This window comes from Haliotis rubra, unplaced genomic scaffold (genome assembly GCF_003918875.1).
Source record: "Haliotis rubra isolate DU_JTF1 unplaced genomic scaffold, ASM391887v1 Scf290, whole genome shotgun sequence".
Taxonomy (NCBI): Eukaryota; Metazoa; Mollusca; class Gastropoda; order Lepetellida; family Haliotidae; genus Haliotis; species Haliotis rubra.
This window is the reverse complement of record NW_025766958.1, coordinates 1-273,999: the sequence shown is the minus strand read 5'-3', so window position 1 is coordinate 273,999 and position 273,999 is coordinate 1. Positions and strand designations below refer to the sequence as shown.

The 273,999-nt window shown below is 40.1% G+C and overlaps 4 protein-coding genes and 1 long non-coding RNA gene across 9 annotated transcripts; 3 read left to right on the top strand and 2 right to left on the bottom strand.

Moving 5' to 3' along the window:
- Positions 1–18,265: 18,265 nt before the first annotated feature.
- Positions 18,266–20,682, bottom strand: LOC124281934. Its single transcript, XM_046717940.1, has 4 exons — positions 20,296–20,682; positions 19,977–20,085; positions 18,699–18,778; positions 18,266–18,277 (listed from the first exon to the last, which is right to left on the bottom strand). The coding sequence occupies exons 1-4, from the start codon at positions 20,446–20,448 to the stop codon at positions 18,266–18,268; spliced, it is 354 nt and encodes a 117-aa protein (XP_046573896.1). The 5' UTR covers positions 20,449–20,682.
- Positions 20,683–21,929: 1,247 nt separating this feature from the next.
- LOC124281933 lies at positions 21,930–61,080 on the top strand. The gene is made up of 17 exons (XM_046717939.1): positions 21,930–22,051; positions 31,236–33,187; positions 34,354–34,522; positions 38,693–38,772; positions 39,214–41,164; positions 41,206–41,406; positions 42,276–42,339; positions 42,462–44,477; positions 45,020–45,234; positions 46,489–46,543; positions 51,880–51,940; positions 52,363–52,461; positions 54,754–54,903; positions 55,426–55,544; positions 57,083–57,241; positions 59,392–59,507; positions 60,977–61,080. The coding sequence occupies exons 2-17, from the start codon at positions 31,551–31,553 to the stop codon at positions 61,037–61,039; spliced, it is 7,155 nt and encodes a 2,384-aa protein (XP_046573895.1). The 5' UTR covers positions 21,930–22,051; positions 31,236–31,550; the 3' UTR covers positions 61,040–61,080.
- A 9,366-nt stretch (positions 61,081–70,446) lies between these two features.
- LOC124281947 (major facilitator superfamily domain-containing protein 4A-like) lies at positions 70,447–80,004 on the top strand. The gene is made up of 4 exons (XM_046717953.1): positions 70,447–70,563; positions 73,865–73,952; positions 75,688–75,973; positions 77,608–80,004. The coding sequence occupies exons 2-4, from the start codon at positions 73,893–73,895 to the stop codon at positions 78,642–78,644; spliced, it is 1,383 nt and encodes a 460-aa protein (XP_046573909.1). The 5' UTR covers positions 70,447–70,563; positions 73,865–73,892; the 3' UTR covers positions 78,645–80,004.
- Positions 80,005–86,637: 6,633 nt separating this feature from the next.
- On the top strand, positions 86,638–226,566 carry LOC124281912. 5 transcript variants are annotated; one of them, XM_046717912.1, is made up of 34 exons: positions 86,638–86,860; positions 138,075–138,206; positions 171,899–172,143; positions 181,384–181,515; positions 182,353–182,491; positions 182,770–182,877; positions 183,937–185,277; positions 185,484–185,585; positions 185,871–187,271; positions 198,339–198,437; positions 198,760–198,922; positions 200,904–201,097; positions 204,184–205,489; positions 205,773–205,846; positions 206,175–206,273; positions 206,602–206,746; positions 209,806–209,996; positions 210,435–211,892; positions 212,159–212,487; positions 212,887–213,105; positions 215,743–216,053; positions 216,268–216,382; positions 216,558–216,740; positions 216,948–217,256; positions 217,443–217,854; positions 218,322–218,539; positions 218,902–219,066; positions 219,713–219,995; positions 220,106–220,382; positions 222,358–222,504; positions 222,876–223,164; positions 223,599–223,667; positions 224,286–224,481; positions 224,631–226,566. In XM_046717912.1, exons 1-34 carry the CDS (start codon positions 86,788–86,790, stop codon positions 225,218–225,220), a joined length of 11,514 nt encoding a protein of 3,837 aa, XP_046573868.1. In that variant the 5' UTR covers positions 86,638–86,787; the 3' UTR covers positions 225,221–226,566. The 5 variants fall into 5 exon arrangements, with proteins under 5 accessions (XP_046573868.1, XP_046573870.1, XP_046573871.1 ...); XM_046717914.1 differs by lacking the exons at positions 138,075–138,206; positions 171,899–172,143; positions 181,384–181,515; ... (28 more) ...; positions 224,286–224,481; positions 224,631–226,566 and adding exons at positions 91,944–92,074; positions 92,851–93,092; positions 94,322–94,453; ... (28 more) ...; positions 121,064–121,259; positions 121,412–124,140 and having other exon boundaries at positions 86,769–86,860; XM_046717911.1 differs by lacking the exon at positions 86,638–86,860 and adding an exon at positions 131,861–132,070.
- A 32,135-nt stretch (positions 226,567–258,701) lies between these two features.
- On the bottom strand, positions 258,702–261,250 carry LOC124281946. Its single transcript, XR_006900005.1, has 3 exons — positions 261,232–261,250; positions 260,184–260,315; positions 258,702–258,848 (listed from the first exon to the last, which is right to left on the bottom strand). It is a non-coding gene; the product is annotated as an uncharacterized LOC124281946 (long non-coding RNA).
- Positions 261,251–273,999: the final 12,749 nt, after the last annotated feature.

The window sequence follows — 273,999 nt, the reverse complement described above, 5'->3', positions numbered from 1 at the left end:
GTGTGTTTAACAAACTGGTACAGTTCTGTCTTTGAACTTAGCTCTTCCTACCAAATTATAGCAACATTAAACTCTGATGTATTACTTCACCATCCCTAGAATGACGCAAAGGAAAACATGATAAAATAATGCTTGTCAAACTTGATAATAAATACAGACCATACTATGAACCTGTAATGGGTGTGTACGTAACTCTCAGGACCTTAAAGCACTTCCCATGTTATCATGTACCATTTATTGAATTCATTCAGAATATGTTCTAATGTTCCCAGAACACACCCATTATAAATAATTTTGAAAGCGATTGTGAAAGGGATCCCTCCCTGGGAGGAACTCTTCAATGCTCAATAGACACATTAAGATAAATGAAGTAAATATCTCCTTACATTACACAGTTATCTAAAAACAACATTATTGATAACTGGCAAGAGCATTTTCAAATCTTTAAATTTCACTAATTCACTTTTAATATACTCTCATGCCAAGTTTCTACAAATTAGATTCAAAGGGGAGGTTGTTCACACATAAACATTCTTTCTTAAACACACTCAAAGCTCACATTTCAAAGGCCTAGAGTTGGTTCCCTGATTTTAAGTAAGATTTTAGAAATGATAATAAACAGTTGTGCACCAAGTGACATCATCGGCTGTGGGATTACTGCTGAGTCCACAGATTACACGGAGAAAGATGCGCCATGTTTTCACATGGGCTTTCACTTAACTATTGTTAACAGTACCATCAGGTTAAAGAGGAATAGAAATATATGTTAGCAAGCCATGACATCTTTGTAGACTGGTGTTGTGTCTTAATTCACAGCCAAATAATCATAATCATATAAGCTATGTATGTGTCGGCGGATTATTTGTTTTCAGGCGGCAGTGTTTACTCTCGCTCTATGGAGGCAGGTTGCATCACACAGACATTGTAAATACGTGAATGATGGCTTGTGTTTAAGATCAAGTTGTAGTTAGTAAGTTAGGAACATGTCTTACAACTGAACATGCGATGACTGTGAAAACAATAGATGTTTTTAAGCATCTGAAAATCCCAAACACAAGGATACGAATAGAAATAGATTAGATTCTGTCATGAAACGGACAGGATTTTTGGTCTTCTTGAACCTATATGTCGGCTGTCTGTAAATAATCGAGTCTGGACCAGACAATCTGGTGATCAACAGCACGAGCATCGATCTACGCAGTATGTCAGTAAGTCTGTGAGTCTGATCATTTGACACTTTTAATCGCCTTTTACAACAAGGATTGGTTGCAAAAGACAAATTATAACCCGGATCTTTACAGGAGTCTAGTTATATCATATGTCAGTTTATTGTAGAAGGTAAGCCAGAGTGACTTCTTTGAGAGGCATAAGGGTGAGTGAGTGAGTGAGTGAGTTGGGTTTTAAGCTGCTTTTAGCAATATTCCAGGAAAATCATGGATGGGGACACCAGAAATGGGCTTCACACATTGTACCCATGTGGAGAATCGAACGCTTTAGCACATGTTTAACCACTAGGCTACCCCACCGCCCCGAGAGGCATAAGAAGTTGAAATACTAAGAAAAGACAAGATATGTTGATGAACAAGTGATGCAGTTCATTGCCAGTTAATGCTTTGATAAAAGCCCTGAGATAACATCACACCTTTAATTTCAAGCTAGATATATAAATGAAAAGGAGCCCAAGTCAGATGAGAGATTGAGAGCCTGAACCTGAGTAAATCTAAGCCTGCTTAAGGTCTTTAATATTGCAGAAAGGGCTGGGTAAAAGGGACAGTAATGTGGTTCAGGGACTGTGGTTCACATTCCGTGTGAAACAGACTGCTCTTTTCCTTCTGTCCTAACCTTCTCTAGCCTCATTTCTTTCCAACTCCTTCACCCAGACTCCTCAGTCAACCCCCCTCATGCTCATTCTAGCCTACCCCGCCATGTAACACAGCCCCACTTTCCTTCCCTGCTCTCTTCCTTCACCCCCAAGCATTACCCCCCACACAACCATCTCCCGCCCAGCTTTTCCCTGTCAAAAATGCCACATGTTCCATGTATCCGGCTTTGCTGCCATGTAACCCGATTTGACGTCATTTGGACCATAAGGCCACATGTTTCCCAGCTTAACTTGAAATCACAATCGGTGAATGATATACTTTAGTCACCTAATTACAACAACATGTATGCAATTCATACCCCATAGAACTACATTGTCCCATTCCCTCACAACACAGGGAATGATGAACAGCACCATCACCATCAGGCCTAGGTTAAACTAACGTTTAGTCTCTGAATATATATAATCTTGATAGTAACAAATAAACCCGTTAAAATTGAAAAGGAGCCACTGAGAGACCAGAGATTCAGACTTGCTTCGTTATATTTAATTATCTAGGGCTTTAGCATTGCAAAGAGGGCTTGGCAGTAGGGAAAATAATATGGTTCAGGGACTGGAGAGTCCAGGCCTATGTCTGTAGAACAAGATAAGATGAAGGGTGTCTTATGTGATGATCATCAGGCTCTGTGCTCAGCTGTCAAGAAAGGCTGGTCCCCATGTAGTCTGTCTCAAAGTCAGGCTGGTCCCCATGCACAAAGCCATGTTAGAGCTACTCCAGCCTATATCAATGTATGGGAGTTAGATCTCTGGTCTTGGCTAAGAAAGGGCTTTGTTTGTTACTAGAGAGAGAGAGAGAGAGAGAGAGAGAGAGAGAGTCCCCAGAGAGAGATCTTAGAGCTAGAGAGAGAGAGAGAGAGAGAAAGAGAGAGAAAGAGAGAGAGAGAGAGAGAGAGAGAGAGAGAGAGAGAGAGCAGATCATGTAGATCCACAGTTCCTGAGTTCATTCAGTGTATTGATCTGATTTGATCATACCAACATATTTAATCAAACTTATGAAGCATATCTTTTATGCCATACAAAATGATAACAAATTAGAGACTACTGACAGTCTGGCAGAATTCCATCATAATTGGATAATTTGGCATTTCCACAAATATGCCACTGCAGCAGAAAGGAAACCACATTGTATGTGACGTCTCTGAGATTGTTTATTTGACATCAAGTCAAAGGGCTGCATTCTATATAAAATAATGATCAGAAACCTTGGACAAAGATGGCTGGCTCATCATCAGTGACAGTAATCATCTCATATTAATTAACAAGATAATGAGTAAAGTAGTAATAACAAGACCAGCTCCACAAGGCGATATTCTTATAACTCCAGTAACTGATATTAGCACTATTCCTACAGTCCATGCCAAACTCCAACAGAGTTTTATCAGGACTGTTAGAAATATAAAGATTTATCATTTTATAGTGATTCCCATTATACTGACATTCTATGGTTTGTATGGACCTTACTCCTATTCTGTTACATAGATGCCTGATGTAGCGCCAATGTCAGTTCATGGAACAGCGACCAGTTATTAAGTGACCAATTACATATATCGTCAATTATGAAAGCCTACATCTAACAGGACAATACAGCTTGAGTAGGCACTTATATAATACAGGACGCTGAACACTTGAAAGCCGACCACGTCTAACTTTCGGACAAATGTAACTGGCGGAGGTTATCAGTTTAATAAGGGGAATGTGGCCTTTTGTTTATTTGTATCTCCTGACCTGTCAGATGAAGGAACCTTGCTCCTTATATTTGTTATGGTCTGTTTATATGCTTTTACTTTCTTTGCCATACATTATGGAAGTTGAAGTTGCAATTCATATGTATTGACATATAACAGTCTTACTGATAGTAGCATAATGAGACTAAAAGAAAATATTAATTGAACTGGTCCCAATTTCCTGAAACAAACTTTAGAAACAAATTTGAGAAAACTCAGCAATCCCAAAATAAACTGAAATTGAGATAAACTCAAAGTTAGTAAACAAATTTAATTTAACTTGGAACTCAGCTGTTGTAAATTTTCACACGCAGCATAAAATTTGAGTAAAAAGATCAGTTTGTTTTCATTGGGGGCCTGGTTTATCACAGTGTCAATGAGAAAAATCAAATAGGTCCTTCTCTGCATATTGATTACATATTATATGTTGTGTTCTATAATGCCTATTTAGAAACAAATAAGATGCCAGATGAATTTATATGTTGTTTATCCCCATCTCCATCCAGTCCCGTTTCTCCAACCACAAACAGTTGGTTTCAGTGATCTGGGGACAAGCAGGGAGATGACGGGACAGTCAGGAAAGTGGGCTGACCGAAGATGTTTTCTACAAGTTCAACGGGCCTTTAAGGCCATATGTATGGTACATCACTGTATCAATGTTTACACATAGTTAGGGGCACAAGTAAGGGAAGATGTTTTCTGCAATTAGTATTTGTCCTATTAGGCCATATAGATGTAAAATGACCCTATCCATATTTACATCTGGTTGGCTACTCAAGTAACACATGATTTTTTAAAGTTGATTTTCAGTTAATACTATCAGAATGTCAACACTTAACACTTCTCTGTTACTGGTCAAAGACCATTGCAGTTGGTCCTGTTATAAAGTAAGTACAATCTGTTTATCTAAAAAAGCTACAGACAGAAACAGTCATCATAGCCTGAAAATAACGTCGGGGGCAGACTAACGGTTGATAGCATGAGCATCGATCATCATGTGATCTGACCAGATAGGGCCGGTGGGATAGCCTAATGGTTAAAGCGTTAGCTCGTCACACCGAAGTCCCGGGTTCGAATCCCCACATGGGCACAATGTGTGAAGCCCATTTCTGGTGTCCCCTGCCATGATGTTGCTGGAATATTGCTAAAAGCGGCGTAAAACCAAACTCAGTCAGTCAGTCTGACCAAATACTTATTATTGTCGTCACGGCTGAGATCGAGTGGTCAGGCTTACTGACGTGGTTGACACATGTCATCGTATCCCAATTGCATAGATCAATGCTCATGCTGTTGATCACTGGATTGTCTGGTCCAGACTTGATTATATATATTTGCAGACCGCTGCCATATAGCTGGAATATTGCTGAGTGTGGCGTAAAACTAAACTCACTCATCACAACAATATGTTGTGATATGTATGTCAATACAGGTATCAGTTTCTCTATACTACAAACATAACACAAAAGACTGCCAATACCTAACTGCTATACACATGACTTTTCATTGATCCAAGTACACCTGACATAAACATAATGAAACACATGTTCTATTTCAAAGTATTTGGGATATCCTCCCTTCAGGCCGCCGCTACAAAGTTTCAATTGTGAAAACTAAGAAAGCCAGTACATCCTTTATTCCAAGTACCATATCTCTCTTAAACAAATGAGAAGATACCTAAATCAATGAATTTATGTAAATATGTTTTGTATCTCTCTGATGTGTCAGTAGCTCTGCTGATGTACCACAAATACCTGAAAAGGCATTAAAGTATTATTCTATTCTATTCTATAACACTTTCTCAGTAGAGTATATTCTAGCACTGTTGTTGGGTTGAATAACATGTGAACCCTCACTCTCAGCACACAAAGTCATATAACCCACCAATTAAACCTGATAGAACAGTTATCTACATATGGATAGGCTAAGGCCAATTCTTGACAATCATGATGGAATGGTTTGACTTTTGAGGGGTTTTCTTAACAAGACTGACATAAAACAACAGAATAAAATAAATACTTAAAAACAGAAGTAATATATTTGCCTACATCTTTTCATAAAGGACACACAGATTATGGCTTCTTGCTGGTAATATGTTTCACAATAAGCATGCATGACATGAATTCATACATATCTCCATGGAGACAATGAATCTACATGAGATCCAGACAATTTACAGTAGAACTTAAGTCAACACTGATCATAAATCACAATCAAACACAGTAGTCTCTCAAAACATCAATCTTTGTACAATCAAGCAGGATTAATTGGTGTTTCTGAACCAGTTATATTTAGTGGCAAATCAAACTGTCATTAATTGTAATTAATTAATTACCATCACACCGGGGACTTGGTCTTCTTGCCACGCTGACCGACATTTCACAATACAAAGCTCATTTCAAAACAGTCACCATAGAAACAAAAGTATTAATGTCAGTATAATTTTTCACAAATGTCATAAAAGTGACAAATCATGCTTAACAAGAATATTTTCATGCCGTTGTCAGCAGTAATTATAGGATGCGGCTCAGCTGTGGGTCTTAACTCAAGGACACATCAAAGACTCCCCACTGCCCAGCATCATATAACTCTGTAGGGAGCTAGCCATATCATGGTTCTTCATGGGAGGACCAGATTACAAGGCATGTCCAATAATTGTCTTAATTCTGTAGGTGGGATAAATTCAATTAGTATTAAATGATATTAATGCATCAGTGGGTTATTTATAGTATCACATCTTTTACAATTCAAAATAGTCACCCCAAGTCCCTTGATGTCTGTTGCTATGGTATTAGAAACTAGGGACCTCCAACATGATGTAAATCCTTGAGTTTTTCACATTATGCTTGAGTTTCATTGTTATAGCCACTTTGATAAAAAATCAATACAGTTATTGTAGTTCTTATTTTATTGTGACTCAGATAAAATAATACAGAAAGGAAATGTGTAAAATATGGAATCCTTAAGTTTCAGTTTGCAGGTATTGTAATAGCTGGCTTGACAAATAACTGAGTGAGTTTGGTTTTATACCAGTTTGAGCAATATACTGCCATATAATGCCAGTATATACCAAGGCTCAGCCTCACAGAGTATATCTATGTTGAAAAATGAAATGGTCTACTGTGAAACTCTTTAACTACTATGCTACACAACTGTTCCCATTATCACAAATACACTGGATCCACGGCCAAAAAATGACAAAAGATGTGACTTCAACCTGACTATTTTAAGTCTGTATTATTGATCTGTATCAGATAACTGTTTTCAATTACTCAACTGGATAATGAAACATAAAAATCAAACAACTGAAACTTTAAACCTATGAACTGTTAAGTGTTATTTGCATGATAAGCCTCACGATTAGGACCCCTAAAAACCAAACTAATCCAATCAAGTAAACAAATACTAAATCTTTTCAGGACTTAGGATCAAGTTCTTTCAACTTTATTCTGCATGAGCATTGCCAAGCCAACCGAGTTAGCAAACAAAGGATCCGGAATCGGATGGAATTAAATGGCCAATTATAGTCTTCAACCAGATCAATAACAATCCTGTATTTAGGCATGACAGGTCAGACCCTCACTGAAATTATATCAGTTTGGGTGGGAGATTGTTGAGTGGTGAGAGTAGGGGAGGACAACCGTGTGGAGAGTCACTGTGTCTCCTTGTGCACTTGGATGCTCCCATTGAATCTTGTCCACCTCTGTATTGTAAATCAGCTCAGGCTGTAAACCTCGGAAAGTGCCACAGTGGATCATCATTGTGTTGGCAGCTGTCCAAGAGAGGTTCTGTGTTCTAGCCTCAAGTAATTGATCTGTAGTGCTATTGTACTGCCAGCTTTAATTAAGATAAACTTCAGTATTGTTTGTACCAGGATTTTTACGGAGATTTCAGTCAAACTTCAGTCAAATGCTTCCTCAAATTCACAGAAAAAACAAACATAGCTACCGAATTTGTGGAATTCTGTAGATCTGCAGAAGTCATTCCTGGTTACAAAACAACTTCCAGAGGCAATGTTGCTGTCAGTGTTATGTTAAGGATATTAGCAAAACACAACATGCTGATGGTAGCAGTGGTTTTCGGCCTGTAGATTACTCATTCCTCACAATATCTGTTTCTCCAGCAGAATATCCACTTTACAGGAATCTAAATTACCATGAGCACTCTGGTCCTAATGAAGGATATCCTCTAAGCAACAGTTAACAGATTTATATATCAGATTTGTAAATACAATGAAAAAGATGAAATGTCATAGAAACTGTGATGATGTTATCTCAATAAGGTTCAACGTCTTCATCATGTTCATGTTTCACAAACTTCGTAATTCCAATCAACAACTTCATTAAATGTTGTTTCAATTACAACACCACACAAAGTAAACACACCAGAGAGTCTAGGATAACCAATTTCATGGTGGCTTAGTACAAGGCCAAGTGCAGACTTGCAAAAGGCTACACTGAGCCTTCCAGGCAAAACAAGCTCCAGGACTATTCCCCCCTCCTCCCCCTGCTGCATGTAGCCTGTGTAGACAAAGCAGAAGAACAAAGCTCTTCCTTTCTCCTCCCAAGCCCCACCACCCAACCTTACCCCTCCCCCTAGCTACTGTTCAGTAAAGGGAACATGTATATCAACATGGCTGCTTCATAGCTGCTATAAAATACTGGCAGTAACTTTAAAGATCATAACATTAGTTAAACCAAGGAAGTTGATGTTAAATACTCCAAAAAACATTATTGAATGACAGTGCTTTCATGGAATATAGTGACTAAACTTAAGAGTATCAATTTATTGATAGTCGTAAATTCAGGAACTCCAGCAGCTGGAGAACAGATTGTTCAATTCACTTACAAGCTGTGACACTCTGGGACCTTCTCAAATGAACAATAATTGGTATTGATCCTTTCAAGAAATATCGAAAGTCAATGAAGTTTCAATGTAAAGAAATCCTTGTATTGCTGCCAACTGCTCCATAAACTCTGAACTACCACAACAAGGATGAAGATTTAGCCGGCAACTCCGCTGTCACCAAGTGACTAAGTATGCACATGTATGTCTTCCACATATCTATTGGAATACATTGAAATGTCAATGACGTCTCAGAAGACTAGAGAATAAAAGAAACACCCCCAGTGTGCTGTGAAGCAGCTGGGAACCCACATGGTACTCACTGCTGCAGTGTTTACATTATGGGCAAACAGTCTGGTTTGAAAATGGCCAGTTGTAAACCTGCACCAGTTGGGTAGGTTTGAACTGTGAAATGTTGCAGGCAGACAGGAAAGCATCAATACAGAAATAGTATAAAGTTAAATGCTGTTTCCAATTTTTGAAAAGAAAAAATAATAACCAAATGATCAAAATGGCTTAAAACATCAACTCATTAAAGTACTACATCAGATTTCAAGCAAGTGTACAGAAGCTAAAAGTTTCCAAACTGCCACTTGAAGCAATCACCATTGATGTGTTAAATCTCTAACATGACATGATAATTTGTTGAAAAAAACATCAATCTGGAGAAATAGAATGACAACAAGGTAATTGATTAATTCAGTATTTTAGGAATTCATATAACTTACACGGTCAAAAAACACATAGAATATCATGTAAATATGCTAGGCTCCCACATGTAAACAACAGAGAGGAAGAAAATAAGGAAGTATCTGTAAAAAATGAACACATTACTTTATTGTAAATAACTGTGGTTATTGTGATTATACTTGGGGATGACTTTTGTCTCAAACAAACACAAACTCAACAACAGTATGGCACTTACATGGTAACATGTCCAACAATTCAAACCTAACTGGCACAGTCATATGACTAATCACCCATAGCTAAATGTCAGACAAGCAACAGCAGTGCCCCGACTTAAACAAAGTATGTCAAACTCACCAAAGCGTACCATCCTTTAGTCACAGACATCATGGTAAACAATCCAAGAAGTGACACAAGAAATGTTATCCGTTAGCATCAGATAAGACGTGATCACTACACTTCACTTCTTCCACTCAGTGTACTACTGTACTACGCTTTCTCGCTCTTTGTTCCTTCTGTCTATTCAGCCTCTGCATCAAGCATCACCGTGGCGACTGACTAGCGGGACAGACTGAGAGCCTGGCTTGCAGGGATTTCACCAATTTACAACATATCCTATAGCAGCCAGCTGAGGCCAAGCAAACTGTGTCAAAGACCCTTAGGAACATGTGTGAGGGTTAATTCAAACTCCCATCTGTTTTAAAGCTTACACATTTTTAAATATTCTGGTTACTATGACGATGTATGATTCAAGTGACAACCGACCTTTGTTTGACAGTGATATGGCAATTATCCCTACATGATATGAGCGTTATTCCACAGCTGGGTTTAAACAATTTGGTACTTTTTATGTAACACTAGGCTGGTATAAAATGTTGATGTGAGTTTTTGTAATCTCTTCACTTCCGAAAGATGCAATATTTGCTCTAATTGTGATAACTTTCAGTCAGAATTACTTAGGTTATCGGACATGAAGATAGATTTAGGATTTATCAGGACAGATGGCTGATATCTCTGTCACAAACCATTAACCTCACCAAAGTCTCGGCTTTATCTTTCCTTCTCAGCAAATGGAACATTTTATTGGCCTTTTCCTAATTCATTAATCTATAGTTCCAACAAAAAACACACCCTTTCCCAAACAGAAAATTGGTATACTTGGAGGAAAGTACCAAAGTTTGGGCAGTGTACTCAACTTAGGGGTTCTGGGACTTTGAATAATGCAATCAAGAGATCCCTTGACTTAAACTTCAATTGGGTTATGATTTCATACTTAATTCATAGACACTATTCAATTAAATATACATCATATGAATCAATATTGATCAGAAAAATATGAATAGACAAAAGAAAGTCAGTTCTGAATAATTACTATTAACATGATTAATGTGGTGCTGGCACACAGTTATTCCTGATTTTATTGTTCACAAGGCTCCGTATCATAAAACACAAACGCCAACATTTCCCACCAACATTGAAGGTTTAACTAGCAACATGGCTTTTGGCATGAATCTGCACTGTATCATAAAAGCTTGGGTCATAGTGACCCATCAACTTTTGCATATGGAAAAGATGATCTTCTTAACAAATTATGGACAGAATTAAGACATGAAATATTGGAAACCACAAAATCAAACTGAGCTATTTCTGTCAAAATTAACCCCACTTTAATAAGAAAATGTCATTAATAGACACAGATACTCTTGAACATTGGAACATGGAAAAGATCTATGACATTTTCAATGACTATGATGTCTAGTTAAGGTGTCCAATTTATGTTGTACTTTTAGACATTTGAGAAAAACAAGTTTCAAAGAGTCCAAAATAACAAACAACATTCCAGAAAGAAGAAAATGCCTTCTGAAAATAGATTGAACCCCCTCCGAAGAAAAGCAAATCTATCAAACACCATCCCATGATGTACATAGGTTTCAATACGCCTTCTAATCCTTCTCCTTTGTGACACAGTCATACATTATGTGAGCAAGTACATCGCGGGTGAGATTATGTCTACAAAATTTGCTTTGCCAACATTGTGGAGGAGCATCTGTATGAATAGTGATGTTCTCTGTTATACTGATCACTTGGGTCAACGGTGTGCGTGACACAAGACATGTTCTGCTCGTCAGTGAGCAACTTGGGAGACAGAAGGGACACTGTCCTGGAGATGCTGACCCATGTCCTCAGAGGCATTGAAGCAAAGGATGCTTATCAGCTTGAGGACAGAGGCTGAAGCATGTATTAGTTGTATCAGTAGGTCTAACCCTTGTTGAATACTCTGAATCATGGATTCTTGCTACACAAAGGAGAATGCACATTTCTGTTAGTGACTGTGAATTTGTTCAGAGTTGCCTCTTGACATTTATTGATAACTGATTCATAATCAGGTAATTATTATAGATCTCTATGATCTCTATCGATTCCTAGCCCTAGTATCAGTAGGTCGTACCCTTGTTCAATACTCTGGATCATGGATTCTGGGTACACAAAGAAGAATACATATTTCTGTTTGTATATTTGTTTCTAATAAATGATAAAACTGTGATCAAATCAACAGTTTCATGAAAAGTACATGTTATTTTCAAGCACAAGTTCAATGTTTACTGTCAGTCTGCTTTTACGCAGGAAACACTTTTTCCTGATCCTCCATGCATTTCCAGCTGAAACTAGGCCGTATTCTCCCCTCAGTGTATATCATGATACACATTTCTTATCTTACATCCTTTCTCCACCTGACCAGCCCGGCTAGGCCATGGTTCTTCAGATATGATAAGGTTAGACCAATTCCCTCCCTCTGATATGAGATAAGATATAAAAGTAAAGATACATGTATTGAAGATAGAGGAGAACAGCTGACTATGGGGAAAGAGTCATGACATTCCATCTTTCCCCACAAACTACAAAACTTACAATTTCTGTGAACAATTTGATTCATGGCGTGAGTTTGGTTTTATGCCGCTTGCTTGGTTTTATGCAGCTTTTAGCAATATCCCAGCTGGGGAACACCAGAAATGGGCTTTAAACATTGAAACCCATGTAGGGAATGGAACCCAGGACTTCAGCGTGACGGGCAAACACGTTAACAACTAGGCCACCCCACAGCCCATTGATTCATGGAAGAAGCGTGATATCTTCATAAATTACTAATATTCATGTTAGTTGTTTAATGCCTTTTGAAGTTGAAGTGTGTTTAACAGCCTTTTAGTAAAGTCAATCCAAGTCAGGTTAGTGGGGATGGGGAAACTTTAATTAAAATGAGACGATTAGCAATGTTTGGCTAAAAACTACAATGAACTAATGAGCATGCTGATCATGGCTATGGTACTGACTGGATCATAGTCAGGAAGAAACTGAGATTCCAACTAGTGATCCTGGAATGAGGGGAGGCAACTCTATACAACAAAAGGCCACAGCTGAAACCACTGTGCCTTCTACAGGTAATTACAAACTTGCCATGTATCATTACTTACACAGAAGTCATACTTAACATTATTTCTCCATACACACTGAGATTTATTTATATTTCGCTATCCAACACACGAAAGCATGTTAAGAGCTTGAACCAGTTTCATGTTAACCCATGTCATGAGATACCTACACTTACAGACTAGGAATATACTGATATCAACAAGTCTGTGTCACACATTTCCAAGTAGGAGTATGCCGTACACCATGTAATAAAACTATGGTAAACCATGGTACAGGGGTGGAAATAACCCATTGCCCAACGCCCGAGTCCAGTGTTTTTTTCTGTCGGGCAAGCAAATTTGTATATCACACTGTACCGGTGTCCAGTTGACTTTCCAATATTAATTATGTTGTTTAATCAAAAAATCAACAAGAAAATTGCCTGTATAGTGGAAAACTTATCAGGGCAAGTGATTTTACATGTGCCACTGTACCGGGAGTACACTAACAATTTTAAAGTTATTTCCACCCCTGTGGTAATAACAGACTGAAAGGGACCACTAATAACTAGTTATTACTAAAGTTGGCCATGTGCATTTTGAGTGAAACATACGACAAGTGGTATTACTGGTAAGGGCACAGAAAAAATACAACTTAAGTCGGTTTGTTATATCAACCAATTCGAGATATGTGTCCGCCACAAATGTAGACACTGTTTTGATATACAAGCCATGTATGCCGGTATGTCTAAAACACACTCTATACAGGATATAGTCACATTGTATCATTTAAATGGAATGGAATTCAATGAACACCTGCCATTAAACATCTATCAACAGAAAACAGATGTTTACATTGAAATTACAAGTACTTGTAAAATGCTGCATTCTATATCTAGTAATAGACAATATGTAACATTGTTCCAACAAATGGGTGGTTGCACAAACTGGGTAAAAATAGAGTGAGTGAGTGAGTGAGTGAGTATGGTTTTACGCCACTTTTAGCAATATTCCAGCAATATCATGGTGGGGGACACCAGAAGTGGGCTTCACACATTGTACCCATGTGAGGATTCGAATCCGGGTCTTCGGCGTGACGAGTCAACACTTTAACCACCAGGCTACCCCACCGCCCTGGTGAAAATAGAACATTATGATTTATATGAACTGACCATGCAATAACAGTAACACCTAACATCAAGAAAAATGTATTATATCACAGCAAATATATCAACATAATTATAGACATATATTCTCAATTAGCCAGCTATTGGCTGATTATTCAGATTGCCAAACAGTATTTTCAACTCCATGTGACTACTGGTAAACAACATGTTGACAATCTAGAGGGCTCATAAATGCAGATATATCTGCTGCGTAGTTGCCAGATTTAGCAAAACATTGTATACAAATACAATAACAAGTGATTAAAAACAATTAGATCTATGTAAACAGCTGTAAATGTGTGTGACTGGAGGATTATGGAGGGAAAAATATGACAGATACATTTTTCATCATAAATGTGACAGTAATGATTGATATGACTGCTATCAATATAGTGAATTAATCATATTTTCCCCTCAAAATCCCAATAATAAATACTAAAATCACAATATAAGATCATATATGAAGTTGTTAGGCTTATATTTTTAGTTTCCAACAAATCAGGACACAATATTATCCCTATATTTACACAACACATGAAATGTGCTTCCCATTTAACATGTTTAAAAACATCTGTATCCTGTTTGCTCTCTGGCTGTTGACAAAAGTTATTTACAGTCTTGAATCAAGTTCATTTGCATGACTCAACACAACTTGAAACATGAAGCCAACATAAATGATATAATGATGTTATTAGCATGGTTAGCTCATAATGGAGAATTTAAAGGCAGATGTGCACTTTCAGTAATAAAAACCTTGATCTTGTTTATAGGTTAAACAAGAGACAGACTGACAACACAATACTTAGCCATCCATCAGAGCAGTTCTGATAACAGACATGCCATAGAGAGTTTTATAATGCCAGTCAGTATTTGACACACGAGTGAGTGAGTTGGGTTCAACTCTGTGCTTCAGTAACATCAAAGTAAGTCAGCTTGACATAGGAGGAAGGTTGAAGTTGTGCAGAACACGCTAACCACTTTGGTGAACCCCGAAAACAGTATGGCTGTAAAGATGCATCAAACTATCAATGGATTGCAATTGTTTAGTGTCCGATAGCAATTAATTGATGGTAGAAACGAAAAAATTTCAATGCATCGATAGTATGTCTTACTATCGATAGTTTAGTAATTGACTTCCGTTGAAGCACCAGATTCGGATTCGTTCATTTTGTGACTTGCAGCTTCATTGAGTTCATTTTTTAACTGTTTAACTTGATCTGGGTGTCAAGTTTCTTGTCAGTTATTAAAAGATACTGAAAATACTTCAACTTGTTTTTATTTCATAAAAACTATACATTCATTTGGGAAATGACTTCAAATGAGACAATTCAAGGAGAACAAGCATTGTCACTAAGGTGACATAATCCCCAGCCGCAAATTATCAAATCAAATTTAAAAAGTAATGAAAGTTTAAGATGAAGTTAAATGTCAATAAAAACATGACCAGTCAACCTCTCTTGATATATTGCTCTTTAGTTGTTCAAACACACACATATTTTCAAGACTGACTTTGACCTTGACATGAATGTCATAGTGTATGAAATATGCAAAACTGGTACTAAAGAAATTGCTTCTTGAAAAACATTCAAGGGAAGTCTTGAAAGTCTATGAAGAACATCCAGTGAATTCAGGTTAACATGCTGAAATCTTCAGAGTGTCGTAGTGACCTTGAAAATTATGTGAAGGTCACCAAAATTGACTGGGCCCTACGCCTTCATTAGATGAAGCTCGGTGTCAAATATGAAAAAAAATCCAGTGAATTGTTTTTGTGATATCTTGCTGACTATCTTAACATGCGATTTAACATGCTGAAATCCTCAAAGTGTCGCTGTGACCTTGAAAATTAAGTGAAGGTCACCAAAATCAACTGGGCCCTGCGCCTTCCCTGGATGAAGCTAGGCGTCAAATATGAAGAAAATCCAGTGAATGGTTCTTGAGGTATCTCGCTGACAAGCATACCATGCAGGTTAATATGCTGAAATCTTCAAAGTGTCGCCATTAGCTTGAAAATTATGTGAAGGTCACCAAATTCGACTGGGCCCTGTGCCTTCCCTAGATAAAGCTTGGTGTTGAATATGAAGAAAATCTAGTGAACGGTTCTTGAGATATCTCGCCGACAAGAGTAAAACATTAAAGTCCCCTTGTGACCTTGAAATGAAGGTCAAGGTCACCAAACCTGACTGGGACCTTACTTATACTGTGATGAACCTAGGTACCAAATATGAAAATAATCTAGTCAACGGTTCTTAAGATATTCCAATTCGTATGTACATACGTACGGAGCCTAATACTATACCCCCCGCTTCGCGATAAAAGCGGCAGGGGATAAAAAAAAGACTATCACTATCGCAATAGTTGTTCCCCCTCAATAGACACCCCTACAAAATGGAAACTTTATCACCAAGATTGGGATTCAAACCCAGGATCACAAGATTGTGGGTCCTTAACCACAAAGCATTCGAATGTTGCGACCTGTCGTAACTATAGTTTACCATAGGCTTACCACTGTTGTAGCACTACAAACGCTCTGTGGATCGGGACCGTGGAATGGATATGATGCACCTGGGAAGCAACAATGCACATCAAACAGCAGCACCTTGCACAAACAAATTGTGCACCAGTGAATGAGTGAGTGAGATTTGATCATGTTTTGAACAGCTCTCCCATGGAGGAAAGGCCGAAGTGATGAAAGCTGAAGATGTTTTCCAGCTGGCAACAATGGGAAGGTGCTGACAGACCAAGGATAAACAATACCCTTCAATGTTTCGTAGGTCAGATAGGCTATTGACATGCAGGTTGTTTTTTGTTGTTCATGCTTATTGAAACAACACCACTGATACAACAGTGATGCTGAAAAACAACACAGTACCATATACCTGGTACAAAACTCACTTGTCTACAAAAAACCCCGACCCTGGTTTTGGACCAGGCATACACATAGGGTACAGTGCATGGTGTCCTCCCATTCTGTCTTCAGTCCCATTCTGCCTACATGTTAAAACAACATGATACGGTCCAGTGATCAGGAAGTAAGGTAAATGTGCTGACCTATTCTACCTTCATAGGCAATTCTTCAATTGTAGGCAATACAGGAAAAATGACAAAAAATAGTGTTTCCAGGTATGGTAGAACCGTAAGTCATGATAGAATGTGTTGTACTAGTTGTAGTCTGTCGTCTGGTACCCAGCAAAGAATACTTGCTGTCATGCTTGCAAAGTGATGAATTCAACACAATGCCATTTAACTTTTTAACTTTACCTTGCCACTCATTATCACCAATATCATATTGCCGTTTAATTTAAGTGAAATTGCATTAACTACCATTCTCCCAACCCAACAACATACCCCTCACTGAGTGGTAAATGGGTAGTAAACTCACTCACTCACTCTACAGCCTCCAGTGCTATGCCTGCAAAAACATACCGAAGGGAATTTCCCTTTATCATGTTTATGTCCTTCAAGGATAGAAATTCACACTTACAGGTAAATGAAATGCACTGGGTTCTAGCAGTAATATGGTCTATATTCCTGGGTTCAGTTACCTATTAAAATAATCCTTATCATAAAGCTATTAATAGTTATGATAATCCAGCTGCCTTTATCTGATTTGGGGCGGTGGGGTAGCCTAGTGGGTAAAGCGTTGGCTCGTCATGCCGAAGACCTGGGTTCGATTCCCCACTTGGGTACAATGTGTGAAGCCTATTTCTGGTGTCCCCCACCGTGATGTTGCTGGAATATTGCTAAAAGCGGCGTAAAACCAAACTCACTCACTTTATCTGATTGGTGTGGACAGCAATATGATAATAATAGTTGTATATGACAGTTCAAAATCCATGGCCTGACAATGATATATGCTTGTCATACCAGGCAACTAGCCCAGATCAGATGTTATTCTGGCTAGTAAACATTTCAGGTTAATGTTTACCACTGTACAGTGTATATTTTGTTCATGATGATGTAATTTAACTAATTATAATCACTAAATTTCACTTTCTATTTTTACATGATTATTTGTTCTGATAAAAACATCCACGGATGCAGATCTGTGTTATAACATATCCTGGAAACATACAGTGTGTTATAACATATCCTGGAAACATACAGTGTGTTATAACATATCCTGGAAACATACAGTGTGTTATAACATATCCTGGAAACATACAGTGTGTTATAACATATCCTGAAACATACAGTGTGTTATAACATATCCTGGAAACATACAGTGTGTTATAACATATCCTGGAAACATACAGTGTGTTATAACATATCCTGGAAACATACAGTGTGTTATAACATATCCTGGAAACATACAGTGTGTTATAACATATCCTGGAAACATACAGTGTGTTATAACATATCCTGGAAACATACAGTGTGTTATAACATATCCTGGAAACATACAGTGTGTTATAACATATCCTGGAAACATACAGTGTGTTATAACATATTCTGGAAACATACAGTGTGTTATAACATATCCTGGAAACATAGAGTGTATTATAACATATTCTGGAAACATACAGTGTGCTATAACATATCCTGGAAACATAGAGTGTATTATGACATATCCTGGAAACACAGAGTGTATTATCACATATCCTGGAAACAGTATGTTAAAACATATCCTAGAAACACAGTGCGTTATAACACATCCCGGAAACAGTGTGTTATAACATCATGGAAACATGGTATGTTATAACATATCATGGAAAGACTATGTTATAGCATCCTGGAAACACAGTGTGTTATAACATCCTGGAAACACATTGTGTTATAACATATCCTGGAAACAGTGTCTCATAACGTATCCTGGAAACATACAGTGTATTATAACACATCCTGGAAACACACGTTGTTATAACATATCCTGGAAACATACACATGATACAGTGTGTTATAACATATCCTGGAAATACACAGCGTATCACCAGCCAAAAGGAAACAACCTGCAATCTGAAGTGTTTCACTGGAGTAATAATTTAAAACTTACCCTCTTAGCCTTAACTACAGTGTTGGTGATGTTCTTCTTGTTGTGTACCATGGAGCGAAGGACGTTGAAGTTGTTGCCGTCTATGGAATAGTCTTGCCTATTCTTTAACCTGTGTTTCACCAGGTTTGTTGACATGCGACAGCTTGAAAGTGCCTGTAATGTAGAAAATATGTACATTAAAAGTACTTGACAGAAGGTAATATGTACATGATCAAGCCAAGTACATATCTCACTCATTTGGAAAACTTGTAAGTGCATGAATGTTGTTTTATAATTATCATTATTAACACTGAAAGTTTTGAAAGCTAATGAACATTCCTGCTATACAAAAAACAATGAAGCTTGCAAAACCAGTGACTGATAACATGAGCAATCACCAATAATGTCAAGGTATGATGACACACAATCAGCTTGTTCACAAATATTTTTAAAAACAGCATAAAGGCATGTATGTCCAGCACATGGTAATACAAAAATTTGCAATAAAACAATTGCATGATTATTATGCCATCAAATTTCCCAATTAGATCATCCATCTGTTAGTCATTGTAAACTATTATACATGGTTAGAGATTTAGTATGGGTACATTATTTGTTAATCTGTTGGAACCATAGGTATAATCTGTCCCGAGAATCTAGCTGCTGCTTGTAATTCATAAGAGGCAACAAAATTGGAACCTTTGGAGATTTCCTGTTAGAATTTTCCCTAAAATCTAAGCTTTTTTGAAAAAAGTCGACTTTGTGGATTGTTTGTTGTTTAACGCCGCACTCAGCAATGTTCCAGCTATAGGGCGGCGGTCTGTAAATAATTGAGTCTGGACCAGACAATCCAGTGATCAACAGCATGAGCATCGATCTACGAAATTGGGAAACGATAACAACATGTCTCAGCCAAGTCAGCGAGCCTGACCACCTGATCCCGTTAGTCGCTTCTTACTATGCTTACGACAAGCATGGGTTACTGAAGACCAATTCTAACCCAGATCTTCACGGGTGTCGACTTTATGGATCTTATCATATAATTACACGACTAAAATTATCAATATCACTTTTCTTCAAACGAACAAATTCCCAAAATACCCCTTCACAATTTTCTATATCAATTTCCAATGTTTTAAGCTCAGTACACAATAATAAAACATAACACTTTTAATTGGCAAAAGTAACATCCTTATCAAAGAATTGTTCAACATAAACAGTGACCAAAACAACTAAAAATATGAATAGTTTTTCCTTAATTCACTGACCAACACTAGATGTTTAAGTCGTCTTTCATACCTTTAAGTGTATCTTTGTCACCTTTCAACAAGGTGTTGTTCTTAGAAGACTCTGATGGGGGTCGATTGGAGTTTAACATATTCAAAGTTGTACGATCGTTGTCCTTCGACTGCAAGATAAAAGAATGAATTGTGATTATTAACCCCGGTTTACCCGTGGATAAATTCGAAACACTTTAAAAATAATAAACCGTGCAAATCTTCATCAAGTGCAATCACTATGGAAGCACTTACACAGATTATTCAGCTTTCTTTCATTGTATTCAAGCTGGCAATATGATATTTATGTACATTCATTTGAAATTTTAAGCACTACTCACCTGTTGTAGACGTTTAATTGCAGTGCCGTGTATGGTTGTTCTGCGTCGTCTTTTCGAGATCAGACCACACCCCTGGACAGTAAAACTAAGTTCCAGATCGTCAGCGGACTGAAATTGGTCATCTCGCTTGCGTTTCGTCGAAAATGTATCCATTTTGCCTAGCAACACTAAGAATTTAAAAACCAAATTACCCGCTTCCGATTATCTTCAGCCACTCGCATCTCTGTAGACCCCTAGCGGTACAGGTGCGTGTGTCTCAGGGGAGATAACTTCAAGAGTGACGGTCCATTTACCAGGCTCTGGACCCGTAATACGCACATTGCACACTAAGCCTTTCTTCACAAGCAAATATCAAAATAGCATATATTCAATTGTGTTGATGTTAAAATCAAAGTATATTGCAGTCCCTATTCACACCAAGAATATAATCAGGTATATCCTTTTCGAAATCATAAATCATATTAAAACATGTCATGAGATAGATATCTAGATAGATAGATAGATAGATAGATAGATAGATAGATAATCTTCAAGGTGTCAGTCTTGTATTAATCTCATGCCTGATTACCTCCAATCCAATATTCCACGTCGAACATGCACCGAATAAACGACATTTCTGTGAGTATACAGAAAGTGTTAAGATCTCTGCAGTATAACCGAAAGCACAACAATTCTGTGAATGCATGAGCAAATCATGCAGGTAGGTTTCAATTAGTTAAAACATTCAGATAAATAAGAAAACCAAACATTGTTTTCGGGTCGTTTCCCATAGCGTATAACATCAGAACAGAATTGCAAGCCAGCATAACACATATTCCATATCTTACCGAAGTTCTTTGGAAGTTGTGTGTAAACAGAGTATTATTATGAGACAAGAATGAAGGCTTATTAAAAGTGGTTTAACCTCAAACGCACCATATATTTTAGAACAGAAAATGACGTTTATTTATAATAAAAAAAAAAAAAATAATAATACTGCAAATCGTGTCTGCTATTATACTTTAAAGAAATGATAACCCATTCGCCTATTTCACTTCATTGACCTTGGTATTAGTACAAAAACTACTAAAAATTAAACATAATGATGTCGATTATCCCATAACCGCGTTCAGTTTGTCTCACAGTCCCTGAACCACATTATTTTCCCTACTGCCTAGCCCTCCCTGTAAAGCTAAATCTCTATATGAAGCAAGTCTAGATTTCCTCAGGTTCTGAATCTCCCATCTCATTAGGTCTCCTTTTCAATTTATATGGGTTTATTTGTTACTATCAAAATGATATATATTCAGTGGCTATGCGTTAGTCTAAACTGCGTGGTGCGTCTGTAAAATGAGAGAATCTTAAATGAAAGAACCGTCCGTAAAATCTACCCCACGCATTCCACCGGAATGACAGTCCAAGGGAGCAAACCCATGTATGGTTTTAGGATGAATTTCATTCAGTGCACTGCATTGTAATTAAGGACATTTAACAATCCTGTATAAACAACAATTAACCATCTTGATATTTTGTACACCGCCGACGACACTGACTCAAGTTCTTTGACATGTTTGCCAAGGTGCCACCAAACGTAATAACCGCCTAACCCCCTTCTGAATAGACTATTCCAACAACATGCAACAGATGTGGGTGCCAAAGTGGGTCATTCCACAGCAGAATTGTACAGTATTAATGTCTGGCGATGGAACTTTGACCAGACGGGCGGCGTTCGTCATGAACTCAAGCGGTGGTTTGGGGAGGATATCTACACCAGCAGGTACCAGTTTGATGTTAATTCTGAAACGTACATATCAGCATCACTGCCATCTGAATGTAGATAACTAGATCTATAGTGGGAAAAGTTCTAGGGAAGGTAGGCGACCGGAACTGCTACGGGATTTGACAGTACGGGCGGTGAATGGAAAGTGTCCTGTATCAGACATCTGTTTTCCTGTTAGCGTTTATGGCAATTTATTTACTTACATATCACAAATGCAGGGTGTTGTTTTCAAGCCTGTTCGGATGAGTTATCATCATCATCATCATCATCATCATCATCATCATCATCATCATCATCGTTGTCGTCGTCGTCGTCAACAGTGAACTTAGAATGATTAAATCATTCACCTCTAATAGTGATCAGTATGATTAATAGGCCTACATGATTTAAGATGAACAAGAGTCATTTGTTTGTCCATGCTAATTAAGAGCTTCTTTGATTGTACTACTTTTCAAATGCACTCTGAAACTAAACATTATTTTTGAATGAAAAGTAGCTTTGAATGAAAAATTAGTGCACACAATTAACAAAACAGTGACTGGAATTTACACAGGGTCAGTCAGTCAAGGGAGATAATTCTGTAGTTGCCATAATGACAATTGTGTAAAATTCCGACTATTAATTACTTTGTTAAGTTGGTGGCTTAAGGTCTTGAAGTTTAACTTATGAAGCCTGTGCTTATGTTCACTAAGATGATCCTGTTTTTCTGTGAAGACTGGGGTTCTGCGATCTGTTCTGAGACAGGCATTCATATGTATACATCACTGGTCAGTCAGCACCAGGGACCCATGCTCATGTGTTAATTTTGTTCGATGATCTACCTCACTTTAGGCTTTTCTCACACACAAAGTTGAGATGTAAACGAATATATTGAAAGGCATCACACTAAATGAAAATTTCAGTTTGGCAATGTAAAAGGGCGTGGTTGAAGTAATGCTTCAACTATAACAAGAAGTGAGAAATAATCAATTAATTTCATTTGTAGTTGCGTTGTTATTGATGACTAAAGATTTCTAATTAAGTAAATATCAAATCTATACAAAAGCTACCACACCCTGATGTTAATAAATCTAGTGGATCTCTTTGAAGTCATTTGTCATTTACAGATTGATAATTTCTTTGACAGTATTGATGACCATCTTAAACCATTTACATGATATGAAATTTGTTAATTTAGCAGAAAAACTGACAGGCTAGAGGTCATTAATGTGATTTGATGAGCATGTTTGGTAGGCAGTAACAATACATTGATTGTTTGTTGTGTAATGCAGCACTCAGCAATATTCCAGTCATATGGCGGCGGTCTGTTAATAATCAAGTCTGGACCAGACAATGATGAGATCATCGATCTATGAAATTGGGATATAAACATGTGTCAACCAAGTCAGTAAGCCTGACCACCCAACAAGCATGGGTTGCTGAAGATCAATTCTAACCTGGATCTTCACAGGCAGTAACAATACAGCAAGGTCACACTAGGTATATGACAGGTATCGAGATATACATATTTATGTCATATCATGTAGTAACTTCTTGTCTATAACTATTTCAGAGCTGTCTCAGATGGAAAAGCTAATGAAACGCTCATTGAAAAATAACTAGTAATATATTTTAGCAATTTTATTGTCTTGTATCGATTCAGAATAAAAATATTGTGTATCGTCATCGCATCATCGCATAAAAACTCTCCATGCACCAGTGCCCCAGTGTTAATTCAATTATAGCCTCTGTATTCCCCATATAAAATTCATATTAGAATATGAAGGAAATAATTGTGTTAGTCGTCTGACATATATCCAGTATCATGGTTGTAATAACTAACGTCTCATTATCCACAACCGTTGCACAACCATTGAAGCTTTTGAGATGACATAATTAAGTAAAAAGTATAAAGAGTGGTGTAACAGATTTAAAGTTGTTACACAGGGGTTTATGTGACCCGCAACTGTGCATCCAGTACACAAATGTAGAGAATGGATGCAGAAAAAGCATTCACTGTATCCTGAGGGACGCACAATATTATTCGCTGTACCCACCACACGTCTATGACTTTGCTAAGTGTTTGGTTGTTTCTAGAGCAGTTACATGCATCATTTCATACGTCAGTCCACATGATCACTGATTCATTCCAGGTTTTAGAGAAATTATTGAAATGTACAGTTCTCTACACCGTTACTTCACAGGACCTTCATATTGCCTGCAAAGATCCATAAGGGGAGATGGGGTAGCTTAGTGGTTAAAGCTTTCACTTGTCACGCTGAAGGCTCGGGTTTGATTCCACATGGGTACAATTTGCGAAGACCATTTCTGGTGTCCCCTGCCATGATGTTGCTGGAATATTGCTAAAAGTGGCAATACTCATTCACTCACTCACTCACTCACTCACTCCACCCACCCACCCACAGCGGACAAAAAGCTCACTAAGCATCATAGAAGTTACAACTCCTCCTTAAAACCTTAAAACTAATAGAGTGGTCCCTGGGACTCCATGTTTGTGAGTCGAGATATAAAACCCTGGTTACATTAGCTACATTTTGATTCTTGAAATAACGGTATTGAAATATTATATTTTTAAACTGTGCAATACCTCTGTCTTTGTAAGAAAAACATTTTTCTTTATATTCTGGACTTTGTATAGTTGACTTATCGCAATCAAATTAATTCTTTTCAAAGGCAAACTTTACAAAAATGTTTTGTTTGTTTGTTGTTTGATGCTGCACTCAGCAATATTCCAGCTATATGTCAGTGGTCTGTAAATAATCAAGTCCAGACCAGACAATCCAGTGATCATCAACATAGGCATTGATCAACGCAATTAGGATACTATGACTTACCGGGTAGGTCAACAAGCCAGCGAGTCTGATCACCCGATCTCGTTAGTCACCTCTTACGACAAGCATGGTTTTGCAGACGATCAATCCAAACCCGGATCTCAACGGGTTGCTGTGAAAATGGGTCTTGCAAAATATGATATTTAAAATGAATTTTTTATCTATCACTATATTTTTTATGAGAAAGGTTCAAGCTGATATTGTACTGACCAAGTGGTTTAGTCACCAAGGAAGTATATGAATCATGCAGTGTTAATGATGTGACTGACAGTCAGCTGTTAGGACTGTGTCACCGCTTGTCAGCATGTACAGGAAGAGAGTGCTGTGGTTGGTTGGTTGGTTTGTTAAATGACGCACTCAGCAACATTCCAGCTATATGGCACGGTCTGTGAATAATCGAGTCTGGACCAGACAATCCAGTGATCAACAGCATGAGCATCGTTCTACGCAATTGGGATGCGATGACATGTGTCAACCAAGTCAGCGAGCCTGGGACAGTTAGTGATAACTGCAGTGTTTACATTGTCATTATGGGCTTTCTATTTACCACAGCTGGTTCTCAAGAATGTGCAATAGCCTGTCAATATTCATGATTTACAGATGATGACATGTATTGAAGGATTTGACATTCAACACCCACAAAATGTTTGTATCCTACTTAGGGGAATACAATATGAGTGAGTGAGTCTAGTTTTACGTTGCTTTTATCAATATTCCAGGAATATCACGGTGGGAACATCAGAAATGGGCTACACACATTGTACCCATGTGGGGAATCGAATCCGGGTCTTTGGCGTGACAAGCAAATCCTTTAACCACTTGGCTACTCTACCACCCTGAATACAATATGAGGACAATCCCAGCTTAAAGTTCACATCTATGCAAGGCTGTAATAACAAGTAAGGTTTACAAAAGCAGAATGCTAAGTGAAGTAAGAGAAATGTATTGTAGTTACCTGGTTTTGTTATATAAATAATTGAAGCACAGCAGTCATGGGAAGACAACACAAGATGTACATAGCGTATACACAAGCAGATCAGACATACTTCAGGATGATATTTAATAGTGAGGCTGGTACTTTGGTCTCACTTTTATATAGAAATTATCTGAACAACAACAAATAAACCAACAGTAGCAACAGCAGCAGCAGCATCTCCTTCGGTAGTAAAGTGAAGACTACAACTGGTTTATTTGTAACATACATTACAGCTTGGGTAATGGATGATTAAAACGCACAAAACACACACAATAGGAAGCAAATCTTAGCTTAAAGAAATGACTGTTTGACAAGTTGAAAACACACAAAAAGATTCAAAAGTTTCCAAGTCTTGTAGAGTTGAAGGTAAATAATGTTCCATATTTATGAGTTTTATCAATTTACAGATCCATCTGCCGTGAAACAAAGTCACGATCTGAATATAAAAATAGTTTGCTATTCTTCACAGATTAGAATATAACAATATAACGTCAATACAGTGACAAACTCTCTAAATAATGATCCAATGTATTGTCTTTCTATGGCCACTGCAACAGTTACAACCAATCATGTACAGATTGCTGTAAAACTGTTAAATTGCCTCCACTGTTCATTATTAACCAACCAACAAACCCAACAACCCATATAGCTATGCCAAATAAGTAATATTGAGCAACATCAGCTTACATATACTTTTGTTCTGCCTTAACAAGGTGTAATCTGTCTGCAAGGAATCTCTTAACCATTCACACTGTAGTCTGTAGAAAGCAAAGGCCTCCATTACACAAAGACTGTATTACGCCTATGTTGAAGTACGGGAGATACAATCATCTTAGTGCTAAGATCAATTTGAGGAAGGGCACCCTGGAGTATTCTTAATTTCAGCCAGGTTTTTGCTTGTAAAACAAACAATCCTTATAAAACCAGATTATTTCCCAGCTCAGGGACTGCTTGTCTGAGATTCAAATGGTAGACTATATCATATTTTATGACTTCAATCAGAATTATTGGAAATCAACTTTGAACAGATGGTATGATTGAATGCCTGACATGATCAATATTTCATCTGTAATCAGCGTGTGCTGTGACTAGGTCTGCCTCCTAGCCTGTCCTGCATTATTTATCAGACTCTGTACCTGTTGAAGTTCGTTAGGGATGCTGTCAGATTGTCTGGTTAAGCTGGCTTGAATGTCATGAATAGGTAGGTGACTTTGGAATGGTTTAGAAATCGGCATGCTGTCCAGACGTTTGACTGTTTTCATTTACAGGTGAGTAAATTGGTGACTTTGGATGGTTTAGAAATCAGTATGTTGTCTAGAAATTTGACTGTTTTCATTTACAGGTGAGGTATGGACATGCATTTCCATATTTTCCTTTACATATGTGTTTAAATCTGGTAACCATTCTTGCTTGTTTTGAATAATGGATGAAATACTGCAAATGAAAGACAAGAGTAACCAGGCTTTTGGTTGTACAATGGTTCTACTGTAACCCAAGATTCAGGTGTTGTGTTGTAATGTTTGGGGTACAGGTTAGAAAAAGTGTGTGACCCTGGACTGATTATTAAAGTATATGGTATTATGGTCGGTCTACAATAAATCAATATGTGCTAGAATAATTGTTTTGTTGCTCCAGTTTATCTGACAATAATTATCAATTGTCCAAAAATTAGGATAATGCTTTTGTTGATGTTGATCATAGAGACAGTTGGTTTCCGTTCAAGTGACTGGTTCTTTTTAAAGGCATTTATTATCATTTCTGTCCAAAATTAAGCATGAGAATTGAACTATTTGATGGCCATTAAAAGTAATTAATTCTTTAAATGCAGGGTCCATTGATCCACATGATAAAATCATGTTTGATGTTACGTCATATTCACTGAAAATTAGCTCTCGTCAAAACCCATGCTTTGATCTTAGAGCATGGCAGGCTGTATGTGTGATCCATTATGGATATTGCACTGTGTGAACCAAGATGTTTAAGTGTCATTTAAGTCTGACAGTGTGTAGATGATTCATTTATTGAATTTATTGATAAGAATACTAAATGGCATCTGTACAAAAGGTAGTGATGCATGTGTATGTGTAGACTAATGCTTAGTCTCTGAATATATATAATTTTGATAGTAACAAACAAGCCCATTTAAATTGAAAAGGAGCCCCAGGGAGACCAGAGCTGAGAAATCTAGACTTGCTTTATTTAGGGCTTTAGCACTGCAGAGAGGGCTTGGCAGTAGGGAAAATAATGTGGTTCAGGGACTGTGAGACAGACTAGTGTATGTGCTATGATTCTGTTTGTTTTGTGACATGGTGAGGTTAGAGTAGGATTTGTAGTAAGGTCCTTATGGTCATCAAAAGGATGAACAGTATGGGTTCTACAAAGGATGAACAGTATGGGTTCTACAAAGGATGAACAGTATGGGTTCTACAAAGGATGAACAGTATGGGTTCTACAAAGGATGAACAGTATGAGTTCTACAAAGGATGAACAGTATGGGTTCTACAAAGGATGAACAGTATAAGTTTTACAAAGGATGAACAGTATGGGTTCTACAAAGGATGAACAGTATTGGTTCTACAAAGGATGAACAGTATGGGGTGAACAGTATGGGTTCTACAAAGGATGAACAGTATGGGTTCTACAAAGGATGAACAGTATGGGATGAACAGTATGGGTTCTACAAAGGATGAACAGTATGGGTTCTACAAAGGATGAACAGTATGGGATGAACAGTATGGGTTCTACAAAGGATGAACAGTATGGGTTCTACAAAGGATGAACAGTATGGGTTTTACAAAAGATGAACAGTATGGGTTCTACAAAGGATGAACAGTATGGGTTCTACAAAGGATGAACAGTATGGGGTGAACAGTATGGGTTCTACAAAGGATGAACAGTATGGGTTCTACAAAGGATGAACAGTATGGGATGAACAGTATGGGTTCTACAAAGGATGAACAGTATGGGATAAACAGTATGGGTTCTACAAAGGATGAACAGTATGGGTTCTACAAAGGATGAACAGTATTGGTTTTACAAAGGATGAACAGTATGGGTTCTACAAAGGATGAACAGTATTGGTTCTACAAAGGATGAACAGTATGGGGTGAACAGTATGGGTTCTACAAAGGATGAACAGTATGGGTTCTACAAAGGATGAACAGTATGGGTTCTACAAAGGATGAACAGTATGGGTTCTACAAAGGATGAACAGTATGGGATGAACAGTATGGGTTCTACAAAGGATGAACAGTATGGGTTCTACAAAGGATGAACAGTATGGGTTCTACAAAGGATGAACAGTATGGGTTTTACAAAGGATGAACAGTATGGGTTTTACAAAGGATGAACAGTATTGGTTCTACAAAAGATGAACAGTATGGGATGAAAGTATGGGTTCTACAAAGGATGAACAGTATGGGTTCTACAAAGGATGAACAGTATGGGATGAACAGTATTGGTTCTACAAAGGATGAACAGTATGGGTTCTACAAAGGATGAACAGTATGGGTTCTACAAAGGATGAACAGTATGGGTTCTACAAAGGATGAACAGTATGGGTTCTACAAAGGATGAACAGTATGGGTTTTACAAAGGATGAACAGTATGGGTTCTACAAAGGATGAACAGTATGGGTTCTACAAAGGATGAACAGTATGGGGTGAACAGTATGGGTTCTACAAAGGATGAACAGTATGGGTTCTACAAAGGATGAACAGTATGGGATGAACAGTATGGGTTCTACAAAGGATGAACAGTATGGGTTCTACAAAGGATGAACAGTATGGGATGAACAGTATGGGTTCTACAAAGGATGAACAGTATTGGTTCTTCAAAGGATGAACAGTATGGGTTCTACAAAGGATGAACAGTATGGGTTTTACAAAGGATGAACAGTATGGGTTCTACAAAGGATGAACAGTATTGGTTCTACAAAGGATGAACAGTATGGGATGAACAGTATGGGTTCTACAAAAGATGAACAGTATGGGTTCTACAAAGGATGAACAGTATGGGTTCTACAAAGGATGAACAGTATGGGTTTTACAAAGGATGAACAGTATGGGTTCTACAAAGGATGAACAGTATTGGTTCTACAAAGGATGAACAGTATGGGATGAACAGTATGGGTTCTACAAAGGATGAACAGTATGGGTTCTACAAAGGATGAACAGTATGGGTTCTACAAAGGATGAACAGTATGGGTTCTACAAAGTACTGGTCAGTGCTTGAAATTAACGTCTGTCCTTAGGCCCGAAGACGACTGAAAACCACTCATCCCCAATGACTCTGACTGTGACTGCTCTGACATATCCCTGTCTGAACATTCTGATTCAGACTTGGATCTTGACATTGGATGTTGATTTTGTTGTAAATGAAGGATCTTGACATTGGATGTTCATTGTGTTGTAAATGAAGACTAGACAGTCACTTGAAACTCTTAAATCAGTTTGTTAGTTGTCACATTTTTTGTTTGCTGGGAATTACTTATATTGTACAAATTTGTAGCTAAAATACAGGGCCTACACATTCTGATCAGAACCCACAACTTTTTATGGTTCTGGGTCCTTAGGGCCTGCAGCTTTTCAGGGTTAAGGGCAAACACTGGTACCGGTAATGCATGTTCACACCACCCAATGAAGATCCGGGTTAGAATTGGTCTTTTTTCAAACCATGCTTTTCGTAAGAGGGCAAGGGACAAACAGTCTTTCTCCAGATGTTGATGAGGGAATAATGTTCCATGAATATCATTAGTGTTGAAATGTGATGTAGTACTTAACATTATATTGTATCAAAACTAAATCATATGTCTTTGATATATTTACCCCCCTGCAATGCCTTTTGCGTTATTAGAACAGCGGTATTTTGACTTCGGTTCAGTATACCGAAATGCAATCCAAAAATTTGGTATTTTCAGTTTTCGTACCGTTCTTCTATCTAGTCATAAAATGACAGTTTTGTTCATTCAAAATAACAAAGGTTATGGTTATTTTGGATTTCTGAATAAGATATTTCTTGTGTTTCCATGGCAAAAACCGTTCAATATTTCTTCACCAAATTTGGCACATAGATAGGTCTGGTGGTGAACTGGTGCCTTTTGGTAGTTTTGGATTTCTGAATAAAATATTTTCTGTGTTTCCATGGCAACATTTTGACTTCGATTGAATTTGGTGGTCAAACTCCTTTCTGGAGCAGAACTTAAAAACCTTTCAATACTCTCCTTCCACTTTGGCGTAGTTTGCTATGTACACGCCAAAACATTTGACATAGTCATGACTAGTTGAGATATTCATGAAGAGTATTTTGCCGTTGCTGGGGATATTGATGACTTTGTCTTCTTGTTCTGAACTAATTTCACTAATATTTCTTGCAGATGCCAGATGGTGGACTGCTGAAGAAAGCTGTGTTGTTGTTGAACAATGGAAGGGTCATGAGAGAATAACAGAGTAAAACATGCATAATACATGACCATATTCCATCTTTCAGTATGTGATACAGGCAGTGGTGTCAGCAACATTTGATAGAGTTATTGTGATAAACAAGAGTACCAACCTGTAAATAAGTGATACACATTCTACTGAATGAATGATTATGACAAGTACCTGTGATAACAGTGTTGGGACAAGTTTGAAACCTAAGACATGATTAGAAGTGTTGATGAAAAGATGTAGTATTTGAAGTATTCAAAATGGATGTGCCATACAGGTGCCCAAAGTGTGGAGACGGGAAGGTGTTTCCAGTATTAAATGATCTAAAGAAGCATTTGTCACAGGAACATTCTTATGTGCCAAGTCCACGAAGGAGGATACAGGTTTTCAATGGAAACACTGGAGACAGATCTGGGCGTTTTTCGCCATTGCTTCAGTCATTCTTGGATGAGGGAAAACGTCTTGAAAATGATGTGCTCAAAGCCAAAGATCTTGAAATGAGCAATAAGAGGAAGAGATACGGACAGAAGGGTCAAAGTAGTTTCAGCAATAGTGATATGATGTCGGTGAGTTCGGAATTTGTGAAACCTTCGATTATTGCCGTCCAAGATGATCATCTGAAGAATACCTTAAATAGCATGACACAAGAAGTGACTCTTAGTCGGCAGAAGCAGTGGAAAACTGCTGATGCTTTGATAAAAGCTGAGGAAGTGTTGATGGGTGTAGGACAGGCTGCCGAGATGCGGTGTGGGGACCAGAAGAATGTGATTCAAAAGCTCCATGCTGAACTAAAGGAAAAGGAAACGGATCTGAAGAAGTCTCAGGAAGAACTGGATAGGCTGAAGAAGGAGCAGAACCAGCTGATTGAAAGCTCTGAGATCCTGTCCAGAAAGACTAATGATGAAAGTCAGAGGCTTAGTGAAGAACTTGAAGCAAAGGAATCTCAATTGAGCAGGATTAATACCCAGCTGTCCAGACTCCGGGACAATGGTCTGGGAGACTGGGCTGGCATGCAGACTCGTAGTCCTTCTTGGAAGTCTCACAAAGATGCTAAAAACATGATGATGGAGAGGAACATGATGAGGCAGCGAGCTGAGATGAACATGCATGGAGTGAGGGATGAAATGGATCAGTTTGATGGTAGGAATCGGAGGACTAATGCAAGGAGTTTTCAAGCCAGAGAATCTGATGCAATGAACCAGCGTAATTCCTCTTTTGAGAAGGCTGAGGAGGATATTGGTGAACTGGACATCTTGAGTCAGGAACTGAGGAAGATGCAGAGGGATGCAGTGATAAAGATGCAGGAAAAAGATAAAGAATTGATACAAGCTAGGAAAAGATCAGAAAAGCTAGAGAAAGACCGATTGGTTCTTCTTCATGAGATGGATAACTTGTTATCAAAAGCAAATAATGATAACGAGAATCTGAAAACAGAACTCCGACGCAAAAATGAGGAACTGCATGTATTTAATTCAGATCTTGAAGATGCGAAAAAGGAACAGGCTAAACTTGTTGGTGAAACATTTGAGTTGTATCGTGAAGCAGATAAAAATATTGCTAAGTTAAAAGAAATGCTGGCCTTGAAAGACTTTCAGCTGAAAGCTGCAAACGAAAAACTCAATCAATTCCAGGTCGCGAACGAGCAGCTGTTAGCTGAGAGTGAGAGCATTGTACAACACGCGGATGAGAAAGGGAGTATTATGGAGTCCATGCTGAAAACAACGGAGAAGAGTTTACAAATGATGGAGAAAGAGCTGGATGACACAAAACGTGAGAAGGATAAACTCCTGGAAGAAGCTGAAACTTTGAAACAGGAGGTTGTGGACAGGACGAAGTCACTAGCAGAGCTGCAGGAGGAGGTGACAATGAAGGAAGACGAACTTCAGAAAACAAACAAGTAAGATCTTTTGTATAGTTTCGTTTAGAAGATGACGATAATGTTTATTCTCAATATATAAACTCAATATATAGACATCATAAGTTCTTGAAAAACAAATTCTGACATTCTAATAACTGGAAAGTGAAAAGGAATGAAATATTGCAAAATGAAGCAAATGGAATTTGAAAAGTCTTAGTTTAGTCTCTGAATAAATAAACAAAATTTCCATTTAAATTGAAACGGAGCTCCAGTGAGTTGGGAGATTTGGACCTGAGGAAGTCTAGACTTGTTTCATTTAGGGCTGTCAGAATGTCAGAGCCTGAGGAAGTCTAGACTTGTTTCATTTAGGGCTGTCAGAATGTCAGAGCCTGAGGAAGTCTAGACTTGTTTCATTTAGGGCTTTAGCATTGCAGAAAGGGCTGGGCAGAAGGGGAAATAATGTGGTTCATGGACTGTGAGACAGACTAGGCGATACATTAAGAGATACACTCTACCCAATGTAGAACTATGGTTGCCTATGATTGTATTGAATATGGTACAAATATGATCAAAATGAGAATCTAGATCAATTATCTAGACATTGTAGACTAACTGAAGTTTTACTGTTTTCTTGTTCACAATAACAATATAATTCAACACCCTGACTGACATTCAGGGGAAAGACACTTTCTCCAGTGCAGCTCTTGAACGTATCTATTTTCATTTGTAATTTTCTGATGAGAATGTCAGAGTGCCTGAGAAATGATATAAAGTTTGTTACAGTATGTGCAATATGTAAAGTTCTCAAGGTAACAAGGCCTCACTCCAATATTGCCACCACAAATTTATAGCTTTGGCCTCATTTTGATCCCATTTATGTTGTAATAAGAATCCTTAAGTTTGTGAGTAACAAAGTGTATCAATATGAAGATAAGCCTCATGCATCATCTTTTCTCTTCAGCATTGTCAACGTCAGTTAAACTCTGCATCCAAGTATTTTGTTACGGAAATCTGAAGATCATGTCATTTTTGTGTATTTATTGTTTAATGAGTTTACCAGCCTCAGCCAGAATACAAACAAATACAATAGTTGTACCAGTATAAAACTACGAAATCATACAAAAGTGCTACTGAACTTGCTGGTCATAGAACCATAAATATAGATGTGTAATATTACAGGTGAGTAATTATCCATTTCATTCCAGTGATCTACAAACACTCCAGACATTCCTGCAGACGACGGCAGCCAAAGAATCAGTTGCACGTCAGGAACTGGAAAAATTCATCACTGAGCTGATTGAGAGAGCCGACAAGGCAGAGAAAGAGTTACGGGCCCTGAAGCGAAAAGTACGGGCAGCAAGTGAAGAGTCACAGGTATGGAGTGTGTCTCTGAAAGAAGGACTTTTATGCTGTAGCTATAGTGGTGCCCTGTAAATAACCAGGGGCCCGTTTCACAAAGCGATCGTAGCAGTATGACTGTCGTAAGTCTATGTTAAAGTATGGGAGTTACGATCACCTTAGTGCTGCGATCGCTTTGTGAAATGGGACTCTGAATATACCTTATCAATATTCTTGTTTATGTTAATGCCCCATATTTCAGAGCCGTACAACAAAATTGGTTGAATTTTTCCATCAAACAGTTTAAATGGTGCATGGATCGGTAATACTTATATTTACATATGAATTTCTTTATGACATGTAGGGCTCGTTCAGCTTGCATAGATAATGTTTCACAGGCTCTGGAGAATATATTTCTACAAGAAAATATAATACCTAAATATTTGTAATATGATACCATTTACAATTTTTGGCCATTAAGGAACCATTTTTCACTTTTAGAGATTTTACCCCCATTTTTAAAAAACATTGCTTTAGTTTTACTAATATTTATCTGAAGACCCCATTTCAAACAATATTGTATCTATCTTGCATTGTAACTGAACAACAGAATCGGAAAGAATCACGACATCATCTGCAAATAGCATTATTGCAAGATCTCTGATATGTTCATTAATAAATACACCTCTCGTATCATTTGATAACATTTCCTTAACAAGTTCTTCAACATACAACAGGAAAAGTACAGGTGATAGAATGCAACCTTGCCTCACTCCGGCATATGTATCAAATATATCACTCATTTGAAACTTCCTGGTCCTAACAGATGCTCTCACATTGGTGTATATATTACGTAAAAGACGTTGGAGTTTGCCATGTATACCTGACTGTAGTAGTACATATAACAGTTTTGATCAATTAACAGAATCAAACAGTTTCTTAAAGTCTACGAATAGACAATTAAACTTTCCCCCTTTCTTCCGCAGATATTTATGGATAATACTGTTGAGAGTAAATATATGGTCCATAGTTGAATATTCTTCTCGAGGATATAAGGATATAAAGAAATTCAATAGTGGTAACACTACAAAGTTACTAGTTTCAGAACCTTTGGTAAGTGGGCATTGAATGCCAAGTACTCCAAGTCGCTATGTTTTGCCATACACAGTTGCATCCCTTGGGTATGCCAGGATATTATTATGGGCTTGTTATAATCGTATCTACATGTGATCTTCAAGTGGCAAGACCTATATCTCTTTACCTATATCTCAGACTTTCTATATCCAATAAGTAGCTATATTATGATACATTTTCTAAACAGTAACAAACAAAATCACTTAAAACCATGGACCCTGCTGTACAGAGCAACTTCTGCATTGAGAGTGTTATTGCTGAAATACTTCAGCACAGACCAACAGTAGGGTAGTATCAAGTATATTTTGCACAAGGTGAGCCTGATGTTTTGAATTAACAGCTGTTGGACTGGAAGGTTTGAAATAGCAATTGTATATGAAATATTTTAACATGTTTGTATTGATTGTGACACATAATCAATAGCTAAACCTTTCTATTGTTTGCAACCTGTTCCCCAAGCCATGCAGTGAATTTCTGTATCAGGTTTAACAAATATACCCGATACTTAGTTTAGTTATTTTCTTTTACAAAGTATATTTTGATAGCAAGTAACAGTGTAAATGTTTACATAAACGTCAATTTCTAGTGAACACTAACAATTTTAAGGTCAACGATACATATCACGATACGAAAAAAAGTATCGATATATTTATCATCAAAAAAAGTATCACCATTATCGATACTACGAAATATCGTCACAGCTCTAGTGACTAATTTCTCTCGTAATTTCCTCTAGCATTGATTGTCAAACATTCACACTCCTCTTGATATAAACTATATATCCTGTCCATGGCACCTGTATCGCCCATGCAGATGTGTCATACACACTGTGTATATATGTGTTGTATTGCACACATGGCGACTGGGGGCTGGTCTGTTGACAACAGCTGTCTAACGTGTCACATTCACCAGGAATGTCAACTTATTTTCCCTCAGTATTGAGTTACCGTACATTGATTTTAATGAGATGATGTCATTTTTCATGCCTATTTTGAAGCTTATGTTACAAGACAGATGTGTTAGGTTAGATTTAGTTCAGTCAGCGTGGAACAACATCTGGATATTCTTTTGACCATATTTTTTCAGATATGCTGAAATATTCTGGAAGAATTGTTATTGCTAATAAATAACCAAAACTTGTTACAAAACTTGTCATTTAAGTTTGAGTGTTTGCTGTTAGCAATATTTGAGTGATGTCATAGTTGAAATAACAGTCAAAGAATTTAAAAAACTTTTCTACCCCACTTCCCCTTGTTTTAGATAGCAGTCATTAAATGGCCAACCTGTTTAAGATGCCATAATTAGCAGTACAGAGTTGTGTCCCTTAGTCAAGTGAGAAACTGATCATTGGTTCAAATCCATGGTGCACCCTGATAGGACTCGTAGGTTTGGCAGCGTTCTGCCTATGCTTTAAGATTGTATGAAATTGGTAAATATCCACCTACTGCATGACATCAGTATCACATCAAACAGACATGCTGTGTGTTATGATGGAAAACGGTTTACAGTGATGTACAATAAAACTAAGTTTACTGTATTTGTAGGACAATATAGCCACAAAACATTCAACAGGCATTTTGTGTATGAAATAAAGTCCTGCTTAATCATTTGATAAGATAACAATATTCGTGAAAAATAGTTTGCCTTAAAAGAACCCCGACACATTCATTATGTGTGATATCTTCAGTGATATGTTGCAAGGGTCTTGTCTCACTCTTTTTTTTTTTCATGAACATGCCATATTATAAAATCAGATCTTTTAAAAAGAAAACAATACAGAATACGGCTGCCCGCATCATTTCATTAGTCAAAATCATGTCGCATTAATTCAGTCCTCAAGGGGTGGTGGGGTAGCCTAGTGGTTAAAGCGTTGGCTCGTCACGCCGAAGACCCGGGTTCGAATCCCCACATGGGTACATTATGTGAAGCTCATTTCTGGTGTCCCCCGCCGTGATATTGCTGGAATATTGCTAAAAGCGGCGTAAAACCAAACTTACTCACTCACTCCAGTCCTCAAATCACTTCATTGCCCCCCCAATTGAATCACGTATCAACTTTAAAGTTCTCTGTACTGTCTACAAATGCCTCCACAACCAAGCCCCATCCTACCTCACTGACTTGATCGCTGTATACACACCAGTCAGAACTCTTCGATCTCAGAACCAGCTCCTACCTACTGTACCAACTTTTCGACTTTCCTCATTTGGTAAACGATCGTTCTTTCATGCAGCCCCAAGACTATGGAATTCCAGTCCACATCAAAGACTCTGATTCTCTGACAGCTTTCAAATCACGACTTAAGACTTACCTTTTCTCCTCTGTATATACCTGACTCTCTCCCTCTTCCCCCTGCACTTTGAGCATGCACAAGTGTGTGGATTATAGCACATAACAAATGTCCATTATTATTATTATTATTATTATTTATTATATGAATACATTTTTGAAAATAACAAGTAAAAATTGTTAGCATGATTCATTTTTGTTTGGTAGTATGACTTTTTTTGTGGGAAAAAGCTGTAATCCCTATAATTCTACATAAATAGTAAACCCAGGTTTTGTCCCTTGAAATTTCTGCAATGGGATCGTCCATTTAATATTTTAGAGGGTCTGGGATATTTGCTGGCAGAATATATTTTCTGTCAACACTTAAGGATTAGGATATTTTCTTTGAAAGGAAACAATATTTATGCTGAAAACATATCCTTTAGATGATCCAACATGCCAAGTGAACAATTTTGTGTGAAACCAGCAGACAAGAGATATTTTGTTGTTATTTTTGTGCACATGAAAAAAATAATCCTAGATTCATCCCCCCAGATGATCAAATGAGATTTGCTTAAACTTAAACAAGATGTGTCTAATCACTATGTTCTGGGTGACTTGGGGCTGTTTGATAGCCAGTAGTTAAAGCATTTGCTAGTCAGGCTGAAGAAAAGGGTCGATTCTCCAATTGGGTACACTGTGTGAAGCCCATTTCCCGACGTGATATTGCTGGAATATTGCTAAAAGTAGCATAAAACTATATTCACTCACTCACTCTGGCTGACTGAAATGTCTGTTTGGTTGCAGAGCATCGGATCGACACATATACCTGCAGCACTACACAACACGCTAACTGAGCCAGTCCTCTACACTGATCATCCACAGAGGTGAGATGATCTAACTGTGATGAGGAAGTTTGTATTAGCATGTAATGTGCCCTTTGTTAGCTCAACTGACTTGTGTGCATCACTCATCATAAGCACGTTCAGAGAAGCCATTTCCCTGGACAAAAAGAATGAATTTCAAATCTGTTTGTTCAAGTAGTTCAAATTCGTTTACTAATAGGGCCATACCTGACTGACCGAGAAATTGTATTTCTTAGCAGAAGAGAAGTATCAGATATATCTCATATACATATATATATATATGTTTCCATATAAATGGTATCAGTTATTCCAACATCCACACTCTTTTGAGTGTGACTTGCGGGACAATATTATTTGAAAACATTCCTACTTCTGAAGTGGTATGTCAGTTTTTGTCTGAGTTTTGAACACTGGTAGGGAAATAATTGAAGTGTGATTTTAATAATGTTGATTTCTTATCAGCACACCAAGGGAAGGAACAGGGCCTCCAAAAGCAGCACCCAGAAACAAGACCATTCCTAGGACACTGCCTCCTGTAGACAGGCAAGCAGGTCGTTCAGGACCAACAGATGATAGTCATTTGTACACCAGGTCAGCTGAAGGAACATCTCATGGACCTAGCAACCCTTCCACTTCCAGAGAGCACCAGGACAAGAGATCTAGGAGGCTTCCATTGTTAAAGGCTCACGATGGGGAGCTACAACTTCAGAAGCCTTCAGTTGACAAAAGTGCAGTTGGTGGTCAAACAACAGTGATTAAACCAGGGTCTGTAGTCAGAGATGGCTATGAAGTTGCTCCAAAGAGACATGCTGTGTCAGAGATTGGTGTCCAGACAGTGTCCGAAATGGCTACTCAGACAGATAAGTTACCGGGTGACCAGGATACAAGTAAGGAGACAAATCCAGAGAAAGGTGCAGACAGATTGGGTGAAAGACCTAAAGAGAATGTAGGTAATGGTTCGAACAAACATCCAACAGGTTTAGATGAGAAATTACGTCATGGATGCAAGATATCTGTGAATGAGAATAATCATTTAGTCTTGCAATTGGACGAAGAAAAGGAACTAAGCATTCAAAGAAAAGCAGCAAATGCAGAAGGAGCACAAACAAATGTTAAATGTTCTGATTGTTCCAAATTAAATAGTGTATCTGAACAAGAAAGGGTTTCTCCACTCCAAGGGAGTCCAGTTCCTATCCATTCCAGCACTCCAAAGAAGCCAGTTAGATTGAAGAAGCCAAGGGCTGTGTGTAGACACTGTCTTCATCTGACATCCAGCACTGACACAGATTCCGGTGACTCTGACATTGAACCAAAGCAAAGACATTCCAGTAGTAATCCTCATTCAGCTCGAGCTGCAGTTCTGGCAAGAATTATGTCAGGTCAAGGACAAAGAGAGGAGAAATTATGGCAAGGTCTGGAAATTGATGCTAGACAGAGGAATACCCTTTCTACTTCGCAACAGGATGTGATGGGTAACAGGCAAAGGGACAGTGTTACTTGGCGTCCCAAAACATTCGGTTTTGATCGTATTCGTAATCCAAGATCAACTCTTAATGCTGTAGATCACATTCCCCATTCTCCATCAGTAGGAAGGGAAACAAGGTCCTCACAAAGAATGTATGACAGTCGTACTGAAAGGCTGAGAACAGGTGCCGTGTCAGAAAGAAATCCAACAACACCTCAGGCAGACCTTTCTGGCACTAGGCGATCACTGGAAAACAGGAGAATGAAAGAAAGTCGAGGTGAATCTATGTTCCAGGTTAGAAAGGAAAACAGTGACAGTTCTCGTGACAAAATGCTTTCAGACAGAATTGATAGATTAGAAGACATGATAACAGAGGCTAGGTCAAAATCTGACGAGAAGCTTGAGAAAGTGCTACAAGAAGTGACAACAGATCTTGATAAAAGTTCCTCAAGAGAAAATATACAGAGACTCCGGGATTCTATCAAGCCAAGATTGAAGCTTGACAAGCCTGAGGTCAAGAAGATCCCAACAGGCAGATCAGAAGGTGCAGGGGCAGTTGAAGAGAAAGATTCCAGACAGGTTGACAGTTCTTCATACCTGCATCCACAGTCTCCAGACAGTTTTGTTGGTCTTCCTGCAAGTAAAGACACTGTGTCACCATTGAGGGAACAAGTGTCCAAGTCATTGTCAACATACAGATCATCAGAACCTGGGATGGTCATCAGGAACAAGTTCTATGACCAGAACCTGACTGACCCTCCAAAGTTTGGGTCTCAGCCAATATCAGGATCTGCATCAAAGTTTGATTCTTATCCAACATCTGTGTCACCATCATACCAATATTCTTCAAACCCTCTTGCAGGCCTCCACTGGCCACAGATGTATTCCAGGACAAATCTCCAGCCTAACATGGTTCTAAGTGGAGATGGAGAAAGAGCATTTCCTCATGTGACTTTGCAGCCAATGTTAAGTAACAGACAGAATTATGAACACTTTCCTCGATGCCATACAGTCAGTATGCTGGGGGTTATGCTGGCGTGTCCGGGTTGGGGTATTCAGATCCCACTTTACAGTATTACAGTCAACCAGACAGGCTGTTTCAAGGTGATGCCCTGTACCACCACAACCAGTATGGGCATGTGACAGAAGATGGGGTGCTGCTGCCTCACCCACACATGCTTCACAGACAGGTACAGTGGCAGATATTTCATAATATACTCTCTGATTTTCAAGTGACTCAGTTAATAAAATCCTGCCAAATCAACTGGCTTGTATGTACAGAGATCATGATGTTCAGTGTTATGTCACTTCTTGTCTTGTCATGACTGAGGCTGTTTCTACTTTTAACTTTCCATTGGTAACAAATCTAAATTTAATATGAAATAATTTCATGAGTAAATGATTTGAGTAATTTAAATTTGTTATTATAAATTTGTTACATGCATCACAGGCTGGGTGTAAAGTATTTAATCTCTGAAAGTCTCCATACAAGACCTTTCAGAGATTAAAATCCCTACACCCAGAAGGTTAGTGACATACATTATCAGTTTTTAAATCATTGATAGTGTTCAACACTGATATTCCTTTTCTAGCCAAACCGTTTTTACTGTAGATACTGTCTCTCTGGAAGATTACAATCACTGGAACACATGTACTAGGAAACTTGTCAAAAATTTTGGATGAGGACCATTGGAAATATATGGAATTACTAGTAATATGTCTTATCATCAAGTATATATAATATTCCTGAACATGGTGGGATGACTGTAATATCACCTGCACAGAACTTCACACTTGACATTGGAAAAATAAAGGTGTTTAAATGCATGCATCAGCTCTGTCTGCATAGGTGTCTGATATTTTTAGTTTTTTATTTTAATGTTAGTGCAAGAAGAGCTTCTTCAAGGACCAAAAAGTAACATTGTCTCAATCTACATGTAGAGTTTGAGTTTTGTCTGTATAATAAAGTCAACTCAGCAACAAGTCTGGACCTGGCCATTCAAGATCTTAAAATGCTTGCTGATTCATGTTATGGTAAAGTAGTGTATTCTGTTCACAGATGCAGCCACAAGCTCAAGAAACGTCAGTGAAGGGCATCATTCAGCCAACAAGGAGCAATAAAGGTGGTGTAAATTTCCATGTCGGCACCTCAATAAGATATTCTAAAAGATAATGTTACAATGAACTGATCTGCAACCTCTATTCTTTTCAGTACAGTTTCATATTTTGCTGTTTTTCTATTCAGAAATGTCAAAGAAGATGGCAGCATTTGCTGAAAGTTCCAGAAATACATCGGTAGATAGTGAGTTATCAGCGGGTCTGGAGCTTTCCATTGATGAAAATGGAATCATGTGGGACGAAGATCAGGCTGACACCACATATGCCTCAGAAGACCTGGACTCTTTCCGTCTGAGTCCGTCTGGCAGTGAGACAGCAGGTGATGTAGACTCCTCCTTGATTCTGTCAGGCTCTGGCTCCCAGCCTGCTCCTGCGAAAGGCGGAGAAGGTCACAGGCAGATTCTGGAGGAGATTGCAGAGACAGATGAGGAGTCATCGTATCAGGGATTACCAGCAGCTCCATCTAAAGGTCAAAGTGGTGTTAGAAGTGGAAAAGGCCATGACATGGGTAGAAGAACAACTAGTTCTGACCTGAGGAGAGATAAGGGAGGAATGGTTAGTGATATCATGTCAGTGAGAGACAAGATGATGAAGTACTTAGAAGATGATGAGGGAACAAAACAGAAATCTCCAGCAAGTGCTACAAGCAGAATACAGGAAAAGCAGCTAGATACAAAAACTGCTTCGAATAGAACATGTGAATTGAACAACAGTCAAGGAAAAACATCTTTGCCTGTATACGAGAAGGACAGGGCACTAGCAGAGAATGGTGATAATATAATTCACAATGAACTGAAATCTGGAGAAAACATCAAGTCCAGGTATGCTTTTGACTCTTCTGATGATCTTTCCTCCAGTAGCTGGTCGCCAGTAAAACGTTCCACATCAAAGTTTCAAAGGGCAGATTCCATTGATACTGATGGTGCTGTGGTTAACATGGCCCAGGAACCAACAAAACAACATTCTTATACTGCTACAGCAAGAAAGGTTCCAAAACACAGACCCATTGTCAGAGATGAAAATGAGGTGGTTGAAGAGACGATACTTCCTAAGTCTAGATCACGTCCCAAAATGTCGCTAGATGGAATGTCAAGGAAGCTAGATTTGCTTAGTTCATCATCTGAATCTCTGAGTCTTTCTCCAAGGAGGAAGCCATGTGTCAAGAAGCGAGGGATAAAAGAAATGGTCAATCAGGAAAAGCAGGTTACTCCAGTTCTGCAAGATGAGTTGAATTGTCAACAACCTGACAAAGAACAGGTTTGTGAAGAGAAACATCATAAAGATCGGATAACAGAGGGCCATGATTTGTTATCTTTGTCTGATTCAGGAGTCAGTCCAGACACCAAACCTTATGATCTGTTGGATGAAGGTCAAGTTCATCCAAAGTCGGATGGCATGGACAGTCCTGTTGCCATGAAGCATGGTGAATTGCTGTCAAATGCTACAGACAGCCCTGCTACAGACAGCCCTGATGCCATGAAGCATGTTGAACTGCTGTCCGATACTACAGACGCATCTGAAGCCAATAAACCTGATGGAGTGCAGTCAGACGGCATAGACAGCAATGATGCCATCAATCATGAACAGTTGCAGTCAGGTGTAAAAGATGCACCCGAAGCCATCAAACATGATGAAGTGCAAATTCGCCCTCAGTCAGATGCTATGGACAGTCCTGATGTCATTAAGCATGGTGAATTGCTGTCAGATGCTTCGGAAACCAATAAGCCTGATGGAGTGCAGTTAGACGGCATAGACAGCAATGATGCTATCAATGTTGATAAAGCTGAATGTAAGGACAACCTGACTTTCTCACACAGTTTTGACTCGGATGACCTGGCAAAGTATGACAATATTCCTCGGAAACAGGCTCAACCTCTCCGAGCCACCTTTGCTGATGATGCCACAACTGATGAGGAGTGTTCAAGGGATGATGTTCTGGACAAGCCTGGAGCTTCAGCAGCTCCCTACAGAGAAGAGAGCACAGACTTTGATTTTGAGTCAGATCTGGAGAGATTCAGTACACCATTCAAGCCAACCAAGGGCCATAAGTTCTCCAAGAAGAACAAGGTCCTCACCCACAAGAAGGCCCAGCCAAGGGGCGGAAGTGCTAGTCGGAAAAGTGCCCCAAAAGTTCATGCTGATGGTGAGATATGTAATAAGCGTACAAATGTCTTTTTACTTCTGTTCCCAATTAGGTCATACCATTGTTGGGGTTTCAGAGCTTGTCATAAGAGTAATTAGTTGGGATTGAGAGGTCACAGTTGTTGAGCTGGCTGTGTGTGTGTCATCTGATAGCATGAATTGTTGATCATCAACCAGTGGTTTGTCTGACGTTCAGTTCAGGGCCCTGTTTCAGAAAGCTATCGTAGCGCTACCACCGCCATACCTTCTATACTGTAACATATGACAGTCGTAGTGCTACGATAGCTTTCTGAAACGGGCCCAGATTCAGATACCTGTTTCAATCCATGTGCAGATGGATGAGATTTATTGTGGATATTTTCATTAACAAAACAAATGTCAAGATTGAGTATATCACCTCCTTTGATAAGTTCTTCCTTTGCAAATTGACATGATTATTTGTTTTCTTGGATCTGGAAATTCTGGATTAGAATAGCTGCCCAGAAAGAACTGCATGCATGTGATATTCATCACCGGTTGTACACACATTGTTTGTCCGAGCAGATAGCAGTGAGGCAGCTTCAGATACCAGTCGACTGAGTGGACATCGGCATGAGGCTGCCAAACGGCGCCGTGTAGCGCTCTACTGTGTGTTTCGCTACCTGGATACAAAGACACTAAGCCATATGGCCTTGGTGTGTCGGGAATGGAAACATGTTTGTCGACATCCCGATCTTTGGAAGCGTGTGACTTTGAAGAATGAGAGAATCTCATCCTCGGTATGTAATATTTTAGTTATCAAATTATAGGATAAGTTTGGTACACATTGAGACTGTTTGCTATATGCATGAAGGATTCGTCATTTGTTGCACATTCACTTGATGTCTTGTTTCAAAATTTAGCGTTCACTTTTCATTGATCACACTGGCATGATCAACATTCTCTGAGTGCATGCGTATGTGGGATTAAGCACTCTCTATTGCACCATTGGAATACATTGTGTGAAGCCCATTTGGTTTGTCCCCCATATGGCTGGAACATTGCTTAAGACTGTGACATTGAATCACAGAGTGCATGATATGCATAGATAATTTCCGTATTTTGCTAGTGATTATCTAAGTTGAAGATAATGATGTCATTGACCACCAATTCATATACATCTTTGCATTTGGATTTGTGCATTTAGGAAATCAGTTACAATTCACAAATTCACAGTTTAGTTCTTATTCTTTTCAATGTACAGTTGTAGAGAAAACCATTCCTAGGTTCATCACAACACATTCTCAGTTAGTCAAGTATTAATATCTCCATTTCTTTATGAATACCCTGGATCTCTTCAAATTTTGTCTGGGGATGATACCTCTAACTTTAAAAGAAACTTCTGTTCATGACAGTACCAGCATCAAGCTATCTGATTAGTAGAAAGTGGTCCATGTTTTTGTAATAACATTTTGATGATGGAGAGTAGGAGAGAAACGGTATGCTCTTACCACGGTACGTATTACGTCTTACCTTCGGTTCGGCCTGTTTCGGTTCGGTATATGAGAATTTCTTTCTGGAAAATAGTGGCCGCCCAGCAAAGAAATGCATAGATTTTGACAAACTGATTCGATTTCTAGACATTTCAGAAAAAGGTTTAAAATGGTTAATAAAATGACAGTAATACTGTATTGCTGGATTGCTGAACTGAAGGCAAAATACCGTGGTTCTACTAATAACGCGGTTCTACTAATAACGCGGTATACCATTTCACCCTAATGGAAAGGGGGCACTCATGAGAAAACAGGTAGTGGTGTACCCAGTTGGTTAAAGAGTTCCCCAGATGGATACAATGCATGAAGTCCATATCTGATGTTTCCCGCTGTGATGTTGCTGGTATATTTCTAACAGCAGTGTGAAAACTTACTGACTCCTGAGAAATGGGCTTTACAAACTTGTATTGAAAGAGACCAAGAGGAGATTTAATACCATGGCTAATGGAGAATGATGTCATCACTGCATGTGTGAATGTGTGTTTCTGCCATCACTTTCAGTTCCTGGTTACCATTTCCCAGTGGTGTTCACGGCTCCAGCATCTCACCCTAGAAGGTCAGTAGGATCATCCTCACCAGTCAGGGGTTGTTTTATAAGGTACCTTAGTACCCTGACAACCTTTGGTTTAGCTGTAGCAAGGAGTGGCATTAAATACCAAAGTGATTGAAACATATTTTCTTAATTTTTCCTAAAGGTTTTAGATTTCTTTAAATGAATGCAGGGAAGTACATTAATTTTGTAGGATTTGATATTTCATGATTGTCAAATGATGCATTGCATGAAATGTTTGAATGATGTAGATAGAATACAGAATAGAATAATTTGGCTTGTTCAAGAATCTGAAATATAGATTGGTCTTTACTTAGAAAATGAGAACTGATCAGTGACAGTTAAGATAAACTTGACAAAGACCACAGCTGAACTACACTACTAGATACAGACCCGTGAAGATCCGGGTTAGAATTGATCTTCAGTAACCATTGCTTGTTGTAAGAGGCGACTATCGGGATCGGGTGGTCAGCCTTGCTGATTTGGTTGATGTATGTCAGTGGATCCCAGTTTTATGGATCGACACTCATGATATTAATCACTGGATTGTCTGGTCTAGTCTTGATTACTTACAGACTATCATCATATCGCTGGAATATTGCTGAGCATGGTATTAAACAACAGCAAACAGACACAACACGGTACAGCTGCTAAATGTTGACGGCTGTGGAAGGAAACATGGAGCTGTGAACTATGGCAGCGTCAAACTGTCACAGATCTGCCAAAATGACATTCCAAATTTAGGAGGAAAATAAAGTTTCAACTTCCTTTCTTATTACTGCCTAGATATCAAGGTAGTGATAGGATATATGTCTCCAAAGTAAGATACTGATACACAATCATTAAATAAAGTGATTTCATACAGGAAAACCCTGGTGACATTCCAACATAATATAATAGGAACACAATACACACACGTTTACTATATAAACTCCTGATATGATACTCGTAGAGAGTATCTAAATGCACAGAGTATCAACTAGTCGTTACACACTTATAGAGTGTGTAAGTGTCTGTTCGTGACTTGCCTGTGACTAGTAGTGTGTTTTGTTGTAGGGAGCTGACCAGCATGGTGAGATGTGTGTGAAGTGATCTGTGTTTCTGTTGACATAAATCTTCAGTCCATGGTCGACTTGATATCAGAGATATTTGTACTTAATGATGGAAATGTAGTCATGCTTGGCTGAAAGCTTTAGGACAGTTCAAACTTTGAAATAATGAAATGATCATTCTATTTTTTTAAAGGCCAGGGAAAAGGTTTGGTCGGTGTCAATGACTTAAAAGCATAAGTCTCCTATACACCTGTGTCTCATTTAATTTACAGTACATACTCTGATATGATACCTCTCTGTATTAAGACCGACCCGTGAAGATCCGGGTTAGAATTGATCTTCAGAAAACCATGCTTGTCGTAAGAGGCGACTAACGGGATGGGGTAGTCAGGCTCACTGACTTGGCTAAACCATGCCATCGTATCTCAATTGCGCCGATCGATGCTCATGCTGTTGATCACTGGATTGTCTGGTCCAGACTTGATTATTTACAGACTGCTGTCATATACTTGAAATATTGCTGTTGCTTCTGTCAGTATTAGATATGATTCAGCAGAACTTCCATTTAGTATGCAATATGTATTTCCCAATATTTCCCCCGAGGCGTTCATCAAAAATAAGTTGCACTGAAATCAGCTAAATGATGCTGCTTGGACACTAGAATTATTGGTTTTAGACATAAGGATTTAAAGGGATGAAAGAACCAGACATGATCATGGACTGAAGATTGTTTTGCCTTACCACAGCTGAATACTTATGTATAAAATAACCGTATGTGAATATATGTACTAATGAATTCCTTGAATGTGAGTTGGGGTTCTGACAGTACCAGTATCACAGGTGGCCCAGTTTTCTAAGGTGATGCAGAGTTGCATCCCTTGGTCACTCCTGACACTGATTATTGTGGTTCGAATCTTGGTTTACCCAATCCATTTTTTCTGGGTTTGTCTGAACTGCACCTATGCACTGATGTCACCAAAGTGTGATAAACTTTGGGCCGTCCACCCACAATAGGCTGGCACTGTGGGATACAGCTGAAGCAAAGTTTTAAGATAAATTAACTCACTGACTCACTTTGTATGCTTAACCGTAATGGACCGTGATGTATGACATCATGCATGATGGCCTAGATCATTTCTCATGCTCTTAGCATTGGTACCAAATACTAAAGTAAGGCCAGAAATGCTTGGAAAATGCTTTTTGGCAATTATTTGATAATGGTTGATATTTCAGATTCAAAACTCATATATAATCATTCATACCACCTCGACCTAATATGGCATATGAGTAATCACGATGTACCATTCCCTAATCACAATGATTACTCGTAAAATATCGAAATACTTTGAAAAAATTCCATGGTAGAAACACTTCAAAGAAACAAACTATACTGTGACCCACCTGGCAGGCAGACAGGGTGACAGCGTTCATGTAACGCACAGGCAGTGCATGTCAGGGACTGTCTCAAAATATGAAGTGTCAGTATCACTGCTGGTAGAGGACTCTAGCGGAATTACAACAGGTGCAACTCGGCTGACGTTAACGCCGTCCCGCAGACGGTATTCGTCCTCGATTTTGAGAAGACGGTCTTCAGCCTTTTGCCACCGCTTCTGGGGTAATTCTCGCAAAAGAAGCATACACAAGAGCTGTAACGTCTGAAAGCTTGAATGTGGTATTATTGCGAGCAATAATATTCCTACAGTTACCCCAGATCAGCTCGATGGGATTGAGCTCACAGTGCCGTACTGGTGTACTGCAGAACTATGTGGCCTTGTTTTGCAGCTAGTTCGTCAGTAATGTACTGGATTGGCTTTTTGTGCTGCGGATTATTTCCATGAGCTGGGGCTTTGTTTCTGATTGTCTGTAAGGCACGTTACAGGAAGTGTGAAAATCCTGCAACTGAGCCTTGAGATTGCTCATGGTGGGTGTGATGGTACCAGAGACACTCAGGTTATGGTAACTGGCGTTATCCAAAATGATAACGCTTGGTTCGTCCAGCTGCGGTAAAAGCTGATGTTACAACCAATCCAAAAATACCTGCCCATTCATTTCGCTATGGTAATCATCAATCAGATTTCTTGGCCTCAAAAACAAAGTCACAGCCCCCAATCAGTCCCTTGCTATGGGTACCAGCATGCAAGATGATCAGGCGTCTACCTTTGCCTGATGGTAACACTGGTGCCTTAGAACAATCTGAAGGAAGCCACATCGGATCGGTTGAGTGATTTTTATTGCACCAGGTTTCATCAAGGTATAAATACTGGACAAAAAGAGTTAGGGATATATGTAAGTTACAAAATTAGGAACAATGATCTATTTATTCACTGACACACTGATAACATATCAAACATAAAAATACCAATATCCCTAACTTATTTTGCCCAGTATAATTTTTTAAACCCCAAACTGCGGTATTCTTCAACTGTTCTGAGATAAGCTGATCGCATGGACAGGATTGAGTACTTTTCTCTAAACACAGCACTGTCATCTCCCATTTTGGTGTATCTGAACCCAATTTCTACCAGAGCTACAATAAGTGTTGTTTTCGAGACATTTATTGTATCTTTGAACTCATCTTGTATTTTAGCACACGTCAGTTATCAAATTTTATGTTCATACAGTTTATAAACTGCACGGGCGCGTTTGTGACACCAAGTATGTATCAAAGCTATCCAGTTTGTGGTTTCCTACCTGGTTTTGATTTTGACATGACCCTGAGGTAACTGATTTGTTTACAACTTTGTAAACCTGACTATATGTCAAATTAAGGGCTTTACACATTCTATAGTAAACCCTGTCATAGCTGAGAGGTTTCCCCTTTGTTTCTCCAGTATGAAATACTGGTATAAATTTGAAATTAATTGTTCTGCAGAGATATCAAGTGGCAGGTTGCCAGTTCAATGCTCATACACAAAGTGAAACTTCTGTGGGTGAACAAGATTATCTATGCGATTGAATTTAGACTTTTTTACGTATTTATTTTGAATATAACTACTACAAGAGTTCCATCCTTTTCACATATAGATGTTCAAAAAAACAAAACATTTTACAATCATTTATGTAATTTAATTATTTGAGGCTATATGAATAATTATAGTCTGTATTTCAAAACTACAGTTTGTACTTACGAATGTTGTTAAAACGTCAAAATTTCCTCCTGTGAAGTCACCCCTCAAGTTCATTTTTACGTCTGAGCTTTAATATCCAACTAGGTAGGGTCGTACATGTATCATATCTGTGCTTTTATCTTGTGTCAAATTCATCATATTGATATTGAAGCCAAAAAGCATTTTCAAAGCATTCCCGACCTTACTTTAGTCGTCAGTACTGATACTGCTGGAATATTATTATACCCCCACTCACTCACTCACCCTAAGCCTACCCTGTCAGGGTTATTTTACCATTATCTGTTATTAAGTGATAGGGGAGGTGGGGTAGCCTAGTGGTTAAAGCATTCGCTCAACACGCCGAATACCCGGGTTCGATTCCCCACATGAGTACAATGTGTGAAGCCCATTTCTGGTGTCCCCCGCTGTTATATTGCTGGAATATTGCTAAAAGTGACATAAAACCATACTCACTCACTATTAAGTGATATTCCTTGGTACAGACTACGTAAAAGCTCACTTGCCTGTCATATATGCTTGTTGATATATGTACCGGTATTAACTTAAGTATCTAACACGTTTTGATTGTGTGGCTTCATGTATGTAATGCTTTAGTGCTAGTTGTACTACTAACTGTAGTGTGTGTGCAGTTTGTTGTAGTGGTGTACATTAAAGTCAATCCCTAGCTTCAAGGACACAAATGATTCTCTGTATCCAATGTGTAAGAGAAGATTTGACTAAAAATACCAAAAAAAGCTTGATACAGAGAGATATATGCTGATTGTATTGCTAAACAAAGTCAAAACAAAATGGCCCACTGTGATAATGGTCTGAAATGATTGTTTAGTTTTTATTTCTGTTTCAAATAATATACACGTATTTGAAAAATATGTTGAGGTTTCTCTGTCAAAACATTAATGAATGGTTGGGTCATGCTCAGTAGGTAGTCTGCATGTAAGACTGTCAGTGATTGAAGGAGTTTTTCCAATAGAATGCTGCTTCAATAGACCACTGCATGGTAACTGTTCCTGCTCAGACTTTGTCCTATGCTAAATGTCAGACTATCATGGTCGCTCTATGCATACTATTATAACTAAGTTAGGAACTGTTGTATCAGTCATCTTCATCACATTCATGATTAGCTTCACTGAGATAAGATTTGAAGTGTTTCCTTCCTTCCCAGGATTGCAGTGTCGACAAAGAAACAATGACGAAACCCTAGAAGAATATCACCGAGCTACCAGGTACACAACTAGAAGTTGCTGAATAATTAATAAATCTCTCGAGGGACAGTTACTGCTCCATGATCAGTCATTTATCTCAGATTGGCAGGGTGTTGTAAAGGCTGTTAAAATTACTCAAAAAATTGTACATTTTGTCATAAAACTGAAGCTGTTGGGACCCAAACACACTGATAATATATAGTCAACCTATAAAGTATGTTTTCTGGGAGGAAACAGGGGGTAAGTAATGACTTGTCCTGTGGAAAATATGTTTGATTCTCACTAGGTAAGAGTAAGGCTTTAATCTGAAGTTTCTTAAGGCGGCCTTATTGCTACAAAAGATTTCTGAAACAGTTGTTAGAGTATTTGCTTCTTTAGTTTCTGTTCATGTATCTGAAAGCAAAGAATATTGTATTTTTAAATGGATCTTGTTTCTTTTTCAGGGCATGCCTTGAAACTGGTCTAGAAGAACTGTTGAAAAGTTGTCAAGATAGTCTCATTTCTCTCAACATTGTAGCCTGTGGGAATCATATCACTGATAAGTAAGCTGTCATTGTGTTTCGTAGTGAGAAAACTGTTGAATATCTGAGGTCTCTGATGGGAAATGCTTATTATTAAATAGTTAGGGTGTGGGGATTCCTGGTGGTTAAAGCATCTCCATGCTGAAGAACTTGGTCCCCTCATGGGTGCATTTAGTGAAGCCCAGTTCCAGTGTAACAAGCCAAACTTTCCCCCTTGCCAAACCTTCCCTGGGGAAACTTGGCCTAGGACAAACTTTCCCCCCCTAGGCTTAATCTTCCCCAGGGAAAGTTTGTCCTAGGCCAAACTTTCCCCACCCTTGAATCAACTTTAAAGGCTACTTCTTTCCCACCCTTGTTCTTATATCAAAAGGGGGAGATTCTGGCCGAGCTAGGCTATTTCCTCCCCAACCTTGTTTTCATGTTTATGTTCGTCTTGAAAAAGTCAGAAATGAAAACATGACATAGCTATTCACATGAACACATTGATAAGATATTCATGCTGATGTCAAGTTCCATTAACAATTTACAGGTCATCTTCATCTTCATATATAATATGTACATGGTTCACATTTTGTTTCAATAGCCTCATATATTGTTTTACATTATCATTTACTTACCGACCACCTCCACGGTGTAGTGGTTAGAGCGTCCGCCCGGAGAGCGGAAGGTCGCGGGTTTGATCCCCGACCGCGTCATACGAAAAGACGTTTAAATATGGTACTTGTTGGTCCCTGCCTGGCGCGCGGCATTATTGGGTACAACAAGGACTGGTCGGCTCGGAGTCAGTATAATGTGTCTGAGTGGGGTATTCATGCTTCACTGCTGCATGGTATCTCAGTGGGCTAGCACTATAAAACCAGCTTAAGTCTGGGCTACTACAAGCAGCCGCACATACACATACACACGCATGCACGTTGTCATATAAGCGAAATATTCTCAAGCACGACGTAAAACCAAATTTCACCTCACCTCACCTCATTTACTTACCTTTATATTTCAATAATTTAATAATTTATTCCCACCTATTCCAAATTGGCTTATCTCAAAATCATTACTATATTCAAAAATTTAACTAAATACCCAGTTTTTACTTGGATGTCCACATCCATTGAAATTTTATTCCCTCACTCATGGCTTTAAATATGGCATCCATGTCAGCGACATCAACTTAACAGTTGGAAGCAGACATAAATATCAACACAACAACAACAACAGAACACAATATCTATATCAAATGCTGTATCATCTATCATTCCACTATAGTGCCTTGTTCTAAATTCAAAAGACATGGATTTGGAGATATATGCCATTCAAACATGTATGCATTCAAATCACTACACCAAGTCTGAGGCTAGAATGGACTATTTGGCAAAAATGTGTACCAAAATTTGAGTCAAAACTACTGCTGTTTGATGTTTGTAATAACTTGTTCTCCCCCTTTTGATATAAGAACAATGGTGGGGAAGAAGTGGCCTAACTAGGCCAGAATCTCCCCCTTTTGATATAATAGCGAGGGTGGGGAAGAAGTGGCCTAACTAGGCCTGAATCTCCCCCTTTTGATATAATAGCGAGGGTGGGGAAGAAGTGGCCTAACTAGGCCTGAATCTCCCCCTTTTGATATAATAGCGGGGTGGGGAAGAAGTGGCCTAGAATCTGCCAGCTAGGCCAGATATAATAGCGAGTGGTGGGAAGAAGTGGCCTAACTAGGCCAGAATCTCCCCATTTTCATAGAAAACAGAACAAAATGTCCCAGTTTAAACAGGGGGGCTGGGGGACTTTGGCCTGGGGGGAAAAACTTTAGCCTAGCCTTGGACAAAACTTCCACGGGGAAAGTTTGGCCTAGGCCAGATACTCCACGGGGAAAGTTTAGACTGGGGAAGAAATGGCCTGCTACACCGGTGTCAATAACTGTCATAGGGCTGGCCACCCGCGAAGATCTAGGTTGGAATGGGTCTTCAACAACCCATGTTTGTCGTAAGGGGTGATGGTTTACACATGTTATTGTGTTCCAATTGCGTAGATCGATATATGCTAAATCACTGGATTGTCTGGTGCAGACTCGATTATTTACAGACTACCACCATATAGCTGTACTATTGCTGAGTGTGGCATTAAACAACAAACAAACAAAAGGTAGGAGGTAAGAGGATTATGTGGTCCAGACTTGATTATCTAAAGTTCACTGTTATATATTTGTTTATCTTAAATGAGAAACTCTCATATACTGTAAGTTGGGTACAACTAAGTATGTTATTAATATGATGATGTAGTATGGCGATGAAGGTATCCATCACTTGTCTGATGCTGATGCAGGTGTTTCTGGCTGGCCAGCTGTTACGGCCGACTCCTGGAGAAGCTTCACTACATCAGCAGCACGGATCCTGTGTCGCCAGAGGTGCTCTGGGCCATTGGGGGAGGGTGCCCGGGGATCACGACACTGGTGGTGCCACCACAGTTTCCATGGTAATGTCAACCCTCCAAGTTGTCAGCATCTCTTTGTAGAGCAGTGGACAGAGAGTGACGAGAAAATACAGGAATCATCCTGAAGGCATTTCAATAGAGAGTGAGGAGAGTGTGTGTGAGTGAGTGAGTGATTGAGTGTTCCAAGGTCTCTTGAAATATTTGGGGTAGTCTTGTGGTTAAAGCGTTCGCTCGTCTCGCAAGACCTGGGTTCGAATCCACACATGGGTACATGTGTGAAGCCCATTTCTGGTGTCCCCTGAAGTGATATTGCTGTAATATTGCTAAAAGCGGCGTAAAACCATACACACTCAGTCACTCTTAATATATGTGAAAGGAATACTGTATCATTGAGATAACTATGAACACTGACATTTTATTGTACATGTTGTCATGTTATGAAAGAATACAATATCTGTGTCTGCTTCCTGTACTGCGCTTTCATTATTCAAACACCAGTATTTGGTTATCTAGTTAATATCTACATCATTGAATGTGTACAATGTTTTCTTTTCTTAATTTTAGTTTGAAGCCCAAGTCTTTCAGCAACAAGTGTTTGATGCTCATTGCCAAGTTCTACCCTGATCTTCAGGAGCTTGGAATTGGTGGTCAGGAAATCAGTATTGGAGGTCTGCTTCCTCTTGGTGAGTTAGTTCACAGTGTGACAGGGTGGAAACAGTAGTTCAGTAGTATTGTCATCATATCCAGATATGACCACTCTGCCTGTCGCTGGTAATATACAACTGAATGAAGAATGCCTGTAGTCATAGTATTCCATCATATTTAGCAATATCCACCATGGCTGCCATTCTGTGTGTACCTTCATGAAATAGTGATATGCAGGAAGTACTAGGTAAGTAAGGAGTAATCATCTTAAAGGGGAGTTTCCTTAATAATAGTGGTCCATACTAACAAGGCCCAGATTCTGAGTGAGTGAGTGGGTAACTTTTACATTAGGAAATGTACAAATGACTGTAAACTCGTAGACTTTCAATACAAATTTATAAACAGAATAACATATACAAAAAAATAATTTTTGAAGATGACTGACTGACTGAGTTTGGTTTTACGCCGCTTTTAGCAATATTCCAGCAACATCACGGCGGGGGACACCAGAAATGGGCTTCACTGACTGAGTTTGGTTTTACGCCGCTTTTAGCAATATTCCAGCAACATCACGGCGGGGGACACCAGAAATGGGCTTCACACATTGTACCCATGTGGGGATTCGAACCCGGGTCTTCGGCGTGACGAGCCAACGCTTTAACCATTAGGCTACCCCACTGCCCCTTTTTTAAGATGAAGTTCGTTGATGATGATATATGTACATTTTGTAAGACCGCCTAGAAGATATATCACATATCTTATTTGAGTGTCAATTTGTTCGAGCTTTTGGTTTAAAGTTGAAGAATTCCTTAATCATAACCTCCAAACCAATCTGACACTATCTAAATTCATCATTATGTATGGACTGCCCTCAAACAACCAGGTAGTAAATCACATTTTACTACTTGCCAAAAGATTAGTCTGTACTTCAAGCCTTAAACAGCAAGATACAATGTATATCATTTGCAGAATTTCTCATGTTGCTTAAGGACATATGCTATATCAAAAGGTTTATTGCAATGAAAAATAATAAATTTAGTTGTTTTACTAGGAAATGGCATCACTTAAACACTGTACACTGACATTTTAAATTAGCACACATGCAGTTGATTTACTCAACCTATTGTGTCCAATACAGCTATAACATTGTCATCTAGCTCCTGTCTATCTATATATGTACACCCTCATATGTGTAGACAATTTTGTAATAACTTGATGATGTAACTGCCAACACACTCTTCTGTCACTCTTCTGTCTGTACATGCAACTTGAAATGGAATAAAAACCCAACAAAACCAAAAAAAACCCCAAAACAAACTTTTACATCACTTTTAGCAATGTTCCAGTAATATCATTGCGGGAACGTCACTGAGAGAAAAGGGCTTCACACACTGTACTCATATAGTACTCATCAAGTGTTAACCTCAAAGCAGTAGTGGAAGCTTATTTGTAACAGCAAATCTGATGCACAAATGGCAAAATTTATCGATATAGTATTTCAAAGCAGTCTGTCATCATGGAAATATAATCCATCTTTGTGAGTAATGTTGAGTGTATACGCATGTATATGTTTCAGTGCAAGGTTGTCAGCGCTTGCAGTACCTAGAGCTGGATCACATGATGGAACTGACAAGTGATGATGTCACAGGACTGTGTCGGGCAGGGCTGCGGAACCTGTCTGTCCTGGAGCTGATAGCCACGCCCATTGACCCAGAAGCTGTCAAACAGATCTACAGTAAGTCTTTCTGTCATCTACCCATGAAGATCCGGGCTAGAATTGATCTTCAGTAACTCATGCTTGTCGTAAGAGACAACTTACGGGATCAGGTGGTCGGACTTGATTGTTGCTCATGCTGTTGATCACTGGATTGTCTGGTCCAAACACGATTATTTACAGACCACCGCCATATAGCTGGAATATTGCTGAGTGTGGCATAAAACTAAACTCACTCACTTTCTGTCATCATGCTGCTCATAATAGGTTTTAGTCTGTATTAGCCATGGTGCACTGTGCTCGCAACATAGTCTGTGATTTGTACCATATTCTTTGAAAATAGGCATGGTGGGGGAGCCTAGTGGTTCGCTTGTCATACCAAAGGCCTGGGTTCAACTTCCAATATGGGTATAATTTGTGAAGCCCATTATTGGTGTCCCTCGCTGTCATCTTACTGGTATTATGCCCAAAACCTTATTGAAACCCAGTTCACTCACCAGGGAGGGTTGGAATGGGATGGGGGTTGTGTTTATTAAAACTGTTGTATTCTGGTTTTAAATTGTCCCCCACCCCCACAAATCTTCATCAGTCAAGGTGGAAGGCCGACTTACTTACACAATTCATGTGTGCACTGGTGTGTATGGTAGCTTTCATTATACACAAATCACAAGGATCTAAAGTGTAACACAGATCACAATACATATCATAGCATTATTATAGTGCACATAACAACATAAATAGGCTACAGTTTATTTCAAAGACTGACCAGTAATTAACACTTAGTTCAAAACTAGGTAACAAAAACCTTTTTGATAATTGTCACTTGGCAAATACATACCACTGCCTCATAGGGGTGAAACGGTATGCTTTCCATGGTATGGTATGTATTGCCATACAAGGCCTTTGGTTCAGTGTGTTTTGGTTCGATATATGAGATATGATCATAATGCAGAAAATTGACATAAAAAAAGAAATGCATAGACTGTGACAAAATGATTTGATTTCTAGACCTTTTGGAAAAGGTTTAAAAAGGTTAATAAAATGATGGTACGAAAACCGAACATACCAGATTTTTTGATTGCATTACAGTATACCAAATCGAAAGCAAAATATAATGGCTCTGCTAATACTGTGGTATACCGTTTCATCCCTACTTCCTTATTGAACATAGAGATTTTTCTGGGTTACATCTTCATCAGGAAACTGATGATGGGGCCAGAACAAGCCCTGAAACGTTGTACTCGAGAATAAAAAGAAGATGTAACCCAGAAAAAATCTCTATGTTCATCAAATATCATCTTCTAAAATGCCAATCAAGCATCTACTTCCTCATTGCTGTCTTCTATTGAAGGTGTGGCATTTGCACAAGAAAATATGAACTATCAGTTAAAGTTTAGGTCGTGATTAATACCTATGAAGATCATGCACTGATTGGTGTAAATCTGTATGGTTACCTGCATTGGGTATTAATACCTAAGAAGATCATGCACTGAGTGGCATAGATCTGTAGGGTTACCTGTATTGGGTATAAATACCTATGAAGATCATGCACTGATTGTGTACATCTGTAGGGTTACCTGTATTGGGTATTAATGCCTATGAAGATCATGCACTGAGTGACATAGATCTGTAGGGTTACCTGTATTGTGTACTAATATCTATGAAGATCATGCACTGAGTGACAGATCTGTAGGGTTACCTGTTTTGGGTACTAATATCTATGAAGATCATGCACTGAGTGGCGTAGATCTGTAGGGTTACCTGTATTGGGTATTAATGCCTATGAAGATCATGCACTGAGTGACGTATATCTGTAGGGTTACCTGTATTGGGTATTAATACCTAAGAAGATCATGCACTGAGTGGCGTATATCTGTAGGATACCTGTATTGGATATTAATACCTAAGAAGATCATGCACTGAGTGGCATAGATCTGTAGGGTAACCTGTATTGGGTACTAATATCTATGAAGATCATGCACTGAGTGGCGTAGATCTGTAGTATACCTGTATTGGGTATTAATACCTATGAAGATCATGCACTGAGTGGCATAGATCTGTAGGGTTGCCTGTATTGGGTATTAATACCTAAGAAGATCATGCACTGAGTGGCGTAGATCTGTAGGGTTACCTTTATTGGGTTAATGGCACTTCTGATGTTCAATCCACAGAATCGTGTCGACATATCAAGAGGATACGAGTGCTCCTGAGTTTCCAGGATTTCTTCGAGGATGACAGTAAGAGGAAACACAGAGATGAATATCAGAAGAAGATAGAGAAACTGCAGGTAGGTTCCTGGTTGGACTTCCTCTCAGGCTGAAGATCAGGGAAGTCCATATTCTCAGTGATGTTACTTGATTTGAAAGGTACATGGCTGTTAATAAATTGTTGTTAAACCTGAACTCACTATCACGGGAAGGTCCAATTGTGCCTCATGAAATAGTTCCTCAGTGAAAAGAACTGACCACAGCTGTCAACTGAACCAATGTGTTACGCATGATGTTATGAAAACTATTGCTACAAAAATAGAGCAGTGTTGGAATATATTGTGCCTGTAAAATATAGTCTCAGATATAATTCTTTCATTTTTCCTTCAAAGTTGTTTGAAGAAATGAAGCTGGGAATGTTTTAACTGATCCACTGGTAGCAGGAAACGTGCACAACTGATTGACATTTCTGGCATAGTTTCTGAGAATATACACTCAGTATTTATAATCAGTGAATAAAGAACAATGCAGAGCTGAGCAGGGGATATACTGTAAACGTATTATATTTCGCGCAGGTTTTATTTTCACGCTTTTCGCGCAAAACATTTTAGCGCGAAAATTTATACACCGCGAATAAACCTGTCATTCATTCAGTCTAGCCAAGCTCGCCCCTGAGTTGTTACCATAACACATCACGTTTGAAGACAGAAATCAACGGGAATCTTAAAATGACGACTGATCATACTTAACTGTCGCTGTAATGGATTTCCCAAAACATAATTAAATAATGAGCCAAATCCATTGCCAATTAGCGAAAACAGCAATGTGTGTTGTGGCCGCCATGGAAATTGGTCACATGACAGATGGTTTGATACAAAACAGATTACCGCGGAAACGACTTCGGAAAGAAATAATAAAGCAGTAATTTATTTATTCATTAAGATTTTATTCACCAGTACATCATGAAGCGAATAGTCACTAACACTCAATCATCTCATTCACAACAACCCGGCTTGTTTGAAATCACAAAGAGCTTCATCTACAGTATAAGTTAATTCGTCAAATCGTCAGAATTCGGAACATAAGACTGATGTGTTTTTCATCTCTTCCGGGAGTAAGCGGATTACTGTGTACTAGTAAATCGCACAGATAGGGATTTCCTGTGAGTAAGCAATAAACGCCGCCTGACAGGTAAAGCCACTCTGTTTGTTTTCACTGCTATTAGTGGCGGCCAAAGAGACAGCTGGCAGTTCCGGCAATTACTGATTGCGCGATGTAGTCTAAACTGTCAATTCCGCGAAAATTGCACCACGCGAAAATAAGTACGTTTACAGTATTTCAAATGATAAACCATTGAGTCTTTATGCTGACAAATACAGTGGCAGAGGCGTATCCATGTGGTTAAGGCATTTGAAGACCAGGGTTTGATTCCCCACATGGATACAATGTGTGAAGCCCATTTCTTGTGTCCCCCGCTGTGATATTGCTAAAAAATATTGCTAAAAGCGGCGTAAAACCATACTCACTCACTCACTCTAATGTTTTTCAGGAGCTCAGACAACAGCCAGGCTTGGGGAACATCCTCAACATACAAGCAGCCCCAGTAAAATGAACCACGATGATGCCAGAAAAATTAAATAAAATTGAAACATTTTGATGATCTTTTGTTTTTAGTTACGGGATATACCATTAGGTTTATTCTTTTAGGGAGAATGGATGGACCAGCTTTTTAGGACTCATCAATTGCTTGTCACGAGTTGCTCCCCTTTGGCATGTTAGGATCCTATTACTATCAGTTTTGAGCAAACACTCACCACAAACCTTTTCTATAGTTTGTCAGCACTGTACAGTAGCTTGTGGTGTTTGCCAAACTGTTGAATGACAATATCAGCTTTTTTCTCACAATTAAGATGATATGTTCGAAGTTACATGAAAACAAACTCTCACTCACACATCTGTGGGGCGGTGGGGTAGCCTAGTGGCTAAAGCATTTGCTCGTCACACGGAAGACCAGGGTTCGATTCCCCACAATCGAATCGGTACAATGTGTGAAGCCATTTCTGGTGTTCCGTGCCGTTATATTGCTGGAATATTGGTAAAAGCAGCGTAAAATTAAACTCACTCGCGCACACATCTGAGTCCACAAAGGTAAGGATACATTGATTAAGAATGACCATAGTTTTAGTGTGTGCTGTAAACATGGTGTTTGGCTTTCTACTTACTGCCACAGTATGTGGTACCAAGACTATTACCCCCACTTCAGCAATGAAACTATAATCAGGTCACATGGCTCACCAAATGTCCATGACATTCAGTGTGTAGGTAAGGGACATACGCCATCTATGATAACAAGACTGACAGCTTCATCAAAGGCTAATAAGGATTTCAAAGGTAAATTCTGGTTAGACACAAATGACAGGATATTCAAAATATAGTAGATCAAAGCAAGTGAGTGAGTGAGTGAGTATGGTTTTACATCACGTATTTGCAATATTAAAGCAATATCACAGCGGGGAACGGAAATGGGCTTCACACTTTGTAACCATGTGGGGAATTGAACCCAGGCCTTTGGCTATCCAGTGAACACTTTTACCACTAGGCCACCCCACCACTCCACCACCCCTCAAAGCAAGTGAACTAACATTGGGTAAGTTGTTTAAACCTCTGTTAACTATGTTCGTTTTATCAGGAGTTTACTCTATATGAGAGCGTGAGTAAACATTTAGAGTCAAATCAGCAATATTTCAGCCATATGGTGACAAAAGCAATTTATACATTATACATGAATAAATTTAGAATCTGGCATCTGGCATATTCACTCTTATTACTTACCAGTAATAAGTTTTCGAATTAAAATAATATAAGTGTATCCCTCCATTTAATTACCATTTTGTTGCATACTCTTGTCATACTTTCTGGTGGAGAGTTTTAGTTACTATGAATCCTTTGCTATCAAATTGTTACAACGAGTAAATCAATACAATGGAATTTCAAGATTATTGAACAATGTCTCATAATTGATATTCCTAGAGCTTGATGCTAAACTTGCACAAAGAACCTATTGAAATTATTTCAAATTATGTATGCTGTTATGCTGATAATCTACCTTACTAATGAAAGTACAATTATTTTATGTGGATTCCAGTGTGTATAGCGATTATACATTAAAGGTTGTTTGTAGGATCAAAGTAATTTAGAGGTAGAAACATAAAATGTCAACACCAAAGAATATCCAGGCTGTGAGAATACAGATGCCATTTGGCGTAATAAGGCAAACGAGCAGAGAGAATTATATGAATGAACCACTGGAAAAACAGTAAAGACACCAGGTGTCTACAACAGCCGTGCATTTCAACCTCTGTATTCTCTAGACGCAACGTTGTGAGGTTTAGCCCTTTCATCAGATGGATGATTTCAATCTGTTTTTTTCTTCCTCTTCTCACGTAACAATATCTTAAAAATCCCCAACAAAACAATAGTATCAAGGAAAGGTTGATACGTCTAACTGAATATCTTTATTCTTTTAAAACAACGTTTTCTTACAGATGCAGCTACCTTCATCAAGCAAACGATAATATTTTTTTTTGTAGCATAGGTTTATGGTTGAAATTAATGATACATAGGGTTAACAGAAGTGCGGTCGTCAAGCTTTGAAAGAAGCTCGTAAGATGTGACTGGATGTAGTGTGTTGCTCCTGTGTGTTGGTTGGGTGTGGATCCAGTGGTGGTAGGCTGATAGATGAAATGATATTGGTTCTCTTTTGATAGTCGTTTTGAACCTTCTGACGTGGATCACTTGTAGTAGTTTTGGAGATTGGAGGCATGGGGATTGGGTCCGGTCCAGTGGACATGGTGGTTGGATGTGAGGGTGAAGTTTGATGTTGGTTTTCCTGTCTCCTCGAGAGTTGTCTTCCATGTGATGAGCGTGATACTGATAGTATCTAGTCCACCAACGAGGCAGTCCTCAAGAATGATCTGGAAAAGGTGTGTCTATTCCATGATTCCGGCTATATTAGAAGCCTGTGTTTAGAAATCACGGTCAGTACCGAGTGACAGTGACAGTGACAATAACAGTACCAGATGTTCGCAAAAGCATGGGTGTATCTACCCCACCAGTGGCACCCGCCGTGAACACATGCGAAGACAAGTTCAACCGAAAAAAGGAACATATAGTACAAATTAAAATAGTGAAAAGCATCTGACAACGGATGGGTCACGTGTGGAAATATACTCCACATCTCCAACATGAAACTCTTTAGAAGATTCCCTTCGTTCCTAAATTTAAAGCCAGATCCACCTAGAAAGAGCAAACACAGTTCAACATGAATATCAATTTCGCCATTCCCCTGTGTGTATGCTAGATGTAAAGTAGTCCTGCAAGAGAAAGTCACTCCTAAAGTCAAATTGGACCTCCAAAAGAATCACCACTTGATTTACTTGTATTCTATGTTTTGCTTTAAAAAACAACTAAACACTGTGAGAATAACAACCATCACGAACTCAAAGACAGAGAAGATAATATAATAGAAGAACCAATGTAACCCAAAATGACCCATAACTTGACCTGTAAAGTACTGTAAAATGAATACACCAGTGACGTCACCTAACGAACAAATCCCCAGCACTACTGGTGTCAGAGTGATGAAGGTATTGCACCAGGACAACAAGGCAGCTAAGAGAGGACCCGAAAAGAGACCTATTGCCATTGATCCAATCCAAAGCCATACTTTCCCCAAATGGTGTTAGAAACATTACCGAAACTGCTGCTACCATCACCCCAGTAAGACAGACGTAGATTAGTACTGTCTGCCCCAGATATAAGCTAAGAATTGTTCCTAGGATCCTCCCAAGGGTGAAGAGCATCCAAAATACTGACGTCATCATGGCCATTCTCTGCGCACTGAGATGCAGATGACTTCCCACACCATAAACAGACAAATAACTACCATAGGCAAACGGTATGCCACCGGTAGACATATATGCAGAGAGAAGACATATGTACAATACGATGGTAGTCAGTCTATGCATTGGTTCTTGTTTTTCCACGTTAGTATAATCATCCTTTGTCAACGCGTTGAATTTGCAACTATCTCTCCTCTCCAAAATTAACAAATTAACAGCGCCAAAAACAACTGGCAGGTGAATCAAACCGAGAATTATGTAGAGAATATGAACATTTGATTGTACATCACTCAAGGTAGAGTTACGGAAGTTATACTTTGATGTGTCATTTGCGTAAGGTTCGTACAATGTCTCAGTCTTTGTTGAAGCAGTAGAGCAGTTTGTTCTGTTAGATATATCAGCACTGGGTTGTGGCGAGAAAGAGATGCTTCTTTCTTGAAGTTCAAGGAAAGGCTCCGCCATGAGAGGGGCAATGACGGCTCCTACAGATGTGGATACGGTCAGGCCATGCATAATGGGCCTAGCATATTCTAGGTTGCATTGGTAAAGCACACCTGAAAAATAGAAACATTGATACGGATGTTGCTTGATTATCAGTTCGTATGTGTACCACTCATCTTCAATGATTCCATACTTTCTGACTAAAGTAAAGACGGAAAAGAGATAATGTAAGCATAACCACATCTACATTTCTCTATTTAGGATAAACTTTTGGGTAATGATTAAAATCCCCACTCAAAATTCAGGAAATCTTGGACAAATTACTACATAAACAAAGCCTTAATGTATAAAATGTTTCATGTCATGGTTATTGACGAATTAAATGACTTGTAAATGGGTTCATTTAGAAAGTTTAAGAAGTATGAAGACTTCAAATCTGGAATACACATTAGCAGAATTTTGTAAGATGTGATTGAATTACAGTTGTAGACGAAGACCACACAGGAAGAATACGTCCTTTTTGGTTCCTGTAATCAAGACTCGAGAACTGATTATTGGGAATTCATACCTTACATAGTTAGGTGACACCAATTTGAGGTCAGCTTAAGTAGAGAGTACATAATGAAACATTGCTCACATTCAAGGAGCTACACGACTTTCAAATAATACCACAAAGAAGTCCAATATGTTGACTGACTGACTGTCGGAATTTGTTTGATCGCAGTTAAACATTCATAGCCTCAGTGAAGCTTTAGATAGACAGCTGGAGGACATCTAATAACGTGAGAAATCACTGACAAAAATTATATTCGATGCAAATTCCTTATTTTGACTTTAACATTACTTTCGATTCTTGGGTGATTCTTGGTTTGGAACTTAGACACTCAAACTAACAATGATACAATTCATTTAAATGTACACTTACAATTAAAGCAGCACGACGACACTAGTCCTATGACTCCAGTGGCCACAAAGGCAACATATAGATGTGAAGTCATCGCAAACATCACTGTACTTGTCCCCTGAAGGCTCACGCAAATCATGAATACTAGGTTAGAATCCAGGAACTTCAACACAGCCATGGAGAACAGACACCCAACACATTCAGTTGTGGCAAGTATAAGGAAGAGGTTAGATATTTCCAACATACCCACTTGGAAGAGACTCTCGAGATCGAGTAAAGTTGATCCTAATGTCCCAGCAAATACTCCCTGCAGACAAATTAGGGACCGTTCATTGATTTTGTACATGACATGCAGGGGGGTCACTTATTTTGTACATAGAAATAGGGGGGTCATTTACATTGTACATGCTTCTCCATAAATCATCATCATCATCTCTCTCTCTCTCTCTCTCTCTCTCTCTCTCTCTCTCTCTCTCTCTCTCTCTCACACACACACACACACACACACACACACACACACACACCTAAGCCATAAATTATGAACGGTCCCTTAGGAAGTATTCCATTTACTTGCATGTCAGAACTCAAGTTTATGATATTTCAGTGCCATGGTCAAAGTTACAAAATTGAATCAAATACCCATCACGGTTTTCAGCCAATTTTGTAAAATGACTCTTTTCTTCTGAGTGAATAATACGTTTTGCAAAATGACTGAATATGTCTTTCATTGTACAACTTTTAAATAGATTTTTACTTTATGTCAAATTGCATAATTAAATTTATATATTCTGCTTATTGTGTAGTCGGAAATATGATGTTTGTGACATGAACATTTGGTTGTTGTTACTTACAAGGAGGAAGAGGAAAGAGCTCCAAACAGAAACTTTCAGCACATCCTGTGGAAGTACCATGGTGGATGAGGAGAACTGATATCAGGAACAAGATACATCCAAACCTTGACCTACACACAACCGTTTATACTGGACGTAAAATATACACATGGAACAATGTCTCGCAACACTCTATAGCTTTCACAGTATCAACATGTTATCTGAGCCATGGCAAGGACCTCCAGTTTAACATACTCTATAGAAAAAATAACGGTCAAGGAAAATTACAATTTCCATTGTAAACGCAAAAAGAGATGTGAACCCTGGTAAAAAGGTGAATCATGCTGTAGTGCTGATATCTGTGGTCGTATGACGTTAACAACTTTTTAAGATTCAGGCATACAGTCCTCAAAAAATGATAGGCCGTCTGGCTCTTTTAGGCGATTTGGACAGCCGACAATGTGGAAGCCACTAGGTTTTAACGCGTTGCTTGACATGAACAGAGTAAGCTTGTGATTCTGAGAAGGGCTGTATTCTACCCAGGAGTTGTCACTCGTCGATTGCCTGTACCCTGACCGTCCTTGACGTCATTAGGTTCCTGAGGTTTTCTGGACAATCGCCTGAAAGTCGATGAATGGCAACCAATGTCTCTTGCAACAGCCCTCAATGACATCCAAACAATCGGCAAACATTTTTACTCACAATGTGCGCAGTTGATTTGCTCATTTTGGATTTTAGCACAAATCTTATTTGATAGGTATGTCCAAAACCATCTTATAACAAACCTTAAAAAAATGATTATATATGCATCACTGTACCTTATGTGGTATAATGATGAATATCTACAAAAAATGACGTTAACGATATATGTATGTGCCATCTGTCAGTTCCTACATTGAGAAAGACACGTTTGCCAAACGCCTTTGTTCTCAACCTTATTTTTGTGTCAATTTTAAATTACTTTGCAATGTGTCTGTGAAAGTCAGATATGTTGGAATATGAGCTATTTTTTTCGAAATCATAAAAGAAAAAAATATATATACAGAAACATATTAAAAAAAAACAACAAAATTTGCTGACAATGATCCATCCACGCTGTCCGAGAAATTGTTTCTGCCAACATTCTGAACATTCCCTGTTCACTTGGTAACCAGAGGAGCTGGGCAACACAACAAATACCCACCATATCAAACTGCCATCTTATGACAAGTTATCGCTACATACCGAATCCAGTTTGCTGCACAAGAGTCCAGCAGATTGGTACACACTGAATCAGTGCGTTGAAATGGTTTGTGTTAACTGTGTAGGATATTTATGTCTCTGACGTGACAAGCATGGTCGTAAAGATAACTACGTCAAATGGGATTAATGGTAGTCACTTGGTGTGAGTAATAAAGAACAGTTACAAATTGAAATTGTCAAGTTAAATACCAACCTGAAAATTACTAACACAACAGATGGAATTCAATGGAAAACAAAAAGAATTCCAAACTATATATTAAAGCTAAAATGTTCAGACTCGATCTAAAACACATCTTCCAAGCCAATCTGTTGGAAATATTGGACCTCTTCCTTATACTTGGCACTATTGAAGGCATTGGGTGTGATGAAGTTATTGGATATAGACTCCAGTGTTATGAGTGAGTGAGTGAGTTTAGTTTATGTTATCGATTACATGTTTCCTTGTTATGTGGGAGAATTTGTTATCTACGAATGCTGTTGTCTGGACCATAATAGGCATCTCGGAATCGTATTTGTGGTTAGAGGTACGTCAAATGAAGATGTCAAGTCAGTGAACGACCAGGCTGATTGTACACGCTGACCTTGAGGATTAGTCATGCCATGACTTTGTTTTCCTTGACCATGCTGGGATATGTACAGGCCGACATTTCAGTGATTGACTTTAGAGGACTGCCGCACAAAACAACACTCGATTTACACTTTACTCTCATGTTCTAACCAAGGTGGTCGGCAGGGTCCTTGATTTGGGTTTGTTATTTTTAGCATTAGCAAGAGAACCCCATATTATTTCAAGCATGGCTGAGGTTTTTGGGTTTTACGCCGCTTTTAGCAATATTCCAGCAACATCACGGCGGAGGACACCAGAAATGGGCTTCGCACATTGTACCCATGTGGGGATTCAAACCCGGGTCTTCGGCGTGATTGAAGCATGGACATTATGGAGTGAGATCCTTGAAGGTCAAATTCACCAGCGTGATAATTGTAGAGATGCCTCAATGTTTACTCATCCAAACTCCCCTTTTTGTGTCATGTGTATTCAGAGCAACCACCCACACTTACTATGCCAATTCACTGGACACAAACACAACCCCAACACTACAGCCACTCCTGAGTCCACTAAATAATACCCAAACCTTCAAAGCCTGGGGTATATTTCTAATCAAATCCTAGGTGGCATATCATCCCATCTATTCGAAATTCATGCAAAAATTAGATATAAAACCCGAAATTCCCTAATGTATGTTTTGGTCATAAGCATCCCTCTTTCGCTCAAACACCATATGGCCTTGGGGGGCCTCGTGTGCGAAATACGCAGCATGTCGGAAAGCGCAGGTAAAATCACCAAATCATCATCATATCTGTCGATCGGTCCTTCATTCCGAATGTTTGTGCAAGGACAACCACGAGCAGGATGTACCACTCGTAGGAAAGGCCCTTGTTTATCATGTATTGTATAGCCACCTAAAGAAGTTTCGGCTCAATGTATTTCCCCGTGTTCATTCTGAGCTATTTCCCCTGTCGACCCACCTACGCCTTGACATTATGTGAGAGCTAAAACTATGATTAACAAAGATGACATGTCACGTGGATGGCGTGCACGAAAACCGGGGGCTTGTGTTCTCAACCTGTTGCGACCGGTCCCTTACTATATCTAAGTGGCAACCGGTTTCTTAACGGCAAGGTGTCAGACGTATTATGACGTGTGTTGATCACCAGTCCCATAACCTGGTAAGGTGTCAGACGTATTATGACGTGTGTTGATCAGTAGTCATATAACCTGGTAACGTGTCAGGCTTATTATGACGTGTGTTAATCACCAGTCCCATAACCTGGCAAGGTGTCGGACGTATTATGACATGAGTTGATCACCAGTCCCATAACCTGGCAAGGTGTCGGACGTATTATGACATGAGTTGATCACCAGTCCCCTAACCTGGCAAGGTGTCAGACGTATTATGACATGAGTTGATCACCAGTCCCCTAACCTGGCAAGGTGTCGGACGTATTATGACATGAGTTGATCACCAGTCCCATAACCTGGCAAGGTGTCGGACGTATTATGACATGAGTTGATCACCAGTCCCATAACTTGGCAAGGTGTCGGACGTATTATGACATGAGTTGATCACCAGTCCCATAACCTGGCAAGGTGTCGGACGTATTATGACATGAGTTGATCACCAGTCCCATAACCTGGCAAGGTGTCGGACGTATTATGACATGAGTTGATCACCAGTCCCATAACGGACGTATTATGACATGAGTTGATCACCAGTCCCATAACCTGGAAAGGTGTCGGACTTATTATGACGTGTGTTGATTACCAGTCCCATAACCTGGCAAGGTGTCAGACGTATTATGACGTGTGTTGATCAGTAGTCATATAACCTGGTAAGGTGTCAGACGTATTATGACATGTGTTGATGACCAGTTCCATTACCTGGTATGGTGTCAGACGTATTATGACGTGTGTTGACCACTAGTCCCATAACCTGGCAAGGTGTCAGACGTATTATGACATGTGTTGATGACCAGTTCCATAACCTGGTATGGTGTCAAACATGTTTTGACGTGTGTTGATCACCAGTCCCATGATGTGTCAGCTTTGTTTTTCTGGATTCTTCAAAATCCTACTCGTGAACTACCTTCCGAAAGGCAGACCGTAAATGACAAAAAGTATGTTACACTCCTCAGGCAACAGCTTAAGGCGAACCATCGTGGAACATACACTGAAGGCGCCACGATGACATTCGCGGAAGTCTGGTTGTCATGGATGACTGGGTCCCATATCGAAGCACTGCATGTCTGTGGATTTTTGGTAAGCCATGTGACCAGATCATAGTTTCTGGTGTTCCCAGCCGTTATATTGCTAGAATACCTCGAGTATTGCTTACATAAGGTGACCTGTAATAAAATCACAGAAGAAGTAATCATTATGCAATCTGTTTCATGTGCTATTTAAACGATAATGTGGGTATGATTCATTATTAATAAATTTGCAAATTCAATTTGATTTTAGTATTCGTTTCAAAATTAATATTTTAATAAGAGCTCGTTACTTCGGCAATTCAGTATGCTATTCTTGTAATTTTCAATATGCCATATAACTGTACAATTTCAGGTGTTGTTTTTATAATTTCTCATATCTTTCGGGTTCATGTCATTCTATGGCTAACATCATTTAAAATCATTGTAGTGATATTTACGCCAGTGAAACACCAGTGGCGTGAGAGAAAATATTCCGTGAAAAATACTGTGATTATATAACCATTAATTCGAGCTAAGACTCATTCACAGCGAAACAATCATCCTGACATCTCTGGAACATGCTGGAGTAGGTATGTAGTGACACTTTCAGCCATTCCGTATGCTAGGTATTTGGAGGCAGTCTGATATTGACACGCGCATGGCTGTGCATTAAGTGTGTAACAAGTATATATAATACAAAAATGCAGATTAAAAGAAATTTCCTTCGATTGTTCATAACGATAATCTGATTAATGATAGTAAACATAAAGCAAATATATTTAATGAATATTTTGTTAACCATGCACAAGTTGATTATCCTGATAAGGAGACTCCTACACTTGAATGTAAAGTAGAGACTTCACTTGAGTCTATTGTATTGACTAAGCAAGAAGTAAGAGACATCCTATTATCAGTTGATATTTCCAAAGCCAGTGGACCAGATAAAACAGATAACAGATTTATCAAAATGATTGTGCCATCCCTTTTTTACTCCTCTTACTAATCTATTCAATTTATCATTAGCTTATAGAATATTGTAAATTCCCAACAATATGGAAGGAAGCTACTGTCATTCCTATTCATAAAAAAGTCTTAATGAATGTAAAAACTACAGACCAGTACCTCTTACCAGCTGTTTATCAAAGGTATTTGAATTGAGAAATGTATTTTTAAACATGTGTTTAACTTGTTTTTAGATAATAACTTATTGACCAATTTGCAGTCAGGATTCATGCCTGGGGATGGTACTGTGTACCAATTGACATACTTGTATGATTTTATACTACATGCATTAGACAATGGCAAAGAAGTCAGGGCAGTTTTCTGTGACATAAGCATGGCTTTTGACAAGGTTTGGCATAAGGGAATCATAGTGAAATTAGAAGCTTATGGTATTAAGGGTAAGTTACTTGAATGGTTTTCCAGTTATCTTGACAATAGATTACAGAGAGTAGCTATAGACAATTACAATTCAGATCTAAAGAAAGTCACTGCTGGGGTGCCACAAGGATCTGTGCTTGGGCCGTTACTGTTTTTAGTTTACATAAATGATATCATTGAGGGTATCAGTAGTAACATTCGTCTTTTTGCCGATGATACTTCGGTATATGTTATTGTTGATAATCATGTTGCTACTGCCACTTCCTTAAATAATGACCTAAACCGGATCTCTCACTGGGCTGAAATATGCAGGTTAGCTTAATCCTGGTAAGACTGAAGCTGTTTTATTCACTCGCAGAAATACCGGTAATCAATTTCCAATTCCTAGGCTTAAAATGCATGGAGTAGACATTAATGAAGTCGGCTACCATAAACACCTAGGAGTAACCTTGCAATCAGATTGTAAATGGTGAATTAGTCAAAAAGGTTCATCGGGGTAAATTGTCTTCGTAGTTTTAAATATAGATTATCTAGAAAATCATTAGAGCAAATGTACAAGTCTTATATATTACCAATGTTCGATTACTGTTCGCACCTTTAGGATAACTGTACTAAAGAACAAGAAAAACTTGTCCAAAATCTACATTTAGACGCTCTGCGGACGATTTGCTGGTCAGATAGAGGAACAAGTCATGATTTAATATATAAGGAAACTAACTCCATGCCCCTAGTTGACTGTAGACAAATTAGCCAGTTATCATTATTTTACAAAATGGTTCATCATATGACACCAGTTTATTTAACTCATCTACTGCCTGAAAAAGTATCACAGTTAAGTGACCATAGATTAAGAAACAGCAATAACATTCAAACTATAAGATGTCGTAGTGATTTGTATAGCAATTCGTTTTTACCGGATACAATAAGACAATGGAATGATTTGCCTGAGAATATGTATGATATTGAAACCATAGGCCAATTCCAAAATGTATTACAATCATCAAAACCACTTAATTTTAATATATTTGATAAAAACTTTGGTACACGTTTCTGCCAAATTATCCACTCACGCCTCAGACTTGAGTACAGTGATTTGAAAGCACACATGTTTTTGCCATTTCAGTTGAGCCATCCTGCTCCTGTGGTCACCCCTATGAGGATTCTTTACATTACTTCTTTACTTGTCCCAATTATTCCAACATCAGATATCACGTGTATTTTTACGAACATGGACATAATTTAAATTCTGTCCTAAATGGTAATCCAAACAAAGATAAACTTAAAAATTCTTTCATAATAATATCTGTCCATACTTTCATAATACATTCGCATAGGTTTGATAAATGATTAATGATGTTCAATACGCAGGTTGCTTGCATTCCTATGATGCTGCATATTATTTAATATTTGTTTTATTCATGTGTCAATGAAATGGAGAGGTATTCAAATAAGCCATTACGGCTTATTTACCAATTTTTTGAATAAAATATGTTTACACTAAGTGTGTTTAGGAAGCAGCGGCATGTCTGACAAGCTGCACTGACCAATGTCAGACACCTAAAAACAGCTTTTGTTTGATAATTTATATTTCAATTATATAGATGTTCTTGTCTATTTATGATTTTAAACACATAGTTTATATTCCAACAATTTTTTGCCCCTAACAATTTCGTCACATAAACGTTTCCTTGCATTAGAAATGGAAATGACAGCAAGATAGGGAAAATGTATTGCTGCAGCAAAACAAGAAGTTTCCGATCATGTATTTCTCGATGATGGAACTGCAGCGTGTTTGTACATGATCATTATTATTCCAGGTAAAGATGCAGTGATACATACAATATCATTTTATTAGGATTTGTATAAAGATTGTTTTGGACATTCCCATCAAGTATTAGGTGAGAATAATGATACAATATGCAAATTAATCGTGAATAGAATTGTTATGAATTTCTAAAGAGTTTACGTCCAATATGTATGGTTGTTTGTAGGTCTCGTTCCTGAAAACAACTGTCCACCATGGTCTTTAATAAGGATGTAGTCAAGGCGTCTGTCTGGAGCTATTGCCTCTTCCTCCTTGTAAGTTACAACAACCAAATGTTACACGACAAAAATGCAGACGTACTCATGATCAATGTTGTTGCATAGTTTCCGAGTATACAACAAGCACAATACATAAGTTCCTTCTGTCAATCCGACAACAAGAAAACCGATAAATATTACAATGCTTATTCGTATGATGACAAAAAAAAATGTGTTTTCAGTAAGTTATATATATCAATCATTAAGGATAGACTTTTTTTTGTGTTCCATATTCCTAAATGAGTTAGTAGATAATATTGAATCTGTTTGTTATCCTGGTATTCAGCTACATCCTGTGTTGACGCAATTGTTCCTCCTTTTGTTTGCCGACGATGTTATTTTTCTCTCTGATACTATATATGGTTTACAAAAGCACATCAGTGTTCTAGAACAGCATTGTATTGATTATAATCTCACTGTTTTTAGAAAGGGTGGAAAGCTTTCTAAAAGAGAAAAGTGGTTTCTTGGAGGTAGCTTAATCGATTGTGTAGATTCTTATAGATACCTTGGCGTACGGTTCTCTCAATCTCTAGCTTGGTACAACCAATTTGATAACGCCATTTTACAATAAAAAAGGCTTTGTTCAGTATTTTCAAATCTCTATCAAAGTTACAACCTTTGCAATGCCATTTATTTTTCAATTTTTTTGACGCGAAAGTAATACCAAATTTGCTTTATGGCGCTGAAGTCTGGGGGCTAGATTGTGATATCAATTCTAATGTGGAGAGGTTCATCTACGTCCAATGAGGTTGTTCGTGGGGAATGTGGCAGATATCCCATATATATTTATGCGTATAAACGCGGTGTCAAATATTGGTATAAGTTGTTGAAAATACCGGCATCGCGTTTTCCTAAAAAGTGTTATAACTTAATATTGCTAGATGTTTCCCACGGTAAAATTAATTGGGCTTCAAAAGTTTTTATTTAAAGGAATGGGATTTGGTTATGTATGGGAGAGCCAGTGTATTAACAATTTAGGCTCATTTCTTTTTGAATTCACTACTAGAACACAGAATATGGATGTACAGGGTTGGCATGAATCATTAACATCTAGTTCTAAAGCCTATCCCTATTCACTGTATAAACATGTATTTGGCCCTGAGACATATTTAAGATGTATAAATGTGAAAAAATTCCGAATTGCTCTTGCACAGTTTCGTTGCAGCTCTCATCAATAAAATATTGAGACGGGTAGATATATCAATAAGCCAAGGAATCTCAGATTATGTCATATGTGTTCGGGTGCTTACAATGAAAATGAATATCATTTTCCCCTAGCATGTTCTGCCTATGTTTATCTACGTACATCATATATTCCTGTGAACTATTATACATATCCATCATTATGCAAATTTAATACTTTGATGTCTGTAGACAATTCCACTGTGCTACGAAATCTAGCTATGTATCTATTTTATGCGAATGAGCTGCGTACAAGCCGTTTGTTGGCTGTATGAAGTAATATTGTACTACGGGCCGATGGCCTACATACACCAGAATAAAGAGATTGACAAGTAATTTCAGTCAGTTTGCAACACGCATTATTCGCTCAGTAAGTTTACATACAGACTTGAATATGAGTCATTTTACAAATTGGCTGAAACACGAGAGAGATATTGGCTTGACTTTAAAACATTGTAGCATATAAATATCATGAAAATGAGTTCCGAAACAAACACAAAGTAATTCATGGGAATGCATAACTTCATAATATTCGCTTGTTTGTCTGCAGGGAGCATTTGCTGGGACATTAGGACCAACTTTACTCGATCTCGAGAGTCTCTTCCAAGTTGGTCTGTTGGAAATATCTAACCTCTTCCTTATACTTGCCACAACTGAAGGCGTTGGGTGCCTGGGCTCCATGGCTGTGTTGAAGTTCCTGGATTCAAACCTAGTACTCACGATTTGTATGATCCTTCAGGGGACAAGTACAGTAATGATTGCAATGACTTCACATCTATATGTTGCATTTGTGGCCACTGGAGTCATAGGGCTAGTTTCCTCATGCTGCTTTAATTGTAAGTATATAAAGAATTGATTATAATGTATATAATGAAATCACGTGATTAGTTGGAGTGTCTGTGAAACGTATGTCCATGAAGGGTATAGTACAGTTCAGAAAGAGAAATAGAAGCTACAAAATCCTATAAGGCTTGTCAACTGTTTACCTGGAATAAAAAGGAAACGCATGGCACCAGTCGAATTATGAAATGCCCTCCACACGTCTGCCATAAAACATTTTGAAAGCTTTACTGAGACGCTGAATGTTGTAATCTTGATCTTTAAAAACTTGGCAAAAAGAGCATGCTCGGTTGTTCCTCAAATCAACCGTTCTGAAATGTAACCAGCAAAGGCTAGAGCTGTTGGCATATTGCTCAACAAACAGGGAAAGATCACCTCTTGTTTAAATTTCCTTATTTTGATATTTGCCAACCCGAGTAGGAATTCTGATTCATATATACACGTATAAAGAAAGAAATCCGCGCAAATGGTGCCCATACGGATAACTAGTTCTTACTTAATGTCATGCCCCAAAATTTATGCAGGTGATGGGAGAGTCACTCATTACACATATGATGCTCTTTATTTAGTAAACTTCAGATGACATTTTCTTTCATTTTTGATGATTTATAGAAAGAACCTCTGAACCTCTGTAGAAAGATATGTAAGTATATGTATCCTAAGCACGTTTAATACAAGCTCCGTGGATCAAAGAATGTTTTTTCATGACGTTTGTCAAGCTGAATAATGGTATACAACGTTAAAAGGCAAAAGTTTAACAGAACTGAATTCGGAAAGTTTCTCAGATGCCTTCAGATTCCTGAGCCAAGCCAAGAGTTGTCAGCACTGATGAAAGGTTTTAGTAGATTTCTTTTCCTGAGTGAACATATTCGACTTCCATGTGGTATTATCTTGAAAGTCATATGCCTCATTGGATTTGTGGCCTCTAAAATGCTGACTGTAAATTGATGACTCCTAAATGTGTCTGCTCATGCAGATAAAGATGTAGAGGTTTTGATGCAGATGTATAAGATGGAGAATTAGATGCTGATGCAGATTTGGATTATGTGAGTGAGTATATCTTTACGTCGCTTTTAGCAATATTCCAGCAATGTCACGGCGGGGGACACAAGAAATGGGCTTCACACATTGTACCCATGTAGGGAATTGAACCCGGGTCTTCGGCGTGACGATCGAACTATCTAACCACAAGCTCCCTGCCCCGGCCCCCTACACACATACACGCGAGAGATCTGAATTTTCACTCATAAATACTTGAGTCTTACAGAAACCCAGGGGACGTATTGCTTTCTTTATGATGTCGACATTAATCCCAGATTGGCCTTTTAATCTGACCAAGGCATTTGACACAACAGTACTAGTGATATGTCAAATATTGAGTTATATATTATTAATAACTAGTTGTACAAGAAATAACCCTGAAATTTCAATCCTGATTCGTGTAAATTATTGTTATCTTAACCTTAACTATATCCAGAAGTTGATCTAAAATAAGCTACGTATTTTATAATATAATCTAAGATGTTCAAATTACCTCTTTGACACACAGTCAAAAAGTATAAAATCTTGTGGTTGAATGTGTGGCACACAAACGAACTGATAATTAAGAAACACCTGTGTTATGTTTCAGGTGTGTATTACCGGTGCAACCTTGAATTCGCTGGACACCCAGTCATTATGCATGGCTTGACCGTATCTACATCAGTCGGAAGCGTCATTGCCCCTGTGACGGCTCAGTCTTTCCTTGAACTTCAAGACAGAACTCTTCTGTCATGGAAAAATGAATCCTTTAAAAAACACACTTTTTTGCCACAACTCAGTGCTGATATACCACCAACAAACAGCTCTACTGGATCAACATGTTCTGGAACATTATGCGGACGTTACTCAAACGATGCATCAAAATATAACTCAACTAATTCCACCATGGATGGTGAACAATCGCAAGTACATATTGTGTACATAATCCTCGGTTTGATTCACCTGCCAGCTGTTTTTGGTGCTGTCACGTTGTTCGTCTTGGAGAGGAGAGATAGTTGCAAATTCAATGTGTTGACAAAGGATGATTATGCCAACATGGAAAAACAAGAACCAATGCATAGATTGACTACCACCGTATTCTACATATGTCTTCTCTCCGCATATATGTCTACCGGTGGCATACCGTTTGCCTATGGTAGTTATTTATCTGTTTATGGTGTGGGAAGTCATCTGCATCTCAGTGCGCAGAGAATGGCCATGATGACATCTGTATTCTGGATGCTCTTCACTCTTGGGAGGATCCTAGGAACAATTCTTAGCTTGTATCTGGGACAGACAGTACTAATCTACGTCTGTCTTACTGGGGTGATGGTAGCAGCAGTTTCGGTAATGTTTCTAACACCATTTGGGGAAGTATGGCTGTGGATTGGATCAATGGCAATAGGTCTCTTTTCGGCTCCTCTCTTAGCTGCCTTGTTGTCCTGGTGCAATACCTTCATCACTCTGACACCAGTAGTGCTGGGGATTTGTTCGTTAGGTGACCTCATTGGTGTATTCATTTTACAGTACTTTACAGGTCAAGTTATGGGTCGTTTTGGGTTACATTGGTTCTTCTATTTTTTATGTTTCTTTCTGTCTTTGAGTTTGCGATGGTTGTTATTCTCACAGTCTTTAGTTATTACATAAAGAAAAACAGAGAATAAGAGTAAATCAAGTGGGTGTTATTGACAGGGTGATTTGGACTGTCTCTTGGCGGATGACAGCACTTTCCTGAAGCATACACACTCCAACGGTGCAATTGAGATCTTTGTTGAAATGTGCATGCTCTTTTTACGAATATCAGAAAATTAATGAATCTTTCAAAATGTTTCGAATGACATGTTGATTACATTTTCCAAATTTGAGGCATCTCTGGTGCAATTAACTGTTTTGATCTGTACTATATTCCCATTTTCGGGCGAGCAGGCCTGTGCATGTGCTTGTGCCATTTGTTGAGCAGGATACGCTCACCTTTTGACAAACACAAAATAATGTTTATTCCGAGACATTAAAACTGTTCCCAACTATAGTCCGTTTGGCTCAAAAGCGTACCGATGAATTGCAATCTTACTCGAAAACTAATGAACAGATAATACTCAGTGAAACACTGATCATAATCAATACATCAGACCAACGCGATTCCGTCCATTGCCTGGAGTGACTTTCCTGTAGACACACCCATATATATTCACAAAGCAGTGAAACTGGTCCAAACCATTTCTCCCATTTCCAAGATATTTTGATAACGCTATGTTAAGCTGAAATAGGTTTAACTGTGTTATATTGTGTGCCGTTGTACTTGCAGGTACGCCTTTATGTAATTGCAAAAATATTCTCTCGACGGAAAATATTCTCGTCCCACGGAAATTGGGCCACAGTTTACAATTTTGATTTTCGAAACATTTCTTACTCAGTATACAGCCATGAAAATGGCAGTATTGATTTTCGTGAATACCTGTATCTGACACTGCTCACAGTTTCTGGACAAGTGGATCTTCAGAAACAAAATGGGATCGGGTGTACATCAATCGGGAATAGGAACATTCGTCTAATTCATTCAGTCGTCAAAGAGTTGGGATTACGGATGGCAATCTTAATGTTGATTTATTAATACATTATGTTTCCGTGTCACTGATGAATAATTGACTTGCCTCTGTCAGTGTTTGCCACAGGTGCCTCAGGTGGGGCAGGATTCAGTCCGTTTTCATTTCACAGTGATACATAAGCACATGGTTACAATACAGTCAGAATCTTACAATGGACCCTTATACATTGGTTAGGATTTTGGACAAGTTTTGATCGTTTTTTAATGCACTCTGCGAGTAACAATCTTGTCACCTCTTGCTAGTTTGTTTTCCAATAAAACTACTAATGTAAAACCTTTTTCTCAATTCCTTTTGATCACTGGAGAAATTGTCCATAAAAAATAATATTACACGTAACGCCATGCGCCGAGACATTAAACAATCTACAAACCTAAAGGGTTAAGCACTATCACGAATGCCAATAATTGCTGTTATCATACCTGTGTATATTCTCGATTTGTGAAATTCTTCACTGAATGTGCTGGACGATAAAATACAATAGCCATGATAGGTTTACCTACCGCTCAGTCCAAAGATAGTTTGAATGACGCGCTGCTTTCTGGAAGAATCTATCTTGACAAGTGAACCACCATCAGTGATGCACGTTTCCAAGGCTTCCTCCCAGGACTTCCTGGTTGGGTTCAGTTTGCCGAGTAACGTTTCCTTACCGAAGGGTACTTTCCGATAACCCTTTGATCGACCTGACATGAAAGAAGGCATACTTTACTTTGTAATTGTGGTATAGCTGAGAACGTCAGTAAACAGTGCAACAATTTTATCCTTGAAGAATATTCCTATTCTCATAGCTTTTCTTTGCTTTCAGCGCGGTCCTTCTTTTTGTGATCGCCCCCTCCAACCGAACCCATGAGTGGTTCTTCCTAATCATTTCCTTCGTCTACTTCTGTCATATATCTCCCTCTAACTTCACCAGCTGCATATGGTCTCTCAAACTAGCCCAACAATCCTTGATGCATCTCCAATATGAAATAACTAATATGTTAACTATGTTATGTCCCATAATTCTAAGACGTTTGTTGGAACATATTGCACAAAAAAATGTATGATAATTATATACCGACGTAGTTCCGCAGCATGTACATGTCCTCTGAGATCCCATTATTATTGATTTTTTTCACTTGTCATTTATTGTAACAATTGAAAATGATACACATAGTCACTGACCTTTAGGCTTCGACGGTTTTGTGGTATGATTGAAGCACATCAGATTGACAGGAAGATGAGGCTGGCAGGTCATCTCAATTTCCAGAAACTGTTTGCAGGCAACGGACCCTGTGTTGCTGAATCCTGAATCATTCGAACCAAAGGGATGGAGTCATTTGATCGAAAGATAGACCCGTGATAGACCGTGTTCGGGTGCTTGAAATAATGGTTATTATATTGCAAATGGTACATAGGAGCACATTCCCCTCAATGGAAGGTTTCTATGTTTACTGGAGTTTGATCTGGCTATATTCCTTCTTTGTGAACAAAAGTTCCCATTTGGGTGAATTGTAAGAAAACTAACCGTTCCACAAGAAATGTTAATATGGAGACTTTTGTAGACTTATCAAGCGATTCTAGATCCTGGATTCCGTGGATTCCCTTCACCAGAGGCTGTCAGAGACTGTCAGAGGCCGTCGTCAACAGCAGCTCTATGTCTCCGAATTTTAACAGAATCTATATGTTTTTATAGGAATTTAGCAAGAGTTTTTTCAAGACATTGTTCTGAAATTTATGCATAGGACAGGAATAGGGACAAAAAAAATTTCGAATCAACAATTGTGAGCTTCATGGATGAATAACGTCTTTATTTTCACAATAGCGACGTTTGGGTATAGATTCTTATACCGTTTTCAAGCATGAGTATAAAAATATACCGAAACGTCGCTATTGTAAAAATAAAGAAGTTGATCATCTATAAAGTTTTGTCATCTCTTTACCACCAATTTCTAGAATGCCACTCAAACAAATAATTGTATGCTTCGTAGGACAAAACTAAACGCACTGACAAAGAAAAACTATTACAGAAATGCTCATATATGGCGGTTTCTTTTTATAAAGTGTACATGACTTTCTAATATTTGAACATTAACTTGGTTTTGACCCAAGCTGGTTTTCTTATGTGATGTACTTAAAATATATTATTACAAACATATGGTTAAACTTCTCGGGTGAGGGACTTTCTCATATTTCTCATACTGACTAGTACACAGTTAACCCTAAAATATACTCATGCCAATAATGGTTGTCACCCCTCCCCACCCCAACCCCCACACACCTCACACCTCCATCCAATTAAAAAAATTGAAGGGGTGACAACCAATATTGGCATGAGTATATATGAAGAAGTCAACCAACAAAATTAAAAAAGTAATAAAATAAAAAATAAGATAAATAAAAGCATCCAACAATATATCTTCCACACCACTGCTTACATAGATGATAACACATTCCTGACAACTAGTTATTGTTGGAACACAAAGTTAAGAACTTTTACCGAATCTTTTCGGAATCATGTCATATGATTACAACATGTTGTAACAATAAATTCTAATTACATTACCATGTAATAATATATACATATTTTCATTTCAGTCATATTTCTATATTTGACGATGTCAGATGATGGGTGTTTCAGGTATCTGATATTAGGATAGAATAAGAAACGGTTCCTTTGAGATGACCGCAGCCTTTAGCTTCAGTTTTCCATTCCCTGAAGCTACAAATATCTTTCAATAAAGGACAAATGAAAGATATGAATGTGCAATCCTATACAAAGAGATTTGCCTCTGTGTAAAGAAAGAGATGGGACTCATTTACTGAATAAGTCGAGTGAATTTTCAATAGACAAATGCCCCTTCAGAACTATGATTATATATTTTCAACGTTATTATTAAGCATTAACAGACAATTCCTTCCTTAATTTGTGACAATACATAACAAGATGGTCAACTCACCGTGTGAAGCCAGCTCAAAAAGATCAAACAAAAGCAAAAGTCCAGGCAGAACAATGTTCTTCCCGATTGCCAGAAGTATGTACGCTCATCTGAGACTCTGCCACCAAGCAGAGAAGTGAAACAGAAGCAGACAGATATACTTATAAAGAAAAGAAACGTTACATTTATCACTATGTATGCTACAGGTTCTACTGATCCATTATGGGTGAGTGATTAAGCCAGGCACTGTTTCTCAACTGATATCTGTGGCAGCCATTTCATATGATAGATATGATATGATAGTATATCGGTTTGTTCCTGATACTGACAAACTGACCCGAATCACAATGTTGTAATTTGTTCTGTAAGATCTTGTAAGACCAAATGAGTGAGGTAGTATGGTTTTACGCCGCTTTTATCAATATTCCAGCAATATCACGGCTGGGGACACAAGAAATGGGCTTCACACATTGTACCCATGTGGGGAATCGAACCCGGTCTTCAGCGTGACGAGCGAACGCTTTAACCACTAAGGCTACCCGACCGCCCCTGTTAGCCCAAGAACAGGGAATATAATTACATGTAAGAACAAGCATTTCGGATACATATTTTTTCGATATGGAAAGAGATAGCATGGGTATGGTGGCGTGTTTGTGATTCATCTGCAAGGATGAATAACATGTTCCACGGGGCATTGGTTTGGTTAACAATGAGGTTAACTATTCGTGCCCATCATTTTAATCGTATTTTCCATCCGGGTCTCTTGACGCCACATGATGCAACGCATCTATGTGGAAACGTGCTCTACTGAGGCGAATAGATTTCTTATAGTGTTCATGACTGGTTTGAGGGGCGGTGGGTTAGCCTAGTGGTTAAAGCATGCGCTCGTCACGCCGAATACCCAGGTTCGATTCCCCACATGGGTACAATGTGTGAGGCCCGTTTCGGGTGTCCTCGCCGTGATATTGCTGGAATATTGCTAAAAGCGGCGTAAAGCTAAACACGATGAATGATTTGACATATAATGTGGCGAATACTAGTAGATCAGCTAGTGGATATATGCATCTCCATTAGGTGCTTCGTATGGAGACAATGAGCCCGGTGGATTAAGACTGCAATTATCGAGAATGTAGCTGTCCCGGAAACTTGGAGTCGAATCTGAGATTCTGATTAAAACAACATTTTAATTCCCTGAACGTTCGTTGTCGAATACAAATCTTAATTTCTTAAGTTCTATTTATGAAATATTAAGTCCTTTAAAGGAATATGTGGTCAGTAGTGATGAAAAAGTGTTTTGGTCCATGAATGCTCATTTGCCGTATTAATCAGAAAAGTCAAAATCTCCAGACCGGCAGACAGTACTGCTAGGCACCCGACCTATGAAACATTGGGTGAAACAGTGAGTGAAAACATTGGATGCGCACATAAAATACACGTACATTCACAAGGGGTATAACTCGTGGAAGTGTTATGGCAAAAAACTATCCTTGCATACACGTAAATACATTGTCACGCGACTGTCCGAATGCCATTGACATGTTCAAGCTGTATGTTCAACGAACCATTAAGCAATCTAATAAAAATCTTGATCATTACGGGGGCGGTGGAGTAGCCCAGTGGTTAAATCGTTCGCTCGTCACGCCGAATACCCGGGTTCGATTACCCACATGATTACAGTGTGTGAAGCCCAGCTCTGATGTCTGCCGTCGTGATGTTGCTGGCATATAATTGCTAAAAGCGGCGTAAAAACTGAAACTGCCAAATATTATGCTGACGAGTAAAGCTATCAACTCTTATAATATGTACTGGCCGGTGGGGTAGCCTAGTGGTTAAAGCGTTGGCTCGTCACGCCGAAGACCCAGGTTCGATTCCCCACATGGGTACAATGTGTGAAGCCCATTTCTGGTGTCACCCGCCGTGATATTGCTGGAATATTGCTAAAAGCGGCGTAAAATTAAACTCAGTCAGTCAGTATAATATATACTTTCTGAATGACGTAGATTCGTTGGGTTACCTTAGGGAGCTGTGTGACCTTTTTTATATATTGTTGTTTTTCTGAATAATCGATCTTTAATTAAACGTGCCTTGTGCAACATATTGATATCCATTGGTATGATATATATATATATATATCAAAAAAGAAAAGAATTTTGTTTCTCTCAATATGGACTGGAATAATACGTGTGGACGTGTGTTCCTACGTGTGCGTGTGCATGTGCGTGTAAGAATAAAAAGGAGAGCACATCCTGCTACAGGGTGCCAGTCAAATCGACCCAGCTACAAAACGCCCCAGCCAATTTGGTCAAAATGCCCCGGAGTTTTGGTCAAATCGCCCCAGGTGGGTAGTCAAAATGCCCCAGTGTATTTAAAATGATTAAATATATGCCATAAATGCATAGTTTTTGTCAACTGCCATATTATATACATCGTATAATATTATATAGTAATATTTCTGATAAATTTTCTATTAGTATAAACTGATAAGAGCAAAAGTAATATTCATGTATAGACAACACTGTAATGCCAATTATGTGCATGTTATTAATGCATTTGTAAAGAATTACAAGAATAACATGAAATGTTTGCATAGAATGTTTATTGGCCTGGTTTTTGTCAGCAAGTATGGTATAATGCTTATCAAACAATCTAGAGCTTTTGTTAATTAATCGTGTCAAAAAGTGTGGATAAAAAACAGGCTATTAAAACATGTTCACTAATAGACATTCAATGCTGTGTTTAGTTGAAGGAAATGTTGAGGCTCGAATGTATGAGCATTTCAGGCTATAAGAACACATTCACTAATTGACCATCAATTGACCATCACCTATCGAGATTCTAAAATGTAATTTTAAACGATTCTAATATCTACAGTCATTTTGACTTAAATTTCAGTAGCAGATTTTGTCAAATCATACATTCTTGTCTCCGACTTGAATGTAGTGACCTTAATGCGCACAAATATGAAAGCTTTTTATCTCCCCTACATCATCGTGCTCTTGTGGCCATAGCTTTGAAGGTTTTGCTCACTATTTCTTTTCATGTACTCTTTACAACGATATACGGCAATATTATGTATTTTTATACCAAAGGATTTGACCTAAAATCAATTTTGTTTGGAAACCAAAGCTGCTCCTCAATAGTAAACAAAGAACTTTTAATTTCAGTGCACTCTTTTATAAATTTAACAGGCAGATTTGATCCAAAATATTTTGTTTATATGACATATACTGTTTAACAATGATTGGCGTTATTTCTCGTTTTTGCAACATTTACATATCATTCACATTGTACATTCATCATGATGTGTTTATCCTTCCTTTCATTGTATCACGGAGCGGTATTCATACTTGTTTACCAATCCGGTTCCTTTCTTTGGAAATAAATATGTTTAAATCATAAATATTATACCACCTTTTTATGATTACACAATGCCATTTGTTGACCAAAAACTATTTACAGCCAATAAACATATTATACAAACCTTTCATTTTACTTTTATTCTTTACCAAATAATTGGCATTACAGTGTTGTCTATACATGAATATTACTTTTGCTCTTATCAGTTTATACTAATAGAAAATTTATCTGAAATATTACTATATAATATTATACGATGTATATAATATGGAAGTTGACAAAAACTATGCATTTGTGGCATATATTTAACCAATTTAAATACACTGGGGCATTTTGACTACCCACCTGGGGCAATTTGACCAAACCTGGGGGGATTTGACCAAAACTCCGGGGCATTTTGACCAAATTGGCTGGGGCGTTTTGTAGCTGGGTCGATTTGAATGGCACCCCTGCTACACAGGTTGGCATAGTGCCATGTCTCAACAGGTAAGACACGTCGACATAAGCTTCCGAAAATAGCCGCGGAACTACGCAACTCGAACTACTAATAGAGCGCCAGGGATGACCAACGTCACTATTGTCCATGACCCATTTACGTATTGTCCCATAACAATGGCCTAGTGATGTATAAATACACTGTTTTAGTGAAAACACATTGGTTGCTATCTGTGCTTGCTCGAGGATTCTCATTACACGTCGTGATCACGGACAGTCACGCATTGTAGGTTTAGCTGACCTAGAAAAGCAATGAACCTGCGAGTCGTGTAAACAAGATGGAAGGCTGCTTGAGACGAGGACTGCTTGTGATAAGACGACAGGTTGAATGGTATATATAAAGTGTATGCGGCGTGTTGGTTATCAGTTATAACTGACAGACAGCAGCTGTGGGCTGGCTGAACCTCCACATTCAACATGTCAAGTGTCAGTGGTGGACTGACCGGGTATGTTGTACTGGTCTGCACGGTGGCTGTGGCTACTCTACCGGGTAAGTACAATGTATGTAATCAGTATTTCAGTTGGCAGGGTTTCAGCGGATCTGTTATCACCGCATGAGCCGGACATGGTCGGAGGACTGTGATAGAAAGACATGGCTCGAGAACTATGACGGGATATGATGCAGAAACAGTAACGACAGGACATGTTACATGTGGATGGTGACGACAGGACGCGCTATGAGGACTGTAACGGCATGACCGGTTTGGTGACGATAGGACATGTTACGGGGGCTGTAACGGCAGGAGAAGTTATGGGTACTGTAACATCAAGACATGTTACGGTCGCTGTAATGACAGGACTTGTTACGGGGGCTGTAATGACAGGACATGTTACGGGGGCTGTAATGACAGGACATGTTATGGGTGCTGTAATGACAGGGCGTGTTACGGGGTCTGTATTGACAGGAGAAGTTACGGGTGCTGTAATGACAGGACATGTTACGGGGGCTGTAATGACAGGAGAAGTTACGGGTGCTGTAATGACAGGACATGTTACGGGGGCTGTAATGACAGGAGAAGTTACGGGGGCTATAATGACAGGACATGTTACGGGTGCTGTAATGACAGGACATGTTACGGGGGCTGTAATGACAGGACATGTTATGGGGGCTGTAACGGCAGGAGAAGTAACGGGGGCTGTAATGACAGAAGTTACGGGGGCTGTAACGACAGGAGACGTTACGGGGGCTGTAACTACAGGACGTGTTACGGGGCTGTAACGACAGGAGAAGTTACGGGGGCTGTACCGACAGGACGTGTTACGGGGGCTGTAACGACAGGACGTGTTACGGGGGCTGTAATGACAGGAGACGTTACGGGGGCTGTAACGACAGGACATGTTACGGGTGCTGTAATGACAGGAGAAGTTACGGGGGCTGTCACGAGAAGACATGTTACAAAGCTGTAACGACAAGACATGTTACGGGTACTGAAACGACAAGACATGTTACGGGGGCTGTAACGAGAAGACATATTATGGGGTCTGTAACGACAAGACATATTTTGGGTCTGTAACGACAAGACATATTATGGGGGCTGTAACGACAAGACATATTATGGGGGTTGTAACGACAGACATGTTACGGGGGCTGTAACGAAAGACATGCTACGGGGGCTGTAACGACAAGACATGTTATGGGCCTACCAAAGAAAACTTTCCCACTGTGCAGAAAAACGCAGAAAAGCCCACATTAATCGTGGAAATAGCAACTTAAACACATTACCTCGCTACTGAAACAATAAAAACGGCAACGAAAAACTATGAAACTGCAACATTTTTATATCAGCAAACTTTGACCTCTACTGCGCATGCGCATTACAATCCCGGCTTCTTTCCAATTTCCGAGCAACCGTGAATCGCCTCGCGTAGAAAAGTACTAAATATGTCGAAATAATTGCTGTCAATCGTTTCATACGAATGGAAAATAAACGGAACAAGTGTGCACACACGTATCATGATTATAAATGCCAAATAACACAACAAAAATGCTTAAAAAGGAATGTAACTTTTGTCCAAGCTGGAAAATGTCAATATGCGGTCGAGACTTCCTCTTCCATGTGCGCATGCGCAAAATCGAAGTTGCGGGTTCCTCGTTTTATGATGCAGTGTTAGCGATTTAAAGTTGCCGTTTTTACTGTTTCGGTAGCGAGGTATTATGTTTATGTTGCTATTTCCACGATTAATGTGGGCTTTTCTGCGTTTTTCTGCACAGTGGGAACGTTTTCTTTGGTAGGCCTGTACTACGGGGGCTTTAACGGCAAGATATGCTTCGGGTACCGTGACAGCATGACATTGTCAGTTAGATGAAACTTGGGACCGTTTGCAGTCTAGTTTCATGTTGTTGTTTTTATCATACTCCAGGGTGTCGTTGTAAAAAAGGAACCTTAGTGTTTCGCCGGTCGTAAGTCTACGTTAAGGTATGGGAATAACGACCGCGTTAGCGCTAAGATCGCTTTGTACAACGACACCCTGATGTTATGACTGTTGTACAATGAATATGCATTAACTACCACGGCCAGTGTCTCTTTCTATGTCGGTAATACTCGTCTAAGTTTTAAACTAAGACGTACGACAAAAATACTAAATAACCAGGTCGGTGTAGGTTTTTTGTATTAGCAGATGAAATGTTAATCTGACTATAGAGTGGAATTTTAATGTTTATAATGGTGGATAATATTTACACTTTGACAAAGTCACTGTGTCACCGTGACCTTGACATACACCTGGTGACACAGCTGTTTACCACTAACATTACTGACTATCAGTAGACCGTAGATAGTCGAAATACGTGCGGCGCTAGAGTTATTTGGACGACATCGGCCTTACAGAATGTGAAAAATGTTTATATAAAAACCTTCGTTAATGCATATTTTTCGTTTAATGCCAAAATGTGATCATACTTCTCTTGTTAGATTTAATGATGGAATCATCATTAGTGCAAAGTACGTATATTCCGAAACAACTTCTATAACTTCTATTGATTAAGTATGCGGCCAGTGACGAACAATTGTGCAAGAACATCTTTTATGTTGTGGAGAATGAATGGTAGACCGGTGACATGCGTGCGTGCGTGCGTGCGTGCGTGCGTGCGTGCGTGCGTGCGTGCATGTGCTTGCTTGCGTATACTTTCAAAGTCATATGTTGCATTTACGCAATGTTTGGACTTGATGCCATAGAAATGTGGAGTCAATAACTTAGCGTTTACACAGTGTTTAAGGTAATTTGTTTGGCTTCTGTGCCTGGTAGTATCAAATAGTTTTCTAATAGTTGAAGTACACATCCATAATGACTCCATCAACAACCCAAACTTCGACATGGTTGGCAATCTTGTCAATAGCTAAGAAAGTAAGAAAGTTTATGGATAACAACTTCTTTATTATATATGATGCGACGTTTCGGTATGGATTCTTATACCGTTGTCAAGCAAGAGTGAACTACTACAGCACAGAACAGACTTATATACATGAACAGGGATTAAGTAATAACAACATGTAGGACTTACTTTCTTATTAGTCACCAACTTCTAAATGCCAATCAAACAGATCATGTCAATAGCTGTCAATCATGTCAATAGCTGCCAAAACAGCTGTATCGATCTCTGCAACTCGGATACGATGACATGTGCCAACCAAGTCAGCAAGCCTGACCACCCGATACCGTTGGACGCCTCTTACGACAATCATTGGTTGCTGAAACAAATTCTAACCCGGATCTTCATGGGTGGCATTCGAGGGGCTATCAAAAGGTTTTGAGTCTAAAATACTTCTGATATGTGTATGATAAAATAACTGTATGATACTGAAGAATGGTTTATATCATTCACATAAGCATAATATTAACATGCACATATCGCTAGTTTCCGGTCATGTGACATCTAATCACGTACACCCCTATTGAAACGGCTGAAATGGGTAAGCTTGACTACAGAGAAGTCATAAAGTTTTTGGTCCTCGAGGGCCACCCGGCAAAGCACACTAAAGAGCGACTGACAGCAGTACGAGTACCCCGTGTATAGTGCTAGATGCTAATATATTTGTTCATTCTTGGATGTACATATATTTTTATCTGGTTTGAAATATGCTGAGAAGCTACCCTTCGACAAGTATCACGAATATCGGCTGCCAACTCATTAATAAAAGAGTAAATATAATTGGACTTAATACACAGCCCTGTTTTAGCCCAACCGGACAGTCAAAACACTCAGTAAAACCACCGTTACACCGTGCGCATTCTGTTCATATTCAACATTTTAACAGGTAGACCATATTTTTGAGGACATACATAAGTTTATTGCTATTGATTGAATCAAATGCTTTTTTGAAATCTTCAAAGGCAACATTGAATCTACCTCTACGTTTACTTAAACTCTTTAGTATACAAGCGGTTAGTGTGAACAACTTCTTTGAGAGGCATTTCAGAAGTTGTAAAGATGAAGGAAACCACGTTCTATGGATAGATTCTTCTTTATTGCAGTGAGTGTGAACAGGCTGTCCGTTGTTATATATGTAAGCCTAAAGCCTTTTGGGTAACATTTCATAGAAGATATAGTAAACGATTTACCCACTGATTTGTAATGTAATATAATTTAGGCAACCAGTGAAATCGCCCCACCTGTTTCATAGTTAGATCAATCAATAAAGAGCGACAAAGACTTTCCACAAGTTTGTATGACAAGAGGCGTGACTTCAGCAATTCTGTAGTTAGCAGATCCATCCAAAGGGGTGTTTACATTTCACGATGTTTGAGGTACACTTGAGCATACTTCTTTTACAAATAGCGTCATATGAATCTTCCTCAAAAGTTGTTTGATCAAGGTTAAAGCATTTTGTGGAGGCCATTTCTAAAGTTCCCGTACTTTTTCAGATTGGATAAGATTGAATACAACATGCACTTACCAACGTCCAGCAAACACAAAGGGTTGTGTACTCTTGGGTACAAAGATCCATTGATCATGTTACAATTTGTGAAATGATGGAGCCAGCGCTGTCCAACCAAATGTTCGCTTTGTAGTTATATTTAAGAATTGAGTTGTACCTTCTGTGAGTTCATTGGAGTATGACTGGGAATGAGGACCATAGAAAAGTTTATAACAATATATCCGTTCTTATGTCAATTGATAATTGTTAATTATCACACACTAATACGATTTGTTTGTTGTCGCACTCAGCAATATTTTCACGCTATTTAACGGCAGCCTGAAACTGTTCGAGTCTAGACCAAGCAATCCAGTGATCAACAACATGAGCATCGATCTACGCTACTGGGATACGTGTGTCAACCAAGTCAGTGAGCCTGACCACCCGATCCCGTTAGTCGCCTGTTACGACAAGCACGAGTTACTGAAGACCAATTTTATCACTGATCTTCACAGGTTCTGAGATATGTGATCTGTATTAGAAGGAGTGTGATATAAAATGGACGTCATTGTAATAAGACGCATTTCTGAGGATTAAACTGGCTCATCCAACTCTTTGATATATTGCATAGGAAAACGCTGAGTAGCTCCATTGCATCTGCAGGTATATTAGCTGTATCATATTGCCGTTTCTCACTCTCTCACACAACTGTTTCAGCGCTGACAAAATCAACACAATGTGATGCTCCTCTGGGTTTGAGAATGGCAACATCACAGATGATCAATTTTCTGCATCATCATCTCTCAATCCCACCTACGCAGCAAAGGCAGCAAGACTTAACGTTGGACGTAAGCAGTGTTTGTCTTGTATAATTACGTTTTAGCATTGAGTATGATATGTTGATTACCTAAACGTTGTAGTTAGCTTAATAAATGAACCATCTCTCTATCCTAAGAACAGTGTGAAGTTATAATTATGCATTATGTTCTAGTCTTTGCTTGCTACAAACCAATACACAGTTATTGCTTGAAATAAAGTATGTATCGCGTGGAAGAAATAACACCAAATTCCAAATTGAAAAGTCCTTTTGTTTTCGAGATATCATCAAAAGAATTTGACTGGGTTAGGGATCTTGCAAGAATAATACCAAACTGTGAAATATATATTAAATTGTTATGAAATGGACTAAAATGTAGTTATATGCAATGCAAGTGAGTGAGTGAGGTTTGTTTTATGTCGCTTTTACCAATATTCCAGCAATATCACGGCAGGGGATACCAGAAATGGGGTTCACGCATTATGCTATTTTGGGGAATCGAACCCGAGCTTTTGGCGTGTACGTTTTAACCACCAGGCTACCGGACCGAACATCGCTGCAATGCAAATAAAACACAGACAGTGACCCAGTGTCATGTAGTCCTGGAGATACAAGTTTAGAAATGTCCACAGAATAGTAATGATTAGTCAACGTGTTGCTGTCCAGTACATCGCTGATACAGGACAGTAAAAGCAGATGGGTACCCCTTGACCAGTTTTAGATTAACAATGTACGTACCCTCGAAAGGAAATAAAATCTAATCAAAACCATTCAAATCGTCTCAAACACTAATGTGTCACTTTATAGAAGGATGGGTATCCCAACACAATGGCAAAGAGTACCTGCAGGTTGACCTGCTGACTCAGCATAACGTGACCCGCTACTCAGTCCAGGGAAGCAGGAATGGGTGGTACCCAGAGGCAGTGCTACTGTTCTACAGCCAGGATGGTCTTGTGTGGGAGAGTTACGTCACCAGCAATGGGACACAGAGACTGCCAGGGACAAATACAAGGGATGTCGTCACAGTCGTCTTAAATCCAGCTGTACAGGTTTGTTTGTTTGTTTGTTGTTTAACGTCCCACTCGGCAATATTCCAGCTGTATTGCTGCGGTCTGTAACACAATCCAGTCTGGACCAGACAATCAGTGCTGAAGACCAATTCTAACCCGGATCTTTATTGGTCAGCTGTACAGGTAGGAGTGATACCATCTAATCCTCAAACTCGTTATGAAATAGTCACTAATGATAGTTCCAGGTTTTTGTCCGCGGTTAGTTACATAAAATTCTTCTTCATAGCTATATACATATCGTCTTGCACATGATTTTCATTTCCCAAATTTGACGGAGACATGTGCAAATAGAGAGAAAGGACATTAGTTTCAGTTAGTAATGAACACGTTTCACACCACAAATCAAATAATCTTACATGTGACCACTAAAATTTACATAATGTAGCACAGTCCATTAACATCAAGGTACGACGAATTACAGACCTTCATAAATTGGGTGTGTCTCGATAATCTTACTTGACCTCATCCAATCAGATGACCTATATCAGTTCCGTCCTCATGAGAGAACAGAAAGTAAAACATACAGATCGAAATGAATGGGATACGTTACGGTGATACACGTTGGCTATCGTGATAGGTGAGTGAGTGAGTTTTGTTGTACGCCGTTTTGAGCAATATTCCATGAATATCACGGCGGGGGACATCAGAAATGGATTTGACACATTGTATCCATGTGGGGATTCCAACCCAGGTCTTCGGCGTGACGAGCGAACCTTTTAACCAATAGGCTACTGCACCGCCCCCGATAGAGGTAACAGAGATCGATAATCGTTAACTAAATATCGATCGATTATCGATAAATATCGGAGACATAACTTTGAGCAAAAATGCATAAAATGTCTGAAAGAAATGAATATATTTCACATCACTGGTGAGTGGTGACATGTTTTTGCATGGCTTATTAACAAAACAGCGTCATGAATATAATTTAGAAGCAGACCAAGAATACAGTCCTAATGTGTATATTGCATGAAAATTAATTTTTTAAAATTATTACCGATAACACAAGTTTCATTAAAAATGTTTCCTATCGAAGATATTTCCGATTATCGATCATTTTAGTCTGCCATTATTATATTATCTCTGAAGCGTGAAGTAACCAGTTCGTTGTGCTTCTGTGTAATGCTCTTCAACCCTGACTCCCACGTGGATGTCCTGTAACGATGTCTTTGATATATATATGTATATTTTTTTTATATATTTTTCAGGCGAGGTACTTAGCATTTGTACCTCAACGCAATAGGTACAACAGTAGACAAGGCCTGCGACTGGAGTTGTATGGGTGTGAGGCTCAACAACCAATCCCCGTGAGAAATACACTAGTGTCCCAGGACATACAGGTAAACAGAGACCATGAAGAATATTAATTAATACAATTGTCATCAATGATAAGGACTCTAAATTTAATGATCGTATTATTAAAATATATAGAGATATATCTACATTTCTAATATTGCAAAGGAAAACCCAACACATTTAAATATAATTTTGAAAAACATTTACCTGGTTGAAGAATTCTTGGCACAAAAAATATCCCAATGAAGTCTTTGCCATATGAATGGTCTGATCTACGTGAAATATTTAGCTAAAGCTTAATAGCTTTAAGAAGTAAGCTAAGCACATGATCATTAAGTCATACAAGTGACGAACTAGCTAGGAACATGATCATTAAGTTATATTAATGACGAACTAGCTAAGCACATGATCATTAATCCATATAAATGACGAACTAGCTAAGCATATGATCATTAAGTCGTACAAGTGACGAACTAGCAAAGCACATGATCATTAAGTCATAGAAATGACGAACTAGCTAAGAACATGATCATTAAGTCATATAAATGACGAACTAGCTAAGCACATGGTCATTAAGCCATATAAATGACGAACTAGCTAAGCACATGATCATTAAGCCATACAAGTTTTGCTTTTGCCCACATTGTATAGTTTGTCTCGTCTATGTAAGTGCTGCTAAACCTGTTAAAAAGTATCAGCATCAAGAGACACCTGTTCCTCTTACAGCAACATCCGCTTATATATCTGCATTTGCAGCAGCATCGACATCGATATCTCCATAATCCAAAGGGTGGTGGGGTAGCCTATACTAGTGGTTAAACCGCTCGCTCGTCACGCCGAAGTCCCGAGTTCGATTCCCCACATGGTAACAATGCGTGAAGCCCCATTTCTGGTGTCCCCCGCCGTGATAGTGCTTGAATATTGTTAAAAGCGGCGTAAAAATAAGCTCACTCACTCACCTAATCCAAATCTACGTCTGCATAAGCATCTAATTCTTCATCTTTTACATCTGCATCAAAACCTCTACATCTATATCTGCATGAACACACACCATCTCATCATCCAATCAATATTCCAGGGAAGCAGTGAGTGGTTACCCAGCCAGAGTCCATATGTCATCAACACTCTCATCAGGATTCGTCCAGGAGCACATGTCAAAATACAGCCCGGAGTCAAGGTTATATTCAATTCTTCAGACGCAGGATTCATCGTTCTTGGTAAGGACATACAGAGATGCAATCTTACATCTGATACCAACTTTAGTCTACACAGCTTTTTTTCCTAACTTGTACTTAAAACAAACAGTTCACTTGCCAGTGACAGTGACAAAATCAACAGGTTCTGGCTGAAAGCATTTACTGCTGTAAACAAGCTCCTCATGATGTGTGTCTCAGTGCTGTGATAATGAAAAGGCGGGAAACTAGGACGACAGAAAAACATAGTGTTACCATTGAATACAACTTGGAATATTTCTATTTCAGGTACATTGGAGGCCCGAGGTCTCAGTGGATTACCTGTGGTTTTCACAGCTTCAAATGCCTTCACAAACTTGACAAACATGTGGGCAGGCATTGAAGTTGTCAGTCAAGGTATGTATGGTCTTAACGGTGGAGCGGTGGGGTAGCCTACTTGTTAAAGCGTTCGCTCGTCACGCCGAAGACCCGGGTTCGATTCCCCACATGGGTCCAAGGTGTGAAGCCCTTGTCTGGTGTCCCCTGACATTTCTGGTGTCCCCGCCATGATGTAAAACCAAACTCACTTACTCACTCTTAATGGTCAGAGCAAACAAAGAACCAACCTCTAGATATACCAACAGATGTTCTGTCTGTTTCCAGTTTGCCCGAAGGTTCCTGTGGTGCTTGCCATCAGCAACTAATGGGTTCCTAGAATCCCAACATGACGATACACATGGTCACTGTGGTAACCATACAGAAATTTCAATTTGTATTATCACTCACTTTGGGTATTTCTAAATACAAATAGTTCATTGTGAAAGGTCCAACGCAGTTTGAGGAATGTGCGGTCATAAGATCATTTATGTTCGAGTACATCCTTTAACGTGGAATCATTGGTTTTACTGCATCGGTTATAAAATACCCACTTTGTTTATTAAGCTAACTGTGGTAAGTAATCGGTGTCACGTTCTGCTATATGGTACCCTTTTCTAATAAATATTCAGTCGTCCTGTAACAGATGAAAACATTTCTTCTAAATTTACCAGATGCTTAAAGCTATAATAATTGTGACCATCATAACAAAAATGGTCTCTTCCGATTCACTTTCCGTACCTGGATATTTTACATTTCTATATCACAACTGCATTATTATAAAGTGTTCATGAATTCCTCCATTGCAAGATGGCGTACATTATGACGTGTCCTTATGTGAGCCTCTTTTTAACTTGCAGGAAATTTGACTTTGGAATTCAGCCACATATATGGAGCAGATGTCGGCATCAAAGGAGCTCTTGGATCCATTACTATAAGACACTGCAACATCCATCACAACGACAGAGGAATAAACCTTGAGATTGGGGATACAGTCCAAGACAGAATTCAAATATCAGGAACCATCATATCAGACAACACCCAAGAGGGCATATACGGAAAGGATTGGCCTCAAGAGAATTCCTATATCGGTGTGGAAGATAGTGACATCTTGCGTAATGGAAGGGGTGGTATAAATTTTTACACCGAAGCTGTGCTATTTGCTCATAACTGTAGATTTTCTAATAATTTGCATGGAATATACACCTATTATGCAGGCATTGGTGCGACCATAAAGAAGTGTATGTTTGAGAACAATTTGTACAAGGGATTTGTCATAAGTAATGCAAGATATAACAGACAAATGAACATTACTTTTGACGAAACTCAATTCAAGAAGAATGGACAAGAGGGCCTTAACATGTACATACGAGGTGCAGTCTCGGATATGCACATTTCTATAACAAACTCTCACTTCACCAATAACATCTGGCATGGTGTTGTGATTCAAGGAGAGTTCTCTCGCACCCGACCTGAAATACTGCTGAGGAATAATACAATGGAGGGGAGCCAAACCACGAACTACAACCTGATGTATATTGATACAAGAAATTCTATGTATGGAAATATTATTATGACCGAAAATGTTTTTCAAACACGAAAAGGCATTCGCATACAAGGCAGAAATTTTGTCGCATTTAATATTTCAAATAACATGTTTACTGGTGTCAAAGGAGACATCGGGATACTTATAGACGCAGAGGGCACAGTCCTGTCTGGTAATATCTTCACCAACTGTTCCACGACGTCGGTGATTCACACAAAGAAAATTGTACAGATCCACAACAATGTCTTCCAGAACCCACAGGCACTCTACGTCCTTTTTGTTGATGTGGATTATTCTGAGAACCAAAAATTGAATGCAAGCCACAATTTTTGGGGAAGCAGTGACCGGTTCTTTGTTCGGTCCAGAATCTGTGACTTCTATTGTGATGTCACAAAAATGATTGTGGAAGTGGATCCATCCTTTGTCTCAGCGATGCTCAGTGAACTGTCATCGCAGTTAGACTCGGACATTTTTGAAATCAACAGTGAAAATGAGTTTGGAGGAATGTTGGACAAGTCAGTCACTCTTCAACCCAACCAAGTACTGTATGTGAACAGAAGTGTGTATATTCCAGAAGGGACTGAGCTGACAATAAGCAAGAACACCACACTGGTGTTTCCATACAAGCAAGGGGTTTTGGTTAGAGGTTAGTTTTCAGATAGAATGTCCTATATGTGAAATGTACAAGTTTCTAAATGTGTTCCGCTCTCATCTCTTTACAAGATTTAACTAACCTTTAACAAATACATATTTTGACTATAACTAGTTGATCTATTTTAGATCAATTTTTTGAGAGAGTAAATGTTATATGTGTATGTCTACACATTATTTGGCTGATAATTTCAGGAATATTAACAATACAAGGAGAGGCAGATGCCAACGTTGAACTAAGGAGTGATGGTTCCCCCAGCAATCAGCGATGGGGTGGCATCATATTCAATGCTACAGGTGAGACCTTTCTGTCCTGATATAAGAACAGGTAAAACCCACATTCCTTTGTTACAACGTAACATTGCATAATTGCGTAATTTCTGCCCTGTTAAAACTGAAAACTGCAACCCTAATCAGAAAACATATCGGAGGCGTTGTGGATAATCTAATAGAAACGTCCATATTTCCGACACAATGGTAACAATGTACCTTTCATACATATATTGTCAATGTTAAAGATATCATATGTAAAGAGGAAACGACTGATCAATGAACCAACATAAATTGACAATCTCTCAATAAGAGTTTTCATGTTTCAGGATCGTCCCTGCAACACACCATATTGAAACATGCGGAGACAGGAATACGTTTATCCATCAATGATTCTGGTGAAATTAGAGCTTCTGATTCCATCATTTCCCAATGCACAACAAGCATAGCTGGGCAGCTGTGGTCTGAAGTCTCCTTGTCCCTTGAAAGAGTGAAAGTAAATGAAACCAACAGATTCATACTTTTGGACGGCCTTATTTCACACCCAGTGTCATTGAACATCATTGAGTGCGAAATTGAATGTTCGCATGGAACACGTCTTCAAACGAAAAACAATGAGGCCAACTTTCATGTCAAAATGAGGTCTACAAAACTGTACTCCACGTACACAGGATTTTACATGCGGTCATGTACTTCAAATATTACCATAAACGCACAGGATTCTGTTTTTAAGAGTACATATAGTTCTTACAGTTTTGATATTGGTGGAGGAGTATTAAACATAACATTCAGGGGAGTCTCAGTTATTGGAGATAGGGGAGCCTCGTATTTCAGAACATGTGTCGGAAGTCGTCAATATCTTGCAGCAGGAGCCATAGATATTCAAGATTCGATCTTTGATGTACAATCTGTAGTTGCATTGGACTTTGGGGGACTATACTACCAGTATAATGCAAGACATGACGTCTTACTTATAAATAACACATTCCGCATACAAAATCAGAATTATGAAGGTGTTAAGGCGCTTATCAGGAGGGACAGCCTTCCTTGGAGTATGACCATACATGACAACAGGTTTGAAAATTGTGGATTAAAAATTGAAGGTAGCGCTCCAAATACATCAATAGATGGTAACACTTTTGTGACTGAAAAGTCAGCTATGGACATTAATGTTCAAACGCCCAAAGGTGGTATCACAAGAATTAGTCAAAATCGTGTACAGGGTGGCGATGTAAAAGTGAAATCTGAAGGCGACAGGGAAAGGTTCTACTTAATAAGCAACACTTTCAACTCGAGTATTATCATCCTAATGAGCCCCAATGTGACTTTGAATGAGAACACTTTCCTTGCTGGCCAGGACTATGATATCAGATTTGAAGGTAGTGGTTATGCAGACAAAGAAATCAACTCCACACACAACTATTGGGGTACCACAGATGCCAAGGACATAGCATCGCGAGTATATGATTCATCATATGACACTTCTCTTCCAACAATCACATATGTACCTTTCTATGGATTCCCCAACTTAACCGATCCCAGGTCTCCGGTCCATAGTTTTATTTCTGCTGATGGTACACTTGGTGGAAGCGTTGGAGGGACTGTTACCCTTACACCCGAGGAAAGCCCGTACACTGTGGCTGAAAATATCGTGGTCGGAAAACTGGAGACACTTATAATTGAGGCGGGAGTGACTTTGCGGTTTGAGAAGGGATCTGGAATCTTTGTAGAAGGTAATTATTATCTTTTCATCTGCTCTCTATATTATCAGGCAATGGTCGTTTATTAGTTACACGTCAGTGGTATAATATCATTTCAGATCTTATTTTCGTGGTTATTCTCTCTGCACTGCATAATGCATGTATCTAGCCATATAGTGAAAATGATTCCACCAAAGCACATGATGTATTCAAATAATGATCATTCAAATTGGTTGCATCAGGTTCTAAAAGGAGCCTTTCAAATAACTCCTTTGTGGTCTTGCGTTACTACTTTATGGGTAGAAATGTTGTCGAAAATCTAGACAATTCAAAATGAAGCATATCAGCAAGACTATGTCATTAACATGGTGGTTCTGTTGTGCAGAGCTATGGCTCTTTACGTCAAATGTGATCTGATCCTGTGATTTCTTCTACTGACAGGCACTTTGCCTTCTCCACCAATCGTTTATTTGTGATGTGGATATGAACTATCTTTTCACTCACTGGCAGAAGTGTCATTTTCCACTGCTCCACATTGTTTCAGTATCTGTTTGATAGTCTCAAATCCACTGCTGCTTCAGTAAGATATTGCCTTCCCCGCTTGGTATCTGTTTGACATTGTGTTGGCAATAGCGGCGACAGACAATGGATGATTCACGGTCGTGCATTGATTGGCTATTTATTAAATGTTTGTCACACAGTTTGAAAGTCAAAGGTGTGACCATTTATGTTGAGAGGGTCTCACAGGCAACATGTTATTGAAGGTGTTGACGACCGTTTGACAACCACGAATATGACTTCTATTCCTATCTTTTTAAAAAACTGAGGTTCTTTCAGCAAACGGAATACCTCAGAGCATTAAATACCATGTAATGAGATTGAATGATTGCCATGATAAACATTTCATAATGTTGCGACCTTATTGTTGATTATAAGAACTTAATCTATTTAGGTGAACTTATTGTTCGCGGCAACAAGAGTCATCCCGTGAGGGCCGTGCCAGTTACTCCAGGAGTGAAATGGTCAGGAGTAAGATTACTAGCTAATCGTTGTAAGTGAAGAATTTGAATATTATGTTTTGAGAATTTCACTACAGATAGCAAAACTTCCGCCTCTGGAAGTAGCTAACATCACGTATCGCAATTAAGGGGGATATGCTGGGATGTCAATAATCATATTCAATTATTATTACATTCCATGTACGATGATTGTCAGATGATTATAAATAAACGTTTAGATATACATTCGCATAAAGTGGAAAAAGAAGCGTTTACCTTGACACTCAATTTTTTGTTTATTAAATATATTCATTACTCATCCTTGATAAATAAAATACATGACAATATACTTTGAAAGTAACCAGAGTGTGTACTTTGTTTTAAACTCAACAGACCGTCCGTTTCCCATTGCTGACACAACTGTTCGACTTGTCGGAGGGGTGAAAAACAACGAGGGACGTCTTGAAGTTAAGATTGATGGAACTTGGGGGACTGTCTGTCATGGTGGTTTTGACAGAAATGATGCCAAAGTCGTTTGCCAAATGCTTGGATATGAGTAAGTGTGTGTTTTAATTAGATCATTACTTTATGATTTTTAAAAAAACAAAAAAGAGAAGTTTGGTGCCTCCTGATCTTTTGGCGCAGATCAGGAGAGTGCCCGGATTCTCCATCGGGAGCACAGCCCTTCTGATACTCTGGGTAATGCAGAAGGCTGCAGTGTTGGGGCCTTCATATTCTCAGGAAAGTCCTTTGTTGGTTCAACTAAGCAACGTTTCTTGGAAGGAGTCCCATTCGCTGTATGGGCTGCGTGGAGAGGGGGCAAGAACCCTGAGCAGACTATGAGCCCTACCTTCCTGAGCCAGGATCACCCGACCCCTCTCTACTGCATTTGTATCTGAATCTGCAAAACATATAATAATAAGTTCATCTGTATAGCGCCCTATATCCAAACACCATATGATATTGTAACATAAAATATAGATTAGATCTGTTGTGTGGATGGGAGTGAAATATTCGCCCTATCAGTAAAATGGAAACACCTACAGCTAGTGAGAGATGATAAACCGATATCCTAGATTAAAGTCATATACTGCCACTAGTCAAAATTTCAAGGCCAACTATGACTCAAGGCTCGGATCACCCAAACGACAGTGTAACATCATTTTCGAGACCTATCGACGTTTGTGTTATAAACTAAATTATGATGGAATTAATCATTCTCTCTTAGCTTTTACGTGTGTGGATTGGGTCTATGAATATACGTCTGTATCTGTCTGCAGCTACACAGTAACACCTGAGGTGTTTTATGGTCCAAATGACTTTGGTGAAGGTTCGGGCCCAATACACCTTGGCAACCTGCGATGTACAGGCAACGAGGAAACGCTGATGGAATGTGATAGATCAGGGTTTAACTGTAACCACAGAGAGGATGTAGCAATACGATGTGGTGAGAAGCTACTGCCTACTCCTCAAGGTACGTGTTCAGCGCCTTGTCCAGCAGCATCCATTCTGTTTCCAGTATAACATGGTAGCCAGTGAGGATTGAATGTGTGGGAGTTGAGGGAAGGGTGGGTGTGTTGGGGGAGTGGGTGGTGGCGGTAGTAGTTGGGGTGTGTGTTGGCGGGTGTGTGTGTGTTGGTGGTTGGGGGATGGAGCTAGGTGGTTCTGGTCTCGGTTACTTTTAATCTACTTGTCAGTGGTCAAGTAACATTTTTTATTATTTTCTGAATGCCAATGCTATCGAAAATGATAATTCCCGGCCAGACACATTTCCCTTCCAGATATTCCTCCAGTCAGAATGGAAATGTGTTGTTGTCCAGTATAAATATGTGTACGTGGACATTATGTGTTTGAGCTATTTACATTTAAGGTCCACCATAAGGCAGATCTGGATGAAAACTTAAATTTCAACACACATAACGTGGTGGTAAAAGACACATGTATCATACAGACAGTATTTCAGGAAATTAATTATTTGGTAAGTGTAATCACAACACTTTCATATTATATCTTATGAATTATAACAACCCATTTGGCCACCTGAATAACCTAAAACCTGAGTTTCTGGCAGCTCTGACCATGCCAAAACGGACACTTCTCAAACCTTCAAACATTCTTCTTTATTACATCAAGGGTTTTCACATAAGTTTCAAGTGTCATGATTTGCCAAATCCATATTGAGGATAACTGAGATATTTGTAATTGTAGATATCGGGAACGATGTGCAGCTTCGCCATTTCCAAATGAATGACACAGATTCTGGTCTTGAAATCAATGGAAATGTTACACTCATGGAAAATGTCGTATCATCTTACTCAGGAGGACACGGTGTCACTTTCAAACTTGGAATGAAAGGGATACCTCCTGTTATCCACATTGATGGACTGGAGTCAGTAAACAACCATCTGTCAGGAGTCAGAGTTGACTTGGACACAGATGATTTTATAAGCAAGTCACAAATCAGGATATCGAACTGTGATGTACATTCAAATACAGCATATGGTGTTTACATCCAGCAATATGTGAACATTTCTCTGACATCGTGCCGCTTTTCTGGGAATTCCTATCAAACGATCTTTTCCGAAAGTGACGCTATGATAAACATTGAAGATTCCATTTTCTCAAACGGCAGCAATAGTGCATTTTACATGTATTACAGAAGGAGTACAAAAAGGCATTTACAAATTTCTGTTAAAGATTCACAGTTTTATGACAGCGATTTAAAAATTAACTATCGCTGGAGAGATGGAAGACATTTGTTTCATATACCGTCATCAGGTTTTCGTCAAGGCTTGTATATTGCACTCATTAACAATACATTCCATAGGATAAATGCGAATATGGTGTATTGTTACAGTAGGTACGAATCCACTTCCATGTATATTAAGGACAACACATTCAAAAATATTACCGGTGGTATTGTTTGGTTACAACAACTAAATTACAAGAAATTTCAGTTTCAGTTTGTAAATAACGTTGTAGAGAATGCATCAATGCCATCTTCTGAACCACTAATGAAAATCCTTGATCAGCAAAATGCAGGAGGTAATCTCAACATTGTCAATAATACATTTTTTGCGAATAAAGCATCACAGATAATACTCATCGGGGATATTAAAGAACCTGAAAGAAACATGAGCATAACAGGGAACATATTCAAGGATAACATATGCTCTGAGACTGTAAATACTGCTTCAAATCAGCTCACACTGAGGAACAATATTTTTAGTAACCCATCTTCCAAGTGCGAGCTAGTAGCACCAGCATTTGCAAGATGGTATGACATTGATGCTCGATGGAACTTCTGGGGAAAGCAAGACATGGATTATGTCACGCATAGGATATGTGGATTTGACATTGACATGGCGAAGTTGTTTGTGCATTATCTGCCGTACTACCTGTCTGAAGATTTAACTGATGCTTCAAGGTCACCTCAGACAACCTTCACAGGTGGTGAGATCACTGGTCAGGTACATCTTCTAACATCTGAATCACCGTACAGCATAAAGAGATCAATATTTGTTAGGTATGTACAAACTCTTTATTAACATACATTGGCTCATGTAAATATCATTGTTATGCAGCTTGTTGCCATGTGCTAACAGTTCATAACTGACATTATCAAGACAATTTCAGAATGGTCATGTTTTGCATATTTTAACTTTCTGGACAATCTGATTTCCAGTGGTTCATTCATATAACTTCCACGGCAATCTTAGACTAATTGCAGCATGTCTGAAGTTATTCTATTAATGCTTTATTATCACTACCACATGTTAATTTTTCATTCTTTTTATCAGGTCGGAGGGCATATTACGCATTGACAGTGGTGTGGAACTACAGTTCGAAAAGAATACTGGAATCTATGTTAATGGTATGGGCAGTTTGGTGTTGATGGCTTCAATGTATATGCATAGTGGTGGTGAGCGAGTATGGTTTTGCGCAGCTTTTAGCAATATTTCAGCAATATCACCGAGTGTGACACCAGAAATTGGCTTCACACATTGCACATGTGGGCAATCGAACCCGGCTTTTTGACGTGACGAGCGAACGCTTCAACCGCTAGGCTACCCCATCGCTCCAAATGCAAAGTGGAAGTGATGCTGCCATGTGTGAAATTCACCAAAACGGTTTACAGTGTGATTATGCAAACATATTTCCATAAATATAATACAGATACCGTTCAGAATTATCCTAAGTTTGTCGTAATCATTATCCCCTTTGTTGAAAGGCGTGCTTGTGGCTGGAGAAGGTGGAACTGGAGAGAGAGTCCTACTGACCGGATCTACAACGATGCTATGGTTTGGGGTTGTGCTTCCGTACAAGACAGGTACTGTGAAGCGTTTTAACATGTGTTTCAGCACCATTTCAAGGATTGTCAGCATGTTAGGTTGGATGTAAACAAACAATGGTGATGTTCATACTTTTGTTGTAAGACTTGGATGCCATTTGGCTAACAAGATCATGTCAAGTTCAGATTAAAATGTGAGTTTCAATCGAACTATTCAGACAGCGAACTGCAGTGTCTGAGCCACCAATGCTCCTTTTGCAATATGAATGTGATAACATCTAATGCTGGCTAAAGAGATCGACAATCGGAAATATAGTCGATAGGAAAAAAAGTATTTATGATTATCGATATTGAAATGGGGTTATCAATAATATCGTACATCAACGTTTGTGATAGAATAGATATATAATTTACTCTCACAATACACAAAGATAAGTATTCATTCAGGGGCTGCTTCTAAATTATGTTCAGGACGCTATTCTGTTAGTATTCCATGCACTCACCAGTGATGTCTAATATGTTCATTTGTTTCACACATTGGGGCTACGTTAATTCTCCGATATTTATCGATAATTAAAGAATATTTAGTTAACGATTATCGATCTCAATAATCTATATCGATAGCCATCCCTAATAGCAACCAATATATATGTTTTAAAACATGATGTATCTAAGTGACAGTTTTGCAATTCATAGGATTCACAATTTCACTTTGAGATACACGCTTTTGTTCACAGAGGGGGTATCTAAGAGCGTCAGACTGACCAACGGAACAAAGCCGAATGAAGGACTACTTGAAATTTTCGTGAGTGGGGCGTGGTCAACCATGTGTGGCATTGACAGGGCGGAGGCGCTTCTTGTCTGCAAGGAATTGGGTTACGGGTATGTATACTAAGCAACAAAAGAAATGTCAGTTAGGAATTTTCCTTCGCAGAAATGGATAACTGTAAACTTATTTAATGTATAAGTGGCAGACCAAGGGTGACCCAAAGACGACAAAACCGCCATGTTGTGCGACGGCATGTACAGAATCCCTTCATGCAGGCATCCGAAACAGCACACCAGACAGTGGGACCACACGGAAGACCAATCAGTACTGATACAGTACTGATACAGTACTCCGACGTCTTAACAGCGGGAACCACCATTGCCGTAGACCATACCGTGGACCTTTCCTCACCCCTCGTCATCGGCGTGAACGTCTACAGTTTGCCCTAGAACACCAAAACTGGCGATACAGGCAATGGAGAACTGTTCTGTTCACAGATGAGAGTCGATACTGCGTATCAACTGCAGATGGCAGAACAAGAATATGGCGACGACGTGGCCAGCGTTACTCAGAACAATGTGTTATGGAAAGAGACTCATGGGGAGGTGCAAGCATCATGGTATGGGGTGGAATAGGCCTGAACCAGAGAGTGGGTCCTGTGGTGTTTCAGAACTTTGGTCCAGGGAGAGGAGGCGGAATCACAGCGGTGCGCTACATCGACCAGGCTCTCAGACCCCACGTTATACCACATTTCGCACGTCACCGGAACAACATTTTCCAGCACAACGCCCGGGCCTATACTGCCAGAGCTACACGAGACTTCCTACAGCAGAACGGTGTCAACATTATGCAGTGGCCAGCCCTTACTCCTGATTTAAACCCAGTTGAACATCTTTGGGATGAAATTCCGAGGAGACTGAATAATGCCACACCAAAGCCGAACACAGCCGATTTATTGCGCCAGGCCTTTCTCAGAGTGTGGTTCTAGGAGCCAATGGCCTTCATCAATCGATTGGTGCACTCCATGCATAGACGCTGTGCTGCAGTTGTTGCCGCTCGTGGTGGTCACACAAGATACTGAAGTCAAGGGTCTGAATGGACTGCAAACGTTCACGTAATGTCTTGAAATTGTGCTGAGTTATTCATTGATGTGTCAGGATATTGTACAAAAAAAATGTTTTTGATCCGCTTATTATGTCCATTTCTGGAATGATTTGATAACAGTGCCTATCTAATTTTGAAATCGTACTGACGTTTTTTTTGCTGCTGATATATATAAGTAAAATCTACTTTGATTAATAATGTTGAATTTATTGAACCATTAGGAATCAGTGATTACTATGTATACACTGGGGTAGGGGTCTCTGAGACATTCACTTCTGAATATTGGATTGTTTATAGCATTGGGGACGAGGGTGTAAAGGGCAATATGCATGTAGGTGCAATAAGGTAATAACCAATTTCGGGGTCTCCGATCGTGAGATTGCTGGAATACTGTTAAGTCGACGTAAAACCACACTCGTTCGCCAATGATAGCATTTAGTGTGAAAAATTCAGGTTCCTGTTACAACTTGCACTTGATGATCGGGGTTTTATAATTGAAGTTATTAAGCCATACGGGATATTTCCTGGGCTGAATTATTACAATAAGTGGCATAACTCTCTGTCTATTCTGACATTGTTTGGATTAAGAACACCTCCCTGTACCAGACCCGTGAAGATTCAGTTGAGAATTGGTCTTTAAGCAACCCATGCTTGTCGTAAGAGGCCACTAACAGGATCGGGTGGGGAGACTCGCATGTCACATGTCACTGTATCCCAATTGCGTAAATATATGTTCATGATGTTAATCACTGGAATGTCTATTCCTGACTCGATTATTTACAGAGAGCCGCCATACAACTGGAATATTGCTGAGTGCGGAGTTAAACTACAAACAAACAAACCTAGTTGTACTAGGTTTCTCTACAAATCGCCTTCTATTTTGTCATTATATAATATCCTGCTTTCTGATTGAACCACCTATATCAAACCTATGTTAGACAATGTAACAATTACCATCTTACCAAAGAAATAATCATTTCATGGTAATTATTTCACAAATCTGATATGTTATAAATACTGTTTTGCCTACTCAACTTTGCAGAAGCATCGAAATATATTTTAGACAGCGAATTGTGAGAACAACCGAGAGTTGATTTCAACATTATCTAATATGAACAATGTTTAACATTTGTTGCAACTGTAGATTGTGCATTTCTGTAAAAATTGAATTTGGACCTTTTTGCAAGGGTTGTTTACATCCTGTCTGGCTAGGTTTTAAGGTCTCTTAAAAGTGTTCGAGTCAACCATATGGTTTAACTGAAAGAATACACAGTTGGTTCAAAACTAATTCCTTGAATATTTATTTAACCTGCTGAAAATATGTGACATCAATGATGCTCATTCATGATGTAATATCTACATTGTGTTCGTTTATTTTGCCATTTTGTGTAGGGAGAAACTAGTTTTCCAAAACTATTTTCTATCCATAAACGTCAACATATTTGACGTTCTGAGAAACAATTACATGTATCACAAGGCTGGAATGTTTGATGCTTTTAAATCAAAACACAGTTTCTCAATCTGAACCAAGTCTGTTTATGCTGTTCGTCTTTTCTAATCAGTGTAAGGTTTTAACGCAAAATGGACAATATTTTAGATCAGAAGAATATGAGACGTACCTGCATGGTGGGGGAAATGGACCAGTTCTCCAGGATCTCAACTGTGAAGAATGGGCCTCATCTCTATCTGACTGCCAGCCCAGATTCTCTTCCAGTAGATACTGTGACAACCATGGAGGATCAGGACTCCGATGCCATAAGTTTGTAGCTCACACAGGGACACATACATGTAAGGAAAACTCACATATCCAGGCCAAACTGATGTGAAGTCATTGTAAAACACAAACATATAAAGGGAAAGTGTGTGAAAATCATCTATAGTGAGTCTTTTGTCAGATTCAAATATTGCTTACTGGTTTTGCATATTATTATATGAAAATCGTTTGGTATATCTATTTTCTCCATACGCAGCTATTACTTGCTGATATGTTTAAAGTGTTAAGCATAGAATGAGATTAAACTAGATTGTTGTGGTGGATAGATGGTTGATGGTTGATGTTGATGTTGATGGGATGACAACACAAGTTGAAATATTCACAGTTAAAGTTTGTTTACATGGTGTGAAATATCGTGCGTGTATACAGTTTCTTTGGCCTCAAGATGTCGCATTACTTAATGAAGGTGATCTCCGGTATCTCCTTTGACAAGTTGGATTTATTGTATATGTTCTGTTTCCAGTCTCCTACCTGGAAAGAGTGTCCATCCAGGATTCGATAACTGGTCTTGTGGTGGAGACTCCCACAGTACGCTTGTCCAACTGCCATATCAACAACACAGAGAAAGTAGGCCTCACTGTCCAGACTGACACCATTGACCTTGACCTGAACGGAACAGTTGTAGAACATGGGCAGTCAACAGGTATATTGGCTAAAGTAACTAAAGCTTTCCGTCTCAGGAATGGCACAACACAACACAATCACGGAAGTGGAATTGTCTTATTTGGGACATCGGCTCCTACAACGGTTGAAACAATGAACATCGTTAATAACAGTCTTCATGGTTTGGAAACACAGGTGACTAAACATATCAACAAAGGAGTGTTACACATAAAGAGCAACAGATTTGTGGATCATGGCTTGGGAGGCTCGGGCCTTCAACTGCATTACACATCAGTGTCGAATACCAAGGTGTACGTGGAACAGAATTCATTTAGTAATAATGTTAAGTCCATGGATGCCAGAGTGGGGAGTACGTATTATCGTTACAGTGAAAACAGTTGCGTCATCAAGGGGAACATATTCAAATCAACTGGTCAAGTATCAGCGTATTCAGGAAACCTAGCATCTCTTTACATTGAAGACAACTCTTTCAAGAGTTCATTTGGTGGGGACAAATGTTTCCTGAATGTGGAGGTGGATGATACAAGAGGTGGTGACAAAGTTCAAAATATCAGTCTGTCAACCAATAGTTTCCAAAATATCACAGGTCGATGTGTTGTTTATGTAAAATCAACAAAATTTGAATTTAATGGGACGCTCACTTATAACCAGATATTCAGTTCCCCCACCGATGAAGGGACAGTCTTGTTAGACTCGAAAAACGTTAGTCTCTATTATAACACGTTTGATAACCCGAGAGCTGATTACGAACTAAAGATCCTGTTAACTGGAGAGGAGCAGATTAATGCTGAACACAACTGGTGGGGAAGTGCTGATCCAGCCATTGCCGGACAACGGATTCTACACAAGGATCTTGACCAGAGGCTCCTCAAGGTGGACTACCTTCCACTTCTCACTGATCAGAATTTCGACTGTTCAGAGGTGCAGAACTGCAGTGATAAGGGTGAATGTGTTCGGCCAAATGGGTGCAGATGTGACGAAGGTTGGGCTGGAGTGGATTGTTCTGACTTCGACTGTTCTGGTGTTAGCAGTTGTAATGGAAATGGTTTGTGTAAGGGGCCAAACCAATGCGATTGTTCTCTGGGATGGGAGGGGCCATCCTGTGTCATTGCCACATGCCATGAAGTAAATGACTGTGGTGGAAATGAAAGAGGATATTGTGTGTTGCCTGAGAGTTGTACATGTTTTCCCCAGTATAGCGGAACTGACTGCTCCAAGTGTGCACCCTTACGATGGGGAGACCGTTGCCTTCCTTGTCCTCAGTGCAACCATGGATACTGCAACCTCACAAATGGTAAGTTGACAATTATTAACAAGTATGTTTCTATTTACATGTGATCTTGTGAAATTATGAAACTTGTTTCAATGTGACCCCTCAGTCTTTACCATGAAGCGGGCGTTGTAATTAAAGATATCTATCCTGATTCAGAAAAGTTACTCGAAATCGGGTAAAATATTACAATAGACCCCTGTTATTGCAATTTTGCAGTCGGATGAATAGTATGGAATCATTAAAGTACTTTGTTTACATATTCGTATTCTAATTCAAACAGGCAACTGTGATTGCGTTGCTGACAACTGGTCAGGCGATTTGTGCGACACGTGCAGTGAGACGTTTTATGGCCCCAACTGTCTTCCATACACAAATGTCCTGAACATCATCCCAAGCTCTGGCCCTGACACTGGAGGAACAGACGTGCACATCTGGGGACACAACTTCCCAGAGACAGACAACAATATCTTCTACTGTAGATTCGACTCCACAGTGGTCAATGGCACGCGCATGTCGAAGGAACACGTCATGTGTAGGAATGCTCAGCATCAAGCAGGCAGTATAACTGTGGAGATTTCTCCTGATGGGCTACAGTTTACTCGAAATCAGGTAAAAAGCTAAGTCTACATAAATGCAAGTGAGACGGAATGAGAGGGTCTTGTGTGAGAAAGGTGGTTATTTGTCAAGCTTAATCATCAAGTTTGATCCCTATATATTCTGAGAACGAGATACCCATGAAATTCCGGGTTAGAATTGTTTTTATAGCAACCCATTCTTGTCGTAACGGTATAGGGTGGTCAGGCTCGCTGACTTGGTTGATAGCTCTCATCGTATCTCAGTTGTGTATCGTATCTCATGCTTTTGATCACTGGATTGTCTGGTCCAGACTTCAATTATTTACAGACTTATAGCTGGAGTATTGCTGAGTGCGGCGATAAAAAACCCAAACCCAAACGAAACGAAACAAAACTGAGAACTAGATGTCTAGTGACATTCGCAAGAAAGTACACAGTGAATGTTATGTGATCTTATCAACTCCTGTTCTCCAGACATCATTTACGTACTATGAAGTTTGTCCACCCGGAGCCTGTGGGAAGACGGAAAGCCCTCCTCATGGCCACTGCCTCTATGGAGGATGCATATGTATCCTGCCCTGGTCAGGTCAGGACTGCAGCGTCGAGCTGAAGGCACCAGTTATCTCCTTCTTTGAAAAGATGCAGGTTGCTGCTGAAGGAAATAAATATCAACTTCAATTAACACTCATTCAGGTAGGTTGTAATATTTTGCTTATCACAATACTTGTGGCATCGTATTTGCCCATGTGAACGTCACAGCTACCTCAGGTGCGTAGTAAAAATGTTCTTCCTAAAAGATGTAGTCACCGCGCGCATCTGTTGGTTCTGAATGATATTTCAGGACGTCACATATTATCTGTAATGACAGGTTAACTACCACTGCCTAGCTATCTGTGCTCAATCATCTGTCATATATAGATTTACTTTCATGAGCTCAAGACCTAATGACGCTCATTTTCAATGACCTATTCGGATAATTTTAATCCCTATTTTGCCTTTCTCCCAGTGCTAACTGTTTCACCAGATATTTGAGATTGATTATTTGCTTAAGTGAACTGACTTGTAACGATACACGTTAGAATTGGTCTTCATGACATCGTATCCCAATTGCATACCGGCTACACTGCGGATGCAAAATTTCTAGTATCTTAAAGAATTATTTTCAAGTTCTCTGGACCGTGAAATACTGGAGTGATGAAATACCATTGGCAATATATAGAGTGGTCTACAATTTACAGGGCAATGCTCCAATTGATTGGTACATATATGGAGCCCCTTCTGGAATGACAATTGACCAAAAGACCGGGCTCATCTTCTGGGAGAGGACAGTAGCCAGTGTCCAGACGTATATCATCAACGTCAGAGCATCCAACCGTATAGGACGTTCTGAGGTCCAGTGGTCACTGAAAGTCCAGCTGTCATATAACATCACAATAGAGGATGTGACACCCAGCGGGGTTCTTCATGTTCCGAAAACCATCCAAATCAGAGGAATGGTCACTTATTTTAGTGGAACCTCTCAATCTTTGATTGCTTTTGTGGATGTTAAGTGAGTTTTCATATGATCTTGTTTTGCGTTTTCATTGATAGTAGCATCAAAGATAAAGTTCGCACTGGAATTTGGCATAATAATAGTGAGTCAGTGAATGTATTATCAAACCTAATGGTTAGATATGAATCTTCTGATGTAGTGTACCTTAGAATGAGACTCTTTTTTCACTCGGAGACTGTTTTAATATTTTTAGACGCTTTATAGCATTCTTCTTCTATTAAGGGTACGAAATAAAGGCAGAATCACAACGATGTCCATTGTGACATCCCCGAGGAACAGGGAACGTTTTGAAGCAGTGTACTTCCCTAAAGCTGGTGACAGTGGACTGTTTGAAGTGGTAAAGTATTCTACTATCCTTCAGTTAGTACACATACCTCCATTGAAGCATTCAGTTAGTGTAATACTTTTGTTTGGTTCATTATCTTACTAATTTTCTTTTGCTGCCTCTCCTTTAGGATGGCCGCCATCCATCCGATAATGGGTTCACTCCTCAGAAATCCTGGAGTGTGTTGGGGATGATGTGTGTGCCAGGATATGTGAATAGACAAGCCTACTTGGACACGGACGTGGTGGAGATGCGGGGTGTTTCTGTACTCAAGAATGATGGCGTCAATAGGATCAGTAATATCACAGCCAGAGTGAGTTGAAATAATGTTCTGTAGGGCTTTTAACTATATATCCACATGATAATAGCAAATTTCATAGACATCGTCCACGTCTTTTGTCACCGAGTGCAATGAAATTTACAACACAAGTTCATCCTTTAAAAAGTCTTCCTTCATCTGCTTTTTCATGAAGCAATAATGTTGACAAGTCAACTGTTCTGTTTCTGTGCTATCAGGTAGAAGGCATTGGTGGTCCATTATCATCTGTAGTTGTGAGAGCTGGAAACAGACTTTCAAGCGATGGTTCTCAACCACTTATAGTATTCTTGGATACAGATTCTGAAGTGTCCATAGATGTGATCCTCACAGTATCTCATCCCCTCCGTGGTGTTATTGCTGTTGTGTTCAGTACACCCGATGGCACCACAGCCAGAGTTAGGATAGGATTGCAGCTGAATGTCCGAAAACCTGCTCTGGTCCTCTCGCCATCATCTCTGTCAGATAGTGTTCCCAGAGGAACACAGAAGACGTTCCAGGTACGTTTTCTGTGGAATATAAATTATGTCTAATAAGATGGCTAACTTAAAGGAGAATCCAGACGAAAACAAAACTTTTGATATATTGTAAAGGATATTCTAAAAGTCACCTTCCGTGATTAAAATTGAACAAAAAGTTTGTAAAATAGCAATAAAACCACAAAAAACGTACTCGTATTTCCACCTTTTACGGAAACACCCAACAGTTAATGAGCAGAGGGGGTATCACGTGACATGACGTCATATGTGCCTGTTGCTGATGGCTGCCTCTTTGATTTTACCTCACAACTTAACAGTGTCCATGGAAGTAGTAAAAGGTGTTCCTGATGTCACTTCTGAAATGGATGTTAGACCGTATCAATACGATCCGATTTTACATCTTGCAAGACAATCTTCCAGTGAAGATGAAGAAGAAGAATCAAGCGAAACGGAGGCACCGCTTGAGTTCAAAATAAATTAAAAATGTACCTTATCATTTAACAAGAATACTATTTGCCTGAAAAATGTGATACAGTTCCAACCAGCAAACCCACCCCTATAAGTATATGACCAGTCCCTAAGAATTATATTTTTTGCAATGTGATTGCAGTTCCTTTTGTGTCAAATGGGTGACTGGGATTTAAAAACAATAATTTTGCTTCAGACGGGGAAAATAGAAATTATCTGCTACAAAAATTACACTGGAGTTATTTTGTTGAATTTTTTTTAGGATCCTAGTTCTCATTTATAACGCAGCAAGTCTCCACACAAAATCCCAGCCTGGTCGAACAGAGATAATATTCGTGGCGCAGATAAGTTATTCCCCGAAAACTGGTGAATTATAAAATACTTGTCAGGACAATGTATGTTTCCCCAGTGTTTGGTTATGGAAATAGTTATGGTTCTCGGCCATAGCCTTAGTATGGCATCTTTTCAACCAATGTGAACACAGAACAACTTTCACGGCACACACTACAGACAAATAGCGAGTCTGATGCCGACGTGTGTAATTGCAAAAAATGGAAAACAATGAAAGCAACAAGTACTTCATGATTTGCCGTTGTATTCGGCAATGTTTCGGGTAGTCTGTAGCATTTAGGGCTCCAAACCGAAAAGAACGTCACAGTCTCTTTCATATGCGTCCGACTCGGAATGATCGGAGCATTTCTCCTGCCTAAGTCTGTCTCTTTACTTGGAAAACGGAAGAAATGGTGGCTCTCCATTGTTCGATGATTCCGTGCATCCCTAGGCAACAGAATACACCATCGTACCATTTACAAAAAGGACAGAAACAACACGATTTGTACTACTGTAGCGCTTGGTCTTTGGCAATATGGCGGACTCCAGGCACATTTGACGTCACGAACGGAAAGGTCACGTGGGTTCCAGCAAAATATGCATAATGGCCGAAGCTGAGATTTACAGAAACTGTTTTTGCGATTAAAACATTATTATACATAATTTTTAATTGAAATTTGGGAATATGTTTCTGATGACTTTATCTTTCACCAAGCAAATTATTGCAATTCACTCGTATTCTCCTTTAACTATTTCTGTGTGTATTTTTATCTTTTCATCGGCACTAATGCCAACAAAACCTATATATACCATGGTTTATTTTGAAGACATCACCAAAATAATCTCAAGTTCTCGAATATCAGGAATGTCATGTCTGGAACAAACTTGTAATTCCTGTCAACAGATTAATATCAAGAACGAAGGCGAGGTCAGCGCTAAATCACTCAGAGTAACACTACCTTCAGAACCAAGACTTACGATGTCTGCATACTCTACAACAACTACAACAGCTTCAGAAGATGGCCTTGACCTACACCCAAATGAGACGGCCATCTTGGTCCTGACAGTCACGACTGGCGCAACTGACAGTCTAGGCCAGTTTAGTGGCAGCGTAGCCCTGAACTCGGATCTGTCTTCTGCTAGTATCTCTTACAGGTTCTATGTGACATCCCAGGAGAAATTAAACATCACAGTTCGGGTAGAAGATGAATACACATATTTCGCCTCTGACAAGCCATTGGTGTCTGGTGCTGTTGTGACTCTTCAAAATCCTAGAAGAAGATACACGGAACGGAAAATAACCAATAATCAAACAGGTATGTTGCCTATCAAATATTCCTACGGAAACAATTCCTATGGTAATGTTTTGGTTTAAGTGAGTGAGTGAGTTTGATTTTACGCCGCTTGTAGCAATATTCCAGCAATATCACGGCGGGGGGACACCAGAAATGGGCTTCACACATTTTACCCATGTGGGGAATCGAACCCGGGCCTTCGGCGTGACGAGCGAACGCTTTACCAACTAGGCTACCCCACCGCCCCTTTTGGTTTAAGACAAATGATCAAGGGTCCTAATTTCAGTGAAATATATATTAAGCATGACAAAACGTGGTTGTTTTTAAAATATAGATACACAACAATCATGTAATAATGATATCCCTGCTTGTAATATGAATTCTTATATACCATATACAGCTGACATATGTTACGCCAAAGAGTTCGAATCCCCATATGGGTATAGTGTGTGAAGTCCTTTTCTGGTATGTCCCGCCGTGGTATTGCTGGAATATTGCTTAAAGATACGTAAAAAACTTACTTTTTAATTGTAATTGTGTTTTTCTATTCACAGAGTTTGTGGTGTTTGAGGATGTGCATGAAGATCGATACACGCTGACTGCCACCGCTCCTGGACATGGGTCCTACTCGGCTGTGATCATTGCCAAACCCTCAGACCCCTCCATCACCGTCTTCCTGCAGAGAGTTGCTGTAAAGTACACGTGGACTGTCACCCCCACAACCTTTCAGGACAAATACATAGTCACTCTGGATTCTACCTTTGAAACACAGGTAAATTGTAAACACTAGTGCTTCTTGAAAGGAAAATAGTTATTTTACTCACTAGGCAATTACTCAACAGATTTGTTGATAATTGTAACTGATATTTTATTGATGACTATTTTACACATTGGATCATTGTAGAGATCTTATTATCTTAATCACAAGGTGTTCACCATTTTTACACTCTCGGTATACAAATACATATTCTCCTTAATAAGGCGTATATTTATTCTATCTCGGTGATGGCGTCATGGGTATGTGGTGATCCATGGTTGTGTAAGCTATATATGAATGATCTGTAAAGGTACCTATGCCTGTTGTCACCGTGGAACCAGCCAGCCTGAATCTGATTCCTTATGAGGAAGGGAAGAAGGACGTGATCAATTTCAACATCACCAATCACGGCCTGATCAGGGCAGACAATGTCAGGTTTGCTCTGCCAAGTCATCCGACATTGATCTTTACACAGGTGAGTATGTTGCTTGCTATAACCACACATGCGTGTGGACATCATTTCTTGTGTCTCTTAACCTCATATTTCTCAAATATATACATCGTGGAAGGGTCAAATATTTGCATGCATATTAGGATGTTTTGCTTACCAGAAACATTTCAGTTATTAAGTTATGGCATTGTCTAGAAGTACCATACCTTAGCTCTTCTCCATCATTTAAAGTTGAAACATCTGGCCGTATTAAGTACCGTATTAAAACATTCGTGGGTCCCATTTGAAGCATTCTACACATTTCAGTTATTATTATATTCTGGAACTGTTTTGGCGACCATGTATACTAAGGGTAAACAAACACACCACAACATGATTATATTTTAAGTGGAACGCCCATTACCAACATGATGCACCGATCATTAAAAACTATAAGTACTTATAACCAATTTAAGTTCAATACAAATATTTGTTTAGATTAAATATTAAATATGGGATTGTGTAATCATAGATTAAGTATTGTAAAAACTGATCAATCACAGACTGGCCTCCTGGAAGAATGTTATCTCAGTAATATAAACACTGATTAAAAATGTGTGAGTTTGTGCAATCAGCAATGAATTTTTTCAATAATGCCAAGTCTCTATTGCGTAAGTGGTGTAATAACATTTGTCTGTATCGCCCTCCCAGACAATAGATCCGATAGGAGATGTAGCGGCAAACACAAGCATCATTGTTCCAGTCTTGGTTAAACTGAAGCCTCGAGTGAAGAGGAACCTAGGCACATCGGCATGTGGTTTGAAAATGCTTTACGATTACTTTTGTGGTGGTACAAGAACTGGAGGCCAGGACATCACTCTGACAAGGGTGTATCCAGGACGCCCTCCCTTGCCCTGTGGAGGTGGAGGTAGTCGAAGAAGGGGAGGAGGAGGAGGAGGAGGAGGAGGTTATGTTGGAATATCAGGTAATGCGTACAGAGATAATGTATCATCTATTTATCAGTGTCCCGTGCGTCCCTGCCCGTTTTCATTATTTGAAAACAAAACAAAGTTCATGTAAAGTATTTGGTTTCAGGTACTGGTGGTGGTGGGTCATCTCCATCTAGTTCAGTTGTTGTCTACAATCCCGTGACTCCACTCACCTGTAACTGTGCTGGGACGCTCATCAAGACGTGTGCTTTGGGTTTTCATCCAATTGCTGGATGCGCCGTAGCAGTGACAGGTTTTGCTGGTGCCAGTGGCTTCTGGGGATTTGCTAAAGCAATCTTTGACTTTGCTACTGCATGCGTCCTCCCTGTCGTGTGTCCTCAGTGTGCTCTAGGTCTTACTTTGTGGCAAGCTGTTGTGTAAGTTAAAAATACATAAAGTGTGAATGTGTAATAAGTGCGATGACTGGTTCATGTTTAGAGTTGGACATGATTGTTGTACTGTTTAAGACTCTTGTCAGACCTTGTTAGAAGCACGTTTCTGTATTTGAACATGAACAAATCTTGACCTTTGCTGTTATATTATGGAGGGTGTGTACTTTACAACATTTATCTAAAAGCTTTATTTATTTTGACAATTCAAGGAAACTTTCCAGTGTATGTAATAGATCTCACCATGTCTTGTCCTTAAACGTGACGGTATTTATAGCTACCATATGAACTTTCGTAGATCCTAATCTCAACTTCGACCTGATAATGATTTGTAGGAAATGTGTGCACATGTGCTCATGAGTTTCCCAAAATTGGTTAATATCTACATTCAGCATCACATAAATATTAGCATCTCTGATATGAATGCATATATAATTGATCAGTTAGCGTTAATCCCAAATCATTCGCTCTCTTTAGGTGCATATATGAAATGAACAGAGACTGTAGCTCAAACCGACGTCGACGTGCTACAAATGGGGAGATCATCCAAGGAGTGGTGAACAGTAACGTTGCCCTCAGGAACTACATGATAATGTTGGAGGAAGTCTTTGGAGGACAAGAAATGTAAGGCTTGACTTCCGTGTTGATGTGTCTTCAGTAACCAACGCTTGTCGTAAGAAGCGACTCAGGGCATCGGGTGGTCGGGCTCGCTGACTTGGTTGACATATCGTATCCCAAATACGTAGATCGAGCTCATGATGCTGGTCACTGGATTGTCTGGTCCAGACACAATTATATACAGGCTGCTGCCATTTAGATGGAATATTATTGAGTGCAGCTTTTAACAACCAACACAGTTAAATCATCAAGTTAATTGGAGAACATCGGGCGTTTATTGCTATGCATATACGATAACTAACCCACCAGTGGCATCTAACAATAATGAAAATTAACTAATGGAGTTTACATTGATGTATTCATGATTCACGGTGTCTGTGTTTTCAGGTTCGGTGTGTATGATAACAGTTGGATGTCTTCCTTCAACCTAGCCCTGGCTGATGATAGTGCAGGGGGAAGCTCTCTCTCCTCTAGTGAGATAGCATCCATTGTTGCTTCAATGAACTCCACGCAGGGGGTGATCGTAGAGAAGTTCCTGCTCAGGTGGAACAAAACAATGACAGCTTGGGAGGACGGAACACTCACTTCCCTTGGCCCTAAAGACAATGTCATTGCATATAATGTCATCATGTCGAGATTTCCGCAATTTAAGACAGACACGGAAAATGCCAAACAAGTAAGTTTCATATTTTTCATGTGTTACAGTATTTTAGACGTTTTCAATGCGGATTGTAAAGTTTGAGAGACATGAATTATACTTGCATCTCACAAGCCGCAAGCAGAGGTTTCAAATCATAATAATTACCACTGATTGAAGCAGCATGTTGACGAATATTTCAGTACACATTTTTTCATTATGCACAGCCTGTGAAGTCAAATCGATAACTCAACCGACGATGCCTCAGTCGTCCCTGCTAAAAACAAATTGTTTTCTTTTGTCTCGGTATCATGAACATGAACACATTGTTCCCCTTGAAGATTTGGGTAATAATCGCTCAATAATCCTCTTGTTCAAATACACAGTAGTGTCATGTTTGATCATTCCAGAGAGGATTTGACTCCATATTTGATGACTTTGGAAATGCAGTCAATGCCTATCAAGAAAAAGAAAAGAAGGTGAATACATGACAAGACTACGCATTTATTATATTTTGTAATCCTGTGTATTGTGTATCAAAGTTCAGTCACACTTTCCAAAAGATGACATACGCTTCCTATGATTGTCACATTAAAGTTAGTACATTATCATGAACTGATTAACTAACTGTATCTAGGTCATTCAGATTATTGAGATTAAAGTCCATCCCCCAACCCCTACCCCTAACTATCCCCCATGTCAGTTTAATGCTTGCTTATTTGAGAAACAGTTCCATCCTAGATTAGATCACGATGGAAACGTATTTCTAAATACTTAGCCCGACTGTTGCTAGTAGGAGGCACATGATTGTTCATGGGATTTTATTGGAAACACATCGGAAATAGTGTATCCACACATTTTACGTTTACGCCATGGTTCAAGTGAATACGTTGATGTGCAGAATGATACTGTACTTGTTTGAAAGTCCATGTCATCTTTTTCGTCAGGGTGGGAGTGATGATGGAGTGTGTGCCAAGGTTCGAGTACGTATTGTGCAAGAACTGGTCCTCACCCGAGATGCCTTCACTGCTCGTTTAGAGATAGAAAATGGAGAACAATCAGCCCTGGATAGCATTCGGGTCACCGTAAACATAAGGGCAACATATGGCGCTGGAACATCAGCTAATGACAAATTTTCAGTTGGTAAGTATATTTAGTCGGACATGTTCAAACTATATCTATTGCATCATATAGAACAGAAAACACGTCTTCATTTTGAGTAGGATTTAGGTTAAAGTAGTAGAAATTGCACGAGCTGTGAACACTTTGTATGATGTTCCTTCTTTTTTCCAAAGGAACCCCAACTTTGGTGGGTCTTACTGGAGTTGATGGTACAGGCAGGCTGGAGACAGACGTGTCAGGTACAGCAGAATGGCTGATCATCCCCTACTCAACAGCAGCAGTCAAAGAAGACACCCTCTATGATGTCGGCGGGACTCTTTCCTACACAGTTGATGGCTCCAACTTCTCCATCCCTCTCCTGCCAGACACTATCACAGTTAAACCAAATCCCAGCCTCACCGTCAACTACTTCCAGGAGAAATACGTCCAGGGTGATGACCCGATGACTTCAAACGTGACGGAGCCAGTTGTTCCCTTCACACTGGCAGTCATGGTCACCAATGAAGCCTACGGTGTAGCCCGCCAGCTGAAGATAACCTCCGCACAGCCAGAGATCATTGAAAATGAAAAGGGATTGTTAGTCTCTTTCAAGATAATTGGAGCGCAGTTGGATGGAAATCCTGTCAGTCCTTCTCTGTCTATAGACTTTGGAGATATTGAGTCCTTCGAGACCAAGACTGCTCGCTGGTTTCTAACATCAAGTCTAAGGGGGAAATTTTACAACTACACAGCTACGTTTGAGAACATTAACCCCCTTGGTGATCCTCAGTTATCCATAATGGAAGACCTTGGATATCACGAGTTGGTCCATCTGGTGAGACTCGAGTCTACAAATGACACAAAAGATGACTTTCTGGTTAATGATATCATAGATGAGGATGAAATGCCTGATGCAGTTTTTGACAGTTCAAATGGACTTGATTCGATTCCAGTGAGTTCATCTAATGTTACGGCCTTCAGTTTACGAAGAACCGAGACTGTTGGAACTAGGACGTATACTTACGTAGGCCTGACTGTTATGATGTCAAAGAGTCCCTCCACAATCTATGCCTACACTCGCCTGGTGAACAACGTGACAAGGGACAGTTTGACTGAAACACTCCTGCAGGTTACCAGAGATGATGGGAAGGATGTCATGGTAGGACCTAATGCCTGGCAGACATCCCACTACCATGATAAGTTTTACTTACATATATTTGACCACTACAAGAACATTACTGAATCAACCAATATCTCTTATTCACTGGTTTTTTGGGCCAAAAAATATGTACAAGCCGATATTTAATGAGGGTATTTACGAGATATTCGTTACATTTGGTCAGCTACCCGGCCCCATTCTTGGAGTTAAAGCAACGGATAAAGATGTCAACACGCAAGTGCGCTACAGTCTTGATAGATCATCTGTGTTTGCTATAGATGAACTGTCTGGAGAAGTCCGAAGCATTGAACCCCTCACAAATATGCTGTATGAATTGACTGTGACAGTAACTGATGATGGCATCCCCCTCCTTGAGTAGTTCAGCAAAGGTTGTGGTGAGGGTTGGAGACTTCAGCAGGTCGTCGTCCACCTCAACACCAACGACAGTTTCAACCTCTACTGACGAATCTTCAGTAACAGGAATTTCAGTCGGTAGATCCACTTCCCAGGTTTCAGGAGGGACATCTGCTGTGACTGTACCGGTTAACGTTTCAACCACCACGTCACCTACCACGTCAATCGCCACGTCAATCACCACGTCACCCACCAGCATTACAGCTTCGTCCACGAACAACACAAATGCTGTAGATACATCCTCTCCAACTATGGACACGGTTTCATCATCCTCGTTCAGCAACATATCAACAGGCTCTGGTTTTAACAGCTCAGTTACTTCAGGCTCGAGTTCTGTTCCCACTCCCACTGGTACTACCGTGTCAACATCCGGGGCAACAAACAACCTGTCCCGAGTTTGGACTTTGGTTGTAGCGGGAATACTGATGTATACAACATACATATCATTGTGAATATTCGATTTGCCCCTTTTGTATTTCATATTCGGGGGGAGCATGTGAACATCCATATTAAATCTGAGCATCTTTTTTATGTTTCTTCTAAAGACACTAGATTTGTATGATGAACCTGTAAGACAAAGATTGCTGCCCTAGCATACTTGTGTTCATAGAATGTCGACACTACTATTGTCTTAGGATCAGGTTCCCTTGTAGTTGTAGCTGCAAATGTTTCTTTGTATACAAAGACTGTATAATAGTCACATAATGACATGCACCACGATCAATAATAATCAGATTATATAGAGAATTATAAAACATCTCAAGAAACAGGCATTTGATATATAGAAGAGTTATATCACATGGACTTTTATTATCCTGCTTTACTTTTTATATTGCAAGATGTGCATAACAATTTCGAGCTTCTCATATTCATAATTAACCACAGCTGAGCGACGACTGTAGGTAAATTATCCTTAAAACAGCAGTACGTCATCCTTCACTAAATAACAGTTTGACTGACAGTTTGGACAGTTTGTGTTATTACTCTCATATACATTTTACAAGCCTTTACTGGACACGTTTACTACCCTGTACGGTGAAGTTCACTAAGCTTGAGACTAAGCTTTTTATACGTATATATATATTTTTATATTTTAGTAAGAATGATAATGTATATATTTAACAGGGTTCTACGTGAACTCATTGTTGGTTTTGTCAGAACTATATCGCGGTCGGGGTACATCATGTTACATTGTATGAATTCTTACTGTAATATTATCGTTTTTATGTATTTTCTCAAAATGCACAGAAGACATAATTTCATTGTATAATAATTAATATTAAATGAAAACAAGCATTGCTTTGACTCATGATGTATATGTGAATAAATGGCTTTTTTTAGGAAACTCAACCCGGCTGTGTCAGTGATTCTAATGTTGTCCAGGGCCGACATCGGCATTATTCCCCAGCAAATTAACAAATATCTTTTATCATTTTTTATATAAAATATCATTAATCAACATTTGAACCTTACAGATGTATGTATGGTAACTTGCGATTTTAGTTTGTTTGCTGTTTAACGCCGTACTTGACAATATTCAAGATGACGTGTCAACTAAGTCAGCGAGCTGGACCACCCTATCCCGTTAGTCACCTCTTACGATGAGCAACAACTGCTGAAAATGTTAACCCGGATCTTCCGGTTCGGTAACTTCAGACTTGATACTTCACGTTGTGGGAACACAATGACTCAAGGAGCCAGGTCACGTAGTGTAACATAGAATGAAAAATTCATCAGTAAAATGGGGTCTATCTCGGATTCCTCACAAAGGTTTGTTTGTTCTATAACGCCCGTAAACGGTCGACCCGGGAACACCATTCATACCTCTGTTATGAGCAATGCTCAACGGATATACGCCCATCAACACAAACATAGATTAGGATCAAGTGATATTTTAGTTGCAGCCAAGGTAGTTTAGGGATCAGCTGCAGCACGCGGGAGTAATGTGGTGAGAGTGAATGCTAGCGTAGTCATAACATGAACTGGTATGTCACAGTGAACGTGCTGGTTAACCTGTTATTTAATACTTTCAAGACAACGATGCTCTGTTTGTTCGTGTTAAAACACATTCCTAGTGTCATCCCGTGAACATCCGGGTTAGAATTGAATTCAGCAACCCATGCCTGTCGTCAGAGGCAACTGACGAGATCGGGTGGACAGGCTCGGTGACTTCGATGACACGTGTCATCGCATCCCCATTGTGTAGATCGATGCTCATGATGTTGATCACTGTCTTGTCTGGTCCAGACTCGGTTTTTTACAGATCATATATCTGAAATATTGACGAGTGTGTGCTGCGGAAAACTACAAACAAAACCAGCCAAGTATCCGACAATACACTTTATCTTACCTCACACATAAATGTCGCTTTCTGATTGGCTGAGCGCTCTTCTATTATTTTCAATGTACCCCGCTTACAAGCGAGTAACATTTCAATGTACCCCGCTGTCAATGGCACCTCATTTGGTGCTTCGTGTTAGTAATTCTTTATCTCGAATAACATTGAACCACGTATGATGTACGGAAATTAGCGATGTTTTGCGAATGCAAATCGATGGAAAGGAGAGAACTCTAAATCTGTTTTTCTTGTCAGCAAAATCTAGCGATGGCTACAAAGAGATTTGTACCCGTGGTTCAAACAATTCAAATTTAACATTAAGGTGTTCGGTAAGATAAATACGTCGTTCACTGGTCCCTCGGGGCCCATGGGTTGATGTACCCTCGATGTTTGTTCATGTTTATGAACATAAACATAAACATATCATTGCATATGAGTATTGCAATCAAGGTTCACTTATGCATTTATGATTCGTACGCAAATGTTTGGATATCTCGGTGTAATAATATGGACTGACAATGCAATGATTAATTTAATACACCCTTAATTCAATAAAAACAACAACGCCTTACTAACGAACTGTCGGTGTTAAGTTGGAAGATACTGCTTCTAATAATCTAATAATCACATAGAATGACTTCTTACCTCTTTGAGTCTACGACGAGTGATCAAACGTTCAACTTGAAACAGTCCAGGTAGAGCTGATCTTGATCGCGATCGGGGAGAAGATTGTATTGGTGATCCTTCGTGTATGCGCTTCCAATTTGTGTTCCCTCGTGTACAAAGATTCATCGTCTTATACAATCAGTTGTTAATGACAAAAATCACAAACACTGATGTCTTCTGAACGGTCCCTTCTGAGAAGAATGTCTCGCCCTATTTGTGCCTGTTGGCAGATTTCTACACATTGCTATCGCTGCTCAAGTAAATATTTCATTTGTTTACCCTAGGTATAGAGCGAGAGTAGTTTTCTTTTATTCAAAAACAATTTTTGAAAAGCATTTGAGTTTCCAAGTTTATAGTATTGCTTCCAACTGAACCGAGCGAAGACGCGTGAATACCAAAAATGAATCTGCGTGGATTCAAGTGGTGCGTTAACCTAAGGGATACAACTCTGTCATACCGGTAATTATACAGTTTTGTCTTAGGTGACCCGAATTTTCAGGTACAAAGTACAGTATTTAATATCTTGCTGTGTGAGGTGTTCTTTACATACAGGTGGACATGTGATATAACTGCAAGTTGTGAAGCTAGGAAATGATGTGTTTACTTTCGTACTTGCGACAGATTGTGTGAAAGTAGCCCACAATGCATGTTTTCCGTGTGTACATGCATTTAACTGCACATGCAAGGTCATGTATTTGTAACGCAAAGGAACATGATTTTCAGGTATGTCAAAATTATGTAAAAATATCATTGAAAATAACAGATAAATGCGAATACGACATGAAGCAAGGTATTATTGTATTATAATACAAAATAGAGAGTTTTAGAGAGGTTTTCTGAACGTCCTTCTTTGTGATCATAGAGGACACGCTTCGCTGAACGCAACCCTACTGGAGGTTCAGTGGTCATGATTCTTGCACATGGAACTGATGGGAAAGTCTCCCATTCCCCAACATCCCAACTTCGTACCCACATACCTAGCCTCTAATGTCTATCACATGAATGCTAGGAAACCCACCCATGTGTGTAATATTTACACAAACAACGTATAACTACAATGCCTCTGTATTGCCGATGTCTCGTGGCAAATGAAGAACGTCACACACAGCTCTGTATTCTTTGTGTGACGCACCTACGAAGCCGTGACAACTTAAACATCTACATCCTTGTATCTCTCTTCAACAAGGACCCTTCCCCACCTGAGTTTACTTTTATCAAAGTGTGTATAATACAAAACATACATTGTTGTCCTAAAGGTTATTGATGACGAGGAGATTTCCTGGTTTGTGGACCGAGTTACAAGAGCACATTGGTTCCTGCTGTGTCCTGTATTTACCCTACAGTGGGACTTGTGGTATCTTTATGTGATGAAACACGTTTTATTGGTTAGCCTGAACAATTTGTATTATGCGCTTTCAGACGTACTCCTTGTGTATTGATGTTTGAAATAACGCCCTGGATACTTTGTATTCTATGCACATATGTTTTTCAAATATCCCAGCCATTGCTGTATTACCTAGAGTTTAGGCAAGTGTTTGCTTATCCGTATTCTGCAAACTTCCCGGGTTCCGATCAACAAAATGTTCGTAACGTTACGAGGTATTGTACCTATAAAGTTTATCATAGGGTTACGAATGACGTAGAGCTGCGTACGCTTTGTGAATCGAACCCCAGCGTCCCATTCCACAAAGCGTTCGTAGCGCTAAGACATTCGTAAGCCTATGATAAATGATAGAGTTACGGTACGTCGTAACGTTACGAAGGCTTTCTGGATCGGGACCCTGACTTGTAAGCAACAATATACGATGTCCATACTTAGATTGAGACAACTGCTTTAGGTTGAAAATTTGTGAAATTCCTCCAGCACGTCGTGAAAGAATACATTTCATCTGTTGTAATACAATATAGCCGCAAATATTTACAATATATTATAATCAAGATTGAAAGAAAGATATTTGCAAGGGCCACCGTTTCTCTCATTTTGAAATAAGTAAATGTTTGGTAAACATTCATATTTATTTGTTTTAAAAAGAACACGGTTAAACCAAGTAATGCACATATTGTCTACTTCCGTAGAAATGATGCAAGATTGTATTTTTATTCAGTTTCGCCTTGTTATTAAGTGCCCGTTCCCAAGTTAAATGCCAATACCAATTGTTCCAGGTCTGAGCAGTTCGCATCCATGTTGCAGAATTACCTCTACTAGTTGCACCAGAATCCGCTGACCTTGGTACCATACCCGTAGCTATAACTATGGAGAACCCAATTACAAATATTTGAGTACTAAGTGTAGCGTTTGTGAAGGTATTATTTACACGACTGTAGCGACATAAAACAACACTGCCAATTATGATTGTAAAGATCCTGGTTAGAGTTGAACTCCAGTAACACATCCTTGTCGTAAGAGGCGAGTAATGGGATCGGGTGATCAGGCTTGCTGACTTGATTAATACATGTAATCGTATCCCAATTGCATAGATCGATGCTCATGCTGTTGATCACTGGATTGGCTGGTCCAGACTCGATCATTTACAGACCGCCGCCATATAGCTTAAATATTGCTGAGTGCGACATGTTACGGGTACTGTAACGTCAAGACATGCTACAAGGCCTGTAACGTCAAGACATGTTACGGTTGCTGTAACGACAAGACCTGTAACGTCAAGACATGTTACGGTTGCTGTAACGACAAGACATGCTACGGGGGCTGTAACGTCAAGACATGTTACGGGACTGTAACGACAAGACATGTTACGTGTACTGTAACGTCAGGACATGTAACGAGGTCTGTAACGACAAGATATGCTTCGGGTACCGTGACAGCACGACATTGTCAGCCAGATGAACCTTGGGACCGTTTGCAGTCTAATTTCATGTTATTGTTAGTGTTTCGCCGGTCGTAAGTCTACGTTAAGGTATGGGAATAACGACAGCGTTAGCGCTGAGATCACTTTGTACAACGACACCCTGATGTTATGACTGTCATACAATGTATATGCATTAACTGTCACAGCCAGTGACTCTTTCTATCAGTTTACTTACTGTTGGTAATACCCATCTAAGTTTTAAACTAAGACGCAAGACAAAAATACTAAATACACAAGTCCGTGGAGGTTTTTTGTATTAGCAAAGATGTTAACCAGAATATAATTTTAATATGGTGGATAATGTTTAGACTTTGACAATGTCACTGTAACTGTGTCACCGCGACCTAGACATAGACCTGGTGACACTACTGCGAGTTGTTTTCCTCACCACTAACATTACTGACAATCAGTAGACCGTAGACAGTCGAAATAGGTGCGGCGCTAGAGTTACTTGGACGACACCGATCTTACACAATATTATTGAAATTTTATTAAGTATGCGACCAGTGACGAACAATTGTTCAAGAACATGTTTTATGTTGTGGAGAATGAAGGTAGACCGGAGATAGGCGCGCTTGTGTATGCGTGCTTGTGTGTGTGTTTGGGTGTGCTTGCTTGCATATACTTTCAAAGTCACATGTTGCATTTACGCACTGTTTGGACTTGATGCCATAGAAACGTGGAACCAAGAACTTAGCGATTACACAGTGTTTAAGGTCATTTGTGTGGCTTGCATGACTGAAAGTATTAAATAGTTTTCTAATAGTTGCATTACATATCCATAATGACTCCCTCAACAACCCAAACTGCGACATGGCTGTCAACCATATCAGTAGCTGTCAATCATGTCAATAGCTGCCAAATCAGCTGGTCACGGTGACAGTGACAGCTTGAAGCATCGATCTCTGCAACTGGGATACGATGACATATGCCAACCAAGCCAGCAAGCCTGACCACCCGATCCCATTAGTTGCCCCTTTTGACAAGCATGGGTTGCTGAAGGCAAATTCCAACCCGGATCTTCACGGGTGGCATGTAGGGGCTATCCCAAAGTTTTGGGCCTAAAATACTTCTCATATGTGCATGATAAAAGTAACTATGATATTGAAGAATGGTTTATATCATTCAAATAAACGTAACATTGACATTCACATATCGCTAGTTTCCGGTCATGTGACATCTAATGACGTGTACCCCTATTAAGTACAGAGCAGTCATAAAGTCTTTTGGTCCCCGAGGCCCACCCGGAGAAGCACATTGAAGAGCGACTGACAGCAGTACTCGTAGCCTCTGACAATCAGTACTCGTAACTTCAAAACATTCACACCTAGTGGCAGATGCTAATATATTTGTTCATTCATGTATGTACATACATTTTAATCTGGCTTGAACAATGCTGAGAAACTAGCTATACATCCAACGCCTTGGTTGGCCCAAGCATAACCAAAACGTGAACTAAATAAGATATGTCTAACATTACTTGCTCAATTATGTCTACCTACTGAATCAAGATTTCGTAAGCCTTACGCGGAAGTCGATAAGGTGGCATGTGAAGTAGTTTTAGCCAATATTTAGCGAACTATCTATACACAATGGGTATCATCCACATTGCCCAAGAGCCATCACATTAGGAGTGTTGATGCTTGTATCAAGATAGTGTTAACATGCGAGAAACTGGACCCTTTCTATCACCTCTGTTCTTTGGATGTTCTCATATTTTGCATCCGTAAAGAAGGATGGGTTTAATTTTTTTAATGAAGTATTTTGAAACATGTTAGGCTGGGACTTTTCCAAATGTCCAAAATAATTTTTATAAATCATCATTAATGCAATTTTTTTCGTTAAACGCCAAAATGTGATACTTCCCTTGTTAAATTTACTGATGGAGAAATGAGAAAAGCCGTTTATATGTACGAGTACATGAACGACGAAACGCGATTCCCTCCCATGTACGGTTTTTACAATGACTTGACTGACTCGGGCATCGATGAGGACGATTACTCGCATGCGATACACGTGTGGGATAAACTGGGCTGCAAGACTTTGGGCGAGTACCACGATGTCTACCTGAAAACGGACGTGCTGCTGCTAGCCGACGTCTTCGAAATATACAGAAAAACCTGCCTGAAACAATACGGCCTGGATCCCGCCTGGTATTACACCAGTCCCGTTCTCTCCTGGGACGCCTTGTTGAAAAAAACGGCATGGAATTGGAACTGCTGACCGATTACGGCTTGCACATGTTTGTCGAGAAAGGTTTGAGACCTGGGATTTCGATGTCGGCCAGGCGCTATGCCAAAGCCAACAACAAGTACATGGACGGCTACGACTCGACCAAACACGTACAACAATCTGTGCGGCTGAAGCATAAGCCAAACACTACCCACCGGCACCTTCGAGTGTTGCGACATCGGCACGATCGGCGACGTCACGAGCATCACTCAGGATTCGAATGTCGCCTACATACTCGAAGTCGACTTGGACTATCCCACCGAGTTGCATCGCCAACACAACAGCTACCCACTGGCTCCCGATAGCTTGGCGGTGAACCGAGACTGGCTGTCCGACTACCAGCGACACTTGCTGGGCGCAAAAGGCAAACTTGCCGACGTTCAAAAACTCGTGCCCAACTTGATGAACAGGAAAAAGTACATCGTGCACTACAGAAACCTGCAGCTGTATACGTCGTTGGGAATGAAGATGACGAAAATACACAGAGCGCTACGGTTCAATCAAGGGCCGTGGATGGAGCCGTGCACCATTCACGCCTAATTTTTCATTCTGAAAGGGGGCCGGAGTTTGACAAAAATAACGTTTATAGGGTACCTTTAATAGAGTCACCATTCCTTATACTGCTACGTGTGTTCCTACGTGTGTGTGCGTGCGTGTGCGTGTGCGTGTGCGTGCGATTTCATAAAGGAGAGCGTATCCTGGTACACAGATTGGCACAGCCTTGCATGTCTCAACAGGTAAAACATAAGCTTCCTAAAATAGCCGCGGAGATCCACAGTCACTATTTTCTCCATGACCATTTACGTATTGTCCCTTAACAATGGTCTAGTGATGTATAAACACACTGCTTTAGTGAAAACACATTGGCTGCTGTCTGTGTTTGCTGGAGGGTTCTCATTGTACATTTTACGTAATCAGGGACAGTCATGCATTGTTGGCTTAGCTCACATTGAAAAGCAATGAACCTGCGAATCGTGTAGACAAGACGGAGCTGTTGGAGACGAAGAGTGTTGTATGGTATATATAAAGTCTATACGGTGTGGGGGTTATCAGTTATAGCTGGAAGACAGCAGCTATAACGGGCTGGCTGAATCTCTTCACAACATGTCAAGTGTCAGTGTTGGACTGACCAGGTATGTTGTACTGGTCTGCACCATCGCTGTCGCTACTCTACCGGGTAAGTAGTACAATGTATGTAACCCGTGTTTCAGTTATCCGGATCTGTTATTTTCACATGAACCGGACATGAATGGATGACTATGACAGAAAGACATGGCTCGAGAACTATGAAGGAATATGATGCAGAAACAGTAATGACGGGACATGTTACATGTGGATGGTGACGGCAGGACGCGCTATGAGGACTGTACCGGCATGACCGGTTTAGTGATGACAGGACATGTTACGGGACTGTAATGACAGGAGAAGTTACGGGTACTGTAACGTCAAGACATGTTACGGGCTGTAACGACAAAACATGCTACGGGGCGGTAACGTCAGGAGATGTTACGGGGCTTTAACGCTAGGACATGTTACGGTACTGTAACATCAAGACACGTTACTGTGTTATAACGGTAGGACATGTCACGTTTACTGTAACGTCAAGACATGTTACTGGGCTGTAACGACAAAATATGCTACGGGTACCGTGACAGCAGGACATTGTCAGCAGATGAAACTTGGGACCGTTTGCTGTCTAATTTCGTGTTATTGTTTTTATCATACTCCAGGGTGTCGTTGTAAAAAGGAACCTTAGTGTTGTGCCGGTCGTAAGTCTACGTTAAGGTATGGGAATAACGACCGCGTTAGCGCTAAGATCGCTTTGTACAACGACACCCTGGTATTATGACTGTTATACAATGTATATGCATTAACTGTCACAGCCCGTGACTCTTTCTATCAGTTTATTTACTGTCGGTAATACCCATCTAAGTTTTAAACTAAGACGCAAGACAAAAGTACTAAATACACAAGTCCGTGTTTTTTTTGGTATCACATTAAAATTAAAATAAACACTGAGAAAAGTAAGATAGTTGTGTTCAGGAAGGCTGGGTGACTTCGCAAATATGAACGTTTCACTTTAGATGGTTTACCTCTTGACATTGTACTCACTTATAAATATATTGGTATTCATTTGTCATCATCTGGAAGCTGGTTTGTAACCCAAAAGATTTTATCGCAGCAAGCTTTGAAAGCTTTGTTTTCTTTAAAAAGTGGAATCCATATTTTTACTAATTTGTCATTAGATGTGCTATTAAAACTTTTCGATGTTAAGATATTACCTATATTGATGTATGCTTCGGAAATTTGGAGTTTTCATCCTTCTAAAGATATTCTTAATGTACATGGTAAATATTGCATCTTCCAAGAGGATTTCGAAATATTTTAGCTCGGGGTGAATTAGGTCGTTTTTCACTGAAAGTAAATCAATTTGTAAGAATTATCAGTTTTTGGGTACGGTTGACTCAACAGAATGACAATATATATAATCTTATCAATTGCTTATCTTTATCAAGATAGACAAGTAGAAATTGGAATACCTTGTTGGGCGTTACAAGAAAAACAGCTATTAGACAAGTATGGTTTTGGATATGTATGGAAAACCCAACTAGCTTCGACCTTTCATCTTTTATAGGTACCTTTAGAAATAGATGTATTGATATAGATACACAAACTTGGTTTACACGTATTCATTCTTATCCTAAAAAACTGAATTTATATTGTGACATTAAACTTTCTTTTGAGAGAGAGGTGTATTTAACTTGTCTGGATGTACCAGCTTATCGTAAGGCTCTGACTATATTTCGTTGTTCAGGCCATCAGTTAATGATAGAGTCTGGAAGAAAATCTGGTCTGACAAGAAATTCTATATTAATTCCATCTTGTGTTATACCTGTAATTGAGACAGAATATCACATGCGTTTGGGATGTCCTTTTTACTATGATCTCAGACATACAATTTTGCCTGAGTTCTATTGTACTCACCCTTCTTATGATAAACTTGTATTACTTTGCACATCACACGATTCAGGTATTTTAAATCGTTTAGAGAAGTTTTTGTTCCTTGCATTCAAACAACGTAATAATTACCTTAACAAAACATGTACAACCCATTAAGTGTATGTTTATTGGACCTTGTACAGTGTTATGGCGCTCCAGATTTCCACTTCCATGATATGACTTATGTAACTGTATAATGGGCCTGTGGCCCCTGTATTGAATAAACCAGTTTATTTAATTTTGGAATTAAGAGTCATACTGTGGACAGGAATTTGTTTCTAAAGCATTTTTTCAACTAACTAGACATGCCCTTTGACTTCATGTTAGTTATATTCATTGATCATTGTCATGCTGAAATCCGTCTTGATGAAAATATGGACAATTTTAGACTGGTGCGTTTTCAATGATGTTCAGTATATGTATAATGATGGACTTTGACAATGTCACTGTAACTGTGTCACCGCGACCTAGACATACACCTGGTGACACCACTGCGAGTTGTTTTCCTCACCACCAACATTACTGGGAATCAATAGACCGTAGACAGTCGAAATAGGTGCGGCGCTAGAGTTACTTGGACCACACCGGTCTTACACAATATTATTGATGTTTTACTAAGTATGCGACCAGTGACGAACAATTGTTCAAGAACATGTTTTATGTTGTGGAGAATGAGTGGTAGACGTGCGCGTGTATGTGCGGGTGTGCGGGCTTGCGTGCGTGTTTGGGTGTGCTTGCTTGCATATACTTTCAAAGTCACATGTTGCATTTACGCACTGTTTGGACTTGATGCCATAGAAACGTGGAACCAAGAACTTAGTGATTACACAGTGTTTAAGGTCATTTGTGTGGCTTGTATGACTGAAAGTATTAAATAGTTTTCTAATAGTTGAATTACTTATCCATAATGACTCCCTGAACAACCCAAACTGCGACATGGCTGTCAACCATATCAGTAGCTGTCAATCATGTCAATAGCTGCCAAAACAGCTGGTCACGGTAACAGCGAGAGCTTGAAGCATCGATCTCTGCAACTGGGATACGATGACATGTGCGAACCAAGTCAGCAAGCATGACCACCGGATCCCGTTAGTTGCCTCTTTTTGTCAAGCATGGGTTGCTGAAGGCAACTTCCAACCTGGATCGTCGCAGGTGGCATACAGGGGCTATCCCAAAATTTTGAGCCTAAAATACTTCTCATATGTGCATGATAAAAATAACTGAAACGGAAGAAATGGATATGCTTAAGTACAGAGCAGTCATAAAGTTTTTTTGGTCCTCGAGGGCCACCCGGAGAAGCACATTTAAGAGCGGCTGACAGCAGTACTCGTAGCCTCTGACAATCAGTACTCGTAACTTCAAAACATTCATAAGTGCCAGATGCTAATATATTTGTTCATTCATGTATGTACATACATTTTAATCTGGCTTGAAAAATGCTGAGAAACTAGCTATACATCCAACGCCTTGGTTGACCCAAGCATAACCAAGACGTGAACTAAATAAGATATGTCTAACATTACTTGCTCAATTATGTCTACCTACTGAATCAAGATTTCGTAAGCCTTACGCGGAAGTCGATAAGGTGGCATGTGAAGTAGTTTTAGCCAATATTTAGCGAACTATCTATAAACAGTGGGTATCATCCACATTGCCCAAGAGCCGTCACAGTAGGAGTGTTGATGCTTGTACCAAGATAGTGTTTACATGCGAGAAACTGGACCCTTTCTATCACCTCTGTTCTTTGGATGTTCCCATATTTTGGATCCGTAAAGAAGAATGGGTTTTATTTTTTAATGAAGTATTTTGAAAAATGTTAGGCTGGGACTTTTCCTCATGTCCAAAATGATTTATAAACTTTCGTTAATGCAATTTTTTCGTTTAACGCCAAGCTGTGATACCTTTTGTTAAATTTAATGATGGAGTTATCAATAGCCCAATGTTTTTTATATTCTGGAACAACTTCTACAATTCCATTACGATAATACCATTCTTCATATTATTTGGGATTTCCACCATCACGGAAAAAACATCAATTTTGCTTTTGGGTGGTTGACATTTAACTTCCATGTTGAACAGTAGTCATCTAGAATATTCAGTTGCTCTTGTAACCCACTAACTCTATCAGACATGAAAATAACATCATCAGCAAGAATCAGTAGAAACAGTTCATGTAAGTCAGAGTATAATTCTACTACCCTACGACAAGTATTACGAATATCGGCTGCCAACTCATTAATAAAAGAGTGAAAACATTGGGCTTAATACACTGCCCTGTTCTATTCCAATCGGACAGTCAAAACACTCAGTAAAACCACCGTTACACCGAGCGCATGCTGTTCATATTCAACATTTTAACAGCTAGATCACATTTTTGAGGGCATACATAAGTTTATTTCTATCGATAGAATCAATTTTTTTTGGAAATCTTCAAAGGCAACATTGAATCTACCTCTACGTTTACTTAAACTCTTTAGTATACAAGCGGTTAGTGTGAACTACTTCTTTGAGAGGCATTTTACAAGTTGCAAAGATGAATGAAAACCAAGTTCTATGGATGGTCAGCTTCTTTATTGCAATGAGTGTGAACAAGCTGTCCGTTGTTCGAACGTCGAGCAAGCACAGTGGGTTGTGTACTCTTGGGTACAAAGATCCATTGATCAGGTTACAATTTCTGAAATGTTTGGCGCCAGCGCTGTCCAAGCAAATGTTCGCTTAACGACTGTAGTTACATGTAAGAACTGAGTTGGACTTTCTGTGAGTTTATAGTGTATGATGGAGAATGATGGCCAAATAAAGGTTTATAACAATATCTTCATTCTTATGTCAACTGGTAATTATTAATTATCACACACAAATACGTTTTGTTTGTTTGTTTGTTGTTTAACGCTGCACTCATTCCAGCTGTAACGGATCGAGTGGGGACCAAACAATCCTGTGATCAACATGAGCATCGATCTACGCTTTTGGGATACGATCACATGTGTGAACCAAGTCAGTGAGCCTGACCACCCAATCCCGTTAGTCACCTCTTACTACAAGTATGGGTTGCTGAAGACTAATGTTAACACAGATATTCACGGGTCCTGAGATATGTAATTTGTGTCAGGTGGAGAGTGATATAAAATGAACCTCCTTCGAGAAAAACACGTCTTTGAGGACTGTCCTCGTTTACAACAGCCCTGGCTCATCTGACTCTCTGATATATTGTATATCACCTTAACGAAACCGTAGGATAACTCAAAGTAGTTCCAATGCATCTGCAGGTATATTAGCTGTATCATATTGCCGTTTTTCACTCTCTTTCATATAAAACCCCATATTGGTTACACCTACTTGGGTTGTCAATCCAGATTTGAAGAGGTCATCATGCGACGATGTCGCATTGGCCATCCAAAATATACTCATGAGTACCTATTAAAAGGTGAGGATCCTCCGATTTGTATCCCTTGTGATGAAAGAATCACGGTCAAGCATGTCCTGTTGAATATTCCATAACAAGGGATATCTATTTCAAATCACAAACTATGAAGGATCTTTTTAGTAATATAAGTTCTCATTTAATTATTGCTTTTAAAAAAAAATTAGACTTGTTAACTGATTTGTAAATAGATACATATTTTATTATTGGTAGTTTAGATTAGTAACTGAGATTGTTAGTGGCTGTACCCTGAAAGGGGGTTGAAGTAGCGTAAAATTATTGTCCTCCTGAGACGGTACGTAAGTCCCAAAACTTTCAAAGTTAAATTTTTGCTTACCCGATTCTTAAACGTAGTATATTTGTTCCTTTAAACTTCGGCTAAACTTGTCCTACAATCGCCAGCGGCTGAAGGGATGGTGTAAATCCAACTAGGGTCCATGCAGGTAGCAAAGGCACTGTTAGTCCCCATGGTCCCTAGTATGGTGATCTACCTTCAGTTGTTGGCGATCTATAGCCCAATTTTACATTGTACTGTCCAGAAATAATTTTCTAATTTTAAAGATATATGCTAGCTAGTTTTAACTCAATCTGTGATAATCTAGTGGTTTTACTGTCCTTCGATGACAGGATTTATATATTATATGTATGTATTATAAATTTAGAACTAGTTTTAGTCACGATATGGCTGAAATATTGCCGATGTGACTGTAAATCTTAGCTCACTCACTCACTCACTCACTCTCTTTCACAACTGTTTCAGCGCTGACAAAATCAACACAATGTGATGCTCCTCTTGGGTTTGAGAATGGCAACATCACAGATGATCAATTTTCTGCATCTTCATCTCTCAATCCCACCTACGCAGCAAAGGCAGCAAGACTTAACGTTGGAGGTAAGCAGTGTTTGTCTTGTATAATTACGTTTTAGCACTGAGTATGATATGTTGATTGCCTAAACGTTGTAGTTAACTGAAAACATGAATAATTTTTCTAGCCCCAGGATAGTACGAAGTTGATTATACATTATGTTCTATCCTTTGCTAGCTGCTTACAAGTTATTGCTTGTAATAAAGTATATGTCGCGAGTAGTACAGGGGATGGTGGTAAGGGCAGGTCCCCTATAAGCTTCTCAGCATGTTCATTTGGTGTTTGAAGTTCCGTTTCTCGAACAGGGTCTGTTTGAATCGATCGTGTCTGATGTGTTTTTCACCACATATTTTTTCATGCCTTTCACCTTTCTGATTTCGTCGTCGTCGGCTTTCTTGATCAAATACATTTTGGATCTCAGGCCGACGTATTCCACGATCGGCGTGCCTGCGCATTCATCCTTCATCTTTCCGATCACCTTTTTGTTGTCTTGGCTTTGCAGCGGATGGTCTTGGGATAATCGCTAGTGTCGTACAGGTGCAGGTGTTTCACCATGTCCTCGTACACGACCTCAGTGTGGATTTCCATCAGCAGCGAATCCGTGTCAGTGTACAGCACCTCGCACCGATCGCCGTACTGTGTTTTGAGTTCGTTGTAGTAAAAGTCGTACAGATTTTCCATCATTTTGCCAAACACCGAGTTGTTCATGAGTTTGTATAGATTTTTTTGGAAATCTCTGGACTCGTGTCTTTTCGGAGCTACGGCTCCATCCACGGCCATTGATCGAACCGTAGCGCTCGGTGTATTTTTGTCAGCTTCATTCCCAGGGACCTGTATAACTGCAGGTTTCTGTTGTGCACGATGTACTTTTTCTTGTTCATCAAGTTGGGCACGAGTTTTTGCGCGTCTGCAAGTTTGCCTTTTTTGCTCAGCAAGTGTCTCTGGTAGTCGGACAGCCAGTCTCGGTTCACCGCCAACCTATCAGGAGCCAGTGGGTAGCTGTTGTGTTGCTGATGCAACTCGGTGGAATAGTCCAAGTCGGTTTCGAGTATGTAGCCGATGTTCGAATCCTGAGTGATGCTCATGAAGTCGCCAATTGTGCGGATGTAGCACCATTTGGTTCCGCTGGTGGGTAGAGTTTGGCGTCGAGGTAGAGTATGTGTTTGGTTGGTTTGCTTGAGTCATAGCCGTCCACGTACTTGTTGTTGGCTTTGGCGTAAAGCGTGGCCGACATCAAAATTCCACCTCTCAGACCTTTCTCGACGAACAGGTAATGTCATAATCGGTCAGCAGTTCCAATTCCATGCCGGTCTTTTTCAAAAAGGCATCCCAGGAGAGACTGGGACTGGTGTAATACCAGGCAGGATCCGGGCCGTATTGTTACAGGCAGGTTTTTCTGAATGTTTTGAAGATGTCGGCTAGCAGCAACACGTCCGTTTTCAAGTAGAGGTCGTGGTAGTCCCCCAAAGTCTTGCTCACCGTTCACCCGGAACCAATGTTCGTGTATCATTCCAATGATACACGAACTTTTGCACTGACGTTTCGATGGTCGAATCAGTGGAGTCGGGTTGTATCACGACTTCCTGTTTGCTTTGGAAATAAGGCTTGGTGAGTTCGATGCTGCCGTCTGTCTGCTGCTTATCGAGTGACATGTTCAGCGTGAGCTGGTACTTGAGGCTTCGCAAATCGTTCAGCTCTTCACCAAGCTTGTTGGCCACCATGGTTAATGGTTTGACTAATCTGATGCTGAGTGCGCACAACAGTTGAGATTTCCTTATGCGAGAATATGCCATCAATCCACGCACTTTAGCAATCGATTCGAGTGCTTTGACTGTAGTCGTAGTCATGGTTGTATTCGCAAGTGAAAACAAACATCTAACAGTTCGATATGATTTCGAGTGAAAACTAATGTCTAACAGTTCGTCGAACTGTTGTATATATACATGTCAGCTGTCGACATCATTGTATATTGAAAACCGAATTTAAAAAAAAAATATATTATAACATGATATGAGGGTTTACTTCTAATTGTTGTTGTTGGATCCCAGGTGAGTGAGTGAGTGAGTTAAAATTTATCGTCACATCGGCATTATTTCAGCCATATCGTGACGAGAACAATTAATTTTATACATAGTAATTAATGGTAAATTGTAAAAAGCTGTCAACGAAGGACAGTAAAATAACTAGATTATCACAGATTCGGATTTAAAACTAGTAATTAGATCTAAAACAGTTTAACTATAGTTGACAACTCAAGGTAAAACATTTGCTTCCTGCATGGGCCCTAGCTGGGTTTACATCATTTCTTCAGCTGTTAGCAATTTAGACAAATCTAGCTATATATTAAAATTACACATATTCTACGATTAAAAAAGTGGAAAATTTAAATTTACCTTGAATGTTTTGGGACTTACTGACCCTCTTAGGAGGACAATAATTTTACAGTAATTTAACCCCCTTCGAGGAAGCCACTAACAATCTGAGTTACTATTTCAAACTTCCAATCATAAAATATTTACCCATTTACAAATCATTTAACAAATCTAATTTTAAAAATGCAATAACTAAATGAAAACTGATATTATTAAAGGTTTGGTTGAGTTGGGCTTTACGTAAGATCAGCATTATTCCAGCCATATAGTGACGAGAACAAGTTTGCATTAATAAACATTGTAAGTACAGAGTCAGAATGAGTTTACAGAGTCACAATGAGTTTTATTTCAAAGACATATATTCAATGCATTGTCATTTAAAAACAGAAAAAGTCATAGCACTAAATTTAAAGGCAGGCAATTTGTTAGTCACATTACACAGTTACAATTTATGATACAGATCATCTTCCCTTAGGTAGTTTACTATCAGATGAGCACGCGGGAGAACAGAGCTTTCAGATTTGTTCCATCATAATGTGAGTCCCTTACAGACGATAAGTCCACGAAGTCAAGCAGAATATGCTTGATGGTGAAAACCTCATCGCAAGAGACACACATGGGGGATCCATCCCCATCCGTTTTCAGCAGATAGTCATGACCAAACCGACTGTGGCCAATACGACATGGTCGTAAAATTTCCTCATCACGTCTTGACTGACAACCCAAGTAGGTATAACCAATTGTTGGCTTCAATTCATACAGTTTATTTCTTCCTACTTCGGTGTCCAACCTTTTTTTGCATGAGGTCCCGAGTATAGCTTTTGATAGTGGGTTTGAAATCACTGTACGGGATCAGCAGTGGGGATAAGGGCTTGTCAAGAGCTGCTTTTGCTGCAGCATCGGCTTTTGTGTTACCTGCTATGCTGACGTGATCCAGCAACCAGCAGAGGACGATGTCACATTGGCAGTAGAGAGGTCGTTGTAAAGTTCTAAAATGTCCAGAATGATTGGGTGACTTGAAGTAACATTTTGAAGTGCTTGAAGGCAAGATAAGTTTTGGAATGATTCTGCTGTTTAATATAGGTTAAAGCTGAGAAGATAGCTTTGTCCTCGGCAGTGACAATGGAACTGTTGTCGGGAATCCTAGAGGAGACAGTCTTAGATCCAATGACTGTAGCACTGGCAACTTGGCCCTCATCCTTGGATCCGTCTTTGAAAATGGATCTATGGGTGTCATACTTGGAACGTAACTGGTTGTATTCCTGCTGGAACACCAAAGGATTTGTTTCAGACTTTTTGAGTTTAGTGACGGTAAGATCGACCTGTGGTTTCACCATCTGCCAGGGTGGTGAAGACAGGAGTCGGTAAGGTGCTATGATATTGAGATAAATTTTAGCTGCAGATATGTGTGGTTGAATTCTGATTCCAAGTGGTGGAATCAGGCTTGGCAGTTTAGGAAACAAGTTTTCATAGAGAGGGTTGAAAACACAATTGTATGCTTGATTGGACTGATTTGAACGTAATTTAATGATATATTGCAGTGAAAGTTTAATGCGGTGTTGTTCAAGGGAAGGTTCATTAGCCTCTGTATATAGACGGTCTACCGGAGAGGTCCTAAAAGCTCCCAGGCAGAGCCTCAGGCCTTGGCGGTGGATAGAATCTAATTTTTCTAAGACCCGTGAAGATCCGGGGTAGAATAGGTCTTCAGCAACCCATGTGCTTGCCATAAAAAGGCAACTATCTTGTCGTAAGAGGCGACTAATGGGATCGGGTGGTCAGTTTCGCTGACTTGGTTGACACATGTCATCGGTTCCTAATTGCGCAGATCGATGCTCATGCTGTTGATCACTGGATTGTCTGGTCCAGACTCGATTTTTCACAGACCGCCACCATATAGCTGGAATATTGCTGAGTGCGGCGTAAAACTAAACTCACTCACTCACTTATTTTTCTAAATTGCTTTTGCAGGCTCCACCATAAACAATGGAGCTTTAGTCTAGTTTAGAGCGAACCAAAGATCTGAACAAGTGAAGGAGGGTAGTCTGATCCCCCTCCCCACTCTATTTGAAACGACTTTTAGTAAGTCCAGAGCCTTCAAGCACTTGGTTTTCAAATATTTTATGTGTGGTAAGAATGTCAGGTGACGGTCGAATATGAGTCCCAGGAATTTGGCCTCTTCTACTACCTTGACGAGTGTACCATCTAAAGATAGGTCTGGATCCTTGTGTGGTTTGTATTTACGACAAAAGTGAATACAATTTGTTTTGGATTTTGAAAACTTAAAGCCATTTTCATTGGCCCATTTTTTTATTTTGTTAAGACAGAGTTGTAGCTGCCTTAAGATTGCGTGCATGTTCTAACCACGACATGAAATATTGAAATCGTCCACGAAAAGGGACCCATCAACACAACTGTTCAAGACGTTAGTGAGGCTGTTACTTTTGATGCTAAAAAGGGTGACAGACCGGATGCTGCCTTGAGGGACGCCCTGATCTTGGTGTAAATAATCAGACAATGAGTAACCTACCTGTACTTGAAGTTGTCTGTTGTTTAAAAACTGAGATATGAACTGAGGTAATCTGCCCCCTCAATCCAAATTCAAGTAAATCTTTTATGATACCATGTTTCCACTTTGTATCGCATGCTTTTTCCAAATCGAAAAAGATAGATACAGTATGTTGTTTGTTGACAATGGAATTATTGATGGAAGATTCCAGACGCACCAGATGGTCAATGGTACCTCGGTTTTTTCGGAAACCACATTGGAGGTCACTAAGGAGGTTATTGGTCTCCAAGTACCAGATTAATCGATTGTTGACTATGTGCTCCATGGTTTTACAAACACAGCTAGTTAGTGATATAGGACGGTAGTTTGAGGGATCAGTATGATCCCAACCAGGTTTCGGCATAGGAATGATAATGGCATTGTGCCACGAAGGAGGAAAGTTGCCGGTTGTCCAAATGTCATGAAACACATGGAGTAGAGTTTCCAAACTTGAATGAGGGAGGTGTTTCAGAAGCTGATAATGAATATCATCAGCTCCTGCTGCAGTGTCGTGAGCCTGTCCCAGGGCAGTACGTAGTTCATGGAGAGAAAACCTTTCATTGTAATCCTCACCATTATCAGAGTTAAAATTGACTGATTATTCTTGTTGGGTTTGGTATTTCTGGAACTTGGGGTTATAGTTTGACGAGGAGGAGTGGTTTGCCAAAGTTTCGCCAAGTTTGTTTGCAATTTCAACTTTATTGGTTAAGAGGGAGTCACCATCTTTGAGCTGGCGAACACCAGATTTGGATTCTTTGCCCTTAATCTTTTGAATCATGTTCCACACCTTGGACATGGTTGTGCGGGAGTTAAGTTTCGACACATATTTCCTCCATGACCGGCGTTTAGTTTGTTTAAGTGTACGTCTTGCCCTGACATTTGTTATTTTAACTGCACTCAGGTTATGCACAGTAGGATGTTGTCGGAAGTATTTTTCCGCCTTCTTCCTATTTTTCCTAGCTTGTTTACAGTTTGTATCAAACCATGGTTTGCGTATGTGCGGGTTTGCAGAGGACTTAGGAATGGTTTCGTCTCCAATAGTATTTAAGATATCAGAAAATAGTTCCATGGGATCAGGAACATTCCTGAAGTTGTCCGGTAGAAGCTTTTCAGAGCAGAGGGTTTGGAATAATGGCCAATTGGCCTTTGTAAAATTCCATCTTGTTGAAGGTGGTTCATCCGCAGGATTGATAGGAGTAAGAATAGTTGGGAAGTGGTCACTTCCACAAAGGTCATCGTGGACCGACCATTCTAACTCGTTTTAGAGATTACAATCGGTAAGTGATAGGTCAAGTGCAGAGTATGTTCCAGTGGCAGGATGGAGATAAGTGTTTGATCCATCGTTGAAGATGCAAAGGTCATTATTGGAGAGAACATCTTCAAGGACCTTTACCTTACTGTTTGTATCAGTACTCCCCCATATAGGGTTATGGCCGTTCAAGTCGCCCATGATTATGCAGGGCTTTGGGAGTTGATCATACAAGTTCTGAAGATCTGATAGGCGGACAGTTGAGGAGAGAAGAAGATAGAGTGAACATAGTGTAAACCCTATGTTCAGAGTCATGCGGACAGCAACAGTTTGTAGGGTGGTTTTAGTGGAACAGGGCTATGGAGGATGCCCTGCCTCACCAGGACAAGGGTGCCTCCTGTTGCTTTTACACCGGGAGGAGAAAAGGAGTAGTAGGAACTGTACCAACGGATGTCAAATTTATCAGTTCTTTTAAGGTAGGTTTCTTGGAGACAAAACGCGGATGGTTTGAAGTCTTGAATCAGTAACTGTAATTCGTTATAATTATTCTTAAGTCCTCTGCAATTCCATTGGATCATGTTTTGGGGATTCATTGTGCTTCAACTGGTGACATGTCACGTGAACGTGAGAAAGCGTTTGATGAACTCCTATTGGTGTCAGGTGGAGATGGAGTAACCTCCATATCCAGAGGGCCAACGGAGTTATGGACCTCGACGGGGACCTCTGAAGGAAAGGTGGCCTTTGGTTTTGTGTTTGGCAGTTGCTCAAGCTGCTTTAGTCTCTGTAGCCTTTTTTCCCCCTTTTTTGCGCGCAGTTTCTGTTTCTGGTTTTGGCATTTGTTCTGGAGTTTGTGATTCAGAAGTCTTGACTTTTGGCTTTGGAGATGGAGTGGCTGAGATGGGCTGAGTTCTGTTGAGTTGAGTTGCCTGAGAAGACATGACCCATGTCAGGTCGGTCTGACATGAGATAGTTACAGTAGTGACAGAGGACGGGAGTCAGCAGAAGAGTAGGTGATGGTTGAAGGGCCTACAGTTAAACTTGCAACCCTCTTCTTAGCTTCATGAAAAGAGACATTTTCTTTGTGTTTGATCTTTAGGATCTCTGATTCGCGTTGCCACCCGGGACAAGATTTGGTGGAAGCCAGATGGTTACCACCGCAGTTTGTACACTTCACTTCCTTAGTACAGTCAATGCTCTCATGCTTGTCACCAAAGCCGTAACACACAGCAGAAGAACGACAGGACTTGGATCCATGTCCAAACTCTTGGCACCGGAGTGGATCAGGTACATACATATCCACACGAGTGCTGCAATCATCGGCTCTAATAGTTTCGGAAATCTTCGATCGGGCGAACGTTAAGAGATATGTGTTTGTGGGTTGAACCACGCTATCCTTCTTGATAGTGAATCTCTTCACAGCTGTGACAGTCTGCTGGGAAAGTTCCTGTACAATTTAGATCCTTCAAAGTTCGTGATTTAAAATAGTTATCTCTTGTGATGGAATATACATGCTTGACCGTGATTCTCTCATCACAAGGGATGCAGAACGGTGGATCTTCACCTATCAATAGGTATTCATGTGTATATCTGGTGTGGCCAATACGACATCGTCGCATTCTGACCTCTACAAATCTGGACTGACAACCCAAGAAGGTGTAACCAACATAGGGTTTTATTTCATGTAATTTATTAATACCCACTTGGGTGTCCCACTTCTTTTGCATCAGATCGCAGATATAAGATCTTATAGCAGCTTTATAATCAGAGTATGGGATCAGAAGTGGTGTCACAGATTTGTTGAGTGCTGCCTTGGCAGCAAGATCAGCCATTGTGTTCCCAGAAATGCCAACGTGGCTTGGTAACCAACAAAAGACGATGTCGAGGATAGTTGGAAAGTGGTAACCAACATAGGATTTTATTTCATGTAATTTATTAATACCCACTTGGGTGTCCCACTTCTTTTGTATCAGATCAAAGATATAAGATCTAATAGCAGCTTTGTAATCAGAGTATGGGATCAGAAGTGGTGTCACAGATTTGTTGAGTGCTGCCTTGGCAGCAAGATCAGCCATTGTGTTCCCCGTGAATTAATCTTGGAGACATAATTTCTCCAAGATTTCCGTTTGCTTTGTTTAAAGGTACGACGCACCTTTGCATTTAGTATTTTAAATTTATTTAAGTTATTGACAGTCGGGTGATGTCGAAAATATTTCTCTGCCCTATTCCTTGCTTTTCTAGCCTGTTTACAGTTTGCATTAAACCACGGCTTCCGTACATGTGGAGTTGTAGAGTTTTGTGGTATACACTCTGCAGCTATCTCTTTGAAACGTCAGAAAATGCCTGAAATTGATCAGCTCTGTCACTAAAACATTCGGTTCTTAGTTTGGATGTGCATAAAGTTTGAAACAAGGATCAGTCTGCCTTATAAAAATTCCATCTTGCGTAAGAAGGAACATCAGATGGAGAATTTTCTTAGAGGATAGTTGGAAAGTGGTCACTTCCACAAAGGTCATTGTGGACTGACCAATCAAATTCATGAAGTAGATTAGAGTCTGCAAGAGACAAATCCAGAGAAGAGTAGGTGCTGGTTGCAGGATGTAGATACGTGCTTGAGTCATCATTGTATATACACAGGTGTTTATTATATATAAAATCTTCTAGTTTTACCTTTAGTGTTAGTATTTGTACCACCCCAGAGTGGGTTATGGCCATTCAAATCACCCATTACAATGCACGGCTTCGGAAGTTGATCATAGAGAGATTCAAGATCAGACTGGTGGAGTGTTGAAGAAGGCAGAATATACAGAGAACATAATGTAAAAGCAACCGTGAAGAGTAAGTCTAACTGCCACAGCTTGGAGATTAGTTTAAGAGTTACAGGGCTATGAATAACGTCCTGTTTAACAAGGATTAACAAGGATTAACTGTTTAACAAGGATCCTCCAGTGGCTCTGTCACCCGAAGGTGAAAAATAATTACATGCATCGTACTAACGTAAATTAAAAGTATCTGTCTGTTTCAGATACTTTTCCTGCAGACAGAAAGCTTGTGGTGCAAAATCTTGGACTAAAAGCTGCAATTCATTAATATTAGTCCTTAAGCCTCTACAATTCCACTGTATTTTGTGAATGATTCATGATTTTGGTGCATTTATTGGTGATCTACCACGCCTTTATTTAGAAGGCGATGAACTTCCTGACTGATGATGGATAAGTTTGGATGTATCCATATCTTCGAGTGACCCAAACGTGTTCAAAAGCTGGATCACATCTTTTGAACCTTTAGCGAGTCTATCGCTTTGGTTGATTCTATTTAGTTTTTGGTTTCCTTTCACAATTTGTGTAACTTGAGTTCCATGTACAGTTTTGAGTGACACGAATCTGATTTGGATTTTGAATGAACGTTTGTATCGGAGGACTTTCTTCTATCTAGTTGAGCCTTTAGACATGCGGAATCCTTCTGTGAAGAAGACATAGACTGAGGTTGAGATGACGTCACTGTAGCTTGTAACACGTCTACAGTCTGTGAAGCAGATTCTCCTTGTGTCAACAATTTTGTATTTGGGATGGGTTCAGGAGAAGTAGATTTTATCCATGTCAGCTCTGTCTGACATTCAACTGAGACTGTGGTCGTGAGTGGTCTTTTAATAACAGAAACATAAGAGTCATTTGGATAAACAAATGGAATAAGTTTCTTAGCTTCAGCATAGCTAATGTTTTGAGAATGTTATATTTTATTGACTTCCATTTCCCTCTTCCATACCGGGCAATCTTTTGATGATGAGGAATGCTTACCTGTACAATTGACACATTCTTTAAAGTTGTTTGTACAGTCTTCTGTGACATGAGATTTCTCTCCACAATCAGCACAAGTTATAGGATTTGAGCAAGAATTTATCCCATGACCAAATTTCTGGCATTTAAAACACCTCAATGGATTTGGAATATACAATTCAACTTGAGGAGGTGGCTCTTCACGGATGCCTGGATCCTAAGTGACGGTGCCGGTGGTGGTTGTGGTGCTGGTTTGAATTTGTACATCAATGTGATGATAACAGTGATGCATGCTGCTGCTACGACATACAGGGTCAATTGACGATGATTTTTATTTTTTCTGCTTTTGGCTAACCCAGCTTTTTGACCGGCAGCTACTTTTTGGGGTTCTTTTTTCTGGTTACGGTATCAATCACTGGTTGTGGCGTCGGCACCAGAAGTGACTGATCCTCCTCGGTCGTCTCTTTTTGTTCGGGGACAGCATCCGTTGATATCATTATTATTATTATTATTTTTAATCTTTAAATCGGCAATGTTTTGCCGTGATGATCGCAGCTGTCAGCAGAGCCAGTAGCATGCTGTACTTGTGGTACAGATGGCAGCCGATGGCACTCAAAGCGTGACTGACAAACGGATCTACCTCGAGGTCTTCACACATGTACAGTCAATGTTCCGGCGGAATGGGAAGGAGATAAATTTGTAAATCTTGTAAATTTTCTCGGAGGTGACATTATTGTTGCCGCCCAATTATGGCTTGCATTTGCCGTCACCAGAGATCGACGCCAGCCTTTCTCGCTTGTCGCTGGTGACCTCGTCATTGTTGCATATTTATTTCAGTAGGGCGTCACTCTCCATCTTATAAGCCATCAATCTATTTTTTTAATCTAAAACAACAAAATCCCATTCCGCCGAGACAGAACGATAGGAATGTCAAGTGACATAAAACGAGAATTTTGAATAATTTTTTTTATTACTTAAGTTTCGCTTCAATTTTTGCTAAAGTTTTCAAAAAGTTTGCTAGTAATTTTCTAAATGTCTGCTAGTAATTTTCTAAATGTCTGCTAGTAGTTTTCTAAAAGTTTGTGAGTAGTTTGCTAGTAGATTTGCTCAATTTTGCTAGTAGTTTTGCTAAATTTCTGCTAGTAGATTTCTAAGAATTTGCTAAATTCACGCGGTCTCGCTCTTGTTTGGCAATGGTTTTGCCAACGTTCGAATGCTATCTGGGGTACTTGTTGGTCAGGTAATCCGTGATTGTCACGTCATTGAGTTGAAGATCCTTGACGACCGCGTTGATTTCCGGCGCACGTTTGATGGTCGGCAGTTTTTGGATCTCGTCCCACTGCCAGTGAGCTCGCATTCCTTGGCTGAACTGCTGGTTTGGCACGCCTTCGACGGTCACTTCCACTTTGGTGATCTCAGGGTTGCAAATGAGTTCGTTGAATCTGGCAAACGGTGGGAGTTCCGGTACGGGAATGATCAAAATACCTTTGATCAATTGGGCCAGCACGCCCTTAAGCACGACTCTACTGGATCGTTCTCCTGCCCACTTGCAACAACCCAGAATGTCCATCTCTCTTCCCACTATGACCGATATTTTCTCGGTATGCTTAACTCTCAGGAATCCATACACAATTCAAACTTTTATTCCGTATAAAGGCCATTGGCCCAAGTACAAAAACTCACACCTTCTAAGCACTTCTTAACCTTAAAGCTTCTTTTTAAAATTTTGCTAAGTTAATTGAATATTCACTTTATCACAACTTAAAAAACACATTAACACATTAAATTTGTAAATAGAAGGATGTTTCCAGAAATTTTCAGGAATATACTTTTGTCTTAAAATAGAAAAAACTTTACATATTAACAGAAAATGGTATTCATCTTCTGTACATCCATTCATACATTAATTACAAAATCGTTCATCGCGAACAATACTGCAACGTCTACCAACATTTATCATTAAAGGCAATTGCCCAGATCTCAGCAAGAATAAAAGCCTTCTATATTCGCGATCCTTTAGAGTGGATAAATAACATTCAACTGTCAATAGAGATTTATATTCTTGATAGAAACATAACTTATTTGATTCACAAACTTTAGAACACCAATCTTGCTGGTGGCAATCTTTAACTCTTGGCACAAACTTACTAAGAAATAAAGAACAATTACCAACTTCCTGAGAGATCCAAACAAATCCAAAACCGTAAGAGAAAAGTAACATTTTAACTTTTGAAGCCCATGTAACACGATTACAGTCGTCTAAGGATTTACAAAGAAGATATCTTTGCTTTGCTTTAACCAATACTGAATACATTTTTTATGACAATCAACAAATAAGCCTTATCTACCACATTCACCAAGTGCAGCAACATTAGAGACATAACTGCCTACACCAATAACATATTTACTAAACTTAACATGAAAACGCTCGATGCATTCAATTTTTGAATGACCCCACACTTCACTAGAATAGAGTAAGATTGGCTTAATCTGAGCATCAAATATCTTGAATGACACTAAAGAAGAAATATTCTGAAACTTACACTGTAATTGTTTAACGGAAATTAGGGCTTTTGACGCTTTTTGAACAAGAACTTCAATACCCATTGACCAACATAACCTGTTAGAAAACGTTAACCCAAGATAATTATAATAGGTCGATGTCTTAATAGTTTTTTTGCCAAACATCCATGTTTCAGAAAACCTTAATTTGCCACCATTTCTAAAAACTAAAATTTCAGTTTTATCTAAATTGAAATCCAAACCCCGTTTGATACGAAACTGCTCCAATACATCTATTTTCCTCTTTAGACCAATTACACTATCATCAAACAAACACAGATCATCAGCATAAAATAAAGATAAATATCACGAAACTCTTGATCAGCAAATGTACCTCGGACAATCGATTCCTGTAACATAGTTTCCAACTCAACAACAAAAAGAGAGAACAGCAAGGGACTTAAAATACACCCCTGTTTTACGCCAATTAAAGTATCAAAATATTGAGATATGGAACTGTTTGACAGTTTAACAGCAGATTTAACTTTAGAGTACAAGTCCCATAATACTGTAAATATTTACCATGAATACCTTTATTTAAAACTGAAAACCACTATAATTTATGATTAATGGAATCAAATGCCTTTCTGAAATCAACAAATAAACAATAAAAACGACCATTAGTTTTCGAGAGATACTTTTGGACCAGACACTGTAAACTGAAAAATATTATCAACAGTGCTTTATCCAGCACGGAATCCAGCCTGAGACTCAGGAATCTTGTCATACTGATGACAAAAACTTGTCAATCTCTTGTTTAATATAAACGTAAATAATTTCCCCATGACATCACTAAGCGTTATCCCTCTATAATTATTAACCTCTGTCTTCTTGCCTTTCTTGTGAAGCGGTAAAACCAGTCCTTTAGCCCATTCTATAGAGAATTGCCACTGTTCAAAATATTATTAAACAATACATGAAAAAATGGTTATATACTAGGCACATAAAGAAACTGTGAATACAAAAATGTAAAATCTAAATTTATCAAACCTGTGTAGACACATAAGGATTTAAACTCAGAGATTAGTGACATGTATCCAACATGCATGCACGGGCCACGTTCCGTGACGTCAGCGGGTTCGTCCTTGAGACGTGCAATACGGCAAAGAGAAACAGAGCAAATGAATGCCTCACAATACTGTCACTTTAGAAAGCTCAACCTCTGCTCTTGCGATCGTTCAAAAAATTAAACGGCTATTGAAACGCATAGCATGCTAAGGCTCACGTCTGCACAACGTCAAGAGGCCATTGGGATGGTCCGTGGGGGAATGTCTCAACGACAAGTGGGTGCACATTTCCACTGCCACCGGAACTCCATTTCTGCACTGGTGAGACGCTACCAGAACACAAATGACGTCATCGATCGGCCACGTTCTGGACGTCCACGTGTAACAACGCCAAGACAGGACAGATGGATAACGGTGACCCATCTTCGCCACAGGTTTCAGACTGCTGTGATGGCTGCCCGAACCATCCTAGGACACAGTTCGACAACGTTTACGTCATCACGGGATCAGACCACGACGTCCCGCCATACGGCCTATCCTGACACAACGTCATCGACAAGCTCGCCGAATGTGGTGCCGAAATCATGTCCGCAGACCCTTGTTTTGGTGGAGAAATGTTGTTTTTACAGATGAGTCCAGGTTTAACGTTTCCCATAGTGATGGACGTCAACGTGCCTATATACGCGTGGGAGAACGTTATGCACAGGCCTGTGTTTTGGAGAGGAATCGCTTTGGTGGTGGTTCCGTGACGATTTGGGGTCAAATAACAGCACGCCAAAGAACTCCTTTGTGATTGTTCAGGGCAACTTAACTGGTGTGGGCTACAGGGATCAGATTCTTCGACCTGTGGTAATTCCTTTTCTGCAACGTCATAGCCCTGGGTTAACATTCCAACAGGACAATGCCCGCCCTCATACGGCAAGGGTTGACTTACACCACAACGTTGACTTACTGCCTTGGCCTGCAAATTCACCGGATCTCTCCCCGATAGAGCATGTTTGGGACGAGATGGATCGACGTCTACGCCGTCTTCCTCATCCGCCAGATAACGTCCTTGACCTTGCAATAGAACTTGAGAGAATCTGGCGTGACATCCAACAAGCCTTCCTTGCACGTTTGATAGGCTCTATGCGTCGTCGATGCATTGCTGTTCTCAATGCCGATGGTGGACATACCCGTTATTGAGCTTGTGACATGGTCTTTTGACCCCTGTCCCGCTTGTGGACTTGTGACGTCATTGTGATTGACTTTTCAAATAAATTCTCCCGACTTGTTATGGTCTCATGATCCCTCTATTAAAGTTTATATGTACCTTTGACATCGTTATCGTACTTATCAACTGGGATAATATTTTGACAATGCACAGTTTCTTTATGTGGCTAGTATAGTTAAGTTTTACAACATTTTATCATTTCTGGAGTTACAGCATCAGGACCAGGAGCTCTACCGTCCTTCATTGTCAATGGCATCAGCAATTTCATTATGCTTGATTTCACAGTTCAGAGTATTATTAATGGTATCATTATTGCATGCACAGCAATTATATTCATCGTGATGTTCAAGAAATTTACTGGCTTCTCTCATATGGTCTTAATCCGTATTCTCATGACTTATATTCATTACTATCGACCCACTGCGTTGCCGATATAGAGTTGATAGCAGTTGATTTATCCGTTGTTAGGCGTTTAACTTGGCTCCAAAACGACTTTGAGTTCTTGAAATTAGACGATAACAGATTCACCATATTTTCCTCATAATTTTCCTTTTTGGTGCGACATAGCTGTCGATATGAGTTCCGTAGACTTCGAAATTCTGTCCAAAAATGCAGCTCCCCAGTTGATCGAAAACGATCTAAGTTAGTATATTTCAGCTACTTCAGGTTTCTACATTCTTCGTCATGGAAGCCGCGCTGGCTGAGGGTCTAGGCGTCTGACTTTGTGTGCTGGCGATAAGGTGCCTGACTCTGAGGGTGTGGGTTCGAATCCCGGATGGGACTCAACCCAACAAAAGTACTAGAATCTGTACTTTACTAAGAAAGTGTAATCCCAAATATAACATATGTTACATACCAGATGGCGTTGTGGGGCTTGTTTGGTGAAAGGTTTCCAAAACATCGCATGTTGCATCCATCTACGCACGATGTTATACATGCTGTTAACCTATGTACCGCATAATTGATATCCTCAATGACGTCATTTGTAAAGTTCTCGAGTCCATATGATGCCAGGGCAGTATTTAAGTGTTCAACAAAGAATGGTTTCTGTTCTTCTTTCCACCTATATCTTAACAAAGGTTGCACACTGTCACGATGTAGGTACGATGGGTAGATGGTCAGATTCACAACGAGTTTCTACAATGAAGTCGTGATCCATGTCAAATATATCAGTTAAACACAAGCAATAGTCCACCATGATGGAGCCATTGTGGGAGAAACAAGTCATGTCACCCCGAGGGTCAGAGCTACTTCGCCCATTCATCATGTGTATGTTGTGAGCGCAACACAAATCAATCAGATCTCGTCCGTACGATTTCATAATATTGTCTACATTATTCCTGGGATGGTGAAAGTTGTCAGCATTACATTCCATATCTTCCAAACTAGGTATATGTTGGTTATCATCGTGAAATATGAAATCTTTTAGGTCTCCCGTCCTTGAATTAAAATCCCCCATCAAAATGAAACGAATATCTGAAACGTCTATATCTGATATACATGACAGCAAACATTGCTCTGAAAGGTCAATTCCTTTTAGCGGTCTTGGATCACTTTTGATTGATGAGTTAACCGGGTTGATATAAACACATCCGAACAGAATGTGATGCGATGTTCCATATAAAGATTTATTAAATAAAACAAAGATGCAATCAATGAAACTATTCCAAACCTTCTTTATATGTTCACTTGCGGTTTGTTTAACACGCAAACCTACACCACCTCTGTTGTTGAATTTCCTTTGATTGATATATACAACATGATTTCTAAATGTTGATGTGATATTTTTAAGAGTGTCATTATTTCAAATTTCCACAAATCCAATCACATCAAAGTTTAAACAATAACTGAGAAAATCACCATCTTGTAGTTTATGCATGAGTCCATGCACACTCCAAGATGTAAATCCTAACCATGAACCAGAGCTGTGGTCCGTTGGTAACTGTTGGGCCGGGCCACCTGCTAGGCGTGCGTGTTGTCGATTTCACGTGCATGCGTTTCACTCTCAATGCCTGCCTTTCTCCCCCGTTTTACCGTGATGACAGCATCTGACATCACATCGTAAGTGTAAACATTGTCCTCAATTTATAATTTATCGAAACGCAATTGTGCCATACGATCATTTTCCCTGACCTTGATCATAAACGGAATCACTTTCTTACGTATTTGACGGACAACTTGTGAGAAATCTTCAGTAATAAACACATCGCTGTTTGACTCTTTCAACACTTTAGATGCTTCCAATACAGAGTGTTTATCCTTATTGTCGCCAACTATAGCCTTTCCTTTCATAATACAGTGTGCTCTCTGGATGTTAATGTCAGTACAAGCCCTTGATCCCAACCAAATATTGGTACCACTATTTATAGAAATATAGTTCTAACCCCTGGCAACATGTTTTCATGTTATAACATTGACTGAGTGAGTTAGGTTTTACGCCGCTTTTAGCAATATTCCAGCAACATCACGGCGGGGGACACCAGAAATGTGCTTCACACATTGTCCCCATGTGGGGATTCGAACCCGGGTCTTCGGCGTGACGAGCCAACGCTTTAACCATTAGGCTACCCCACCGCCCTCATGTGCATTACAATGTAGATTTCCCAGCTTTTAGTTTTTACAGCACTTAAAATCATAACCTCTGAAGTTCATAGCAGACTTCACGATATGTAACCAGTACCAGGATAATAGTATTTCCATGTGCTATTTTTAGCGCTCCACGTTATGGCTGTAGATATGTCAGTGTGACAGCTCAATAGATTGTGAGAGAACATGATGTCCAAGTTTCATTTTCATGGACTTTATCTTCATAGAATCCAAGTCTACCCTGGGTAAGTACCCTCCTCTTTAACATATATCCTTTTTCCATTCATAAATGTTCACACAAAAATAATTTTGACAGAATGAATTAGTGATGCTAGTTTACGTGTGGAAACTATGGTCAAGTTCTCTAAAGTCCCAAATATGAAAAATGTGTAGCTTACAGAAGTTATACAAAACTTAAATTTATTGTTTAGAACATATAATTATCATTCCTGCATATGATTCAGCAGGTTATATTTTTGGTGTTTAGATTTTTAATAGCCAGCTGCAGGTTGAAAATATAATTATGAAAAAAAACAAACAGAAAAAGGCTCTATGTTAATAACCTGTTAAGAGGCTAAACATATACATCATTCACAGATGCATTTTAAATTGAGTGATTTAAGCTGTGAACTTTAACATTGATGCATTTTTGGGCAAAATATGTGAAATAATATGAAAAAAATTCAGATGAATTTTAAAAAGGTGTCTCATTGCTCATGGTACTGTTTTAGTAGCTTAATTTATAGATCACACATAAATATAATTTTTTTATGAGCGATTTATAATGTATGCTGGAATACAAGTGTATTTTTGGGGCTAAAAACATGAAAATGAAATGAAAGAAATGTGAAAAAATGTTTTAAAACAGATTTTCAATGTCTAAAACACTTTTCCTTAATATATATCTTAGAATTTAGCTCTTTTCTACATTCTGGAGTATAGAAAAATATCTTGACAATAATACTATTTTACAAAAACAAATTGTTTTGTTTTCCTTATTGACTCAAACAGTGAAAATGTTAAAATATTATTTCCTAGTGTCTTGCTGGGTAGAATCAACAATTCACCATGTTCACAGATGATAGTGATGGAAATGAGTTATATCATGCATTTTTTTACTTTACAAATGTACACTTATATTATTGTGCATTGACTGTAAACATTAGTCTCTGACTTGATAAACAGCCATATTGTCAACAAAGGTTACCCGGGTGCCGTTGTACAAAACAACCTTAGTGTTAAGACTACCTTAAGCCTATGTTAAGATATGGGAGTTACGGTCACCTTAGCGCTAAGATCGCTTTGTACAACGGCACCCAGGGGGGATAACTCTAATCAGTAGTACTTACTTACAACTGATTACACTTCTCGCTATGGTTTGAGGACTTCACACACATAACTTATATTGGGGACCAATATTTTCGGTTTTCCTCACCTGGCTGATGGACTATAAACAAACACTTGAGAAACAGTATTTTCCAAAGGTAATAAAATAGGGGTAAATACCTCTGTTGAACATAATTTCTCTTTGTGTGTGATAACTGCACCTGAATTTGGACGTTTTGTCAGATGTTATGTAATATTTGAGGGATTTAATTGTGTTATTGGTCATGTTAAAAAAATGTTTTGAATTTTTTTTATCTGTCATTTAATAAATCTCAGTTGCATTTAGAATTCACAATAATTGTTGCTTGTGTTCTATACCTATGTTTAGGTGCTTATCTTCTTGCTGAATATAAACTGATCGCCAAAAGAAATGTTACAGCTCTTCATATGTAAATATTTTCCCAACGATTTCAAGTTAGAGAACCGATTTGTGTGTGTCCTACAGATTCTTCATTTCATAAGAAGAGTAACTGATGATGTTTTTGTATAAGTCACTTATGACTGTGCAAAACCCATGTGAGTAAGAGTGGTATCCATTGTTTCGTTTTGATCAATCACAAAAAACAAAAGAGACATTGAAAAAGCAAGATTGTAATGAAATACTCTCTTTGATTAGTATTTGGTATGACCCCCGTTGGCATTCAAACATGCCTGAACTCGTCGCCTCACAGAATACGTCAAACGTCGGATGAAAGCAGCTGGAATCTGCCTCCACTCATCCATCAGAGCAGCAATAATGTGTTGACGTGTATGTGGCTGCTGCTGACGTAACCGGATCCGACGATCGATGTAATCCCAGAGGTGTTCAATAGGGTTCATGTCCGGCGATCTGGCAGGCCAAGGCAAAATCTGCACGTTGTTGGCGTTGAGAAACTAACGTCTGTCTGGCTACATGAGGACGAGCATTGTCCTGTTGGAAGAGGGTGTTAGGATTCTGCTGGAGGAATGGGAGGACCTCTGCCTGTAGGACCCTGTTGATGTACCTCTGTGCGGTGAGGTTGCCGTCGATCACAACGAGGTTGGATTTCGTGTCGCCGCGTATACCGCCCAAAACCATAACGCTGCCTCCTCCAAAGGGTATGACTTCCTGTACACAGCAGCGTGCCTCTCTTTCACCCCGGCGACGATAGACCCGTATTCTCCCGTCCGCTCTGTGCAGCGGGAACCGGATTTCGTCAGAAAAAAGCACCCTCTGCCAATTTTGGTTCTGCCAACGTCTGACATTTCTGGCCCAAGCAACCCTGTTTTGTCGATATTGGCGTGTCAGCTGTACTGCTTGCATCGGCTGGCGGCCGCAGTCCGTGTTGTTGGAGTCTTCTTCTCACTGTTTGGGGACTTATTCGGCGTCCAAGAGCTGTACTAGCAGACGCAGTGGCTGTTTGAAACCTGTTCCGTAGGTGGAGTTAACGGAGGTAGCGGTCTTCATTAGGGGTTGTAACCTGTGGCCTCCCGCTTCTGGGTCTGTCTCTAGTTGTGCCAGTATTCTGGAATCGCTGACGCAGCCTTAGAATGGTGAGGCGATGACACCCGAATGCAGCAGCCACTTCTCGATCAGTCGACCCAGTCTGCAGCATTCTAATGGCCCTCTCTCGCTCTTCTGCTGTTAATCTCGGCATTGTAGTGAATGTATGGTGTGAAATGATAAATCTAGGGGCCTTATATACCCGTTTCCAACAGTTTTCACGTGCATTTCATGCAAGGTGAAGTTACAATGGGTACGTTTTGGCGTTATGCTTATTTATACAAGGACAGAAACAGGCAAAATTTTACAGTATCTAAGGGAAAAATTAGTCTTTTCTCGTTTGACGACTCTTCCTAAAACAGTCGAAAGTCATGATGATCCAAAAATTAAACCTAAAGTGGTTGGAATGTGTTATAAAGAGAAAAAAATCCAATTTCAGCATTGGGTCCCTTTTTACGGTAAACAACCATTCTTTCATATCCAAAACCCAACTTTATCGCTCTTTGTGAATGTGCATGCATTATCATCATAAACAATATCATTTGGACCCAATTTTAACTGTTTTTTACACTTTTGATTTGAATTTTACATGATTGAAAATAGGACAATGGACCCCACCTAAACAAACATGTCGATATCCTAATTATAAATGAATTCCTCAGTCTGAGGTTTTGACTCAATAGAGTTACATGATTGGTTGTTAAAACATACAAAACCAAAGTCTTCTATCCATATAACATTTTAGGATATTCTAATGTTAAGAGGTGTAACATTTCTTTTGGCGTTCAGTTTATATAGGAAATGGAATATACAAATTTTGGTGGGAATTTACTAAAGGATTACACTATTAAAATTATTATGCATTCTAATTTGTTATACCAGTTCAAAAATGAAAATAACCTGAGGGCAATGACATGTTGTTATCCTTTAATTCAAAATTTTGGAAGAAATTAGTACAACACTGCATTTTAAATTTTTAGCTTCTTATACCAGCAATACAATAACACATGATTGCTCAAGGTTATATTTCTATTGCAGGTGACATCAAACCATCATAGTCAACTATGAAAGACATTTTTAATTCTCCATCATCAGTGAAGAAAAGAAAGGATATTTGTATAATAAGTGAAAAGGCATCTGATGATTTATGAACACTTTCCAACATATCATCTTGGAAAACACTGCCGAGGGCCGCAAAGCTTCGTCATAATGAAACCATTTTGGAAATTGGAAAACAAACTGATGATGATAAATTTCCATCACTTTTTTATCACAGGAATTGCCGGAGCAGGTTCACTAATGAAAGAGACCTAAAACAATTCATGACGCCTGAAGATGGGCAAGCAGCAACAGAGCCCAGAGATACATTTGTGCGTAACAGCAAGTCATCAGCTGTATATGAAGCTCTTTGTTCATTTTGTACAAGAAATAAGTACATCAAAGGATCAAACACAAGGGAGCCATTGGTAAAATCATCACAGTTGAGAACAGATGACAAACTGAGGAGAAAAGCCATTGAGGAATTGGATTCCAGAATCATAGCAGCTACAAGCCGGGATATTGTTGCAGCAGAGGCGCACTACCACAGGAGTTGCTACAGATCTTATACAAGAGAGGATAATAGACTTCACCACTCAACTTCAGTCACCAAAGTCACAGCAGAAGAGCAAAATTATGAAGAGGTTTTGACAGCAGCATATGATAAGCTTTTCATGTTTATACGAAACACTGTATTCAAGAATCCAACTGTATTAAAGATGTCAGAGATAACCAACATACTGAAACACTACATGGAGGAAAAAGGATGCCAGAATATCAAGACTTCAACAACTAAGCATCTGCACAGGAAACTCAAGTCAGAATTTGGTGACAGCCTGCATATATTTCAAGATGATAATGACTTCTGAATGCCTTAAGAGAAAACAGCAACAGCAGGAAAACCCTTCAGGAACACAGCACTACTTCTTCGAAAAGCTGTAAAGCATATTGAAGAGGAGTTACCATGGCCCCCAAAACAGTGTGATTTGGACAATTTTTTGCAACTGTTCTGACAGGTGATTTGAAAGCTGATGTCATACACCAAAAGACGAAGATTCTAACTGAATCGTTTGGTCAAGATCTTGTTTATGCTGTTACAGGAGGAAAAAAGCTGACACCTAAGCATATCCTGCTCCCATTTGCTGTGAAATCCCTAACTGGGAATCTTGAGATGATTCAAATTTTGAACAGATTAGGTCATGGAGTTTCCCATCCAAAGTATGAAGAAATTGAAACTGCCATTTGTCTCCAAAAGCTAGCTTTGACTCAGGAGGATGCTGTTTCTTTGCCACAGGATATCCACCCACATGTTGCAACAACTCTTGCCTGGGACAATGTTGACCGACTTAAGGAAACACTCACTGGAGGTGGAACTTCCCATAGAGTTAATGGCATTGTAATTCATGGCCCACATTCACACGACAGGACAACCCCAGTGGTTCAGACGTCGTACAATTGACACAGTTCTCCCAGTTCTACAGCCATATAACAGTGGCAACCGTGTCGGCCCACCTTCTGTTCCACTTGTAAAGTCTTTCACAGTTTCTGCTGTCAGTGAGTCAATGAAGAAAAACCTTACATGGATCATTGCAAGATAGCATAGTGCTCAGCAAAAAGAAATAAGTTCCTGGACAGGTTTTAATATCCAAACACGTGATGCCGAAGATGTAAGACTGGACACCATTGGATATCTTCCAACAATCAATGCTCCTGCAACCAGCATGTCTACAGTTCATGAAATCTTACAGCAGTCTTTGACCATTATGAACACGTTGCGGCTTGAAAACATTGTTGTGACATTGGATCAGGCACTATATGCAAAAGCATCTGAAATTGTATGGAAGCACAAGGAAAGTTTTGAAAGAATCATTTTGAGGCTGGGTGCTTTTCACACTGCATGTACATACCTCTCTGTAATTGGAAAACGTTTCCAAGATGCTGGTGAAGCACTCATGAAGCACTCATGAGACTGCAATGGAAAGGCTTTTTGCAAAGGGTCGAGGAAACAAATGGTGGCCTGCTATCTACAATTCAGTCTGCACTGGAAGATATTGAAGACTTCCATGTTAATGTTATCAAACAAAGAGTTTGGAATCACTCTTTCAGAGTTCCTCTTTCACAGACACTGTGACAGCTTTTAAGGCCTACCAATAATTTCTCAGGAATGTAAATGGGGATTTGTCAGCTTTCTGGACTTCATACACAGATATGATTGAAGTGTTCTTGGGTCTTATCCAAGTGTCACGGGAGGGCAACTGGCAACTGCATCTATCCAGCATCAGGAATATTGCACCTTGGTGTTTTGCACATAGCAAGCAGAACTATGTGAGATACCTATCAGTCTATCATGATCAGATGTCAGCTCTGTCAACTGCTCACAAGCACATATTGAATATTTAGAGAATGGTGGATTTTCTGTACAGCTTGGAACTGAAAACCCTTTTGGGAGAGTACCAGTTGACCAGGCTCTGGAGGAAACAGCACACATATACACAGACAGCAGGCGGAACAAAGGGCTTCAGTCTTAAACTTGGTGCTGTTGCTAAGTATTATCTGATGGCAGAATATAGCAGTATCTTCTTAGGACAGATCAGAAGTCTCACGAAGTTGACATGATCAAGTTTCAGTCATCCAGATTTACAACAATCAAGGAGAGCAAGAGATGAGGCAGATGTTCTTGCTGTTGTAGACATGTTGGAAAACAAATGGGTAAACCCTTTCTTGAATTCAGAACTCATCTCCTTGTCAACGGATGCTGCTGCCACTCCAGCCATGGTATCTGACCTTCTCAAAGCACAGACCATTGGGGAAGAGAGGATGATGGACTTCTGTACAAATCGTTTACAGCCTTTGTCACCACAGGACTTTCATGCTTGGCTACAAAAGAACAACCTGAAAACTCTCACCGAATTGAGGCAGAAGAAGAAGAAAATCCAAACAAGTCAAGTGGAGGTTGTGCTCAGAGCTGACAGGAACCTCTTCGCTCATATGGTTATTATAGCTCAAAGCAGGAAACTTGACATGAAGTCTGTTTCAGGCATCCTCTTGGACCGCTTCCTTTATCACTCGCATATCCAGATGGTTCTATCAGAAAGACTAACAAGACAAGCCTAGCTCGAGAACTGGAAAAGAACATCCTTCCTGAAGAGAAGCTCCCTTACCTATCCTGTACTCTGATTGATGGTATGGCACTTGTCCAGAAGATCAGAGGTGACAACAAAACCTTCCAGTTGGTTGCAGAAGAAATGTTTGTCCAAGGCCTTCATGAAGGTTACAGCAGTCAGAGGTTTGATGTCGTCTTTGATGTATACAGGAACGTGTCAATCAAAAATGCAGAGAGAGGTCAGCGCTCTGGAACTCAAGGAACACAATGCAAGAACATCAGGCCACATCATAAAACAATGGCGAAAATTCCTTTTCAACTCTTCCAACAAAAATAATCTTGTTCTGTTTCTTGTCAAGGAAGGGGGAGGTGAAAAGTATGGAAGTCGGATTGGAAACAAGGACCGCATTGTCACCTGTGAAGAAGAATGTATCAAGCTGGGCCTAAACAGTGTAGAGAGGATAGAGGAACTAACATCCACTCAAGAGGAAGCGGACACTCGGCTGTTACTCCATGCAGACATGCTTCAACCAACGGCTACAGGAACATAATCATTTGTGCCGAGGATACAGATGTATTTCTACTCTGTGTTGCCTTCCAATCATCTCTTGAAGCAGATCTCTACAAGAAGCTAGGAACCAAGAACAGAACAAGACTCATCAAGGTTTCAAGTGTAGCCCAGGTCCTAGGTCAGAGCTTCTCTGAAGCACTTCCTGCATGTGATGCATACACAGGATGCGACACTACCAGCTCATTTGCAGGGAAGGGAAAACTGTCTGCTCTCAGACTCCTCAAGGGGAATAAGAAGTACCAAGACTTCTTCAAACAACTTGGAAAGGATCCTGAGCTTACAGAAGATCAATTTCAAGTCCTGGAAGACTGTGTTCACTGTATGGATCTTCGCCACACGTTGTTCCTCCTGAGGAAGGGTGAACTCGAATCCCACCAGCTTTCTCAAACATTCATGAAATTTTTTAAAAAGTGCAAGATACTAACTAATCTTTATACCATCATCAACTTTTTGACAACTCTTTGACTAAGAAACACTTCATGACTACTAAATGTTTTGTAACAAATTTTGTTTTCTTACACATAGAGGCGAAAATATGTTTTTTCATGTTTTCCAAGATATTGAGACACCTCAGAGGTCAAAGGTCATTTTTATGAAATACTCTGCTATAACATCAAAACATTATAACCACATGTAGGACTGTTGGAAAAAATAGTTCTCCCTTTGCGACCCCCCCCTCCCTCAAGTGGTACCAATAACCCTAATTTTCGCTCTGGGATCAAGGACTATACGTTTAAGATCATCAGTAAATATTTTATTCACAATATTTTCACAATCCATCCACGATTCACCGGGTTTGGATTTTTTAGCACCATGAATTATAAGGTTGGATCGTCTGCTCTGGTTCTCAAGTTAATCTATTCTTTCATCCATCGACCTTTATTAAGTTCATTGTTTTCTTCCTCCAACGCCAAACAACGCTGATTTGTTTCATTAACTTGATCAGATACGTTTTTCAAGGTATCTTCGATGACAGTTAATTTATCCACAACGTTATTGTTGGAGCGGTGAACTGTGTCAAAAACGGACTTCGTGAATCAACGATTGCAACACTTTATCACTTGCCTGATGTGTTCAATTTTTACTTATCCTGACTCATGATCTTTTGCTTATCTCCCTTTTCCTACCGAATGGTTGTGGAACACTTGAATCCCTTGAAGTTCCCGAAGCGGACGTAAAAATACACTCACCCAAGAGTTGCCTCCCTTTTGCCCTTTTCCCGCGCAAACAGTCAGGTGACCTGCCTTACTTGTCACTCTCTCCCTACTGGAGTCCCGTATACGGCATTATATCCTTTTTATTTAGGTCCTATTCTTCAAAATAACGCTGTATATGGATTTGGCTATAACTACTATGTAGTACAGTCAAATCCCAATGAGTCGAATCTCTGGGGACCAAGTAATAAATTCGACTTATCGATGTATTCGAGACATAGGTTTGTCTATGAGGGTAGAAAAAAAGATGATCCAGTCCTAATTCCTCCGCCTAAACATTTGTTTATCTAATGATTTCCCTATCACTAATAGGGGCACCTTATCACTTCCAGTCTGATTAGCACAGATAGTGATTTCTGTAAAATCGCTAATCTGCCTTTTGAACTCACCCGTCAAAGGTGGAAAGGTGTGAGCCGCGCTGGTTTGTTAATTGGATCAGTTTGCTACACCAATCCACTTCTCATTGACTGACTTCGGCTTATGTATACAAGATTGCTGTTGTTTGAATCTCATGGGACCAAATTTTCTCCTCGACTCATCGTGTGTATTTATGAGTCGAATTCGTGTAACCGGTATTCAAATAATGACAACTATAACAAGGAATGGTCGGGACCGACAGGTACTTCGAGTTATGCATAATATTCGAGACAACGGCATTCGACTCATCGGGATTTGACTGTATTTGTAAAAATTTTGTAGAAATTATTTACATTTGAGTTGTGTTTTCATCATCATGTAACTTTGTTTACATCTCATGAAATCTTGCAGTGTTTGCAGGCACAGGTTATCCGTGGCTGATCCTCACCCCCAGTGCCCTTCGTGCATAAAACCATGTTCTTCCAGCTTGCGCCTTACTTACTGTGTTGATTTATCAAATCTCCAATTTTAGTCAGTATTTGTCTTATATCTATAGACATGCCATGGATCAGGTGAGGAAGTCATCTCAAGTCACGGTTGATAAAATTGGAGATCAGCCTACAAACCGTATGTTGCTTGCTACTGCTGATGTTCATAATACTGGTGCTATGTTTAATGCGTTACAGGGGCAGTCTGCTGGTAAGAGGGCCAAGAAGAGATCGTCTACATCACAGTCGACTAAGAAAAAGACGTCATCCTCTTCTACTACGCAGAAGAAAGCATCTGTTACCAGATCGGAGGGCAAATCTATGCGAGCTAGTACATCAATGCAGCAGAAAGCCTTCAACAAAGAGATGTTACCTCCACACGAATTAGACGTCTTTCATGAACCCCCATTACTTCTACCCGAAGTATCTATGAGATCAGCGACTCAATCGACCTCTACAACAACGAGATCGTCCCCTACAATGGTCACAGCAGGACAACTGTTTGACGAACTACCTCTTACTTCTCGGAGTGAACTTGAGGCACAGAACTCATCAGCGTTCGCGAACGCTTCATCTACACAGCAGCAGCTTCAACCTATGCAGAACTTTGACCCATGCAAATTTATGAAACAATTCACCAACTAGGTGATGGCCATGATGGAACGTAGGTTCCAGGAGGAAGCGAAGGCTAGGAAAACCTATGGACCTGTGCGAACCTACGGGCCTGCGCGAAACTACTCCTCATAGAACTACGTCTCAAGACTATGTTGGCGAACGTACACCTTTGCGAAGGTCTCCACAGTCGGACGACTCTGTCATCTTGGAGGATAGAAGAGGGGGGATGCCTACTCTCAATTCTACATCTACGAACCATCAACGTTCGAGAACTGTGAAGGATGCAGCTCCTACACCTATCCACTCTAGGTCGAGATCTCATATCTCTCACAGATGTTTGCGAAGACGCAAGACGGAGGTTCGCAAAGAGAAGGCTCACAGCACAGACGTTCACCCTACGATAGACGTTCGCCAAGAGATAGCTTACCTCACAGAGGTTCGTGAAGAGATGTATCTACAGATAGAGGTTCGCGAAGAGAGCACTCCCAAGATACACGTTCGGATAGGGAGGAATCTTCAGACAGAGGTTCGCGAAAGGATGATGAAGGTTCGAGAAGGGATACATGTTCGCAGATGATGAGTTGTTGAGACCGAGCACTAATAATCAGGAGACTTTGGACTTGCAAACACACTTCGTCTTCCCAGACTCAGAGGTTACAGCGTGGATTGCCAATGGGTTGAACTTGGAGTCTCCCTCTAAGGATAAAGATGAAGTCTTCACTTATATGATACGCAACGACGACTTCGACTCCGTCACTATCCCTCCGATTGAACCTATATCGAATGTACCCTCTAATCTACGCACAGCTTTCGTGAAAGCATCCAAGTACCAGAGTCAGCACCTACCATCATTTAATATGAAGAGATTCCCCCTACATCATATGGATCCATTTACAAAGGCGCCTGAATTGGATGATAACACCAAGTTAGTTAATGACTCCCGAAACAAGATGTATACAGGGGAAGACAAAAGTTATCTCAACTTGATACTGCTACAAGGAGATCCTTTTTCGGGTTAGCCAGGTCCAGAGCCATCAATGAACCATTGATCAATAAATTCCAGAATTCAAGTTCGGAAGAGGATAAGATGATATACTCAGCCCTCATTACACAGAAGACGGACCATTACTTTTTGTCGGACCATCTGACATCTATATCTGCAGGTCTCACTTTACTACGCAGACAAGGGCTACTTGCATCCTGTTCATTGAATGATAGATTCACCCAACCGAGAGCTCCATGGGAGGCGCCTACTATTTTTGGAGGACTAATAGATGATGCAGCTAAAGAAGCTACAAACGACACCAGAGAAGTTATGATGATAAAATCCATAGATACTCTGGCCAACGCCATCCGTCATACTTCTCAAAAGTATAACAACAATTCCAAAAATTCCGGCATACAGAAGGCAAAGGACAAGAAGTACTCCAGCTTCAGAGGCGGCAAAGGATCTTTTCGTCGCCCATCCGGAAATTACAGAGGAAAGACAGGGAGAGGCTGCGCTCCCAGGGGTCCAGAGGAACTAGACGTTGATATCAAGGTTCGGAACGACTGGAGTCTTCCACCCCCAGCCGTTCCTGTAAAACTGTCGACAGTGGGTGGACGTCTACAAAGGTATGGAAGAATTGGGGAATACTAGAGACGACTACGTCTCTCAAGTACAAAGTACAACTAAAGGCCACACCTCTGCTAACCCTCAGCCTGATGGTCTTCAACTATGCAGAGGAACAGGCAGACAAACCACAAGAAGCCAACGACTCACTACTGATGAAAGATGCTGTAGAGATAATAGATCAGAATCATCTTACTCCAGGCTTCTATTCCCCAATTTTTCTAGTACCCAAGAAGAACACCAAGGAGATGTTCAGACTGATTTACAGCATGCGCAAATTCAACAAAGACTACCTACTGAAACCAGAGAGGTTCAGAATGATCCATCCACCTACCTCAACTCAAACTACTCGTCCGTCCAGCAGATTAAATGGCCAGCATAGACCTGCAGGATGCGTATCTGCACATCCCTATACATCCGGAATCAAGAAATTACCTTCGATTCCTATTCAGAGGGCAGCACTTCCAATGGAATGTCCTACCGTTTGGAATATCTTCAGCTCCGTGGCTATTCACACGAGTAACCAAGCCTATAATGGCATATCTACATCATCGAGGTCTACGCAATGCCTTCTACTTGGACGACGGAATTCAGGTTCACCAAGATGCCAGTCAACTCAAACTTCAACTGAACTTCACAATCAAGTTGCTCACTCAACTAGGATGGTTGGTGAACCTTATGAAGTTAGAGTTGGAACCAAAACAAGATCTACAATTTCTGGGGATAAGGTTTATCACAACACAGAATCGTATTGTCGTCCAAGAAGATCGTTGGGTCAAGATTCAAGCCTTGAATCCACCAGCAGTAATCTCTCCGTTAACACTACGATCATGGGAAGGTCTACTTGGTCTGCTAGCCTCGGCGCAGAACTTGACTTGCCCAGGACGGCTATAACTAAGACTGCTGCAACAGTTCCTGATAAAACATTTCGATAGCGTCGACCCTATCTTGCTGCCCGACAACCTCAAGAGGTATCTACTGTGGTAGACACACAGGTCGAACGTTTGTGGAGGGACCTATTTACAAGAGCCGGCCTTCGACACACATCTCTACGCAGACGCCTCGATGCAGGGATGAGGAGCGCATCTCAACAATCAAGTGGCGTCGGGAAGGTGGTCCAAAATAGAACAGCATCATCACATCAATCTGCTGGAGATGAAAGCCGTGATCAACGACTTACAACTGTGGTCGAGTTTGCTGAACAACAAAATGCTGATGATCCACACGGACAACTCTACAGTGGCATTCTCCATAAACTGGCAAGGATCAAGAAGGTCTCCGAGCCTGCTTCAGCTCACATTCCAGTTGTTCCAAATCACACAGGAAGCAAACATCTGGATAAAGGCGTGTCACATACCCGGAACCAAGAACGTACTTGCAGACGCTCTCTCCCGACCACTGCACCCGTCACCAGAAGCTGCACTAGAAGCGTTTCGGCTCATAAGGGAAATAGGATCCCCTTGCATAGACATGTTTGCCACGAGGTTTGACAAACAACTACAGACGTTTGTCTCGCCAGTTCCAGATCCTCAAGCCTGGGCAACAGTGGCACTGAGCATGTCATGGGAAGGACTAAATGCCTACGTGTTTCCAACCCCGATATTACTTCCAAAAGTACTGTTCAAGATCAAACAGACTCAGACGCTACAACTGACTTTGGTCGCGCCCTACTGGCCAGCGAGAGTATGGTTCCCAGACCTAATAGAAGATCTCGGAAGTCCAGTAATCAAGTTACCAGATTGGCCAAACCTACTCATACATCCGCACACCAAGCAAGTCCATGGGAGCCCGACAGTATTCCAGTTACACGTGTGGACCGTATCAAAACATGCTTGAAGAAAAGAGGATACTCCGCCAGGGCAGCCAAAGCACTAACACTAGCGTTACACAGATCGACTCGTAACCTGTATGATGACAAATGGCTGAAGTTTGATACTTATGCAAGGCGGAAAGGCTTCACTGCGATGATTGCTACTCATCCTCAAGTGGCGGAATATCTGTGTCATCTTAGACAGACCAGACATCTGAAAGGTTCGACATTATCTACGTGCCTTGCCGCCATCAGTACAGTGATTAAAAACAGGCATCAAGTTGACGAGAGTACCAGAATTACTTGCTCTGCTGATATCTTTTAGGCTGGAGGACCAGAAAGAGAAATTCAGAGCTCCAGCCTGGCATCTAAATGTAATTCTACATCATCTTACGAGTGATGTCTACGAACCACTAGACCAGATTACTCTCGAGTTGCTGACACAGAAGACTCTGTTCTTGCTTGCGCTTGCCACGGCAGCTTGAATATCGGAGATACATGCGCTTGACTTTGGTCGAACCAGATTCGACAGAGGGCAACATACTGCAGTTCATCTAGGACTTAGATGGGACTTCATTGCCAAGAACTAACTACCTGGTCAGCCAGATAGACAGTACCACGTACCAGTGCTATCTACAATCCTTGGCCCACAGTATATAGAGGACTTATCCTTGTGTCCGGGTCAGAGCCCTGAAGATATACCTTTAAAAGACTGAGACAAGGAGACAAAAATTCAAGCGCCTGTTCATCCCATTATCAACAGAGACATCAGCAGAAGTCTCAAGAACGACCATATCGTTCTGGATGAGAGCCGTCATATTGAGAGCCTATAAAGCAGCAGGACTAGAACCTCCTAGAGCTTCCAACCCACACGAAGTCAGAGCACTCGCGTCAACACTGCTCTATACCAACAATTGTGGAGGGCTGCTTTTGGAAGTCTGAGACAGTGTTTGCCAACCACTACCTCCGAGACATAGCCACTGAAGACGTCTCAAGCATTCACCAATTTGGGCCTCTCGTTGTAGCACAGCAACTAATGGTACCTCAAAGGCGCTGAGTTGGAAAATCTTACCCTTTATCACTTGTTGATAACTTTTACTATAAGAAAAGTACTAGTTTAAAAGTCCATGCACACAGTCTAGTACAGGCTAGCATGAGTGATTAAAGATCCTGTACGGGTAAAGATCTTACCTGTACATGAAGGGGTTGCAACTCATTTATGATAAAGATCTTGTCATAATCTATGGGTTGTTATGAGATATATAGTAATATGAAAATACTAGTCTATCTGTAACCACATGAATCAACATGATTCAGCTTGTCTGAGACTGAAGCAAGACAAGAAAGTGGTCCCCCCAAGTTATAACGGAAGTTGGAAGAATAGGACCACAGAAATGCCGTTTCAGCAGTTCCCATCGGGGATACAGGACGTATCTAAGGACAGCTGGTGAATCCACGAAGTGGCTTGACCCAACACCAATCTGGCGGATTCTATAAGCAAAAGATCATGAGTCAGGATAAGTAAAAATATGTAATTTTTAAAGTAAAATTGATATTTTTATACTTATCCTGACTCCTGACGAGAAGCCCTCCCAACCTCCCCATTGAAGACACTTGAGATTTCACAGCAGATCCAAGTGCATGGGCAGAAATTCAGGAGAGAGTGACAAGTAAGGCAGGTCACCTGACTGTTTGCGCGGGAAAAGGGGTAATCTGACTCCGGGTAGCTCTGAAGCTCTTCTTGGCCAATATATGCATTAACGTTGGTACAAACGTACCAGCGGCAGCTCGGAAACTGTTCCACGGATATCCCCATTGTGATAGAAGTAGTTTAAGTCCACTTCTGAGAGCAGGATTTCTCGTAAACTTATTTTTTTGTGAGCGAGCTGAGATGTCAACCTATCGATCTGCCATCTTGTCTTGTCTTCCCACTATTCGATACTAATCCAATGATATCCAATGGTATCTCAATTTTTTTTGCACGCTTATTTTCGTTATACTTCTAACAATATCTTATCTCTAAAAGAGGAACAATTTTGCATGGATGGTGAATGAAAGACCGCCATCATTCACGCCTAATTTTTCACTCCGCAAGGGGGCCGGAGTTTGACAAAAATACGCTCACAGGGGACCTGGTCCCGTACCACCATCCCCTATACTACTGTCGGTTCCAAGGAATAACACCACATTCCAAATTGATAAGTGCTTTTGTTTTCGAGATGTGATCAAAAGAATTTGACTGGGTTAGGGATCTTGCAAGAATAATAGCAAACTGTGAAACGAGGTCACCTGCATGCATTAAATGGACATGCCATGAAAGGAAACATATCAAAATGCAAAACGGACACATTGGGATGGCTGAAATACTATAAGTAATTAAGAAATTTAAAAATGTAATTATAAGCAATGCAAATGAGTGAGTGAGGCTTGCTTTATGCCACTTTTACCAATATTCCAGCAATATCACAGCGGGGGGATACCAGAAATTGTTTTAACCACTGGGCTACCAGGCCAACCACCGCTGCAATGCAAATGAAACACAGACCGTGACCCTATGTCATCTATTGAAGATGCAACTAGTAATGATTAGTCAACGTGTTGCTGTCCAGTATATCGATAATACAGAACAGAAAAAGCAGATGGGTACCCCAAAGGTTGACCAGATTTGGGTTAACCATGTACGTACCCTCGAAATGGAAATAAAATCTAATCAAAACATTCAAATCGTTTCAAACACCAATGCGTCACTTTACAGATGGATGGGTATCCCAACACAATGGCAAAGAGTACCTGCAGGTTGACCTGCTGACTCAGCATAACGTGACCCGCTACTCAGTCCAGGGCAGCAAGAATGGATTGTACCCAGAGGCAGTGCAACTGTTCTACAGCCAGGATGGTCTTGTCTGGGAGAGCTACGTCACCAGCAATGGGACACAGAGACTGCCAGGGACACCAAATGCCAGGGATGTCGTCACAGTGGACTTAAATCCAGCTGTACAGGTTTGTTTGTTTGTTGTTTAACGCCCCACACGATCAACAGCATGAGCATCGATCTGCACAATTGGGTTACGATGACATATTTCAACCAAGTCAGCAAGCCTGACCACAGATCACATTAGTCGCCTCTTACGATAAGCATGGGTTGCTGAAGACGAATTCTAACCCGGATCTTTATTGGTCAGATGTACAGATAGGAGTGATACCATCCAATCCTCGAACTCGTTATTTATAGTCAGTGATGATAGTTCCAGCTTTTTGTCCGCGTTTAGTTACATAAAATTCTTCTTCACAGCTATTTAATATCGTCTTGCACATGTTTTGCATTTCCCAAATTTTACGGAGACATGTGCAAATAGAGAGAAAGGACATTAGTTCAGTTTGTAATGAATATGTTTCACACCAGAAATCAAAAATAATCCTACATGTGACCCCTGAAATTTACATAAGGTAGCACAGTCAATAACATTAAGGTACGACAAATTTCAGACCTTCATAAATTGGTGACTCGATAATCTTATTCGATCTCATCCAATCATCAGAGGACCTATATCAGTTCCATCCTCATGAAATAATAGAAAGTAAAGCATACAGATTGAAAAGAATGGGATACGTTACGGAGATGCACAATTATAGTTGGCTATCAACATAGGTGATTGATTGAGTGAGTTTTGTTTCACGCCGCTTTGAGCAATATTTCAGGAATATCACGGCGGGGGACATCAGAAATGTATTTCACACATTGTGCCCATGTGGGGAATCGAACCTGGGTCTTCGGCGCGACGAGCGAACGTTTTTAGCCAATAGGCTAACCCCGCCGTCCCCGATATAGGTAATAGAGTTTGATAATCCTTAACTAAATATTAATTGATTGTCGATAAATATCGGTGTCATAACTTCGAACAAAAATTCCAAAAATGTCTGATAGAAATGATTATATTTCATATCTCTGTTGAGTGGTAACATGTTCTTGCATGGAATATCAACAAAACGTCGTCCTGAATATAATTTGGAAGTAGACCAAGAATAAAGTCCTTATTTGTATATTGTGCAAGAAAATTAAAAGCGTTTTAAAGTATTGCAAGTATTGCAATTTTCATATCGATGATGATTAATATTGTTTCCTATCGAAGATATTTCCCATTATCGATCATTTTAGCCAGGTATTATATTATTTTTCCTTATCCTGACTCATGCTTAATTGCTTGTCTCCTTCTTCTGGCGAACTATAGTGGAACACTTGAATCCTCCTTTTTGAAGCTCCCTTAAAAAAAGCGGACGTAAAATCACTCACCCCAATAGTCTCCCTTTACCTCCTCTTTTGGCGCCAAAAGTTGGTCACATGATTAGCCATGCTTGTCACTCTCTCCTTCTTCGCCCTAGTGGTCGGTTGTGAGAGCGCCTGGGTCCCCTATACGGCATATATCCTTTGAATTTTAGGCTTTTATACTAAATTAAGCTGTATAAGGGCTTAAGCAAGGATTTACCAGCAATATGGTTTGAAATTTATTCTAAATTAGTCCGTTTTTCACGTTGTTGACGTGATGATGCAACTTGTTTACATTTGATGAAGACTTGCATTTTTTTGCAGGTTTCGATTGTCAGCTGCTGATCCGCATTCTTCATGTCCTAACTGCACTCCTATATGTTCTTTCAGCTTTCGCTGTCAACTTTGTCAGCATTTATCTCAAATTGAATTTTCTAATTATTTATATTCTGTTCATAGACGTGCCAAGGACAGGTTGAGACGTCAATTGCAAGTCATGTCTCAACAGGGTGAATGCGTGAATAACCGTGGATTGTTGTCTGTCGAGGTACATCATTCCAGTCAGCTGCCGGTGGCGTCTTCAGAGCAGAGGACCGGGACAGATGGGATTTCTGGCCCCAGGAAGAGATCGTCATCGGTTCAACCACCCTCGTCGCAGTCTAAGAAGACTAGGACATCGTCTGCTGTTAAGACTAAGCCGTCTTCAGACAAGTCTGCAGTCAAGTCGTCCGCGGGGGCAACGACGAAGTCGAGGTCCCTCGCCGCAGATCTCAACCCATTGGACGAAGCAGACGTTTATGATGAGCATTCATTCCTGAAATACGGTTGAGGAAGAAGACGAGATCTTCTTCTACACTGACGTCAGCAACTATACTAGCCACATAAAGAAACTGTGCATTGTCAAAATATTATCCCAGTTGATAAGTACGATAACGATGTCAAAGGTACATATAAACTTTAATAGAGGGATCATGAGACCATAACAAGTCGGGAGAATTTATTTGAAAAGTCAATCACAATGACGTCACAAGTCCACAAGCGGGACAGGGGTCAAACGACCATGTCACAAGCTCAATAACGGGTAAGTCCACCATTGGCATTGAGAACAGCAGTGCATCGACAACGCATAGAGCCTATCAAACGTGCAAGGAAGGCTTGTTGGATGTCACGCCACATTCTCTAAAGTTCTATTGCAAGGTCAAGGACGTTATCTGGCGGATGAGGAAGACGTCGCCATCTCGTCCCAAACATGCTCTATCGGGGAGAGATCCGGTGAATTTGCAGGCCAAGGCAGTAAGTCAACGTTATGGTGTTGCAAGAAATCCATAGCAACCATTGCCGTATGAGGGCGGGCATTGCCCTGTTGGAATGGTAACCCAGGGCCATGACGTTGCAGAAAAGGAATTGTCACAGGTCGAAGAATCTGATCCCTGTAGCCCACACCAGTTAAGTTGCCCTGAACAATCACCAAAGGAGTTCTTTGGTGTGCTGTTATTCCACCCCAAATCATCATGGAGCCACCACCAAAGCGATTCCTCTCCAAGACACAGGCCTGTGCATAACATTCTCCCACGAGTCTGTAGGCACGTTGGCGTCCATCACTATGGGAAATGTTAAACCTGGACTCATCTGTAGAAACAACATTTCTCCACCAAAACAAGGGTCTGCGGACATGATTTCGGCACCACATTCGGCGAGCTTGTCGATGACGTTGTGTCAGGATAGGCCGTATGGCAGGATGTTGTCGTCTGATCCCGTGATGACGTAAACATTGTCGAACTGTGTTGGGGTGGATATGGCGAAGTCCTGGGATGTTTGCGAAGATGGGTCACCGTTATCCATCTGTCCTGTCTTGGCGTTGTTACACGTGGACGTCCAGAACGTGGCCGATCGATGACGTCATTTGTGTTCTGGTAGCGTCTCACCAGTGCAGAAATGGTGTTCCGGTGGCAGTGGAAATGTGCAGCCACTTGTCATTGAGACATTCCCCCAGGGACCATCCCAATGGCCTCATGACGTTGTGCAGAAGTGAGCCTTGGCATGCTATGCGTTTCGATAGCCGTTTAATTATTTTAACGATCGCAAGGGCAGAGGTTGAGCTTTCCAAAGTGACAGTTTTGTGTGGCATTCATTTGCTCTGTTTCTCTTTTACGGACACATCCTTATGTGTCTACACAGGTTTGATAAATTTAGATTTTAAATTTTTGTATGCGCAGTTTCTTTATGTGCCTAGTATATATCAACGCAGTGAGACGTCTTATCTACACAGACTTCAGATACCAGAGAGGACAGACAGTCTTTAGATGACACCTCAGCACTGTCAGATGCGGCATCATCTGTACAACAACACCAGTTATCAGCGCAGACCTTCAACCCAGGCATCTTTATGCAGCAGTTTACCCAGCAGATGATGGACCTGATGGAATGGAGGTTTGCACAGGAGAAGGCTGCAGAGAAGCAGCCAACGAATCTGCAAGGAGGACGAGCAACGTCTACACCTCATCGGGATGAATGAAGCAACCTGCGTGAAGGGAACGTTCGTGAAGGGAACGTTAATGAAGGAGGCTGCACTCGTGACGGGAACACTCGTGACAGCGACACTCGTGACGGCAATCGCGAAGGCATTCACAGAGGAACCACTCGTGAAGACACTCATGGAGACAACAGTCGAGAAGGTAGCATCCGCAAAGGGATTCGCGAAGGAAGAAACAATTATGAAGAGACTCCTGCAATAGAAGAGGAGCATTTGCGAAGGCATCGCAGATCATCCTCATCCTCGGACTCAGACAATCATTGGAGACCTGCGCGAACGTCCCATAGAAGAGAGTATACACCTTCGCGAAGGCATACAGCTCAGAATTTAGGGGAGGATCTTTACAGGGACAGATCACCTTCGCGCAGGTCTTCAGGAAGGTCTTCATGGTCGTCACCACGCACATACAGGTCACCTCTTAGATCACCTAATGCATCTCCAGGACTCACGACTGCCTTCGCTCAGGCTTACACATAGATCTCCATCTATAGATCAGGACCAACGGCAACGATCCTCAGAACAAGACACATTTAATTCTGAAGATGATGGGGGAATTATTTTCTCTGATACAGAGATTTAATACTGGACGGCTAATGGTTTAGAGCTTGCATCACCATCTTAAGAGGATAATGAAGCATACACATACATGATGTCTTACGACGATTTTGATATGCTGACTCTTCCACCCATAGACCCTGTGTTGGGTGTCCCAGACAACCTCAGCTCAGCCTTCAGGAAGGCAACGAAGTATCAAAGTCAAAGTATTCCACCTTTTAATGCCAAGACATTTTCTCTACACCATAGCCAGATCAAGAGGCGTCAACGAAACCCTGATTGCGAAGTTTGCAAACTCAACATCTGAAGAAGATCGAATGATCCACTCAGCCTTACTGACCCAATAGAAAGACCAACAGTTCATGTCAGAACATTTAGCGTCTACATCGGCGGGATTAATGCTACTAAGAAGACAAGGTCTACTATCATCTTGTAAATGGAGTGAGAAGTTCACCAAACCGTTATTCAGAGCTCCATGGGCAGCAACGAATATCTTCACAGGGGAGATTGAGGACGTGGCAAAAGAAGTTACGAAAGAGTCCAGAGAGGTCATGATGATCAAGTCCATCGATACACTGGCCAGCGTTATCAGACAGACATCGCAGCGCTACTCTGGCAAATCTAAGTTTGCAGGAATTCAGAGTGAGTGAGTGAGTGAGTTATTATTTATCATCACATCGGCAATATCGCAGCCATATCGTGACGAGAACATTTGACATGGAAATAGAATATATATAGATATTATAAAAACCTGCCGACGAAGGGCAGTAAAACAACTAGAATATCACAATATGAAGTAAAACTAGCGTAGAAAGTTAAAACAAATAGCACTATTTGGACAATACAATTTAAAAAAGTGGCTAGAGATTGCCAACAACAGATGGGAGATCACCATACTAGGGACCATGGGGACTTACATTACTTTTGCTACCTGCATGGACACTAGCTGGATTTACACCATCCCTTCAGCCATTGGCGTTGATGCTGACATTAAGCCATACATTAAAAATACAACAATACTACGATTTAAAACCTGGTACACTTAAATTGGCTTCAAATGTTTTGGGACTTACATACCCGCAGGAATTCAGAGATCTAGAGACAAGAAATATGGCACTTTCAAAGGATATAAGGATTCTTTTCGTCGCCCCACCGGAGCTCCCAGAGGTAACCCCGAAAGAGGCAGAGGATCCAGAGGTGCCAGGAACTTTAGACGTTGATGGACAGGGTCGGAATGACTGGAGTCTTCCAACCCCAGCCGTTCCCATACAACCCTCACCAGTGGGTGGACGCCTACAACATTACTGGAAGAATTGGGGAAATCTGCAAGACGAGTATGTATTCCAGATACTACACAGAGGATACAAGATGGAACTACAGGCTGTTCCACCTTTAACAAGCACTCCTCAGATGTACAACTATGCTGCCGATCAGAAGGAGAAATTACTCGATGCCATTACAACTCTACTCGACAAGAAGGCAATCGAAGAAATAAAAATCGTCACCCGGTTTTTACTCCCCAATTTTTCTAGTTCCAAAGAAAAATTCCAAGGAAAAGTTCTGACAGATTTACAACATGAAGAAATTCAACCAGGATCACTGGCCTAGCATTGGCATTGTCGCAGTCCTCAGCATGACATCTTTTTTCATGGTCATCGTAGCATAAAATGAACTCTACAAGAACCTTTATGCGTTCAACACATTTGGTTATTTTACAGCGCTTCATTGAGACCGATGACTACAGTCTACAAGTAACAGTGTTAAGCAAGTATGAACTTCAGCTGATCATCACTATAAGATGATGATGACATTATCTTCAGTGAAGAAGGAAACAATCACACCAGCCAGGGAGACAGTCTACTTACATCGGTATTACACGGCAAAATCCTTCGCGCGTTTTCCACTCAGCCTGCTATACACGTGTTCATTCGTGTAACTCCGGGAGATTATGGACAAGGGCGAGTGTTGATAAAGAAATCAACGACCACACAAGATTTTAGAAGGATCTTTTTCCTTCAACACCGATGACGTCACATCGCGGGAATCTGAGATGAATCAAATGCTGCAATTTGATTGGTCCATGAGAGACAACGCCCTGCGCAGAAGTCGGGCATAGCTCACATACCAGGAAGTCGTCTACAGGTGTAAACAACTTTTCAACGTGGGAGAAAGGCTACATTTACAGTCAAGTTAGCAGGGCACAGCGTGTTTCGACTGTCTCAACGGGTCATAAGGACCTTACCTGTCAGCAGATTGAAGATTGTTTATCCAGCGATTTGCAGCAACATACATCTGACGATTTTTGCTCGAGGCAGCCAGTCTACTATAAATAGACTTCATAGCGATGGCAGTTCCAGTACATCTAGAGACGACGAATTATGCATCATCACTGCACTTTGTTGGGATTCTGGGGACAAGTCTTCCTGACATATTATTGGAAGATTGAAGAAATAAACTTCCAGTCAGGATTCCAGAACCGGACATTACGCCGTTCCATTACGGACATGGCAAGGGTTCCACTATCTACTTACCTACAACATAGGATATGAGGAGATTTCTGGGAAGATGTTCATCTCACCACAGAATCGCATGGTCGTCTCAGAGGATCGTTGGGTCAAGATACAACAAATGATATCTGAAGCACTACTCTCTCCGTTACCACTACGAAGTTGGCAGAGCCTACTTGGTCTTCTCACGTCAGCACAAGAAATGACACACAGAGGAAGACTTCAACTGCGCCCACTACAAGTGTTCGTGAACGCTCATCTAGACAGTCTGGACTACTGGACGGGCTGAAACCATATCTTCTATGGTAGACTCGGAAGTCGAATGTTTGTGGAGGAAACTACTTATCAGAGCCAGAGTGCAACACTCATCTCCTCGTAGATGCATCACTTCAAGGATGGGAAACCCACCTCGACAACGAAGTGGCAGCAGGAAAATTGTCGAGTCAGGAGCAGAGTCTGCACATCACTATGCTCGAGATGAAAGCAGTAATATACACCTTACTACACTGGTCCAGCATATTAAGGAACGCACAACTGATGATCCATACAGACAACTCCACAGTGGCGTTCCACATCAACAAACAAGGATCAACAAGGTCAAGGAATCTTCTAGACCTCATCTTTCATCTTTCAGCATAATAGACAACCTGAACATCGACATAAAGCATGCAACATTCCCTAAGCCAAGAATGTGATAGCAGACGCCCTATCTCGTCCAATACAACCATCCCCAACGGAAAGGATGTTACATCCAGAAGTTTTCAGATGCATCATACAGAGGATAGGATATCCACTGATAGACCTGTTTGCTACAAAGTTCAGCAAACAACTACCAAAATGGGTATAAAACTGACCAAAGTACCAGAGATATTGGCACTACTACGCTCCTTCAAGTTGGAAGACCAACAAAGGAAATTCAAGGCGCCCGCTTGGGATCTCAATGTGGTTTTACAGCATCTTACCAGCGAAGATTATGAACCACTAGAAAGGACATCATATGAGAAATAAACTCATAAAACCCTGTTCATCGTAGCCCTAGCATCAGCGGCAAGGATGTCAGAAATTCATGCTCTAGACTTCAAAAGAACAAGATTTGACACACATCGTGATGCAGTACATCTGGGATTAAGATGGGATTTTATAGCAAAGAATCAACAGACAATTCCATATCCCAGCACTTTCGTCCATATTAGGACCACAGGATACTCAAGATCTATCCTTATGTCCAGTCAGAGCATTGAAAATATACCTACAAAGGTCGAAATTGAGGAGACGAAAATTCAAGCGCCTTTTCATCCCTCTATCTACGGAGACACCTACAGAAGTCTCCCGTACAACTATATAAATATGGATGAGAGCCGTCATATTGAAAGTCTTTAAAGCATCAGGACTTAATCCTCCACGAGCCTCCAATCCTCATGAGGTCAGAGCACTTGCATCAGCACTAGCTCTGCATGGAAACTGCTCCATCTCGACAATAATGGAGGGCTGCTTTTGGAGATCGGAGACGGTGTTTGCCAACCACTACCTCAGAGACATGGCTACAGAGGACGTCTCCGGCATCCACCAATTTGGGCCCCTTGTTATAGCACAACAATTGACGGTACCTCAAAGGCGCTGAGATAAATCCCACCCTTTTGTCACGTGACTTGTAAAAGCCAACACTCAACAGAGTTAGAGCTTTAAAGTCCATGCGCACGTCTAGGACAGGCTAGCATGAGTGATAGACCCTGTACTTGTAAGAACTTACTTGTAGATGAAGTAGGGTTGCTTCTCCACTTGATGCAAGCATCAAGAGATGGAGTTGCATAAATCCACACAGAATGTCAGGAGAAGATTCCAGGATAAATCTGACAAGTTGTGGTCCCTCCACTCATCAGAGGAAGCTGGACGAAAGGACAAATGCCATTAGAAGTTCCCTAGGGGGGTATAAGGACGCAAATCAGCAGAGAATCCAGAGTGGCTTGACCCCCCACCGGTTCCATCGGATTCTACAAGCAATTAAGCATGAGTCAGGATAAGGAAAAATACCTAATTTGCTGAATGAAATTGACAGTTTATACTTATCCTGACTCATGAGGTCAGACCTCCCAACCTCTCCTCATGGCACTCTGGATTTCCCTGCAAATCCAAGTGTCGGGCTCGAATATACGGAGAGAGTGACAAGCATGGCTAATCATGTGACCAACTTTTGGCGCCAAAAGAGGAGGTAAAGGGAGACTATTGGGGTGAGTGATTTTACGTCCGCTGTTTTGAAGGGAGCTTCAAAAGGGGGATTCAAGTGTTCCACTATAGTTCGCCAGAAGAAGGAGACAAGCAATTAAGCATGAGTCAGGATAAGTATAAAATATCAATTATATTCAGAAAATTACATTTTTCAGGCCAGGTACTTATCATTCGTACCTGAACCCAAAAGGTACTACGGTTACCAAGTACTGCGACTTGAGTTGTATGGGTGTGCGGCTCAACAACCAATCCCCGTGAGAAACACACTAGTGTCCCAGGACATACAGGTAAACAGAGTTTATGAAGAATATTAATAAATACAATTGTCATCAGTGATAGGGACTCTAAATTTAATTATCGTATTATTAAAATCTTTCCAGATATATCTACATTTATAATATAATAAAGGAAAACCCAATACTTTTAGATGTAGTTTTTGAAAAATTCTTAGCAATAAAATAAATCCTAATGAAGTCTTTTCCATAAGAATGCTCGTATCTACGTGAAATATTTAGCTACAGCTTAACAGCTTAAAGAACTAAGCTAAGCTAAATCATATAAGTGATGAAGTAGCTAAGCACATGATCATTAAGCTATATAAGTGATGAAGTAACAAAGCACATCATCATTAAGTCATATAAGTGAAGAAGTAGCTAAGCACATGATCATTAAGCTACATAAGTGAAGAAGCAGCTAAGCACATAATCATTAAATCATGTAAGTGTTGCTTTTGTCCACATTGTATAGTTTGTCGCGTTTATGTATGTGCTGCTAAACCTGTCAAAAAGTATCAGTATCAAGAAACACATGTTCATCTTACAGCAACATCCGCTTTTACATCTGCATTTCCAGATATTTACATATATGGGGTAGCCTATACTGGTGGTTAAAGCTTTTGCTCGTCACGCCGGGTTCGATTCCCCACATGGTAACAGTGTGTAAAGCCCCATTTCTGGTGTCCCCCGCTGTGATATTTCTGTAATATTGCTAACAGCGGCGTAAAATAAACTCACTCACTCACATCATCAAAATCCGCATCAGCATCTTCATCTTATACATCTGCATCGAAACCCATACATCTAAATCTGCATGAACACACACCAATCATCTAATCAATATTCCAGGGAAGCAATGAGTGGTTACCCAGCCAGAGTCCATATGTCATCAACTCTCTCATCAGGATTCGTCCAGGAGCATTCGTCAAAATACAGCCCGGAGTCAAGGTTATATTCAATTCTTCAGATGCAGGATTCATCCTTCTTGGTAAGGATACACGGAGATGTCATCTTACATCTGATACCACCTTTAGTTATCACAAGTGGTTTTCCTAACTTGTATTTAAAACAAACAGTTCACCTTCAATGATACCATCTCAGGTCTGTAACAAAATCATCAACATGTTTTGGCTAGAGTGTCTGCTGTTGTAAACCAGCGCTTGGTGTTGTATGTCTCTGTGCTGTCATAATGCAACGTGGGAAAACTGGGACGACTGAAAAACATAGTGTTATCATTGAATACAACTTGGAATATTTCTGTTTCAGGTACATTGGAGGCCCGAGGACTCAGTGGACTACCTGTGGTTTTCACAGCTTCAAATGCCTTCACAAACGTGACAAACATGTGGGCAGGCATTGAAGTTATCAGTCAAGGTATGTATGGTCTTCATGGTTGGGCGGTGAGGTTGCTTAGTTGTTAAAGCGTTCTATCGTCACGCCAAGACCCGGGTTCTATTTCCCACATAGGTCCAATGTATGAAGCCCATTTCTGGTGTCCTACGATGTGATGTTGGTGGAATATTGCTAAAAGCGACGTAAAACTAATCGTACTGACTCACACGTAATGGACTTTAAATTCAGGGCAACAAAGAACCAACATCGACATATACCAACAGATGTTCCATCTGTTTCCAGTTTGCCACTTATGGCAACTAATCGATTCCTAGAATCCCAACACGATGGTTCACATTGTCACTATGGTATTCATACTGAAATGTTAATTTGTATTTTTACTTTGTGTATTTCTAAATACAATTAGCTCATTGTGAAAGGTCCTACGCAGTTTCAAGAATGCGCGGTCATAAGCTTATTTATGATCGAGTAATCTTTTATTGTGGAGTCATTGGTTTTTACTGTACCAGTTATAGAAAAAACACTTTGTTTATTAAGCTCACATCCGTGAAGGTCCGGGTTAGAATATTGGCCTTCAGTAACCCATGCTTGTCGTAAGAGGCGACTAACGGGATCGGGTGGTCAGGCTCGCTGACTTGGTTGACACATGTCATTGGTTCCAAATTGCGCAGATCGATGCTCATGCTGTTGATCACTGGATTGTTTGGTCCAGACTCGATTATTTACAGACCGCCGCCATAGAGCTGGAATATTGCTGAGTGCGGCGTAAAACTAAGCTCACTCACTCACACACTTATTAAGCTAACTGTGGTAAGTAATCGGCGTCACGGTCTGTTAAATGATGCTCTTTTCTAATACATATTAAGCAATCCTGTAACTGATTAAAACATTTCTTCTAAATTTACCAGATGTTTAAAGCTGCAATAATTGTGACTATCATAACAAGAATGGTCTCTCTTTCCGTATCTGGACATTTTACATTTTCTACATCACAATTATATAAAACGTTCATGAATTCCTTCACTGCAAGATGATGTACATTATGATGTGTCCTTATGTGAGCCTCTTTGTAACTTGCAGGATATTTGACTTTGGTATTCAGCCACATATATGGAGCAGATGTCGGCATCAAAGGAGCTCTCAGATCCATAACTATAAAACACTGCAACATCCACCACAACGGCAAAGGAATATACCTTGAGATGGGGGATGCTGTCCAAGACAGAATTCAAATCTCAGGAACCATCATATCAGACAACAACCAAGAGGGCATATACGGAAGGGATTGGCCTCAAGAGAATTCCTATATCGGTGTGGAAGATAGTGACATCTTGCGTAATGGAAGAGGTGGTATAAATTTTAACACAGACGCTGTGCTGTTTGCCAATAACTGTAGGTTTTCTTATAATAAAGCTCATGGGATATACCATTATTTTTATGTAGGCACGCGTACGACCATAAAGAAGTGTATGTTTGAGAACAATCTGAACACGGGATTTGCCATGATTATTGGAAGTTATAACAGACAAATGAACATTACTTTTGATGAAACTCAATTCAAGGAGAATGGACAAGACGGCCTTAACATGTACATACAAAGTTCAGTCTCGGATATGCACATTTTTATAACAAACTCTCACTTCACCAACAACAGCAGGCATGGTGTTGTGATTCAAGGATACTTCTCTCACACTCGACACTCTGAAATGCTACTGAGGAATAATACATTGGAAGGGAGCCAAACCACGAACTACAACCTGATGTATATTGATACAAGTAGTTCTAAACATGGAAGCGTTATTATGACCGAAAATGCTTTTCAAACACAAAGAGGCATTCTCATACAAGGCAGAAATTATGTCGCATTTAATATTTCAAATAACATATTTTCTGGTATCAAAGGAGACACCGGGATACTTATAGAGGCAGATGGCACAGTCATATCTGGTAATATCTTCACCAACTGTTCCACAACGTCTGTGATTCACACAAAGAAAATTGTACAGATCCACAACAATGTCTTCCAGAACCCACAGGCACTCTACGATCTCTTTGTTGATGTGGACTATTCTGAGAACCAAAAACTGAAGGCAAGCCACAATTTTTGGGGAAGCGATGAAAAGTTCTTTGTTCGGTCCAGAATATGTGACTTTTTTTGTGATGTCACAAAAATGATTGTGGAAGTGGATCCATCCTTTGTCTCTGAGATGCTCAGTGAACTGTCATCGCAGTTAGACTCGGACATTTTTGAAATCAACAGTGAAAACGTGATTGGAGGAATGTTGAACACATCAGTCACTCTTCAACCCAACCAAGTACTGTATGTGAACAGAAGTGTGTACATTCCAGAAGGGACGGAGCTGACAATAAACAAGAACAACACACTGGTGTTTCCATACAAGCAAGGGATTTTGGTTAGAGGTTAGTTTTCAGATAAAATGTCCAAGTTTTTAAATGTGTTCCGCTGTCATCACTTTACCTGATGTAACTAACCTTTAACAAGTACATGTTTCGACTATAACTAGTTAATCTATTTTAGATCAATTCATTTGCGAAAGAGTAAATGTTATAGGTAAGTAACTGTATCATGTGTGTGTCTGCACAGACTATTCGACTGATAATTTCAGGAATATTAACAATACAAGGAGAGGCAGATGCCAACGTTAAACTAATGAGTGATGATTCCCCCAGCAATCAGCGATGGGGTGGCATCATATTCAATGCTACAGGTGAGACCTTTCTTTCCGCATATAAGAACAGGTAAAACCAACATTCCTTTACTAAAACGTAACATTGCATAAACGTAATTTCTATCTGGTTCAAACTGAAAACTGCAACCTTTATCAAAAAACATATCGGATGGATTGTGGATAATCTAATAGAAACGTCCATATTTCCGACACTATGGTAACAACATAGCTTTCATACATATATGGTCAATGTTAACGCTATTATATGTAAAGATATATTGACATAAATTGACAATCTCTCAATAAGAGTTATATATGTTCCAGGATCGTCCCTGCAACACACCATATTAAAACATGCGGAGACAGGAATACGTTTATCCATCAATGATTCTGGTGAAATTAGAGCTTTTGATTCCATCATTTCCCAATGCACAACAAGCATAGCTGGGCAGCTGTGGTCTGAAGTCTCCTTGTCTCTTGAAAGAGTGAAAGTAAATGAAACCAACAGATTCATTGTTCTGGACGGCCTTAGTTCACACCCAGTGTCATTGAACATCAATGAGTGTGAAATTGAATGTTCGTATGGAACACGTCTTCAAACGAATTACAATGAAGCCATCTTTCTTGTCAAAATGAGGTCTACAAAACTGTACTCCAGGTACAGAGGATTTTACATGCCGTCATGTACTTCAAATATTACCATAAATGCACAGGATTCTGTTTTTAAGAGTACATATAGTTCTTCGAGGTTTGATATTCAGGGAAGAGTATTAAACATAACATTCAGAGGGGTCTCAGTTATTGGAAGTAGGGGAGCCTCGTATTTCAGAACATGTATCGGAAGTCGTCAGTATCTTGCAGCAGGAGCCATAGATATTCAAGATTCGACCTTTGATGTACAATCCGTAGTTGCACTGCACATTTCAGGACTATACCAGTATAATGCAAGACATGATGTCCTACTTATAAATAACACATTCCGCATACAAAATCAGAATAATGAAGGTGTTAAGGCGTTTATCAGGAGGAACAGTCATCCTTGGGGTATGACCATACATGACAACAGGTTTGAAAATTGTGGATTAAAAATTGAAGGAAGTATTCAAAATACATCAATAGATGGTAACACGTTTGTGTATGAAAAGTCAGCTATGGACATTAATGTTCAAACGCCCAAAGGTGGTAGCACAAGAATTAGTCAAAATCTCGTTCAAGGTGGAAATATTAAAGTGAAATCTGAAGGAGACAGGGAAAGGTTCTATCTAACAAGCAACACCTTCAACTCGAGTATTATCATCCTAATGAGCCCCAATGTGACTTTGAATGAGAACACTTTCATCGCTGGCCAGGACTATGATATCAAATTTGAAGGTAGTGGTTATGCAGACAAAGACATCAACTCCACACACAACTATTGGGGTACCACTGATTCCAATGACATAGCATCGCGAGTATATGATTCATCATATGACATTTCTCTTCCAATAATCACATATGTACCTTTCTATGGATTCCCCAACTTAACCGATCCCCGGTCTCCGGTCCATAGTTTTACTTCTGCTGATGGTACACTTGGTGGAAGCGTTGGAGGAACTGTTATCCTTACACCCGAAGAAGGCCCATACACTGTGGCTGAAAATATCGTGGTCGGAAAACTGGAGACACTTATAATTGAGGCAGGAGTGACTTTGCGGTTTGAGAAGGGATTTGGAATCTTTGTAGAAGGTAATTATTATCTTTTCATCTGACGTCTATAACATACAATGGTCGTTAACAGCCATATACATTCTGGTAGAAAATTTTTAGTGACGGTGCTCAGTCACTTACAATCGTTTTTTAATTTGGCATGGTGCATTATAATTGTTCTACCATTGTGAATTTTTAATTTCATAAATTATTATTTAATCATAAAAAAAGTAATACAAACTATCATTAAAACATTGAGACAGTTCACTATTTGTTACGAGGGAGGAGTGCAGAGAGGGGAAGAGCCTGGTGTGCGAGAAAGGCTCAGCACAGGTAAATGAATCAAAAGCACAAAAACACTCAATCCCTCGTAACAAATAGGGAACTGTGTTAATATTTTAATGATTTTTTGCTAAACAACTTTTTTATGATTAAAACATAATTTATGAAATTAAAACTTCACAACGGTAGAACAGTTATAATACAGAGAACATAACTTCATCAAAGCACATAATGTATACTGGACAAAAAATGTTAGGGATATATGTAAATTTTGAAATTATGAATTATGATCTATTTATTCATTGACACACTGATAAAATCTCAATCATAAAAATACCAATATCCCTAACTTATTTTGTCCAGAATATTAAAAAAAATGCTCATTCAAAATGGTTGCACCAGATTCTGAACGGAACCTTTCAAAGAACTCGTCTGTGGACTTGCGTTACTACTTTATGGGTAGAAATGTTGTCGAACCTGGACAATTTAAAATGAAGCGTATCAGCAGGACTATGTCACTAACATGGTGATTCTGATGTTCAGATCTATGGCTCTTGACACCAAGTGTGATCTGGTCCTGTGATTTCTTTGACTGACATGCACCTTGACTTCTCCCTCGATCTCTTACTGGTGACGTTGATATTAACTATCTTTTCACTCACTGTCAGAAGTGTCATATTCCACCGCTGTTTCAGCAGCATGTTGCATATCCCGCTAGGTGTCTGTTTTGATAGTGTCATATTCCATTGCTGCTTCATTAAGATATTGCCTATCTTGAATGGTATTTGTTTTGATAGTGTCATATTCCACGGCTGCTTCACGAAGACATTGTCTGTCTTGAGTGGTATCTGTTTTGATATTGTCATATTCCACGGCAGCTTTACTAAGATATTGTCTATCTTGAGTGGTATTCGTTTTGATAGTGTCATATTCCACGACTGCTTCAGTAAGATATTGTCTTTTTTGAATGGTATCTGTTTTGATAGTGTCCTGGTGAAGCAGCATTGGAATATGACAAGTAGTATACACAATAGCGGAACAGGACCAGGTCCTTCCAAAGGATTAATTTTTCAAATTAAACCTTTGGGAAGTCTCTAATTCCGTTCCGCTATTGTGTATACTACTGGTGGAGGTGCCTGCCAAATTTCACGGGAATCGGTGTAATTGTTTAGGAAATATTGCTTTTTTATTGAGCATGGTTTCTGTCCTTCGAAAGTCAGTCTAAAAATATTCAACGTTAAACTGACCTTTGAAAAAACTTTTAGCAAAATGTCTGCTGCGGTCACAACCCTAACGAGGGAGAAAGAAATGGGATAGATGCGATGCGCAAGGCTTCCTCCCTCGTGGGATTGCATCCAGCTGCGTGCTCTCGATGAGAGTGCCTCGTTCTAGATAACTTTAACTCGAAAGTTTCGGAAGTTGCAAGGAAATCATAGAGGCCAGACGGGATACGAACTCACAAATTGCACAGTTGCGAATCTGCACGATAGCAAGCTGACCCTACCAGCTTAGCGGACTGAGCCACCACGGCTCCCGTTGGTCTCAGCATTCGATTTTCCTAGTCTGTGTTGTGTGAGCGAGCGGTGTGTCACAGTTGACAGGTCACAGTTCAGAGGCCACAGTTCACAGTTGTAGTCGCAGTGAGTGAGTGAGTGAGTGAGTGAGTGAGTGTGTGTGTGTGTGTGTGTGTGTGTGTGTGTGTGTGTGTGTGTGTGTGTGTGTGTGTGTGTGAAACTTTTGCGACTTTTGCCCAACTCAAACTGTATAGTCACCACTGCTCTAATGTTAAAATTGAAAGATGCTTTGAAATTGATGGCTGATATCACGAGAAAATACAACTCTGACCTATTGTTGCGTTAACTGTGTGTCTATAGCCACATAGCATACCACAACCTAATTGTACACACGCTGACACACAAATAATCATGAGAATTATCATACAGTGGGCGATCGAAAAGGGACTGTGTTGCGAGGTACGATCATCAACTCCTCTCGGACGAATGCTCTGGGCGGTCCGTCTTTCAAATAGTACAAGTTCGGTTTGCCATCTTTGATGTAGACCAGATCTATATTGTACGTTTTCGTAGACCATTTCGGATCGTTGGCGCCTTTTCTGCTGTCTCCCTCGTATTCACCCGGCTGGTACAAGAACCCAACGCTGACCCGGTCCGGTAATGTTTTCTCTGTTTTATTGCGACGTGCCGCTGCTGAAGACGATTCGACAGATTTCACTTTGATGGCGTTGACGGGTCTCTTGCCCACGAGTCTGGTTGCCACCACTTGAGGCAAGCGTACGACCCATTCCATGTTTCTGTTTCCGGGATCTATTAAATCCCGCGAGTACTGGTGTGAGAACAGGCGTTCATCTAAGGTGCAATTGAATCTCTCGTCTATGGCTTGGCTGCAGTGAGCTCCCGCTATACCTCGTCTCACTAGGACTTTGTGCTTGGCCAACAGCTGCGATACAGCTCCCATGAACTCGCGTCCGGGATCGCTTTGCAATACGGCAGGCCAGGTCAATCGACTGTGTTTGTAGATGCGTTCTAAGGCTTTGGCGACTTCCTTCGAATCTTTGGTCGTCAATGGTTCGTCTTCCTTGTAGCGACTGGCGACATCGACGACTGTCAGGCATACTTGTAGGTTTTGTGTCTCACTCTGTCGTGAGGTAGAAACAGGAGGTCGGCTTGGTAGATGTGATTCGGCGTCGAAATGTTTAATTTTCGTCTATGCCGTCCCAGTTGAGCCCATTGTCTTTGGGATAGCTCGAAAGTCCGAATGTGCGTTGGGCGGAAACAAAGCGGATCTGATCGCTACCCTCATGCAATCGTCGCCTTTTGTTTCTGACGTTGACAATGGCTTGTTTTTTCTTGTAGTATGGTGGCAAGTCTAGGTGCGATCCGCCTTTGAACGGCACATAGTTCGCTACGTTCAGATAGACCATGTCGATCCTTCCCATGACCCAGGCCGAACCCATGTGCGTGTAGCGTTCTAGCGATTCTCGTATTTTTTGCAACGAGGTGTCGATGGACGCGTCGATGGATTCGGGTTGAGTTGCGACTTCTTGCATGCCTCTAAAGTAAGGCTGGACGTGGTCGGTGGTGCCGTCCATCTGCTGTTTTTCCAGAGACATTTTTCACCGTGAGTTGAAATTTGATGCTTCCCAGATCGTTCAGTTCCTTCGGTTTTTTGGTGTACTCGGCTTGAGCGGCCTGCAGTTTCTCCAAGGCCATATCATAACGTTTACTTTCCCCCTTTGGCTGCGTTGGCGTTTGTAATTAGGAAAAAAGGTAATTGCCGCCAGAAAATGTGAGTGCGTTGACTAATGCCCTGCTGACTATCATCACGATCGTGGCCATCTTTTATATTATTTACAATATTTTTTTTATTTCCTTATGTTTTCCGGAATGATGCCTTGTTTGACGAGCATGTCTTTGGTGTCAATCGCCAATCCCAAGTCGAACACGAGCATACCCGTGATTTGCAGGTTGAAATCGAATTTGGGTGCCGGTTGTTTGGTGATCATTTTCCTCAATGGAGCGTAACCTATAACCATGATGTGAGGGTTTACTTCTAATTGAGGTGCAGGTACCGCTTCCCGTGGTGGTGGTGGTGGTGGTGGTGTCTGTTTGAATTTGTACAGCAATACGGTGATGACGGTGGTGATGCATGCTGCCGTCGTTATGGCGGAAGAAATCCATTGATGAGTTTTTTCTGCTTTTTAGCTAACCGGCCTTTACGACCGGCGGCTACTTTTTTGGGTCTTTTTTTCTGGTTACGGTATCAATCACTTGTTGTTGTTCCTCCGTCATCACCGTCATTGTCTGTCGTTGCTCGGAGACAGCATCCTCCTCCTCCTCCGACATCTTGTATGTTGTTATAATTATTTTCTTCTTTAAATTGACAGTGCTTTGCCGTGATTATCGCCGTATCTATGGTACAGCATATCATGACATTGTGTCGGCACGAGGAGGCAATGTACGACAGCGCGTCTCGTTTTTAACCATCTCCTTGTTGGCGCTGCAGTCGTCCAGGATGAACAGCATCGATTCGCCTTTCAGCTTGTCACGGTAAGCGTGCAACCAGTCCTGCAGACAAGTTCCAGGATCGATTTTACGCACGTCCGGGTCTGTCATCACTCCATGTATGTCTTGTTCAGCCGTAAAGTCGGACAGATGATGACGATGGGGTCGAACACGTCGCGATAGTAGCCTTCCAGCATGTCCAGCACAAATGCCGTCTTTCCGTATCCCGTCTGATGGCACACGATGGTGCAGTGGGGATCGCGAGGTAAATCAATAAATGGCTTGCACGAATCTTCTATTTTCTATATTGCGTTGCGTGTCCATGATCACGTACAAATATACATTTAACTTGCTGGCTGGATATTGCGCCTTCTGAGCGATTTGGATGGTGATCCATTCGCTGCCGCTGTTGATGCGACGTCCGCTGCCGTGCAGCCTGTCGTTGTCCATGGATCGCATGTCCAGCCACAGCACAAAATGTTTTTCCAGGAAGTCGCCAATCGTCATGTAGGTGAAACCAAAGTCTTTGACGACGTCGTTGACTTCGGACGAATGTCGCTTGATGGCCGGTAGTTTTCTTATCTCGTCCCACTGCTGGTGAGCTCGCATGCCTTGACTGAACAGCTGGTTGGTCACGCCTTTGACTGTCACTTCCACTTTTGGTGAGTTTGCTGTTTCTTAGAATTGGCTCATATTCCGCCATGGGAATGATCAAGATGCCTTTCATTGATAGTGATGTCATACGTCAACATTGTTGTACATGTTAGGCAATTTCTTTGAGGTGAAGGTCGGTTGAACAAGTGTTAACACAATCGCCCTATCCTTCCGATTACACTTTCAGTATTATGATGTATATTTTGCGTATCGTTCAGATATTGTTTCATCAAACTAATTTCAGTATATACATTTAGCCTTGTTCAATACCATATTATACCTTGATATAGGGTAGGCGTTTTTTATTCTTTGAAAGTTTATGATTGTTTGAATAGTATTTACATAAGAAATTGACACATTTAGTGTAGTACACCATATTTTAAACCTTTACACAAGTATTATAAGATCACACGTAGCCATAACTGCAAAATATTTGGGTGTTGTGAAATATTACTTTTCATTTACGTTACAATGATGCCAAACAGGTGCGCGTGTTGCTCACAATAAGATACGCAGTCAAACCGTCTAATTGTTGATATATTCAGGACACTATTTAATTGGTAAAATCATTCATTTTATGTTTGGTCTAAAGAGTGTTAAATTCTGACATAGAAGCCGAGACCTTTCATACAATTAATGGAATTTAGGTAAGATATATACTATACAGCAAACCAATGTCGTCTGTTTCCGACATCGCAAAATGCATAAAATAAGCCATGACGTCAACTAAAATGTTGTATTATTATAAGTAATTTCAGTACATTTGAAGATATGGCTACAACTCCGTTAATAATGATGCAAAATTAGTCAAAATACATCTACACAAACAGGAGAATATGGGAATCTAAGAAGTAACTTACATATCGGATAGGACCATCCAAATCGCTATTCTGCTTTCTCAAGTAGTACATTGCCATTTTTTCTTATAAATTGTGAAACTACCAAAACGTATCCGCTCACATTGGGGAACTTTGTAATGGAATGGGTTGGTTCACCGTGAACACAACATAACGAAAATATAGCGTCCGTATCCACAACAACATTTTTCAAGTGATCTGAGTAACATTGACCTAGTGTAAAGCATAACGGAGTTATGCCCCCTTATCTTTTATACGTGTATGACCTCTCTGTCGTCAGTTGACGTCATAGAAGAAAATCCATTTTTGACACTTATTGCGAGTCATTTTTAATGTTGAGCGTCTAACGTTATGCATTAGCACATAAACCCATTTCATATACACTTATGTCGTTCAGATATCAGGCTGTATTTTCTTTACTCACACTTTCTGTAAAGATGCCATATTAAATAAATCGTAGCAGAGTGCTTTTATCGGAGCACGACAAAGAGCGGAGAAATTGACATTTCTCAAACCGCCGAGGAAGTCGCACTTATATTTATACCAACGGATATGAAATTAAATATTCTGCATTTCTGTTTAATTTTATAGCCGTACGCAGATCCAGGACCACGCGAGCGCAATTCTAGCACAAGGTTTACTTTTCAAAACTTTTGAAAATGTTCGCCTGAAAAAAACCTCTGCATCCAGTGCCGCCATTACAGGGCTATGCCTGGCTTACGCCTGCTGGGTAGGTGGTGTAAATATAGAGCGCTACGACTGGCTTATCTTGAACTACGTCCAATATGTGCATACCGGTTTAACGTTACGTCCAGGCGCACATTATACTTACGCCCGGACTAGAATTTTCGCCCGACATATGCGTACGGCCACAGGGGTTCTCTCAATCTTCGGAAAGGATCTAGCTTTCGTCCGTATTGTGACATTGTTTATATTGAAACTATGTATTTTATAAGTTTAGTATAAAAGAAAATGGCGGACTATATTCCGATGGACGATTTGGACGTACACCAGCCCCTGCTGAACAATGACGATGATGTATTGATGGACACCTCGTTCATGGGCGACACCGTAGGCAATGAACTTTCAATGCAGACCGTGGACGATTATTACGATGCCATAAAGCGTGATAAATATTACGTTGAACCATTGGGTCGCAACAATCCGAAGTTCAAATTGACAATGAAGGGACGCTGCAATCAAGAGGTTGATCTCATGAAAAAACACACGAGAAAACCACTCGCCCTGTTGACGCTAGCCAGTTGCCGTGGCGGTAGTCAACTGATACGCCACGAATTAAACCTGCAAGATAACGGCGGCGCAAGACCCAAACTTCCGACGAAGGTCGTCCGAGATCTGCAAAACGCAATTACTGAACTCGGTGCTGGCGACGCCGATCCGAGAGAAGTGTCCCAGCGTGCCAAAGAAGCGTCGGACGAAATTGAAAAAAATATTGACCCAGTACTGGATCTAACACTTGCCCGGTTTCGATTTTCTTCGTAGGGAACTTCGGGGTCTAGACGAAGCCTTGAAACACGGGCAAGGAGAACTCGTGAACAACATGGGTAAACTGGATGAAATCGACGAGCACATCGCCTACGAGAAAAGAAAACTCTGCATCGTGGATGACGAAGCCACGAAACAAATCATCGAGAAAAGATTACGCGACCTGGAAGACGAGAGACGGACCCGATTGGAAGCCGCTTCCTCCAAACGGGAAGCCCCCCGATCGCAAATCAGCTGCGTGTGCGAAACAATCGACTGAGTCTTGAACGAGGACACCACGTTGGCCGACAGGATCCATATTCTGTTTCGGGAACAAGGGATCACCATCACCAGCGTTCTGACGGCTTTGGGCTTCATCATATCGACCCTGGTCTTAATGCTGATGGGAGGTACAACACCAACACCACCACCACCACCCCAAAAAAGATGGCGACGTCTGGATAATAAAACAGTTGAAATCACTCGGCGAAGCCCTGGCTAAACTGGACGGCAAAGCTGCCGAAGCTGCTGCCTGGCATCTTGGGCAGCATTGTGTCCTGGTTGCTAGGCTTCTTGTCGAAAACCGCCACGTGGCTCGGTCAAAACCTGTGGGCATTCGTCGTCGCCATGGCCAGTCTAGTGTACGTTACAGCTAAGAAATTTTTAACCAAATGAGACACAGTCCGACGGCGATGCCACCGACCACGAGCGCCGTTTTATGATCAATATTTGTTGCTGATGTTCGATCTCCTCGCATGTCAATATGGGGTATGGTGCAGGTCGAACGTGAGACGGCTCCGCGGGTGGTTTTACTATGCCATTTTCACCGGTATGCGTGGGTGGTGGGACGTGACTCACGTTGATATCGGGATTAATGCCCAACTTTTGATCAGCGGTCGCAATGACGATTTTATTGTTGTAGCCCACCTCTTGTGGATCCTCCTTTCGCATGTCGCTCAGAGCCAAGTACAACCCTACGCTGAACACATAGCCGACTTTTGAACTGGCTTCGTCCAGCGCTTCTTCATAGTGTTCAATGTCACTCGGCAGATCAGCCGGTTTGGCGATGGCGTCCTTGACGTTGGCCACGAACTGTTTCTGTGCATCAAATGCCGTCCTTTGACCCACGTCGCCGGAATGCGTTTGCGACTGCGTGCCCAGCAGCGTCCACACGTACATTCGAATTGGATCGTTAAACTGTACGGTGCCGCGCGAGAAAACCCTTTCGACGTGTCCAGCATATATGTTTTCCAATCGTCTTCAACGTTTTGGGGCTGCTCGACCTTTTGGATTTTGAAAGGAATTCTACCTTGATCCGTAAAGTTCATGCGATCATCTCTCCATGCATTACTTTCCAGAACATAGACCGGTGTTAGTAGGATATCTTGTTTTAACAAAGCAGTGCTGGCTTCTTTCACGGGAAGTCCATCACTGTAGGGAATACTGTGTTTGGATCGATTTCGAAGTGACCACAAATCCGTTCGTAAGCTCGCCGATCGTAAGGATTGTTCGATGCAACCCACTCCTTGTCCTGTGGCATCGGTGCACCAATTTCTTTCAGGATGTGTCTGATGCTTTCATCGCGATGCTGAAAGTGGAAAGTGGAAATCATGCTTCAGTTGTGTGAAATCGGTAGCGGTGACCTTAGTATCGTTTTTAGGATAAATCACTCCCGGCGTGTACGTGGGCGTAGCCATATTGAAAGTATGTCGCAGTGTCTTGCATATATGTGTAACATGTGTGTCACGCTCCCGGGAATCACGAGCGGTAAGTCTGTTCAACTGCTGCACGTAATCGATAACATGTCGGGTCAGCTCGAAGTCACGCTCTGCGATTGGCTCTTAAGTATGTATCTCGCAGACTGCAACGTGAAGCATTAAAACTCAACTAAATAAGAGTTCTAGCAGAAGCGAAGCTCAACACGATAGAAGATCATATTTCCACCATGCTCACAGACAGTAAAATATCCGAGGAAGAGTTTCGTTTGGTGCTCTCGGAACTCGACAAATACACAGAATGAAACGAGATTCGAACCAAGTCTCATAAAAGCACTGTCATCAGCAAAACGAGAAAAAAAGATCGTAGAACAAGGGAAGCAACAGGCCTGAGAAGCCTTCCTTATGAAACCAAACAAATTATTATTGAAGAAGATTCACAATAAACTGTTTCGCGGCCGTCAACATAACGTAGCCAGCCAGCCAGCCAGCCAGCCAGCCGATGCGACTAGCTCACAGCGCTCGCTCAGTGCTACCGAGATGGGCAGTGAGGCGAACCGTGGGAACTGCTGAGAGCTGCGGTATGATTCAGTGAAAAACAAGCCAGTCAGCCAGCCAGTATGAGCCGATTCGAGCCACACTCACACACACACACACACACACACACACACACACACACACACACACACACACACACACACACACACACACTCACACACACACACACACACACACACACTCTCACACACACACACTCACACACACACACGCACACGCACGCACGCACGCACGCGCACGCACGCACGCACGCACGCACGCACGCACGCACGCACGCACACACACACACACACACACACAAACACACACACACTGCGACAAGCTCACAGTGCTCACTCTGTGCTACCGGGGGGACTGCCGAGAGCTGTGATATGATTTAGCTTCAAGGGGATCTCGCCTAGCAACTTTACAACATGTACGGCAATATGTTGGATAGTTAGCCTTTCGCCAGACAGACCCTATGCTCACTAAAAAGTGATTATTTCCTAAACTATCCGACAGATTTTCGTGAACTTTTGCATGCATCTCAGCAGTTGTACACACAATTACAGAACGGGATAAGGACACTCTCGAAGACTTCATTAGATTAATTAAGACTTAATTACAACAATACCTTGAACAATTCGCCTTTTGCCAAACGGAACCAATGATCACTAAAACGTGAATATTTTCTAGACTATTCAACCGATTTTCGCGACATTTGGCATGCACATCCACAAGTAGAATACACACAAAAGCGGAACGGAATTAGGGACTTTGCAAAGGCTTACTTTTAAAAATGAAGCCTTTGGAAGGACCTGGTCCTGGTCCGCTATTGTGCATACTACTTGACACCATCAATAAAAATACTACTCAGAATAGGCAATATCTCACTGAAGCAGCCGTGGAATATTACACATCAAACAGATACCACTCAGGATAGACAGTATCTTAATGAAGGAGCAATGGAATCTGACATGATCAAAACAGGTACCCAGTAGAATAGGCAAATTCTGAGTGAAACAGCAATGAAATATGAGTGACACTTGGTATTTGTTTCAATAGTGTCATATTCCACTGCTGCCTAAGCGAGATATTGCCTATCCCGCTTTGTATCTGTTTTGATATTGGCACCCTGTCATCGTGCAAATCATGCAGGTCTTTACCAATAGTAGTGACAGACAGTGGATGGTATACGGTCGTGCACTGATTGGCTATTCATCAATTGTTTGTCACACATTTTGAAAGGTCACACGGCAACCATTCACTGCTGGCTGGTGCGTTCATGTTGAGAGGGTCTCACAGGCAATAGATGGTTGCTGAAGATGTTGAGACCCGTTTGACAACCTTGAACATGACTTCGATATTTGATTAAAGATTGAGGTTGTTTCAGCAAAAAACGCAGCAGAGCCTTAAATACCATGTAATGAGATTGAAAGATTGCGGTTATAAACGTGCATTACATGTTAATCTGAGCTTTTTTCGTTTCATAATGTTCATTCAGTGTGGAATGATGTGACCTTATTGATTAATATAAAAGCTTATTATATTTAGGTGCACTTTTTGTTCGCGGCAACAAGAGTCATCCTGTGAGGGCAGAGCCAGTTACTCCTGGAGTGAAATGGTCAGGAGTAAGATTACTAGTGAATCGTTGTAAGTGAAGAATTTAAATATTATGTTTTGAGAATTTCGCTACAAATAGTAAAACCCAGCCTCTGTAAGTAACTAACATCATATATAGTAATTAAGGTGAAATGTTGGGATGTAAAAATTCATATTCAAATATTATTTCATTACAAGAACGATCATTATCAGATGATAATACATAAACGATTAGATATAAATTCGCAACGTTTAACATGACATTCAATTTTTTCTTTATTAATTATAGTCATTACTCATCCTCGATAAATATAATGCATGGTATTATGCTTTGAAAGTAACCAGAGTTTGTGCTTTGTTTTAAATTCAACAGACCGTCCGTTTCCCATTGCTGACACAACTGTTCGACTTGTCGGAGGGGTGAAAAACAATGAGGGACGTCTTGAAGTCAAGATTAATGGAACTTGGGGGACTGTCTGTGATGATGGTTTTGGCCGAAATGATGCCAAAGTCGCTTGCCAAATGCTTGGATATGAGTGAGTGTGTTTTAATTAGTTCATTATATTATAATATTATAAAGTTGTTAAATACGACAACAATGTTCCAGCTATACCAGAATGTGCAATCGACTCTTGTTCAGATAATGACCAAGTGAAAAAGCATGAGCAATGGTCCATAGTGGTAAAATACACTCAATGAACCAAGTAACTGGTCCTCTTTTGAAATCGAAGGAAATGGATACTGGGATCCCTATTTCCCCTTTGAATCCCCACGTGGATAGACTGTTGAGAAAAAAAGACAATTGTCAGCTCTTAGTCCTAATTGCCCATGGTGCAACATTATCACTTGATAGCAGCTTGACTCTGGCCCTGATAAGAAAATTGGTTGCGTCTGGGTATATGCGTGCTTCGACGAATAATCAAGACTTATTCAATTTTGTGTTCACGTTATATGTCATATAGTATGACCAGACATTATTGAGAATTTTAGGAATATGTTTAATTGGATGTCTAGTATAAACAACCTTGACCAGCTATCAGCTATCAAGTTTCATTCAAGAGAGACAACTCCGTTCATCCTTTTCCATTAGTTTGTGAAGAGTTATCCCCCTTTGTTTACTTGCTAGCAGACGACCTTTTTAGTGATCCTCAGTATAGATGATTAAGAGAAGAGGAAGTTGATTTTAGAGTATTATAACAAGGACATCAGATCAGCTAAAGTGATTTCAAGTAGAACAGGCATCCCTTTGTCCACTGTTTATCGTGTTTTGAAAAAAATATTGCAAATGGATATGGCATTGAGCACCAGGGAGGCGCAGGTAGGCCCAGAAAATTGACTGTCGGTGACAGGAGGTGGCTTGGTATTCTTGTTTCTAAAAACAAACGAAGGAGTTTAGAAAACTTAAGGCTGGATATGATTGACAGAGGAACTGTGGCTGTCTGTAAGGAGACAATTAGAACAAAAGGAGCGAAGGTTGAACTGGTGCTTACAGCATAGAAATTTTAACTGGGACAATGTGATTTTCTCAGATGAAAGTTCTGTGTGGCTGTTTCCTAATGCACTTAAATTCTGGACTAAACAAACTGAAAACCCTTTGTATCAGCGCCCAAAGTACAGTCCGAAATTTAACGTGTGGGGTGGCATATCTGTGTTAGGGGCAACGCCCCTCTGTGTATTTGAAGGGAATATGAGCAGTGAGCGGTGCACAGATATTCTCGAGGGACATTTACTACCATCTGCTCACGTGTTCTATGGAAAGTTTTGGATTTTCCAGCAGGACAACGACGCAAAACATCGTTCAAAGCATTCACAGGCCTGGTTTCGGACCCAAAATATGACATTATTAGATTGGCTAAGCAATAGCCCTAACCTAAATCCAATAGAAAATGTTTGGCGACTTATGAAGGAAAGTGTCAATAAGAAAAATCTGACAAATATTGCTGAAATGAAAGAAGAGGTGGTCCGATATTGGGACAGCATGGACCACGGCTTTCTAACTTCTTTGATCAGTAGTATACCCCGCCGCATTGAAGCCTGCATTGCTGCCCATGGTGACTTGACAAACTCTTAACTGTTCACCTGTCTTTAAATCTGAAGTTATGTTCTGCTAATATTCACATTTAATTATACGTGAGTAATGAGTGATTTTCTTTTTAAAATTACAATTTTAAATTCTCAATAATTTCTGGTTGGACTGTATTTACATTGCAACATACAATAGAGATTACTTTTGTTCTGTAAATGGGAGTGAAATATTCGAACCTATCTGTAAAATAGGCACACGCCTCTCATGGATGATAAACCAACATTCTAATGTCATATTTTGCCACTAGTCAAATTGTCAAGGCCACCTGTGACTCAAGGTTCGGAACGGCCAAACGACGGTATAACATAATGTTCGGTGATACCCATCGACGATTTTGCCATAAACTATAAACTATGATGGAATAAATGATTCTTCTCTTTGCTTTGTTGCGAGAGTTGGATCGATGAATGTACGTCTGTATCTGTTTGCAGCTACACAGTAACACTTGAGGTGTTTTATCGTTCAAATGACTTTGGTGAAGGTTCGGGTCCAATACACCTTAGCAACCTGAGATGTACAGGCAACGAGGAATCGCTGATGGAATGTGAAAGATTACGTTATCATTGTAACCACAGAGATGATGTAGCAATACGATGTAGTGCGAAGATACTGCCTACTCCTCAAGGTACGTGTTCAGCACCTTGTGCAGCAGCATCAATTTTGTTCAAGGTATAACAAGGTTGCCGGTGGGGGTTGGGAGGATGGAGTTTCGTGAGTGAGTGAGTTTAGTTTTACACCGCTTTTTCCAATATTTCAGCAATATCACTGCGGGGGACACCAGAAATGGGCTTCACACATGTACCCATGTGGGGAATCGAATCCGGGTCTTCTGCGTGGCGAGTGAACGCTTTAACAATTAGGCTACCACGCCGCCCATGGAGTGAGCTGAAGGACGGGTCTCGGTTACTTTTAATCTTCTTGTCAGTAGACCTTCTTTATTATGATGTCAGTGACACAGATTATCGAAAAGAAAGTCCAGAAACATTACCCTCCCAGATATTAATCCAATTAGACTGAAAATGTTATGGTGTTCAGTGTCCCGATCCACAAAGATCGTAACGTTACGACCTGTCGTAACTCTATAGTTTATCATAAGCTTACGAAGGTCGTACTGCTACGAACGCATGTTGATCGGGCCCCAGGATACGTATATGTACGTTTCTTACACACCCGTGGGTGAGAAACCTATGTCAGAAAACTGGCATCACATACATGTGTGAGATCGATTTCTAATCCCGTGATTGGCTACTCCATGGTGATGGCCCAGGGTCAGATTATGACGCACTACTTTCCTGATTAAAATTCATTGATAAGTTCAATCGAACAGAAACCTGTTACTCGTGCCAAAAACCAAAACCAAAACCAAACCCTTTACACCTACCTGTTATTTTCGCTATTGCATCATAAACAGATATCTATACAATGAAACAGAATTAGAAGAAATATAACATGTATATATTTATTTTCTAATTCCTCTTACTATAACTGTTGATTTCTAGTCATGAATTCAAAATCGCTCGAACAAGCAGTGATACCTGTGAAAACAATTATCTGAAAATCGCCGTTAAAGATAAAGACCGGGATTCCCTTCGAATATTCAAAATGTACAACATTGGTACTTTTACTGGAGAGATGCGACAACTGTCCTGTATCGATAACGTCAGTGCCTGTCCATGGTGAGATCGATTTGCCTCGTCGTTTCTTTGATGCATTGATGAAGATGACATTTTTCACTGATACAGTATGATGAAGACCCACTTCCAGCTCCGAGCTACTACGTGATTCCAATGTTATCAAATTCACTACACATGTCATTGATTAAAATATTCCTCCTACGCATGATAATGCAAAGTGTATGTCTTGATAACATACAGGATGTAATCAACTCACATTTCATACCAACAACTACGTAAATTCCGCTACATTCCAAGCAACAGGCTCGGGAAAATTTTCTAATTCCTTTTACTATAACTGTTGATTTCTAGTCATGAATTCAAAATCGCTCGAACAAGCAGTGATACCTGTGAAAACAATTATCTGAAAATCGCCGTTAAAGATAAAGACCGGGATTCCCTTCGAATATTCAAAATGTACAACATTGGTACTTTTACTGGAGAGATGCGACAACTGTCCTGTATCGATAACGTCAGTGCCTGTCCATGGTGAGATCGATTTGCCTCGTCGTTTCTTTGATGCATTGATGAAGATGACATTTTTCACTGATACAGTATGATGAAGACCCACTTCCAGCTCCGAGCTACTACGTGATTCCAATGTTATCAAATTCACTACACATGTCATTGATTAAAATATTCCTCCTACGCATGATAATGCAAAGTGTATGTCTTGATAACATACAGGATGTAATCAACTCACATTTCATACCAACAACTACGTAAATTCCGCTACATTCCAAGCAACAGGCTCGGGAAAACGAGAAGGATGTGGCGAAGAAGAGTAGCCCCCCATTGATAGTGAACCTCAGCAATGTCACATTCAAGCACACGGGTTACACCTAATTACCCACACTCAATAGTTTTGGCTCCGGTCGATAAGAGAACATTGAACGTTAACTGGTACACAAGTACAGATCCCCAATGTCCAGAGATATCCAAAACAACCTTCCGATGACAACAACCACCGAGCGATAACGATGACGCCACCCGCTCAAATATTTTATGCTTGCAAGAATTGAAATCATCCACATTTACATGGTAACATCATCGTTTTAGAGTGTTCAATTAGTTTTCTGTGATCTTATCTACTTTGCATTATCACTATTGCCTTGATGGCGCGAAGAAGTGGCAGAAACGTTATTATGGAGGGTCACCCTGGGGATGAGTAGTGATTAGGAAGCCAAGTGACGTTACTCATTAATAAACGCTGTGTTGTGTATTATCGCTCAGCAACGATGAGAAAATATGAAACTTGAATCAATTTGGCCATAACATGGTGCCATTTTATTGTGTGTAAAACACAGATTACTGTGGAGGTGCTGTCAGATATGATTTATCTTACAACTCGTTGTAAGATAAATGTTATCTGACAGACACTGGTTTAGCAATCTCTATGGACATCGTGTGTTTGGGCTATTCACATATAAGGTCCACCGTAAGGAGGATCCGGATAAAGACTTCAGCATTTCAGAATTTCATGCTCTGGTACATGATAATGCACATGCATCATACTGACAATGTTTCACGAAATTAATTATTTGATAACTTTAATTTCAACATTTTCATATTGTATCTTATGAAGAATTATTAGAGACTATTTGGCCCACCGGAATAACCTAAAACTGGAACTACTTTGACTTTGATGTTTTTGACAATGCATGTCTTTTTTTGTTACTAACACCAAACGTAGAGATAGGGGTGTGATGTTTCTTAAGTCTGAAAGTTACGGATATTTTTTTAAGTCTGCCTCTAAGTTTTGAAACCTCAACACATCTTTGATTTCAGTTGATTGTGTTTTCTGTGTTGGAAAACACGCTTTCTATTCTGCAACAGGTGATAATGCTGCAACTGATACACAGACAAAACAACATTCATCGGTACATCTAGTAATGGTGATACAAATAGTTCCCTAGTTTCACTTTAAGTTTCTGACATCTCTGACCGGGCCAAACCGCGCACACCACATACCCTTTAACATTCTTTTTCATTAAATCACTGGATTAGTGGAATATAGCTGTAACATTTGTAATTGTAGATATCGGGAACGATGTGCAGCTTCGCCATTTCCACATGAATGACACAGATTCTGGTCTTGAAATCAATGGAAATGTTACACTCCTGGAGAATGTCGTATCTTCTTACTCAGGAGGACACGGTGTCACTTTCAAACTTGGAATGAAAGGAATACCTCCTGTTATCCACATTGATGGACTGGAGTCGGTAAACAACCATTTGTCAGGAGTCAGAGTCGACTTGGACACAGTTGATTTTATAAGCAAGTCACAAATCCGGATATCGAACTGTAATGTGCATTCAAATGCAGCATATGGTGTTTACATCCAGCAATATGTGAACATTTCTTTGACATCATGCCGGTTTTCTGGGAATTCTTATCAAACTATCTGTTCCGAAAGTGACGCTACAATAAACATTGAAGACTCCATTTTCTCAAACAGCAGCAATAGTGCATTTTACATATATTACGGTAGGAGTGCAAAAAGACATTTACAAATTTCTGTTAAAGATTCACAGTTTTATGACAGCGATTTAAAACTTAACTATCGCTCGAGAGATGGAAGATATTTGTTTGATTTCACGTCATCAAATGTTCAAGGCTTGTATATTGCACTCATTAACAATACATTCCATAGGATAAATGGGAACATGTTCTATTGTTACAGTAGGTGCGGATCCACTATGTATATTAATGACAACACATTCAAAAATATCACCGGTGGTATTGTTTGGTTACAACACCCAAACTACAAGAAATTTCAGTTTCATTTTGTAAATAACGTTGTAGAGAACGCATCGATGCCATCTTCTAAACCATTACTGAAAATCCTTGATCAGCAAAATACTGGAGGTCATCTGAACATTGTCAAAAATACATTTTCTGCAAATAAAGCATCACAGATAATACTCCTCGGGGATATTAGAAAAACTGACACAAACATAACAAGGAACATATTCAAGGATAATGTATGCTCTGAGACTGTAAATACTGCTTCCAATCAGCTCACACTGAGGAACAATATTTTTAGTAACCCATCTGCCAAGTGCGAGCTAGTAGCACCAGCGTTTGCAAGATGGTATGACATTGATGCTAGATGGAATTTCTGGGGGAAACAAGACATGGATTATGTTTCGCGCAGGATATGTGGATTTGACACTGACATGGCAAAGTTATTTGTGCATTATCTGCCGTACTACCTGTCTGAAGATTTAACTGATGCTTCAAGGTCACCTCAGACAACCTTCACAGGTGGTGAGATCACTGGTGAGGTACATCTTCTAACATCTGAATCACCATATACCATAAAGAGATCAATATTCGTCAGGTATGTACAAACTCTTTATTAACATACATTGGATCATGTAAATATCTTTGTTATGCAGCTTGTTTACATGTGCTAACAGTTCATAACTGACATTATCAAGACAATTTCAGAATGGTCATTTTTTGCATATTTTAATTTTCTGGGCAATCTGGTGTCAATACTGATTTCCAGTGGTCCATTCATATGGTTTTCACAGCCCTAATTGAAGCATGTCTGGAGACCAGTTATTCTCTTAATGTTTTCGTATTACTACAACATTTTAGTTTTTCATTCTTTTTATGAGGTTGGAGGGTATATTACGCATTGACAGTGGCGTGGAACTACAGTTCGAACCGAATACAGGAATCTATGTAGATGGTATGTGCAGTTTGGTGTTGATGTCGTGAATGTAAATGCATAACGGTATGAGTATGGTTTCAAGCAGCTATTAGCAATATTCCAGCAGTATCACAGCGGGTGACACCAGAAACTGGCTTCTGACATTGCACACATGTGGGGAATCGAACCCGGGTTTATGGCTTCAACCACTAAGCTAACCCGCCGCCCCAAACTCATAGTGGAAGTGTTGCTGCATTATGTGAAATTCACCATTACGGTTTACAGTGTGATTATGCAAAAAAGCATTACAGTACTTGTTCAGAATTATCCTTTTTTTCCCCGTAATCATTATCCCCTTTGTTGAAAGGCGTGCTTGTGGCTGGAGAAGGTGGAACCGGAGAGAGAGTCCTGCTGAGCAGAGCAACAACGATGTTTTGGTTTGGTGTTGTGCTTCCATACAAGACAGGTACTGTGAAACTTTTGTGTTTCAGCACCATGTCAAGGAGTGTCAGCATGCCAGGTTGGATGTAAGCACACAATGGTGATGTTCATACGTTTGTAAGACTTGGATGACGTTTAGCTGACAAGATCATGTCACAATCAGATTGTCCGATTGAAACCCAGATTATAATCTACACAGCCAACTGTAGTGTCTGGGCCACTAATTATGATCCTTTTGCAATATAAATGTGATACCAATCATTATAGTAATTCATACGTGATGTATGTAAGTGATAGTTTTGCGATTTATAGGATTTACAGTTTCACTTTGAGATACACACTGTTGTCCGCAGAGGGGGTATCTAGGACCGTTAGACTGACCAACGGAACAAGGCCAAATGAAGGACGAATTGAAATTTTCGTGAATGGGTCCTGGTCAACCATGTGTGGTATTGACAGGACGGAGGCGCTTCTTGTCTGCAAGGAATTGGGCTACGGGTATGTGTATTAGTATAAGCTACTTTCATAAATAATGCTGAGTTTATTGAACCAATAGGAATGAGTGAGCACTATGTATACACTGGGGTAAGTGTCTCTTCTGAAAATTGGTTTGGATTGTTTATAGCATTGGGGACGAACGTGTGAACGGCAACACACATGTATACTAGGCACAAAAAGAAACTGTGCATACAAAAATTTAAAATCCAAATTTATCAAACCTGTGTAGACAAATAAGAATTTAAACCCAGAGATTAATGACATGTATCCAACATGCATGCACGTGCCACGTTCCGTGACGTCAGTGGGTTCGTCCTTGAGACGTGCAATACGTTGTTGCACGTGCATATTCCGGGAAAGACAAACAGAGCAAGTGAATGCCACACAATACTGTCACTTTGGAAAGCTCAACCCCTGCCCTTGCGATCGTTCAAAAAATTAAACGGCTATTGAAACGCATAGCATGCCAAGGCTCACGTCTGCGCAACGTCATGAGGCCATTGCTATGGTCTGTGGGGGAATGTCTAAACGACAAGTGGCTGCACATTTCCACTGCCACCGGAACACCATTTCTGCACTGGTGAGACGCTACCAGAACACAAATGACGTCATCGATCGGCCACGTTCTGGACGTCCACTTGTAACAACGCCAAAACAGGACAGATGGATAAGGGTGACCCATCTTCGCCACAGGTTTCAGACTGCTGTGATAGCTGCCCGAATCATCCCAGGACTTCGCCGTATCAACCCCAACACAGTTAGACAACGTTTACGTCATCACGGGATCAGACCACGACGTCCCGCCATACGGCCTATCCTAACACAACGTCATCGACAAGCTCGCCGAATGTGGTGCCGAAGTCATGTCCGCAGATTCTTGTTTTGGTGGAGAAATGTTGTTTTAACAGATGAGTCCAGGTTTAACATTTCCCACAGTGATGGACGCCAACGTGCCTATAGACGCGTGGGAGAACGTTTTGCACAGGCCTGCGTCTTGGAGAGAGATCGCTTTTGTGGTGGTTCCGTGATGATTTGGGGTGGAATAACAGCACGCCAAAGAACTCCTTTGGTGATTGTTCAGGGCAACTTAACTGGTGTGGGCTACAGGGATCAGATTCTTCGACCTGTGGCAATTCCTCATGGCCCTGGGTTAACATTCCAACAGGACGATGCCCGCCCTCATACGGCAAGGGTTGCTATGGATTTCTTGCAACACCACAACGTTGACTTACTGCCTTGGCCTGCAAATTCACCGGATCTCTCCCCGATAGAGCATGTTTGGGACGAGATGGATTGACGTCTACACCGTCTTCCTCATCCGCCAGATAACGTCCTTGAACTTGCAACAGAACTTGAGAGAATCTGGCTTGACATCCCACAAGCCTTCATTGCACGTTTGATAGGCTCTATGCGTCGTCGATGCACTGCTGTTCTCAATGCCGATGGTTGACATACCCGTTATTGAGCTTGTGACATGGTCTTTTGACCCCTGTCCCGCTTGTGGACTCGTGACGTCATTGTGATTGACTTTTCAATTGAAATTCTCCCGACTTGTTATGGTCTCATGATCCCTCCAATAAAGTTTATATGTACCTTTGACATTGTTATCGTACTTATCAACTGGGATAATATTTTGACAATGCACAGTTTCTTTATGTGCCTAGTTTAGGTGCAATAAGGTATAACCAATTTTGGGGTCTCCAATCGTGAGATTGCTGGAATACTATTAAGTCGACGTAAATGCAAACTCGTTCGCCAGTGATAGCATTCAGTGTGTGAAAAATTCAGGTTCCTCTTTCAATTTGTACTTGATCACCGGGGTTTTATGACTAAAGTTATTGTGCCCTACATGCTATTTCCTGGGCTGAATTATTACAATAAGTGGCATAACACCATGTCTATTCTGAAATGTTTTGGATTAAGTACACCTCCTTGTACCAGTCCCTTGAAGATCCAGTTGAGAATTGGTCTTTAAGCATCCCGTGCTTGTCGTAGGGGCAACTAACGGGATCGGGTGGGGAGACTCGCTACGTCATGCTCATTATGTTAATAACTGGAATGTGTATTCCAGACTCGATTATTTACAGATAGCCGCCATGTAACTGGAATATTGCTGAGTACGCGTTAAACAACAAACAAACAAACCTCTTTGTACTAGTTTCTCTACAAATTGCCTTCTATTGTCACATTATATAATATCCTGCTTTCTGATTGATCCACCTATATCAAACCTATATTTGACAATGTACTGCTAACTAATATTGCTAACTAAACATTGCAGAAGTATCGAAATATATATATTTAGATAGCGAATTGTGAGAACAACCGAGAGTTGATTTTAAACATTATCTAATATGAGTGAGTGAGTTAAGGTTTTAAGTCACATCGGCAGTATTTCAGGCATATCGTGACTAAATCAAGTTATAAATATGTTAACAATCAAAGGTAAATTATAAACTTCTGTCAGCGAACGACAGTAAAACAACTATATCATCACAGATATAAATTTAAAACTAGTACTTAAATCTAAAATATTTTAACTATGCATACCAATACAATATAAAAATAGGCTATAGATTGCCAACAACAGTCTAATATGAACAATGTTTGACATGTGTTGCTACTGTAGATTGTGCATTTCTGTAAAGCATTGAATGTGGACCTTTTTGCAAGGGTTATTTACATCGTGTCTGGCTAGGTTTTATGGTTTCTTAAAAGGGTTGGAGTCAAACATATGGTTTAAGTATCGTAAAGAATACATAGCTGGTTCAAAACTAATTCCCTAATTTAAATATGGTGCTCATCCTTTATATTATATCTACATTGTGGTCGTTTATTTTCCCAATTTGTGTTGGGAGAAACTAGTTTTCCAAAACTATTTTCTATCTATAAACCTCAACACATTTGACGTTCTGAGAAACAATTACAGGTATTACAAGAATGGAATGTTTGATGCTTTTAAATTAAAACACAGTTTCTTATTCTGGAGCAAGTCCATTTATGCTGTCCATCTTTTCTAATCAGTGTAAGGTTTTAACGCAAAATGGACAATATTTTAGATCAGAAGAATATGAGACGTACCTGCATGGTGGGGGAAATGGACCAGTTCTCCAGGATCTCAACTGTGAAGAATGGGCCTCCTCTCTATCTGACTGCCAGCCCAAATTCTCTTCCAGTATATACTGTGACAACCATGGAGGTTCAGGAGTCCGATGCCATAAGTTTGTAGCTCACAAAGGGACATATACATGTAAGGAAAACCCACATATCTAGACCAAACTGACATTGTAAAACACAAACATATAAAGGGAAAGTGTCTGAAAATCATCTATAGTGAGTCTCTTTTGTCAGATTCAAATATTGCTTACTGGTTTGCATATTATTTTATGAAAATAATTTGGTATATCTATCTCCTCCATACGCAGCTAATACTAGTACTTGCTGATATGTTTAAAGTGTTAAGCCTAGAATGAGATGAAACTAAGTTCTTGTGGTGAATAGATGGTTGATGGTTGGTGTTGATGTGTTGACAACATAAGTTCAAATATTCACAGTTACATTTTGTTTACATGGTGAGAAATATGGTACGTGTTTACGGCTTCTTTGGCCTAAAAATGTCACAGTAGTTAATGAAGGTGATCTCCGGTGTCTCCTTTGACTAGATTTATTGTATATGCTCTGTTTGCAGTCTCCTATCTGGAAAAAGTATCCATCCAGGATTCCATAACTGGTCTTGTGGTGGAGACCCCTACAGTACGCTTGTCCAACTGCCATATCAACAACACAGAGAAAGTAGGCCTCACGATCCAGACTGACACCATTGACATTGACCTGAATGGAACAGTCGTAGAACATGGGCAGTCAACAGGTATATTGACTAAAGTAACTAAACGTTTCCGTCTCTGGAATGGCACAACACAACACAATCACGGGAGTGGAATTGTCCTATTTGGAACAGCGGCTCCCACAACGGTTGAAAAAATGAACATCATTAATAACACTCTTCATGGTTTGGAAACACAGCTGAATACACAGATCAACAAAGGAGTGTTACACATAAAGAACAACAAATTCATGGATCATGGCAGGGGAGGTTCGGGACTTCAACTGCATTACAAATCAGTGTCGAATACTCAGGTGTACGTGGAACAGAATTCATTTATTAATAATGTTAATTCCATGGATGCCAGGGTGGGGGGCGCTTATTATTATTACTACAGTCAAAACAGAGGCGTCATCAGGGCGAATATCTTCGAATCCACTGGTCAAATATCAGTGTATTCAGTATACCTGGCATCTCTTTACATTGAAGACAACTCTTTCAAGAATTCATTTGGTGGGGACAAATGCTTCCTGAATATGGAGGTGGATGATACAAGAGGTGGTGACAAAGTTCAAGATATCAGTCTGTCAACCAATAGTTTCCAAAATATTACAGGTCGATGTGTTGTTTATGTAAAATCTACAAAATATAAATTTAATGGGACGCTCACTTATAATCAGATATTCAGTTCTCCCACCGATGAAGGGACAGTCTTGTTAGACTCGAAAAACGTTAGTCTCTATTATAACACGTTTGATAACCCGAGAGCTGATTACGAACTAAAGATCCTGTTAACTGGAGAGGAGCAGATTAATGCTGAACACAACTGGTGGGGAAGTGCTGATCCAGCCATTGCCGGACAACGGATTCTACATAAGGATCTTGACCAGAGGCTCCTCAAGGTGGACTACCTTCCACTCCTCACTGATCAGAATTTCGACTGTTCTGAGTTGCAGAACTGCAGTGATAAGGGTGAATGTGTTCGGCCAAATGGGTGCAGATGTGACGATGGTTGGGCTGGAGTGGATTGTTCTGATGTTGACTGTTCTGGTGTTTGCAATTGTAATGGAAATGGTTTGTGTAAGGGGCCAAACCAATGCGATTGTTATATGGGGTGGGAGGGGCCATCCTGTGTGATTGCCACATGCCATGCAGTAAATGACTGTGGTGGAAATGAAAGAGGATATTGTGTGTTGCCTGAGAGGTGTGCATGTTTTCCCCAATATGGCGGAACTGACTGCTCCAAGTGTGCACCCTTACGATGGGGAGACCGTTGCCTTCCTTGTCCTCAGTGCAACCATGGATCCTGCAACCTCACAAATGGTAAGTTGACAATGAATAACAACTATGTTTCTATTTACATGTGATCTTGTGAAATTATGAAACTTGTTTAAATGTGACCCCTCAATCTTTACCATGAAGCAGACATTGTAATTAAAGATATATATCCTGATTTACAAAAGTTACTCGAAATCGGGTAAAATATTCTAATATACCCCTGTTACAGCATTATTTAATTTTGAGGTTGGATGAATAGTATGGAATCATTGAAGTACTTTGTTTACATATACGTATTCTAATTCAAACAGGCAACTGTTATTGCGTTGCTGACAACTGGTCAGGCGATTTGTGTGACACGTGCAGTGAGACGTTTTATGGCCCCAACTGTTTTCCATACACAAATGTCCTGAACATCATCCCAAGCTCTGGCCCTGACACTGGAGGAACAGACGTGCACATCTGGGGACACAACTTCCCAGAGACAGACAACAATATCTTCTACTGTAGATTCGACTCCACAGTGGTCAATGGCACGCGCATGTCGAAGGGACATGTTATGTGTAGGAATCCTCAGCATGAAGCAGGCAGTATAATTGTGGAGATTTCTCCTGATGGGCTACATTTTACTCGAAATCAGGTAAATAGCTATTTCTGCATAAATGCAAGTGAGACGGAATTAGAGGGTCTTGTGTGAGAAATGTGGTTATTTGTCATGCTTAATCATCAAGGTTGATCGCTTTATATTCTGAGAATGAGATACCCGTGAAGATCTGGGTTAGATAGCTCTGACTTGGTTGATAGCTCTCATCGTATCTCAGTTGTGTCTCGTATCTCATGCTATTGATCACTGGATTGTCTGGTCCAGACTCAATTATTTACAGACATATAGCTAGAGTATTGATAAGTGCGACGATAAAAAACCCCAAACGAAACAAAACTAAGAACGAGATATGTCTAGTGACAGTATCTGCGATCGTACATTTGCAAGAAAGTACACAGTGAATGTTATGTAATGTTATCAACTCCTGTTCTCCAGACAGCATTTGCATACTATGAAGTTTGTCCACCTGGAGCCTGTGGGAAGACGGAAAGCCCTCCTCATGGCCACTGCCTCTATGGAGGATGCATATGTATCCTGCCCTGGTCAGGTCAGGACTGCAACGTCGAGCTGAAGGCACCGGTTATCTCCGTCTTTGAAAAGATGCAGGTTGCTGCTGAAGGAAATGAATATCAATTTCAATTAACACTCATTCAGGTAGGTTGTAATATTTTGCTTATCACAATACTTGTGGCGTCGTATTTGCCCATGTGTATGTAACAGCTACCTCCAGTGATTAGTAAAAATCTTCTTCCTTAAAGATGAAGTTATCGCATCTGTTGGTTCTGAACAATATTTAAGGACATCACATATTACCTGTAATGACAGGTTAACTACCACTGCCTCGTTATCTGTGCTCAATCAGCTGTGATATATAGAGCTGTTCGGATAATTTAAATCCCTATTTTGCTTTATTCCCATTGCTACCTGTTTCACCAGATACTTGAGAATGGTTATGTGCTTAAGTGAACTGACTCATAAAGATACACGTTAGAATGGATTTTCATGTTTGAAACCAATGCTTGTCGTATGAGGCGATTGATGGGATCGGATGGTCACACATGACATCGTATCCCAACTGCATACCAGCTACACTGCGGATGCAACATTTCTAGCATCTTAAAGAGTTTTTTTTTTCAAGTTCTCTGGTCTACCACATATTAAATCCCTTAAAACTAAATGCCTGAAGGCACTTGACTTGTTGAAAGTGGTTTCAAATTCTAAATGGGGAGAGGATCAAGCTACGTTCCTCCATCTATATCGATCATTGGTCCGTTCCAAACTTGATTATGGCTCCATCGTCTATGGTGGAGCCTGAAACAGCAACCTAAAACTATTTGATTCTGTACACCACCAAGGTCTAAGACTTTGCCTATGGTCCTTAAGAACCTCTCCTGTTGACAGTCTCTACCTTGAGGCTGATGAGCCATCTCTTACACAACGCCGTATAAAATTAACGTTACAGTATATAACAAAACTATATTCCAACGAGTCAAACCCTGCATATAACTGTGTCTTTAATCCACTACATGAAGATCTGTATAACAAAAGCCTTCTCTTGTTCCAACTCTTGGTGGATCATATCCGTCATATCCGTGATATGATGCAAAAGAAGTGGGACACCCAAGTAGGTATAAATATATTACATGAAATAAAACCATATATTGGTTACACCTATTTGGGTTGTCAATCCAGATTTGAAGAGGTCATTATGCGACGATGTCGCATTAGCCATACAAGGTATACTCATGAATATTTATTGAAAGGCGAAGATCCTCCGTTTTGTATCCCTTGTGATGAAAGGATCACAGTCAAGCATGTCTTGCTTGACTGTATTGAATATTCCATCACAAGGGATATCTATTTCACATCCAAAACTCTGAAGGATCTTTTTACTAATGTCAGTTCTCATTTAATTCTTGCATTTTAAAAAAAAATAGATTTGTTGAGTGATTTGTAAATAGATATATATTTTATTATTGGTAGTTTAGATTAGCAACTGAGATTGTTAGTGGCTGTATCCTCAAAGGGGGTTGAAGTATTGTAAAATTATTGTCCTCCTGAGAGGGTACGTAAGTCCCAAAGCATTTAGTCAATCTAAGTGTACCTGCTTTTTAATCGTAGAATAAGTGTGTTTTTCATTTATGGCTAGATTTCTCTTCTGTCGCCAATGGCTGAAGGGATGGTGTAAATCCAACTAGGGTCCATGCAGGTAGCAAAAGTAATGTAAGTCCCCATGGTTCCTAGTATGGTGGTCTCCCTTCAGTTGTTGGCGATCTATAGCCCATTTTTACATTGTATTGTCTTCTTTCATTGGAATATTTTAGCTTTGTTCGCTAGTTTTATATTGATAGCTGTGATTGTCTAGTATTTTTACTGTCCTTCGTCGGCAGGTTTTTATAATAACTATATATATTCTATTACAATGTCAAATGTTCTCGTCACGATATGGCTGAAATATTGCCGATGTGACGTTAAATATTAACTCACTCACTCACTCATGAATATTTGTTAAAAGGTGCAGATCCTCCGTTTTGCATCCCTTGTGATGAAAGAATCACGGTCAAGCATGTCTTGCTTGACTGTGTTGAATATTCCATCACAAGGGATAACTATTTTAAATCACGAACTATGAAGGATTTTTTTAATTGGATTTTTAAAGGAATTAGATTTGTTAACTGATTTGTAAATAGATAAATATTTCATGATTGGAAGTTTAAAAATTAATAACTCAGATTGTTAGTGGCTGTACCTTCAAGGGGTGGTTAAAGTATTGTAACATTATTGTCCTCCTGAGAGGGTACGCAAGTCCCAAAACTCTCAAAGTAAATTTCAAACTTACCAGGATTTTAAGCGTAGAATTTTGGTGATTTTTATTATGGCTAAAGTTTGACTACAATCGCCGGCTGCTGACGGGATGATGTAAATCCAACTAGGGTCCATGTAGGCAGCAAAGGTACTGTAAGTCCCCACGGTTCCTAGTATGGTAATCTATCTTTAGTTGTTGGCGACCTATAGCCCATTTTTATATTGTATTGTCTTCGTAAATGAAATAGTTTTACATGTTCACGCTAGTTTTAGACTACATCTAGTTATTTTACAGTCCTTCGATGACTGATTTTTAGTAACTTAAATGTATCGTTTATATAAAACATTTCTCGTCACTATATGGCTGTAATATTGCCGAGGTGACGTTAAATTTTAACTCACTCACTCACTCAAGTTCTCTGGACCGTGAAATACTGGAGTCATGAAATACCACTGGCAATATATAGAGTGGACTACAATTTACAGGGCAGTGCTCCAATTGATTGGTACATATATGGAGCCCCTTCTGGAATGACAATTGACCAAAAGACCGGGCTCATCTTCTGGGAGAGGACAGTAGCAAGTGTCCAGCCGTATATCATCAACGTCAGAGCATCCAACCGTATAGGCCGTACAGAGGTCCAGTGGTCACTGAAGGTCCAGCTGTCCTATAACATCACAATAGAGGATGTGACACCCAGCGGGGTTCTTCCTGTTCCGAAAACCATTCAAATCAGAGGAATGGTCACTTATTTTAGTGGAACCTCTCAATCTCTGATTGCTTTTGTGGATGTTAAGTGAGTTTTCATGTTTTCTTGTTTTGTGTTTTCATTGCTAGGAGCATCAGAGATAAAGTTCGCTCTGGAATTTGGCCTAATAATAGCGAGTCAGTGAATGTATTATCAAACCTAATGGTTAGATATGAATCTTCATATGTAGTGTACCTTACAATGAGAATTTTTTGTTGTTGTAATTTGTTTTGACGCAGTATAGTATTTTTCTTCTGTTAAGGGTACGAAATAAAGGCAGATTCACAACGATGCCCATTGTTACATCCCTGAGAAACAGGGAACGTTTTGAAGCAGTGTACTTCCCTAAAGCTGGTGACAGTGGACTTTTTGAAGTGGTAAAGTATACAACTATCCTTCAGTTGGTACACGTAACTGCGTTGAAGCATTCAATTAATGCGATACTTTTGCAAACAATGAGTGCTGACTGATGAAACGGTATTGGCGACCCTGCAGGCAGTGGTTTTTTTTTTATCTTATCTTACTAATTTTCTTTTGCTGCCGCTACTATAGGATGGCCGCCACCCATCCGATAATGGGTTCACTCCTCAGAAATCCTGGAGTGTGTTGGGGATGATGTGTGTACCAGGATATGTGAATAGACAAGCCTACTTGGACGCGGACGTGGTGGAGATGCGGGGTGTTTCTGTACTCAAGAATGATGGAGTCAATAGGATCAGTAATATCACAGCCAGAGTGAGTTGAAATAATGTTCTGTAGGGCTTTTAAGTACATATCTGTATGATAATAGGACATTTCATAGACATCGCCCGCATCTTTTGTCACCGAGTTCAGTGAAATTAACAACACAAGTCTATCCTAGATATAGTCATATTTTCTTCATTTGCTTTTTATTGAAACATTCATGTTGATATGTCAACTGTTCTGTTTCTGTGCTATTAGGTAGAAGGCATTGGTGGTCCATTAACATCTGTAGTTGTGAGAACTGGAAACAGACTTTCAAGCGATGGTTCTCAACATCTTATAGTAGTCTTGGACACAGATTCTGAAGTGTCCATAGATGTGATCCTCACAGTATCTCATCCTCTCCGTCCTCTCCGTGGTGTTATTGCTGTTGTGTTCAGTACACCCGATGGCACCACAGCCAGAGTTAGGATAGGATTGCAGCTGAATGTCAGAAAACCTGCTCTGATCCTCTCGCCATCATCTTTGTCAGATAGTGTGCCCAGAGGAACTCAGAAGACGTTCCAGGTAGGGGCCTTTGGAAATGAAAGTTATGTCTAATAAGATGGCTAACTTAACTATTTGATCTTTTCATGGGCACTAATGCTTACAGAACCTAATATACACAACCTAATATACACAACCAAAATAGTCTCAAGTTGTCGAATATCAGTAATGTCATGTCTGATACAAAATTGCAATTCCTGTCAACAGGTTAATATCAAGAACGAAGGCGAGGTCACCGCTAAATCACTCAGAGTAACATTACCTCCAGAACCAAGACTTACGATGTCTGCATACTCTACAACAACTACAACAGCTTCAGAAGACGGCCTTGACCTACACCCAAATGAGACGGCCATCTTGGTCCTGACAGTCACGACTGGCGCAACCGACAGTCTAGGCCAGTTTAGTGGTAGCGTAGCCCTGAACTCGGATCTCTCTTCTGCTAGTATCTCCTACAGATTCTATGTGACATCCCAGGAGAAATTAAACATCACAGTTCGGGTAGAAGATGAATACACATATTTCGCCTCTGACAAGCCCTTGGTGTCTGGAGCTGTGGTGACACTCCGAAATCCTAGAAGAAGATACTCGGAACAAAGAATAACCAGTAATCAAACAGGTATGTTGCTTTTCAAATATTCCTACGTAGACAAATATTATGGTACTGTTTTGGCCTAGTACAAATGATCCAGGTTGCTTTATTTCAGTGAAATGTATATCACGCATGGCAAAACGTGCTTGTTTTTAATTGTTTTACACAACAATCATGAAATTATGAAATCCCTGTTTGTACTATGAATTCTTACATACCATATATTGCTGACATTTTGTTTGATTTAAATGAAAACCACGACCAAACAGTTGTAGTTGTTTTTTTGCAAGGGCGATGAGGTAGCCTAGTGGTTAAAGCGTTCACTCGTTACGCCGAGGAACCGAGCTCCCGAGCTCGAATCCCCATATGCGTATAATATGTGAAGTCCTTTTCTAGTGTGTCCCGCCGTGGTATTGCCGGAGTATTTCTAAAAGCGTCGTAAAACCTTACTCACTCACTCTTTACTTGAAATTATTGTGCTGTTCTCTTCACAGAGTTTGTGGTTTTTGAGGATGTGCATGAAGATCGATACACGCTGACTGCTACCGCTCCTGGACATGGGTCCTACTCGGCTGTGATCATTGCTAAACCCTCAGACCCCTCCATCACCATCTTCCTGCAGAGAGTTGCTGTCAAGTACACCTGGACTGTTACCCCCACAACCTTTCAGGACAAATACATAGTCACTCTGGATTCTACCTTTGAAACACAGGTAAATTGTAAACACTAGTGCTTCTTGAAAGGAAAATAGTAATTTTTACCCGTTAGGTATTTACTCAACAGATTTGTTCATCATAGTAAATATCTTGCTGATGGTCATCTTACTGACTGGGTGATCTATAAACAGATTTAGTCATCATTGTAAATATCTTGTTGATGGTTATCTTACTCACTGGGTGTTTTCTCAACAGATATGTTCATCATTGTAAATATGTTGATTGTAGTCTTACTCTCTCGGTATACAAATACATATTCTCCTTGATAAGGCGTTTATTTATATCTCGGTGATGGCGTCATGTTTATGTGGCAATACATGGTTGATATGTGTCAAATCTATATGAATGATCTGTAAAGGTACCTATGCCCGTTGTCACCGTGGAGCCAGCCAGTCTGAGTCTGATTCCTTATGAGGAAGGAAAGAAAGATTTGATTAATTTCAACATCACCAATCACGGCCTGATCAGGGCAGACAATGTCAGGTTTGCTCTGCCAAGTCATCCAACAATGATCTTTACACAGGTGAGTATGTTGCTTACTATAACCACACATGCGTGTTGACACCATTTCCTGTGTCCCCTAACCTCATATTTCTGGAATATTGCTAAGAATATTAGTGTAACAATAAATATATTCTCTGTTATAAACTTCTTATTAAGTAAAAGGTGGAAGGATTTGCATGCATGTTAGGATGCATACCTTAGCCCCTGCCCTTCATTTAAAGTCCAAACAGCTGGCTTTACTACGGAATTAAAACATTCCTGGGTCCCACTTTGAAGCATTCTAAATATTGTAAGGATTATTAAATTCGGGAACCCTTTTGGCGATCATGTATACTAAGGGTAAACACACAATAACATGATTAAAATTTAAGTGGAATGCAAATAACCAACATGATGCACCCGTCATTAAAAGCTATACATGCTCGTAACCTTGGACTCAATTCAAATATTATTTTAGATAAAATATGTAAAAGCATGGTTGCATGTTGAAACATAAAAGCTGATCAATCACTTACAGACTGATCCTCTGGTAGAACGTAATCTCAGTGATATAAGCACTGATTGAAAATGTGTGAGTTTGTGCAATCAGCAATGAACTATTTAAATAATTACCAAGTCTCTATGCGTAAATGGTGTAATAACATTTGTCTGTATCATCCTCACAGACAATAGATCCGATAGGAGACGTAGCAGCAAACACAAGCATCATTGTTCCAGTCTTGGTTAAACTTAAGCCCCGAGTGAAGAGGAACCTAGGCACATCGGCATGTGGTTTGAAAATGCTTTACGATTACTTTTGTGGTGGTACAAGAACTGGAGGCCAGGACATCACTCTGACAAGGACGTATCCAGGACGGCCTCCCTTGCCATGTGGAGTTGGAGGTGGACGTGGAGGTGGACGTGGAGGTGGAGGTTTAAGTGTAGCAGGAGGTTATGTTGGAATATCAGGTAAGGTGCTTACAGATGTCATGTATTATGTATTTATCAGTGTTCCGTGCTTGCATATTTGTCTGCAGTTCAAAACACAAACAATGTTCATGTAAAGAATTTGGTTTCAGGTACTGGTGGTGGTGGTGGTGATGGTTCATCTCCATCAAGTTCAGTTGTTGTCTACAATCCCGTGACTCCCCTCACCTGTAACTGTGCTGGGACAATCATCCCATGTCTTGTGGGTTTGCTTCCAAGTGGTGGATGCCCGGGAGCAGTGTTAGGTGTCGCTGGTGCCAGTAGCTTCTGGGGATATGTAAAAGCAGTTTATGACATTGTTGCTGAATGCTTCGTCTGTCCCATTTGTTCTGTGATTAATAAGGTTCTGAAGTGGAAGAATATTGCTCAGTAAGTTAAAAATATACTACCAACAATAAGTATGGGAACACCCTGATCTCAAAGTACAACAAAGTCCGTTGAATTTGTAGAGTCGTGTTATTACAAGGGTAAACAGAACAACAGTTATTCTTGAAACATAATGCATTTAGTGAATGCAACTAAAGTATGACCAAAGCAAGAGGATAGGGATCATAATTGAAAGTCACAGTATCAATAGTGAGTGTGTCCTCCACGTTGATTGATGCACTCTGTACACCTGCGTCGCATGGACCTTATACAGGTGCGTAGGGAAGCTTGTGGAATCGCCTGCCATTCCATCTGGAGCCACTGTACCGTACCTGACGATTCGGTGCCATGCCATGATTGTCTCTAACACGTCTTCCCAGAATGTCCAAAGATGCTCAATTGGAGCCAAATCCGACGAATACGCCCGCCATTGCATTACATTCACTTGATTCTGTTGCAGAAAGTCTCTAACGACACGAGCACGATGTGATCTGGCATTATCCTCTTGCAGCTGTGCTCAAAGACCTAATGTTCTTCAAAGCTGGAAGAACAAGAGGACGCAAAATCTCGTCCCGATAACTTACGTCAGTCAATTTGTCCTGAACATGGTACAGAGGCGAGTGGTGGTGCAAGGTGAAACCTCCACAAACCATCACAGAACCACTATCAAATCGGTTGCTTTCCCGTACAGTGGCATCATGGTAACATTCTCCACGCCGCCTCAATACCCTAACTCTCCCATCATTGTGCTCAAAACAGAATCGGGACTCGTCAGTGAAGATGACTCTGGGTCATTGTCAGATTCCATCTGAAATGTGCTCTGGCCCACTCTAGTCTTACAGCTCGATGATGTGGACGGAGAAAGGGGTGTACAGCTTGACGACGTGACCTTAGAGTAGCAGCTCTGAGACGGTTCCTGACGGTTCCAAAGGGCTTGGAGCACAAGATATCGGTCACTTGCCCTTGATGTTAATCTTGGTATTCCAGAGTGAGGTCTGTCCTGTACTCTACCATTGGCCCGGAACCTTTCCCCCTAGTCTGTAAAGGACAGAGGGAGACACGAGCAACACGTCTTATGGAATCACCATCCTGTAACGATGCAATGGCCCTGCTTCTGTCGTTGGCACTTAAGAGTCTGTCCTGTGGCATGGTGAAGAAGTTGTGAGGCTTCAATACTGTCTGTAGCTTCTTTTAAAGGAAAAGTTGCCACAAGCTACATCGGAAGTCTGTCTTCCACATGCACTAGGCTGTTGTGTTTGGGAGTTTCAGCACCCTTCCTTTTCGACAGTGATTCATTAAACTCAAATTCAACGAATATTGAATCAGTTGTTTTACTGCATGTTCAAACATGTCGTTTAAAGTGCTCATTAAGCACAAAAAGTTGCATTTACCTCAGAGCATAAATGACTTCACCACGTTTAAAGTTATGTATCACTATTAAATTTTAGGGTGTTCCCATATTTTTGTTGTAGTATACATATATTGTAGTTCAAATATGTAATATGTATGATGACTTTGTGTATTGTTTATTCAGAGGTTTATGTTGAGAGTAAATGGGCGTGATTGTTGTGCATCTGCAATATTTAAGACATATCTCTGGTTTTGGAGTACGTTTCTGTATTTGAACATGAACAAATCTTGACCTATGTTTTTGTACTTTACGATCATGAAAAACAATTGTTTAAAAGGGTTTTTGTATTTGGAAAACTCAACAAAACTTTCCTATGTATATTATAATTCTCATCATGCCTTTTTTTAAACGTGACGGTTTTTATAGCTAGCATATGATCAACCGTTCGTAGATGCGAATCTCAACTTCGACCTGTTAATGATTTGTAGGAATACAGCCATTTGCTCGTGAATTCTTAAAATGAGTTAATATCTATATTCATCAACACATACAGTTAGGCATCTCTGATATGAAAACATGTATAAATGATCAAATTAGTGTTAAACCCAATCCATTTGCTCTCTTTAGGTGCATACACGATATACTCAAAAACTGTAGCTCAAACCGACGTCGACGTTCTACAAATGGGGAGATCATCCAAGGAGTGGTGAACAGAAACCTTGCCCTCAGGAACTACATGATAATGCTGGAGGAAGTCTATGGAGGACAGGAAATGTAAGTCATAACTTCCTTCAGCAGTCCATGGTTGTCAAAAGAGGCGACTCAGGGCATCGGGTGGTCAGACTCGCTGACTTGGTCATCATCCCAATGGCGTATATTGATGCTCATGATGCTGTTCACTGGATTGTCTGGTCCAGACACTATTGTTTACAGAAAGTCGCCATGCAGAAGGGATTTGGGAGAGTGCGGCGTTCAACAAAGAAACAAACACAGTAAATCATAAAAATTAATTGCAAAAACATTGGGCGCTTATTTACATGTATACATAATAACTACCCCGCCAGTGGTGTCCAACAATCATGCAATTAACATTGATGTATTCATGCAATATTCATGCAGGAGTTTCAAGATACTTCTGTTTCCAGGTTCCGTGTCCATGACAACAGTTGGATGTCTTCCTTCAACCTAGCCCTGGCTGATGATAGTGCAGGAGGAAGTTCTCTCTCCTCCAGTGAGATTGCATCCATTGTTGCTACAATGAACTCCACGCAGGGGGCTATCGTAGAGAAGTTCCTGCTCAGGTGGAACAAAACGATGACAGCTTGGGAGGACGGAACACTCACTTCCCTTGGTCCTAAAGACAATGTCATTGCATATAATGTCATCATGTCGAAATTTCAGCAATTTAAGACAGACACAGAAAATGCCAAACAAGTACGTCCAAAAGCTCTTCATTGACTCTATTTGCAAGTAGATCTTCCTTCGCCGGTTCAAATGTTGTTTCAGCTACTACAATTATCATGTTAACCATGAAAGAACGAGTGTAGTACCTCTTTTATATTCATTCACGTGTATTTTAGACGTTTTCATGTGGATTGGATAGTTTGAGAGACACGCTGTCATATTGTTTCACTCATGTGATAAAATGGAATAACGCCTTCCATGTGACTTATCAAACGCTGTCAGCTTATAAAATCAAATCGATAACTCGACCCACCCGCCTCATTTGTACCCTGCTTTTGTCACGGTAGAATGGAAATGAACACATAGGACCTTCAATGTAAGGGTTCCTATGGAAGAATCGCGTTGGAATTGCTGAACAATCCTCTTGGTCAAATACATACACTTGTCATGTTTTATCATTCCAGAGAGGATTTGACTCCATATTTGATGACTTTGGAAATGCAGTCAATGCATACCAAGATAGAGTAAAGAAGGTGAATACATGACAAGACTAATAATTTATTACAGTTCGTCACAACGTTAGTATTATGTCTTAAAACGTCATTTCACAACGTTACAGCATATGTACGTGGATATATATATCATCGTTTCTGGAACGTTGATGCGACGTGAACTCTCCCGATAATCGTAAGAACAAGAGTGACATCAAATTATTCGTAATTTCTGCAGAAAGCGTAGTGCATTATATACCTACGATGTTATACATGGTGATTAATATCCCATAAATATACTGAAGTTAAAGTAACGTCATTTTCATTCTTACTGACAACGGTAATATCGTTGTGACAACGCAGATGGGAGTCCTCAGAATAACGTTGTGACAGCGTGAAATTGTTAGCTGGGCAATGCCCATGTCAGCCTTAACAGTTTAACGCTTGCTTATTTGAGAAACAGTTCCATCCAAGATCAGCCTGGATACGTATTTCTAAATACATAGTCTGACTGTTGCTAGTAAGAGGTACAGGATTGCTCATGTATTTATTGGAAACAACCGGAAAAACATATTCCACACACGTAATAGTTGAAGTGGATACTTTTAGATCAGGCTGATATTGTACTTGTTTGAAAGTCCATGTAATCTTTTTGGTCAGGGTGGGAGCGATGATGGAGTGTGTGCCAAGGTTCGAGTACGCATCGTGCAAGAGCTGGTCCTCACCCGAGATGCTTTCACTGCTCGTTTAGAGATAGAAAATGGTGAACAATCAGCCTTGAATAGCATTCGGGTTACCGTAAACATAAGGGCAACATATGGCGCTGGAACATCAGCCAGTGACAAGTTTTCAGTTGGTAAGTATTTAAGTCAGACACGTTCAACTCAATATCGAGTAATCTGTCAAAGAAAAAGAAAGGCATGCAACCCTGTCTTCATTTTGAATAGGATTCAGGTTTGAGCACGAATTGTGAACACTTTGTATGATGTTCCTTCTTTTCCAAAGGAACCCCAACTTTGGTGGGTCTTACTGGAGTTGATGGTAAAGGCAGGCTGGAGACAGACGTGTCAGGTACAGCAGAATGGCTGATCATCCCCTACTCAACAGCAGCAGTCAAGGAAGACACCCTCTATGATGTCGGCGGGACTCTTTCCTACACAGTTGATGGCTCCAACTTCTCCATCCCTCTCCTGCCAGACACTATCACAGTTAAACCAAATCCCAGCCTCACCGTCAACTACTTCCAGGAGAAATACGTCCAGGGTGATGACCCGATGACTTCAAACGTGACGGAGCCAGTTGTTCCTTTCACACTGGCAGTCATGGTTACCAATGAAGCCTACGGTGTAGCCCGCCAGCTGAAGATAACCTCCGCACAGCCAGAGATCATTGAAAATGAAAAGGGATTGTTGGTCACTTTCAAGATAATTGGAGCGCAGCTGGATGGAAATCCTGTCAGCCCTTCTCTGTCTATAGACTTTGGAGATATTGAGTCCTTCGAGACCAAGACTGCTCGCTGGTTTCTAACATCAAGTCTAATGGGAACATTTTACAACTACACAGCTACGTTTGAGAACATAAACCCCCCTGGGTGATCCTCAGTTATCCATAATGGAAGACCTTGGATATCACGAGTTGGTCCATCTGGTGAGACTCGAGTCTACAAATGACACAAAAGATGACTTTCTGGTTAATGATATCATAGATGAGGATGAAATGCCTGATGCAGTTTTTGACAGTTCAAATGGACTTTATTCGATTCCAGTGAGTTCATCTAATGTTACGGCCTTCAGTTTACGAAGAACCGAGACTGTTAGAACCAGGACGTATACTTACGTAGGCCTGACTGTTATGATGTCAAGGCGTCCCTCCACATTCTATGCCTACACTCGCCTGGTGAACAACGTGACAAGAGACAGTGTGACTGAAACACTCCTGCAGGTTACCAGAGGTGATGGGAAGGATGTTATGGTAGGACCTAATGCCTGGCAGACATCCCACTACCATGATAAGTTTTATTTACATATATTTGACCACTACAAGAACATTACTGAATCAACCAATATCTCTTATTCACTGGTTTTTGGGCCAAAAAAATATGTACAAGCCGATATTTACTGAGGGTATTTACGAGATATTCGTTACATTTGGTCAGCTACCCGGTCCCATTCTTGCAGTTAAAGCAACAGATAAAGATGTCAACACGCAAGTGCGCTACAGTCTTGATATATCATCTGTGTTTGCTATAGATGAACTGTCTGGAGAAGTCCGAAGCATTGAACCCCTCACATATATGCTGTATGAATTGACTGTGACAGTAACTGATGATGGCATCCCCTCCTTGAGTAGTTCAGCAAAGGTTGTGGTGAGGGTTGGAGACTACAGCAGGTCGTCATCCACCTCAAGACAAAATTCAGTTTCAACTTCTACTGACGAATCTTCAGTAACAGGAATTTCAATCGGGACATCCACTTCCCAGGTTTCAGGAGAGACATCTGCTGTGACTGTACCGGTTAGCGTTTCAACCACCTCGCCGCCCAATGCGTCACCCACCACGTCACCCGTCACGTCAAACACCACGTCACCCACCAGCCTTACAGCTGTGTCCACAGCAGCAGCTTCTGGTACGAACAACACAATTGCTGCAGATACAACCTCTCCAACTATAGACATGGTTTCATCATCCACGTTCATCGACTCATCAACAGGTTCTGGTCTTACCAGCTCAGATGCTTCAAACTCGAGTTCTGTTCCCACTCCCACTGGTACTACCGTATCAACATCCAGGGCAACAAACAACCTGTCCCGAGTTTGGACTTTGGTTGTAGCGGGAATAATGATGTATACAACATACATATCATTGTGAACATTCGATTTGTCCCTTTTGTATTTCATATTCGGGGGGAGCATGTGAACATCCATATTAAATCTGAGCATCTTTTTTATGTTTCTTCTAAAGACACTAGATTTGTATGATGAACCTTTAAGACAAAGATTGCCGCCCTAGCATACTTGTGTTCATAGAATGTCGACACTACTATTGTCTTAGGATCAGGTTCCCTTGTAGTTGTAGCTGCAAATGTTTCTTTGTATACAAAGACTGTATAATAGTCACATAATGACATGCACCACCATCAATAATAATCAGATTATATAGAGAATTCTATAACATCTCAAGAAACAGGCATTTGATATATAGAAGAGTTATATCACATGGACTTTCTTATCCTGCTATAAAATAAGTAAGTCACGTCATTTTAGGCAAGATATTATATATTTAGACACACATTTGCTTTACTTATATTGCTTTAAGATGAACATATATAAGAATCTCGAGCTTTTCGTATTCATAACTAACCACAGCTGAGCGACGACTGTAGGTAAATTATCCTTAAAACAGCAGTACGTCAACCTTCACTACATAACAGTTTGACTGTCAGTTTGGATTTCCTTGTGTTATTACTCTCATATACACTTTACAAGCCTTTACTGGACATGTTTACTACCCTGTACGGCTTGAGACAGATTTTATACGTATATTTTTTATATTTTATTAAGGATAATAATGTATATACTTAGCAGGATTCTACGTGAACTCATCGTGGTTTTGTAAGAACTTAATCGCGGTGGAGGTTTAGGATGTTACATTGTATGAATTCTTACTGTAATATTATCGGTTTTATGTATTTTCTCAAAATGCACAGAAGACATAATTTCATTGTATAATAATTCATATTAAATGAAAACAATCATTGCTTTGACTCATGATGTATTATATAAATAAATGCTTTTTAGAAAACTCCATCCGACTGTGTCAGTGAATGTAATGTTGACCAGGGCGGACATCGGCATTATTCCCCAGCAAATTAACAAATATCTTTTATCATTTTAAAAATCAAATATCATTAATCAACATTTGAACCTTACATATGTATGTATGGTAACTTGCGATATTAGTTTGTTTGCTGTTTAACGCCCTACTTGACAATATTCAAGCTGTATGAAGGCGGTCTGTAACTATCTGAACCTGACAATCCAGTGATTAAAATCATCGATGTACCCGATGGGGATACGATGACGTGTCAACTAAGTCAGCGAGCTGGACCAACCTATCTCGTTAGTCGCCTCTTACGATGAGCAACAACTGGCGAAAATGTTAACCCGAATCTTCACGGGTCGGTAACTTCAGACTTGAAACTTCACGTTGTGGGGACACAATGACTCAAGCAGCCAGGTCACACAGTGTAACCGCTCCAAACCCACTCATCGGCTCCATAGAATTAAAATTCATCAGTAAAATGGGGTCTATCTCGGATTCCTCACAAAGGTTTGTTTGTTCTATAACGCCCGTAAACGATCGACCCGGGTACACCATTCATACCTCTGTTATGAGCAATGCTCAACGGATATACGCCCATCAACACAATCATGGATTAGGATCTAGTGATATTTTAGTTGCAGCCAAGGTAGTTTGGGCATCAGCTGCAGCACACGGGTTGCCCCGGGGAGTTATGTGGTGAGAGTGAATGCAAGCGTTGTCATAGCATGAACTGAGTGAGTGAGTTAATACACTGAGTCAAAAAAGAAACTTCACAAAATGTAATTTGAAAAATAATGAATAATTTTTTTCTGATGATACATCTATGTATCCGAAATGGGATCCCTATCTTTCGACTCTTGAAAAACGTTAGCAAAACCCACTCAAACCCATCCATTCGTCGTGCAAATGATGTTAGTGCCAAATCAGGTTTTGCACGTGCAGTCGATCACGTGAACTTCGCATCGAAGTTTTCTTCATATGCACGTGTTTGCATTGGCCTCAAGAATTGAAAAAACACTTTAAACCACAGTTCTAACGGTACTTGAAATGCCAAGATTGTCAAATGTGCAACGTGAACGTGCCGTTGGCATGTTGCAAGCGGGAAGATCAGTTATTGACGTCGCAAGAGCAATGGGATGCAGCCGTCGTACTGTGTATGACTTGCGAGGTCGTCTACAACAAACTGGCACCACTTCTGATCGCCCAAGGTCGGGTCGTCCACGTGTGACGTCACGAGCAGTAGACCGTCAAATCGTCCTACGTCACCTACGTGACAGATTTCTGCCGGCTAAACGAACCAGGGCTGAGATGTTTAGAGGTCGACTGTCCTCACAGACCATTCGAAATCGGTTGCGGGCTGCCAATCTCCATTCTCGACGTCCATATCGTGGGCCAATATTGACGCCGTTTCATCAACGTCAACGTCTGCTGTGGGCCCAACGTCACCTCCGATGGACCCAGAGAGACTGGAATCTAGTCGTCTTTAGCGATGAATCCAGGTTTACCCTCAAGATTCGTGGACGGCAGGCATAGAGCCTGGAGACGACGTCGTGAACGGTATGCCCAATGTTGTGTACAGGAAGTCGACAGATTCGGGGGCGGAAGTTGCATGGTGTGGGGTGCTTTCTGTGGGAACAACCGTTCCCGACTTCTGGTCATCCGTGGAAACCTCACAGCTGCTGCTTACCGCGACCAGGTGCTCACCCCTGAACTCGTTCCTTTCATTGCGGCTCATGGCCCAGGTCTACAGTTCCAGCATGATAATGCTCGGCCGCAAACCGCGATGTTGACACGAAATTTCCTTCAAAACGCTGGAATCAACGTCATGGACTGGCCATCGAGGTCCCCTGACCTTGATCCAATACAGCACGTTTGGGATGCACTTGGGAGAAGGCTTCGTGGTCTTAGGAACCAACCTCAGAATTTGCAGGAACTTGGCGCTGCCTTGCAAGAGCAATGGCGCAGAATCCCCAACCACGTGTTCACAAGCATCAGGCAGTCGATGAATTAGTTGACAAATAATTGACGAGTGAAATCGGCGTAGTCGTAAGTAACGGGTATTGTTCTGCCCGTCTTGTCGACGTAAGGCTTCATGCGGGCAACACAGTAATCTGCCTGCTCCTTTGTAAGGTTGGCAATGCGCGGGCGGCCATACACGATATTGAACTGAGAAATTTCGCATTTTTATTCTTGTGACTTGACATTCTGTATACCCATGTTTTGGAACGGCGGTGTAGCCTAATGGAACTGATTATGGCACTGTCAGTGTATCGAGTACATCACACAGATCTCAGCAATGAAATAATAACAATTTAATCATCTTAACATCTCTTGTTCTTTTATAGTGCCCTGAAGAAAGAATGTGAAGTTTCTTTTTTGACTCAGTATATTTATCGTCATATCGGCAATATTTCAGCCATATCGTGACAAGCACAAATAACGATTATATCATAGATCAATAAGTAGAAATTGAAATCCTGTTGACGAAGAACAGTAAAAGTACTAGGGTATCACATATAGTTATTTAAAACAAGTGATTAAATCTAAAACATTTGAACTAAAAATGACACGACAATATAAAAACAGGCTATAGATTGCCAACAACTGAAGGTAGATCACGATAGCATGAACTGGTATGGCACAGTGAACGTGCTGGTTTACATGTTATTTAATACTTTCAAGACAACTATGCTCTGTTTGCTCGTGTTATAACACATTCCTAGTGTCATCCCGTGAACATCCGGGTTAGAATTGAATTCAGCAACCCCTGCCTGTCGTAAGAGGCAACTGACGAGATCGGGTGGACAGGCTCGCTGACTTCGATGACACGTGTCATCGCATCCCCATTGTGTAGATCGATGCTCATGATGTTGATCACTGTCTTGTCTGGTCCAGACTCGATTTTTTACAGATCATATATCTAAAATATTGACGAGTGTGTGCTGCGGAAAACTACAAACAAAACCAGCCCAGTATCCGACAATACACTGTGTTAGTGTATTCATCACCACCAAGCCATGCCATTGATAAAGGTAAACCGTCCAGTTTCAGCTAAACTTGCGTGTGTGTGCGCTCATCTTGCTGTGCTGTTCCATTGTACGATATACAGCTCCCATTCGCTGTTTATTACAATTGTACGTATAATTTAAAAAGTTTATGTATCGATGCATGTACACTAATGGTGACATATGACGCTATCAGAAATAATAAGTATACCATCATCTGTAAATACGAAAACTTAAACACGATTTCGACCTTTGTCGAATCATCGTACAACAACGCAACCCCCAGTGATTTATCATCTTGCAGCGTTTAGAGGGCTCACGAGTAATATATTTCATACATAGTTTATCAACATTATGTACAGCCTCTTACACATTGTTAATATATTTAATACCTTAAAAAGTGTTCGCCTGAACTCCCCCAGTGCCATCTCTGACAATGTCGAACGAGGCACGTGGATGTGAGGGTATATTCGATACTTCCTACCCAACTTGAGTCCATGACAAGTACAGTAACTGTGAGTCAAGACATTTAAATGTCATATGAGCATTAGTTAAACATCACATTATCCAAGGGCTGTTTTATGAATTTTAGTCCAAACAAGCGATCATACCCAAGCATACTAGAATGCATCCGTTAAGCTTCACTCAATACTTTAAAAGCTATGGGTCGCATGTTTACGTTCCTGTAAAACTACGCTCACGCACGCACTCTTGGAGATTTGCTGGGAACATCTCCCACTCCCCATGTACCCACATACCTAGCCTCTAACGTCTATCACATGAATGCTAGGGAAACCCACCCATATGTGTAATATTTACACAAACAACGTATAACAATGCCTCTGTATTGCCGATGTCTCGTGGCAAATGAGGAACGTCACACACAGCCTTGTATTCTTTGTGTGACGCACCTTCGACGCCGTGACAACTTCTACATCCTTGTATCTCTCTTCAACAATGACCCTTCCCCACCTGAGTTTACTTTTATCAAAGTGTGTATAATACAAAACATACATTGTTGTCCTAAAGGTTATTGATGACGAGGAGACTTCCTGGTTTGTGGACCGAGTTACAAGAGCACATTGGTTCCTGCTGTGTCCTGTATTTACCCTACAGTGGGACTTGTGGTATCTTTTTTGTGATGAAACACGTTTTATTGGTTAGCCTGAACAATTTGTATTATGCGCTTTCAGACGTACTCCTTGTGTATTGATGTTTGAAATAACGCCCTGGATACTTTGTAATCTATGCACATATGTTTTTCAAATATCCCAGCCATAGCTGTATTACCTAGAGTTTAGGCAAGTGTTTGCTTATCCGTATTCTGCAAACTTCCCGGTTTAGTTAGTACACCAGGGTTCCGATCAACAAAATGTTCGTAACGTTACGAGGTATTGTACCTATAAAGTTTATCATAGGGTTACGAATGACGTAGAGCTGCGTAGGCTTTGTGGATCGAACCCCAGCGTCCCATTCCACAAAGCGTTCGTAGCGCTACGACATTCGTAAGCCTATGATAAATGATAGAGTTACGGTACGTCGTAACGTTACGAAGGCTTTCTGGATCGGGACCCTTGTAAGCAACAATATACGATGCCCATACTTAGATTGAGGCAACTGCTTTAGGTTGAAAATTTGTGAAATTCCTCCAGCACGTCGTGAAAGAATACAGTTCATCTGTTGTAATAAAAAATAGCCGCAAATATATACAATATATTATAATCAAGATTGAAAGAAAGATATTTGCAATGGCCATCGTTTCTCTCATTTCGAAGAAACTGTAAATCTTTGGTAAACATTCATATTTATTTGCTTTAAAAAGAACACGGTTAAACCAAGTAATGCACATATTGTCTACTTCCGTAGAAATGATGCAAGATTATAATTTTTATTCAGTTTATCCTTGTTATCAAGTGCCCGTTCCCAAGTTAAATGCCAATACCAATTGTTCAAGGTTTGAGCAGTTCGCATCCATGTTGCAGAACTGCCTCTCCTAGTTGCACCAGGATCCGCTGACCTTGGTACCATACCCGTAGCTATAATTATTGATACCTAATTACCAATATTTCAGTACTAAGTGTAGCGTTTGTGAAGGTAATATTTACACGACTGTAACGACATAAAACAACACTGCCAATTATGATTGTAAAGATCCTGGTTAGAGTTGAACTCCAGTAACACATCCCTGTCGTAAGAGGCGAGTAATGGGATCGGGTGATCAGGCTTGCTGACTTGATTAATACATGTAATCGTATCCCAATTGCATAGATCGATGCTCATGCTGTTGATCACTGGATTGTTTGGTCCAGAGTCGATCATTTACAGACCGCCGCCATATAACTGGAATATTGCTGAGTGCAGCGTAAAACTAAACTCACTCACTACTTGTTGTACATAAAATGATATTTAACAGACAAACGTGTCATCAAAATGGAATGTTTCACATTCACATGAACTGGTGGTATGGAACAGTCACGTGCTATTATCACTGCTATCACACGTTCAGAAACAGGAATGCACGCCTTGGTGAGGCTTTGAAGTTGCGGCATTTGTGGTAGAGTATTACTCTAAAAGTTATATTAAGTAAAATTAGAAAGGGCGTCTTTTTTTTAAGAAGAAATTCTATGCGATCTAGTTTGAAAGGTATTTCCAACATAAATAAGTCACTTCTGGTTAGGTTAAAGTTTGCATTTGACGCAAATAGATGTTTTGTATATACTTTGAACGTTCTTAGAAAACGGTATAATGTGTTGAAACACACTCCTAAATACATACCATTTTAATTGCATTTTAATACAAAAGGGTTCAGTGTTGGGATTTATTTGCCTATTCGTAGTGTTAACGTGCGCCTCGCGCAACTTTTTACTTTCCTCTAAAAAGCGGAAGTTAAGCTAGGGCCAGATAACTCTAATCGCTACGGTGACGTCGACCTCGTTGTTTTGCTGTGAGCAAGACTTGACCGTGGACATTTTCCACTTTTCACCGGAGTAATGGGCCAAAGTTCATCCCACTCAGTCGACTCAGACTACTACTTAACAAACTTCTGCTAATGGGACTACTCAGACCATACTACTGGACTAACTACTATGTTTACTTCAACCTACTACTACTACTACTACAGTATATTCCTGCAGGTATTGCTACCAAGATTACCCGACTGCTACGTCGACCTACATCATACAGTCTTCTACTGCCATACTTCACTGTACTCAGATTTTACGACTTCTTCATCCGCTTACTATATCATCACTGACTACTGTGACCTCTTTGAACTACTGCATAGACTTACTTCAAAACGTACAACATTATTTACAAGATATTCATCATGGACTGTCTACTGTGCTACTGCTATATCACAAGATCTGCTGTATTGTCACTGATACGAACATGACTGTAACCCGATATAACAGACAAAGTGGCAAAGGAATAGAAATCAGAGCTCACGATCCAAACGCCCAGTTATGTATTCTCGCATTAAGTACTGGTTATACAAAACTTCAGCTCTACCAGTGAAATGAAAATGCAAATCATGGTCAGTAATGGGAATATTTGCAGAGCGCCACTGACTACACATGTAGCAAATCTATTCCTCAGAAAGGTAGGAAAGCCTAACTTAACATTTCCATGTGAAGGTGCATTTTTCTATATCCTCAACATATGTCACCAAATATTTGTGATGATTTTAGATTGTTTTTATAATTTGACCTCATATCAAATGATATTTATGATTAGGGATTTCTGAATTTCAACAGATGTTACCAGACAGTTTTATTGTGGTTAATTAAAATCTTTTCAGTTATGTCAGTTTGAGCCATGTCATTAACATCAACAATAGTCCAGCTATATGGCGGCAGTCTGTTAATAATCGTGTCTGGACCAGACAAATCAGCGATCAACAACCTGAAAATCGATCTCCACAGTTGGGATACGATGACATGTGTCACCAAATCAGCGAGTCTGACCACTCGATCCCGTTAGTCACTTCTGACTAACTGAAGACCAATTTTAACCCGGATCTTCACAGATTGCAACATATCTGAACATGCATCCTTTGTATTTCTGTTTCCCACAGTGTCGATGTTGAACAGAACAAGAATGTTGAATGTTGCATGTGAAGAACCATAGAACCACTTATGAAAAATATGCAAACTGAAAACTGACATACACCGAGTATTCATAACATGAAAATAAACATCAATACACATATTCTGCTCCCCGGTGAATATAGGAATATCTTCTTCCAGGAGTTTATACATTTCGTAAATCCAGTTTATAGTCCGTTTGCTGCTAAACCGTACCAATGAAATGGCGAAAGCTATGGTTACTAGAATCTGTACTTTGCTAAGAAAGTGTAATACCGAATATAACATATGTTACATCTGACCACTTTCTAGATGACATTGTGTAATCATAGCATTCGGCCGTGGGAACCGTGCCAATTTACACTTATCAGAGGGGCACACAAAGTCCGCAGTCTAAACTACCAGTTGCCCCACATCCATTTTAGTGGAAGTCGCGGTGGCTGGACGGGTTAGGCGGCTGACTTTGTGTGCTGGCGATTAGGTGTCTAACTCTGAGGGTGTGGGTTCGAATCCCGGATGGGACTCAACCATAAAAGTACTAGAATCTGTACTTTACTAAGAAAGTGTAATCCCAAATATAACATATGTTACCTTGAATACAGCCTTTAGAAGGGCCATGGTGAATAGTTGTTTTCAGGAACGAGACATCCATACCTTAACCTACAAACAACCATGCATGTTAGGCATAAAGTGTTCAGAAATCTGAAACATTTCTATGGACAATGATTTTGCATATTTTATCATTATGCTCGACTGGTACTTGATGGGAATGTCCAAAACAATCTTTATACAAATCCTAATAAAATGATATTGTATGTATCACTGTATATTTACCTGGAATAATTATGAAAATCCAGAAATACATGGCAGTTCCATCATCGATAAAGACATGATCGGGCCTTTGTTGTTTTGTTACAACAATACATTTTTCCTATCTTGCTGTAGTATTTGTTAAAAGTATACAGGAACAGAGATATTATAGAAACATATCAAAAGAAGCTGCGCTTTAGGTTGCTGACATTGGTCAGGTTGTCAGACACATGGTTGCTCCCATGTTGGGCAAAACACTTAATGTACAGCAATGCACATTCGGCCATACTGTTTAATACCTTGCTTACGGAATGGCTGAAAGTATCACTACATACCAAATCCAGCTTGTTTGATCCAGATGTATGCTCCACTGCTCAACACGAATTAATGGATATACGGACTCTGTATTATTTTGTTTCTCATGGAATACTTTCTCTCACGCCCATTGTGTTGGAATAATTGCCGTTAAGAGAACCACGTTAAGTGTAAATAATGTTAGTCATAGGATAACATGAACACGGCGGTTACGAGAAAAATAACCAGACTCAAGTTGAAATTGTCCATGTAATGACATATAGAAAGAGCAAGATAACAGATGGACTGAATTGCTGAAGTAAGAAGCTCTTATTAAAAGTTTAATTTTCAAACATATACTAAAATCAAAATGCATTAGCAATTTTTTGAATAATGATTTATCCTCACATTAACGTTTAAGTACCACATGAGACAATTTGCATAATGATTACGTCTACTGTGCTTTATTACAGGTCACCTTATGTATGCAGTACAATGACGTAAAATGGATAAATCACTTGCATTTCAGCAATGAGGTAGTGATTGAGTTAGGTTCTGCGCTGCTTTTAGTAATATTCCATATAACGGCGGTGAACACCAACCATCCACAGAAAGCAATATTTAGGTATGGGACCGAATGATCCATGATCACTCAGACAGACAGGTGCCTCGAATATCACCGTGACCCCTTGAGAGAATTTCCCACGATATTTCACCTGAACTCAAGCCTGTGGAAAGTAACATGTTTGTTTATTTAATATAAAGGTTTTACCTTTCGGGGAAGTAGGACACGAGTAGGATTTTGAATAATCCCGGTAAACGAAACTAATACCTTGTCACGTTATGGGACTGGTGACCAACTCAAGTCATAATAGGTCTGACACCTTGTCAGGTTATGGGACTGGTGATCAACACAAGTCATAATGGGACTGGTGGTTAACACACGTCATAATAGGTCTGACACCTTACCAGGTTATTGGACTTGTGACCAACACACGTCAGAATAGGCCTGACACCATGTCAGCTTATGGGACTGGTGATCAACACACGTCATAATAGGTCTGACACCTTGTCAGGTTATGGGACTGGTGATCAACACAAGTCAATATAGGTCTGACATGTACACCTTGTCAGGTTATGGGACTGGTGATCAACACACGTCACAATAGGCCTGACACCTTGTCAGGTTATGGGAATGATGGTCAACACACGTCATAATAGGTCTGACACCTTGTCAGGTTATGGGACTGGTGATCAACACACGTCAAAATAGGTCTGACACTTTGTCAGGTTATGGACTTGTGATCAACACATATCATAATAGGCCTGACACCTTGTCAGGTTATGGGACTGGTGATCAACACACGTCATAATGGGACTAGTGGTGAACACACGTCATTATAGGTATGACACCCTGTCAGGTTATGGGATTAGTACAACTCACGTCACAATAGGTCTGACATGTACACCTTGCCAGGTTATGGGACTTGTGATCAACACACGTCATAATAGGTGTGGCACATTGTTAGGTTATGGGACTGGTGATCAACACACGTCATACTGGGACTGGTGATGAACACACGTCAGAATAGGCCTGACACCTTGTGAGGTTATGGGAATGGTGGTTAACACACGTCATAATAGGCCTGACACCTTCTCACGTTATGGGACTGGTGATCAACACACGTCAAAATAGGTCTGACACCTTGTCAGGTTATGGGACTGGTGATCAACACACGTCATACTGGGACTGGTGATGAACACACGTCAGAATAGGCCTGACACCTTGTGAGGTTATGGGAATGGTGGTCAACACACGTCATAATAGGTCTGACACCTTGCCAGGTTATGGGACTGGTGATTAGCACACGTCAAAATAGGTCTGACACTTTGTCAGGTTATGGACTGGTGATCAACACACGTCATAATAGGCCTGACACCTTGTCAGGTTATGGGACTGGTGATCAACACACGTCATAATGGGACTGGTGGTGAACACACGTCATAATAGGTCTGACACCCTGTCAGGTTATGGGATTAGTACCACTCTCACATCATAATAGGGTCTGACATGTACACCTTGCCAGGTTATGGGACTTGTGATCAACACACGTCATAATAGGTGTGGCACATTGTTAGGTTATGGGACTGGTGATCAACACACGTCAAAATAGGTCTGACATGTACACCTTGCCAGGTTATGGGACTGGTGATCAACACACGTCACAATAGGCCTGACACCTTGTGAGGTTATGGGAATGGTGGTCAACACACGTCATAATAGGTCTGACACCTTGCCAGGTTATTGGACTGGTGATTAACACATGTCAAAATAGGTCTGACACCTTGTCAGGTTATGGGACTGGTGATCAACACACGTCATAATGGGACTGGTGGTGAACACACGTCATAATAGGTCTGACACCCTGTCAGGTTATGGGATTAGTACCACTCACGTCATAATAGGTCTGACATGTACACCTTGCCAGGTTATGGGACTTGTGATCAACACACGTCAAAATAGGTCTGACATGTACACCTTGTCAGGTTATGGGACTGGTGATCAACACACGTCACAATAGGCCTGACACCTTGTGAGGTTATGGGAATGGTGGTCAACACACGTCATAATATATGGGACTGGTGATTAACACGTCAAAATAGGTCTGACACCTTATGGGACTGGTGATCAACACACGTCATAATGGGACTGGTGGTAACACACGGACACCCCTGGTGATTAACACACGTCAAAATAGGTCTGACACTTATGGGACTCAGGTTATGGGCACATTGTTGTGATCAAACACACGTCATAATGGTCTGACATGTACACCTTGCCGGGTTATGGGACTGGTGATCACACACGTCACAATAGGTCACCTAATGACAATGGTGGTCAACACGTCATAATAGGTCACCTTACCTTGCCAGGTTATTGGACTGGTGATTAACACATGTCACTCACGTCATTATACTGGTGATCAACACACGTCATAATGACTGGTGGTGAACACACGTCATAATAGGTCTGACACCCCTGTCAGGTTATGGGATTGTAGTAGGTTACATGGGACTTGTGATCAACACACGTCAAAATAGGTCTGACATGTACACCTTGTCAGGTTATGGACTGGTGATCAACACACGTCATAATAGGCCTGACACCTTGTCAGGTTATGGGACTGGTGATCAACACACGTCATAATGGGACTGGTGGTGAACACACGTCATAATAGGTCTGACACCCTGTCAGGTTATGGGATTAGTACCACTCCACATCATAATAGGTCTGACATGTACACCTTGCCAGGTTATGGGACTTGTGATCAACACACGTCATAATAGGTGTGGCACATTGTTAGGTTATGGGACTGGTGATCAACACACGTCAAAATAGGTCTGACATGTACACCTTGCCAGGTTATGGGACTGGTGATCAACACACGTCACAATAGGCCTGACACCCAATGAGGTTATGGGAATGGTGGTCAACACACGTCATAATAGGTCTGACACCTTGCCAGGTTATTGACTGGTGATTAACACATGTCAAAATAGGTCTGACACCTTGTCAGGTTATGGGACTGGTGATCAACACACGTCATAATGGGACTGGTGGTGAACACACGTCATAATAGGTCTGACACCCTGTCAGGTTATGGGATTAGTACCACTCACGTCATAATAGGTCTGACATGTACACCTTGCCAGGTTATGGGACTTGTGATCAACACACGTCAAAATAGGTCTGACATGTACACCTTGTCAGGTTATGGGACTGGTGATCAACACACGTCACAATAGGCCTGACACCTTGTGAGGTTATGGGAATGGTGGTCAACACACGTCATAATAGGTCTGACACCTTGCCAGGTTATGGGACTGGTGATTAGCACACGTCAAAATAGGTCTGACACTTTGTCAGGTTATGGGACTGGTGATCAACACACGTCATAATGGGACTGGTGGTGAACACACGTCATAATAGGTCTGACACCCTGTCAGGTTATGGGATTAGTACCACTCACGTCATAATAGGTCTGACATGTACACCTTGCCAGGTTATGGGACTTGTGATCAAAACACGTCATAATAGGTGTGGCACATTGTTAGGTTATGGGACTGGTGATCAACACACGTCAAAATAGGTCTGACATGTACACCTTGCCAGGTTATGGGACTGGTGATCAACACACGTCACAATAGGGCCTGACACCCTAATGAGGTTATGGGAATGGTGGTCAACACACGTCATAATAGGTCTGACACCTTGCCAGGTTATTGGACTGGTGATTAACACGTACATGTCAAAATAGGTCCTGACACCTTGTCAGGTTATGGGACTGGTGATCAACACACGTCATAATGGGACTGGTGGTGAACACACGTCATAATAGGGTCTGACACCCTGTCAGGTTATGGGATTAGTACCACTCACGTCATAATAGGTCTGACATGTACACCTTGCCAGGTTATGGGACTTGTGATCAACACACGTCAAAATAGGTCTGACATGTACACCTTGTCAGGTTATGGGACTGGTGATCAACACACGTCACAATAGGTCTGACACCTTGTGAGGTTATGGGAATGGTGGTCAACACACGTCATAATAGGTCTGACACCTTGCCAGGTTATGGGACTGGTGATTAACACAGGTCAAAATAGGTCTGACACTTTGTCAGGTTATGGGACTGGTGATCAACACACGTCATAATGGGACTGGTGGTGAACACACGTCATAATAAGGTCTGACACCCTGTCAGGTTATGGATTTAGTACCACTCACGTCATAATAGGTCTGACATGTACACCTTGCCAGGTTATGGGACTTGTGTGATCAACACACGTCATAATAGGTGTGGCACATTGTTAGGTTATGGGACTGGTGATCAACACACGTCAAAATAGGTCTGACATGTACATCTTGCCAGGTTATGGGACTGGTGATCAACACACGTCATAATAGGCCTGACACCTTGTGAGGTTATGGGAATGGTGGTTAACACACGTCATTATAGGCCTGGCACCTTGTCACGTTATGGGACTGGTGACCAACACACGTCAAAATAGGTCTGACACCTTGTCAGGTTATGGGACTGGTGATCAACACACGTCATAATGGGACTGGTGGTTAACACACGTCATAATAGGTCTGACACTTTGTCAGGTTATGGGAATGGTGGTCAACACACGTCATAATAGGTCTAACACCTTGTCAGGTTATGGGACTGGTGATCAACACACAAGTGATAATAGGTCTGACACCTTGTCAGGTTATGGGACTGGTGATCAACACATGTCATAATAGGTCTGACACTTTGTCAGGTTAGGACCGGCGACCAACACACGTCATAATATAGGTCTGCTACGTCATAATACCTTCTGTCAGGTTAGGGGACTGGTGATCAACTCACGTCATAAAGGTCTGACACCTTTGTCAGGTTATGGGACCGGTGACCAACACACGTCAAAATAGGTCCTGGGATTAATCTCTTGTCAGGTTGTATGGGACTGGTGATCAACACACGTCATAATGGGACTGGCGGTTAACACACGTCATAACAGGTCCTGACACTTTGTCAGGTTATGGGAATGGCGGTCAACACACGTCATAATAGGATTCTAACAATCCTTGTCAGGTTATGGGACTTGGATCAACACAAGTGATAATAGGTCTGACACCTTGTCAGGTTGCGGGACTGGTGTGATCAACACACGTCATAATAGGTCTAACACCTTGTCATCAGGTTATGGGACTGGTGATCAACACAAGTGATAATAGGTCTGACACCTTGTCAGGTTATGGGACTGGTGATCAACACATGTCATAATAGGTCTGACACTTTGTCAGGTTAGGGACTGGTGACCAACACACGTCATAATAGGTCTGACATCTTGTCAGGTTAGGGGACTGGTGATCAACTCACGTCATAAAAGGTCTGACACCTTGTCAGGTTATGGGACTGGTGATCAACACACGTCATAATAGGTCTGACACCTTGCCAGGTTAGGGGACTGGTGATCAACACACGTCATAATGGGACTGGTAGTGAACACACGTCATAATAGGTCTGTCACCTTGCCAGGTTAGGGGACTAGTGATCAACACATCGTCACAATAGGCCTGACACCTTGTCAGGTTATGGGAATGATGGTCAACACACGTCATAATAATAGGTCTGACACCTTGTCAGGTTATGGGACTGGTGATCAACACACGTCAAAATAGGTCTGACACTTTGTCAGGTTATGGGACTTGTGATCAACACATATCATAATAGGCCTGACACCTTGTCAGGTTATGGGACTGGTGATCAACACACGTCATAATGGGACTAGTGGTGAACACACGTCATTATAGGTATGACACCCTGTCAGGTTATGGGATTAGTACCACTCACGTCACAATAGGTCTGACATGTACACCTTGCCAGGTTATGGGACTTGTGATCAACACACGTCATAATAGGTGTGGCACATTGTTAGGTTATGGGACTGGTGATCAACACACGTCATACTGGGACTGGTGATGAACACACGTCAGAATAGGCCTGACACCTTGTGAGGTTATGGGAATGGTGGTTAACACACGTCATAATAGGCCCTGACACCTTCCTCACGTTATGGGACTGGTGATCAACACACGTCAAAATAGGTCTGACACCTTGTCAGGTTATGGGACTGGTGATCAACACACGTCATACTGGGACTGGTGATGAACACACGTCAGAATAGGCCTGACACCTTGTGAGGTTATGGGAATGGTGGTCAACACACGTCATAATAGGGTCTGACACCTTGCCAGGTTATGGGACTGGTGATTAGCACACGTCAAAATAGGTCTGACACTTTGTCAGGTTATGGGACTGGTGATCAACACACGTCATAATAGGCCTGACACCTTGTCAGGTTATGGGACTGGTGATCAACACACGTCATAATGGGACTGGTGGTGAACACACGTCATAATAGGTCTGACACCCTGTCAGGTTATGGGATTAGTACCACTCACATCATAATAGGTCTGACATGTACACCTTGCCAGGTTATGGGACTTGTGATCAACACACGTCATAATAGGTGTGGCACATTGTAAGGTTATGGGACTGGTGATCAACACACGTCAAAATAGGTCTGACATGTACACCTTGCCAGGTTATGGGACTGGTGATCAACACACGTCACAATAGGCCTGACACCTAATGAGGTTATGGGAATGGTGGTCAACACACGTCATAATAGGTCTGACACCTTGCCAGGTTATTGGACTGGTGATTAACACATGTCAAAATAGGTCTGACACCTTGTCAGGTTATGGGACTGGTGATCAACACACGTCATAATGGGACTGGTGGTGAACACACGTCATAATAGGTCTGACACCCTGTCAGGTTATGGGATTAGTACCACTCACGTCATAATAGGTCTGACATGTACACCTTGCCAGGTTATGGGACTTGTGATCAACACACGTCAAAATAGGTCTGACATGTACACCTTGTCAGGTTATGGGACTGGTGATCAACACACGTCACAATAGGCCTGACACCTTGTGAGGTTATGGGGAATGGTGGTCAACACACGTCATAATAGGTCTGACACCTTGCCAGGTTATGGGACTGGTGATTAACACACGTCAAAATAGGTCTGACACTTTGTCAGGTTATGGGACTGGTGATCAACACACGTCATAATGGGACTGGTGGTGAACACACGTCATAATAGGTCTGACACCCTGTCAGGTTATGGGATTAGTACCACTCACGTCATAATAGGTCTGACATGTACACCTTGCCAGGTTATGGACTTTGTGATCAAAACACGTCATAATAGGTGTAGGCACATTGTTAGGTTATGGGACTGGTGATCAACACACGTCAAAATAGGTCTGACATGTACACCTTGCCAGGTTATGGGACTGGTGATCAACACACGTCACAATAGGCCTGACACCTAATGAGGTTATGGGAATGGTGGTCAACACACGTCATAATAGGTCTGACACCTTGCCAGGTTATTGGACTGGTGATTAACACATGTCAAAATAGGTCTGACACCTTGTCAGGTTATGGGACTGGTGATCAACACACGTCATAATGGGACTGGTGGTGAACACACGTCATAATAGGTCTGACACCCTGTCAGGTTATGGGATTAGTACCACTCACGTCATAATAGGTCTGACATGTACACCTTGCCAGGTTATGGGACTTGTGATCAACACGTCAAAAATAGGTCTGACATGTACACCTTGTCAGGTTATGGGACTGGTGATCAACACACGTCACAATAGGTCTGACACCTTGTGAGGTTATGGGAATGGTGGTCAACACACGTCATAATAGGTCTGACACCTTGCCAGGTTATGGGACTGGTGATTAACACAGGTCAAAATAGGTCTGACACTTTGTCAGGTTATGGGACTGGTGATCAACACACGTCATAATGGGACTGGTGGTGAACACACGTCATAATAGGTCTGACACCCTGTCAGGTTATGGGATTAGTACCACTCACGTCATAATAGGTCTGACATGTACACCTTGCCAGGTTATGGGACTTGTGATCAACACACGTCATAATAGGTGTGGCACATTGTTAGGTTATGGGACTGGTGATCAACACACGTCAAAATAGGTCTGACATGTACATCTTGCCAGGTTATGGGACTGGTGATCAACACACGTCATAATAGGCCTGACACCTTGTGAGGTTATGGGAATGGTGGTTAACACACGTCATCATTATAGGCCTGGCACCTTGTCACGTTATGGGACTGGTGACCAACACACGTCAAAATAGGTCTGACACCCTGTCAGGTTATGGGACTGGTGATCAACACACGTCATAATGGGACTGGTGGTTAACACACGTCATAATAGGTCTGACACTTTGTCAGGTTATGGGAATGGTGGTCAACACACGTCATAATAGGTCTAACACCTTGTCAGGTTATGGGACTGGTGATCAACACAAGTGATAATAGGTCTGACACCTTGTCAGGTTATGGGACTGGTGATCAACACATGTCATAATAGGGTCTGACACTTTGTCAGGTTAGGGGACTGGTGACCAACACACGTCATAATAGGTCTGACATCTTGTCAGGTTAGGGGACTGGTGATCAACTCACGTCATAAAAGGTCTGACACCTTGTCAGGTTATGGGACTGGTGATCAACACACGTCATAATAGGTCTGACACCTTGCCAGGGTTAGGGGACTGGTGATCAACACACGTCATAATGGGACTGGTAGTGAACACACGTCATAATAGGTCTGTCACCTTGCCAGGTTAGGGGACTAGTGATCAACACACGTCATAATAGGGTCTGACACTTTGTCAGGTTATGGGACTGGTGATCAACACAAGTCATAATAGGTCTGACACCTTGTCAGGTTAGGGGACTGGTGATCAACACACGTCATAATAGGTCCTGACACTTTGTCAGGTTAGGGGACTGGTGACCAACACACGTCATAATAGGTCTGACATCTTGTCAGGTTAGGGGACTGGTGATCAACTCACGTCATAATAGGTCTGACACCTTGTCAGGTTATGGGACTGGTGATCAACACACGTCATAATAGGTCTGACACCTTGCCAGGTTAGGATGTTCCAACCTCATTGATTTTCATATTCATATAAACTAGATTGTTCTCGTCACGATATGGCTAAAATATTCCCGATGTGACGTTAAATAATAACTCACTCACTCACCTCCACCTTGCCAGGTTAGGGGACTGGTGATCAACACACGTCATAATAGGTCTGACACCTTGCCAGGTTAGGGGACTGGTGATCAACACACGTCATAATGGGACTGGTGGTGAACACACGTCATAATAGGTCTGTCACCTTGCCAGGTTAGGGGACTAGTGATCAACACACGTCATAATTAGGTCTGACACCTTGCCAGGTTATGGGACTGGTGGTCAACACACGTCATTATAGGTCTGACACCTTGTCAGGTTATGGGACTGGTGATCAACACACGTCATAATAGGTCTGACACCTTGTCAGGTTATGGGACTGGTGGTCAACACACGTCATTATAGGTCTGACACCTTGTCAGGTTATGGGACTGGTGATCAACACACGTGATAATAGGCCTGGCATAGAGAACTCCAGCCGAGGACAGGACAGAAAGATATCATCCGGTTTGCATTGTGATTGATATAAGGTACCGGTCGGAACATGCCCATACGGTCAAGCGCATGACATCCCATAACAAACTGCCCGCCATTTCAATCAGAGGCGTCAGTGGTTAAGGGAATGCCGGCACAATGATAATCGACGTTATGCAAACCTTTTCCTTTCTGACGAATGGAGGTTCACTCTCGATTTCTCGGACTGAAGAAATCGAGTTAAAGACGTCTACGTGGACGATCCATGGGCGTTAACGTTGTCCATTGACGGAACTACGATCTATATTGTCAGTGGTCAATGCTATCGTGATAAAAGCATTGCACCTCTCATGGCGCCATTTGCACGTGTTGGACAACTTTCGTCTTTCAAGATGTTAATACACGAATTTATCGTGCCAGAATTGTGACCCCATCCCTTAGCCAGCACTCAGTCCTGATATTTCCCCCACTCAACATTACTGGCACGTCATTGGCAGACATTTACGTGAACGTTTAAATCACCTCCACTGCTCTCAATGAACACAGTTCTGATCTCCAAGATGAATGGAACAACATGAGAAGGACATACTCGGCTCATCAGTAGCATGCTGTAAAGTTTTGCTCATATCAGGCCAACAAAGGTCATTTTACCCGAGGTAAGTGACATTTTAAATTTCAAATTAGACCCCGATCTCTTTAACGACCCCCATCTTACTATTAGACCCAGATAGATCTGATCGCCTTTTCACCCATCAGATGTGATCATGTCATGTCCATTTGCCAGTACTGCTTAGATCAGAAGAAATGTCTTTTGTTTTCCCCAGCGTCCCCTACTTTTTGCCGTAGCGAATTAAGTTTGAAACCTGCGTGCACTGTCGTTGCAGATCGCAGTGCGCCATCCAAAGCTGAACCGTAGTGTATCTGGAAATATTGATAATTTATGGTCTATCTACCATTCAATGATTTTACAGCGTGATCAAGTCAGGATGATCCGTCCATAGTCCTTGGTCAGATGTGTCTTTTTTCTTTGATTTCTCAAAGTGATGTTGTACCAAGAGTACTTGCTTCAGTACCACTGCAACTGAGGAAGTCGTATTCCTGACCTGGAGATGGACGTTTGCTGGAACAGTTACTTTTGTAGAAATACATATTTCCGGTGGGGCTTCAGGAGCAGTCTGATTCTATCTTCAGGAATGCACCTTTCTGGAGCAATCTCGTTTGGTCTGTGTGGTGATTGCTTATCATAAACGTATAATGTCTTGATGCCGAGAAGCTTTCTCGTTTGCGTACTGTGCGTTTTTTATAATCTGCATGTGACGAATTTAAATGGATTTTGTCGTTATAGAGATGGTCTGAGTGTCTTGAAACCGGATATCAAGCAAGATGTTGTCAAGGCAGTTCCTAGTGTTCAAACACAGTCGCAACAAGTGGACAACTTCACACTATGGCAGATGTGACGCCAACGTGTGTATATGCTTACAGGTACCTGCTGGTAACCATGGTAACAGGAATAAGCTGTCGAGTGGATCTGTTATTGGTGATTTGGTTTCTTGTGATTTCAGATTTCCTTATCAGATGTATGAGTGTACAAATTCATTTATTAGCTTTTGTTCAGATTTATGCATATAAACACCATGTCCATAATCATAAAGAAGTGCTTGATGTAAACAATGGCAAATTGGTTGACTCGTGTTTTTCTCTGTTTTGTCTGTCCACCATAAACCAATCCACAGAGGCTACGTTCCTTGCTCCAGGTGACATATTCATTTAGACATCACATGTCTTCAAAAACTTGTATGCAGCATTAACTGTTACAGTAACTTTGAATTCAAGTTGCATATTGTGAGAATGTTCGCCATTTTTGTGGTACATGAAGAAATAATTGCCATATGTTTGACAATATTGTCACGAAACTTAACTGATATTGTGTAGGATGTCAGTTGATGAATCTCTGTTTTGACAAATAAAACTCCCTCCATATTGAACATAAGTAGAATCCATGATTAAAGAATTTAACACCAATGACTTCACACTCACATGTGTATGTTGCCGTAATGCTATCTGCTGCGGGGTCGGTGGGGTAGCCTAGTGGTTAAAGCGTTTGCTCGTCACGCCGAAGACCCGGGTTTGATTCCCCATATGGGTATGCATGTAATGTGTGATGGCTGCTTTGGACGCCCGCCGCCGTGACATTGCTGCGATATTGCTAAAAGTGGTGCAAAACTAAAAACTCACTGACTATCTGCAGCATAATCGGGGCATTTGTCAAGACCGTCTGTATGCAGTTATTATATGCTACCTTCTTGGTGATATATCACAATGACCATCGGCGTACAGTATTTATCCAAATATATGTGACAACACCAAATCGCGATTAAAGAGTCGAAAACAAATTGGCGTATGTTGATGTGTTTAAAATTTATAAGTATTCGTGATCAAAAGTCAAATTAAAAAATAATCTAAAAATCATAATAAACATTTGGTGACATCTGTTGAAAATACAGAAGAATGCACTTTCGCATAGACATGCTAGAATTTCCGAGGAATAGGTTATTTCACAGGTGCACCACTGGCTACATGTGTAGGTAGTAGTGGTGCGCAACATATGTCCCCATTACTGACATGGGCTTAGATTTTCTAAGTACTTTTAAGATAGTCGTAAACTAATGTATGGCACTTACGACCGTCTTAACACTAGAGGAGCTTCCAAAATCTTGGTCCATGATTTGTATATGTATTTCTGTAGAGTTTTGTATAACCACTACTTAACCCTTTTAAATCAAAATATAAAACAAATATGGTATGTATATCAACACACTATACCGTTTTTCTAAGAACGCAGTGCTGTTATTACATTTTGCCGCGTTATTACAATTTATGTCGTAACCCTTTTTTTCCCTTCATAATGACACACATTTGACTTAACGCAATTGAGGGTTTTGGTCGTTGCTGATGCCGAAAAACTCTTAAACTATTGATTTTCTCTGGATGAAACTTGCTTTTCACATCCGTGTAGTGGTGAAATTGTGCCTTTAGATGATACAGGATTACTTTTTTCATGTTTCATGTTTCACTTCACTGAAAGTGAGGATTGTGCTTGTCTCCAGAGCTTAACTTGAAAACCTAATGTATATATATCCCTGGATGATTCTTGCTATACAGATCAGTATAGTGGTAAAGAGGTGCTTTTAATAATTTGTGATTTGTTGATAAATTGGACTTCGTCGAAAACGAGTGTAGTACATGTTTCCGGAGCCAAACTATAAATCCACTGAATATTTCTGGATGAAACTACTTGTACAGATCAGTCTACTGGTGAACTGGTGCCTTTTGAGGATTTGGAATATTGGAAAATATTGAACAACATCATTTTTTTTTTACTGAACTGAATGTTGCTGAACTGAATCAGTAGCAGGGAGCCGAAAATGAGATATAAGTTGCCAACACCATTTCCAAACTGCATCTGACTGGGGGTCGTACCATCTCCTGATGACTCTTGTTTGTTCACAGACTTTCACCAGCAGTGCAATAAAAGGCTTGCTGAGAAACCTAGTAAGCAATAAAGAGACATTTGTACCTACAGGTGTTCCCCTTTTGTTTCCTTCAGTATGTATATAATATATTCACGTATTCAGGGAATCGAACCTGGGTCTTTGTTGTGATGAACAAACGCTTTAACCACAGGATACGCTACCATCCCTTGATGTATCATTAGCTCCACTGATGTAATATGTTTTCTATAAGATCTTACAGTGGTTAGATATATTGCAACGTTTTGGTTGCTTCTATTTACAAAACTCATGTTGTCATTTACTCTTTACTCAATGTTACAATATATACCATATGTTGGTATTCATGTCTGAAATAAACAGCTGTTTCAGGAGTCTTACATCAGAAGCAGACCCTGGCTTCTCCGTGAAGTCTTTTTCTTAAGATATAAAGTTTAAATACCGTGCCCTTTTCCGGCATATAAATATCCAAAGACAGTTTTACGATTCATTATTTTTATTTATTCATAAATAACAGAGTATCTGTTTACGTCAAAACATAATACACTGAACAATAAATGTCAAATGCTGATCTCAAAACCAATATAACCATCAAAAAATAGGAGAATTCTTAGTGAGCAGGAAATTATTTATTGTCTTCAAAGCAAATGGTGTATTTTATTTCACCCAACTGAAAGATGAGCTTTAAGTTATATCTTGTTTGTTCAGTGACTAAACATCTCTGGGAATACTACTGTTCTGATAAGGTTAACATGGCATGCATGTTCCTATAAATTATGAAAACTAATGTGCATAGTAGTAACTTTGGAATCCAGCTTCTTTCAAATTGTGAAGTTGTTTGGTACATATGGTGATATGATATATTACTTTTACCTGACTTTATTTTGGGCTTGATACTTCAAGGGGAGGTCATATTTGTTTCATGTCACCAAAATTAGCATTTGATATGGTCACCAGGTAGACTTTTGAATCTTCTCAAAATCCTAAAAGAATAGAGGCCTAGTACTTTTTGGGTGAAAGAGTCTCCTCGTGTGGTACTGAGTTCGTTCAAAACCTTGTGGCCATATTTAACATATACAAAATATATATGAGTTATTAACATTTCATTTGAACAACTGACCAACGAAGCTAGAAATTCATATGATATACACATGAATATTTATTGAAAGGTGAAGATCCTCCGTTTGGCATCCCTTGTTGTGAGAGAATCACGGTCAAACATATTCTGCTTGACTGTATTGATTTATTCATCTAAGGAGTAAGTATTTCAATGTGAAAACTGTTAAGGATCTTTTTACTTCTGTTAATTTTCATTTAATTAATTAAGAAATGGAATTGTTGCATAAATTTTGACATATGTTTTGTAAATAAATAAATGCTTTTTTCGTAATTGGTAGTTTAGATCATCAACTAATGTTGTGGCTCAATCCTCAAAGGGGGTTAAAGTACTGTAAAATTATTGTCCTCCTGAGAGGGTGCGTAAGTCCCAAAACTTTCAAAGTCAATTTAAACTTACTATTTTTAACCGCAATATATATGTATTTTTAATTTATGGCTAGATTGTCTAAAATTGCTAATAGCTGAAGGGATGGTGTAAATCCAGCTAGGGTCCATGCAGGAAGCAAATGTACTGTAAGTCCCCGTGGTCCCTAGTATGGTGATCTACCTTCAGTTGTTGGCGATCTATAGCCCATTTTTACATTGTATTGTCCAAATATAGTTTTCTACTTTTAAAGTTATATGCTAGCTAGTTTTAAATCATATTGTGATAATCTAGTGGTTTTACTGTCCTTCGTTGACAGGGTTTTATATATTATATGTATGTATTATAAATTTAGAACTAGTTTTAGTCACGATATGGCTGAAATATTGCCGATATGACTTTAAATCTTAGCTCACTCACTCACTCACTAGATTGTCTAAAATTGCTAATAGCTGACGGGATGGTGTAAATCCAGCTAGGGTCTATGCAGGAAGCAAATGTACTGTAAGTCCCCATGGTCCCTAGTGTGGTGATCTAGCCTGTTTTTATAGTGTATTGTCTTCTGAAATTAAGCTTTTTTAGAGTTACATACTAGTTATATATTCATATCTGTGATATTCTATTTGTTTTTACTGTCCTTCGCTGACAGGTTTTTCTTATTTGCCTTTATTTGTTGTGAAATTATAACTTGATTTTAGTCACGATATGGCTGAAATATTCCTGATGTGACTGAAAATCTGAACTCACTCACTCACTTGTGGCAAATTGAGGCCATTTCTCAAAATGTTTGTTAAAAATGTCATGACATTTGGTATGTGCACAGTTAGTAGTGGTAGGCAACACATATAGTATTCTGAAATTTTGACCTTTATTATTTGACGTTGGGATTTCAGCCATAATGAAAGTTGAAACTTCCTCTGGTCATAACTTATCTATTTTACTTCAAAAGATAACAGTTGTAGATAGTAGAGGAGCTCAGTACATATATTCTGTTCGTTACAGTCTTTTTTTAACTTGTTGAGTGTTATTTCCATTGCTTAGATTTTTCTGCTAAAACATATTGTAACAATGTTAAATTCTCTCAAAGTGCAGTGTTAACCTGTGTCAGAGGAATCTTTTGGAATGTTTGTGTGTGTGTGTTGTTGCTCGATGAAGACATATTTGTTTAACTGTAAAGGTTTATGAAACCTGTTTTGTTTTGGTAAAATTATTCAAAATTCAAAATACACAAAATGGTCTTACATTTTATTCTCTCAAGGAACATAATGCTGTAAAACTGAACCTTTGCAACAGGAATAATGACTGAGATTCAAGGCATCATGAATAGCATTTAAGTTCTGTGGACACGAAACAAATAAGTTATCTTATTAATGTCTCGGCAAAACATTTATTCAGCATAGTGCTACTGAGCTTGATAAAACACAGGGACTTCAGTCCACCAGATGAAGCATCGCCCAAGTTAAAGTGAATATACAACACAAGTGTAAATGAATACCCATTCTTGACTATCCTCAAAATATGTGAAATAAACGCTTAAACTGATAAGAAAAGAATCGCTCGGTACACACTTGTAGCGGTCTTGTCATGCCAATTAGAGTCAAACTCACAGTTCACACAAAAATGAGCTTCTGCACCGACACGGAACATCATTCCAAGAATAATCAAACATTACCTTCTGAAGCCTCACACAGTTTTCTTTTTCACCATAGGCCCTCGTTTTACTGGGTTCGAATATCATCCACTTGGTGTAGACGAGAGAGGACCCATCACTCCACATGTATGTGTCATTGTCATTGGTGTCTCGTAATCCGATCCAGACGTCATCTGTAATTTACACTATTGTGTGTGACAGAGACATTATTAAGTAAACGAGGCCACAGGCCCATGTTACAATTCATTCGTTCTTACAGGTGATAAGGCGCGCAACACGGATAATTGATTTTCATTTTATGTTGACACCGACAAATGTTTTTGAAAGAAACTTCAAATGAAAAACACTGGTACGGCAGGCAAAACGCTGGCACCATCAATGTATGTTAACGCGCAAACAGTCAAGTTACGGAACACAACAAAGTCGAAAACGTACAACTTTGCAATCTCATTCAAATCGGGCCTCAGAGCTCGCTACAGCAAGTCATGCAATATCGGCATGGTTTACACGGGGCATTCCGAGCGACAATTATTGGCTGCGCGACTGATTCCGTACATTGCCTGGAGCGACTTTCCTGTGGACACACCAATATATTTTCACAAAGCAGTGAAACATCCCATTTCCAAGATATTTTGATAACGCTATACTAAGCTGAATTACGTTTAACTGAGTTATATTGTGCGCCATTGTACTTGCAGGTACACCTTTATGTAATTGCAAATATAAACAGGTTTTTGAGCGACGGAAAATATTCTCGCCCTATGGCAATTGGGCCATAGTTTACCTGTTGCCAGTTTTTTTACGATAAAACTACTCGTGAAAAACCTTTTTTTCTATTCCTTTTGGTCCCTGAAGAAATGTTCCTTACAGATTCATATTACGCGTAACGCCACGCGCCGCACTTTCCGAAACATTAAACAATCTACAAACCTAAAGAGTTAAGTACTATCACGAATGCCAATAACTGCTGTTATCATACCTGTGTATATTCTCGATTGTGAAATTCTTCACCGAATGCGTTGGACGATAAAATGCAAAAGCCATGATAGTTTTACTTACCGCTCAGTCCAATAATAGTTTGAATGACGCGCTGCTTTCTGGAAGAATCTATCTTTACAAGTGAACCACCATCAGCGATGCACGTTTCCAAGGCTTCCTCCCAGGACTTCCTGGTTTGGTACAGTTTGACAAGTAACGTTTTCTTACCGAAGGGTATTTTTCTATACCCCTTTGGTCGACCTGACATGAAAGAAGGCATTCTTTACTTTGTAAATGTGGTATAGCTGAGTACGTCGGTAATCAGTGCAACATGTTTATCCTTTAAGAATATTCCTATTCTCATAGCCTTTCTTTGCTTTCAGTGCGGTCATCCTTTTTTGTGTCAACTCTGCATTCACCTAATTCCGAACCTCCATTGAAAATCAGGGTTAGAATTGATCGTCAGCAACCCATGTTGATCAGTCTTGCTGACTTGGTTGACACATGTCATAGTATCCCAACTGCGTAGAACGATACTCATGACGTCAATCACTGGTTTGTCTGGCCCCGACCCGATTGCTGTCATATAGCTCGAATATTGCTGATTGCGGTGTTAAAACCAAACAAAAATATTTACCCAACTTGACACGCTAAACTACATTAGTTTGCCCCCTCTCCGTGACTTCGTGGATTGCCCTCCAACCGAACCCATTATTGGTTCCTCCTAATCATTTCCTTCGTCTACTTCAGTCACATATCTCCCTCAACGATCTTCCCTCTACTTCACCAGCTGCATATGGTCTCTCAAACTAGCCCAACAAGCCATGATCCATCTCCAATATGAAATAACTCCTATGTTAACTATGTTATGTCCCATTATTCTAAGACGTTTGTTGGAACATATTGCATAAAAAATGTATGATAATTAAATACGAACGTAGTTCCGCAGGATATTCATGACCTCTGAGATCCCATTATTATTGATTTTGTCACTTGTCATTTGTTGTAACAATTGAAAATGATACCATAACATGTCACTGACCTTTAGGCTTCGATGGTTTTGTGGTATGATTGAAACACTTCAGATTGACAGGAAGATGAGGTTTGCAGGTCATCTCAATTTCCAGAAACTGTTTGCAGACAACGGACCCTGTGTTGCCTAATCCTGAATCATTCAAGCAAAAAGTATGGAGTCATCTGAGCTAAAGGGAAACAAGATAGACCCGGACCCGTGTTCGGGTGCTTGACATAATGGTTATTACATTGCAATGGTACATAGGAACACATTCCTGGCCATGGAAGGTTTCTATGTTTATAGGAGTTTGATCTGACTCCATTCCTTCTTTGTGAAAAGTTCCCTTTTTGGGTGAATTGCAATAAAACCAACCGTCCCAACGTATAGTCCCCACAAGGAATGACAACATGGAGAGTTTTTAAGGCTTATCAAGCAAAACTAGCTGCTTGGAGAGATTCCGAGTTAGAATGCGATCACATTCACCAGAGGCTGTCAGAGGTTGTCGTCAACAGCAGCCCTCTTGTAATTATCCGTATATGTTCTAAAATTTTGACGTTTTATAATATGTGCATTAATTATTTTTACATATCAGGATCCTTCTTTGTGATGATCAACAACAAAAGTTCCCATTTTGGGTGATTTGTAAGAAAATTAACCGTTCCAACGTATAGTCCCCACAAGGAATTTAAATATGGAGACTTATCAAGCAAAGCTAAATGCTTGGAGGGATTTTGAGTTAGAATGCGATCACATTCACCAGAGGCTGTCGTCAACAGCAGCCCACTTGTAATTATCCGTATATATTCTAAACTTTTGACGTTTTTTGAGGTACAAATAAGTGCATTTTTTACCAAACAGGATCAACATGTTATTATAAGAATTTAGCAAGAATTTGTTCAAGACATTGTTCTGAAATATATGCATAGGACAGGAATAGGAACGGCATTTTGGTCAATTCAACAATTGCATGCTTCGTATGACAACACTAAATGCATTGACAAGGATTAACTATGACAGAAACGCTCATATATGACGATTCTTTCTATTAAGTGAACATAATTTTCTAATATTTGAACATTAACTAGGCTTTGATCCAAGCTGGATGTACTAAAAATATTATTACAAACATGTGGTTATAACATCTTGGGTGACTGAATTTCTCATATTCATAAACGTTGACTACTAAACAAAGTTAACCCTGAAATCTATGATGATGTCAACGAAAAATAGAAATATTGAAGCATCAAGCATAATAGCTTCCACACCAGTGCTTACATAGATGGAAACACATTCCTGACAGCTAATTATTTTTGAAACACAAAGTTAAGAACTTTTACGGAATCTTTCCGGAATACATATAATATGATTAGAACATTTTGCAACAATAAATTGTAGTTACATTACCATGTAATAATATATACATATTTTCATTTCAGTCATATTTCTATATTTGACGATATCAGATGATAAGGTAGGTGTTTCAGGTATATAATCTTAGGATAGAATAAAACCCAGTTCCTTTGAGATAACCGCCGCCCATTCAGTTGTCCATTCCTTGAAGCTACAAATATCTTTCAATAAAGGACAAATGAAAGATATAAAAGTGCAGTCTTTACGAAAAAAGATTCGCCTCTGTGTAAAGAAAAAGATGGGACGCATTTACTGAATAAGTCGACTAGGGGCATATTTTCAACTTTATGATTAAGCATTATTCGACTATTTTTTCTCAAACTATGACAATAAAAAAAGATGGTCAACTCACCGGGCGAAGCCAGCTCAAAAAGAGCAAACAGAAGCAAAAGTCCAGGCAGAACAATGTTCATCCCGATTGCTAGAAGTATGTACGCTCAACTGAGACTCTGCAACCCAGCAGAAACGGAAAAATCGATGCCTTCAAGAAAAGAAACAGAAACAGACAGGTATACATATAAAGAAAAGAAACATTACATTTATAGCTATGTATGCTCAAAGGTATACCGATACATTATGGGTGAGTGAGGGAGCCTCAGTCAAGAACTGTGTCTCGACTGATATCTGTGGCAGCCATTTCATATGACAGAACCTATAATATATTGGTTTGTTCCTGATACTTACAAACGTACCCGTAACACAATGTTGTTATTTGTTCTCTTCGATCTTGTTAGCCCAAGTGAGTGAGTGTGTATGGTTTTACGCCGCTTTTATCAATATTCCAGCAATATCACGGTGGGGAACACCAGAAATGGCCTTCACACATTGTACCCATGTGGGGAGTAGAACCTTGGTCTTCGGCGCGGAACACCAACGCTATCACCGATAGGCTACTCGACCGCCCAAGAAGTTAGCCCAAGAACAGAGAATAAAAATGCATGTAAGAACAAGCATTTCTGATATATATTTTTGTCGATATGGAAAGAGATAGCTAGGGTGTGGTTGCGTGTTTGTGATTCATTTGCAAGGAGGAATTACATATTTTTACAGGCATTGGTTTGGGTGTGTTGGGCGTTACATCGTTATCGTTTTGGATGCTGATCCTTTGTCTGATGAGGGATCATAACATGTTCAGTACATGATCCCCTTCTACAAAATAGTGATATATACCGAGAAATTATTAGACAATCTACAGTTATGAGCAAATAGCACAGCTTCTGTGTAAAAGCCTTTACCACTCCTTCTATTACGCAAGATGTCACTATCTTCCACACCGATATAGGAATTCTCTTGAGGCCAATTACTTCCATATATGCCCTCTTGGGTGTTGTCTGATATGATGGTTCCTGAGATTTGAATTCTGTGTTGGACTGTATCCCCATCTCAAGATATATTCCTCTGTCGTTGTGGTGGATGTTGCAGTGTCTTGTAGCTATGGATCGGAGAGCTCCTTTGATGCCGACATCTGCTCCATATATATGGCTGAATTCCAAAGTCAAATTTCTTGCAAGTTAAAAACAGGCTCACACAAGGACACATCATAATGTACATCATCTTGCAATGGAGGAATTCATGAAAACTTGATGTAGTTGGCAGAAAAATGTAAAAACTCCACGTACGGAAAGTGAATCGGAAGAGAGATCTTTGTTGTTATCATAGTCACCTTTATTACAGCTTTAAACATCTGGTTAATTCAGAAGAAATGTTTTAATCTGAGTTTGGGTCAGTTAAGGGTGGCTTAATATGAATTAGAAAAGAGCATCTTATAGCAGAACGAGACACTGATTACTTACCACACTGGTGCAATATAAACCAATGATTCCATATTAAAGCATGAACTCCATAAATAAGCTTATGACTGCACATTCTTGAAACTGCGGAGGAACTTTCACAATTAACTATTTGTATTTAGAAATACCAAAACTGCGCAGGAACTTTCACAATTAACCATTTGTATTTAGAAATACCCAAACTGCGCAGGTACTTTCACAATTAACTATTTGTATTTAGAAATACCCAAACTGCGCAGGAACTTTCACAATTAACCATTTGTATTTAGAAATACCCAAACTGCGCAGGAACTTTCACGATTAACTATTTGTATTTAGGCATACCCAAAGTGAGTGATAATACAAATTCACATTTGAGTATGTTTACCAAAGTGACCATGTGTATCGTCATGTTGGATTCTAGGAATCCATTAGTTGCTTGGTGGCAAGCACTATAGGAACCTTCGGGCAAACTGAAAACAGACAGAACATCTGTTGGTATAGAGGTTGGTTCTTGTTGCCGAGAATTTAAATACCCCTACGTGTGAGTGATTAGGTTTATATTTACGCCGCTTTTAGCAATATTCCACCAACTTCACATCGTGGGACACCAGAAATGGGCTTCACACATTGGACCCATGTGGGAAATCGAACTCGGGTCTTCGGTGTGATGAGCGACCGCTTTAACAACTAGGCTACCCCACCGCTCCACCGGTAAGACCACACATATAAAATATACCTTGACTGACAACTTCAATGCCTGCCCACATGTTTGTCAAATTTGTGAAGGCATTTGAAGGTGTGAAAACCACAGGTAGTCCACTGAGACGTTGGGCCTCCAATGTACCTGAAATAAACATATTCCAAGTAGTATTCAATGATAACACTATGTTTCCAATTGTCCCAGTTTTCCCACATTTTATTATGACAGCACTGAGACACACAACACCAAGCGCTGGTTTACAGCTGTAGATACTTTCAGGCAGAACCTGTTAATGATTTTGTCACAGACCTAAGATGGTACCATTGAAGGTGAACTGTTTGTTTTAAGTACAAGTTAGGAAAACCACCTGTGATAACTAAAGTTGGTATCAGATATATGATTGCATCTCCGTGTATCCTTACCAAGAACGGTGAATCCTGCGTCTTAAGAATTGAATATAACCTTGACTCCGTGCTGTATTTTGACGAATGCTCCTGGACGAATCCTGATGAGAGTGTTGATGACATATGGACTCTGGCTGGGTAACCACTCATTGCTTCCCTGAAATATTGATTGGATGATGAGATGGCTTGATTTGGATTGTGTGAGTGAGTGAGTTTATTTTTACGCCGCTTTCAGCAATATTCCAGCAATTTACGGCGGGGGACACCAGAAATGGGCTTCACCCATTGTAAACATGTGGGAAATCGAACCCGAGTCTTCGGAATGACGAGAGAATGCTTTAACCACTAGGCTACCCCACCGGCCCTTATATTATATTGATATCGATGTCGATGCTGCTGCAAATGCAGATTAGCGGATGTTGCTGTAAGATGAACATGAGTTTCTTGATGTTCATGCTTTAGGTTTAGGAGCAATTACATAAACGAGACAAACTATACAATGTGGACAAAGGCAGCACTTATATGACTTAATGATCATGTACTTAGATACTTCTTCATTTATATAACGTAATGATCATCATGTTCTTAGCTACTTTTCACTTATATGACTTAATGATCATGTGCGTAGTGGTCGAAATCCATTTTCTCAAAGAGAATAAGTTTTCGTTTCTTTTATGTTCAAAATTTTATCATTCCCATTTCATTTAAGATTTAAATTTTTGATTAATGAGCCAAGACTTACCCTTCAATATCTGTCAAGGGGAGGTAAAGCTTGGGTCATGCATTTCATGCCATGTGCTCTCAGCACGCACATGGTCTAGTCCCGAAGCAAGCGTAAAGTGGCCTAAAACCATAGTAAGCCAGTTACACTTTTCCTCAAGCATAACGTAATTACCTTTTAAATGCAATATTCCATTATATATTTAATATGTTACATTAATTGAGAAGTTCGCTGATATTTATTTTTGGTTGACCTTGAATTTCCCCATGGTTAGATATTGAAATAGATTTTCATCTCTTCCAGTCAATCTGCATTTGTAAACTTAGCATTAAAGAAAAATAGATCAAGAAACTAAGACGGCAAGAATAAAGCACTGAAACACAACTGACCTAGTTATTACAATGTGCTTAGCTACTTTTCACTTATATGACTTAATGACCATGTGCTTAGTCACTTCTTCACTTATATGACATAATGATCTTGTGCGTACATGTAGCTTACTTCTTTAAGCTGTTAAGCTTTCGCTAAATACTTCACGTAGATCAGACCATTCATATGGAAAAGTCTTCATTGGGATATTTTTTTAATGCCAAGAATTCTTCAACCAGATAAATGTTTTTCAAAATTATATTTAAATCTGTTGGGTTTTCCTTTGCAAAACTGGAAATGTAGACATATCTGTATAGATTTTAATAATATGATAAATAAATTTAGAGCCTTTTTCATTGATGGCAATTGTATTTATTAATATTCTTCATGGTCCCTGCTTACCTGTATGTCCTGGGAGACAGGGGTGCTTCTGACGGGGATTGGTTGTTGTGCCTCACATCCATGCAACTCCAGTCGCAGGCCTTGACTACTGGTGTACCTATTGCGTTGAGGTACAAATGCTAAGTACCTGGCCTGAACAAACTATATACACATATATATATATATATATATATATCAAAGACATCGTTACAGGACATTCACGTGGAGTCAGGGTTGAAGAACATTACACAGAATCACGACAAACTGGTTACTTCATGCTTCAGAGAGATTATGGTACTATAATAAGGGCTGGTGTCCCCCGCCGTCATATTCATGGATTTTTGCTAAAAGCGGCGTAAAACAAAACTCACTCACTCACCTATAACGATAGCCTACTATAACCGTGTATCTCCGTTCTGTATGCTTTACTTTTTGTTCTCTCATGAGGACGGAACTGATATAGGTCATGTGATTGGATGAGATCGAGTAAGATTATCGAGACAGCCCCAATTTATGAAGGTCTGTAATTCGTCGTACCTTGATGTCAATTGACTGTGCTACCTTATGTAAATCTTAGGGCCACATGTAGGATTATTTGATTTGTGGTGTGAAATGAATTCATTACTCACTGAACTAATGTCCTTTCTCTCTATTTGCACATGTCTCCGTAAAATTAGGGGAATGAAAAACATGTGCAAGACGATATATGTACATAGCTATGAAGAAGAATTTTATGTAACTAACCGCTGACAGAAACCTGGAACTATCATCACTGACTATAAATAACGAGTTTGAGGATTAAATGGTACCACTCCAACCTGTACAGCTGACCAATAAAGATCCGGGTTAGAATTGATCTTCAGTAACCCATGCTTGTCGTAAGAGGCGACTAACGTAATCGGGTGGTCAGGGTTGCTGACTTGGTTGACACATGTCATCGTATCCCAATAGCGCACATCGATGTTCATACTGTTGATCACTGGATTGTCTGGTCCAGACTGGATTGTGTTACAGACCGCCGCAATAAAGCTGGAATATTACTGAGTGGGGCGTTACACAACAAACAAACCTGTACAGCTGGATTTAAGTCGTTTGTGACGACATCCCTGGCGTTTGGTGTCCCTGGCAGTCTCTGTGTCCCATTGCTGGTGACGTAGCTCTCCCTGACAAGACCATCCTGACTGTAGAACAGTAGCACTGCTCCTGGGTACCATCCATTCCTGCTGCCCTGGACTGAGTAGCTGGTCACGTTATGCTGAGTCAGCAGGTCAACCTGCAGGTACTCTTTGCCATTAGATTGTTTGGCTAGGCATCCTTCTGTAAATCGACACATTCGTGTTTGAGACGATTTGAATGGTTTTGATTAGATTTTATTGGTTTATTGGTCCGTTTCAAGTACGTACACTGTTAACCCAAAACTTGTCAAAAGCTCCTTCTATCACCCTTCCGGGTACCCATTTGCTATGAAGGCAGGTTAAGGCCAAGATCGTCAATGGCGAACGGGCACGACACAATTCTGTTTGCGATGAATAAATGTACGTAAACAAATTATGAAAGTGAGACTAATTATGTCACATTATGATTAATTATGAATTGTATTGACGTTACAGTACCCGTAACATGTCCTACCGTTACAGACCTCGTAACATTATTGACGTTACACATCTCATGACATCTATTGACGTTACAGTACCCGTAACATGTCTTGTCGTTACAGACCTCGTAGCATGTATTGACGTTACAGTACCCGTAACATGTCTTGTCGTTACAGACCTCGTAGCATGTCTTGACGTTTCAGTACCCGTAACATGTCTTGTCGTAACCGCCGAAATATAGTTGGAATATTGCTGAGTGCGGCGTAAACTGAACTCACTCACTCACGTTACAGCCTCCGTACCGTGTCTTGGCGTTACAGACCTCGTAGCATGTCTTCATGTCTTGTCGATACAGCCCCCCTAACATGTCTTGACGTAACAGACCTCGTAGCATGTCCTACCGTTACAGCCCCGTGACATGTCTTGTCGTTACAGCCCTCGTAACATGTCTTGTCGTTACAGTACCCGTAACATGTCGTACTGTTTCAGCCCCGGTAACATGTCTTGACATTACAGTACCCGTAACATGTCTTGTTGTTTCAGCCCCCGTAACATTGCTTGACGTTACAGACCTCGTAGCATGTCTTGTCGTTACAGTACCCATAACATGTCTTGATGTCTTGTCGATACAGCCCCCTAACATGTCTTGACGTAACAGACCTCGTAGCATAATCCTACCGTTACAGCCCCGTGACATGTCTTGTCGTTACAGCCCTCGTAACATGTCTTGTCGTTACAGTACCCGTAACATGTCGTACTGTTTCAGCCCCGGTAACATGTCTTGACATTACAGTACCCGTAACATGTCTTGTTGTTTCAGCCCCCGTAACATTGCTTGACGTTACAGACCTCGTAGCATGTCTTGTCGTTACAGTACCCATAACATGTCTTGATGTCTTGCCGTTACAGCCCCGTAACATGTCTTGTCGTTACAGCCCCCTAACATGTCTTGGCGTAACAGACCTCGTAGCATGTCCTACCGTTACAGCCCCGTAACATGTCTTGTCGTTACAGCCCTCGTAACATGTCTTGTCGTTACAGTACCCGTAACATGTCCTACTGTTTCAGCCCCGGTAACATGTCTTGACATTACAGTACCCATAACATGTCTTGTCCTTACAGCCCCGTGACAAGTCTTGTCGTTACAGCCCCCTAACATGTCTTGACGTAACAGACCTCGTAGCATGTCCTACAGTTACAGCCCCGTAACATGTATTGTCGTTACAGCCCTCGTAACATGTCTTGTCGTTACAGTACCCGTAACATGTCCTACCGTTACAGCCCCGTAACATGTCTTGTTGTTTCAGACCCCCTAACGTATCTTGTCGTTACAGCCCCCGTAACATGTCTTGACGTCACAGTACCCGTAACATGTCCTACTGTTTCAGCCCCCGTAACATGTCTTGACATTACAGTACCCGTACTTCTCCTGTCATTACAGCCCCGTAACATGTCCTGCCGTCACCAAACCGGTCACATGCATTGCCGTTACAGTCCTCATAGCGCGTCCTGTCGTTACCATCCACATGTAACAAGTCCTGTCGTTACTGTTTCTGCATCATATACCGTCATATCCTCGAACCATGTCTTTCTGTCATAGTCCTCGAACCATGTCTTTCTGTCATAGTCCTCCAACCATGTCTTTCTGCCATAGTCCTCCAACCATGTATTTCTGTCATACTCCTCCGACCATGTCTTTCTGTCATAGTCCTCCAACCATGTCTTTCTGTCATAGTCCTCCAACCATGTCCGGCTCGTGTGTAGATAACAGACCCGCTGGGCACAGTGAGGTGTCCCCTACATGACTAGATCATGTTATGGGACAATACGTAAATGGGTCATGGACAAAATAGTGACTGTGGTCATCCCTGGCGCCCTGTTGTTAGTTCAAGTTACGTAGTTCCGCGGCTATTTTCGGAAGCTTACGTCGACTATGTCTTACCTGTTGGGACATACATTTGTAGGCATTTAGCATTTATATGTTGTGTGTGTTGAGTTAAAGGTGTGAGTGGGTTTAACAGTGTAGTATAATGTGAGAGTGAGGTGGTTAGGGTAAGGGGTAATTGGGGGTGAATGTACACGGGATGCGGAGTGTATTTTAACAATGTATCGTATCGGGTGAGACTTGAATAAATAATGTCTATCTCTCATACAAGGCTGTGCCAACGATACGCTCGCCATTTTAAACTCATACGTACGCGCTCACGTACGAACACACATACGCACGTATTATTCGAGTCCATATTGAGAGTAACGATTTCATTTTTCTTTTTTCAAATATATATCATATATATTATATATATACACACACACATGTCTGTATATACATATATATATATATATATATATATGTGTGTGTGTGTGTGTGTGTGTGTGTGTGTGTGTGTGTGTGTGTTCGTGCATGCGTGCGTGCGTGCGTGTAAAATGTTTCGATGAACATACAACTTGAACATTCAATGGCATTGCGAAAGTGGCGTGCCGGTGTATTTGCATGCATATAAGGATATTTTACAGCTTTAATACTTCCACGAGTTAAATCACCTTATACACACCCGTGTATTTTATGTGCGGATCCACTGTTTTCACTGCCCCATGTTTTATGGGCCGGATGTCTTACAGTACTGTCTGTCGGCCTGTCTGTAGATTAAATACGGTAAATGAACATTCATGGCCAAAGACAGTTTTTCATCACTTTGGACCACTTATGCTCTTAGGGAAATGAATATTTCATAAATAGAACTTAAGAAATTAAGATTGTATTCGACAACGAACGTTCAGGGAATTAAAATTTTGTTTTAATCGGAATCTCAGATTCGACCCCAAGTTTCTGGGATAGCTTAACTCTCAAGGAATTGCAGTATCTTAATCCACCGGGCTCCTTGTTTCCACACCAAGCACCTGTTGGAGATGCATAATGTCCACTAACGGATCTACAAGAGTAAGTATTAGACACATTGTAAGTCAAATCATTCACTGAGTTAGATTTACGCCGCTTTTAGAAATATTACAGAAATATTACCACGGGGAGACCCGAAACGGGCTTCACACATTGTACCCATGTGGGACCCGAACCCGGGTGTCGGTGTTACGAGCGCACGCTTTAACCACTAGGCTACCCACCCCTCAACCCAGTCATTAACAGTATCAGAAATCTATTCACCTTAGTACTACACACATGCCCACATAGATGCGTCACATTATGTGGCGTCTAGAGACCCGGATGGAAATACAGTTTAGCGTGACAGGGTTAAAATGATGGACACGGATGTACATAGTTCTCATTGTTCTTCCATATTGTATTTCGAATACATGATCAAGAAAATATAAGTTAAGACTGTGTTGAACTTCTTCAAGCATGAATAATATACTAATAGGCTTTTGTTGACATTTATGCTTCCTCTATGTTCACGTCCTTGTGGACTAATGCATGCTCCGTGAGATTAGTAATCTGAAATAGCTCTGTTAAAAATAAATACTTTTTCTGTGAAGAGTTCTTGACAGTGAGTATTTTGAATGAGTTGCATATTTAAGACATCGACAGTGCTGTGACAACGCCTGGTGTAACATAAAATGTTTGTATGTTTCGTGTTTAACACTCGGCAATATTCCAACTGTTTGGCGGCGGTCTGAAAATGATCGAGTCTGGACCAGACAAACCAGTGATCAACAGCATGATCATCGATCTGCGCAACTGGGACACGATGACATGTGTCAGCCAAGTCAGCGAGCCTGACCACTCGGTCCCGTTAGTCGCCTCTTACATCAAGCATGGGTTGCTCAAGACCAAATCCTACCCGGATCTTCACGGGTCGTATAACCTAAGAGGACACGATTCTGTGTCCAATAGGTGTACCAGAACCCAAGATTTCCTTTCTCTTGAAGTTACGTTTTTCAATGTTCTCAAAGGCGATCATTTCAGATCCGCATATCCAACAACCGTTACATCTTCTACAAAAACAGTGAGTGAGTGAGTTAAAATTATCGTCACATCGGCAATACTTCAGCCATATCGTGACGTGAACAATTAATTGTTATACATAGTAATTAATGGTAAATTATAAAAACCTGTCAACGAAGGACAGTAAAATAACTAGATTATCACAGAATCGAATTTTAAAACTAGTAATTAAATCTAAAACAGTTTAACTATAGATGACAATACAATATAAAAACAGGCTATAGATTGCCAACAACTGAAGGTAGATCACCATACTAGGGACCATGCGGACTTACAGTACATTTGCTTCCTGCATGGGCCCTAGGTGGATTTACATCATCCCTTCAGCCTTTAGCAATTGAGACAAATCTAGCCCTATATTTAAATCACACATATTCTACGATTAAAAAAGTGGAGAGTTTTAATTTGCTTGAATGTTTTGGGACTTACGTACCCCTCCAAAACAGAAGGGGATCATGTACTGAACATTTTATGATCCGTCATCCGACGAAGGATAAACATTTAAAACGACTGCCAGAGATAAAACAATCTAACGCCCAACACACCCAAACGAACGTCTGTGAAACATGTAATTCCTTTTTACAGATGAATCACAAACACGCAACCACACCCTAGATATCTCTTTCAATATCGACAAAAATATATCAGAAATGCTTGTTCTCACATGTATTTATATTCCCTGTTCTTGGGCTAACAGGGGCGGTCGGGTAGCCCAGTGGTTAAAGCGTTGGTTTGTCACGCCGAAGACCCTGGCTCGAATCCCCACATGGGTACAATATGTGAAGACCATTTCTGGCGTCCCCCGCCGTGATATTGCTGGAATATGGCTAAAAGCGGCGTAAACCATACTCACTCACTCACTCACTTGGGCTAACCAGATCGAAGAGAACAAATAACAACATTGTGATACGGGATACTATCGATTCTATCATACGAAATGGCTGCCACAGATATCAGTGCCTGGCTGAGGCTCCCTCATTCACCCATAATGTATGGGTATACCTTGAAGCATGCATAGCGATGACTGTAACGTTTCTTTTCGTAATAAGTATATCTGTCTGCTTCTGTTTCACTTCTCGAAGGCATCGATTGTTTTCCGTTTCTGATGGGTGGCAGAGTCTCAGTTGAGCGTGCATACTTCTGGCAATCGGGATGAATATTGTTCTGCCTGGACTTTTGCTTTTGTTTGCTCTTTTTGAGCTGGCTTCATCCGGTGAGTTGACCATCTTTTTTATTATCATAGTTTGAGAACAAAATAGTCGAATAATGCTTAATCATAACGTTGAAAATATGCCCCTTGAGAACTATAATTATATAAGCCTATTGAAAATTCTGTCGACTTATTCAGTAAATGCGTCCCATCTCTTTCTTTACACAGAGGCGAATCTGTTTGTGAGGATTGTACATTCATGTCTTTTATTTGTCCTTTATTGGAAGATATGTGTAGCTTAAAGGAATGACAAACTGAAGCTATGGGCTGCGGTCATCCCAAAGGACTTGATTTTGATTCTATCCTAATATCATATACCTAATATCATAAACACCCACCTTACCATCTGACATCGTCAAACATAGAAATATGACTGAAATGAAAAAATGTATATATACTCATGCCAATAATGGCTGTCACCCCCTCTCCACCCAAACCCCCACACACTTCACCGCCCCACCCCACAACCCTCTCTAATTAAAAAATTGAAGGGGTGACAACCATTATTGGCATGAGTATATTATAACTACACTTTATTATTACACAATGTTGTAATCATATTACGTGATTCCGAAAAAGATTTGGTAAAGGTTCTTTATTTTGTGTTTCAACAATAATTAGCTCTCAGGAATGTGTTACCATCTATGTAAGCAGTGGTGTGGAAAATATTATGTTTGTTTTTTATTTGTTTATTTTGTTTATTTTGTTGTTGTTATTGTTGAGGGGCGGTTTGGTAGCCTAGTGGTTAAAGCGTTCGCTCTTCATGCCGAAGACCCGGGTTCGATTCCCCACATCGGTACAATGTGTGAAGTCCATTTCTGGTGTCCCCCTCTGTGATATTGCTGGAATATTGCTAAAAGCGGCGTGAAATCAAACTGGAATGTTGTTGTTGAATTCTCCATAGATTTCAGGGTTAACTGTTTAGTAGTCAACATTTATGAATGTGAGAAAGTTCCTCACCCAAGATGTTTTAACCACATGTTTGTAATCTTATATTTTAAGTACATCGCATAAGAAAACCAGCTTGGGTCAAAGCCAAGTTAATGTTTAAATATTAGAACATCATGTTCACTTTATAGACAAAGGTCATATATGAGCATTTCTGTCATAGTTTATCTTTGTCAATGCATTTAGTTTTGTCATACGATTGGAAGCATGCAATTATTTGTTTGAGTGGCATTCTAGAAGTTGGTAGTAAAGAGATGACAAAACTTTATAGATGATCAACTTCTTTATTTTCACAATAGCGACGTTTCGGTATATTCTTATACTCATGCTTGAAAACGGTATAGGAATGTATACAGAGACGTCGCTATTGTGAAAATAAAGACGTTATTCATCCATGAAGCTTACAATTGTTGATTTGAAATAATACTGGGGCATTTGAGAAAATTAATGAAATAAAACTAAGCTAGGGTTGGTTGATCCTTGGAGAATTTTTAACCCAGATAAACAACAATATACATGGCGACAAAGCACCGACATTAAACAAAGCAGACTGGAGTATTTCCTTGTCTCTGAAGAAGTTATGTCCCTTGTCAAACGCGCTTCCATAGATGTGAGTTCCAGGTCCGATCATTCTATCGTTTCACTTGAGCTTGCGCCTAGTCCCATAGAGCGTGGATCCGGGTTATTGGAAACTGAATTCGTCCCTACTCTATGACCGTGAGCAAACTATACGCGACACTGTATTTGAATTCTATGTCTCCGGAGATTTGGATAACTTAAAAATTATCGAATTATCATTGAATGATCAATTATTTTTTACATACTGAAAATGGGTATTCAATAAAGCGAGAAAAAACAATTAATGAAAAAGAAGAGAAAACGCTGGAGCGTGAAATATATGAAATGAAAGCCAGATTTTCAACATTAAGTAGTGATGAAAATATAGATTTATGCTCCAAAAAGGAAAAATATTTGAAAATATTATAATTGCTAAAGTACAAGGAATCATATTTCGGAGTAAGGCTATTTGGTACGAAGAGGGAGAAAAAATACGGAATAGGAATATTTAAATAATTTAGAAAAGAGAAATCATATCAATAAAAATATGGGTGAACTTACAACACCAAGCGCAGTTTTGACAATAAAAGGAAGACATATTAAGAGAATCTACAATTTTTTATAATAATTTGTACAGAAGTAAACATGCAAATGACTGGCAAAATGATTTTTTCACGAATATTGATGTTAAACTTTCAAATGATAAACACGAATTTTTGTGAAACTGCACTCCCACTTGACGAATGTGCGCGAGCCTTAAAAAATACTAAGAACAGAAAAAGTCCTAGTTCGGACGGTTTTAGTGCAGATTTTATCATTTTTTCTGGAAAGACATAGGCGTAATTCTCTGGCGATTTAATACGTATTCACACGAAACGGGAATTTTGTCGGATGTTCAAAGACAAGGTATAATCACATGTATACCAAAAGGCTCTCGCGACAGACGCTACTTGAAAGCTTGGCGACCAATTAGTCTTTTAAATGTAGACTATAAAGTTGCATCCGCTGCAATTGCTTTTTCGACTTACAGAAGTTCTTCCTGATATGATAAGTGAAACACAAACAGGTTTGTTTTAAATATATTTATTTGGAAAAAATACTAGGATACTATATGATTGCATTATTGTGAAGAAGATGAAGTACCTGGTCTTTTGGTTGCAATTGATTTTGAGAAAGGATTCGATACAGTTGAGTGGGACTTCATTGACAAAACGTTGGAAACCCTGTAAACTTTGGCCCTGTACTTAAACTTCTTCAAAGGAATAGCTGTAGCTCTATCTATCAACTCTGGGTACATTATCTGACTTTTTTCACTTTAGGGCGTGGTTGTCGTCGGGGGTTCTGGTAGCTACAGTCGTCAAGTTGACCCGGTTGCCCCATTACCTCTTTGTTGCTTGTGTCGAATTACTAGCTATTGCAATTGGAGCAAATAAGAATATAAAAGGAATTAAGATAAAGGGTATGGATTACCTCATTTTTCAGTTCGCAGATGATACCAACTTTACACTTGAAGGATATGAAAAGGGATTATCTGAACTTATTTATGTTATTAAAAAATTGCTACCGTATCTGGTATCTGGGTGCTACCGTATCTGGTCTCAACTGTGAGAAAACCATAGCAATATGGTTTTGTTCCAAGCGAAATTCTAATGAGCAAACTCTGTCTGCATATATCTCTTCGTGGGTCGAAAGAACCATTAAGAATTCTGGGTATTACTTGTTCAACTAACTTACATGAAATGATGTCACTAAACTTTGAACAACAATTTTCAATAATCAGAAAGATACTATTTTTTCATTTTCACAGATCTTCAACATTGAGAGGCACAATCATGATTATCAAATCACAAATTATCCCTCTTACACACCTTTTCATGGCGCTTCTTTTAACATAGGAACTCCATTTTTTCAAGTTTATCTTGGGCGGCAAACGAGATAAAATTAAAAAGAAATATGTTAATAAAATGACTCATGAAAAGGGGGATTGAAAATAATAGATATATCTTTTTGCAACTATATGAAGATTAACTGGATCAGCAGACTATTCACAGCAAAGGGATTATTGCAGCACTTAGTATTTCAAACACTATCGCCTTTGAGGACATTGATCTCTTTAACTTTCAAGGTGAAAACTTTATAATACTCCAAAAAATATTTACAAATTTGTTTTGGAAAGATGTTGTAGTATGCTACACTTGTATCAATAAAACATACTGAATGCATTAGGAAACTTAATATGTCTACCAATTTTGAATTTTGTACCATATACCGATATAGGTCTGTTCGTGCAAGGTATAGAAAAGGGAATAAAAATATGCGAGATATTATGTAACAGATATTGGTGATGCGAAACTTTTTCTAATACTAAAAGAAGAATTCAATTCTTCATGAAACATAATCTCCTATATTTCAGAGTTTCGAAGTACATACCTAAACAATACCTTAATCTTGTTAAGGCAACACCTCGTTTTGATGAATTAGCCGATACTGACTATTCTTAAACAAATATGTAACTCAGCTGACTGTATTTGACTATTCACAGCTATGTGACAATCACATAATACCATTAATAGTCAATGAAGTCATTTCTTTGTAAAATAAGTATTAATCAGGATGACCTTTTGTAATTTTTATGAAGCAGAGAAATAGAAACACTCGTGCCCTTACTCTTTGTATGTGAGAAAACTAAATATCAGTTTGCAAACTGGTAACTTTTGAAGACTGGCACTAGCCTCAATATTGATATCACAATGTGTTTACTGAGGGATTAAACTCTGTGGATTAGACGATCAATGTACCATGGGCCGATGGCCTACATGTACCTTATCATTGCAAATAAAACAGTAGTACTTGGGGACCCTGAAGCAAGTGTATCAGTAGTAAACCACTTTTCATTATTACCAAGCAATGTACATCAATAAAACAAGATATACCCCCTGGTGAAATTAAATTTCGATCAAGTATTCTATTTCATAAACACTCCTTACCATTTGAAAAAATTATATCTTCGGTGAAAGATGACTGAGATTTCCCCAAAGAAAAATGGTTATGTCTCTTTCAAATGACTAAATTACAAATTGACATTGTGAGTTTCCTATGCTGCACTCTTCTGCACTCCCTTTCATCTTTCCTTATAATTTCCTGTTCAAATAAAACACTCCAAAAAAATAAATAAAAGGAAAGCAAACTTCAAAAACTGTTTGTTCTGAAACGAAGCTATTGTTTGTAAGAAGAAATAGTAGAAATATGTAATGCCTCTCACCACTCACGTACTGAAACAGTTTATACTGATGAACATTGCAGCAAGAAAAGAATGTGTTTTTTTTATACCATCTATGTATTTAATATTTATTTCTGTTCACCTGTCTATAAGAACAGTAGGCCCATTTTTCTTGGCCAGAAACATTTCTTCCTCAACACAGGACACTATCTTGCAACATTAATGTTTCCGATTTTACTCTTCAATAAATGTGAATTGAAGAAATGGCAGGTTAGCTTACATCAAGAAATATGGGCTTATTCCACCCCTTTAGCCTATAACGTAGTTATATATTCCCTTGTCTAGCAGGGCCAGCCAATCTACAAAAGGCTCAGTGACCAGGAGTCTTCACCGATGCGTATCTCACTCATGCTTTGTCTGTGTCACGTTCTCCCTGTTTTGACATGTGTTATCAGAAACATTCTCGTTACAGAAGTTGGAAAGTTAACCATTTATAACATAAATAAAAAACTGTTTCGGGTTGATAGAAAAACAAAACCAAAACCAAAAACAAATTGTTGAGTAGAACAAAATTTCGTTCCTATTCCTGTCCTAGATTTCAGAACAAATGTCTAGAAACAAATTCTGCTACAATCTTCAGTGATAGCATGACGATCCTTGTTGCAAAATGCACTCATTTTTTATATTATTACAAAACGTCAAAAATTCTAAGACATATACGGATGATTACAAGAGAGCTGCTGTTGACGACAGCCTCTGGTGAATGGGATCGCAATCTACCACAGAATCTCTCCTTGGATGACGACTCTGCTTCGACAAGTCCTCAAATATTCCTCCATATTAACATTTCTTGTGGAGACTTCCTACGTTGGGACATTTGGTTTTCTTACACTTGATCCAAATGGGAACTTTTGTTTCCTGATAATCACAAAGAAGCGCAATCAGAATCAGATCAAACTCCTGTAAACATAGAAACCATCCATTGAGAGAGTGTGCTCCTGTGTAATTCATTTTGCAATATGATAATTATTATAAGTCAAGCAATCTTCGAACACGTGTGTCCGGGTATATTCTATTTCTACTTTCGATCAAATGATCATATCCTGCAGTTGAAATGACTCCATCCCTTTGGCTCGAATGATTCAGATCTCGTGCAACACATCCGTTGTCTGCAAACAGCTTCTGAAATTGAGATGACTCTGCCAGCCTCATCTTCCCGTCAATCTGATGTGCTCAATCATACCCACAAAACCATCGGAAGCCTAAAGGTCAGTGACATGTTATGGTATCATTTCAATTGTTACAATAAATGACAAGTGAAAAAATCAACTTTGTGAGGGCAAGTAACGCTGCGTGTCCGACGTCTGCATTTAATTATCATACATTTTTATGCACATGTTCCCACAAACGTCTTAGAATTATGATATAGTTTGAGAGACCATATGCAGCTGGTGAAGTAGAGGGAAGATCGTTGAGGGAGACATGCGACGAAAAGCGGTAATCAAGGAAATGACATTTAGAAGAACCTCAATAATGGGTTCGGTTGGAGAGGAACCAATGCTGAACCCACGAGGAGGGACAACCAATGTAGTTTTGAGTGTCAAGTTGGGTAAATATGTTTGTTTATTTTAACACCGCAGTCGCACCGAGCTGAAGGACGGCGATTGGCCCAATCCAGCATTAGATTGTTATCGTTCTACTTGCAGTTGGGATACGATGACATGTGTCAACCAGTCAGCAAGACTGGATCGTATACGGGTTGCTGGGCTAACTTTTCAATTCTAACCCTGATTTTCAATGAGGTTCGGAATTAGGTGAATAGACAAAAAGGCTGGACTGCATGTGAAAGGCTATGAGAATAGGGAATATTCTTAAAGGATAAACATACAAATGACCGACGTACTCAGCTATACCACAATTACAAAGTAAAGAATGCCTCTTCATGTCAGGTCGACCAAAAGGGTATAGGAAAATACCCTCGGTAAGGAAACGTTACTCGCTCAACCAAAATTCAAAACCAGGAAGTCCTGGGAGGAAGCCCTGGAAACGCATCGCTGATGGTGGTCTTCAATTTGTAAAGATAGATACTCTCCAGAAAACAAAAAGGCCCGCATTGAAAAATATTACTGGACTGCCCGGTAGGTAAAAACTGTCATGTTTTTGCATTTTATCCTCCAACGCATTCACACTGGAAGAATTTTAATTCCTTTAGTTTGTAGATTGTTAAATATCTTGGAAAGTGCACTACGTTAAAATTCTTTCACACAATGTCAAGGACCAAAAAGAAAGGAGTTTTTCACTATAGTTTTTTTGGAAAACAAACCAGCAGGAGGTGGTGCGCGATTAAA

Bases quoted from the DNA above. Each gene is read 5' to 3' on its own strand.
- LOC124281934 (XM_046717940.1), bottom strand. From the start codon at position 20,448: ATGGATACATTTTCGACGAAACGCAAGCGAGATGACCAATTTCAGTCC. The intron at 20,086-20,295 runs GTGAGTAGTGCT...TTTATCTTGCAG, and splicing joins CAATTAAACGTCTACAACAG to TCGAAGGACAACGATCGTAC. The intron at 18,779-19,976 runs GTATGAAAGACG...ACTATTCCATAG, and splicing joins TGACAAAGATACACTTAAAG to ACGGCAACAACTTCAACGTC.
- LOC124281933 (XM_046717939.1), top strand. From the start codon at position 31,551: ATGGATGTGCCATACAGGTGCCCAAAGTGTGGAGACGGGAAGGTGTTT. The intron at 34,523-38,692 runs GTATGGAGTGTG...GTTTGGTTGCAG, and splicing joins CAGCAAGTGAAGAGTCACAG to AGCATCGGATCGACACATAT. The intron at 41,165-41,205 runs GTGACTTTGCAG...ACAGAATTATGA, and splicing joins GAGAAAGAGCATTTCCTCAT to ACACTTTCCTCGATGCCATA.
- LOC124281947 (XM_046717953.1), top strand. From the start codon at position 73,893: ATGGTCTTTAATAAGGATGTAGTCAAGGCGTCTGTCTGGAGCTATTGC. The intron at 73,953-75,687 runs GTAAGTTACAAC...GTTTGTCTGCAG, and splicing joins GCTATTGCCTCTTCCTCCTT to GGAGCATTTGCTGGGACATT. The intron at 75,974-77,607 runs GTAAGTATATAA...GTTATGTTTCAG, and splicing joins TTCCTCATGCTGCTTTAATT to GTGTGTATTACCGGTGCAAC.
- LOC124281912 (XM_046717912.1), top strand. From the start codon at position 86,788: ATGTCAAGTGTCAGTGGTGGACTGACCGGGTATGTTGTACTGGTCTGC. The intron at 86,861-138,074 runs GTAAGTACAATG...CAACTGTTTCAG, and splicing joins GGCTGTGGCTACTCTACCGG to CGCTGACAAAATCAACACAA. The intron at 185,586-185,870 runs GTGAGACCTTTC...TATATGTTCCAG, and splicing joins CATCATATTCAATGCTACAG to GATCGTCCCTGCAACACACC.